This window comes from Eumetopias jubatus, unplaced genomic scaffold (assembly GCF_037043125.1).
Source record: "Eumetopias jubatus isolate StellerSeaLion01/CBP00866 unplaced genomic scaffold, mEumJub1_p1.0 scaffold_4, whole genome shotgun sequence".
NCBI lineage: Eukaryota > Metazoa > Chordata > Mammalia > Carnivora > Otariidae > Eumetopias > Eumetopias jubatus.
This window is the reverse complement of record NW_028274810.1, coordinates 98,772,777-99,056,117: the sequence shown is the minus strand read 5'-3', so window position 1 is coordinate 99,056,117 and position 283,341 is coordinate 98,772,777. Positions and strand designations below refer to the sequence as shown.

Genomic DNA, 283,341 nt, shown 5'->3' with positions numbered 1-283,341 from the left:
TAATAATGAAAACATTGAATGTGTACTTTAAACTAAAAATTGTGATATATTATGAGGATGGAGGGAATGATACAAGAGTGTTTGTGAGATGAAAACCTTCACTGATCATAATAAGAAATCAACATATAATCTCTAAAATGAATGAATCAAAATTTTGCAGACTAGATTTATTATTTAAATATATATAAGTATATATATGGCGAGAACAAGGGACTACAGTTTTTTGTTACTGGTATTTTTGCACTAATTGGCTGTTTACAAAAATTAATTTTAAAAATCTAAGACCCAGGCCAAACAGGGAAGCATATCTTAACTTTGGCAGGTTCTAAGGCACTTAAATTAAAAGAAAGTAAATCGTGATGAAATAAAAATACCTTGCCTTGATACTATGTGTTTTTGCCTTTCAAAAATGCTTGTGATAACCACAGTAGCAATGAGTACACATAATGCCCAAATTCTAGTTTCTAAACAAATGTCTTTTCTGCGTAAAAGTAATCAGAACTCTTTAGAGGAATGGCTGATTCCAGGGCTGGTGCAGGGAAGGTACAAGGTGAACTTTTTGTGCCAGAAAGCAAGAACAGGCTCAGAGGCTAATAGGGACACATTAAAAGGACCCAAAGCTAATTTAAAGGGCTCCCCAGGCCACCATTAGGACAATTTGATCATTAAAAACACTAATGACTGTAACCTATTGTAAATCATTGAATAAATAAAATCCGAGAGTTCGTAGTGGCTGTCAAAAAAGAGAGAAAGAGAGAGAGAGGCACCCGGATGGCTCAGTCATTAAGCATCTGCCTTCGGCTCAGGTCATGATCCCAGGGCCCTGGGATCGAGTTCCACATTGGGCTCCTTGCTCAGCAGGGAGCCTGCTTCTCCCTCTGCCTGCCGCTCACCCCTGCTTGTGTGCTTACTCTCTCTCTCTCTGACAAATAAATAAATAAATAATCTTTAAAGACATTTTGGGGCTCAATTGTGGAAATTTGAATATGGACTGGATATGAGCTGATATTAGGAAATAATTGTTAATTATTGGGTGTGATAACAGCATTGTGGTTATGTAGAAGACTGTCCTTGTTTTTACAAGACGCGTGTTGAAGCATTCAGGGGGTGAAATGTCATAACGACTGTAATTCCAAAATGGTCCAGCAAAAAATGGTCCAGCAAAAAATGGCCAGCTAGATAAACAAAGAGTACAAAATAGTAACAGTCATTGCATGTGGGTAGTGGCTGAGCTGACGTTCGTTCTATCTTTGCTTCAATTATTTCCATAGTTGGAGATTTTTTTAAATAAAAAGCTTAAAAATTGTTGAAGAAATAGCAGAACTAGAAAATCATTTTGCAACCAGTCTAATAATAACTAAGTAGGCAAGAGTCATCAATGGATCCTAAAACCATTGGGTGAAAATTTGAAGACAGGATATTTGGGATGGTCTCAGTGTATCTACCCATAGATTATTAGTTCCAAAAGGGGAACACTGGTAATTTTACAGTGAGAAGAACAGAAGACCCCACCTTAACCAGGGGCTTAAGGTGCCATCACCAGTAACGGGGCCACCAGACACCCTGTGTCTCCTAATGTGCCACACACAGAGGACACATTGCTTCTGTGCTTTTGGGTCCAAACATTTATAACCTGTATTATGCTAAATTCCTGAATTTGAGAGTAATGCTGTGGCTTCATTTATATATTTTATTATTATTAACAGTGCTGTGATATATGCATATTACTTTATATGTCTATGAAGAGAAGGAATGATAAAGCAAATGTGACACATTTTACTGGTTGGTAAATACGGGCAAAAATTACACAAGAGTTCTTTCTACTCTTCTTACAACTTTATTTTAAGTTTTAAATTATTTTGGAGGAGCACCTGGGCTGGCTCAGTCTGTGGAGTATGCAACTCTTGATCTCCAGATTGTAAGTTTGAGCCCCCATGTTGGGTATAGAGATTACATATATACATACATAAATTAAAAAAAAAATAAATTATTTCACAGTAAAAAATTTTAGAAAAATCTAAGTTAGACCTAGACCAGTTGCAGAGGCAGCTTCTAATTTTGGTGGGACCCAAAAACTCAGGGACTAAGAGAAAAGTAAATCTTGATAAAGTTACTTTTATTTAAATACTTTTATTATCTTGATATTTCTTTTAGTGTGCAAGAATGCATTTAGAACTCCATCCTGTACACTTTCTCAAGCTGGCAGAGCTGGGAATCTAAGGAAGGGAAGGGGAGGTGAAGAGGTGTGGCCTAGCGAGTAGGGTGAGAACTGGGGTCTGTTCCCAGACACTCTGGTTCCCTGCCCAGTGTCCTTTCTTTCCAGTTGAGACTCCTCATCCTTATACTGGAAGTCCAATATATTGGAAGCACCCCAAAGAGCTATTGGGGAACCCCTTGGTCCCCCAGCATCTGCCTAGCACTGACACCTGTGTGCTTTATGTCTCCTGGGATTGTCTTCTAATTAATTCTCTGTCCCTAGACTCTAGACCACTCCATGCCCACTGTGACTGGCCTTCATTTTTCTTGTGTCTCTTTACACTGTAGTTTTAGCACAGTGCTGGATGAGGTGTGAGAGTACCGTCTATCCTTTCCGATCCATTGTCTTCAGAAAGCATTTAATAAATGCTCAGAAGAGAGGAGATGGTTAAGAGCAGATAAATGTGTGGCCTTCTAACAATCCTCGGGCTTAATGTGTACAGGCTATGAACAAACAAGCAAACAAACCAGGAGAACTTACAAAACACATTTCAGACAAGTAGAACATTTGACAATCGTGACTGTAGGGCTGAAATCCAGAGATGAGCTCCAGTTAGAGCAGGAGGACTCTGCTGTTCAGCCTCCCTCCGGCCTTTATCGTTGATTCTCTTCCCGAAGGAGTGTTTGTTCTCTTCGAGACCGTATTTGCTGGTCGTCTCAACTGGCCTGAAAACTTCTGGGGGAAGGGACAGCTTTTGTGGTTTTGTCCCTGTTTGATTTTTCTCCAGTTTCTGCATACCCTGCTCCTCCCACCTATGGCTGGCATCCAAGGCCCACAGAGCTGCCCACACTAAATGCCTCCGTCTCAATCATGGCACAGAGAGTGGCCCAGGGAGGAGGATGGAACACAGCTTCAGGGATTGATAGACCTGGGAGAGGAATTTATGGGCTGGGTGACGCATTTGGGCAAGTGTTTGACCTCAGGCAAGTCACACGGCCTCTGAGCCCCAGTTTCTTCTGCAAAATGGAGAGAAAATAAAACTAACTTCTCCCTGCAAAATGGCCAAGTGGATTAGTTCAGATGACTCGGGCCTCCAAGCTCATCCAGTGCTTCAAAATGGGCCATGGGGGGCATGTGCCCAACTCTGCTGTCCTCTGTGTACAGGGCCGCCCTTGGAGGGAGGTAAAGGTTACTCCATCTGTCTTCTTCCATTCCCTCTTCACCTATCTCTGCAAATCGATTTAGGAGTAATCTGGTTAATATAAACAGCACCCATCTGGACTTGCCGGTCTTAATATTTATTCCCTAGGAGGCTGTAAGGAGGAGGCAGTAGAGCTCCTCCTCTCCAGTGCCAGACTGCCTGGGTTCAAATCCCGGCTCCACCACTGACTGGCCCTGTGAGCTTGGGCAAGGCGTATCCTAATACGCAGTATTATTATTAGAGGCCTGGAGCTGGAATATGTTAGCATTAGGGTTAGGGTTCAAATCCCAGGTCCACCATTTACTACCTGGGTGACCTCATGCAAGATACTTAACCTCTGTGTGCCTCAGTTTCCTCCTCACCTGTCCATGCGAATTGTATCAATAGTACCTTCCACACACGAGACCATCGGGGCAGATAGTAGGCGCTATCATTTGCCTATTTAAACAAAGTCATCTTTCCAGGTGTGGAGGTTGGCTCCGGGAGGAAGGAGAGGATGCACCCGGCTGGCTTTTTAAACAAAAGGTGCTTGGCTCCCCCGCGCTCTCAAGCCTCGGGAAAGTCAGGAAGACCCGGGACCCGCCTCCCCGCCCCCGTTTGGCCCCGCCCCGCCCCGCCCCGCCCCGCCCCCACCTCACCTGGTCCCGCCCCGCCCCTCCTAGCCCTGCCCCTGCGCTAGTCTCGCGCACTTTCAGAGTGCGCGAGCGCGGGCCGGGACCCGGGGCCGACGGTTGGTCGGGCGAAGCCATCTGTTACGCTACGTGGGGGGAGCCAACAGCCTAGGCGTCCTTATTTTTTCAACTTTTAGCTTTTCTGGTCCGGGTTGCTGGTCTTATTGTAGCCCTTAAATCCGTCCCGTTTGCTCAGCCTCCCAGCAGGGAGCTCTGCCTCTCTGGGGAGAAGGCCGTTGTGCCTCCGTGCGGCGTCCTTCCCCTCCTGACGCGGACCGGTGGGCGAGGACGACGGCCGGCGGGGGGAGGAGGCGGCCCTAGCGCCATTTTGTGGGAGCGAAGCGGTAGCTGGGCTGCTCTTGGATCCCTCGCTGCTTCGGTTTCCCTGTCGGGCTTCCTAGCAGCGGCCTAGCGGGTGAGTCGCGGACGCTTCTCACTGAGGACGCCCTAGGCGTCCCGGCTCCCGCGTTGCGCGGCCCGAGGCGGACGCAGCGGGTTCCGCCTCCGCCCCGGGAAGGGAGCCGTGGGGCTGGGCCTGCCTCGTCCTGCCCGAGCGGGCTCGCGCGGGCGCGTCGTTAGGGAACTTGGCGCCGGGTGGCAGCCGGCGCCGAGGCAGGGACGCTTGGCCCGCGGGGCCGTGCAGCCCGAGGCGGAGCTTTGGCCTGGCCTCCGGGCCCGGGCCATGGCCCTGGGCCCTCCGGCACTTGGCACGCCGGGGGACCCCGCCAGCCTAGGCCCCGGGTCCCCGCGTCTGCACCTCGGGTTGCGCTTAAAAATTCCTCCCTCGGCTGCCACGCACTGGCTTCTGGGAGGTAGCGGCCCGCGTCGGGAAGGATCTGTAGTCGCTGTCCTTGGTCAACTTTGGAGAGCCCCCCCCCCCCGGAAGTCCCACAATGAGGAACAGGGAGGAACTTTTTTCCTGCTCTCTTCACCTGGCTCACTGCTTCTGCATCGCGTTCGTAGGGAAATGTGCTCTCATTCCCACACACGTTTCAGCTTAGGTTCTCCTCGGCCCCCGAGATGATTGACTTCTTTCCAGTAGCATATCTCACGGTTGTAATAAATGAGTGGCTTGTTTGCTATCATCTCTGCGTCCCCTCCCCCGCGCCCCTTGTAGCCAGCCTGCCCACTGGGACTGACGGGTTGCAGCATCTGATGCCTGTTTATGGCAGGAATGAACTAACAAGGCACTATCCTTGCCGTTATCTCATTTCAGTGATAACCAACATCTATAAGAACCCAAACCCGAAAGTTTTTCTAGAAGTCCTAGAACATTGACATGGTAGTGTTTATTAATCAGGTGGTTTTTAAAGAAACAGTTACTTTGACATGAGTGTTCGTTATTAATATTTCTTTTTCCTTTAAGAAAAATAAGAAAAGATGTCTGAATATATTCGGGTAACCGAAGATGAGAATGACGAGCCCATTGAAATACCATCAGAAGACGATGGGACAGTGCTGCTGTCCACAGTTACAGCCCAGTTTCCCGGGGCATGTGGACTGCGCTACAGGAATCCAGTGTCCCAGTGTATGAGAGGTGTCCGGCTGGTAGAAGGAATTCTGCATGCCCCTGATGCTGGCTGGGGAAATCTGGTATATGTTGTCAACTATCCCAAAGGTTTGTTGCCATTTGCTCTTGCAACGCTAAAGTATAGTCGTGTTTGTGTCTCCTAAGTTGGATTATGGCCTCATTTCACGGCGTCTCCTATAACACGATATTCTTTAAACGTTACTAATAGACTAGTTTGGAACGCCAGTACTCTAAATTAGTAAAAATTGGAAATACAGAACATTTTTTAAAGAAAAAAACTATGTACTTAATTATTTGAACAAGTATTGCCAACTTAATGCCAAATTTAAGGAACAGCTAAGAATGTTTTGCAATGATCAGTCTGTGGTAAATAGATTCTTTTTATTTTATTTTATTTAAAGATTTTATTTATTTATTTGAGAGGGAGAGAATGAGAGACAGCACAAGAGGGAAGAGGGTCAGAGGGAGAAGCAGACTCCCTGCCGAGCAGGGAGCCCGATGCGGGACTCGATCCCGGGACTCCAGGATCATGACCTGAGCCGAAGGCAGTCGCTTAACCAACTGAGCCACCCAGGTGCCCCAATAGATTCTTTTTTTTTTTTTTAATTTTTTTTTCGATTTTATTTATTTGAGAGAGAGAGACAGAAATAGTGAGAGAGCACAAGTGGGGAGGAGAGGAAGAAGCAGGCTCCCCGCAGAGCAGGGAGCCCAATGCGGGACTCGATCCCAGGACCCCGGGATCATGACCTGAGCCGAAGGCAGATGCTTAACCGACTGAGCCACCCAGGCGCCCCAATAGATTCTTTTTAAAGTGCCCGATATTTTGTTCTGGTTTCTTATTCATTCATTTAATCTGATTTTTCCATCCTTAAATGATTATCAGTTGCAGTAATCCAAATCTTGAATTAGTGCAATTATAATTTGGGGTTTTGGTCTTACTCTCACTGCCACGTATCCCTGATGTTCTAAATCTTAAAAAAGGAAACATGAAGTTTGTGGAGGAAACAGGTACATTTTAGCAATAAGAATTTGCTTTAGTTGATACATGTTTGTTACTTTTATTATAACTCGATGTTGCAACAAAGTATTGTAGTTGGTTAGTATGCAAGACATTGACTTAAACTTTGAGAACATTTTTAACAGCATCAACTTGGTTTTTCTTTAGTATGCTGTTACCCAAATCTAAAATGTCATTTAGATGATGATATGTCGATATAGGTTCATCAGTTGTAACAAATGTACCATCTTAGGTGGGGCAGGAATACCATGATAATGAGGGAAGCTATGCACCTGTAGAGGTAAAAAGGGGGTTTGGGAAATCTCTGCCTTCCTTTCCATTTTGCTGGGGACCTAAAACTGCTCTAAAAAATAAAGCCTAGGGGCACCTGGGTGGCTCAGTCAGTTGGGCGTCTGCCTTCAGCTTGGGTTGTGATCTCGGGGTCCTGGGATTGAGCCCCACATCAGGCTCTCTGCTCAGTTGGGTGTCTGCTTCTCCCTCTCCCTCTGTGTGCGCTCTCTCTCAAAAAATAAATGATAAATCTTTAAAATAAAAAATAAAAGTCTATTTTTTAAAATGTCATTTAGTTCCTCCTCTTCCCTTCCAAATACTGTTTTTTAAAAATAACCCAAGACTTTCTTTTTAATTACAAAATCAACATGAGTTCATGGTTGAAAGTTTAGAAAAGAAAGAAAAAGAAAATTGAAATCACCCTTAAATCCACAGCTGGAGGTAAAAGTTTGATCCGCTTTTTGGTATATAACTTTTAAGTTATGGGCTTTAAAATAATTAAGCAAATCTATTTAATAGGCACAAAGATAGTACAGCACGGTCTTTTAGCCTGGTTTTTTTTTTCCTTACTGTGTTTTTAAAGTCGAAGTGAAGTAGAATTATTTTTGTTTTGTTGTGCCTTTTGAGAGGGGAGAACAAACCATCATAATCTTGAGATCTCACAAAACCACAGGTGGGAGTCCCTGCCTTTGCACCAGCAAAGCCCCTCAGCCACTTCCTCAATCCCTCTGTCTGTCTTTGAGAGCTGACCTCTCTCGTTGCCAAAAGTTTTTAGTATCTTATTCTTAGAATCTTTTTGCTTATCGTTGTTAAATGTAGGGGCTAATGTGCTTTAAGACATGTGAAGTGAGGAGTTCTGAAAGGTTTCTGCTCATTTTCTTTAGATAACAAAAGAAAAATGGATGAGACAGATGCTTCATCAGCAGTGAAAGTGAAAAGAGCTGTCCAGAAAACGTCTGATTTAATAGTGTTGGGTCTTCCATGGAAAACGACTGAACAGGATCTAAAAGAATATTTTAGTACCTTTGGAGAAGTTCTTATGGTTCAGGTAAACTTTGATTTCATATAACGATTTCTGTCTTCCCATAAATGAACATCCAGAATTCCTGTAGTTCGGTAACCCTGCCCTTCATGCTCAGCAGACAGTGTTTTTAATATTTATTACATGCATGCATAGGGGATGCTGAAAAGAAATTTGGGTTGGGGTGCCTGGCGGGCTCAATGGGTAGAGTACACAACTCTTGATCTCAGAGTCGTGAGTTCAAGCCCTATGTTGGGCCTAGAACCTACTTAAACAAAAACAAAATTTGGGTTGTACTGTTTCTCTTTATGCATATAACCTATGTTTTTGCTTTTCACGTTATAAAATTCTACATAAAAGCTTAAGGAAGGTGGTGCCAGTCTATTTCTTTCTCTTTTTCTTTTTTTTAAGATTTTGTTTATTTGAGAGAGCGTGAGCGCCAAGAGCAGGGGTAGGGGCAAAGGGAGAGGGAGAAGCAGACTCCCCACTGAGCAGGGAGCCCAGTGCAGGGCTTGATCCCAGGACCCTGAGATCATAACCTGGGCCAAAGTCAGACACTTAACTGATTGAGCCACCTAGGCGCTCCATAGCCTATTTCTTTGTAACTTATATTGCTGGGAGATTTTAAAACACTTATTTTTAAAGGTGGGGGGGCATTTGGCTGGCTCAGTCGGGATCATGTGACTCTTGATCTCAGGGTTGTGAGTTGGAACCCCACATTGGGTGTAGAGATTACTAAAATAGCTCAAAAGAAAAACACTGGGGGCTCCTGGGTGGCTCAGTCGTTAGGTGTCTGCCTTAGGCTCAGGTCATGATCACAGGATCCTGGGATTGGGCCCCGCATCTGGCTCCCTGCTCGGCGGGAAGCCTGCTTCTCCCTCTCCCACTCCCCCTGCTTGTGTTCCCTCTCTCGCTGTGTCTCTCTCTGTCAAATAAATAAAATCTTTAAAAAAAAAAAAAAAGAATAACTTGGTTTAAGTTTTAATTAAGCAGTTCCATCGAAGTAAAGCCCTTCAAATTACTAAGGAACTGATTTGGGTGTGTGTGTGTGTTTCTAGTATATTTCATTGGTTTTTTTTCCCCCCCTCTAGGTCAAGAAAGATATTAAAACTGGCCATTCAAAGGGGTTTGGCTTTGTTCGTTTTACGGAATATGAAACCCAGGTTAAAGTAATGTCACAGCGACATATGATAGATGGACGGTGGTGTGACTGTAAACTTCCTAATTCTAAGGTACTTTGCTCTTTTTTCCTGTGCTTTGGGAATTTTTGCTGACAGACTTCCTTAGAAGACACTGTGAAATAATGCATAAAATGCACTCTTAAAAGGTGGTGGCTGGTGAATTCCTGAAACCCTTTGCCTTGTTAAAGCCTCAGGACCTTCATGCGTGCTGAATATTTTGTTTGAAATCTTTAGTTTATTATCTCTCTGAACTAAAAGTTTATTTGTTTTATTCTGCTCTCTTGTTATTTCTAGTGAGTGGAGAGTTTCTTACATAGTTACAGGTTTAAAACACAAGGACAATGAGAATACATTAATCTTGTCACGAAGGCCTGACTGGTTCCAAGCAAGCAAGACTGACTTGGAGAGTTAGCCTCTTTGCCAGGGTGTTTCTATCATTGACTTTCCTTAATCCAAATACACAGTCTTTTTTTTTTTTTTTTTTGAGATTTTATTTATTTATTTGATAGAGACACAGCAAGAGAGGGAACACAAGCAGGGGGAGTGGGAGAGGGAGAAGCAGGCCTCCCGCTGAGCAGGGAGCCCGATGCGGGGCTCAGTCCTAGGACCCTGGGATCCTGACCTGAGGCAAAGGCAGACGCTTAATGACTGAGCCACCCAGGTGCCCCCAAATACACAGTCTTGAACTTTAAACTTTAAAATGTGGGAGCGCCTGGCAGGGTCAGTTGGTAGAGCGTGTGACTCTTGATCTCGGATTTGTGAGTTCAGGCCCCATGCTGGGTGTAGCAAGAACTTAGATCTTTAAAAAAGAAATAAAATGTTATTCTTCACTGAAGTCTTAAAGAGCAGTGCTAATGCAGAAAACTAAGAAGGTACCTCCTTTTTAATGACTAACATAAAAGGCAGGTAACTTTTGTTACATCCACTATCATAATGCTCTTTTCATGGCTTGTAAAATATTCTCCTTTTTCTTTTCTTTCCATTCGCCCAGCAAAGCCCAGACGAGCCTCTGAGAAGCAGGAAGGTGTTCGTCGGGCGCTGTACAGAGGACATGACCGCCGACGAGCTGCGTCAGTTCTTCTGCCAATATGGAGAAGTGGTAGATGTCTTCATTCCCAAACCGTTCCGGGCCTTTGCCTTTGTTACCTTTGCAGATGATCAGGTATTTTTCTCTTGAATAATTTTGTCCCAGCTCTATTAGGTAATTTGTCTTGAACCTCTCCCACCCAGCTAATTGCCATCCTTAGCTAAGCTTTCTGACCTTGTGAGCTGTGGGATATATGGGTCTAGATAGTTGTGATAATCCCTTGAGATATTTTTTCAGTATGTGGCACTGACCTGGGAGTGTTCTATGTGTTGAAAATAAGCTGACAAATCCCTGCTGCCTTACTAGAGCTAAAGGCGATTTTATGGGTTTAAATGAAATGAGCATTCATTGCTTGTTTTTCCTCCAGCTTAGACAGTGGCTTGAAATCTTAAGTGTTATTGCTACTTTGATATGTGAGTCAGTGGTTTAATCTCCTTTATTTGCACCCCTTATTTCTTATAGGTTGCCCAGTCTCTTTGTGGAGAGGACTTGATCATTAAAGGAATCAGCGTACATATATCCAATGCTGAACCTAAGCACAATAGCAATAGACAGTTAGAAAGAAGTGGAAGATTTGGTGGTAATCCAGGTGGCTTTGGGAATCAGGGTGGGTTTGGTAACAGTCGAGGGGGTGGAGCTGGCTTGGGAAACAATCAGGGTAGTAATATGGGCGGAGGGATGAACTTTGGCGCCTTTAGCATCAATCCAGCGATGATGGCTGCAGCCCAGGCAGCGCTGCAGAGCAGCTGGGGCATGATGGGCATGTTAGCCAGTCAGCAGAACCAGTCGGGCCCATCAGGTAACAACCAAAGCCAAGGCAACATGCAGAGGGAGCCAAATCAGGCCTTTGGTTCTGGAAATAACTCCTATAGCGGTTCTAATTCAGGTGCAGCAATTGGTTGGGGATCCGCATCAAATGCAGGGTCTGGCAGCGGTTTTAATGGAGGATTTGGCTCAAGCATGGATTCTAAATCTTCTGGCTGGGGGATGTAGACAGTGGGGTTGGTAGAGACTGGTGGGAATTCAAATTTTTCTAAACACATGGTAAGTATATTGTAAAATACATATGTACTAAGAATTTTCAAAATTGGTTTGTTCAGTGTGGAGTATATTCAGCAGTATTTTTGACATTTTTCTTTAGAAAAAGAGGAAAAGCTAAAGGAATTTTATAAGTTTTGTTACATAAAGGGTTGAAATATTGAGTGTTTGAAAGTGAACTGCTGTTTGCCTGATGGGTAAAAACCAACACACTACAATTGATATCAAAAGGTTTCTCCTGTAATCTTTTATCCCTGGACTTGTCAAGTGAATTCTTTGCATGTTCAAATGGAAACCATTGATTAGAACTACATTCTTTTCTCCTTGTTTTAATTTGAACCCCACCATATGGATTTCTCCCTTAGGAAAATCTCCTTTTTGGAGATCATGGTGTCACAGTGTTTGGTTCTTTTGTTTTTGTTTTTGTTTTTGTTTTTAACACTTGTCTCCCTTCACATGCAAAAGTACAATATGAAGCCTTCATTTAATCTCTGCAGTTCATCTCATTTCAAATGTTTATGGAAGAAGCACTTCATTGAAAGTAGTGCTGTAAATGTTCTGCCATAGGAATACTTCTGTCTGCACGCTTTCTCATTCAAGGACTCGTCAGCACGCTGCACAGGCCGCGTCTTTGACGGTGGGTGTCCCATTTTTATCCGCTACTCTTTATTTCATGGAGTCGTATCAACGCTATGAACGCAAGGCTGTGATATGGAACCAGAAGGCTGTTTGAACTTTTGAAACCTTGTGTGGGATTGATGGTGGTGCCGAGGCATGAAAGGCTAGTATGAGCGAGAAAAGGAGAGAGCGCGTGCAGAGACTTGGTGGTGCATAATGGATATTTTTTAACTTGGCGAGATGTGTCTCTCAATCCTGTGGCTTTGGTGAGAGAGTGTGCAGAGAGCAATGATAGCAAATAATGTACGAATGTTTTTTGCATTCAAAGGACATCCACATCTGTTGGAAGACTTGAAGTGAGTTTTGTTCTTAGGTAACCCGCGTCAGCTGAATGTGTTAAGTGAAACGATACTTGTACCCCCCCCACCCCTCCGTCAACTGCTGTGAATGCTGTATGGTGTGTGCTCTCTTCTGTTACTGACCTGTAAGTGTGCTCATGTGAACTGAAGCTGGTGGCTTGAGAACATGGACTGAGCTTGTGGCGTGCTTTGCAGGAGTACTTGGAAGCAGAGTTCACCAGTGAGCTCGGGGTGTCGCAAAGAAGGGTGGAGGTTCCTATGTCTGTTAGCCACCCATGAGAATGCTGTCTGATGCAGTTCTGTGTCCTGTGCTTGGATGCTTTTTATAAGAGTTGTCAATGTTGGAAATTCTTAAATAAAACTGATTTAAATAATATGTGTCTTTGTTTTGCAGCCCTGAATGCAAAGAATTCATAGCAGTTAATTCCCCTTTTTTGACCCTTTTGCGATGGAACTTTCATAAAGTTTCTTGGCAATAGTTTATTTTGCTTCAAATAAACTTATTTGAAAAGTTGTCTCAAGTCAAATGGATTCATCACCTGTCATGCATTGACACCTGATACCCAGACTTAATTGCTATTTGTTCTTGCATTGTCCAAAGTGAAAGTTTTTTTTTTCTTTTTAAATCTAGTTTTTAATAAGTCTGGGTGACCACACCTAAAATGGTAAGCAGTACCCTCCAGCTTTTTATTAGTGCCTCTGTGCATTTGGGTGATGTTCTATTTACATGGCTTGTATAAATATCCATTGGGAATCATGCCTTCTAAAAATATTCTTATTTGAGGGAGTGGGGAAAACAATGTTAATTATTTTCAAATGCTTTGTAGCAAAGCATAGCAGTCGAAAAGAAGGGAATATCAGCACCTTTCTAGTTCGGGATTGAAAAGTGGAATTAATTGCAGTAGGGATAAAGTAGAAGAAACCACAAATTATCTTGTGCCTGAATCCATTACAAAGCCTGATAGCTTTAAGAACTAGCAGGGTGGGTTGTCTGTCTGGAAGTGTTAAGTGAAATGGGCTTTGTCCTCCGCAAGTGGGGGTTGAATAAAATCGTTTACAAACTCAGATTAGACTCTCACGACGCATTGTGAAGTATGTAAAAGCAATAATCTATTGATTCTCTGTTGTACTTTTTATGTAACTACTGTGAGGGTTGAGCTTGTTTTCTGATGGAAGAATGAACAGTTTTTGTGTTGGTAGCTTTACCTGATGCCCTTATCTGATTAGATTATGATAAATAGGTTTGTCATTTTGCAAGTTACGTGTTTTAACTTTTAGAAATGAAGTCGTCCTTTAGACTTGTGATCGCCACGTTGTTTCGTTATTCAGTTTCCTCTGTAAAAGGATCTTGCGTTGTTTTAATTTTTTTTCTGCATCTAAGTTGCATGATTTCCAAACCCTGTACCATCTGAATTTTGCATTTTAGCACTTGCACTATTACTCAGCAGCAGTAACATGGTAACACTTAAAATGGTATTCGGGGACCTCCAAAGACTAAACTGACAAGCCTCCAAGGAGCCCGGGGTAAGTTCACTTGTCAATGGCATGGTTTTAATCCCTTATTTACACTTGTTGTAAATCTAGTTACCCGTCTTAGAAGGCTTTCAGTGTGGAGCAGCCTTCTGTTAACATGTTTGTGATACCAGTAGCTGTGGGTATTTAATTCTACCCTAAAAAAAAAGAAAAAATGAAGTCTAGAAGTAAACTATTTGGCAAAGATTTTGTTTTTAAAAGTCTATTTGGTCATCTCAATGCATTCATTCTCAAAACTTTTTTGAACCAGTTGAATAAAAAATTTGTTGCCACCACAGTTTAGTGTCTGGAGTCTTACTGGAAAAATACAATTTCTTTTTTATATGTGACAAAGGTGATGGAAAGTTACCTTTAAAAAGTGAGTCTCAAGAAGTTCCCCTTTAATGTGCACAAGAGAAATTGGGCCAAAACTCACAATGAATTTTTACATGAGTGATAATTATTTGGCTAGAATGAAACCCTTTGTTAAATGTTAACCTATTAAAACTTTTTAAGGAGGAACAGCCAACAAAAATGACATGAGATTTTTAAGGTTGAGTCGGCTTAAATTGTGTCCTTAGGAAAAAGAAGATGTATGTGATAATTAGAATAATTTGTTGTTGAGTACTAGGTGAGTAGCTCTTAATTGTGTATGAGTTCTATACTTTACTCAGCTATTGTATGATTTGTGATCTGTTGTTCGTTAAGTGTGCCCAAGTATTTCCATGTTCGTTGTAAGAAGAAAACACTATAGATTTATCTATAATAACACCACTGAATTCTAATGTATTTCTTCTTAAGGAAATGGCACATTCGATTCAGCGTTTTTCTGTATGTGAACATTATTTAGGCTATTTCCAAGTGCCAGGAACATCCTCACAGCTAAAATAAATTCTTAACATCGGAATTACTAGGTCAAAGACTATGCATGCTTTCAAGGCTTTTCAAATATATTGCCAAATTGGCCTTTAGAAAATGTGTGTTGTCTTTGACAATGTGAAATAGTGCTATTCCATGTTTTTTGTCTGCCAATTTGGTAAGTGAAAAATTAGATCTCACCAATTTGTGGTATTGGTTTTTAGACATGGGAGTCAGTCAATACCTAAGCCAAAGTATCGATGTGTCTGGTTTATTTACAAAAAATCATGATTCAGTGTTATCCCTGAGCCAATATTGCTATAATATATAAAGCTGTGTTAGAGATCAGTAAGAACAAGCCCCGACATGGTGGAAACGTAGTCAGAGAACATGAACAGGCAATTCGTAGAAATGTAGATAACCAGTACAAAATATACTGGACTTTGTAAGTAATTAAATGCAGATTTAACCAGCGAGTTTCTATTGGATTGGCAAAAGTGATCCCACCTAATGGTCCGTGTCCCCTTGAATCAAAGAGTAAGAGGTGAAAAACCTGGCGAAGGAGAAGCGCCCGGAATGGCAGTCTGACCCATGGTGTGGCAGTGGTTTGGGGGTTAGAGCGACAACTGCTGTGTTCGTGTCTCTCAGGCCACATGGCTGCTAAGACCTTTTACAGGAATTTTTAAAATTAAGGAATCACTGAAGACCTACAAATTAAAAATTGTTAATTATGTTCTTGATCCAGGGAATATAGTTAATAACTTTGGTGTAGACTCCATACTGATTTGCTTCCCCACAATTAATGGAACCCCAGGACACTATTCCTCCCACAAACCATCTCTGTGTCTCATTACCTAGAAATACCAATGCCCCCCCCCGTCCCCTTTACAACTGTCCTTGCCCCCACCTTCTAAGCCAGCACAAAACATGTTCTCCGTTACCCCTCCCCCTGGATAGGAGTGCTTCTCATACGCGGCAGTACATTTCTGATGGTCGACAATGGTATGTCAACAAACATTAGATTTCTGGCAAGAAAACCCCTCTGGGTTAATCCCCATCCAGATGCGGTTCCAATGTCATTTGTCCTCATGAAGGATTCAGCTTCCTTTCCTGGCAAACAGGCAGGTTGTTGTTGTTGATTACAACTCTGTTCTTCAATTTAATCAGTGCTATGTCGTTATCAAAACCAGCATCGTGAGTATAACCTTCATGTATAAAAATGGCCTCGGCCCAGGCTTGTGTGTAATGAGCTGACAGTCTCTTCAGGGTACCCATTCTGATGTCTAAGGAGGAGGCAGCTGCTTTCTGCACGTATACAGCGTGAGCAGCTATTAGGATCCAGCTGTCCTGCAGGAGTGCACCTGCTGCTGTAGCTTGGCCTAATAACAGGACTTGCCAGGGGAAATCACCAAGCTTTGCCTTCTGCCCTCCATATATACGACCTCCTATGGTACGAGTTGATATTCCAGAAACTGGGGAAAGAAGCAGATAGAGCCTTTATAGAAACCGGGCGGTGGTTTTTCCCACAGTTATTACCACTTTGGAATTGTGTCTGATGTCATCCAAAAGTTACCTCGGGTTGATTGGGTGCCCACCTAAACAGGTGAGGCTGCTTTAAAACACAGTTCAAAGACCCGATAAAACCTCTTGGTAAAAATGAGGTGAGTGAAAATTAACTTTTAGAACTAATTTGTTTTGCTAAAATAATTTGGTCTACACAATTGGGAAAATTAATAGGGCAAACAGGAATTGTCTGAGCTGATGTACTGGGTGATGTGATTAGAAAGTGAAAGGAAATGACCTTTTCATTGCTTGTTTTCCTACTTGTAAAATGGGTTATTTACCATGTAGTTCTGGGAAAGCAGGAACTAAGGTCACTATCCCCAGGATTTGCAAAATTCGTTTCACCTTTGAACATACAAATGTTTTAAAAATCAGAATGTTGCAGTTGTAGCCAGGAACCTTCAGGTTCAGAAATTATTTTTGGTCTAGTTGATGCTTCCAAACTAAATTTACTGTGTATGGCTAACTGAATCTGCTCATTAATGTAGCAACTACGTTTCCTGTTGTGTCAGAATACTGGCATTAACACTTATAAATGTGTCAGCTAAGATATTTTTTTAAAACAATTTAAGCCAAATAACAAAGGAGTAATGAATATATTACCACCTTATTTTTTTTAATCACTGTACCCAACTTTATCTTCAGAGCCAATTCTGGTAAAAAAAATTTTTTGAGTACTATTAAAAAGCAAATTGCATTAATGTTTAAAAACTAGATGTCATTTAAAACAATTGCTTAGGGAAATAATGAAGTTATTAGCTTTGGGGTTTTAATAGTTACACAGAGAAAAGTAACTCCGCAGCAGAACTCGTGTTTATAAATGTAAAAATGGTTCAAGATAATTTTTAAAATCAATTATTTATGCTTGCCTAGTTATAAGGTCAGAAATAATCAAGTGACTGATGAAGTCAGCACCTAACAACTTCTCTGTCCGGAAAGGGGGTTCGATGAGAACGTATTATTTGGAGATAACAACTTGGTGTAAGAGCCAAGTGCTGAAGTTCCATTTCTGCCCACCACAGCTAAAGCTCTGCTGATGTCTCCCACCCAGTTCTACTTCCATCAGTTAACGAATCTCTTGTATAAATGTATCCATTACCAGGCTCACAGACTGGGAGTGATGTTTCTCCTTTGGAGCTCGTCCAGAATCCATCAGCCTCACACACATTTACCTGCAAATCATTGGAAAAGCAAAAATGTTTAACTGCATGTATAAGGTGGTTGTCATTTGCTTGAATACCCCCTTGAAAAATGTTGATTCTTGAGCATCAGTGGGAAATAGAGGTGTCTGAATAACCATTTTACATGATTTCATAAATAGGAGGTCTCTGCATTAACCATGTTTTGCTTGCAAAGTGGAAACCTTTTAGATGTGTAACTTGAATATGTATCAAGATCTCAAGTGCTTAATGATAAGGTTTTGACTTGTTAAATTAAACCATTTGGAATATATTGTGTGTTTGTAGTAGTCATTTACTAGATATCTGTTTTCAGATTCCTGCAAATTGACATTAAAGTCACTTCAGCTGTAATATTTCACTTAGTGGGTGGAAGAAGTGCCTTTTAATCTTTTGTGTAGTCTTAGCCAAAAATGTCGGCTCAAGTTTATTTTCGGATCGTGATGGCTTTGGTTCAAATATCACGCACCCCCAACTTTGAAGAGTTGGCTTCCCATCATCAGGTGTCATTGTGTAGAAGATCTCATTACAGCGGTACTGAATCACCGCTTTGTACGTGGTCACTTCAGGGCCTGTGGTGTACTCCACTTGGCCGCTGGGTAGGTCATCAGGAGGGCCACAGTCAACTACTAGTGAACACGGGAGGAGGAGGCCAGTGAGAAGACTGACAGGTGGTTGTGCTCGGGGTGCTGGAGCTCGGAGCCATATTCATCACCCCACCCCACCCCACCCCCCGTGCGGTGGACATCCTCCATCTCTCTGAAGAGGGAATCGCCTTAGTGTGATTTTAAAGACAACCTCTCCTCCCTGTTCTGAACTAAATGGCTAGAGTGAGGTGAGGCCCCTGGGGTAGGAGCCCTTTGATTCATAAAGGAAGGGAGTTTGAAACCACTTGGACTCCTTAGCGCCCTGACTTTTTAAGATTTTACTTATTTGACAGCACAAGCCAGGGGGAGAGGGAGAAGCAGGCTTCCCGCGGAGCAGGGAACCCGATGCGGGACTCAATCCCAGGACCCTGGGATCGTGACCTGAACCGAAGGCAGACGCTTCACCGAGTCATCCAGGTGCCGGGCGCCCTGACTTCTAACCTCCAGGTCTGCTGCAAGCAGCCACACGGAGGGAAGACCTGGGCCAGCCTGCACGGTCCTGCCCGGGCTGGATCCCGGGAAAATGGTCCTTGGTTTGCAGTTCGGTCGGCCTTAAAGGTCAAAGAACAATACAAAGAAGGACTTGGCTGCTTCTTAGGTTCCTTTTCATAAATGTGTAGGGGACCCGGAAGTCATAATACCTTGACTTTGCATTAAAATGCACACCTGTGGGGACATAACTAATGTGAAATAACTGCCCAGTTTAGGATCCCAAGTGACTGCAGTCTAGAAGTCTGGTTCCCACAGTAGAGCTAAAATCGATGGATTTCTCCCTGGATATTTTAAAAGGTTACGTTTAAGTAGTTTTCTGCAACTTTATAGCTGTGTGCCTGGTTCTGTGCCAAGTGCTGTCCACTTCTCTGTAGAGATGCCCACACCCAACTCACTTAAGTGGCCCGGCTGGGGTTCATATCCAGACCTCTCCTAGCTCTACTGCTTTTGAACTAAGGATAGACAGTCTCATTGGTGGGAATGTAAATTTATGAAATGAAAATATTTAAATTCCCTAGGAATTCTGTAGAAACGTTTGCATGAAGTATGCACAAATATATTTACAGGGGCGTTCACTACGGCAGTGTATGTAATAGTGAAAATCTGGGAGCACTGCGGTGGGGGCGCCATGCTGTCGTTAACAGGGATGAGTGAGCGGCTCTGCTAATACTTGGATTGATATGGAAAGAGATCCCCACGACATGGAGGGAAAGAGCACAGTGCGATCAGACTTAGTATCCCATTTTGGTTAAAAAGTATATAATAGCAGGGGCGCCTGGGTGACTCACTGGGTGAAGCGACTGCCTTCAGCTCCGGTCATGATCCTGGGGTCCTGGGATCGAGTCCTGCATTGGGGGGGGGCTCCCTGCTCAGCCAGAGGCCTGCTTCTCCCTCTGCCCCTCCCCCTGCTTGTGCTCTTGGTGTCTGTTAAATGAATAAATGTTTTTAAATCCTAAAAAAATGTAATTTTTAAAAAGTATATAATAGTGAAATCCGTTCGTGTATACAGCGTAGGAATGAAGGAATGGGCCCTAAACCCTCAGCAGTAGTTTGGGGATTTGGGCAAGAGAGGTTCTCACTGTGTTTTTGTAAATTTATTTTTTCTAATTAACATGTATTTTATAATTGAAAAATATTTAAAATAAGACGGACAAAATGGTAACGTACCCCCTCACCCCAGCTTGGTGTGTGTGTGTGTACGCACGTGTGAGAGATGTGTGTGATTGGAGGGATGTGATAACAGTGGGGTTGGGGGAATTGAAAGGTCTCATTTTCTCTTTCCCGTCCTCAATGAATATTTTACACTTGGAAAAATATTTTTAAAGATCATGCTTTTCCAAAGGAAATACTTTTCCTGGTAGCTTGGTTCCGTTTGAACCTGTAAGTGCCCAGAGAGGCTGGGGAAGAGAAGCAAATTTGAAATTCAGTCCCTGATAAGGAGACGTTTCAGAAAACAACAGAAGCAGTGATCAAAGCAGGCAAAGCAGCAGAAGCCGTCCCAGAACCCATGGTCACGTGGCCTTACTGCTGCACTTGGGCATCGGCTGGTCCCAAGATCCAACTTTCTGACAGACCGCAGCAAATGATTTCAGGGGCAAATCACCCTAAAGAAGAATTCAGCAAATATTACTTACCTTGTTTATATCATGATGCCACACCCCAAGGCTGTGCTCCTACAGCGGTTCCTCTTTTGGGGGGGGGGTTCGGGAGGTGCCTGGAGTGGGGTGCCACACCCACATGACTGGACACACCCCAATAGCTCTGCGGGGTTTGTCCCCTACGGGATAGATCTCCTCTTTCAAGATGTATTTGGCACTGTACGAATCAAATGTGGGCCTCTGCAGCAGTTTATGAATATTTCTTGCTTTCCCCTTAAATCCAAGAACACATCAGATCTCACAAGTTCCTGCTGATTTCCCACCAGTTCTTTATATAAAGTGCCCAAGGGGGTGTGGTCGGAATCTGGGGAAGACCAACCTGCTCCAACACAGAGCGAGTGTGCCTGGATTTTTCTAGCCTGTGGCCATTAGCTGCAGGACAGTTATTAAAAATACTTTGATAAGCTTCACACGTGTATTCTCAGTTTTTACTGCTAGTATTGTTTATGGAGAAACATTTTTCTAAAGATTATGAAAGATCACTTTGGCAGAAGAAGCCTTTATGCTTAAGTGATTTTTTTATTTTTATTTTTTTCGGATCAGAAACAGAAGAGGTTTGCAGTCCAAGGAGCTGTGGGAAAGAGCCTTCCCCAGGGAACTTTGCAAGGTGGGAAAAGTGCCTTTTTGGGGGGCGGGGGGAGGAGGATTTGTCCCTCCACGGGACTGGATTGAATAGCTAGCTATCATTTCAATGTTATTACTTTTTACCACTGGGATTCAGTGACAATTCTGAAGAAGGTTAATCCCTTACCTGTGCCCCTAAAGCAACACAGTAAGCATTTTAAAAAATTACCCTCCCTTTCCCTTAACAGAGGTCACTATTTATAACTTTGCAGAATATACTGTTTCCCAGGGCCCTTTAATTTTTTGTGGGCCCAGGAGTGGAGGCCAGTTAAGGTCATCACGTGGCTAGGGGCGGGGCCTCATTTAACGCAAGGCTGCCTCGCAGAGCAGGTGGAAGGAGGATGGCAAACTCAACCTTCCCTTGTTTCAGCCGCTTTACAAGAGCTGCTGTGATGTGTGAACGGAGAAGAGTCCACTTTAATCACCAGCTTTCAATCAAAAGCCTTTTTAAAGCTCTTTGTATAAAGGCACAATTCCTAAGAATAAAAAATTCTCCATAGCCATCTCTCTTCTCAGCCGAGTTTTCTTTGATTTGTATTGTATAGGCAAAAGAAACCAGCATGCTGACCACAGCTATTTTCCCACTTTCGCACATGTATGCGTATCAGACCGATCGCGATCCTGCTGCACTTACGGTTTTTGTATTAACTTACTTGGAGAAGCTCATAACCGGTCTCGCAAAAGACGGCGAAGCGATCCTTCAGGATGTACTCGGGTTGCACCGGCGCGATATGGCCATTAGGTGGCGCCACCGGACCAGGGCAGGGATGAGCTGTTGAGGGTGGGGCGGAGAGGGAGGCCGGGCTCAGTGAGGGGTTTTGATGCGGTCTCCAGCGCGCCGCTCTGAATTTAGCCATTTAAAGGTCTTGATTTATACATGGATCCCTTAACACAAAAAGGGCTCGCCGCAAGTGGGGTAGAGTCCGTCAGATTTAAAACCTCAAAGGCAAGATTACACTGGGCCGCTTATTGCGCAAATGAGGAATTGCAGCAGTGCCTGGGCCTCAGCCAAGGCTGCCAGACAGGCCGGCACGCGGGGAGCCGGTGCGGTCTCCACACTCTCAGGGCAGCGTCTGCTCCGCGCCAGGAGCCTGAGCCACGCGGCCCAAAACCAAGCCACGGTGTCGGTTGGAGGAAAAGAGCTAGACCGCATTCCCAGCAGTTACTTTCAACTCCGTGTGCCTCAGTTTCCTCAGCTGTGAGATGGGAGGGGAGAATAGTCACTCACCCTCCAGGGTTGTCGTGAAGGCCAGATGTAAAGCACCTGGGCTGGTGCTTGGCTGAGCTTGGGCAAGAGTGGGTGCATGTGACCCCCCCACAACAGCCCTGTGGCACAGCCTTCACTGCTGGGGGAAACCTGGGGTCCAGATCCTCTCCGGCACCCAGGAAGCCTCCTGCTTCCCCTTGAAAGCACGTGCCCACCGTGTGCAGGCCTCCAGGGAGACTGTCCTTCACTCTTGCCCCCAAACCCCGGCCTGTTGTCACCCCAAGCCTTCAGCCCACCCCCACCGCTACCCCTCGGCCTGTGCCAGTCTTCTGCTGAGTCACCTTCTCCCTCCAGCCGCTGGGTTCTGTGTCCCAGGGCAGCTCTCAGTCCCCTGCAGGCCCCAAGTCCCCACCTCCAGGGACAGCACTGGCCGGCATCCGGCTGGCACCTTCCCTCCCTCACACAAGCCTCAAGGCTCTGTCCTGGCCCTTCCCCCACCAGCCTGGCAGACCTGACTCCCTCTTTGAGTCGCTCTGAAACCAGCACTTCAGTTGTAGTTTTATTACTTTGACCTACAGGAAAATGAAAGACTCTCAGAAATGAACAGGAGACAAACGAATTGTTCTCAGAGTGCTGGGCTCCCTCCTCCCAACCAGTCTCGCCCCTTCCCACATTTCCAACAGAGGTGGCCCAAGGGTTAATCTTTTTTAATCCAATTTTCTAATTTAAAAACTACCCCAATCCCTTTAATCCAATTATCACTTCCTCTATGCCACACCCCGCACCCAAAGCTTTCCCTGCATTAGCCCATGAATTGACACCTTTTGAAGGAGATGTTGTCCTTAATTGGAATAATTGGGACATTAAGGCTCAGAAAAGTTATATGAGAGGTTCAGTGTCACATAGCCAGGAAACAGGTTTGTGCCTGGACACAAACCTAGGCAGTCTGACACCCAAACCTGAGCTCTGAGCTTCCTGGATGGGTGGTTGGTTAGAAAGAAGGATGGATGGATGGATGGATGGATGGATGGATGGATGGATGGATGGATGGAAGGAAGGAAGGAAGGATGGATGGATGGAAGAAGGATGGAAGGAAGGATGGATGGATGGATGGAAGGAAGGAAGAAGGATGGATGGATGGATGGATGGAAGGAAGGAAGGAAGGAAGGAAGGAAGGAAGGATAGAAGGATGGATGGAAGGAATGATGGATGGAAGGAAGGAAGGATGGAAGGAAGGAAGGATGGATGGATGGATGGAAGGATGGATGGAAGGATGGATGGATGGAAGGATGGATGGAAGGAATGATGGATGGAAGGAATGATGGATGGAAGGAAGGAAGGAAGGATGGATGGATGGATGGAAGGATGGATGGATGGAAGGATGGATGGAAGGAATGATGGATGGAAGGAATGATGGATGGAAGGAAGGAAGGATGGATGGATGGATGGAAGGATGGATGGATGGAAGGATGGATGGAAGGAATGATGGATGGAAGGAATGATGGATGGAAGGAAGGAAGGAAGGATGGATGGATGGATGGAAGGATGGATGGAAGGATGGATGGATGGAAGGATGGATGGAAGGAATGATGGATGGAAGGAAGGAAGGATGGATGGATGGATGGAAGGATGGATGGAAGGATGGATGGATGGAAGGAAGAATGGAAGGAAGGAAGGATGGATGGAAGGATGGATGGATGGATGGAAGGATGGATGGAAGGAAGGAAGGATGGTTGAAAGGAAGGAAGGATGGATGGAAGGAAGGAAGGATGGTTGAAAGGAAGGAAGGATGGATGGAAGGAAAGAGGGATGGATGGATGAATGTATGGTTGGAAGGAAGGATGGATGGATGGAAGGAAGGAGGGAGCCAAGGAAGGAGAGAAGTTGGGAGAGATGCAAGGTCACCAGGAGAAGGTGATCTTGCCTAGAACAATCTTTTCTTTTGCTTATTATCTTTCTTGCCCTACCTTCTTTCCTATGAAAACCCTCCATTTTGTACAGCTCCCTTCAGAGCTCCCCTCCACCTGGTAGATGGGATGCTGCCCAATTCACAAATCATTTAATAAAGCCAGTTAAGCCTTCAAATTTACTCAGTGGAATTTGGTTTTTTGTTTTTGATGGATGGATATGAAGGTTGGCAGAATATGGCACTACAGAATATGTTTCTTTGGCATAAGGATTATTTTGAGCTGATTATTTTCAGAAATAGCAGACACAGGAGAAGGTCTGAAAACAGAGTAAAAGTATCCTTTTGTAAGGGAACTTTATATTCACACAAGAAATGTCCATTAAGAGTGTCTCCCTCTCTGTCCCAGGAGAAAGACGACTAAATCACTAGAAACTCGTCCCTGGGGAAGGCAGGGTCTTACATCTGTATAACAAACCTTACTTTTGTTTACCGTACTTTTCCCAGTCATGGGCACCTCCCCATAACTGGCTTCCCCCACACCCTCCTCTCTTTTGTCTTTAGCTGAAGATGGTACTGACACCTTGAGTTCTAAGTCCCCATTCTCCCGTGGGTAATCTCCCACGTATGCGTGAGACATACACCTTAACAAACGTGTTTGTTTTCTTCTTGTTCATCTGTTTCTTGGTCCCAGCCAATAATTTAGGAGGGCAGAGGGAACATTGTTTTTTCCTCTCCTACAGATGGAAGGAGGGCCGGTTGAGTGGATGGGTGGTTGCAAGAAGGGAGGGAGAGAAGGAAGAGAGAGGAGAGGGATAGGTGGGTGGGTGGGTGGGTGGGTGAGTGGGTGGCATTTCCCCTTAGGAACCACTGTCTCACAGACCACCCTCACTCAAACCTGGTTTGTCTTCTGATGGAGTTCAGGATGCACTACCCCAAAATACGGCCCCTGGCCATGTTGAATATTTTAAGCTGAAGGAGTTTGAGAAAACAGAAGCAGGGAGATCCCTCGGACCTCCGCCCCCTCCCTCACCCTTCTTCCCCGTCACAGTCAGAAGACCCTCACGTACCGTCACGTGACAGTTGCCCTCCCTATACCAGGAGGGAAGAAGCATCCTTATCTCCAAAGACAAAGGGAACCAAGAAGAATCCAAATAAAGAGGCCTTGCTAAGTTTCCCCCATTTACAACACTTGCCTTAACCTGTCATTTTTCCCCATGACTGTCTCCTCTTCTGCAACCCCCCCCCCCACAGAAATACGCAAGCCTAAGTGTTCCTCTGGGTCTTTCCTGCCTTGCAAAGTCTCCCATGCCACGTAGACCTTATATTGCATAAGTGTGGATGTTTTTCTCCTGTTGATCTGTCTTTGTCAGTTTACTTTTCAGACCCAGCCAGGAACCCTAGAGGGCCGAGGAAAACTTTCTACTCCCCTGCACTCCCCAGGCCTAGTCCGGAAGAGTTCCATCCTATGTAGCTCCTCGACACTCCGGGAAGAGCTTGCTGCTGGGATCCAAGACCCACTTGCCCTCACCTGTGCTGGTGTAGTGGATCTTCCAGCCTGTGTGGTCCCCCGACTGATCAGTGACAAAGGTGATGGTCACAGCATTGCTTTTAGTTTCAATCCTAGGGGGCAACGTTGTCCCACAAAATGGGCCATATTCCTCTTTGTTGGTTTGAATCTGAAAGCAGAAGGGGCCCTGTCACCTCTGGACCCGCCAGAGCCAGAGGAGGTGTAGATCCAGGGGGCCGGACCTTGAGGGTGTCGTAGGGGCACTGGGTGTCCGAGTGTGTCTCCACATCGAAGGACCCCACAAAGTCCAGGGATGCTGAACCCCTCCTCCAGCTGGATGCCATAGGTGCAACTTGAGAGTTTGGGGTATGGCTGCGGGTATTCAGGGCTGCTGAGAACCCCCGACCGGTCGGTGAAGACCTGACCTGAACACAGGGTTGAGAGAGGATGGCCACAGGGCTGTGAGCGGGTGCCAGCAGCCTGATTCCGCCCCCCTGGCTGCCCTCACTGCCCTCTGGCTCAGTCAGATTGAACACCCCACCACATGGGTGAAGGAACAATCTAGAGTTTCTTGGGCTTCCTGGATTTGGCTGAAACAGGTGGCACTCAGATGTATATCCTCCAGGACCCCCCCCACACCCCCAGGGGCTCCTGGGCCTGGGGAGTCCTGGGCCCAAGTCACAACTCTGGGGGTGACAAAGTGAGCGAGGTTAGACTCTGCTGAGGGGGAAGGAGACGAGGGTGTCCTTTATCCACACCTGACCCCAGCAACTCCCAAATTCATCCACCCCGGGGGCTCCCACCTGCACCCAGCTGGGACCAGTCCAGCCTTCCCTGGGTCCCCACGGGGAACAGAGGGGCCTCCCCTTGTCCACTTTGCCTCTCACCCAGGGTCTGGGCACTGCCCTGGGGGTTAGTTGAGGGAAGTTCAAGTTCACACTGATCAAAAGCATGTCTGGTGCCCTCTTTCCCCACTGGGCCAGCTGGTCATGCGCTTGCAGAGTGAGCTTCTTTCTGCACCAGCCATGGGAGGCATCTGCCCAACCCCACCCCGGGCTGCAGAAGGCGTCTGAGCTGGGAGCCTTCCAAAAGTGAGGAGTCCCAGCACGGCCTGCCTTCCTCCATGGGCCTGCTCCCCACAGGGCAGAGGGAATAGCCCCTGGATGCGGGCGACCAGCCTGCCCATCGATGACTATCTCCCTGGGCCTTTCTGCTCTGGGTCAGGCTCCCCCAGCCCAGCACACCTGGGGCATGAGTCATCCCCTGAACAGGAGCTGGTCCAAGGATGCTCCCAGCTCAGCCGCTGGGGACCCAGTGGGGGAGTAGAGAGATATTGGTTTCCCTGTGTGAACTCAAGCAAGCCCTCATCCCTCTCTGGGCCTCAGTGCCCCATCTTCAGAATGGATTGGGGGATGCTGGGCAAGGCTTTCTGGCAGAGGGGCCGGTGGCCCCATGGAGGGGGTTCCCACCAGCTAGGGTTCATCCAGGCTGTGATGAGGGGAGGGAGAGAGGGGAGGGGGCCAGAGTGCACACAACTGCCCTCTCCCCACCGTGCCACCCAAGAGACACGAAGCAGTAGGTGGAGCCGGAAGCAGGTTTATTGTTAGGTCCACGGAGGGATGCATGGGGTGGATGAGGGGCTGCAGGTAGCAGCAATCTCGGCCCGACCCAGACCGGAGTGAGAGGTGAGGCTAGGGGCTCTGCTCTGGAAGAGAGAACAGAGAGACAGGGAGAGACACTGGGGGAGAGACCCCGAGCCGGGGAAGGCAGGGGGCAGCACTGAGGCTTGGGGCTGCCCCCTCCCTAGGGCACCCCCGGGTTTCCCATCTGGGCACCTGGCACCTGGCAGGAGCTCGGAGGGTGCGGGCAGTAGAGGCCAAAGGGGTCGGCCTGCTGGGGAGCCAGCCGCCTTGGGCACGCCCTGCCCCGACTGGGAAGTTTTGTGCAGGGAAGCCTGTGTGAGCCGGGCCTCTGTTCCCCACTCCTCCAACCTGGGAGCCCGAGGAGGGCCAGGTGGCTGTAGCAGGGGCCTGGAGCCCAGACACGGTAGGTACATAGGGGGGGCCCAACACATATGATCCAAGGGGCGGGCTGAAGACCCATGAGAGGGAGCCAAGGATGGAACGGAGGAGGGGGAGGGATTCCGGATTATGAATGGATGGACAGATGGCAGGAGGGGACAGCCTGCCAGGAGGAGTACCCAGTAGGCCAAGGTCAGTGGTCCCTCCAGACCCCTGGGCAGAGCACTTATGGCTTTGAGGAGCTGGCTGTATTCTGGGCCAAGGTGGGGGCTGGGCCGGGCACAGTGACTGCCCCATACTTTCCCCAGCCCCGGCGCACCTGAGCGGGTGCGGCTCACCTGAGCAGGTGTGCTTGTTCCTGTGGAGGACGTAGCCCCTGCGGCAGGAGCAATAGAAGCCACCCAGGTGGTTGTGGCAGTGGTGGTCACAGGGAGGTGCCTGTCCCGGGGGCACCTGGCACTCATCGATGTCTGAGGGAGGGGCGGGTCAGGCAGGTGGTCAGAGGGGAGGAGACGAGGTGGTACTGGGGCCCGGGAGCAGACTCAGCCTCATGGCTGACCCAAGAGGTGTCTCCTCATGTCTGGAAGTGGCTGATGCCCGGCCAAGCATCGAACAGGCTGAGGCTCACTATAACCTTCTCAGAACACTTGGAGGTAGATGTCAGTACCCCCCTTTTTTCAAACGAGTGATGGCTTAAGTGTCCTGCTCAAAGTCATGCAGCTAATGGGCAACCAGCAGGAGCAACCAGCCGTCGAGCCCAGCGAGCGGGGCTATGACCCAGGTTCCAGCAAGCCCTGCTGCAGCCTCCTGAGGAGCACAGAGAGGTGGAGCCACTTGCCCGAGGTCACACAGCTGGTCCCCGCAGGAGCCCCTATCTGAAATCAAGTGTTCGGCTGGAAGCCCACGCACAGGGAGCACAGGCTGGGTGTCCTCAGCGGGGCTCAGGCCGGTGGGGCTGCACTTCCCACCCAGAGGTGGGGTCACTGGGCCCTAGCCTCATGGGGGAGCGGGGGGGGGTGGCGCTAGGAGCACGTCCCTGGCTCAGCACGTCCCAGCTCAGCACCCCGCACACCATGGGGCTCAGCCGGAGGGCAGGGGTCACGGCTGTTGCTGATATTTGCCCTGGGGCTGGTGTTGGACGGAGGGCTGGACTCCTCACCCGCTGGTTTGCGCCCGCTGGTTTGGCAGGAGCCCAGCTTCAGGGAGGTGAGGGGACCGAAGGGAGAGCTGGCCTGGCCTAAGAAAGAGTCACCCCCGCGGGCCGATGGGCCATCTCGCGTCCCTCCGCCCGACCCCAGCCTCCTCTCGCCTCACCCTCTGCTGCGTAGAAGGCCTCAAAGCCCGTGAACGGCTTCTCGTTGGAGTAGTCGGAGCGGAAGGTGACGTCCAGGCTGGAGGCCGGCGAGTAGAAGGTGTCATTGCCGGGGGCGCGCTCCGTGTCCGTGGTCTCCTGCCCGCACAGCGTGGCCAGCACCTTGCTCCCTGAGCTCAGCTGTAGGGTTGGAGTCACGGGGAGGGAGGGCGAGACGCAAGGCCCGCACTCGCTCCCTCCCTCCCTGCCCCCAGGGGTCCCTGCCCCCCAGCCCTCCAGAGGGTCGGGGTCGTGCCCCCTCCCCGCTGTCGGCACCTTGACATAGTCGTACTCGCAGAGGTAGGAGAGCTCCAGGTGGAAGTGGGTGAAGTAGAGGCGCAGGCGGTAGCCGGGGGGTGCCGTCAGGGTCCAGCGCTGCTCCCGGTTGTTGGCATACTCCCCAGGGAAGCCAGGCGATGCCAGGCGCCCAAACACGGGCTCAGGCCACTGTGGGCCGGGGAGTGTGGCTGCTGAGCCCCACAGCAAGCCCAGGAAGACCAGCAGCCTGAGGGCGGCGGCGGGGGGCGGCGGGTGAGGAGCCCTGTTCTGACCCCTCGCCCCTGCCGGGGAGACAGTGGGGGGCTCCCAATCACCTCATTGTGCACCCGTCCAGCTGACCAGGCCCGGTCTGGAGCCGCACGGCGTCTCACCTTTGGTCTGTTTGTCCAATGCCTGGCCCTGCCCCCAGCCTCCCTGACCCTGGGATTCTGGGAGTTGACCCCATGACTCCGGATTGCCCCGAGTGTCAGGTAAGGCGGGGAGGTCGCTCCGGGAGCCAGGAGCTGGACCTGAACAACACTTAGCCCCGGAATAAATCCTGGCTCCGTCCCTTACCCTTAACTTCCGTGTTCCCTCCCTCAGTGTGTAACTTCCAAGGCCAGCCGGGGTGTGGGGGTGCCTCCATGACAATGATCAAGACAATGATGGCTTCTGGGGAGACTTGGGGATGCATCTATTTTTGCTCCCTCCCTCCTGCATCTACTTTTTCCCTACGCAAGATGGGAAAGAGAGTTTTTAAAAACACACGTGTGCATGAGGATGGGGGATATGGGAGAGGAGGCAGCCTCACCATTTTGAAAGCTGGAAACACAGACGGACAGGTGAAAACTGCCCTCTAGAAAGCAACTCTAAGTCCCGCTGAGCAGGGAGGGACAGCCAGAAAACAGAGCGCTGAGCAGACAGACTGAATGTTGACAGCCCCAGCCTTCCTCCTGATTCAACTCCTAGAACCAGGCAGCCCCCCGGGGCAGGCTTCTCCCTTGTTGCTGGACAAGTGTGGCCAGTCCAGGAGGAAAGGCCTGAGGACACTGACTTGGAAGGTTCTCCCAGGAAATGGCTCAGCCACGTCCCCCGGGGTGAAAACTCAGCGGACAAGCCCCAGTCATGTGCTCAGAGCTTCCAAATAACTTTTTAGTCCCCACTCTTACATATGAGCAGAACATTCAAGGAAAACCTCAGACACAAGAGAGAGTCTTCCAAATCAGCCAACCAACCAAAGAGTACAGAAACAAAGCAGGGAGAAGAAAATGCCCCAAACCAAAGTGAAATAATCATTAACATCTTCAGAGGGAAAAGAGAAGCAAAAATAAGAAGCAAGAACAGGAAAGTACTTAAAAAGAACATTCAGGGCGCCTGGGTGGCTCAGTTGGTTAAGCAGCTGCCTTCGGCTCAAGTCATGATCCCAGGGTCCTGGAATCGAGTCCTGCATCAGGCTCCCTGCTCAGCGAGGAGCTTGCTTTTCGCTCTCCCTCTGTCTGCCGTGCTCCCTCTCTCTCTGACAAATAAATAAAATCTTAAAAAAAAAAAATAAAAAGGGGGCGCCTGGGTGGCTCAGTCGTTAGGCGTCTGCCTTCGGCTCAGGTCATGATCCCAGGGTCCTGGGATCGAGTCCCGCACCGGGCTCCCTGCTCTGCGGGGAGCCTGCTTCTCCCTCTCCCACTCCCCCTGCTTGTGTTCCCTCTCTCGCTGTCTCTCTCTTCGTCAAATAAATAAATAAATAAATCTTTAAAAAAATTAAAAAAAGAAAAGAAAAAACATTCAGAGAACAAAGAATGGTTTTGGGAAATAAAAAGTGGGATAGAAATGAAAAGCTCAATCAATTATTTGGAAGATAAGATGGAAGAAATCTTCCAGAAAATAGAGCCGGAAAGAAATGAAAAACAGTAAAGATGAGAACATGAACAGATTTGTACCGTATGTCAAAGACTGAAGAAGAGGAATTCCAGACAGAGATAAAGGAAATAGAGGAGAGGAAATTATAAAGAAAAGAATGCAAAGAAATGTCCCCAAACAGAACATGAGTTTGTTGACTGAAAGTGTCCCCAGTGCCCAGAACAACAGATGAAAATGGAAGTTTACACATCATATCTCAAAAGGCTCAAGAGAAAAATGATTTTTTCTACAAACTGAGGAGAGAGAAAACAGAACAATCCGCATACAAAATATCAGGAAAAGAATTACTTTAGAGTTCCCCAAACAACACCAGAAACTAGAAGCCAGCCTCCAAGATGGCCTTTAAAGATTCCCGCTTTGGGGTCCTCACACCCTTGTATGCAGTCTCCTCTCAAATGGAGTAAGGCTTGTGGGTGGGATATGGCTGAAGTGGTGTGTTACTTTGGGACTTGGCCATATAAGACCCTGCAACTTCCATCTGTCTCTCTGGGATCCGTTGCTCTGGGAAGCCAGCCGCCATGTTGTGAGGACACTCAGCGTCCCTATGGAGAGGTCCGCATGGGGAAGAACTGAGGCCTCCTAGCAACCACTGGTGTGATTTGCTGGTTGCGTGAGGGAACCACCTGGGAAGCGAATCCTCTAGCTCCAGTTAAGGTCAGGTGATTGCAGCCCTGGCCTACAGCTTTACTGCAACCTACGAATGACTCTAGGCTGGATCAACTAGCTAAGCCACTTCCCAAATCCTGACCCACAGAAAAGACATCACTCTGCTATGTTTGGGCGAATCTTCAACACAGCAATAGACAATCTAAAAAAATGGAAAAGAGCAAATGCCAAAATGCTAAAGGAAGACGATTTCCAACATAGAATTCTATACCCATCCAAATTCTATACCCACCAATTAAGCACGAAGATGGAACAAAGATGGGTGTCAGAGTTGTAAAACTTTGCATCCCCTGTCCCCTTCCTCAGAAAGTTACTATAGAATATGGTTCACCCAGACAAGGGAGTAAACCAAGAAACGAAGGTATGGAAGTCCAAGAAACAAGACTTCTGATGGGGAGTTCCACTGGGGGTAGTCAGAATGCTCAGGACAGAACACTCGTAGAGTCTAGAGATTTAAAAAAACTTTTTCCGTAGTTTTTGTTTCTTAAATGAGAGTGTTATATACTTTCTGGTATAAATCATAATGGAGAAATGTATATTATGTAGATTAATATTTCCTATTAGTGAAATCTCCAATTCAGTGTGATCGTGAGTTAACTATGAGTTATAATGTGCTGGATACTAGGATCTCATAACCAAAAAATTGATTAGCATTCTGTCCAGATCCTCATGACATATATTGAGTCCAGAGATCTTAAAAAGAAAAAAAAAAAAAAAAAGCTTTCAAGATTTGGTAAAAAGTTCGAGGCTAAACTGGTGTGATGAATTTATTACAAATTAAGCAAATGCGAAACACCTCCAGGGACAAGCAGCAGCTGGACGGGGGATAGTCTCGACTCCCGGCTGAGAGCGGTGTTTACAGAGATGTGACGGCGTCAACACTGAACATGGCCCTGACCGAGGTGATCATTTCGTTGTTGAGAGTGCAGTTGGGTCAGGGAAGGAAAGAACTAAATCCTCAGCTTCCCTAGTGGCAAGTCAACAGATTATGACTGAAACCGACAAGCTAAAACGCGGTAATACAAGAGGATAGAGACGTGCAGGTCAATACCAGAACCACCAGCTGGGAGAGGTACACGTGGCTGGCTCTGCGGGAAGCCAAGTGGCTGAGGAGGGCCGCCATTTTCCTTCTAATGATCCACCTGCAACTACTGGAATCCTTAAACCGGGGCAGCGCTAGTTGTGATAAGTAACTTCCAAACTCTAGGCAGGGGGGCGCCTGGCTGTCCCAGTAGGTAGAGCACGCGACTCTTGATCTTGGGGTCGTGAGTTGGAGCCCCGTGTTGGGCATAAAGCTTACTTAAAATAACAACACAAAACCCAGAAAGGTCTAGACAGGATCAATTTTATCCTCGATGCCACAGGCGGGGCCTGTTCATGACCCTCTCCGGGATTTCTGGGGCCTCGGGGCTCGGGTCACGCCTGCTCCGAATGCCCCGCTTCTGCTTCAGGCCATCAGTCCGTGTCTCCATCCTGTCTGTCTAGATGTGGGGTCCAGCGCTAGTCCTTTTAACATGCTAAACTTAACTTTACTAAAAGTTGGGGAAGTGGAAGGATTTACACAGAGACAGCCTCAACGTCCAGGTCAGGCATCCTTGTTTCCCCAACGACCCCACTCTTTCAACAACTTGGGGCCTCCTCTTCCCTTCCTGTGCCCCGACGGGCAGTCCTGATTCCCACTAAGCTGCACAAGCACTGCATGACCAACGCTGCTTAACGGAGCGTGTCACAGGTGAGGACCAGCGCTCCCAGAGACTTGACAGACAAGGCAAGCAAGCCAGGAGCTGTGAGCGGCTCAACGCCACAGTCAATGGGGACGCAGTTGAGATTCAGACTCAGGCCCAGAGCCCCTGCCAGCAGCATTCCTGGGGTCACCCTGGGGATGGACCTTCCTGGAGCTTGGTAAGATGAGCTGGAGGAGAAGAGTGGACGTCTGGTGATGTCCCTGTTGGGGCCCAAGGATGCTTGGGCTGAGCTGCAGAGGAGGCACGCAGGGCAGGTCGAGTGGAGTGGCTCTCCGAAGGCCGGCTGTCTGGTGTCCTCCACCGTGTGCTTACTAGGTGTGTGGCCTTGGGCATGTCATCTACCTTCCTCACGAGCAGCTATAAGGTTTAAGGAAGGAGACCTGGGTTGGGTAAGGGCCTCATAAGTAGCCACCACGTCTTCCTTTAACGGACACTCTGCCGTGTGGCCCACACATCATGACCCCACCTTGTCTCCCTAGGAGTGGGGAGACCTGGGGAAACAATGTTCACCCCCAAGCCTGGGTGTAAGATTCTTCTAGAGTTGGGGGGTGGTGGAATGAAGTTAACTTGCAATTACACGCCAGAAGGTGCTCCAAGTCCAGTGAGGGGCTGGGGGTGGGGTGTGTGGAGCCCAGAGCGGGCAAGTGACCTCCCTGATGCCACTCAAGAAGTGGGCTGGGCAGCTGGAGGCTTGTTCCCCACCCCCATGATGACTGCAGTTCCAGGCGCCCTGGAAACTATCAGGTCCAAGGTAGCTGCGCAGGGCAGGTGCAGGTCGGGGCTGTTCTAGCACCCCACCTCCCTACCGGGGCCACTCCCTTGTCCCCTTCCTGCCAAGTCTTCCAGATCAGCCCATCCTCTGGCAGTGCTTCTGTCCATGGTGGAGAAAGGGGTTGGTGAGGTCAGCTTTTCTAGAGAACAGGGCCCTTTCCTGCAGACCCTGAGGCAGGAGTGGGCTGGAGGCCCCCTTCCCCAACCTGCACCCCGTTATGGTGGCTCTTCTCCTCCCAGGAGGGCCTCAGTCCTGGTTGTTGGGAAGGGTGAGGTGCCTGGGGCAGAGGATGGAGGTTCAGGACCTTGGAGAGGGGACAGTCCTGTGCCCAGGGAGTCCTGGTACAGCCACCCACACACACCTGCTTTCCCAACCTCTCAACACTTGGGGGGTACTTCTGAGAATTTACCAGAGCACGCTCCTGGGTTGGCAGGCAGGATTTGAACCTAAGTCTGAATCCTGAGCCAAGTCAGGGCACCTGATGTGCTTAAAACAGGCCCAAGTAACTGGACCCCAACCACGCACCAGCCAGCCACCTCTGGAGTCCCATCCAGCATCGCCCTGAACCCCCAGGATGGGACCTGACAACCCTGTGAGTGACCTGAATTCTTCTGAGACAACAAAGCCCCTGAGTGACCCCACACCATGATCTTCTCAACCCCACAGCCCTTGCCCCAGGGGTCTGTCACCTCCACCCTCTGTGGGGCTTGGTGAAGCAATGACTACGGCAGTGTCTTGGTACGGATTTGGGTCCGGTCTGGTAACTGTTGTGTCCCCTGGTGCCAGAGGTCAAGGGGCCAGTCCCAGGTGACACAGAAGGGCCAGGTCTGCCTATTCACTGACACGTGGCGGATACCTGGAGGCCAGACGCTGAGGTCAGCTCCAAGCCCAATACACAGGAACGCCCAACACTGGCTGATGTGGCACCTGCCTGGGCCCATTCAAGGTCTGGGGACACACGATTCGGAATTTGTTATAAATACACGTGTTTGGTGAGTGAGGGCGACAGGAGGTGGAGAAGGTGCTGTACACAGCTGGTAGAGGCTTGGAGGCTGGACGCCACATCGACAGAGAGACAGTCCGCCCAGCAGGGCAGCCCGGGCAGCATTCTGGGGCCTGTAACACTTGCTTGGTGGGCACACCGGCGGGGCGGGGGGTGGGGGGGTCTCGTCCAGGGCTTGTCGCGCCCAGGCGCCCTGGAGGCTCCCTGGCCTGAGGTCCTGGGCGGCGTGGGCAGGGGCGCCTGGGCTCAGCTCACATCATTCAGGGCCTGGTGGGGACAGAAGGCCTCGTCAGGAGGATGCTGGGTCACATGGGGGCTCGGGAGGCCCCGAGTTCCCTTGGTTGTGGCCCCGGCCGGCAGGCGGCTCACCTTGCGCGCAAACTCGGGCAGGACAAAGGCGGCCTGGTGCACATCTGAGTTGTAGTACTTCAGCTGCATCTGCTCCACCTGCTTCTGTGTCAGAGGCTGCACGGGCTTCCGGAAGTCGGTGCTCTGGGGACAGGGGAGGCGGGCATCAGAGGAGGCGGGCATCAGGGGAGGCGGGCATCAGGGAAGTGCTTTCAGTGCCCGCCTGCCCCCCCTTCCGGCCCCCAGGAGGGCACGCAGCTCACGGGATTTTTGCTGCACAGCATGAAGCCTATCTGGCCGCTGGGGTAGGTGGGGATGGTGCAGTACGCATAGGCCACCACGGGGAAGAGCGACTTGCAGAACTGCCGCATCTGCTTGATGAGGTCCAGGTGCAGCCACTGACACTCGCCTGTGCGGGGAGAAGAGGGGTATCAGCCCCAGCAGGCAGGCCGGCCAGCCGCCCCCACGCCTACTCCCATGCTGGAAGCCTGCCCCGCCTGCCCACCCCTTGCAGTCCCCCACGCTGGCCTGCTCACCCTGGCAGCAGAGGACGCCATTGTCCTTGAGGGCCGTCTTCATGAGCTGGTAATAGGACTCCTTGAAGAGACTCTCTGCAGGGCCTGCAGCGGCGGCACAAGGGACAGTGAACACTCTGGCTGAGGCCTCCCAACCCGGCTCTGCGGGGGAGCAAGCACCGCTGCTGCCCCACTACAGATCCACACAGCTGCCAAGGGGGCCAGGCCAGGATTTGAACCCCGCTCTGTGGATCCAGAAACCAACCACAAAGACGGTGCTTTTGAGGAGCACAGGGATCCACTGTCCCAGTATCTGAGGGGGCTCCATGTTTCCATCCCATTCCTTGGTGGGGGTTCCTCACTGCCACTGTGTCAGGGGACTCTGCACCCTGGGCCTTGGGTTGAGACTAGGTCCCACCCCTCGCCCCGATGCTGGCCTGTTAAAAGCAGAGAGGAGACTGAAGAGGAAGCTGGGGCCTCCGTGGGCCAAGGCCAGAGCCCTGCTCTCCTCCAGGTCCCCAGTCAACTCGTACTTTGGGCAGCAGCATCCTCTCCCTCCTCTGCTGAGCCAGGTCTGGGGTGGGGAGGGGAGCGACCAAGAAGGGCAAGGTGCAGCCTCACTCTGGACCCCTCTGTCCTCCGTTCTGCAAATCAGCTGTGGGCCCAGCGGGAAGGCTGGCCTCTGGACGGTGGCTGCCCGGGGACCCTAGGCCCACGCCTCGCTTACCCATGGGGTCTGAGGAGTCAGTGATGATAACATCGAAGGCATCCTGGTTCTGTTTCATGAACTCAAAACCATCGCCCACGTGTAGGGTCAGTTTGGAGCTGGAGTAGCCCACGGCCATGCCCGGCAGGAACTTCTTAGAGACCTGGATGACGTCCTGGGGAGGGAGGAGGGACCCGGCTGGGCCGTAGGGGTTGAGGGCCCTCCAGCCCTCCAGCCCTCCCTCTAATACTCTGGTCACTTGGGCAAGCCATTCGTTTTGTGGAAACCCGGTTCTCTGCTGCCTCGCCTTCCATCATGGAGGGCTGGCTCCTGCCTGCTCCTCAGCCCACACCTCATCATCCCCGGACCAAACCGTCCCATCCGAGTGACTTTCTTGCTGGGTCAGAGGAAGGGGAGTCCAGCCTCCACCAAGAGGACTTCCCCTGCCTCCACATGGCCAGCTGCTTCTCATCCAGGCCTCAGCTGAAACCCATCTCCTTGAGGCAAGCACTGGCCAGCCTTCACCCAAGCTCTGAGCCTGCTTTTTCCTTTCATGCCCTGCGCCTGCCGTGCCTTCATCAGGGCTTCTCCTCACTAGAATATCAACTTTAAGGGGGGGCAGGGACTGGACCTGTCCGTTCACCACTCTTCCACCAGCAACTGGATCATTGGCTGCCACGTAAAAGATGCTCATTAAAAACGTGCCGAGCATCAAGTGTAGACACACAAGTAGTTGCAATGCTCCTGGGTCTTGCCTGGGACTTGACTTAAAAACCAGCTTAGTCTTACTAAGAACCAGCATCTTGGCACATCCACTATGTGCCAGGCCCTTTGCTACCCAGTTTTCCTACCGAATCCACCCAACACGTTTTTGAGATGCACAAAGAGGCCAAGCAACGGTGAGTGACTCGCCCAAGGGTATATACAGCCAATTCAGGGCGGAACTGGGATTCGAACCCAGAGCCCGGCGCTGCACTCACCTCATCGATCTCACACTGGACCACAGACTCCACGGAGGAATGCTTCAACACCTCCCGCAGGACACCTCCATCCCCACCCCCGATGATCAGCACCTAGGAGGGGCAGGATCATTCAGAAGCACAGCCCCGAGCCTGAGCACTGGCCCCTGGCCCCGTCAAAGAGGCTCCAGCAGGACTCAGGGGGCCCGGGCCCGCATGGGGCAGATGCACTCACACACCACCATCCCAACAGGGTAGGTTTCTCAACTCCTCAGATGCACAGACAGACCTCATTACTTCATTTGCTACTCTCAGAAATGCTTTCCCGCCTCAGGAACCTGTCACGAGGTGTCCCCTTTTCCTGGAAACTCCTCCCGGCTGCTCCTTCTTATGAAGCAGGCCTCAGCCAGAACTGTTTGCTCCTCAGAGGCTGTGGCAGCCCCCACCCCTTGGGCCACTCGCCCCACTTACTTCCCTGGTTCTTGCTAGCACTTTCTGACAACCATTTAGGAAGCACCTGGGCTGAGCATGGGCACAGCTGGAGCCTCCTGCACTGTTCTGCGGGGCACTGAGCAGTGGGCTTCCTATCTCTGGGCTCGGGGCTGAACCCTGGCTGGAGCGGTGATACCTTGCGTGGGTTTGGGTGGCTGCAGAGGGGCAGGTTGGCTATCATCTCCTGGTAGGAGAACTCGTCCCTCTCCGTGCACTGGATGACGCCGTCCAACACCAGCACGTTGCCGTAGCTCTTACTGAAGGCAGGAGTGACAGTCAGGGACCTGGGTCCCCTGGAGTGGGGGCAGTGCGCTCCCACTCGCCCCGGGTGAGAAGAATCTCCCCCAGCCTGCCAAGGGGTCCAGGGGTGAGTGCTGGGGGTGACACGTGGCGAGGATGGGCAGGCAGGCCCGCCGGGTGGGGGGGTGGGGGTGGACTCAGGGTCCCGGCTCTGACGTGTCCGGGGCTGACACGTGGAGCTCGGCGCGTGGGGCCGGCGCAGACTCCGGCTCCCTCCCCGCCCAAGAAGACCGCCCGAAACGCCGGCCCCCTGCCCAGGGAGACGGGATGTAGGGTGCGGAGGGGGTCTCGGGAGGGGAGGGGCCTAGTTCCCCAGAACTTCTGACAGTTTTGCAGGGGTGGGGCGGGGGCAGAGACGGCCCGGCGCGGGGGAGGGCGTCCGGAGGTAAAGGGCGCAAGACAGGGGTCCGGCAGGAAGAGGGGCGGCCGGGGCCGAGACCGGGGCAGGAGGAGCCCCGGCTGCCTCTGGGGAGGCGGGCAGCGGGCGGTCTGGGCTGAGGGCCGCCTCACGCTCGGGGGCGCGGGCCCGGGCCGAAGGTGGTACCTGCGGAAGACAAGGATATCCTGGTACCGCGAGCGCTGATGGTGTAGCAGCTGCTCCACCTGCAGCGACAGGGCCTGGCCGGGCCACAGGCTGCACGTCTCGCGGAACCAGCCCTCGTGGATGTCAGCGGGGCCGAAGGCGGCGGGGCCGTCGGGGCCGGGCTCCATGGCGGGCGGGCGGGCGGGCGGCGCGGGGCGCGGGCCCGGGACTGCAGGCCGCGCGGAGCCGCAGCACAACGGGACCAGCTCCGCCCGCCGCCGAGCCGCAACCTAACGCGGCCGGCGGGGCGGGGCCCACTGGTGGGGGCGGGACCCAACCCCACCAATGGAGACGCGAGCGCGGGCGCGCGGCGACCCCCGAGGCCCCGCCCCCGCCGGCAGTCAGAGCGCGCTTATTGGCCGCCGGTCCAGAGCGCGGTGCCCAGTGGCTGCGGCGGACCGTCTGTCGGCGGCAGCAGGGTAGTGCGGCTCGCTCCGAGGGGCCACGTGGGGGCCGGGGCCGGGCTGCCGGGCCCGGGTTCCGGCTCGGGGCGGGCCGGGTCGGCGGAGGGGATCCGGCTCCGTCCCTGTGCCCCGCGTTGGCCGGGCGGAACAGCCCCCGGGGCCCTGCCCCGTTTCTGGGGGCCGGGAGGCGCCGAGGGCCGCAGAGAGGTAGCGAGGGGGCTGCTCGGCGCGGACTTTCCGAGCGCTGGGACAAGCGGGCCACCAGCTGGAGCCTTCGGGCTGCAGAACCCGGAGCAGGGGGCTACACTGTCGAGCGCAGAGTTACGTTGTTGCGCCGGGACGGTGGGGTAGAATGTTATCTCTCGCCGCGTCCCCAAATGTGGCTCCTGGTTGGACTTGAACGGAGCGTGTGGCTCGTCGGGGGCTCACTGAGGGTTTTTATTTACTTGAAAAGGACCAGCACAGCTCCCTGACTTTAGGGAGATCTTGCCATTTTCTTTCGATTCTCCGATCCGTGAGCCGTGCGGCTGCTAGATAAGGAGTTCTTTTCTAAGCGAGTTTCTAAATTTACCAGCAGTGCCCCGGAAGAGGCCAACACATGCATATTCAGCACCAAATAAGACTGGCACGCGGTTTTTTTTTTTTTTTTTTTAAACAAACGGCTTTGCTCTTTGAAGGGTGGGCGGGGACGTGCTGTTTTTAGAAAAATGTCAAGGAAATTCTCTGAATCACATTAAGCATGCTAATTACCAAATATTAAATGCTAATTGCTCTACACGCATAGTTCTTCGCATGCCAGGGAAGGGAGATGAAACTGGTATAAGCTACTGGGGACATGACAGGGATGTTTTTTGACTGACGTTCTGCAGCCTCCACTTGGAGGTGGGAAGCATATTCTCTGTAACCTCAGATGAATAACAGACTAGTGTTTATCAGTGCAAGCCTCAAGGCTTACAGCAACAATGTGTCTTGGTTGATTTTAAGCTCCTTTTCGAGGGAAGGTGAGCCAAGACAATAGAAGAATTGCTCGGAGATGTCTCATAGGGAGCTGCTGCGAGACCCGAGGTCATTCAGGTAAGATACAGGCCACCCCTCTGTCCAGCTACTGCAGGCTTGCCTGGGTTCAGCCCTGTACTTCCTCCACCAAGACATTTACACCTCTGAGCTGTGATTGCCTGTTCACTTGTGTCCGCTGAACCAGACTGTAAGCTCCATGAGACTAGGGATGGTGTCCGTAGCCGGCTGAGTTGACACTGGAGGCTCGGGCGCTGGTCCAGGCACCTCATAGTCAGCTGTCTTGGCCGCCTTCCAGGGATTGCACAGCCGAGACCAGACAGGGGCCCTGGCATTCCAGGGGCACTGCAAGGTGGGGGTGGGGGCAGTGGAAGATCAAGTCCATCCATCCCATTCCTCCCACAAGCTGAACAAGGCTGCTCCAGCACGTATATCCTCAGCGGAGAAGGACCATAAATGACACCCCTTGCCCTCCCGTAGAGGAGGTGAAACCACAGTTTTGGCCTCAATACCAACAGTGAATGGGATTTCTGGGATGGGGTGTATAAGCAGTAGCTCAGACCTTCCCAGTCCAAAGAAAACAAAGGCCCTGATTAAAGTGCAGGCAGAAAAGTCCCTAGATGTCCAGGGCCATGATCCCATAAATGTCACTCAGCTTCGGATCACAAGGAGCAAAGGCGGTGGGTCAGCCAGAAGTAGCTAGCTAGCACAACACTGCCCGGTTACATTCACAACGGATGCGGAGCATCAGGGTGCAGAAAACCAAGGTACAGGATGAAACGTTTCCTTGAATTCAGACCCACGCGCATTTAAGATTCAGTGGGAAAGCATTACTGTCTAGTGGGTCAACTATCCCACCCTGTTAAGGTGTCGATGATTTATCCACCGGGAGAGGGGAGAGGCGGGCGAGGGCCTGCTGTCCAAGGCAGAGGCTGCGGTGTGTGTCTGTCACTGAGAGACATTCAGCAGTTCGCACCTGAGTCTTGTTGCAGGCACTGTGTTCAGCCGGGCAGATGGTGCCGGCCGTGAGAGAATGAATTTGGCCACGGCGTGGGATTACTTGGTTGAAAATGTTTCTGGCAAGCTGACTAAGGTACCACCAACGGCACTGTGCCTCCCGGAGCAAAGAGCCCTTCTCCTCATCAATTCCCTCTCCACCCCCAAGCCCGCCGGCCCTGCCACACCCGCTCGCGGGGCACAGCAGCCGTCCTCCATGGCCATTCGGACTGACACACGGCCCTTGGGACACTCACCCATCCTCCCAGGGCCCTGGGGATCCAAGTGCTCCCCCCATGGCCTTAAACTCCAGTGAACGGAACTACAGCTGTTCCCCAAACATCCCCAAGGCTCTCATCTCCATCCCGTGGCTCGTAGTCCTGGACTTCTGGTTTTGGGGACCAGTAAAATTTCAAAAACACATTTGGGGACTGACATCCGTTTGCCAACTCTTTCTTTTGCAAGGAAGGACGTTTACAAAGACCTCAACTAGTACTGTCTACGGTCCCCATCTTTTTATAAAACAAACACAAAACATTGCCACAAAGACAAAACTAATAAGGGTCATTTCCAAGTAAAGGACCAAGGAATCATCTTATTTCTCTAAGAAACTTAATATACTGTTTTTGTTCCCATGGTGAGCCCGCCTGGCCCACTGCGCAAGGCCTGGGGCGCACTGCCCTGCTTATCCAGTGGTTCTCAGACTTCAGCCGACAGGGGAATCATCTGGAGAGCTTGCTGCGCCCAGCTTCCCAGGCCACTGGCCCTCCCTCCTGATTGGCAGGTATGGGGTGGAGCCCGGGGTTCTGCTCCCTGCAGGTCTCTGGCAGAAGTCCACACTTTGGAGCAGCACTAATTACAAGGTTCTCTGGATTTTCTCCCCTACTCTTCAAGGTCCACACCAAATGTACCCTTCATGAAGCCTCCTCAGGCCATCCTCAGTAGAAAATCATTTCTCGCTCTTAAAAATTCCCATCTGTCCACCTTTTTTTTTTTTTTTTTTTTTTTTTAAGCAGAGACTCCACCATGTTGGGCCAGACTACTTATTGTGCCTCTGTGTCTGCTCTTTCCCAGCTCTGTACCAGAACCTTGGACTTTTGGGGGCCTGTGGACACTGAAATGGCTTTCCCAGTAGCCTCTGCTGTGGCATGTGACTATGTGCTGGCCGGTGGGAAGTGGACACAGGCCGTTATCTTTTTCAAGGGAGACTGGGTGTGCATCTCTTCCCTCCCTTCCAGCTGAATGGAATGCAGATGTGATGGACGGAGCCGGGCCGGTTGCCCAGCCCGTGAGGTGGAAGCCCTGGGTTCCAGTCGAGGGTGGGAGACCCACAAGTAAGGGCCAGACTGAGAACTGCCAGTTGCTGCACTAAGCTCCGGACTAACTGGGACTGAAGAGAGAGAGGAAAAAACCTCTGTTTTGCTAAGTCACCGAGAGTCTGGCTTTTCTGTCAGTTGCAACCATTCTAGTCCCAACTAGTCCAAACTTCAGCCCATCTGGGGCCTGGGCTGTTCTCTGCTGTTCTGCCTGACTAACTGCTCTCCGGCAGCGATGTCTGGGCTCATGGCCCCTCAGGGTACTGCACACAGCCAGCCCTCCCAATAATCTGTGAGAAAAAAAACTAAGAAAATAGGCTCCTTAAGTATCTGTGAAAACAAAAATAATGGTATTTTGTGCTTTCTGGATTTAATAGCCCATCCCAGGACTAAAATCATATGGAATTCTGAAGAAATTCATTGCTACATTATTAATACAAAAATGGAAATCTAAACGTTCAAAAATGGTGAGCTAGAAGGAATTTTGGAATGAGAAAAAATAAAAACTTTGTAAGTGTGAAAAACTGTAGAAACATAAACCCAAGTTTGGAAATGAACAGACATGTGGTACAAAGCCTTGATACCAAGGTGTGAAAGTTTCTCTCCGTGTGGAAGGATTACAGATGTAATTTTTCTCGTTTCCTCATTCTATCAGTGAACGTGCTATTACTTTCCCAATTGGGGAAAACGATGTTAAAAAGAAACAAAAGGGAGCGAGACAGGAAGAGGGAGGAGACCCGGCCTCTGGAGGCCACGCTGGCTCTGAAGCTGCACCAGCACACCTTCCCGAGGGCGTCTGTACCATACGGCTTCACTGACATGACCTAAGGGCGGGGGAAGGAGGTAACATGCCCACAGACCCCCCTGAAAATGCAGAGTCAGTGCTCCGTGCCTCGTGGAGGCCGCCCTTTTCTGAGTCACAGGAGGCTCTCCTGCATTTCCTCTCAGGGGTGATTGTAGATATCTCCAGAAATCGCAGCGTCCCCCAGGGTGCACCTACCCACAGACAGCCGAAGCTGGGGATCCGAACAGGGTGGGATCTGTCTTCTCCTGCCAGAACTGAGGTGGCAGCAAAGGAAAAGTCAGGAATCTGCTTTCTTCCAATAAGAATTATTTTTAATGGTTTAAAAATCAGTCTGTACAAAACCAGCACCACCATTTGGTGCTTCCAGTCCACCGGGGAATTCCAAGGGTCTCTTCCCCCACTATCTCTTTGGCCAGCTGTGCCTGAAACCCCTGCAGAGAGAGACAGTGTGAAAACAGAAGAGTTACTTCTCCCAGTTTGGCTGGAGGTTTGCTCTCAGCCGGTTTACAAAATGCTGCAGACCTCAATGACGCACAACTGGGGAGGCATGGTTCGTTCGGGGCTCCTGGAGAACTGAGCTTGGCAGCAGCATGTCCCTCACACTCCGGCAGTCAACAGGGGGCTGGGGAAGTGCTTTGGGGCCCCATGAGGGTGGCTGTGCTCATCAAGATCTAAAGGCAGATTCCCTCCTCATTAGGCCACACCCTAGGGGTGAGTCCTCTGACTTCAGGCTCTGCCCTGGGGATGAGGGTTTCATGTTTTTAACGAAAATATTTTTAATGACGACCCACATTTACTTCCTGATTTTTTTCCTCTCTCACTCCTCAGAAATGGGAAAATCTGGGAAAACTTCAAGTCTATTTGCTTGGAGGTGACCCCGGGAAGCTATATGGTTGGTTAACAGGCGGTGAGGGACGGGAATCTTGAGTCCTGGGGTGCAGGGACTGTCAGGTGGATGGCACTTGGCAAGGCCCTTCCCTCCTATCTCAGCTGCCCGACCGACAGAGAGGGATCTGGGCAAGAGAGGCTCTCTGAGGCTTTCCAGCTAGGCCCTGTGGGCCCTGTGAGCCCGTATGCCAGCCTCCCCCACATACCTGTCTGACTTTCCGGTTGGAAAGGACATACTTTTGTTTCCCACCAACTGTTTCAGTTTTTTGGGTGCAACGCATTTCTGAAAAGATAAAAAGGCATTTCAGCCGAGGGACAACCTGACCACAGGACACACACGGGAAACAACACAGGAGCCCAGCTGGCCCGTCCAAGACTCCAGCGCCACCAGTGTGACTGGTTGTCTTGCAAATGGACCTTTCTGGGTGCTTCTGAAGGCGAGGCCGTCCGGACGAGCTCCCAAAGGAACAGGAGGGGCTCCACACAGGCCTCAGCCTCCGCATGCCAAACTTGCGGTCACGTTTGGCCCCGCCTGGCAGCAACGCCCACAGGGGCAGATGCAGGCTTGTGTGGGCGCCTGAGGGAGTGTTTGTGGCCTATAGCTGTAATTCCCATGGCAGCTAACAGCAAACACCCCTTCAAACCACACGCCAGCCTTCACAAGCTCTTTAAAAGTTCCTTTTTATTGCTGGAAGAGCTGGTAGGTATTGTCTGTACTTGGGGAGAGATGAGGTGAGGGAAAGGATGTGCAGAGGAAGAGGGTTCCTAGCCAGGCCGTCTTCCCAGCAAAGGGAGAGGGAAAAAAAAGCACCACGAGCAGGCGAGAATTTTCAAGATGATTTTTCTTTTTTTTTTTTTTTTTTAACGGTATCTTGTATCTTGTTTTTCGAATTTGGAATCAAAGCCTGGTTGACATATACGATCCCGTTAGTTTTCCACATCAAGTACATTTCTTACCTTGCTGGGCTGGGTCTGCTGATTTGGATCAAACTGGGAAGAAGGTTTTGGTTTCCTGTCTCCTGGAAGGTGAGAGAAGAGAAATGCCGGTGAGCGTGTCCGTGAGTTAATATACCCAACGGGCTGACCGCGGGGCTGGCGCACGACGTTCAGGAAGGGTGGGCTGTCAGCTCGCCGCCCCCTGCAGGAGGCGGCACTTAGGCTGACATCAATTCATGTGTTGTGTTCCCAGCAGGGGAGGGCAGCCTGAACACCAGGCTCATTTCTCACAGATCTATTCTCAGCTCAGGGGCAGGTGGCTAAAGCACTAGCTCCTCTTACACCAAGGACATCCAGTGTGGTCTGTGTGTGCCTGTCAGGAGGTGCCACTGGCAGTCACTTGGGCCCTGGGGTGACGATCCTGCCCTGTCTTCCCTCTCTTCAAAGGGTTGTGTTGCCAAGGAGGCTGCCCTCCTGTCAGGAGGGGCGCCTGCAGCCCCTCCGAGGCAGATTGGACTCTCACCGGCTAAGGGGCCAGAGAGCAGCCCCCAGGCGTCAGGTTTCTTCGTAAACTCCTTGCCGTGTTTGTGTGTCTGTCTGAGAAAATGTGTTTCTGGGCACGAGCTACTGTGAGGAAAGATGGAGCCGCTATTAGAATGGATGCCATCTTGCGCCACGACCAGCGAGGCCACGGCAAGGTAGCTGCAGCCCAGGAGGGTGGGGGTGGGCGGTGCCTTCCGTCCCCACACCGCAGGTCCCCTGCATGGCTCTCAGAGTGCTTGGGTGAGAGCCGTGTCTTTCTCGGGCCTCATCGGTGCCCAGGTCATGCTTTCTTTCCTCTACGGCTTCCTCCCTCCTAACAGGGCCAGACATTCCTTAAAGGGCACCAGTGCTGGCCTCACCGGCAAAAGCCTTGAAATCCGACTTGCTGTAGTCATAAGGGGTGAAATCCTTTTCTGGCGGATCTGGGTCTTTTGGCTTCTTGGAAGTTTTGAGTCGCTTCTTTTCTTGTTTCTGCTCTGTGGTCCTCGGGTCACTTGTGGTTCGCTCTCTCTTCTTGGCGGCACTTTCCAGCTGTAAGGTGAACACATCGTGGGAAGGACGCATGGGAGTGGATGTGACAGCCAGGCCTGCGAGCCTCCAGGCCTGCTGTGCTGGCACCTACGGGCTTGGGGACAGGGAGAGAAGTGTGGGCGGCTGTGAGTCTGGGCGGGGCTAGCAGCAGGTGGGACACGTTCCTCGGTGGAGAGGGACATCAGGTCGTTTACGAAAGGCACAACAGGCTTGGATATCCATAAGCTTTAGTACCTTGTCTACTACTAGACTCAGGAGTACGGGCTGCTTACCATAAATTCATCACAAAAAATCATGTAAGAGGAATCACAATATAAACGTTTTTGAGGGGAAATGCAGGCACTAATTGACAAGCAAAATGAACTAGAAAGACGTAGAAGCATTTAACTTGAAGCCCAGGACAAGCCCTCCTGCTATCCAGTGAAAATCCTGACCATGACCAGGGGCAGCTCATTTTTCAAAAGAGAAAGCAGAAGGGCCAGCACGTACGGCAGCCTGCTGTCGGACAGACACGGCCTGTTCCGCTGTCGCTTTGTACTCTTCCTTGACCTGGTCCCGAGCAGCTGCAAGAGAGCACGGTCTGTGGAGCTGCTGTCTCCAGCAGCCAAGCCTCCCTCTGCATCTGGCTGCATCGACCGCTGTGGCTGCCACAGCCGGGGCGCCCTCCCTGCCCCTCGTCTCCTGCGCTGGCCCCCCGCCCCTCACGGATGGCCGCCTTGCAGCTCAGGCCCGGATGCTCTTCCTACACTCTGTCTGAAAGCCCACCTGCCCCTCCCCCGAGAACCCAAGCCGCCAGCCGCCAGCCTATGTGATGCCTCTCTGAGGTCTCAGAGGGGCCGCAATCAAAACACGTCAAGGACCAGAACAAAGCCACTTCCCCAACTGGCTCCTCATGCACTCTCACTCTGTTGCTGGCCACCCTGCCTTTCTCGTCGCCCAGGACCAGCCCTTCTGGCACCCACGGCCCCCCTCTTCCTCTTACGTGCCACACACACAGCTCATCATCACGTGCTGTCGGGTCACCCCAGGGTACCCCGGCTCCGGGCCACTTCTCCCCACCCCTGCTACCACGCTGGTCGAGCCAACAGCCCCTCACCTGGCCTCCCACCCTTGCCCTCTTGGCTGGACTCTCCACAGTCTCGGAGTGAGCTTTTCTGGTCAGTGCAGGCCACTGCTCTGCTCAGACCCTCCACAGCTTCCCGGCCCGCTAGGAGCACAAGCCACGTCCTTATATAACGGTCCTGCTCTCCCCGTCAGCCACACTGGCCTCCCAGCCACTCTCTGCTCATGCCCAGTGAGCAACGGCCTGGGGCCTTGGACTCGCTGGGCCACCAGCATGGACCACCCTTCCCCTAGAAGCAGCCAGTCTTTGCTCAATGTCACATTTATCCAACTGCCTTCTCTAAACACCGTAGAGAAGTAGCCACCCCCCCACCCCAGCACTTCCTACCCCTCTCCCTGCCATCGGAAGGAACGTACATTTATGGGTACACTGTCCGCTACCCCCCAGGAAAAGGCACGCTCCACAGGGCAGGGGCTGTGCTTTGTTCTCAGTTGTATCAACACTTTGTTGAACAAACAAAAGGATACATGAGGCCTGTTCTTTGACAGACACCCCGACAGGCTGAGTTACAAGGCAGTGAGGGCTACCTGTTTGCTCTGCTGCCTTCCCCTTGGCAGTTTCTTTAGATTCCTTGTGCACCTGCACCTGGCTTGCCAGCTTCCAGCGGTTGCTGATCTACAATGAAAACAAAACAAAAACACTCCAAAACTCAGCCACCTAGCAATGCTTTATTTTTTTAATGAGGGGATGACGGCCATGCTAACCTAGTCACTACACACATTTTAGTCATGAATTCCAAATCTGATGACACAAAAAATAAAATCTCTCACTGGCTTTATTTATAAAATACTCATCAAGAAGGACAAAGTGCAACTGGATTCCAGGCACGGGGCCGGATGCCTTCCTGTCCGCCATCTCACTCAATCCCTTCCATAATCCCGGGACAAAGGCATCCTCATCACCCCCACTTTGAGATGGGAAACAGGCTGAGAAACTAAATAATTTGGGGGGACACGGTTAGCAAATGGTGGAGCTGGGTTTCAAGGCAGGACTTCTCGAGTCTGGTCTGCTGTTATACGATACCACATCTGCTTGTGGCGTTAGAACATATCTCACCGGTATTAGACAGAAGCACAGTAAGGGATGTGTGGCTGAATGGGCCATAACCCATAGGGGAGTAAGGAAAGAAGCCCAAAAAATCCCCGACTCCTCATTTCTAAAGACAGCAGGCTAACCACTAGCGACAGGGCGGAGGCCCATCAGGCTTTCTGGCCTGACCGTTGCTGCCTAATGAAAGAGCAGGGGGCGGGGGGCGCGGGTGGGCAGAGGGAGCCAAGCCCCTGTCTGATCAGAGCAGGTCCTTCCTGCAGGAAGGAAGAAGGCTTTTAACAATTAACACGCTGGCTCCCAGGAACATCTCATGGGGCTCCAGGGAAGGTGTTTCCTTATGCTTATCCATAATGCTGTTAAAAACAAACAAACAATAGAAGACAGAATTGTTTTAAAATTTAAGCTGTCACCTCTGAGAGCCTTAAAGTAGTATTCACATATAAAAATGCATCAAGCTGAACACCTAACACCTGGGCACTTTACTATGTACAAACTAAACTTCAAGTAAAAACCAAACACAAAGACCAAAGACCTGTTTCTTAAAAGGTCTGCAAAGGCTTCTAAAAATCAGAATAAAGTTCTGGCCCCCTCTCTCTAAAAACAATGCTTATATATACTTATATATAAAGCATTTTTTGTATTCATCTTCAGGGGGCTCAAGATAGGCTTAAGACAAAAACCTCGTTCAGATCATTAAGAAGCCCCCTTTTCTTAGAAAGTCACTCCTGGAAAGGGTGACAAATCCACTTACTTCGTAGATTTTTGACGATGGATCAAACTTTGCTGCCTGAGAAATGTGAGCGCGGTGTTCGAGTGAAGGCAGGAACTGGAGGGATGGAAGGAAACGGTTGTTTAACTGTGCTCAGGACCTGCACGGGGGTTTTCTGGTGGGGTTCATTGTGGGAGGCCTAATTCAGAGCGTCCACCTGGCCACAGCTCACTGGCACTTGAGCGAGGCGTTCTTGCTGGTTTCACCTGAGAAGACCCCAACTCTGTCTCCACCCAGACACCAGGGACAGCGGACACATGCTGGGTTCAGAGACTCCCTCTCTCCAAAGACTGTCAGCTACTTTTCTGGGCAAGAGGCCCCTACGAGCTGCAGAAAGCTCTGCCTATTCTGTTAGCCCTGAACACACACAATGCTTACTTACCATCTTAAATGGATTTTCGAAGGACTCCATTATGTTCTGGGCTTTCTTCTGTGCAACTGTTAATGGGCTCTTTCTACTTTCTTCGGCACTAGGTTCCTGCAGGGACAGAAAGTGAGCAACTTATCCCATAAACATTCTATGGCATTACGATGCAAGCAACGGAATAATCTTGGGTGGCTCAGTCGTTATGCGTCTGCCTTCGGCTCAGCTCGTGATCCCAGGGTCCTGGGATCGAGCCCCACATCGGGCTCCCTGCTCAGCGGGGAGTCTGCTTCTCCCTCCACCTGCCGCTCCCCCTGCTCGCATTCTCACTCTGACACATAAATAAAATCTTTAAAAAAAAAAAAGTAAGAATACCAGCTAACTTTTAGGTCTCTCACATGTACGAGGCAGTCACAGCCTGTGATATAGCACAGGAGAGCGTTGTAACACACATTTATTGAACCAATGAGTTCTCACTGTGTCCTTACAACTTACGAGGTATGTGGTATTATTCTCACCATCTTACAGATGAGGAAACTGAGGCACAGAGCGGTTAAGTCTTCCAGAGCCTGACAGTGAACAGGGGCAGAATGAGGACTGACTCCCAGGTCCGTCTCGCTCTAGAATGTGAGGTTGTAACCAGACACTTACAAATCAAGAATTATAAACTGTTGTGGGCAATCAGTACAATTAAGCGACAAGGTGCTGCTTCCGACTGAGTTCAGAATGTCTGCTATCCTTCTGCTTCCTCCATGGTGACAGTCCTGCCACACAGAGCACGGGGACGCCACTGCCTCCGTTAAGACGAAGCACGGCACTTCCGGGCTCACGTGGCCCAAAGTTCATGCTCCTATTTTTAGCTGCCTGTTCACCGTGATGGCTCAATTAAGCTCCCAGACTTCTCCGCTCACAAATTACTGAAGCAAGACCCAATCTAAATTTGTGACGATGTGAAAAAGAACGTTAACTCGGGGCACCTGGGTGGCTCAGTCAGTTAATCGTCTACCCTCGGCTCAGGTCATGATCCCAGCGTCCTGGGATCGAGCCCTGCTTCGGGCTCCCTGCTCAGCGGGAAGCCTGCTTCTCCCTTCCACTCTGTTTGTGTTCCCTCTCTCGCTGTGTCTCTGTCAAATAAATAAAATCTTTAAAAAAAAAAAAAGGTTAACTCCCAGGAAGTACATTTTACAGGTGGCACTGCGCCTTCCTGGCTTTGGGCCCACACTCTGGCGTGACGGACTGGCTGTGACCCGTGATCCTGGAAGCTCTGGGCGCACCCAGCTGATTCCCACGTGACACCTGCTAAGCTGGAGATGCGTCTTTATCCAAGCGGATCGTATGCCTCTTTCTCTTTCTTTCCAGAAATTATGATTTTTCCTTTACCACATCTATTGTTTGCACTATTCAGAGTTTTCTCTGTGTATTTTCCTTTCATGCTGGCCATTTCAGCGCCTACCCTTCTTGACCAACAACTGCACCCTTGTCCTGCTTTTGCAAAGAGCCTGTAGTTCAAGCCCGGGGAAGAAATGAGACACCTGCTGGGTAGGACAGACCAGGATAAGCTCTGTCACAACTCAATGCATAGTCCAAGAATACAGCTGGGTCCCCGCTGGCCACACGTGGTCCCGGACTGGCCAGAGTCACTGCCTGCCACGACTCAGCCCCTCTTTGGGATGTGAAACAAATTCCTACCCATGTACTAGTGCCTTCCTATCTCGCTCATCACTTTCCCTAATCAGCCACAGTGTAGAGAAATGCTCTTCAAAGCCTCCTCTTTTCCAGCCTGAGCACATGCAGATGGTGCTGGCGCATGTCGCAGAGGGATACCGTCCCTACGGATGAGCTGAGCACTCAGCCCGCCACTTCTGGGAGTCGGGATGGGCTGCGCCTCCCCTGCAGATGGAGGGGGTAAGGTCCTGCTTCTCAATCACCGTGGTGCACACCGTCCTCCCTGCTAGGCACTAGTGAGTGTCCAGATGTCAAGCCTTCCTCGGGGATGTCTCTGCACGGCTTCCGAGAGAATCCCCCACCCACCTCTCACGGACTGGCTTGCAGATCTGTCTCCACGCCTGTCCCCATGGCTGCTGGGTTTTACTTCTGGCATTAGTCTCCAAAGTCGATGCAGCACTCCAGGCAGACAGCCTGTTTGATAAACCCAGTAACTCCTTATGGGTCTACGCACCACCCGCCCAGCGTTTCCTAGCACTCACGTTAAATAGCGTGATGACAGCAGTGGCAATAAGGCATCTGGTATCTGGCAGGGCTTCTTCTTCTCTTTGGTCGGGGAAGAGGCTTGCTTGTTTCTGCACCGGCACAGGCCCTAAGGGGATGGAAGTCAGGTCAAAGCCTTGTGGAGAGTGTGCAAGCCAGTTTCCAGAACGTTCCAGAGACCTCTACATTACCATTGTTTGGGATGACAGGGTAGCCATCTGAAGAGGCGTGGGAGCAGTCATGGGGTCCAAAAAGCACATTCTCCAATCTCTGCAGCAGAAAGAAATCAACAGGCCTCAGGAAGGATTTGCAAGCATGCGGTAGCTTTCTGCCGCAGCGCCGGGGGCTGCCTCTGACAGGGAGGTGTCTTCTGCACCGGCTCTGACTGGTGTCCTCCCCCAGATAAGAGACGTCAGATACAGCACTCTACCTCAGGACCAGGCAGCGGGCCGCTCTTCTTCACGCTGGTTGCAACTTCAGACTGAGGAGGAAAAATAAAGAGCTTCTGAGGAAAGGTGCCTAAACTCGGTGACCGCACGTGTTTCCCTCAGCACAGACTGGGTCCCTTCACTAGATGTGTTCTACAAGAGCCCAGAGATGTTCTTTTGTCCTTCATCCCTTACAGTGCCTAGCACTACAATCACATAGTGCTCAATAATTCCTTGTTGAATGAAAGAATGAAACCCTTTATCACGATAAGGCACAGTGGAGAAGACTTCTAAGAGCTTAAAGAGATCATCCTCTAGAAACCAGGGTTTCTCTTTCTACTTGGCCAAACTGTAGAACTAACAAAAGATTTTATTTTTTTCCAAAGATTTTATTGATTTGAGAGAGAGAGAGTGAAAGAGCATGAGGTGGGGGAAGGTCAGAGGGAGAAGCAGACACCCCACAGAGCAGGGAGCCTGATGCCGGACTCGATCCCGGGACTGCAGGATCGTGACCTGAGCCGAAGGCAGTCACTTAACCAACTGAGCCACCCAGGCACCCCAAAAGATTCTTTTTAAAGAAATTTTAACATGAAGACTGAAAATGTGTCTATCCTCAGTCTCTTCTTTATCAACCTAAAGGAACTGATTTTACATCTTTCTGGATCCATAATCTTTCAAAAAATTGCAATATGATTTACCATATACCGATACTACTAGTGAGGCAAAGCAAAAACTCTCCCCCCAAATTGAAATTCAAATTCAAATTGAACTGGGTGGCTCAGTCAGTTAAGCACCCGACTCCTGATTTCAGCTCAGGTCATGGTCTCAGGGTCTTGAGATCAAGCCCCACGTTGGACTCCATGCTCAGCGCAGAGTTTGCTTGAGATTCTTTTTCCGTCTCCCTCTGCCCCTCTCCCCTGATGGCGTGCACCCATGCGTCCTCTAATATAAAAAATAAGTAAGTGAAATCTTTAAAAAAAAAGAGGAGCTTTAGCTTTTGATAATCATAAAGAAGACATGTTGGGGCACACGGGTGGCTCAGTGGGTTAAGCGTTTGCCTTCAGCTCAGGTCATGATCTCAGGGTCCTGGGATTGAGCCCTGAGTTGGGCTCCCTGCTCAGTGGGGAGTCTTGCTTCTCCTTCTCCCTTTGCCCCTCCCCCATCTCCATCTAATAAATAAATAAATAAAATCTTAAAAAAAGGGGCGCCTGGGTGGCTCAGTTGTTAAGTGTCTGCCTTCGGCTCAGGTCATGATCCCAGGGTCCTGGGATCGAGTCCCGCAGCGAGCTCCCTGCTTGGCGAGAAGCCTGCTTCTCCCTCTCCCACTCCCCCTGCTTGTGTTCCCTCTCTCGCTGTCTGTCAGACAAATAAAATCTTAAAAAAAAAAAAAAAGACCTGTCTACTGGCTTTCCTAACCCCTATTATTTTCTTGGGATTTTTAGAATGGAGACCAGACCGTGTACGGAGGAGACCACAGGTGCCAGCAGACAGAGGGGTCTGCTGAGCTGGAACCTTTAGCAGCAAAGCTTCTTACCTTGAGCAGGGGCATCTCCCGAGCCTGCTGGATTAAGAGATGCATCTCATTGATCTGCTGCCGTACAAGAGGTGGTACAGGGTTACAGCAAGCTATGATGCCCTGAGGTTCCCTGAAGACAAGAAAAAACACAACTCATCACTTAGGGACACAGCCCTCCCCACCGAGGCCTGCAGACGAGAACAGGGAGCTACCACTAAGGTGAAGACCTGGGAAACACATTCCCAGCAGGGCAGTCTGGGCCAGCTGCATCTACGCGTGTTCTTTGTGGCACCAACCTTTGAGCAGGCACCTTTCTTGCACTCGCCTCCAGCTCACCGGGAGAGCTGGGGAGGAGCCCCACAGCTTTGCTGAGCCACAGTACTGCAACAGGCTCAATGGAAGATAATGAAATTTGATTCTTTGCTTATTTTTCAATTAACATCAGAAAGCGTTCAAAATCATCAGGTGCCTTGGTTTGGAACAAATTACAGCTGCGAAACTCTGACACACTTTCCTCCCTTTCAAGTGGATGCTGGAGGCTCGGCCTTACACTGGATCTCATCTGCGGCATAACCGCTGAAATGACTGCAACCCAGAAAGTTAAGTCCCTACAGGGCGGCCCGGGGGCAGCCAGTCTGAATTCCCTGGGCTTGTGAACTTCCTTAGAGCACAGTCTCTGAGTCAACAGCCTTGAGGCAATAACTATCAGAGAAGCTGATTCTGAAGGATAAAATTTCTCTATTGAGAATGGCAGGACATCGTTATCAGTTCTCAGACTCACTTGGGCAGTTCTTCAGCTATCTTCAGCATCATGTGGTTTGGCAGTACATATCTGGAACAAAACACACGGTACGATCACACTACATTCAGCCAGCCAGCCCCGTTAAAGGCTACAACTTGGGGGAAAACATAACCAACTTCCATGGTGAAAAGAAAAAAGGCCATTATTTCCTCGTTACCCGAGTTGCTCGGTCTAGAAAGCAGATATTGAAAGGATGTCTAATCCCTTACCCATAACTTTCATCTTCCCTACGAGCTGTTTTATCCCTCCAAGCGAACAGCAGCTGAAAGGCTGTCAGCTGCTGTGTGTTGAGATGCTTTTTCTGCTTCCTGTACAGTTCAAGGTAGGACTCGTCTGTGAAGATGGGCTTGACGAATTTCTGCAAAATATGACAGAACAGTCACGATCAGTGGGGATCAGAATGGTGCCCTGGGCTCTTCAGAACACTTGGCTCTTTTCAGAAGTGTAAGGAACAAAGCGAAGAACCAGGACCCAGGCAGAGAAAGAGGCTGTACCTTGAGGCAGATGTCCCTGCCGCGTTGCCACACCACCTGCAGTTGCACAGGCTGCTCGTTGCCTCGCTCCCACAGCTCCAGCCTCATTTTATCATAAATGTAAAGCAGGTAATGGGTGTCATCCCGGGCGTAGTTGAGCATTTCCTCGGGCAGAGGTCTAGAATTGCAAGGGAAGAAATTATTTTGCTGCTCACCCCTAGGAGCAGCAACGTCATCTATCAGCTCTGTGTGCACAGACTTTGGATCCCTTTGATATCATAGCCAATACTGTAGTTACATCAACAGTCCCTCCGTCTCTTGTTTTCACAGCTGGGGGGAAAGGGCAGCAGGGTCACAGTGCGGTTGAAAAAAGAGGCCCTGCCATCCTGAGTTTGAGCCTTAGCTCCGCACCCCTGTCCTTGGACAAGTCTCTTAAGCTCACTTTCCTCACCTGTGAAATGAAAGGCGGCACCTCACAGGCTGCTGTGGGGACCACCCAGCACAACACCCCAGAAGCTCTTAGCTCAGTGCCTGGCACATGACAATGGCTAAATGACAGGGAGTGGCTTTTAGACTTCGTCAATTTTCATCTTCTATTCGGGCTTTATCAGATTCTCTAGAAATTCTGCCCTGCAGAAGTGGAGGAAAGCTTCTGGAGCCACTGGAGTGGCTTCTTCAGACAATAGCTGCTACCTCAGGGAGGAAGCCGGCCACCCGACAGTGATCGAGCGGAGCCCAGACTCCAGAAAGTGTGGCAGGACCCCACCACGCTCTTAGGCTACAGTACACATGCATGGTAAGGTGCAATCACTTATGTACCTCAGAATTCTCTCGAACCTCTGGGAGATCACCTGACACACACACACACCCCTCATTACTAGGGAGATCCGAGTTTCAAGTGAGACACAGGCAGGGCCACAGATCCTGACACGGCACACCTCTTCCAACTACTCTCTCCGTGAAGTGTGAGTGCCTAACACACACTCCACGTGGTCACCCTAAAATTTCCGGTTGTGCTTCTGCTGCTGCCAACAGCTGGAGGAGACACCAACGCCAGTAAAGCCAAGGTTCCACTACCGTCACAGCCTGCGCTGGCTGTGTGTGGCTGAGAGGCTCAGGTGCACCCACGCTTCCTGCTGCCATCCACACGTCCTTGTCGAGCACAAACCGTATTCTCCAGTCGGCCAGCTGATACTGCTTGTTCGATTCCACACTGCAGTAGAGTTTCAGGAGGTGGTCCAGGGAGTGCCGGCCCAGGTTAAGGAGGCGTGCTGCCTGATGGGTATCAAACATGTTCACTACGTACAAGCCGAAGTCTTTCTGTAGCCATTCGATGTCTGAGTCAGCACCGTGGAAGACCTGAAAACAAAAGCAGAGTAATGCAGCACAATGCGTACAAGGCCACTAGCGCTCTGAAATAAACTCGGCCTCTGGGTCAGTACAACACTGGAATTAGAAGCCAGAAGGAAGACTGAGATGGGTTCAGTTTTAAAAGCTTCTTTTAATTTGGACCAACGGCCTTCCACACTCATAACTGCACACACTCTTATTAGAGTCTGAAACTGCTCCCAGCCAGTGATTCAAAGCAAGCAGCCCTACTAGCTTCAAGGATAGTCATTAATTGCAAAGGATCCTGATGGCACGAGCTCGCCGCAGTCATCATTAACATGATGGAACATTTCTCCGGGTGGTAACAAGCTACAGCTTAAGCTGTTCTAACTGGGGCTTAGAAACAAACGCAGTTTAGCGTGTGGGGCCAGAATGTAGGAAATTACAATTATTTCTGTCAACTTCACCAGGTCTATGTTAAAACGATGAAATCGTAAAGTGAACAGCACTTAAATCCTAGGCTTACATGCAAGAGCTACAAGACCTGGCTGACCTTAACGATGGCAGGGTCTGTGAGGCTCTCATTGAGAATGTACATGTCACTTCGAAGCTCCAGCGTGTCCACGATGAAGTCTTCTGTTCGGGTGGAGATTTGCATCAGGCAGGTCAGCCCCAGGAAGCTCCGGTACGAGTGGTGCTAAAACCCAGAAAGAGGGGAGAACAGGGAAAAATGATCACACCAGGCTTTCCTTTCTTGATTTTGGGAGGGCAGCTATAAAAACAAAGTTATACGATGGATCAGTTTTTGCCAAAAAACCCCAGATTTGTTAGTCTTTATTTTGTACTCCTCAGGTAGGGAGTGAACTCCTAGAAGATGTAAAATTTCACTCCACGTCATTCACAACTTACCTCTAAGTCCACCGCGAATTCTTGACAAGTCAAGAGCTTTTCATTGAGCTCCACCAGCTCGTCCAGGGAAGACACAAAATGGCAGGGGGTCTCCCCCACCGGCCTATATAACTGGGGCACGAAAGCACAGGTAGAAAGAGCAAGGAATATTATGAATCATCCTTTACTAAAGCACAAAATGAATTAGGAGTTCAAGAAATGACCCCAAGTTGCAACCTTTAAGGATATTTAAGGAAAGCCAAAATTGCACTGATTTGATTCATCCATAAACTAAGTTTGGGTGCTAACCTGGGGTTGTGGCTTTTGAAGGACTGAATCTGGTGGAGTGAAGTGATCTAGTTCATATTGATAAGGATGTGCAAACCTGAATAAATGAAACAAAAAGAAAAATCCTTTTGACGAATTCCGTGATTCAAGGAAAAACAACTGCTTTAGTCCAGTTTGTAAAAACAAATGAGAAGAGGCCATTATGAAAATATTTTCTCGCTATCAAAACTACCATTCTTTAAATGATAATTAAAGGGTATCAAAAAACAAAACAAAACAATACATCAAGTCAAACTGGTTCCCCCTTACGATGTGATCGTTAAAAATGTACTCATCTATAAGGATCTGAGCTCTTATTTCAAAACACTGCATGGCTGCCATTGTGGACGATACAAAAACATACAATGTGCAATTCCTTGTGGTCAGGAAAACAAACCTGTGGGGTGAGGGAGGACGGGACCAATATTGCAGTTGGTCAGATGCCGACTGCTGTATTTTGTATTCCTCTATCCTCTACTTGCATAAAAATCCTAAGTCTGGAAGTTCCTTGAGGGCAGGGCCTCTCATCACCTCTGCTTCTTTAGCACTTGGCCTGTGGCCTCTCAGTGCAGAGCTGGGCCTGAAGGAATGCTGCTCAGGCAGACTCTGGCTACACGTGACAAAAAGACCAACACCAGCCAAGTTCTTACCACCCTTTTCCTTCATGCAAGGTCCATTTGTCTATTTTAAGCCTTTTCCTTGCTGAATGTATTAGGGGGCCCCTACCTCACTGTTTGAGTCCCCACCCACTAAGAAAGGCAGAACGGCAGGGACGAAGGACAGTTTTAAGAAAACTTGGGGTTTCAGGTTCTGGTTGTGTGGGAAGGCAGCATCAGCATCCCTTGTTCTGTCTTCATATCTGGACAAAGAGGGCGAGAGCAACTGCTCCACCTCGGGGCTGCCGTGAGGGTTACCCAAGACGCCACTTGGGCAGGCCCTCTGTGAACACAAACAGGAGGTTTTACCAAAAAGATCCACATTAGGATAAAGATAGCAATCACCCATTCCTCACATTCTTTGTTTACATTGATGTATCTTACAAAAGTGAAATTGAGGGAGAATGTAGAAAGTTCTGACAAATACTTACATGTCCTGCTCCACCTGCTGGGTTCTCTGCTGATGGATGAAATCCGCCAGGGCAGGGGGCACATCCAGGTCCTCCGGACGATCCTGAGGGCGCTCCCTCCTTTCTTTAGAGAGTGCTGGAGACCCAAGCAGTGACAACACCACCATCACAAAAGAGGTGAACACATTCACATCTTGTCTAGTTACGGAGCAGAGCGGGTAAGTGGCTCCTTTTGAAGAAAGGAAGGTGGGAGGGAGACGTTTTCCCCTTTACTAAGGCAGAGTTCGCATGCCTTACCCTGAGGGAGGGGTTTCTGAGCATTGGGCTTGATGAAGATCTTGGGAAGAAATGGAGTGTTGGAGTTGTCGATCTTTTCTCGGAATTTAAGCTGAGGCCGGACGATGTTTTTTGCATGAAGCAACCGGAAAGTTTCAGATTTTGTTTTTTTGCTATATTCTCCTGCCTATGATAACAAATACAAACAATTTATAACACAGCAACTCGATAAACTAGAGAAGTAAATTCCAAAAAAAAAAAAAAAAAAGAGTAAATTCCCATTTGTGTCTTCCGAGGGCATTCATTTAAGAACCTGTGTGTGTGAGGTTGCAGGGGGGGCAAAGGAGACAAGAGGTAATTAGGTTGTGCCTGTTTGTGAAAACAAGTTAGGCAGCGGCCAGTTCTGTGTCCAATAAATCAGAACGGAAATGCAGAACAGAACCAGCAAAGGCCCTATTATAAAGCTGACACTTGAAGCTCTAGTCGATCGGCAAAGCAGCAAGCCCTCACCTTACGGTTCCAGCTGGACACTATTGTTTTGGGAACCTGCAATCCTGCTGGGAGGACAGGCTGTTGATTCTTATTCACACCTGATGCTTCATCCAGTAAAATACCCTAAGGGCAGAGGACATAATAGTTTAGCATTTCCTTTCAGGGTTAACAAGTTAATTACCTAAAATTCTTAAGAAATAGATGCAGAGAGTTACATGTGAGGACATATATACACAAGAGAGTCATCCCAAGTAATTAATGCATTATTTGCTCAAAGACAGGGCGGTAACTGGCCACTCCCCACCCTCGATCAACTCCTTTTACAGCTCTCAGTTGGGCTGGAAATTAAAAAACGATTTAACAGCATGATGTGGCCCACCAAGAATTAAAAAGACCCTAGATTGTAGCTATTAAACACAGAAGGATGGTACTCTGAGAATGAAGGGCGTTCTGATCTCTGTCCCATTGAGGCAGATGTGCAGGATCAGTTTGGGAATCTAGGTGACAAAGAGTAGCATGGCAGGACTTGAAATCATAAAAGATGAGAAACTGCTGAAAGACCTGTGGGCATTTAGATTATGGAAGAGATGACTTCACGGGACAGGAGAGCGTGATTTAAACATCTGCAGGACTGTCACATGGTTGAGGGTTAGCTTTGTTTTGGATGATCTCTATGTATTTCTATAAATAACATTGTGCTGTGGAATTAGGTCTAAGTAGACAGTAAGCTAGATCATATGATGCACATCTCCTTCCAATCATGCGAGTCAGGCTGTTTAGCCGATTACAGATAATAGTTTAAAAAAAAAAAAAAGACTAAATTTTGGCTGGGCTCTGTACCCAGAGGCCTCTTCTCTTGCAATACAAACGGGATTTGCAAATCTGGAACACAGATTTGTAATAGACCTCCACTGAGCGGGGATAGGTTGAAATAATATATTTGAAGACTATGTTATCTTTGGGAAAAAGAAGCCAACTATCAGAAAGGGAATGTTGTTGGAACAAGAAGCCCTAAACTTTTCATTTCCTTGGATGCTGGAGTTTCTTTCCATATTTTAATAATAAAAAAGTTCATTTGTTATCTTTTTTTTAAAAAAGATTTTATTTTTCAGTAATCTCTATGCCCAATGTGGGGCTTGAACTCACAACCCCGAGAACAAGTGTCACCTGCTCTTCCGACAGAGCTGGCCAGGAGCCCACATTTGTTAATTATCTTAAGAGTAAGCTGATGGGGCGGCGCCTGAGTGGCTCAGTCAGTTAAGCATCTGCCTTCAGCTTAGCTCATGATCCTGGGGTCCTGGGATTGAGCCCTGAGTCGGGTTCCCTGCTCAGCGGGGAGTCTGCTTCTCCCTCTGCTGCTTCCCCTGCTTGTACTCTCTCGCTCTGTCAAATTAAAAAGAAAAAAAAAATCTACAAAAAAAAAGTAAGGTGAAACACTCACCACTCTTTCCAGAATGACATCATTGGTATCAACTAGTAAATCAAACTTGTCCTCCAACTCGGTCACTTTACTTCGGTCCTTAATGTTGCTTCGACACCCATGGTACTGCATTACCCTACTCATGCTAGGAAGGACAGGAAAACCAAGGTTACTTTGTATGCTTCTATTCATTTGTTCCCAACCTGGGAGAAAGCTTGAAAGGCGTGGCTCAGACTGTTCCCAATATATAATATATTTTTTTAAGATTTTATTTGTTTTAGAGAGAGACACAGAGAAAGAGAGAGAGAGAGAGCACGTGCGTGAAATCAGGGGGAGGATTAGAGGAGGAGGGAGAGAGAATCTGAAGCAGATTCCTCACTGATCACAGAGCATGACGCAGGGCTCCAGCTCATGACTGAGAGATCATGACCTAAGCTGAAACCAAGAGTTGCAGGCTTAACTGACTGAGCCACCCAGGTGCAACCCCCTCCAATACTTTTTGACCAAACTAGTAAAACTTGCACCTTTATAGCAGCAACACTGCTATTCGTGTGGTCTTGGGCAATTCCCTAAATCTAAGACTCCCTTTCCTCATCTGTTAATTGAAGGGCTGGAAGAAATTACCTCAAAGTTTCCTTTAAATTCTAAAAAATATATCATACAATGTAAATTATATACTTTGCACTCATTGTTTTATCATGAAATCTAAAACATGCTCTAACTCTGTCATGCAACAGTTAAACGAAATCACTGTTTGTGTACTGTCCTCATACACTTATTAGAAAGGTAATACTCACGGCTCTGCAAACTGTGTGAGAGAATCTTGGATGTAGGCTTTCAAGTCCCGTGTTAATTCAGAAAGATTCACTGTCTACATATAGGTGCAAAAGTCAATATATTTTTTAAAAGTTAAACTCAAAATTTACCGGGTGCCTGGGTGGCTCAGTTGGTTGGGCGGCTGCCTTCGGCTCAGGTCATGATCCTGGAGTCCCGGGATCGAGTCCCACATCGGGCTCCCTGCTCAGCAGGGAGTCTGCTTCTCCCTCTGACCTTCTTCCCTCTCATGCTCTCTCTCTACCATTCTCTCTCTCTCAATAAATAAATAAAAATCTTTAAAAATAACTCAAAATTTACCAAATAACATTACCCTAATCAAAATCTATTGACTCATTTTTTAAAGCTTTTATACATTTTTTAAAGTAATCTCTACACTCAGCATGGGGTTAGAACTCACAACCCCAAGGTCAAGAATCGCATGCTCTACCAACTAAGCCAGACAGGCATCCCCACTGTCTCATTTTTATATTTTATAGCTCTTCCTTTTTTTTTTTTTAAGATTCATTTATTTATTTGAGAGAGACAGAGAGAGAGAAAGAGAAGCAGAGCGAGGAGCCCGACTCAGGTCTCAATCTCATAACCCCGAGATCATGACCTGAGCCGAATCAAGAGTCAGATGTTTAACCGATTGAGCCACCCAGGTACCCCATAGCTCTTTATAGCACAGAAAAATATGGTTAAGAAAAAACTAATTTCAGGAAAGACTACCCATTTCTCTATATTTATTCCTCTCAACATGAGAAAATCATATATAGTACTTACCACTGAAGCAATCTGTCTCCCTGTGTTTCACAAAATGCCTGGAAGCCAGGAAAACTTCGGTAGAAATCATACTCATCGCCAAACTGTGGTAGGCCCCCAGATGCCTTGGTGACTGCCACCACTGACCCAAGAGCAAACTGTCAAAACCCAGAAAAACAAGCATGTTTTAAACATGGATCCCCATTCATTCAGCAACTCACTTTTCTCAAGATCTATTATATATAGTACATCGTGCTAGATGATGAATTTTACACATTCAACAAATACTCATTTAGTGCTGATTTTACCCCAGGCTCTGAGGATACAATAGTGAACATGGAACCAAGTTTTAGAGCTTACATTCTTGGGAGAGTGGGGAGAGAAATAACTAATTACATATAAGACAAATATTCAAAATGGCCTAAGTTTGAATCTTGGCTCTGCTACCTATTAACTGTGATCTTGGGTAAGTTATTTATCTGGACCTTAGCCTCCTCCTCTGAAAAATAGGCATAACAACAGTGACCACCCCGTAGAGTTGTTGTGAGGATTAAATGAGCCAAGAAAAATCACACTGGGTAGTGCCTGGTAGGCACATAAGTTCTATTATTATTACTATTTAAATTCAGGTCCATGAGCTTTCTACAGGAATTTATTTTTGTGTTTTCATTTAGGCAAGCATCTAAAACATAAGACTACTCTAGATCCTTTGCTGACCAAATTATAACGGCCACTGCCCACAACTGGACTTGTGTTTTGTGTTTCAGTTAGTGCCAAGTAGTTCTCTAATTGTTGTGGGGTAATAAGAAAAAATCTGAAGTGGTTGTCATAAAGAAATGATGGTGGGTTGTGTGAAGGCCAAATGACATCACTGAGAGTTGTGTAATGAATGTTTTCCAGGGGGAGAAGAGAGAGAAAGGAGGTGGGAACTTGCGTCCTGGTGGGACACATGGTAGCTGGTGAACATGAATGCCACCAATTCAGGACCATGGCTAGTGGTCCAGGAACTATCAGAACCAAACAAATGAATGATGACATCTCCTAAGGATCCACCTAACCCAGTGGAATTTGGGGGAATACACAGTGCTAACTTACAAATTATTTTAGTTTCCTGGTTTTGTAAGAGGTATGCATGAGATGTTTAAACCTAGTTTTGTTTATTCGTATACAAAGCATTACACAAATAATCCTCTGTGTTCCTTCGAGGCGGCAATGGTACACGTTCTAAGGCACCTAGAGGAGACCAGCTCGGTGGCCGCTGTAACAGGTGACATTAAAACCAGCGTCTGGGATTATGCAGGACCGCACCACAGACGAGGAAAAGGGGACCATCTTGGCCGCGGAAGGGGAGGGCGCCGACCGGTGTGGCCTACAGCCCTCCGGAGAGTTGATTAGCTGGCTCAAGCCTGGGCCGAGACGAGGTCACGAGGGCTGGGGGCATCAGGGTGACAAGGAAGCCCTTCCCACGACGCGGACTCGGCTCTCCACACTCTACACATTTGCATGGGTTCAAATGTGAGAACAAGGGCCCTGGGAAGCGGGGCGTCCCTCAGTGTCCGCGTGCGATCTCCGCCCCGGAAAGTAAGTGAGAGACTGTGCCCGGCGCGGGCAGCCGCCCCTGGACTCCAGCCCCGGGCTCCGCAGCGGCGCGCGCGCGGCCGGCTGGGCGGCCGCGGACAGGGCCCGGGCCCGCTTCCGGCCGACCGCGGGCGGCTCACGGTGTCCCCGGAGGCCCCGCGAACTCACCTTTACGAAGCTGTCTGCGTCCGGGAAGCCCGGCAGCACCATCTCCCCGTCGGGCTTGGCCGCGCTCGTGGCAGTCGGGGCCTTGGGCTCTCGGGGACTGGGAGGCGCCATTTTTCCCGGCCCGCACGGCTCTTCTCGCGAGAGTGCCTCAGGCCGACGCGACGTGTGCCCAGCGCGCATGTGCAAAGTTCGTCTGCTCTGGGGATGAGCTGGCGGCGAGTAAGATTTGGTTATCCATGAGCCCCAGCCCCAGCCGCGGCCCCACCCCCACCCCCCCACCCCCCCCCCCCACTCCCACCCCCCACCCCCGGGAAGTTTACATTTTCTCTTTAACCTCACATTTTATCATCTGGATAACCTTGTGATTTACGGTGGGACCCGCGGGGCCCAGGTAATCTCATATTTAAGGCCAGCCTCTCCCAACCTCGTCTGGTGCCCGCCTCACCCGCTTGATGGGGGCTCCTGCAATGATGCCCTCTCTCTGACATCGTCTATCTTCTTCCTCGCCACTGGTTCATTCCTAACGGCCTACACGTATGCTGGCATCGCTGCCAACCACACAGACACAAAACATCACCGCACACCTCCTTCCAGCCCCTTATAGGCAAACTACTGGAGAAGGCTCCACGTGCCCCACAAGCTCATGAGCTCTCTCGAACCCCTCCAGTGAGACGTTCCTGTCCGTCTATACCGCTGGAAACACTCTTGCTGAGGCACCTATTGGGAACTCACACATTTGTGAAATGAATCCGGGAAGAGCTTCTGTTCTGGGGGAGGCAGTGTGGACAGTTCAGGTGAAGGCTGGGAAGCTTAGTGGGGTGTGGCCTTTCTCCTAAAATCACGTGTGGCCCACCCTTAATTCATTTGGCTTAGTAAGTGTTCAATAAATGTTAGCTGTTCCCCTTATTTAGAATATCCTATTAACAGGAATAGGAATATCCTATTAACAGGAAACTTGTTTTCACTCTCCCCGCCCTCCCACTGGCACTGGTACCCTGGCAGAACCAAGACCTAGCCTAGTTCATTTTAACAACAAATATTTTTGAGCCTTGTTCCATATGGGTCAACCTGATACCATATATCAGGCTATGCTGTGTGCTTCATGTGAATTATCTCATCCTCAAAACAACCTTTCGGGCTAGATCATAACGATTATCCATAGTTTCAGAGGAGGAAGCAAGCACAGATTAAGTAAGTAATATGTTCAAAGTCACATGGGTAGTATGAGGTGGAGTTGAGATTTGAAACTAGGTAATTTGACACCACAGCCTTAATTCTTTCAAACTACTTTACATGCCTCCAAGAGTTTTAAGGCCTAACCTATAGAACTGTACCGTATGAGCTTAGCATAATACCCTCTAGTTCCATCCACCTCATTGCAAATGGCAAGATTTCATTTTTTGATGGCTGAGTAATATTCCATTGTATACATATATACCACATCTTCTTTATCCATTCATCTGTCCATGGACATCTGGGCTCTTTCCATAGTTTGGCTATTGTGGACATTGCTGCTATAAGCATTGTGGTGCAGGTGCCCCTCCGGATCACTACAAGTGTATCTTTGGGGTAAATACCTAGTAGTGCAATTGCTGGGTCATAGGGTAGCTCTATTTTTAACATTTTGAGGAACCTCCATACTGTTTTCCAGAGTGGTTGTACCAGCTTGCATTCCCATCAGCAGTGTAAGAGAGTTCCCCTTTCTCCACATCCTTGCCAACATTTGTGTGGAATTTAAGAAACAAAACAGAGGAGCATAGGGGAAGGGAGGGAAAAATAAAACAAGACAAAATCAGAGAGGGAGACAGACCATAAGAGACTCTCAACCATAGGAAACAAACTGAGGGTTGCTGGAGGGGAGGGGGATGAGGGAAGGGGTAACTGAGTGATGGGCATGAAGGAGGGCATAAGATGTAATGTGAGCAATGGGTGTATAAACAACTGATGAAACACTGAACTCTACCTCTGAAACTAATAATAGACTATATGCTAACTGAATTTAAATAAAATTAAAAAAAAAAAAAACGAACTGTACCAATGCATGCAAGGATCCCAAAAGTCATTCTTTGCCACATCCCTCCCTTCTTACAGGGTTACATGAAACCACCCTGGATTGATAGGTTAACGAGACTGTCCTTAAAGCTTCGATTAGCTCATCTACCTTTAGTAATTCACTTCAACAAAGTTGGAAGGTTTTGTCTAGATGTAACTTGAAACCCACTGGATTCACTAAAGATCTAAATCCTGAGGACTCCATGTCTTAAGGGGTATGTCTTTCCCATTGATGGCCACTATTTTCCGGAGTCCATTCATTCCCATGCCCTTTATCTTTCATGAATGGTAACATCACTGGTCATTGATAGTTATTTCATGTAGAACCAAAAAAGTTATAGTGATCATATTTTCCAGAGCAAAAGAGTTGATGCATGGTTTAGAACTACAGAAAATCTGAGACAGGTATGAGACTAACTATGAGGGTTAAAGCTTATCAGTATTACTATTGATATTTAAACTCATCTTTGGTTTTAATAGAGGAGTCCTCCAACAAATGTCTATGGAACAGCACTGTGGTCCAGGTCTCTGGCAGATTTGGGGGATACAACGTCATAGGGTCCCTGGCCTTGTAATGTTCTTGCTCTTCCTAATACAAATTCTTTGAACAGCTTTTATGATTCAGTATTTCTCACTGGGTAGCTGCAGCCCATAGGAATTAGGAATTTAGAAGTAGAAAATTTACCTGAACTGAAAATGCTGTTCTTTGGAAGCACTCCATAGGCATGCTCTCTGTAGAGGAATCTCTGCATGGCACTTGCCACCTTTATTTAATGCTCTCTCCTCCCCATTATTGTAGGCCTCTTTCCTAGGTCCTGCGGCATCTAGTTTTCTCTTTACCTGTTTGACTGGTTATCTGTTTTAAAAATACTACTCAGATTCTACTTCTCAGTTTTAGAACTTCACACGGTTCCCTGTCATCCACACATCAGGCTCAAACTCCTTCCTGTTGAACCGAGGCAGGTCACGGTCTGGCTCCACACTCTCCACTCTGACCCCCTTCTACTTGCTATCATTCCCTTTGTTCTCCACTGACCACTCAGCCAGCTATGCTGAACTATGAGGTCCGACTGGTGAAAATGCCATTTTACATATCAAAGATGGTTTAAGACTTGCATTCGGATAGGGTTCAAGTTAGTATTTGCCATTCCTGCAGGATATTGTGCTTTCAGACCGACTTTCTGCTGAATGTCTTCACATGCTTCATCTGATAAAGTCCCACTCATCCTTTAACACCCGTGGCAAATGTCCCCTTTCCATGAGGATTTCCTGGCGTGGCCAGTGGAATTCACACCTCCCACTGCGGCTCACACCCTGGGTGTGGTTCTACTCCCCACTTGGCTTGGGGGAGTTACCACTCCACTCCGACACGATGCTGACCCCGCCTTGTGTGGCCTGTGAACACGAGGAAGGGGACCATGCCAGGTAGCTCCCGTGTCCTGCGTGGTCCCTCGTACCACATGCTTAGTGAATCCTGGCTGTTGAAGGACCTGCTTCCTTTATAAACTTGTAATTATGAATAAAAAGACATCCATACACGTTTTTAAAATTCTGATGTCATTTATTGGCACAAAAATTATTCAGATACAACGTGGTGTCTAGAATGGCTACACTTGATACTTTGTGCATTTAGTTTACTATTTCTTTTGCTCAGAGTTCCCTGCAGGTACCAGACCTCCCCTCTCTGTGGTCAGCACCTCCAGGACAGCATTTGTTTCCAAGCCCTTGCTCTACACAGAGAGCGTTCAGACTTCACTGAAAACATCCCAGGACCGTGCTGGGGAAGGCTGCTGTGGGCCGCCCTACTGCACGTGGTCTCTGTGCATCTGCTCCACGCAGGCCACCCAGCCATCACGAGAAACTCCCCTCCCAGTATTTGGGTCTTGGATTGAAGTGTGTAAGTTGCAGCATCATGGGTGAGGCAGAAGATAGACACTTTCCACCCATTTTGGCCCATCTTACAAATGATGCTGTCTGCGGACCAGTGAGGTAATGGGATGGGTGGAAGTGACCAAGTCAGCTTCTCCCGATTCCTAACATGTGTCCTTCATGGCCTGAGGCTTCTTGACTGTGCGGAGTTTGCTGTATCCTTGTTGAGAGGAACAACTAGGCCATTCTTCTATCAGCAATGTTCACGATGAGTTCTCTTGTGAGTTAAGTCAAAACCCGTATTTGTAAGTTATGGATCTTCTGTTCCCCCAAATCGATGGCTTGATTTGTGTAGTATTACTGTGTTGACTGTCCTGGGAACCAAATCAAGCCTTGTGTTTCTGACAATATATTCTTCAACAGCAGCTAAAGAGTTGGTTCAAACCAACGTTTAATATACAGTAGTACGTTTCATTTACATTTCAAAATATTAAACAAAGTCGAGCTCTTTGACTGTGGTTTCAGTTTAGTGGAAGCATATATCCAAGTACAAAAGCCTCAAGAGAAACGCGGTGGGCATGTCTGGGCCTCGGGTTACCAAAAAGGACACCTAAGATGACAGAGAGAAAAGGAATATTTTAATAATTTGGGCTTTTTCAAAGCTTTACACGGATACACTGAAAATGGAGAGACCAAGGTCTGACAACCCCCGGGGACATTCCTTGAGATCTCCCACAACTAACTATGTTGGACACACTCATCATTTCCAGTCAAGGGCTGATGCCTGCTGGCCCCAGAAGGACTCTCCCCCATCAGCCTCCCTCTCAAGTTTCTACCTTCAAGCGTGCCTCGGGCAATTAATCAAAGCAGACCCCAGAGCGGTCCTTGAGGTGACAATCCCAGATCATAAATTTGTCTCTGCATCTCCTCTCTGTTGGTGCTTTGGCTTTTCCTTGGCCCTTCCCTCTATTTTTGGAATTGACAGCAAAACTCCAAAAAGAACCCCAGTACCCCCCCAAAAAAGAGGGACTCACCTACATTTCTAAACCATTTTTAAGGTAATTTTCATTTACTTTGGTGTGTGCCTTCCAAATATGCACCCATGTTTCTCAAGTTCCTCCCTTTTCAGAACTGGAAGCGCACATGGCGAATACAAACTTTTTAAGAGATCCGACACTGCGATTCCCCTTTCTGGATCACTGCACCACCCGCCCCAGGTCTTTCCTGCCGCGGCGGGACTGGGGCACAGGGTGGGGCCCTGTGTGCGTGTCCGCGCACCACGAGGCGCACAGGTGCTCACCAGCCAATGTAGCACTGACAGAGGTTCTCGTGTGACGTGGCTTGTTTGATGAGCAGCTCCACCTGTGTCGGGACATCCAGGGTTTCGTCATGAGAAAAGTCCCGACCTAGGACAGGAAAAACACACACAGTCCTTCTGCACCACTCCATCCCTGCCCCTGGTTCGGCTGCCCTGTCTGTGCAGCCCTGCTCAGTTTCTCCTTGTTCGAGAGTATGAAGCCTGCATGGCAGCTGGGTTTTTAAATTCACCTCCATGTGACCTGAATACACACCAGTCTCCTCCTAACAGAGACTTGGTTCAAAGAGGGGAAAGGCCTGCAATTGGCTGAGCTCAGGAGTGGTGAAGATCTGGCCCCTGGGTTTGCAGAGATTCCTTCATCTATTGCAATCATCAGGCAAGTGGATGAGAAACTGTGCTCGGTTTCAGTCCTATAACCTCCATGGTTGGGCCTTTTCTCCCACAGGGAAGCTTGTTTCCATCACAAACCCATCATCTCAGCCCGGAACAGGCACTCATGGCCAGCTGATGAAGCCTCTTTGGCACAAGGGCCATTTCCGCTCCTCTCCTGCCCCTCCCCCCGCTCCCCCCAACTCCGTGTCCAAGTCTTCCAGCTGGCTTTGCACCGTCAGCACCTGCCCTCGGCTCCTACTTGACGAGTTCATTCATTCACTGAGCTCATTGTTCTGGACCCCTGAGGTGTCAGGCAGGGCTCGAGGAGCTGGATCTGTTCCACAGGAGCTCCCTCTTCCGTGGTGCTGCTGCAACCCTCGGGAGCTGTCCCTCCTCCCGCTGAAGGCTAAGTTCACCTGCGTTCCGGGTCCCACGGCCTCCTGCTTCCTAGGGTGCTTTACAGGGTCACCTACCCTCCTCTCACTCCTGTCTTCAAACTTCTATAAACTCATTTCCTTTGTGCACTAAAGAATAAAAGGCTCTCGCGCACTACCCCTGCTGCAGCCAGCCCCCACCCCCTTCCCCATGCGGCCGGCCGAGCTTCTCACAAGTCTGAAACTCGCCTCCTCTGCCTCACTTCCCTCTCTCACTTCACCTTCTCTTCAACCCCTTCGGTCTGGCTGCCAGGCTCTTCACTCTCAGAAGGCTGCCAGGCACTTGGAGCTGTCCTCAGTGCCTGCCGTCCCTCATGCCTCCTCATCGATCCTTCAGATTTTACCTCCTGAAGATCTGGAGGCCACCTCCCTAGTCTAGTCAACTGTCCAGCTGCAAATTTGGCAGCAGCTTCCTCCCTCCACACGGCCTCCATGGCCAGAGCAGGGAGGATTCCCCAGTGCAAACCCACTGGGCCCCTCCTGCCTCCCTGCTCCCCCTCCAAGCCCTCAGAGCCTTCCCATTGCCCTTAGGATGGAGGATGAAAGTGTAAGGCCCTGTATGGTCCCGCTCCGGCCCGCTCAGAGCGTGGGCACTCTGGCTTCTGTGCGCCTCCCATCTCGCTCTCTGCGGCAGTCAGACTCGTCTGCGTTCAGACCATTTTTCTTGCCAGATTCGCTCCCACCACAGGGCCCTTGCATATGCTGTTTCCTTTACCTGGAACACTCTGCCTCTGATTATGTCCTCCTTCAGATTTTAGCTCAAGGGTTGTTTCCCAGGGAAGCTTTCCTGGAACTCCGGGCACTTAAATTCCCTTGTGACTAGCATCAGAGCCCAAGCCCTTTCTTGCACCTAATACGGCCCCTTTAGATGCCAACTCCATGAGCACCTAATACGGCCCCTTTAGATGCCAACTCCATGAGGACAGGCAATCTGTTGGCTCCTACCAGCCATTTCATCAGCATCTAGGGCTTATAGGTGCTCAACAAATAAATACAACTTGACTTCAACACTTCTGTGCCAGGCCCCAACGCTGAGGCTTGGCATCCCATGTCTCATTTGAGTCTCACTGCCTTTTGAGAGAGGCATTCTTCCAGGTGAACAGAGAGGTGCAGGGCTCACAAAGGGTGTGGTAGAGCTGGGGGCTTCGAGCCCCTTGACTCCGCCTCCTGTCACACCATCTGGTCTATAGGACATGTCTTGCTTTCAAAGTTATGCATTTCTCTCCTTCCATGCTCTCCACTCCGTAACAGTCCCCAAAGTGCAGGAAGGCAAAGGATCGGAGTGGTCAGGTCTGTTCCAGTATCAAGCCATGATGGTAAGAAAAACTTTCCTGAATTTGGAACCAAATGAACTTTACTCACCCCTGTCTGGTAAAATGAGATCAACAATACTTAGAGTGAGTTTAATGGTCATTAAAGAATCAGAGAGGGTCCTCAACTGATAGCCTCAGAGACCCTCCAGTTAGCTGCAGAGTCAAAGTTAAGGCACCAACACCGCTGGAAAGGGGCTGACCTCCCACTCAAGGGGAGAAAAATCTCTCAAGACTTTATGTTCCTTTTAAGTAAACACACACACACACACACTCACCAGTAAGCTTGTCTCGAACCCTGTTAATAATTTGAATAGCTTTCTTATTTAGGGCCTCTGGTTTCACCAAACCGTCTCCAACTGGAATACACAAAAGTAGAAATAACAATAAGATGGGATCGTCATAACAGGTTCAATGAATGCCCCTGTTTTTCTCAAACATTCACTTTTCAAAGTGTGGAGTAATTCTTCCTCTGTGTCTATCTTTGTCTTCAGAATAGAATGAGATATTCATAGGCCCTTGTCTGCTCAAAGGCGGGCTTGTTGCTTTATCTTACCGACCCCTCTTGTGGTACACCACAGCTGCTATGTTCTTAATGAGCTAGTCATTGGTGTGATTCCTCAGAGGTCAGACTTACTGAAAGAATGAATGGATTCTGGCACTGTGGTCCCTGTTTTCTTATGGGCAGGTTCCCCAAGTTCCACACCGTCCAAAATTTCTAGGAGGAAAAAAAACCGATTGGCAGAAAATTCCAACACCAAGAAACCACTGTTGCAAGCATTAGCTCTACTTCTTTACACACTATATTCCCTTGAACACTCACTGCTATCTCTGAGGGGAAAGGAGATGAAGAATGGTCACTATGTGTTTAAAAGATTTTACATCTCGGGCGCCTGGGTGGCTCAGTCGTTAAGCGTCTGCCCTCGGCTCAGGTCATGATCCCAGGGTCCTGGGATCGAGTCCCGCATCAGGCTCCCTGCTCAGCAGGAGACCTGCTTCTCCCTCTCCCACTCCCCCTGCTTATGTTCCTGCTCTCGCTGTGTCTCTCTCTGTCAAATAAATAAATAAAATCTTAAAAAAAAAAAAAAGATTTTACATCTCCAAAGCATGAATTTTCAAGCAAACGGCATTTATAAAATGTTCTGACATAGAGGACAGGAGCGTGAATGAATCCCTGGTGACAAAACTTGTCAAAACAACTGATGATAATATAAAGAGCACTAGCTTTCAGTCGGTCACACCCATGACCAAAGTGCTATTCTTTGGAGGAATTTATACATCCTTTCTGGGCAGAGAGAGTCCTCAGGCTTACAGTCACCCTCCACTGATTGTGGCCTTCAGGAGAGAAGAGTCTAGAAGCAGAAGTATGAAGTTATTTACACATTGTCCTTGTACACCATAGGCCTTCAAAATGAAGCCAGGGATGATAATACTTTTATGAATGACCACTTGGAACTTAACTTTTAAGCCACAGAGAACCAGCCAGGTCTAGCCAGAACCATCTGGGGCCAACAGAACCAGCTGTCCCAGTTCCGCTTGGCACGCCCTAGACAGCAGAGAGGAGTCACCCACTAATGTACTAAAGAGGTGGATCCTGAGAATGAAACCTGTTAAGTCTCACTTACTTACTCACATATTTTGGATGAGACCGGTCACCCGCACAAGGTACCCCAGACACCATGAGTAATTCAGGCATCATTCACAAATCCTGTCATGGTGTCCAGGCTAGAGTCCACACCTGTTCACAGAGTGGACCATAACCTGGCACCTCAATTTCCTGCCCAAAACACCTTCCTTCCCACCCACCCAGGAAGGCCAGCTTAAATCCAGCCAACCCAGGAACTCCCTTAACGACTGCCATTCAGAGCGGTACCCTCCTTTCTCTCAGCCCCATGGCCTCTCCTCCGAACCCAACTGTGAGCTGCTGGATCATACAGTGGACTTTACTGTTCTCTTAACAGTTCATAGGCTAGGGGCACCTGGGTGGCTCAGATGGTTAAACATCTGCCTTCGGCTCAGGTTATGATCTCCAGGTCCTGGGATCGAGCCCCACGTCGGGCTCCCAGCTCAACGGCGAGTCTGCTTCCCCCTCTCTGGCTCTGCCCCTGCTTGTGCTCTCTCTCTCTAATGAACAAATAAAATCTTTAAAAAAAAAAAATAGTTCATAGGCTATACTGTTTGGTCAATTCTATAATGTGATTCTGTGCTTCTCCATGGTAATCTCTGTATGTCACATTCTTTTTGCACCCTTAAACATTATTTGGCTTAGCTACGCAACTAGTTGCAAATGTTCCATAAATGTCTGTAGAGAATACCTACTTTTTTACACCCCAACAGTATTTCCAAGATGTGAACTATGTTGTTAGACGTTATGAGGGAAAAGGAGTGGGCTGGGGAGGGGGGCAAGGGTGTGTGTGTGACTTTGAGAGGTTCCATATACAAACCCTGTTCTGGCTCTCGGAGGGGCATTATCTTCCTGGGACCCGACTCTGTGGACCCACTCTTGGAAAGTGTTTCCTGTGGCTTCCCGGCTCCTCAGCCAGCAGCGTAAATATGCTTCTACTGCTTCCATCCTCCTATTCCTGAGCTATTAACAAGGCTCTAGGACCATGTGATACAGCTAATAATTATCCCAGTCCAGACACCACTAAAGGGCATATGACATACTGGCTAATATTCAGACATGCTTTTAATTGTGTTTTTTTGTTTTTGTTTTAAAGATTTTATTTATTTATTTGTCAGAGAGAGAGAGGAGAGAGAGAGAGCACAAGCAGGGGGAGCGGCAGAGGAAGAAGCAGGCTCCCCACTGAGCAAGGAGCCCGATGCGGGACCCTGGGATCGTGACCTGAGCCAAAGGCAGACGATTAACCGACTGAGCCACCCAGGGGTCCCTAATTGTGTTTTTATAGATTAAGCTCGGATAGAAATTCAGATCAAAATTCCTGAGCCTTAGGTACCCACTCCATCCTGAGAGGCATGAAATAAAAAAAACAAAACAAAACAAAAAACTTATGCTCAGTAAATATTTCTAGACCAACTTTCTGAAGTTAACTAAGTACCCATTAGACACTTTCAGCAGGGCCAGAATTGTTGCGGGACTGCATCACTGGTCAGAGCCTTTAGAAAACATGCTTCCGGGCATCTGTCACTGCCTCCGCTGTGCTTCCTAATGGCAGTCACAAAGCTCTCCCTGTTTAAGACACACTCTGGACAAAAGGAAACAGAAACCGCAGTCTCTCAGGGGATGGACCCACCTACTGACTGGCCAGCAGAGTAGGAATCCGTCCTTGTTCGGGACCGCTTGTTGCCTTTGGTATTTGCTAGGGAAAGAAACAGAGGATAAAAAGGGCTTCAAACTCTGACTTGAGAGAAACTTGGTTGATACCATATTTTCTTACAACCATAAAAATACAATTTTTTACTGAAAGCTAAAGTCCCTAAGAGAGAGCCCAGAATGGATCACTCAGGACGCAGGGGGTGTCAGCACGGGTATGCAATCCTGTGGGACACACTGTGTCGCTGAGCTGAATGTAGACGCTTGGACCAGATAACAGAAGGTGAGAGTGGGACTGATCGGTGTGGGTGAGACACCAGGGTCGGTCACCCCCTTCCAAGGAGGAGGAGCAAAGGGGAGACAGACATGCAGCTGCCCTAGATCACAGGCGCTTGTGTCTCCTGTCACGATGCCAGCTTGCTACTCTGTATGAAATCCAAACAGACAAGAATCACCAGGGTTTACCCTGAAAGTATTTTAATCAATATTTAAATTGATAATTGGTGTTTTTTTGTTTTAGTTAATAAGAAAAAGTACTTGAAATTCATTTCCAGCCACTGGAACAGCTCTGTGAAAACATAACCCAACAGCCCAGTAATATAACTCAGGCTCCGGGCTGGCAGGGGGCAAGGTTAGTGAAATGCAACGTGTCTGATATTCCCAGTTTGGAGGGTGCGGGCTCCAGCTCCCAGGCAATTGCATTAACTCACTGTCCATCAGCCTCCAGTTGAGCAAGGGGTCGTAGACAAAGGCTTCCAGCACGGCCATGACACTATCCTTGTGTTCCCGAAGCACTTCCATCACCGTGTGGCATGTGATCCTATAGTTGCCATCCAGACCGGTAACCTGCGGGACCAGAGCCACTCATCACAGAAGTCACCAGCCCTGGCCCCGACCCTGAAGGCCTCGGGACAGAAGCGAGTCGAGAGGGTCTGTCACCCGCACTTAGGAAGCAGACACAGGCCATTACTGATGTATCAGGCTGGGAATGTGTTCAGAGCAAGGGGTCAGTTCAGGCCTGTGATTCATATGACCCAAGGTCTGACGTGAAGCATGGTGAGACTCTCTCAAAGGTCGATCGATCATTTCTAACACAATGGAAAATACCAGGAAACAACCACAGAACCAACCCAGGCATTCTGGGGAACTGATGAGACCGAACAAGCCAGTCTGTGTGCAGAGCTGGTCCTGACTGTGTTGGTCCCATTCCAAAGCAGCTTGTTCCCAAGACCCACTCACCTCCATGGCATTGGTCAGCATTCTTGTTAGTCTAAATGGAATCTTCTCGGGGAATTTCTCCCTGGTCATAGCAACCTATGGGGAAATAAAAGAGAAAAACCAAGTCCAATGGCTAGATTGTTTTCTTTTGTTTTGTATTTTATTTTATTTTATTTATTTATTTTCCAGGCTAGATGGTTTTCTTTAGCTAAAGCCAGGTGAAGACAGGTAAATTTTCTTTGCATTGATTTCAATTAGGGCATAGAAGTGAAGTAGCTTTAGTTTAGTGAGGCAACTTGTCACAGGGCTTTAAAAGATAACTAAAGGGGCGCCTGGGTGGCTCAGTCGTTAAGCGTCTGCCTTCGGCTCAGGTCATGATCCCAGGGTCCTGGGATCGAGCCCCGCGTCGGGCTCCCTGCTCTGCGGGAAGCCTGCTTCTCCCTCTCCCACTCCCCTGCTTGTGTTCCCTCTCTCGCTGTGTCTCTCTGCCAAATAAATAAATAAAATCTTAAAAAAAGAAAAGATAACTAAAAAGACACACACACACACACACACAGGGATAGAGGGAACGAAGATAAAGGACAAGTGTGCATCACACCAGGCCTTTGGCCAGCAGGCCAATTCAGGGATGAAGATTCCTGAGTCAGAGGGTGTGTGAACAGTGGCCCTTGCCTCAAAAGGTGTTAGAGTCTGGTTACAGCAAATATCAACGAGCACGGACTTCACTTCTTAGTTTGACTTCCTATTGCTTGGTAGGAGAGGCAGGGATCAAGATAATGCATTTTGAGCTTAAGTTTGCCTGAATGGTCAGAGGGGGAAAGGTGGTCATCTGGAAAGGTAAGCTTTACGTGGGGTTCTGGAACACGTGCTCACCTCAAAGCAGTCCCCAAAGTCGATGTGCAGGATCTTCCCACTCAGCCGGTCCAACATTAGGTTGGATGGATGTCTGAGAAACAGAAGAGACCATGGAGTGGCCACTAGAGCAGCACAGGCCACTGTGCAAATCAACAAGGATGGGATATTCCGGGCCCTGTCCACAGGCCAAAGCCAGCCCCCACCTGACTCTGCAAACGGTTTTTCTGGACACAGCCCTGCCGATTTGCCATGTACCGTCTCAGGCTGATTCTATGCCACAAGCAGACATGAGTAGCTGTGAGATATCATATGGCCAGCAAAGCCTAAATTATTTCTTATCTGGCCCTTTACAGAGAAAGTTTGCTGATCCCTGCTCCAGGTCCGAAACAAAGATTGATCAGTGTGAAATCACAAGTTGCGTTCCTGAGGTCTTTGGTCACAAGATGAATCCTGTCTGGCGGTGCCGGTGTCTCAGAGTGACGAGGCTCTATCTTTACCCTTCAGCACCCATCATGGGGTCCCATCTCCTGAGCCCCCAGACTAGGAAGGGTCATCTGGCTTTTGTCACTGGGAATTCTCCTGGCTCATTTTAAAAATTAGAATTATTTTTGTGGGAAAAAATTATTTTTACTCTCAATTGCACAAGACATGATCCCAGGAGAAAGAGTAGCCACCAAGGAACTAGTTTTTCGAAGACTTCCAGACAGCCAATATCTGAATATTCCTAAGCTACTTTTTCAGTCAATACATGTGGATAAAATTTATTATGCAGAAATGTCAGAAGGATCTACTGTGGTTGGTTTCAATTACAGAAATAGAATTATTTATCTCAGCACAGTGGTGACTGATAAATGTTTACTGAATCAGTAAAATCCATCATATTTTTAAAATTGTTATTTATTTAAAATTTTTTTATTTATTAATTTGACACAGAGAGAGGGGGAGAGACAGAGAGCACAAGCAGGGGGAGCTGCAGGCAGAGGGAGAAGCAGGTTCTCCGCTGAGCAAGGAACCCAACTTGGGGCTTGATCCCAGGACGCCGGCATCATGACCTGAGCCTTAACCAACTGAGCCACCCAGGCACCCCCCTTTTTTTAAAAAAGTAAGCTCTACATCCAATGTGGAGCTTGAACTCACAACTCCAAGATCAAGAATCACATGCTCTATTGACTGAGCCAGCCAGGTGCCCCTATATATGGTTTTTAACATATTTAACCAGCCTATGGAGAAAGTAGTATCCAAGAACTAGGTTCTAGTTTGCTGGACTGTTCTGTTGCATGGATAATAAAAAGGGACTAAGGCTGGCGCTGCAAACAAGACCTACAGGTACAAAATACAATTTTTTACCAAATGGTCATAAATATTACTGGAAAATGAAAGTAAACTGTTTAAGAAAGGTACAATATAGGGGTGCCTGGGTGGCTCAGTCGTTAAGCATCTGCCTTCGGCTCAGGTCATGATCCCAGGGTTCTGGGATCGAGCCCTGCGTCAAGCTCCCTGCTCCGCGGGAAGCCTGCTTCTCCCTCTCCCGCTCCCCCTGCTTGTGTTCCCTCTCTGGCTGTCTCTCTCTCTCTCTCTCTCTCTCTCTGTCAAATAAATAAAGTCTTTAAAAAAAAAAAAAGGTACAATATAGAAAAAGACTACAAAAACAAAATCAATTTACTCACCTATCTCCCAGGCCCAAAATATACCCAACCATGGACATGACCGCTAAAGAGCGGGTGTAGTTGGTTCTTCGGTCAAACCACACCTGGAACAGAGGAGCACACATGAACCGAGGCTCTGGAAGCTAACTAGCTTCAACATAATTATACCTCAATCAGTTGTCTTCTCATGTCCCATCAGTAACTAGTTAATAACATAAAATGGAATAAAGACCTCATTTGTAATTGTAACAACGGCAAACTATGCTTGGAATAAACTTAGAGATGTATAGAACCTAGATGAATAAAAAAGAATTAACCTTTGCTTAGGAACATAAAGACCTGAGTGAATGAAAGTACCCATTCAAGACCATAAAAATGTAATAACCTCCCAAATTATTTGATACATTTAATGTAATTCCACTCAAAATTCAGTAGTACTTTTTTGGGGGGACCATGAAAAAATGATCCCAAAATTTATCTGGAAGAAGAAAAAATTAAAATAGCCAATGAGAAGAGACTTTTTATTAATAGTTGTATTAACAGTGTGGTACTTGAAGAGAGATCAATGAAATAAAACAGAAGCCCCAGAAAGAAATCCAATGGCACAGAAAAATTTTTTGTATAATAAAAATGGACTCTCTTAAATAGTAGAGAAAAGATGGATTATTTGGTAAATACTGTGATGTTGGCTAGTCATCTCAAAAAAATAAAATTTAAATCTTAAATTCTGAATTGGGTTGAGGATTTAAATGGAAAAACAAACTTTATAATCAGTACAAGAAAATGAATGTAGAAAGATACATATCTTGAGGTGGAGAAGGCCTTGCCAAATATAAAGCCAAAGGTAGAAACTTCAAAGGATCAAAAATCTGGTAACTTCTAAGTTTTAAAAAATGTCTATGTATAAAAAAAAAACCACCCCAAAATCCCAAACCAAGAAACATACCATAACAAAAATTTAAAAACCAAATAAGCAGGAAATTTCTTTTTTTTTTTTGACAGTTTTCAAATACTTTTTATTTTATTATTTTTTAAATTTTTTATTGTTATGTTAATCACCATATATTACATCTTTAGTTTTTGATGTAGTGTTCCATGATTCATTGTTTGTGCATAACACCCAGTGCTCCATGCAGAATGTGCCCTCTTTAATACTCATCACCAGGCTAACCCATTCCCCTACCCTCCTCCCCTCTAGAACCCTCAGTTTGTTTTTCAGAGTCCATCGTCTCTCATGGTTCGTCTCCCCCTCTGACTTACTCCCCTTCATTCTTCCCCTCCTGCTATCTTCTTCTTTTTTCTTAACATATGTTGCATTATTTGTTTCAGAAGTACAGATCTGTGATTCAACAGTCTAAGCAGGAAATTTCTAACACATATGAAAAAGATTTAATATCCTTAATATAAACACAACTCAAATACTATGGTAAGAAACGGGAGAAACATTAAATTACTAAATCTTTATCTGCTAAACTGCACAGCTCGCCCACTTAATTTCTGTTATAAAGGACAGTACATAATCTATAGCTGCTCGTCACAGAGACGAGTCCACCAGGCGCACGTGAACAAACAAGAAAGCCAGCCCCGGTATGAGTGCATGGGCCAGAGGGCAGAGGCGCACACAAGGAGCCCAGCGAGTCGTACCTCGGAGCTGGGGCTTTTCAGCCACAGCAGCTTGGCCAGGTCATCGCCGGCTGTGTTATTGACAGCGTGCTCAAACACCTCCACCTTCTGCATCAGTGTCAGGTGATCGTAGTCTGGAGCCATCTGCATCAGGACACAACCGTTCTGAGAGCAGCCCCCGGACTGACAGCTTCAACCCAGGAGGAAATAAGGCTCTGGGTCCAGGCAGAGCTGGGTTCTGATCTCACCACCCCAGCCCAAAGGAAAAGGAAGTAAGAACAGTACAAAAGGGAAAAAAAGGGTGTGGCCAACGGGACCTGATGACCACGGGAACTGCCAGGCCTAAGGGTGAAACATCAGGTCCCACCCGAGTTCGAGCCTACTGGTGTCAAAGAGAGCACTGGAGCCATCGAGGTTCTGGGTAACAAACAAATCTCTTTCTTTTCTTTTCTTTTAAGATTTTATTTATTTATTTGACAGAGAGAGAGAGCACAAGCAGGGGGAGCTGCAGGCAGAGGGAGAGGGAGAAGCAGGCTCCCCGAGGAGCAGGGAGCCTGACACAGGGCTGGATCCCAGGACCCTGGGATCATGACCTGAGCCGAAGGCAGTCGCTTAACCAACTAAGCCACCCAGGCGCCCCACAAATCTCTTTCTTATTACTTGCATCTCTACTAACATCATTTCCCCATGTGGCCAGTGCCCCATATACATCAGGTGTTCGGTCGATACACGCTGCCTGATGAACAATACTGTGCAGTCTCACCTAGAATGCTGAACACCTAATTTCTGGGCTTTAGGGTCCTGTTTCTTAGAGGTAATCTACTTTAGGACTCACTTCATGAAACCTTCTTCAGTAGAGAATTCTCCCAAATAGATTTTTCCATGATGTACATACCCAGAAGAACGAGAAGAGGAGCTTTGTAGAGATTTCCCAACTTGCAAGTTACGTCAAGACATTCAAGCACTGGGTTTGGCAGCCTCATCACATACCCGCAACATGATGCGATGCTCGATGTTGAGAAGGATCTTCTTTTTCTCTCTGTAGTCCCGGATGAGGGCGTGCAGCGTGTCACAGTGGGGGACCCAGCCGATGAGGCCCGAGTTGGTGGATAAGGGGATGACGGCGTATCTCTGGATGCTGGCACCGCCGGGAAAGCAGGGTTGGTTATCAGACAGTAAACAGAGTGCACCTCTGACCCCCTCACAACACATGCAAGTGGGCTGAATGGCGCTCCCCCCCCCCGCCCCCCGGGCTGCTGTCAGGTGTGCACGAAGACAGCCAGGGCTGGTGGGAAAGCACCACCAGCCTCCTCAACCTGCCTGACAAACTCACTGCTGTCGGGGAGCAGCCCAGGACTGTTTCCAAGCCAAAAACAACCTCCAACTTAATATCCATGTTCTTAACAGAAAGACGAGGAAGAGAGCAGGGTGGACAGGGAAGGTAAAACACACCAGATGTGCAGCATCTCTAGTCTAATGGCCATGGGCCATTCCATTCTGGACTCTCTGGTGGTTGTTACAGGCATTTCCCTTAAAAGTACACTAAAAGTATGGACAATTCTTCTTGTTGTCTTTGACACCTTGGCTACTGATGACTTCCTGTCAGGTACATAGGTCTACAACCGATTTCGTGAAGCGACATGACCACATGGGAGGGATGTAAGGAAACCCTAGAAGACCAGTCAAATCGCTGCTGTGCCCCCGCCGTGTCCTGAATACCTGAGGTTCTTGCGAAGAGACGTTGGGTCATTGGCCAGAAGGGTGTTCACCAGGCCAAAGAGCTGCATCACTCGCTCGTCCTGCCGTAGGTCTTCGTGGCCCTTCAGGAGGAAAACAAACTCATGCCCGTTGCTGCCTGTAGGAATGGTGGGAGCAGTTAGCACAGACCAGCCCTGTATTCCCGAGCTCCCAGAGACTACGAGTACCCCACCCAGTCACACTTCCACACAAACACGAAAAGTACCCTAGAACTGATGAAAAAAAGAATGGCCCTGCTTTTGATGGTCCCCAATGAAATGTTGGTCAAATTAAAAATGAGTAAAATTAAAATCACCTCTGTCTTTGAAGATCAGGAATGATTCTGCACAGAGATGGTCATTCTGTATTGTTCCCTCACAACCCACTCTCTGCCCTTCTCTGTCTTGTTCGGGCCTGTGAAACCTGACCCCTAGAGACTGCATCACCTGGGGTCCCAGATGGGCTTGGCCAATGGGGGCACTGGCAGGAGGGAAGTCAGAGGGCCAAACGGTTTGCCCCTGACAATGGGCCAGGCTCCAGTTCTAGAAGTTTCCAGTGTCTCTCCACCTGGGCTACAGCTTCTGGTGAATGGCCTCTCTTTCCGGGTTATGTGCTCTCGATGGGCTCCTTGCCCTTTCGGGTCTGGAGGGTGGGGGTGAATCATAGCTTCTCACTGTTGGCTCTCTTAACTCTGCTCACAGAAGGAAATAGGTCCTTTCATTCAAGTCTCTAATGAAATACTGTGGAGAGCCTGACTGACCCATGTTTTAGTATCAAGAGACACCAGCCCATGGAGAGATGATCACCTGGGAACCACAATGAACTGGTGCTGGTGAATAACTACTGCATTTAAAAAGAGCCGTATTAAAGGTGAGAACCCTCGAAGGGCCACCAGAGCATCCAGGCCTCCCACAACAACCTACCCTAGGTAGGTCACAGAGCTCACTGTGAGACCTCATTTCCACTTCAGTTGGGTTTCCTTTTACACAGTCATTTCCCATAGAGAGAGACTGTGACGGTGAAAGAGAACATTCAAGAGCCCAGGAGCCCTTTCTTCCGCTCTGCTTGTCACCTACCACACCTGCACCGGATGCCCCTTTGTCGGCCCCGTCAGTCCCTGGAGCTACCTGCCACCCCCACCTGGCCACGCTGCACACCTTTACAGTTCCCTCCGCATATTCTACTGCAGGGCGGTTAGGCTTCACGTAAGCATCTCGACGGTATGAACAAAGTAGGAATCCTGAGGAGGATGTAACGGGAAACCCGCTGGTGCTCTATTTCTCTCTCCATAAACATGGGAGAGATGCCACATGGAAAGATCAGTGGTGTGGATGGTGAGCGGTGATTTCAGAAAAGGGGAGGTGGCAGAAGCACACAGGTCCTTACCCATGAGCGTCAGCTTCCGGGGCCTCTGCTTGGAGGTGATGACCTGCAGGGACGGCGCTATGGACTGAATGCGAATGATCGGCTGGTTGGGGTCATACGTTCCTGGCACGGCCAATTCAAGGTCCCGGCACATCAGAAGTTTGGGGGAAACATACTGCAGTTCTAAGGAGGTGAGCTGTGAATGAATTACCAAAGGGCTTAGCTTTCTGCCTCCAGAGAGAAATTTAAATGCAATTTAGGTGTTTTTCAAGAGATGGCTAACGCAATGACTCATCCTAGAGTCTGCAGATAGAAGTGAGACCAGACGCTTTAGAGTTAGTGTTAGGAAAACATAAGGGACAATGACAGTTAACGCTGCTAGAACCTGAAGATCCTACCTGAGGCAGCTGCTTAGAGATTCGTCTGAACACGTGATAATAGAGGTCCCAGGCTTGGGTGAGGTCCTTGACGTTCCCGGATTTCATGTACTTCCTGCACCACTCTTGGGCCTCCATTAAGTCTCGACCATATGCCTGAGCGGGGAAGCAGGGGAAGTACTCGAGGCGTCAAGGTGTCGACTAAGCTGCAGGCCGAACCCCCAAGCAGACAGCACAACTGCCTGGCCGCACGTTACGGCTGGACGGCTCTGGGCCTTTGCAAGGCTTAGCAAGGACAGCGTGGAGGCCCAGTCCTGGAGGCCCCAGTCTCAGGACGGCTTATGCACAAAGTAAGGAGAGGCAAGATGAGCTCAGGAAGGATCTCGTGGTTTTCCAGCTAAAGCTTTGGGAGGGTTCTTATAAGTTAGTGACAATTAAACTGCTGGTGTTTTTATATTCTGTGACCTCCGTCAGAGTACATTTTATTCAAGTCAGCAGGGTAGCCAGAGAGAAAGGGGTCTGGTAAAGGCTTTGGGTCATGTCAAGCCGTGCTTTCTTATCCCATACCTGATTAAAAGATGTTTCCTTCAGAGTCTGGGGGCCCCGTTCCATCATAGCATGCAGGGGCTCCAGCACCTCGAACATGCCTTTCACGTTTCTCTCCCCAAAGTACAGACGAGACGCTTCTTCTAGGCCTTCGTGCCACATCTCGTGCCAGAGGATGGCCACGCGGATTAGCTCCTCGCTCACCTGGACCAAAGAGGGGAAAGAGAGAAGCGCCAAGGACGAGCTAACCTCAGAAAGGCCTGTCTTGGAGAGACAGGAGGCCCTCTCGCCCGCAGCACCGTTGTGAGGAAGGCTCACTCACCATCATGGCCTGCTGGACCAGGGTGTTACTGTGCTCACACATGTTCTTCAGGATCTTGTTGGCTGCGTTGTGGCGGGCCGTCGTGGTGGACTTAGAGGCCACGGTCAGGGGGTAGATGAGGGCCTGAGGCAGACACGGAAGGAACACTTGCAAACTCTGACTTTCAGGAAGATAAGAGAGAGAAAGAAGATGCTGCTGACACTCATTTGAGTCCACCACTCAATCTTGGGGTGGGTGGGGGTCTCTTTTCTTCAGGATGGCCCCTGGGCCTGGGCCTGCCAGCTGGACAGATGGGATGCCTGGCTCCCAGTTCCTGCACTTGTATCTCTAGAGCAGCTTTAGGAAAAGCTGAGATCCAGATCAAAAGGTCAGCTGCTCGAGGAGAAACTGCCAGGGTGCCACATACCTGGGGGTGGTACCGGCCAATGTCTGTGAGAAGCTGGTGAATGAGGCGGCCCACCAAGGGCCTCGGTGTATCGATTCTTGCGATGAGCTGCGGTATAACCTGGTATTCAGACAGACATGGTATGCAGTGCGTGAGATGTGAAAACAACTAGTTATTCTTCTGGGCAATGACCAGCTCTTGAAACTTGTGGTAGATGCTGGTAAGCTCTAAAATGGTTCATTCCCTTTAGTTCTCTGGGAGAAACTAAAGAAAATATGGAGTCTCGACCTTGGGACCGATTCCCCCCTTCTTTACCACTGTTCACTGAACACCGCATGATCCCAGGAGGAGACAGAGCAGGAGTGAGACCTGAGCCGGCCTTACCTGTAACCAAGTGTCAATCTGGATCGCTTTCACCCCCTCCACTAAGGCTTCATTTACATCTGGCCAGTGACCATAGTCAAACCATAAGGTGAGGACTCTGGAGAAGAAGAATGAGAAAATCACAGAAAATTGAGTTTCCAAATTTTTTTTTTTTTTTTTTTTTTTAATTTTTAAGACTCTTGAGAAAAGAATAATTGGCAAAGGGGCGCCTGGGTGGTTCTGTCAGTTTTGTCTGACTCTTGATTTTGGCTCAGGTCATGATCTCAGGGTCCTGGGATCGGGCCCCACATGGGGCTCTGCGCTTAGCAGGAGTCTGCTTGAGGATTCTCTCTCTCCCTCTGCCCCTCCTCCCCCTGTTCACACTTTCTCTCTCTGTCTCTAAAATGAATAACTCTTAAAAAAAAAAAAAAGAATGATTGGCAGGGCCTCAAATCAGTGGTTCTCCAGTGTCTGGTCTCGGGGACCACCTGGGAAGGGTGGTTGGTGATGGTCGTTAATACTTGGCTCAACACAAGGACGGGCATCCCAAGTGAACGATTATTTTGTTTCAAATAATGTAGAGGGTTCAGCATGGTCTAAGCTCAGAAATCTAACAGATGAGCCCAGGGACAACCTATGCATAATTTTTGCACGTACAGTCACCTGGAGACCAGGGGCAACAGGGTAAATGTAGGACTCTGCTGCCCATCACCCATAGCCTCTGGACTGGCCGGTCTGTGCCATTTGTTTCGGCCTCTCTAAGTGGCCTCTCAAAGCTGAGGGGAGGCTCCTGGGTGGCTCAGTCGGCTAAGCATCTGCCTTTGGCTCAGGTCATGATCTCAGGATCCTGGGATCGAGCCCCATGTCAGGCTCCCTGCTCAGCGGGGAGCCTGCTTCTGCCTCTGCCTGCCTCTCCCCCTGTTCCTTCTCTCTTGCTCACTCTCACTCGAATAAATAAAATCTTAAAAAAAAAAAAAAAAAGCTGAGGGGATTTCAGCACTACTGCCACAAACAGATACGCTTCTTCCCTTCATGACAGAGCGCGCGCGGAGCATTCTCAGGCCAAGCCTCCTCCACAGTCTTGGCCAGTGGAGGCTGGTCAGCCGTTACTCTCGGACATACTCATCATGGTGGGGAAGGTGAAGAGGACATCACGAGTAATTCTGTGTCCTGCTGCGCACACAGCCTACCAGGGGCCCTGCCCCTCTCTGATACCTCAGCGTGTCCTGGAGGTTGTTGCCTCGTGACAAGGAGATGGAACGGAAGAAGCCCTGGACGGCGGGGACGGTGTACATCAAAAGGGTTTTGGACAAATCCTGTTGGAACACACACACGTTAATGGACACTCTTGCCTTAGTTTTCTCATCTGTAAAAGGGGCCTCACAGCATACGAATAGTACCTACACCTCAAAGAGAGCTTATGAAGTTAAATCAGTTAATGCATGAGAAGCCTCTGGATTAGTACCTGGCACACAGCAAGCACTCAGGAAATGCCAACTGTGTCACAATCACTATCATCTTGGGCTACTGGTGGCTTCCTAAACAGGGTGGCAGGGGGAGGGGGCCGAGCCTGAACATGCCACTCTCTGGGCCTGCTAGCTACCCTGGAGCACTCTGAAAGGACAGCCGGAGGGGAGGCGGGGTAGGGGAGGAAGAGGCAGAGGACGGATCCTGCCGGGCTCTGTCCTCAAGTGGACCCGCAGATGTGCACGGCCACCCACACACACAGGTGCAGGCTTTAAGGGGATGAGCTCATTCTCGTGGGAGAATGACCAGAAACTCAGTCTTCAGCTTGGGGGCTAAAGCAGCGCCTCAAATACAAACACATGCACAAAAGCGCCATCTTGAACAATGCTGGCTGACAAATAAGCCACACCGTCTAGGTTCCTCCGGCCCTTCACGGTGAAGCCCAGGTTCCTCAGCGGCCACCACCGTCTCACTCCTCAGAGCGCCTGGTGCCGGGCTCAGTCCTCGCTGGGGGAGGAAGGGAAGGGTACCTCAGTGACCTTCTTCTGCAGAGGAGACGGGGTGGGGCTGTTCTCGGTGCTCTCGGCCTCGCTCTCGCTGTTGCTGCCCTCGGTGCTGGTGGCGGTGGCCGTGGCCGTGGCCGCTGTGGTGGCGGCCGTGGTCGTGCTGGTGATGTTGGCCCCGCTGGTGTGCCGCAGCTTCTTCTTCTCATCACGGGCTTGGTTCTGATGCTTGTAGTGCAGCACAGCTTCGAAGTTCATCACTGCCCACGCGTGCCAGGCCTGGGTGGGGCGAGAGTCGAGGATGAGGGGGCTTGAGTGCCAAGGCCTTAGAGGAGCGTGAGGCCAAAGCTGAGGAAGAGCGCTGGGACTGCCCTTTTTTCTCAGTGGCCAGCAGAGCAAAACTTCACTGAAACACTCAGGAATGGGGCCTTTTACCAGATTCAGCCTGATTCCTTCATTCTGTGGTGCCCTTACTGTATCAGGACTGTGGTGAGGGCTGGGGGGAGGGGGGCACCCGAAGAGAAGCAAGCCAGGCCCTTGTCTCAGGGGCCTTCCAGTCTGGTGGAGGGCCCAGCAACCCAAGGACAGGCAAATGTGAGGGGGCAATGAGACGTACAACGGACAGCCAGGGTCAGGGAAGGCTTCGTAGAGGGGAGGTTTCTGGGGTAGGGACTGAAGGGAAGCCTTTGATGGGCAGGGTGGGGACAAGAACACAGCAGCAGGGACTTTCTGGCCTGGGGAGGTCAGGGACGAAGACGCAGGGTGGCCAGCACAGGGCGGTTCATAAGAAACAAAGAAACGGATCCAACTGGAGCATAGTCTGTGATGGAGGGCGGTGAGGGGGAAGGTTAGCAAAGGGCAGGGTCAGATTGTGGACAGGCTAACATATTAGGCCAAGGAGATCCCATTTCATTCTAGATTTTAAAGATTCCTTGGGCAGCCATATATGAACCACTATTTATGGGAGCAGAGGCGTAGGGGAGTGATGGTAAAAGTCTTAACCAGGTCCTAGGTCAGTGGGAAAGGGAGCACATCTGTCCAGCTCTCCCATCCGGCCCGTGTGTGCCCTGTCAGAGAGCCAGTGCCCAACGACTGTTCACCGGGAGAAGCCTCGGGTGCTTCTTTTGGTAAAGGAGGAACTATCCACGCTCTGCAGTTTCGAGCTGCGGTGACCTATGGTGCAGCATGGCCTTGTGTGGACAGCATGAGGCACACTTTGATTTGGGGCCTCATAAGTTTGCACTGATGGCAGGACACTAAATACTGCACTGGACTGGATATACTTTCTGGATAATCGGGAAATTCCTTTAGCATCCCTTGCTAAAAACCTTTCTTTAACATAAGAGTGTCCACTTTTCTACCTAAGCAGAGTGGGTTGATCATAATTGACCTTTATTTGATGAGTCACAATTCTGCAATGACCCAGGCTGTTTCCCCACACCTTTCATTTATTCAACAGCTCTTCTTTATCCACTCCGTACCAGGCATTGAGCCAGGGGATGTGGTGAGCAAGACAGAAATAGTCTCTGCACACACACAGGACCACCATTACAGTAAGACAGCACAAACCCAAAAGGAGCCATACAAAGAAAAACTTAAAATTCCTGGAACCAGTTTTTTTTACTCATGATTTGTTTCTTTTCTAAAATTTGAGTGAAGAAAAGTAATCTGGTTAAGAGACACTTCCAGTTGGTAAGGTTCCAGCTAATCCAGGGTTTACTGGATGGAACTGAAGCTGTCCTAGTTAGAGTAATTATTGCTGCTATCACGAAATGGGCATTTTTCGGATCAGAATGAAGCATGCTTCAATCAGGATAAGATTTTTCCTGTAGATGCTTCTGTGTCTTCAGATGTATGTTTTGATCTCAGAGGGATTAATTCACAAAGTATTAGCAAGTTAAGGAAATCAATGACGTCTGCTGTACCAAGCAGCTATTACCAGGAGGTAGGTCCCTCAGGAAAGACCTAAAAACTAAGGCTATGTGCTCTCATCAAAGATGTGTTCTTCCCCAAATCCCTCCTCTAGCAGTCAACTGCATCTTTGATACATTTTCTAATTCTGTTTATCTTCCTGAAAAGTTTCCTATGTCATAACAGGATGTTACCTAGAGCATTCCAATAAAAATAGAGAAAGTGAAGTTCTTAGATGAGGAGCAGGCAGGGATGGAAATCAGGAAGAAGCCGGGAAGGAACAGATGACCCAAGGGAAGATAAAGTTCCAGAGATTAACCGTGCGTCCAGATGCTCGTAGGAAAACAATCAGCTAAGACTCTATAAGACAACAAGCATTCCCCCGTGCCACATACGCAATAATGGTGTGATAAAGTGTTTCTCAAAAAAAAGACTCTACCAATCTTTCTGTACAATGAAGCTTGTAAGGGGCCTCTGACAGACTGGCTCCTGGCACACAAACAAGCAGATCCCCAGCGCGGGACCAGCACCAGCAGGGCTCTGAGGGGCTGGGCTCTCACCGGAGGCGGCGCGGCTGGGAAGCCCAGCGGGCTCGGGGTTACCTTGTACCAGCTGCGGTCGTGCTCTGTGGCCGCGCTGTAGTACTGCAGCACCTTGGGGATGGTGCTCTCGTTGATGCCCTGCAGGTTCAGCTGCCACTCCCCGAGTTTCAGGAAACACCTGGAGACAGAGAAACAACCCCACGTTGCTACCCCCACATGCTAGCTCCCCCACACCCACCCCCCAACAAGGAGAACAGCCCATTTTGTCTGCGGAGCAGGAAAGCCTCCCTGATGTTTATGCTTGCTCCCAGGAAGCAACGTGATGGAAGCACCAGGATTCTCAGCCACCCAGAAGGAAAAAAATGGGCGTTAGGGCCACGTTTTGAATGTATCATCTCTTCTCCCTGACCTGTGTTTCAATGCTAGCATCAACCAGTACCTGGTACGGGTAGGTCTGCATGGACCTACCCACACCGACTTCAGTTTTTGAGGGTGTCGGCTGCTGAGTAACTTTTCCTATTGACTGCTACTGGCTTCCCCTCACTTCTTTCTCCCCTCCATTTATAATGATAGATACATATCAGTCTTTTATATTATATCATACATCATATTATATAATGATATATATCATTTATAATAGATCATTCATGATGATAATATTAACAGCCAATATTTACTGATTGCTACTCTCTTCCAGGTACTGCTCTAAACGGGTGACATGTTTGTTCTATTAACCCTCATACCGCCTTTACCACCCTAACAAATAGGAGCTCTCATCATCCCCCTTTTATACAATGAGGAAACTGAGGCAGAGAGCAGTTAAGTAACTCATCTAAAGTTGCATATCGAAGCAGCAGCATAGCTGGCATTTGCAGACAAGGGGTCTGACTCTCAAGCCAGACACCAGGAGGACAACAGCACATGGATGCTCTGGGGCTGAATCCTGGGCAAACAACAGCAAGGGCTCTGGCGCAGCACGATTCGATGGCTGCCTGGGGTTCCTACTGCAAAAGGCGGTGTCAGCAGCTCGCTGCCCAGGGAATTCTGAGTGTTCCGGCCATGCCGCAGAGGCTGCTAGCACTGGGGGGACTGGGGCATGGCTGGCCCCGGCCAGCAGGGACACCTCACCGGGCCATGAGCTTGTGCAGCTCTTGCTTGTGCTGCTGGTCCTCGGTGGCGATGGCATGCTGGGCCTGCTGCTGCATGGTCTGCACGAAGTGTTGCATGTGCTGGAAGGCATCGATCTGTACCAGACAAAAGCACGGGGAGCCGCTTGCCATTCAGCCCGACCTCGCGGGACAGAAACCCCCGTTCATCTCATGAGCCCTCGAGCTGACCGCCCCCCCCGCCCCAGGAGAGCACCCTGGAGCACAGGGCGAGAGTTCCCTACGACAGGGGGCCAGGGCAAGATGCTGGGAGATGGCTGGGCTTTTCAAGAAGACTCATACTTTTCCAACTCAAGTCTCAACTCCCCTTGGCTAACTGTACTGCTATTTTGAGAAGCTTCGGAAAAACTACCTGCCTGGTTACACCGAAATAACAATCCTTAGGAATAAATGTGAAACAATGCTTACTTTGCTGTCAACATATTGCCCCGGGGGAAGCCAGGCTTCTGGGGGATTGTTCCGGGCCTGTAAAACTTTAGTACTTGTTTAGAATTCTATGGTACCTTGGACACTGCAGCAGAGCCCAAACTATAGTTTTAAAAATCCGAAAGAACCCTCAGTACCCAAATAAGAACACAGAGATGGGGTGAAGCCCCTCATCCATCCATCCAAGGAAATAGGGGGAAGACACTGGCTGAGCAGACATCTAGGTGAACGGGGTGGCTTAGGAGTGAAACCGTCACAGCATCCTCAACCCGTTCCATCTATTTACACCACGGGACTTGATACAAAGTGAGCAGAGGCACTTGGGTTAGGAACAGGGAGCTGAACAAGGGAAGGGCAGAGACGCAGAGTCAGAGATCTGGGAATAAGGTACCAGCCATCTGTAGAAGCCCACACGTCCACTCCCACCAGCATCTTGATTAATGGCATCCACACTATTTTTAAAGGGCTTCACGGGTGGAGACAGAGCATACAGACATGAAAAGCTCCAGGTGGGAAAATGGTGGGATGAAATCCACCAACATGGGGAGGGGAAACAGTATGTGAGAGAGTGAAAAAGAGGCAACATGTTCTTTGCTGCAGAAGAAGACGGGGGGGAAAAAACGCTTCCAATAAATAAGGTCAGAATGGTCCCCATTTTGTTTTAAAAACTGAAATGTCGGGGGCGCCTGGGTGGCTCAGTCATTAAGCGTCTGTCTTCGGCTCCGGTCATGGTCCCAGGGTCCTGGGATCGAGCCCCACATCGGGCTCCCTGCTCGGTGGGAAGCCTGCTTCTCCCTCTCCTGCTCCCCCTGCTTGTATTCCTGCTCTTTCTTTCTTAAATGAATAAAATCTTAAAAAAAATAAATAAAAAATAAAAACTGAAATGTGTCAGTAGTGATGGTCTTGAAGGAAAATACAACTCCCTGGCTTGGGGGCCAGGCCCAACCTCACATACCTTTCAAGGGAAGGAATTAATTGGCATCAACAGACAGGGCTCACCCCAGAGCCAGAATGACGTGACAAACAATTTATCAGGCAGCTAATCCACGCATGGGGACAGGGCAGACACACAGATGTTCCGACAGGTAACAAGACACCTGTCCCCCTCAGACAGCTGCCTTCGCGGGGTTCCATTACTCACCCCGGCTTTGAAAAATGAACGACATTAGCAGCCCGCACCTGAGAAGTGATAAATGTTCCTTTAGTTTTTCCTCTATGAGAACTACATTGACCAGACTTAAAGCTGATTAAGAAGGAAACGAAGAACTGCGAGGCAGCACTGGAAAGATCAACCACAAGAAGGGGGACTGAGAAGCCGGTGAGCCGAGTGTGTCCGTCAAGCACGTAAGGACTGAAGCAGGAGCTCTGATGCCAGGGCTGTTCGGAGCCCGCACGCTCCGTGTCGCTGGCAGTCCGGACACACAGTTTAGATTCCTTTCAGGAGACTCAGTCAGGCGCTGAATCAAAAATAAACTGCCCAAACCAGGGAGGACTGCGTAGTAGTTTGGATTTGAAGCTCAGTATTAAGTAAATTTATCCAGCATGGGAGAATCTGTATCCTTCTACTCTGTGGCATGGAGGCCACTTACTTTCAAGGAATTCAAAGTGTTCTATTAAAATACCCTCTTTTCTCCACCTCTGGGAAGCAAGGAGGGAAAAACGGATTCTTTCTCTCTTAGAGAGAGATGAAAGACTGGCCGCTCAGAGGAAGGGGCTTCTCTCGCGCCCAGAGTTCAGCGGCACGCCCTACTCCTGGCTGGTGGGCAAGATCGATGTCCTCAGCTTAGTGAGATTTCACAGAAGGACCGGCTTGTTTCTAGATTCTGGACAGTGGCTCGTCTAGGAAAACACAGGACATACACCTTCTGCATGGTGCCTTCCTGCAGAGCAGGCTCTGCTTTTCTCAAACTCTCTCACCTGCCTTACGCAAGGCAGAATACAATCGCTTTATTGAATTGTTTGTAGTGGAGGAAAGTAAAGCCCAGAGAGGAAAAGGGACTTGCCTAGTAGCACGATTATTATTACATAGTTGGTTCTCTTTGAGTGACTCCTGAAAAGATGTGACATCTCTAGCTCTGGGCTTGAAGTTCAAGCACCTGACCTGAAAGAGGTTTCTAAATTTCTAATGCCTGTTGTTTCATGGCCTCCCAACGGAATCTGGGCTCCTAAGAAGAGGCCGTAATGTGTGCAGAGGTTGGGCTGTGGTCATATGTTGAAAGAAGTCACTCCCGGGTTGAGACATTAGCCAAGAGGCTCCTGCTGCCTCCCTTCGGCACAACGTTCAAACACTTGGATGCTGTACACAGGAAGGAAACCAGACTACACTCAGATCCAGCACCTTCCGTTTTTCTCATTTGCCTGGAGGAAGGTCAGGCTTCGAATCAGAAGTGCTCTGGCCCGGGAAGTTCGCAGAGACTTACAACAAAACCAAACCAAACCCCCCAAAACAACAAAAAGAAAACAAAACCCCCAAATGATACATGCAGAGAATGGAGCTTGGGCCAATCCTGTGGAAGTGAACCCCATCGAAGACCCAGCGCTGGGGTGCAGGGTTCCCGATCCTACTCTGGGTGGCTTTCGCAGTCACAGAGTCAACCACCCAAAAAGAAGTTAATTTCCAGACACGGTCCCGGATTTCCTTAAGTGTGCCTTCCACAGCCTCGGCTGCAGTGGTCGCTCCGTACTCCTTTCCCCAGCAGGTCCTGTGCAGGGACCAGGATGGGGAGAGGAGGAGAGCCGGGACGCTCCCTCTGTTTGGTAAGGGGGGTGAAGAGCCAGGGCAGGGGCTGATTCTGCCTCCAGGGCCAACTTTTTGTTAATCGTCACCCTCATCCAGGGAGATCGTTTCAAAAAAGAAAACCAAAACCCCCACCAGGAGCCACATCTATTTCCCTGTCTGAGGAAGGACCCTGTCTGTAAATAAAGGAAGAGGAATTCTACGCTGGCTCCGAGAAGATGCTCCCTACTGGATTCAGCGTGACACTCTGGGTGTTGCTGCTTCTGAATCCCAACTGATGACTGGAAGGAGATGAGAAGTCTGAAAAACCTGATTGGTCTTATGAAATTTCTAGTCTATGTTTTCACAGATATGCTGCATTTGGGTACTGAACAGCCCACTTTCTCTTGGGAGGTTGGGGGAGCGAGCGTGAGGAGGCCAGAAATTGTGCCCTTCCTATGTTCCAGCATATTCCATCTGCTGACAAATACAACTGTGACTACACTCAAGAGTTTGATCAACGGTTTATGTGCAGGCCCTTGAATACGATTCACTTCTGAAATCAGGCCAAATAGTTTCCTAACAGGAGCAAACTCCCTGACATGGTGGTTTGGATGCTGTTTCCTTCTGGGCCCCAAGGCAGTGAGACACCAGTTAGTGAGCATTCTGGAGAAACATGGTCTACTGCTGGATGGATTCGGATACAGACCTTGCGAGCACTCTTCCACATGTTTTTCATGTAGGCGTAGGTCACCTGAGGGTGAACTGTTGGCAGAGGATGGTCAAGTTGCCGCGATGGATCAACTCCCAGGAGCAACACTAAGGTTTTATGAGCAAGGGCCTTAAAATAACAAGAGAGGTCGCGTGGTAAACAGAACGGGACCGGGAGCGCCTGTCCCTCCTCAGCCTCCCACCCTCCACTGCGGTGGGGGTTACTCACCAGCCTGCCACTCTTCCCACAGAGACTGGCATACTTGAGCCAGGTCCTCATGTCCTCATGAGGGCTGACCACGAGTGACCGCACCATCAGGATTTTCTGCCAGTCCTCCACAATACGCTGGCAGCCCTGGAACATTCAGGAGTGAGAATTAGGCATGTCCTCTGCTATAGCTTTAACCCCCAACAAGCAACAGCAAAACCTGCCTTGAATTAGCAAAGAAATTCATTTTTACAACCTCAACTTTAAGTGAAGAGTACTGTGAAGAAAAACACTTCTTAGGAACCTCTCAAAATCTGAGGATCAGGAGAGTATAGGCTCTGGTCCTTGAGTCCTGGCCCTGCAGCTTTCCATCCGTGGGACACCGCACATGTTATTTAACCACTAAAATGGGGGTAAAGATAGTACCAACTTCATAGAGCTATGATGACGGCAACATGAATTAAACTATTTAAATTTCTTTTCTGGATTGTAAATGCATTTTTTTTTTTAAGCCACTCTTTTTTTGTAATGGATTTTATTTATTTATTTGAGAGAGAGGGAGAGGGAGTGAGAAAGAGAGAGCACCAGTGGGGTGAGAGGCAGAGGGAGAGGCAGACTCCTCGTTGAGCAGGGAGCCAGATATGGGGCTTGATCCCAGAACTCCAGGATTGTGACCTGAGCCGAAGGCAGACGCTTAACTGATTGAGCCACCCAGGCGCCCCAACAGTGCATTTTTAACTTTGATTTTTTTGCTTCAGCTTCTCTGGCTGAAGAAGACGATCATTGACAAATCCAATTTCAAATGTATCATTCAGGGGAGACTGGCTGATTCAGTCGGTAGGGTGTGTGATTCTTGATCCAAGAGTTGTGAGTTCGAGCCCCAAGCTGGGTGTAGAGATTACTTAAAAATAGAATCTTTAAAAAAATGTATCGTTCAAAATTTGAAAGATGAATTAAGGATAAAAGAAGTTTATTTTTATTTATTTATTTTTTTAAAAGATTTTGTTTATTTATTTGACAGAGAAAGACACAGCGAGAGAGGGAACACAAGCAGGGGGAGTGGAAGAGAGAGAACCAGGCTTCCCGCGGAGCAGGGAGCCCAAATGGGGGGGCTCGATCCCAGGACCCTGGGATCATGACCAGAGCCGAAGGCAGACGCTCAACGACTGAGCCACCCAGGTGCCCCTAAAAGAACTTTAAATAAATTCTCAAATGATGCTGCTTGTAAGCGGTGGCATTGTCAGTCCTGAAGTTATTAATGCCTAAACCTGCACAAAGACTTGCTTAGATTCTTTCTGCTTCATTTTCCTTGGTCTCAGATCAAACACTGCATATAGAAGGAAAAGTGCCTCTTTCACTCACACAAATAAATTCCTTTTAATTAAAAAAGAGTGAATTCATTGTTGTCAAAAGGGATAGGCTAATTTTATATCAAAAACTTCTGAGGGTAAGTGGCCCCTTCTCTTCCACCTTTGCTGTAAGAAGCCAGACTCAGAGACAAACCACCAGGGGAGAAGGGCTGGTCACTCCATCGGCAAATCTGTCCATTTCAAAGACAAATGAAACCAAAGAAGCCATCCTCCATGGAGGTGCGTCTGAGAATCTAGCAACAATGGTCGCAGGCTTTTAAATACGACAGGATCCACTGTGAGCCTAAATAAAGAACCCAAGGCAAGTAAGGCTGACCCCTCAAACTGCCCCATGGGAGACTCTGGCAGGGGATTTCAACTTAAATGACTTGACCACAAAATGGCAGTTCTTCAACCGAGGCAGCTCACATTGAGTGAACCCCGTCGAACCCAGTGCTGGGGTGCAGGGTTCCCGATCCCACTCTGGGTGGCTCAGTTTCTCCATGAGGGAAACTTCAGTAGGAAACAGTCTGAAGAGAGACCGTGCATGACTGTGACCAGAGGAACAGTAAACAGCAGGGCTTGGTCGGCTAAAACATTAGGCAGCCCCATTTAAAAAGCTGGATGCAGGCAAGTCATCCACAAGAGCCAAATTTCAACCACAAACTTAATGCTTTATTTTCAGGCCTTGGACCGTATCTTTCCATCCCATTAAGTGTGACAACAGTGATTTGGAAAGTTATGAAAATAGGAAAAAGTACATTGAGTGACTGTTTTGGGAACTTCTCACCATCTGCTAGTTTCTTCCAGAGGCTGAAATAATCTGGCCCCTATAAGCCAAAAAGCATCTTGTCTCAAGGCAGCGAAGTCATGAAGGCCTCAGATGCCGACAGTGTCTTGGACATGATAAAGTCAAACACGGGTTTCCCCTCTCCAAGATGCATTTATTCCACCCCTATCCGGATCTCTATTTGGATAAAGCCTCCCTTGTTAGAATGGCAGAAGACTCATCAGATCTCTGATTTGGAAATTCTTCACCCCATTATGGGCACTTAAAAAAAAAATGGGGTGTGTACAAGTCAGGTGGGAAATGCTTGCTTTGTGGAATTCTCTTCTGGTGTCCAATAGACAATTTTCCATCAAAACATTCACTGGGCATTTCATAATTGCTAATAAAACATATGAAAGAACCGCATGTGCTCACTGCCGCACACAAACGACTGTATTCACACATGCTCCTTTGCCCGATGCTCTTTCCTTGCCAGTGGAATGTGCCCTGAGCTTCCCAGACAGGAATGCAGCCTGGAGTGAAAAGGTTTTGTCACAGCCTACCGAGGGGCCTGGAATCACAGACTCTGATTCGCCTGGAGACAGAATTTGGAAATAGGTGTGGATGGGCCAAGAGGAACAGTCTAAAACTGAGGAGGCTAATTACGATGCACAGGGGACCAGCGGCTTCTGGAGCGGTAAAGGCTTTCTCTCCTTTGCAAATGAACTTGCCCTCCTACCGACTCAAGGAATGGGAGAATTGTCCTTTCCAAGAACACTTAAGACTGCTGACTTCCAGATCTGGAACTGACTGCACCTCATGCTCAAATGATCAGAATGTACAATGAAAACACTGATGGAGGACTTGGAGAAGTTTCTCCATGAGGGAAACTTCAGTACAAAACAGTCTGAAGAGAGACCGTGCATGACTGTGACTGGAGGAACAGTAAACAGCAGGGGTTGGTCGGCTGAAACATTAGGCAGCCCCATTTAAAAAGCTGGATGCAGGCAGCCAGTAAGTGGATTTAGAGTAGTGGTTCTGTGTTAGTCACACACCGGAAGCATCTGGGGCGGCTGAAGAGATATTGATCCTGGGTCTATCCCCAGAAATTTTATTTGGTCTGGGAAGTAGCCTGGGGATCCAGATTTTAAAAAATCCCTGCAGGTCATCCTATCAGGCAGCTGAAACCGAGAACCACTGATTCTGAGGTTAAGATTCTCAACAGGCTGTCTGTAAGTGTCACTTACTAAAGACATTTTCTTATGCTCCTAGAGAAGGGTCAGAGGAGGCTGGAGAACTGGTCATTTGCTCACAGCTAAGGGCTGAGGCGCACAGCCTCTGAATGCTTTGCCTTGAATGCCACCCCAGCTTCTGTGGGGAGGCAGGGAGCATGTGCTGGGCAAGAGCAGGGCAGGGAGAGCGGGGCGGGGGGGGGGGGCTACTGGGGGCTTTCTAGCGGCCTCACCTGCAGTCTCTCCCACCAGATCTGGCGGATGATCTCCCGTCGCTCAGGGACAAGTTTGTACTGGATAACCTCCTCCAGCTCGGAGAGCATGTGGCAAGAGACCATGGCCTGATGGAAGCAAATCACATTCCAACTTAACACTGCATGAACAATCTGAAAGCCAGGATTCATTTCAATCTTTCCTTCTAGTGACAGGGCATCTGCTGAGAATACACAGGCATGTTCCCAGCAGCCTGGGAGTCCTCACTCGGCCACGCTGAAAAAAGAACTGAAATGAGCCTCTAAAACGACCCTGTGCAGAATGTTTCACACTCACCCCATATGCCCGACTGTAGCTTTCTCCTGCCATAGCGGTTAACTCAGCATCCAGCAGGTCTCTGGCTTTGTCGATGCACTAGAGGAGAAATAGGAGAACCACAGAACTGAGCTGTGGGCTTGGGGGCCAGGGGCGGTGCTGTTTTTTTTCAGGCTTGTCAGCTAGCTGGAGTTTATTCATTTCACTTAAATTCTAGGGCGAAGAAAAAAGTTCACTGAAGAAGGGAAGAAACCTTTTACCAGATCTGTAAAGCTAAAGAAGAACGTTATCCAATTTCTCAGAAGAGACAGAATGAATAGCAACTGCAAGCTTACTACCCTGAATGCCGGGGAACTAGGGAGCGAACATGCAGGCTTAGAGACGGAAGCACTGTGCTCTTGCGTCTCCAGAGGACAGCCTGTGGGCCTGCTCTCTTTCATCTTCTCCTTGCTGGACACATTTGTGAGCCTAAATTGTGCACACTCTCAGTAGCCCCAGGTGGTCGTCACTGGCTTCTACGCCATCTTGTCCTCAGGAGGGAGTGCCTCCGCTCCTGGCAGAGGAACGCCCAAACCTGCCCATGTCACGGGGGTTCTTGCGCCTTTGACGCGGCCGGCCCCAGCCTCAGTTCTGGTCCTGTAAAATCCCAGCTTGGAGGATGGCCGCGGGGCTGCAGCTTGAGTCTTCCGTTTCATCAACTAAACACCCTGCACGTGGAGCTTTTCTTTCTCGAATGTTTGAGAGTGAGGATGGCGTCCCCATCCCTTAGGTGCTCAGGTCACTTACCCCAGCACCCCATCCAAGACAGTCCAGTGCCTGTCAGGATGTGATCACTTCATTCTTTTATTCTGCAGGCCAGCATAGGATTTTTCAAATCTGATGCTAGCTTTTCTGGAAGGTCATCACTGTGTGACACTCCTGGCACAGCCAGAAGGGGCTCGTGACTGATCCCTGCTGCAGGGCGGGGACTGCTGCTGTCCCCATCCTCCTCAGGTGAGATAGAAGGTTTCTCTCTACTACGAGGAATGCTAGCAAAGTGAGCAGAGCAATGATGACCCGAGAAGTTCATTGCAGAACAACGTAAATGGTAAGTTCCCCAACACCTTGGTCCCTCTCAGAGCAGAAAGTGGCCCTGGCCAATGTGCTGGAAGTCTTCTTCTGAGTATTCTGCTCCAAAGCCTAGATTCCCATCAGCTCACAGGGCCGAACATTAGAGCGGAAGTACGTTAGTCCCTTTCTACAGGCATTGCGTGCCTAGGAACTGACAGGGCACACATTATCATCTTTTCTTTGCTAGATGGTCTGAGTCCACGTAAGTTTTTACCTGTTGTGCCAAGGAGAAGAGGTCCTGATGCAGTGCCAGCACGGCTCTGTAAAATGCCCCATCGTGGGTGTCCCGAGGGATCATACAGGTGTACTCCTCCATGCTGTCCCACTGACCTACACACACACACACACACACACACACACACACACACACACAGAAAAGCATTGGGGGGGGTCAGCTTGCTGGGCTAGGGCAGCATCTCAAATAGGCCTTGTCATTGTTACTTGCATTTAGCTTGGGCTTCAAACAAGACAAACTTATGCCTGATGTATCAAAACCCCATAGAGACTCTCTATACTCTACGGGGTTGAGTGAGCCAATTTAACAAACAAAGCCACATCTGTCTTCCAAACACAGGACTCCATTGCTGCCCCAGGGAGTTCTGTGATCGATGGGAGAAACCGAGTGAGTGCAAAGCCTACAAGTCAAGAGGCTTTAATGTAGCACCTCATTAACCCAGAGAACTCTCTCTGGTTTCCCTAGGTGAGATGGAATGGCTTTCTTCCCTACTAGCAAAGCAGCTTACAGTTCAATGGTACGTTGGAAATTACATTTTCCCCTAAACAATTGGAAGTGGCCATTACCCAGACACAGGGCAGGATTAGACAAATAGTTTGCCCGCCTCACTCTGGCAGTACCTGTGCCTCAGGAGGGAGGAGATAAATATTTTAAGAGGTTCTTGTAACAGAAAGATGGGCTAGGTCCTAGCATAGTAGTCTCTGTGTCAGGGCAGACGGGGGAAATGGCTGCATCCGAGAAGAGATGTTCACTTCCCCTGATGGGGTGAGCATGTATCACATGCCAACATTTCCAAGGCCATCTGCAGAAAAGATAGCAGCTTCATTAGCTGCAAACTGCAGGGCAGCTGATTTTACAAGGCATTTTCCTGCCTTTCACTCCAGACCATCGGCTCATTCATTTTCTATGCCTCTGGGCAAGAGCAAATGGCAAACGATGACTCCTCAGGAAGCAATTTGTTTTTGAAAAATGTTCTGGATCCAGCCCAGAGCTCATGAATGGGAAGGATATAAGCTCTGTGACTCAAGAGGGATGGAATGGCAGTAGAAGGTTATGTAACCTTCTTCTGGACTCCATAGGTAAAGCTTTTCACTTGGGACAGCCTGTGGATTCTTTCCCCTCTTACTGAGAACATCTCTGGAATAGACAGTAATCCTCTCCCAGCTGGGGCCTGGTGTCAGAAATCTACACGTGTCTGTGGGGACTAAAAGGAAATCTCTGCCTTAAAATACTCAGGGAGTCGGAGTAAGGGGGGTGAGCATTGGGCAGCAAGGAGAAGAGAAAATACAAAACTGTCAAAATTTTTATAATAACTGTTGGAGAAGGTGAGGGCATATGGGGATTCATTATACTATTCTCTTCACTTTCTTGTTTTAGTAAAGTTCTACAATAACAGTTAGGAAATAAAAGGGGACAGAAAGTTGTCCTATTTCTGCTAGGGGTACAGACATGATGGGTGGAGCTCCAGCAGCCATACCGGATTATGAAGTAGACTCAAAAATGGAGCCCTCACGCAAAGCAGAAAATATGGAGAGAGGCTAATGACAGTGGAACCAGGACACCAGGCTGGAAATTTCTACTTCTAGATTTTATTTATATGAGAGAAAAATGAACCAGTAATTTGTTTAACATAAACAATACCAAACAAACCTCATTAAATATCTTGGTTTTGATGCTTGCTCACCAGTTTCCTTGGCTTCCCCAGGAAGGGCCATTTTTACCTGAGTCTAACAAGTTACTCATGGTCATCAGGTAGAAGGGAGAGGTGGGAGAAGTACATGTGGATACAGATTTCTGGACGCTTTTGTGGACCTGACGTCTCTACCCGGAGCCACAGTACCTTCCTTTTCAAATGCGAGCCCCCACCCTCCCTCTCCCTACCTTGACCGGGGTGCCTGCGAGGGAAGCCTCACCTAAACCCCATGCAGCTGCAGCAGCCATGCGGGCCATCTTGGCTTGGGTCTCATCATTAACCAGGGTCCACTTTTCACAGCACTGCTGGTGGAGCTGCCCCCTGAAGGAGAAGAACCATACAGTTGGGTTAAGTGAAATCACCTCCATAACCTGCTCATTTTCCTCTCTAGTCCCTTGGCTAAAGCTGGGGCTACACAAAGACTGGATGACAGGGGCCTGCCTGGAACTGGGAACCTTTATATTAAAAGCATTTTTGACTGGGTCCTAAGATACAGAAGAAGTGGTCAGTGATTTGTTGTTTCTATGGCCTCGTGGCTCACAATTTGTCTGCGAGTGGCTTTATCAAAGACAGGGACTGTGTCTAACTCTGTGTGATCTGAAATGTCCTGAACATCTGGCCCTCTTCATAAATATTAAATAGCCTCTGTCCTATGCCAAGGAACTGTGGGCTCTGTCCCCCAAGCAGGCCTACAGAGAAAGCAATCTGAAGAGACACATCTGGACACATTCATTTTGGGCTCAAAGCTGTAGGGAGAACAGGCTTTTAAAAGTGTGATACGCACGGCTGCATTCTGGGATGAGACTCAAATGAAATCAGCCAGCACAGAAGGAAGAAGGCTCTACCATGGTCACACCCCCAGAAATCCAGATGCTCACTCTCAAATTTTGCAAAACTACCGTGAGTGTGGGTTAGGGCTAGGAAAATTGAGATCTGAACGGTGCTCCCCAGACTTCAATACACAGACAACGTCGACGGCCTCTCAAGAAAGATGTCCTGTTGACTGTTGACGCTGTTGCCTTCCACGTTCCCCTTCTGAATGGAAGGAGATGAGACCTTGCTAGTGGGTGAACAGGAGCCTGTTTTTCTGTGAGCTTTGAGACTCAGCTAGGAGGCTCTAATCTTCTCTGCTTTCTGAAAGAGATGCTGCAGGAATTTTTTTTTTTTTTAAAGGATGTTTTAACTTGGTCTTGGCAGTGGAGTCAAGAGAAAAGGTACAAGTTCCAAGTGGCCCAGCTCAGAAGCCGTGTGGGACGTGAGCTGCACCGCACGTGACAAAGATGCCGAGGTTGGGTGGTGCTGAAGGGCTCTAGGCGGAGCTCACCGAGAAGTGGGCTGGCGACCACATCTAGGATGACTGCTCAGGGCCGTGATCCAGCATTGTGTCAAAGGCAGTCATTAACCTCACCGTCTCTCTGGCGCATGATCAAGAGAGCCAGGGACACAACATTTTAGTTCAACACACAGCTCAGATCAAAAAGAGGAAGAGGAAGTGGGCAGCCTTCATGCCCTATGCACCTACTGAAGCTAAGTGATGAAGCAGGATAAAGTGGGATGTTGGTTTCCTGCCATCCACACCCAGAAACCTTCCACTACTGGCCCTGGGAGGGCTGACCCAAGACCAGCGGTTCTCACACTGCCCGTGCATCACAATCCCCTGGAGGCTCCTTCAAATGGATTGCTGGGTGTCACCCCTTGAGTTTCTGACTCAGGAGGTCTGCAATGGGGTTAAGAATGTACGTGTCTAACAAATTTCTTGGTGATGCTGCTACCGTGGCCCGGGGGCCACAATTTGAGAACCACTGGCTCAGCAGCCGATTTTTGCTGGAGTCCCTCCTGGACGTAGGGGAGAAAGCTACCTGATCACCGAATGGTCCTTCCAACCCTAGGTTTCAAATGTGGATAGCTGGTGGCCACAGGCAACTCAGCATCTCTAGTCTTCTGTGAGGACCATCCAGTTCTGGGCCATGGGTCTGGGGATTTGGCTTTGCTTTTCATCTAGAGGCAGGGAGAGAGTTCAGTATGAAACACCACAACCCGTGACCTTAAACGACAAAACAGGGAGCAGGAGAGGAGCAGCACCCTGGAAACGCGGTCCCCTGACAGGAGACACAGGCACCGCCTTCAGGCCACAGCTATGGCAAGAGCTGCCAGGACACACAGAAGCGGGTTCCTTTCCCAAAAGCACTCGTTAGCAATAAGAACACAGAATATACTGAATCCTAATTCTCAAAGGCAGGAGGAAAACACAAAATCAAATAAATAAAAAAATATGAGACTGTTCGTGGGGCAAACACTAGGTTCTGTTTTTTCTTTTTTTTTAAGATTTTATTTATTTATTTGACAGAGATAGAGAGAGGGAGAGCACAAGCAGGGGAAGCAGCAGGCAGAGGGAGAGGGAGAAGCAGGCTCCCCGCTAAGGAAGGAGCCCAACATGGGGCTCGATCCCAGGACACCAGGATCATGACCTGAGCCAAAGGCAGCCGCTTAACCAACTGAGCCACCCAAGCGCTCCAAGGCTGTTTTCTGACACCTCTCACAACACACAAGGGAACACTGGGCAGAAGGCCCGCCCTCCAAGACTTTGACTTTCCCGCCTAGTACAGCAGCAAGAAGCTCAGAGAACATTCTTTCCTGTGGAACACCTAAGTGGTTGGCTGCCTATGCTCTCCTGAGCAATCTGTTCTCCAGGACCCAGAGGCCGTGTTACGGAGCAGTGTGGGGAGGAGGCTGACTTACATTCACCGTGGCAGCAGGTGTGGCTGTGTGTGCCATGGAGCTGGGGGGGCGGACAGCTCTTGTAGTTAGCTTCCTGGGGAATGCGGTACATTCTCAGCTCACTGGTAACCCCTGATCACTGCGGATGCCACCTCTGCTGACAACTGGCCTCAGTCAGGCATATTCCGGATATATACTTAAAGTGAAAGCCATTTTAAAAAATTGCACACTCAAGAGAACTGACTGAACAAACCATATAAGAATCCTGCAGACGATCAGGAAAAGAATTCTGCTTCTTTCATCTCTTTTTAAAATCTCTTTCAGTCTGCTGCATTTCTAAATCCCCTGGTCAGCATCACCAGCCACTTACACTTTATAGGTAATTATGAAACTGGAATGAATCCAAGAGAGCAGAGGTAGAGGGGGCCGAGTCCTGCCACGGCAGGAGACCCAGATTACTTGCTCTTGGGACCCCTCAGACAGGCTGTGTCGACTTCACAGGGTCAACTCCCCTGAGTGTCACAGGGGATTAGACAGTCACAAAGTTTTGATTAGACATCAAAAGTCACTACGTTTTGATTAGACATCAAAAGTCTCTTCAATACACCCAAACTATCCCTATGTAACCCGTGGAAGGAAGTGCTTGTCTCTAATTCCTGAAGTGAGGGAGGGCCTTGGAGAGGCCTCAAGGAGGAAGCAACAGTACAGGTGGACTCTGAAAGGTGGGGAGAGTGTCCAAAAGTGGAAAAAGGAGCAGAGGAGGAGGTGGGCACTTCAGGAAAGCGAATGAACAAACGCAACAAATTCTGTGGGGTTTGGACAAGAGTGAAGTTTGGCCCGAGTTCGGATTGTGAGGTAAAGTTCACTGACAAGTGGGCTGGAGTCACAATACCAAAGGCCTGGATGTAGGCTGTAACATTTACATGTAAATCCAAGGGCAACGGGGAGACACTAAAACATTTTAGGAATTGGTTAGAGTTGAATTTTAAGAATGTTTACACCTTGTTTTTTTTATCTTTCTCTTAATAACATGGTTGCATGATAACCGATCTGAAAATGGAAAAAAATTGTTTTTGAAATAATGTGGCTAATTCTCAACCCACTACTCTTCTGCTTTAGATTAGTACTGTCCAATAGAAGTTTTGAGAGTGATGAAAATGTTCTGTATCTGCACTATCCAAAGCGGTACCTGCTACCCACATGTGGCTACTGAGTACTTGAAATGTGGCTAGTGTGACTTGAATTATTAATTTTACTTAATTTTAAATAGCTACACTTGGCTAGTGGCTACAGTACAGTTTTAGATACCTGTTGGACATCAAAAAACAAAAACAAAACTTAAAAATCTTAGTTGTACAAACTAATGAGGTAGATTTGATAGGATATGCTTCCTCATGGAGGTGAAGAAGTATGGAATGCTAATTACAGAAATAAATAATGGCACTTGAATCTCCCTAATAATGGTTAAGCCAGACAAGCCAATTTCAAGTAATTTTAGACTATTATTTGTATATATGTGATCCAATGCCTAAAGCTAAAATCGTTGACATTAAATTTTCATGCAGTACAATTACATCTTTTATCTTAGAAATACAGTAACAACTTTATATTAAGAAACAAAAATAGCAATCATTTACCAAAGAATCTCTATAATTAGGTACAGAAAAAATGTGTAGTGGGAGAACGTTCTTTTTAGAAGACTTCCTTTGATTTTTTTTTTCCCCCAATAATAACTGTCCAAGGTATAGAATTGCAAAACAAATCTAAAGTTGCCTATTTAGATAGCCTGAGGTTGACTAATCCAATGGAACATTATGCGGCCCTTCAGAAAGTGAGGCAGCACCTGTAGGCAGTGATGTGAAGGGTGGCTTACACACGTTCTGAGAAAATAAGGTGCAAACGGTGTACAGAGTTCACCACCACAATGTATACGGGTGCACAGACCATCGCTGTCTACACGGAGACCCGGTCTCAGTGGCTGGGGGGCTGGGGGACAAGGAGAAGACTTGGTTTGCCTAGTTCTGACACTGTTTTGTACTAGTGAATTTTGTGCCATGTGCACATTACCTTTTCTAAAAAATAATGCTTTAAAAATAAAAAATGAATACAAGAACGTAGATTAACGGGCGCCTGGGTGGCTCAGTTGGTTAAGCGTCTGCCTTTGGCTCAGGTCATGACCCCAGGGTCCTGGGATCGAGTCCCGCATCGGGCTCCCTGCTCCGCGGGAAGCCTGCTTCTCCCTCTCTCACTCCCCCTGCTTGTGTTCCTTCTCTCACTGTGTCTCTCTCTGCCAAATAAATAAATAAAATCTTAAAAAAAAAAAAAAAAAGTCCCGAACACAGATCCAAATGGGAGGGTGCAGGTCTGTGGAATTCTGCCTCCCCCAGATGGCTCCTTGGAGGCCTGCTTTCAGGGGAACCTTAGGCTTTAGGTTGATGGTTCCAGCCTTGCTTTATTCTGAAAACCAGAACTGTAATTCCTTCCGCTCTCACTTCCACCTCTAATCAGCCTCTAAATCCTGTCAACACCACCTCCTACACAGCCTGGGATCCAGCCCCTTCTCTCCACCCCGTCCCTCTCCACCACCATCCTCTCCCCTTGGGCGGCCTCTCAAGTGGTCATGCCGTCCCTTCTCTGGTCTCCCTTCAATCCACTCTCTGACTTTGCTCCCAAAAGGGTTTTGCGTATAAAGCAAACCTGCCAACCACGGCCCTCCAAGTCCTTGGGTGGCCTGTCAGTAGCCCCAACTCCTCACTTGGGAGTATAAGCCCCACACCATCTGGGTCCTAGCTACCTCTCCTGTCTCACCTTCTACCTTTCCACACCACACCTGACCCTCCAAGCCACACCGAGCTTTCCAAACGCTGAACACACTGTGTGCTCGCTCCTTCTCACTGCACCCATTCAAGTTAGGTATCACTTCCTCCTGGAAGTCTTCTAAACCTGGATTAGGGCCCCTTCCTATTTCCCACAGCCCCCTGCACTTCCTCTTTTTGACTGCATTCACTCTGTATCACAGCAGCCCAGCTGTCTGGCCTATAAGCTCTGGGAAGGCAGAGGTGGTGTCCGCCTTGTACCCTGCTGTGTCCTTGGGGCCTGGTGCAGGTACTGGCCATGAATGAGGGCTCAGTAATTACTGTCTGAATGGATAAACAGGGGGACCTTTGGTCTCATGTCTCAGAGAAAGTCTGGATAATCTACTCATGGGCAGGCAGTATGGCATGTTAACTATTTGAAACTGTAAAATATTTCACCATGGTACTATGGCACTTCGTTTCAACTATTTCAAAAACTGCACTAGATGCTGGCGAACAGAATAGGGGCCATTTTTCCTTCAACGCCCCCCCAAAACTCCCCAGACCAAGACCTCGGCAAGTGTTCTCAGCTAAGCATTACTGTTGCTTCTACCTGGGGTACCCCATTCCCATCTCCTTCAGCTGTCCCCCAGCCTTAGTCCTTCCTCCAGGGAGAATGGCAAGGCCATCCCGCTCCCTCTGGTGGCCTTTCAAAGTTGTCTGCTCCGACCATTGTCACTGTATACTCTAGCCTGAATAACTATCTGCAGTGTGCTTGTCTCATGAGCCTCACGATGGAGGAAGGCCTTTTTTTCTTGTCTTTCTAATCTCTGGAGCCTTGTGGAGGGCTGGGCATGTAGTAAGCATTCCATAAAGATGAAGCATCTGGAGAGGGCAGTGATTTGTTCTTCTTTTCCAAAATCATTAGCAAGAGCTAATAAAGAAAAGAGAACACTGAGGCTACAGACTAAGAACCTGAGGTCCTCCTAGCTGTTGGTCAAGAGGCAGACAGAAGCAGCCCCTGTTGATCCCAGGGGCTCACCTGAGCCTGTCCCGTCCTAGAGCATTACAAAGTCTAAATGTGAAAAAACAAAAACAAACCCCCAAACCCCAAAGTGGTAGATGATTAACAGGAAAATACCAGGTGAAACCAAAATGAGTGTCTTAGGTGAGAACTCTGCATGGGGGAAGCCCTTCAAACCCCCTAAAGCCCCAGCAAGGACGCCTCTGGCAGCCCCTTGGCCACCGGGCCGCGGCGGCTCACCATTCCCCCAGGGCCTCGAGGCAGCGCATGCGGCCCAGCATCAGCTCCGGGTCATCCTTGTTGGTGTCCATCTTCTTATCGTAGGCCACGAGCGCGTCCTCCCACTCGTGCAGTTTCTCGTACCAGGTGGCCTGGATCTCCTGCCAAGGGGAGAAGAAAGAGGACTGCGGTGGGCTGTGGGCATGGAGGACGTGGGGGTGCGTTCTGTAATCCACACACTGCCTTTCCTAAGGCGCTAGATGCTTCACCTATCCCTGTACGGCTTGGCTTTGGATGCAAAGAACTTCAGAATATCTGGAGGTATATTTGGTGGTGGTGTGAATGCCGGGGGACTTGGCACGTGGACAGAACGATCCTGGAATGATAATCGGAGAGCAGATGGAAGGCCGTGTCCCCACAGCTCCAGCATGTGGGGATGCAACGACAGGGGAAATGATTTGGGACAGCAGGAAGCCCCGACCAGAACTCCTGCAAGGAGCCAAGGCCTTGATCCGCTAGAGTGTGGACGGTGGGCCACAGGAGGGGGATGGCAGCTGCTTTCCTGATGGGGCCGGAAAGACCAGGCATATCTGCATAGTTGCTGGAGGAAAATAACTCGCTTTTTAAAAGCTCTTGATTCTCTGCGTTTTTAAACTTTCAGGAAATAATGATTTAAAATACAATATAACACTACCACTTAAAATTCTTCGGAAAACCTTTCCTCCTTCCATCCAATGTTCCCTCCTGCTCAGCGCTTGGCAGCTTTACCAGTGTCAGGGGCCAAAGGCTGGTTTCCATTCCCCAGGCAGATGGTGTGCCACGCTGAAATGCAGTGCTGGCCACGTGAGGAAGAGGGGCTGCAGTCTCAAAGCTGCAGACTCCAGCTCTCTAAGTGGTCAGGGGACAGACTGTTTTATGCCTCTGCCTGCCCCCCACCGACCCCCCACCTCCGTCTGTCTTCTGGGCTTCTCCATCACCAGCCTAGTAAGTGGCTATTTCTCTACCAGGTCAGGGTAGTGGCTCTCCAGGGATTTCTCTAACGGCAAGATGATTCCGCAGTGGAATCTGTATGATATAATGCAGGGCCCACGTGAGTTTCCCCCATCACCCTCCGCTCCTTTCTAAATAAAACTGATATTTGAGTACTATACATGCTGACAGCTACTCCGCTAAGCTCTCTGAAAGGACCTTTTCTTCCTGAACCTCTGTAAGGAGGTCACTTCTATTTTCGGTTGTGAACTCGTGCCGAAGTCCCCTCGTCTGTTTTTGGCACAGCCAATCCCCTCTGCCACCCAGCGGCTCTTTCCCCAGTGTCAGTGAATGGTAGCGTTCACCAACACAGGCGTATCTGGCTCTGTGGAAGGCCAAACTACCTAAACTTCATCTTCCAAGCCTGTTGAGAAGAATATGAAAGAGAAAAGGTAGAAGAGTCACTGTCTTTTAGAAGAGTCACTGTGAAGACAGTGTCCCATGAAAAACGCTTAAATTGAAAAGGAACACCAGTCTTTTCCCATTTTGGGTTTCTACACTGGGTGGGCAAGAGAAAGGGGCTCGTGATTGGCGGATGGCACAGGCTCAGCACGAACAAGCAGAAAGCAGAGGGAGCGGCATGTGGAGCAGGTCAGGCGGGGGGGGGGGCAGGATATTCTGAATTGCAATAGATTGCAGAAACTATAAGGTTTAAGCAATGAATCACGCAAGATTCTAATGAGATTGCTATTATATAAACTGTGCTGAGAAAGCACGGGCTCTGCCAAGAAAAGGCAAACTGTTGTCAAGCTTAATAAGCTGCAACTACCTAAACATAAGAGAAAATCCACCCTGGGTTTGGCAATAATCCTGGAGCAGAGGGCCACCTTTAGAACCTAGAGATGGAGGAACTTTCACGGAAGGTTGGCCCTCTGAGCCGCTGGGTAGAAGCTATTGGCTGGCAGATCACCTGAATGCCAGATGGTCACGAATCCTTGCTTCTCTGGGCACTTCCTGCATCCCAAGCTCTAGGGACATCGAAGGAGGGGGCGTCTTTGCCTGGGAGGCTACGCTAAGTGCCCCCTCGGCTGACTTTCTTCCCTCTACAAATGAGGACGGTGGCAAAGGTGGATGAGACATAGTCCCTTCTGCTCTGTCATCGGGAGAGTTGCCGTCTTGGTCTAGTTACAGATCTGTCTCCGAGACAGCAAAATACTCCCTGAAAAGTTTTAGTTCAATTTCCTAGCCCCTGTGTGAGGCAAAAACCTGTGAAGCAGCCCCGAATTTCTTCACTCTAACACACTGGGCTCTGGATTCTGGCAAATCTGAGTAAGTGGCCTACATGACTAATGAAAGGTTCCTCATCAAATACATGGACCCAGAACATCTTGACCTTCCAGGAAGTCAATGCTGAGTTGATTAAGTCAATGCACCCTCTCAGGACCACAGAGGGTAATGGAAACATTTTAATACTGATAGGGCAAAGATGGCAGGAGAAGCAGCAGCTATGTGAGCAATAATGAAATGGAACAATCCCAATGGCACGTATAAATTACAGTATGCTGTTTTCTGGAGAATTGGCCATGGCTTCTTCTGACGTATGTACTGAGCATTAACTGTGGGCCAGTGGCGACGCTAGGCACCACGGACCACACGGAATGACTCAGGTCGGGGTTATACAGATGATGCTAGACCACCTGGGTTCAAGTCCTGGGGCGGCCAGGTTTCACCGATTCACTGAATGCTCAGGCAAGGCTGTTACTCTGTTGGGACCACCTGCCCCTTTCCCGTAGAATGGGAGAGCAATCAGACCTTTACTCAAGGGGCCGTCGTGAGGACTGAATGAGATGGAGTATAGAAGGGCCAGGCACAGGCCAGGAGTTTGATATATACCAGCTACTCCTTTTAATCAGATTCTGTCCTCACGATCTATATTTGGTTTGAATATAGTTCATAGAGCCATGGTCTCCTTCAATACAGGAAAGTCAGCATCGGACGTCACTGACTGAGGAAAAAACAGAAAAGGAGAGTAACTTTCTCAGGGTTGTGGCCGAGTGCCTCCCTAGCCACGTCTCTATCTCTTGCTTTTCTAAAAGGAACGAGGCACTTACCAGCTCTCCAAAGTGTTTCATGGCATATTCTAACACCCCGGCAGCTGCCTCTGGTTGCTGTAGCTTATTATTAATGCTGGGAAAACAAAAGGAAGAGGGGTTACACTCAACATGTCGGAGGGTGGGAGGCGCAGGGGTCTTTGCAGGCGGAGGGCTCACCGGCACGTTGGGGACAGCATTTTGCAGATGGAAAGGCAGCACTGATTGTGTATGACCACCCAGCAAGCTCAGCCCGAATGACTTCATCTGAGGGATGAGTTCATCTTGATCCCACACTCCTGGTTTTGAGGGGGCAGCGTCTGGTAGACAGGAAGCCTCTCTGACTCTGGGGCCCTTTCTCCAACCAACACAGACTGGTTTCCACTCAGATACTGTCAGTCAGGCAGCATGTGTCTGTTTTCTAAAAACTACAATCCGGGGCCCCTGGGTGGCTCTGTCGGAAGCGACTGCCTTCGGCTCAGGTCATGGTCCCAGGGTCCTGGGATCGAGTCCTGCATTGGGCTCCCTGCTCAGCGGGAAGCCTGCTTCTCCCTCTCCCACTCCCCCTGCTTGTGTTCCCTCTCCTGCTGTCTCTGTCAAATAAATAAATAAAATCTTAAAAAAAAAAAGTATCTACCAATAAATAAATAAATAAATAAATAAATAAATAAATAAATAAATCCCACAATCCCTCGGTCCCAAATTGGCCCAGCTGTAGAACACAACCAGATGAGGTCCCTCTGAACTTCTAACTCTCATTTCCTCTCATCAGTTGCCTTCAGGAATAAGACACAGAAGTGGTGCTGAGGCTGGGTCACCCCCGCTCGTGACAGAGCACCCCGGGGACTGTGGCTGTGCAACCATCTCGACTGCTCCCCTGACAGCCCATTTCCTTCAAAGTCGGATGCTTCCTTAGACCCTCTTCAAGGACCACCCCCGCCCTCTGCAGCGGGCAGCAAACGGACCCCACCCAGGACCACGTGCCTGGCGTCTGGCGCAATGATGTTTTTCACTGACAACACACTACTCTGCTGTCATTGGGCAGCACGTGGCACCGGGACCAACTGGGGGACTGTAACGTATCGGGACAACTGAGCAGTAGCAGCGATGGTCTGTGCCTGGAGCTGGTTAACCAGAGAGGCTGCAGAGAGGTCCTGGACGCTGGACAAGGCAGGGCTGAGACCCTTGTTCCAACAGGAACGTACGTACGTACGAGGGGAAATGGCAACAAAGCCTACGCTTATGTTCAGGAAGGAAACGAGGGACGAAGCAGACCTGAGAAAGTCACGGGCCAACAGTGATGTTATCTGTTCACAGGTGGGGAGCAAACTGACAGTCCAGCTTGGGAGTCTAGACTGTTCTAACGAGCATGGGATCCAGTTTACTGCCCTAAGTACAAACTGTCTACTTGACTAGAATTAATTTTTAAGTGGTTTTGGGAAATGCCAGGATTTGGGTTTAATGTGGTAATATGGCAAGAGATTGCTGGGACAAATACTATTTTTTAAAATTCAAATTCCACCACATTTATTCCAATAAAACCATGAAGGAACTGCCCATAATCTGTCAAACCAGAGAAGTTAACATTTGTGAAAGTAATAATCTAATGCCTCATGTTTACAAAGCACATTTCAAATAATCTTTCCAACCTATCACTCCTTTGACCTCACGCACGCCCGAGAGAGTGGGCAGGAAAGGTATTGTCAGTCTTGTTTCACTCCTGGGGAGACTCAGGCCCAAAAGGGCAGCAAATTTCCCCAAAGCCCACCATGAACGGGGACAGTCCCCGTATGATCTGAAGCAGTCTTGCGACTCTCCCTCGGTAAGGTGAGTATGAGGCGAAGCAGCTTTGGGTGTTGGGGCCAGAAAGCTTGGGCTTATACTCTTGGAGGCCCAGCTCTGCTACCTATAAGCTGTGCGACCATAAACAACATATGTAAATGTATATAATTATATAGTCCACGTATTCTTTTTGGTTCCAGTGTGGATTACTGGGATGGCCGTGGTAGAAATATTAACTGCTCTGGTGAGGAAGACAATGTGTTCCTTGACCAAAGCAAAAGAAGTTAACTCTAAGAATCAGACATAAAAATCCAGGAGTTCCAATAAATGTCTTCCAGTCTTGTGTTCTGGAGCATATGCTATTTTCAAGAATAAATTATAAACATTGCCAAAGCTTGCCTCACTCGGGACAAAGCAACACAAAACCGGAGACAAGCAAAAGGCTCTCCCCACTCCACTCTCCCACTCATTATGCATAAAAAGGAGAGCTTTGCAACAAACTGACCAAAATCAGGCAGTAGTGGTTAGGAACCTCAGGGGAAAAATATGAATTTTACCTTCATACTGCTACAGCTTTGATATCCCTCCTCTAAGGACAGACCAACTTAGGCGTGCGAATTAAAAACAAACACACAAAAAAAACAACCCAAACTCATCAGACGGCCCCCACTCCTTTAAGGGAAAGTCCAAGTAAGTCACCTGCCCGATGCCTCCCACCTAAATGTGGGCGGGGGCAGGGAGGATGCAGACAGAGCCCAGTGAGAAGGAAAGAGAGGGGCTGGCTTCCTTGGGGGAACCACAGACCAGGCCTTTAGCAACTGCCAGGAAGCCTGGAGGTGCGCCACGAGACTCCTGGTAAGCTCTGTCCGAGAGTACGGACAATCACTGCAACACTACAACTTCGACTAAACGGACTAAAACACAGCCATGAAAGAGGGGTGGGGTCAGTCGGAGAAAGGGTCCCTTTCAAACATGAAATCCCTGGCCTCTGAATCGAGGACCTGGAGGGAAGGAGGCGGTACCCACCTACAGTAGGGCTTGAGGACCGTCAGAGCAGGGGTTTTAAGTTACCCAGCTGCTACCCCCGTTTATTCTCTCTTCCTCCCTGTTCCCCCTTTATTTTCCGATAGGACTTTCTCCCCAAGCTCCACTTCTCTCTTCTTGCCTTCCACCGAGTCTCCCACGCGTGCTCCAAGGCTGCTGGAGGGCGCAGCTGCTCATGCAGAAGTTCTAGAGGTAGGTCAACAAAACTCCTGGTTGTTTGGGACCTTTACTTTTTCTCCTCCTCCATGACTTCTGGCATTCCACTGTGGGCGGCAATGTATTATAATAACTACAGAAAGACACCTAAATTTACTGAGAGCTTACTGCATGTATCAGGCACTGGGCTTACTGCTTATATGTATTACTATCTCAACTCAACGAAGTAGACTCTAATATTAATATTCCCATTTTACATATGAACCAACTGTGGTCCAGGTCACGGGCTACTGTACCATTAAAAAGGATCTTAAGTAGTAACTAAGGGTGTGCTGTAAGCGCTGCAATGGGAGGGACAGTGCCTGAGCCTTCTACCCTCGCAGCAGCAGGCATGCACGAACAGCTATGCAGTGAAGGAAAGCAAGAACTGGGTGGCGTGTATCAATTAGCTAACTCTCTCCACACAATTTGCCGTGCAGGAGAAAGCAGCCCTGCCAGGCTTTCATTTTAACTTCCTCACGGATGCCCTGGCTGACACTCCCCTCTGACCCCTGAGCTCCCATCCCCTACTCCTTTCCTTTCAGAAGCTGCTGCTATGCCTTGAAGCCTCCCAACCAAACGGCCAGCCAGGTGGCCACAGCGGGCTCTTCCAAGGCAGCCTGTTTGAGGCTGCCAGGCTCACAGAGCCCAGACTGCAAAGTGTGGGATAAATAAGTGTCTGTTGGAAACTCAGTAGTTAAGTGCCCAGTCTCCTGCCTACTTGGGTGACATGCGGCTGTCCTCTGAAATATTCCCCTTTTAAACTCAGATGTGGTTTTATGAGACTGAAGGGAAAGACTGTATGTGTGGCTCGTGGGAGGAAATCACCTTCACTCAAAGCCCCCTTAATGATGAGCTCTTGTTTTACGGGGCAGCTGGGAGTTTTCTATAGGCCATTCTCTAAACGCTCCCTTGTGTGCCCCTCAGTCTCTCCCTGTTACTGCTGCAGGCTTCAACAGGGCAAACCGTGCCAAGCCCTGGCTCAACGACACAAACCAGACCCCACTGTCATCAGTCCAGGTAAAAAGATCTCACAACAAACAAGCTGAGGGAGCTGGAGGTTAGGCGGCAACGTGCCCAGAGAACAGTGTGCTGGAATGACATGTTGACGGATTTCCCATCTCCTCTGGACGAGCGCTGAGGCCCCAGGACAAGAGAGCTTTGTGAGCTGGTGGATGCTGAATCCCACAGCTGTCTTCACGTGGCGGTGGGTTTATCTGCACTCTGCTCCGTCTCCAGCAGGAAGAGCCAGTTGAGAACTGACATGAATCTCCAGAACAACCAGAAATGACCTCTCCGTGCAGTAAGTCCCAGCGCCCACCACTGAACCTGGTGCTACAGGGACCGTGAAGAGACAGACGAGCCAACACAGTGAGGGAGGACAGCAAGAGGGGAAGAGGCGATTACAGCACTTTCGCTCATTCCCCACCTCCCCTTCCCCACCCCAAGATTTAATTTTTATTAAGGGAAGCTGAGTTGAGAACCAGAAACTGGGAAAATTCCTGGCAACTGAGGGAAACACTTTCTAGAGCCGGGCCGAATTAATGAATAAGGTCAAGGAACTGCCTCAATGCCTTCCCTAGCACACATATTACGTCAAGCATCTTTCCCCCCACCCCCCACCCGAAAATTCCTCTTCAGAAGCAGGGAAAGTGCTAGGGTGAGTAAGTGACTCAGATGCGAAGGAGCATCTCTGGTGGCCTCAGCAGGCGCCCCAGCAAGAGCGACGGCGGAGGAGCTAGGGTGGGGGCGGGGGAGGTGCTGCTTACTTCTCTGTGACCCTCCCTTTCAAGCTCTTCCTCAGTGCTTTTCACATGCAGGATGAGGCCGACCAAAAGGGTCAGTGGCTAACTGCTCAAGGTCTTAATGCTGACCCACAGCACAGCAGTAAGAGGGCTTCTGGCTTGGCATCCAAATGACCTGAGGAATTCCGTTGTTTCCTGAAGGGGTTTTGAAGTCATTGCTCCATAGGCTTCTGGACTGATATCAAATCCAAAGTAATTTGGCTGATAACTAATTCCTTCTTGTATGGCTCATCTGGTTATCGACCTCATCTCTCAGCTTCGGTGCCTCAGTGACCTTTATAGGCTATTAAGAGCAAAGCCCGAGCCTGTCGGAAAGTCAGTCAAATAAGGAGCATCTGCGGTCACATCTGGGGGACCACTTAGGCTTTCCTAGTGCTCCCATCAGGAATTTATGAGAACATTATGCACTCGCTTCCCAAATGGCTCTGGGCTTTCTTTCTCCTGTCTATTTCTAGTGCAGACCACAGTCTGTGTTTTATTTGGTTCCCTGTCAAGTAAGAATTCTCTGAATTCCCTTAGCGCTAGGCTGGTGACACATGCAACACAGCTGACAGGGACCCTGGAGGGTCTGACCGAGGAGCTCCTGACCCGCCAAGATGAGGCCAAGCTGGACACTGCTTTGGGTCCTCACCACTGCATCGAGCAGTCTATCTTGCTTCTCTTACAGAGGAGTCACTGCTCCAGACACCATTCCCGGTCCCTTCTCCGAGCCCCAAGACTTAGCTCTGTGCCCCAAGCATGATTAAAAACAGAACGGCTCGATTCCTACACAGAGCCAGGAAGATGTGAAGCCGGCTGGGCCCCGATGTCTTTATCAGGCAATTACCCTAGGACTCTGGGGAACTCAAGGATGTGACAGCCTCCCTCTGAACAGGGTGACGGAAGAGCAAAGGAGAGCGTGAAGACAGAAGGCAATGTGCAAGCATCTGAAGTGTGACATGAAGAGAGGCCGCGAGGGATGACTTAAACGCAGGAGGAAAGTGAAGGCAGGCCAGTTGGCCTCAGTCATCCACCGAAAGCCACAGTCAGGTGAAGACAATAGCACCCCTCGCTCTTTTAGGGTCAAACTTCCCTTTTCTGCTTTAGGAACTCAGGAAAAGTCACTTCACTCCTTTCCTACATATTAACAAAGGGAAGTCCAGCCTCGTTAGGAGGTTTCAAAGCCGGGACATTCCGTGTCCCTGGTGCTCCCTAGGGCACCTAAGGCATCAAGATAAAAAAAGATTTGATGCAGAAGAGGGGGCTTGCCTTGGACAATCAAATGGGTTCCTGATGTCTCAGTGCAGAGTGTCTAAAGGGGAAAGAGCTCTTGCTTGGTCTTCACCCTTTCCCTCGGTCACAGTTTAAATGGTACGTCTGTCACAATACCTAGAGGACATGCTAAATCTGTGTGTGAGAAAGTAGGAACTCTCAAGAATAAAAAAAGACAGAATGCTAATAGCTGTGTAGGGACAGAGATTAGGGACAGGGGAGACAAAAAATCCTATCTTTCCAAGATTAGAGAGGGGAGGTATGTCTTCTTCTTCAACTTCACTGCAATTTAACCACCTTTTTAAAAATATTGTTTTCAACTATGCATATTCTACATAAATAAGTGGTGAGCAGAGCATCCATATAATTTTGTATTTTGTTTTTTCACATAACAGAGATATTTCCCACTTGATCCAGTCTTGGTAATTACTTTTAACCTCCTTGATTTCGTCCTGCCTATATGGCTCCCGTGCCTGTGACCGGTCTCCCAGGTGCACCTTCCCGGCTGATGGCGGGCGGCACTTGCATTAGGCGCGCTGCTCAGGAGCGCTCAGCGCTCTCCCGCGAGCGATACGTGACCTGCCCAGTAGAAGTGTGCAAGGCCGGCTCTGGGAAGCAAAGCGCCCATCCCCTGAGGACAAAAACAGCGCTCAGCAAGAAGCCAGGCAAACTGTCCTGTTTGACACATCACATCCAGGCACCCCCGTGGCTGGACGTGGGGCCCAGGTGCCCGAGCACAAGCCAGTGTAGGGCACTGTGAGGCCGCGTGGCCCCAGAGTGTCAGGGCACACAATTTGTGCCGGCCGGGTTTCCAACCCAGGGGCCTGTCAGAGGCGTGCTGTAAAAATGATGAATGGCTGTCACATTTCCAAGGCTCCGGCTGACTTAGGGAGCCATGGGCAGACACATCACTCCCAGCATGTCAGCCAGTTAATTACTTCCAACTTTATCTTTCTTGTCAACACTTCTTGACAAATTGTCCATTATCTTTTTATTCTACAACAATGAGCACCGCTCCTTTTCTGGTGATGCCTGGAGGTTTTTCTCCTCCTTAACGCTTCTTGGGATGCGTCTCAGAGCAATCATGAGCTCTGAGAGAGATGAGTAGAAAGAGGAGCTGTCAGGGAGCGAACAAAAGTGGGCTGGGCTGCTCGGGTGAACCCAAAGCTCATTTTCAACTACCCTGACTCCCAAGCAGAGTGGATATTTTGGCTAACATCCTGATTTCCTGGCTTCCCGATATCCATGAGCTCTGGCTCCACCCCTTATGGGCATGAAGCTGGGACACGAAAGGTAAACGAGCTGGCTTCTAGGGATCCAGCAGCGTTGAGCCCTCCCCTCGTAAGGGGGTAAGCAGAGGCGAGATGGCCTTCTGCTCCACTAAGAAGAGAGGCCGCGTTGTTGAAATGCTGATGCCCATTCTGGAATCAGGGAGAAGAGAAAAATAAGCCTACTTCTGGGTCAGGACAGGCCGACAGAAGGTGACCATGACACGCTATCATTGGGCTACCAAGATTCATAGCTTATGAGATGACCAAAAGAATCTGGAGAGACCAGCGGGGTTGCCACCAGCACAGCTAGCCGACACTGGACAAACTGTGTCAGAGGCGGGTGTGGGGCAGAACCCAGCACCTGCTGCATTTCATCAGTTGTAAGACGTGCACTTTAACATCTCTGAATCATGATATGGCATGTCATTCAAGGTTTCGGAGCACTGGGACATGGTTTAATTGCCAGCAGTAACCCCCGCCCGCCCCGGCCCCAGCGGTACATAGAACTCAGAAGCAGCTCCTCTAACTCACCGTAAGAGAGGTCCCATTAAATCTAAAGGCATCCCGGAGGGTGGGCTAGACACAGCGGAGGGACAGACGTTTACTACTGAACTACCGCAAGCTTCCTCCTTTGGTCTTGGGCTGCAATGAAAGACCCTCTGTCCTTTTGGTCAGCTTTACGAGAAACCCCAGGACTCCTCCCTTTGTCCCGCTCCTCGCTGATGGCCAGCTTTCTGCGCTGAAAAGCAGCTTTCCTTGGGGTTTCGAAGGTGCTCTATAAAGACAAGCTGTTGTACAGTGAAGCTGTAGGAAGTCTTCAGAAGAGCCAGAAATAAATGTATGCTCTACCAGTGACTGGCGAGACCTGACCTCTTGAGTCTGGCCAGATGTAAGAGGGCATTACAGAAAAACACAGGGCTCGGGAGATGTGGTCTGTGCTCACGCTCTGGCCGCACAGAGGCTTCCCCAGTCCATGCACCGTCTTGCTGCATGGAGCTGCCCCCTGGGGGGGACAGATTCCTAGAGGCACACTGCACTTCTGAAGTCAGCATGAGCCCAGAGGCTTGGAATGTGTTTTTGTCGAGAAGTGAGGAGCTTTGAGCAAATCCTCACCCCTCTGGCCAGAGTGCTTTTGCTTCCAGCAGAGGTAGGCGAAAAGAACAAGACTGTGCACCTTTTCTGGAAGCCAGGATACAACGGGAAAAGCAAAATTCATACTTCCAAGCAACACAGTGGTGACACTTTGGGAACATGTGTTTAGAATGATGACACAGAGTGGGATTTATACACGCTCTAGGCCCTTGCCTGCAGACTGCAAAGCCCAGGCACGCTTGCCGTTAACTGGTTGCTCTGGTGCAACTGGCTCAATTTCTCAAACATTCTCAAAGAATTACAATCCCCTTTTCCCGTTAGTGCGGCCTAGTCAGGGAGGCAGAGGTCCGGCCTGAAGGGAAGCTCTGCAGTCCCAGGGCAGCTGGGTACGAACTTGTGGTCTTATCCTGTACCTCAGACAGGGTCTTGTCTCCAGCAAGAGTGACTTTCTGCTATTGCAACGTAATGGGCATTTCATCCTCTTTCGGGGACAGCAAGATGTGTCAGGTTCCCAGATAAATTATGGGGAAATGTTACTTTGTTCTGTCTTCAACACAAGCTACTGCACATGGCCCCCCAGGCCACGATAATGGTTCACTAACAGGCTGATGCAGATTGAAGTAATCAGATATGCCGGTTACACAGGCCTCTGCAACAAGGTAGAGCAGGACAAAACCCTGCCCCAAATGCTCTGTGGTCCTCCTGCTGGTCATCTTCAAATGTAAAGAAAGAGGGGTAAGACACAAATCAATGGTTTCCAGGGAGACAGAGTGATTATACAGTAAGGAGGCTGCCTCCAGTTACTGATTAAAATACAAGGTTGAACCAAGTGATCTCAATGCTTCCAGTTTCCACTGCCTTTGATTCTGTGACTAAGACCTACAGAAGAAAAATGGACTCGGAGCAGGACAGAATGTGGTGGCCAATGATGAAGGCCTCACCATGACAAAGTACTGCCAATGACCATGGAGAGAGACTCTAAGTCTCCATGACAGATGTTTATGTAGGCAAAGAGAACCTTCTGTTGGGAATTCATTCTTTCACTTGACAAGTTCCAATGAAGGACGTTTTTGGTCTCAGGCTTTGTGCTAAGAGCTAGATGTTAGAACTACAATGGTAAACAACAGATAAGGTCTTTGCTTTCCAAGAGCTTACAGGTCAGTTAAGTAGATATGCAAAACAAAAAAACAAACCCCAAGATAAGTGCTGTGAAGGTAAATACCGTGAAGAAAACAGAGCGCTTAGATGGAGACTAACGTAGGGGGCTTAGTTTAGATTTGGGAGGGCAAGGAGGGCTTTTCTGGTGAGATGATAATTATATACCTAAATAATAATACCTTTTTTAAAAAAGATTTATTTGAGAGAGAGAGAGAGAGAGAGAGAACAAGCAGGAGGAGCAGAGGGAGAGGGAGAGAGAATCTCAGACTCCGCACTCGGCATGGAGCCGGATGTGGGGCTTGATCTCACAACCCTGAGATCACGACCTGAACCAAAACCAAGAGTCAGATGTGTAACCGACTGCGCCATCCAGTCCCCCCTGAATAATAATACTTACTAATCACTAGACACTGACTATGTGTCTGCCACTACTGTCTCATGAGCCCTACGTATTTTTGAATCAACTTCCTAGTTGAAGTATAACACATATATGTACCCAAGTATACGTAGGGTACAGCTTGATAAATCATCACAAAGTGAAGATACCCTGGTAGCTGCCTACCAGACCCAGAAAGAGAGCACAACACACAATAGAGGCTTCTCCAGACCACGGCTCCCTTCTCACCTCCAGAGGCAACAATTATCTGACTTCTGACACAACTGGTTGGTTTTGCCAGCTTTTGAACATCATCTAAACACTCAACATGATGTTGGGAGATACATCTATGTTGTTGCATGCTATGGGAGTTTGCCCTTTTACTGCTGAAGACTACTGCACTCTATGAATATACCACAACTTATCCACCTGGCTGCTGAAGGGCATTTAGGTGCTTGTTGGCTCTTGGCTAGTATGAGTGTGGTGTTCCTACGAACGTTCTTGTACATGTCTTTGGTGCAAGTGTGTTCGCATTTCTGTTGGGACTATACCTAGAGTAGAACCGTATGGGGTTTGTTCAGCTTTCAAGGACACTGACAAATTGCTCTCCAAAGTGATTTTCCCAATTTACATTTCCGTGGGAAGTATATGAAAATCCCCACTTGGCTACTGTCAGTGTTTTCCACTGTAGCCATTTTAGTTGGGGTTTAGTGGTGGCATGTGATAGTTTTAATTTGAATTGCCATCATGACTAATTAGCTTGAGCAGCCTTTCATGCGTTCACTGGCCTTGTGGAGATCCTCTTTTGTGAAGTAAGTGCCTATTGACATCTCTTGCTGATCTTTAACTTGGCTACCTTTTAAAAAATTGTTGGGTAAGAGTTCTACATATCCTCTGGAGACAGTGTACACAGAGGTATGTACTGGAGATCTCTTCCTGCCTTTTTACTCTCTTCATAGTGTCTTCTAATGAACAGAGATGACTCCTTTTTTTGCATTTGATAATGTTTTTTGGATGGTTAGTGTTCTTTGTATCTTGCTTAAGAAATCTCTGCTTATCCCAAGATGTCAAAGATAATATCCTATGTTACCTTCTGGAAGCTTCAGTTTTTACCTTTCACATGTAGAACTCAAACCTCCTCTGAACTTCAAGTTTTGTGTGTGGTGTGAGGTAAGGGTCAAGAGCCCTCTTTTTCCCCATAAGGCTACCTAGCTGACCTGGAAGAACTTACTGAAAAGACTATCCTTTCCTCCCTGTTCTGTGGTGCTCCCTTGTCATAAATCAAGTGTCTACATATGTGTGGGTGTTTCTGGACATTTGATTCTGCTCCATTTATCTATGAGTCTATCCTCATGCCAACACCATACTGCCTTAATTACTTACGGTAGCTTTATGATAAATTTTGTTTTCTAGTAGTTTAACTCCTCCAAATTCAGTTTTCTTTCTTCTTCTTCTTCTTTTTTAAAGATTTTATTTATTTATTTACCAGAGAGAGAGAGAGAGAGAGAGAGCGTGCGCACAAGCAGGGGGAGTGGCAGGTAGAGGGAGAAGCAGGCTCCCCGCTGAGCAGGGAGCCCGACGTGGGGCTCGATCCCAGGACCCTGGGATCACGAACTGAGCCAAAGGCAGACGCTTAATCTACTGAGCCACCCAGGCATCCCCAAATTTAGTTTTCTTATTGAAGAATGCCTTAACTATTTTAATCCTTTGCTTTATTTAACCAAAAATTCTGTGAGGTAAAGTAGTTATGATTTTCATCTCTACTGCACAGATCTGTAAACCCAGAGAAGTAATTTGCCTAGGGTCATATAACTATCAAGTGATGGGAAGGGATTAGAACCCAGATTTGCCCGATTCTAGACCCAATTATTTCAAGTCCTTCATATACCGCCTCCTTAATCCTCAAGCCAGATGATCCCTTCAGGGCATTTAATATGAATGCGTTAGATTTCAAGAAATTCTAATCTTGTTTGCCAACTACAAAAAGCCACTTTCCCAGTGAGGCTGAGGAAAACAGAGCAACAAGAGGTAAAAGCTGCTTAGATTCCTTCCAGAGATGCCTCTGTCTCCAGAGTAGCAATCACACCCCTCACACCCAGGTCCCTCAGGCCTGGCTCCCCTCCAACTCTCAGCTTTAACTGCCCCCCTTCTCCCCGACCCTTGCTCCCAACTCTTAAGCCACGCTCAACTACTTGTGTCTTCCTACTAAATCAAGTTCTTTCACAAAGCTGCACCTTGCTCACGACGCTCCCTTCCACCCCTGGCTACCTCCTCTTTTTCCCTGAGACCTGGGGATCACTCCCCTTGGGAGGCCTTCCCAAACTCATCTGGGTTGGGCACTCCTCCTCCTCTGTGCCCCTGTCCTCGTGTCACACTGTCCTAGAGCTCAGCTGTCTGTTTCTCCAACTAAACTGAGGCAGCTGCGGCTGGGCCGGCATTGTCACCATGCTCTGCAACTTGCATGCTGGCTCACAGAACCGGTGTTTGCTACAAAGTCTGAGGGGGAGCCGAGACAGACTCTTTTGCAGGGTGCTATAAATGAATAATAGACTCTAGGAGGAGCCGGAGAGAATGCCTTCTAACCCATCCAGAATGCACTCTTTGGCAGAAGTGGCGAATGAGAAGCTTAGGGAAGAGATGGTTGTACCTTCTGGGACGGATGTGGGCTTTTAGCTGGGACAGAAATAGGCTGGAGTGACACAAAGTCAGGTATGAAATGGCTGCATATAGTAAAGCAAGCTGAGAGGCATTACAAGACTTTAGGAGAAGTAAAATACCATTTAGTACACAAACTTAACAAGGCAGGTTCTTCTGAGCTGAATTCATTCAATAAACCGGAAGTTTGGTTCTGAGGGTAGTTGTTTCTCTCCCTCACCAATTTCGCCAGTGATGGTTTTAAGAGCAGGCACGGAGAGGAATACATTAGAAAGGAGGAGTCTCTCTAACCGGGACATTTTCAAGAAAATGAGACCTGACACTGCCATTTGGGTAGAAGGAGAGACCACCTCGAGGCCCTTCCCTGCTCTGTAATCCCCAGGCTGCTCAAACACCTCCAGTCCTTGGTGCCAGCCCGAGGCAGCGCAGCCCCAGACTGTGAAGTCTTCGAGAACTTTTCAGGCTACGAGAGAGCTCACTGGCTTTTCTCATCAAGAATATAAGCTTGATTTTTCATAAACATCTTTCCCAGGAACATCAAGCTGACCCTCTTTCACCACCAGCAAAATAGAGAAAAGGAAAAACTGCAAGGTGTCCAACACAGGCTTTCCAGATTTTCTCAGTTAATTCCCATTTTTATGGTCATTTTATTCGCTGAAGGGCAGAGAAGGGAATAATAGCTTTTTGGAGAAGGAAAACCGGTCTAGTCTGCCACATCCTTCCTGGTTTTCTCCACTGGCTTAGCTGTACTCAAAACAAGGGTTTACTTTTCCTTCTTTCAGAAATTCAAAATCTAGGACATCACAGGGTTGTGGATGTTTGGAGGACTGATAATCTTCTGGCATGGGAAACACTCTTAATTTGCTAAACTTTTTAATTTGGGGTGGGGGTTTACTGACATTTGGGCAGCTTAGATGATGTAAGAAAATCTTCAAATAAGGAAAGCCTCTGTCTCCAACTTATACCTCATGTTAGAAATGGGTTTTCAGAAAATAAATGTCAGAGAGCAGGCATTCATGCAAACAGCTAGATGCTTCTGATCCAAACTTACAAAACCCTAGGACGGATTGCTCCATGGGTTGCAAATACAAATGATTGATTCACTTTCTGCCCAAATACGAAAATCTATTCATAACGGTTTCCTGTTTGGGCCGGGGAAGCGGCCACTGGGAAGAACAAACAAAAAGCTGGCGGGGAATCCATAAAGCCCCACTGTTCTGTGGTACTCTGTCTAGCGTGTTACTGCAGGGGAGCCCTAAGACGGCAGGGTCACACATGATGCTCCACGTGGCTGTGTGGGTCGCGCGGCACAAGCTCACTGCCGGCTGTTGGCTGGATCGACTTGAAGATCCTCACCGGGTTCAGCAGCCTGTCGGATGCTGACAGCTGGGGCTGGGTTTGAGTTAGTGAATGCCGTGGGGCAAACCGCAGTGCCCAGCTGGGCTGGGTATTTGCGTCAAGAGAGCGGGGACTGGCTGCCAATTCTGAACAGGGGCTGACAAGTTGCTAGAAGATGCCAGCCATGTCCTGACCCTCGGTGGGCAAGGAGACTATGGAAAGGAGAAAACAGACCCTGATCTACCCGAGCCACTCCCGCTTTTTCACTTAGAAGGGAAAAAACTGTTTGGTAACTCGAGCCTCCTGAACAGAAACGGCTTTCTGGGTAGCCAGAAGTCCCAACTGGAAAAGGACTCTGGGGGATCACGGCAGGGAAGGAGGGTTGTCAGGTATGAGGCTCGTGTGTGAAGGACCCACACCACACAGCAACAGTACGAGGACTGCCTCAGCGGCTCTGTAAGACGGAAACGGCAAGAGTATGTTGCAAACACAGAGTTCGCTACCGTCTAAGGACGGAGGGACCTCTGTAGACATTCTCAGTGAAAAACTCACGTTAAGTATTTAAGTTCTGCTGAAATCCCAGGTTTTTCCCATTTGTTTTCAAACGAGTAGTGCCCTTCAAACACAGTACATGAGAAAGGACAGTAACTCCATTTTCAGGGATATATATCACACAGAGAGAATAGCTTCAGTTTGGCAGACTGTATTACATAGGACAAGGGAAATGAGATTATAGATATGGATTTATTAGGTGACGGGGATTCCTCTCCCTATGATTTAATGTACTTTCCAAGTTTTGAAATACAGGCCAAGGATGGGCCTGTTCTCTGTTGTGCCTACAGATGGATGGAAGCGTGTATGACCATCCCAGAGCCATGTCCGTCACTCCTGAGTTTTTGTCCCTGCTGTCTTCCCTGGCACCTCCTTGTCAAATGCCAAGTGTGAGAAGCTAATGCTGGCCCACTTGTTGATGGAGAAAGTACGTACAAAGGAAGACGACTGAGCAAATCCTGTGGATACAAACTACAAAGTCTTTTTCTGCTTCCTAAGAGGCTGTGTCTATTTCTAGAGTTCTTCTAAGTTGGATATTTTCAAATGTGACACACTGTTAGATCTAGGTGGAATAAGGGTTTTGTAAAACACTGAATGATGATCAGAGAAAGGAATAACCAGCCTTGTTAAAAGCACACTCAGCAGGATGCCAAAATATACCAGATCCTCATACAAACAGCGTGGATTACATTAACAGGCCTCCCTGGGTGAGCGGGAAGTCTTATTCCCAACTCTCTCTGCCTACCTTAGACTCACCCCATGGTTATGTAACCTTTAGAATGGAATTTGGAAATTCTTCTGACCCTGCCCTGCTTGCTGATAGAGCTGAGCCAGTGGCTGGCAGGGGCATAATCTAATAGGCGAAATTGGAAACACACAAAGTCACAGTCCTCTTGTCTCAGCCCAGAGACTATGCAGGCAAGGAAAGAAAGACTCGCCCCTGTCTTCCTCCTCCCCTCTGGCCTAAGTTTACGCTGACTTCACCCAACAGGCACCTGACCCTCCCAGATGAGCTGGGAGGGGCTAAAGCACCATGCACGTCCACAGTGGGGGTGGAGGTGCAGGCAGCAGATAATATTTAAGATGCTGAGTCTGTAGAGTGTTCAGGGAAAGAAAGGAAAGGTATAGGGAGCCCAATTCATTTGCACTTTTAAACTCAAGCTTTGACAAAGGCTAAGAAAGAGCAAGGGAAGAGAAAGCAAGAGCGTGGTTAGTCCATCCAGGGAGAAAGTGCACACTGGTAATTTGCTCAGCTTTGCAGACCTCAGCTGGGCATATCCAGATCCCCAAAAGGAAGATCATTCCTCACCCAGGCCCAAGAAAGATGCTGAAAAAGACTCTCCCAGGGGTGACCTGGCTCTGCATTTTCATCATGGCCTTTGTCAGCCCCCCAGCGTGGCCACAGAAGCCCCCGAAACGCAAAACACCCGTGCAGCTCCAAGTGGCCACCTGCTGTGAGGAGGCGAAGGAGTTCAAGGCCCAGATCACCAATCTAAGCAGCCTGCTGAGTGAACTGAGCCAGAAGCAGGAGAGGGACTGGGTCAGCGTGGTCATGCAGGTGATGGAGCTGGAGAGCAGCACCAAGCGCATGGAGTCACGGCTCACAGACGCGGAGAGCAAGTACTCGGAAATGAACAACCAGATTGACATTATGCAGCTGCAGGCGGCCCAGACTGTCACCCAGACCTCGGCAGGTAAGGAGAACATGTTCATCTACTACTCATCATCTTCTTGCTCAAACGGCCGAGTGTCTCTGTCTGTAGCATGATTTCTACATATCTTGGCCATCAGATCGGTGACAGGGGGTTCTTTGGGGTATATTTTCTTGGGTATGTGCCACCGGCTCTAATGTTCTGTACATTTCTATAAATTTACCCAGTGCCTGCACCATCTCTTTATTCACAATATGTTTCAGCATATGAAAAGTATGAATTACCATCCCGGAGTGCAGAGAGACAACGTGGTTTGCCCAGAGTCACATCGAAAATCTTAGAAACAGGGTTCAAGTCTCCCCGATTGGTCAACTTCCTTAGCCAGAGCTGACAGGCTGTACCCTCAGTCCCAAGGAAACAGGAATGAACACCAAAACTGTAACATCTGTTGTTCTAGAAGCCAAATTCTGTCATGTCCCAAAGATTTAGTTGTATAAGCATTAATGGATTTCGTGTCTTGTTTGCAAACTTGACTCTTCCCACTGGCTCAGAATTAGGTGTGGATGTTGCCTAGAGCCAGATGAAGGATTCCTTTGTGTTCAGGAAAGGACAGGCTCCTCGAGGTTCCCTGCTTCTGAGATTTCTATTTCTTCCCATGATCTCAAATAAAATCCTCCCATTATAGGAAAGAAGAAAATGCAATGTTGAGATCTGGATTTTTAGTGACCCCAAAATAAGATACATTTAATGTTTTCTAAAATAATTTTCAGTTTCTAGGTACATTGGCTTAGACTGGCCAAGGTCAATTTACTGTTCAGAGAGAAGAGATTTGGGTTTCTGAAATCATCAGGAAATTATTACTTGTAAGGAGAATATCCTATATCTATGTCACTTATTGCTGATATAAAAATTTTTGGTCACATCATAGACCAAGTCAAGGCACAACAGACTAAATCACTGGTTACTCTCAGTTCAAATGAAGAAAAAGCCTCAACATGAAATTAAGTTTCGACATCCCATTGTTAATAAACCACCATGTATAAATCACTTTCTAAGCATGTACTTCCTGCCCCTCAGTGTGGGACTAGAATAGAAAGGTATCCTTAGGACATTTTCCAGATAAGTGGGTTCTGATCTGGCCTGTGAAATGAAACCAGACCCACAGGAGAGCAGGCCAGCTGGGAACCTGCCCCTGCCACCACCCAACACCCCCCCCCCCCGCGCCCCGGCTCCTCCAGTTGGGATTTGCTCCCCTCCCAGCAGGGAGTTTCTTGGGGGGTCAAACAAAGGCAGCTCTCCTGCTGTGCCTCTTCCTCTTCTTGCCCAGGATATCGTTCCTCATTTTTCTTCTCTATTACCAGGTGCTGGGTCACCTTCATACTGTGTTAGTAGACAGGCCAGCGGAGAAAGCAGTAAGTTGATGCTTTCATCGCTACAGAAAATGAAGGGGTTGATGGCGAAGGCACGTGCCTCCCCACCCCCTCCTGCAAGACGCTCTGCCTGGGATGGTTCTTGGCAGAAGTGCCGCCATCGGTGTGTTCTTCTTAAAGGCCCAGTGCAGGGGCCACCAAGGAAAGAATCCCAGACACAGAGGGTAGGAAGCCTCTCCTGGATAGCAAGGGTTCCCGCTCTTTGAATCCTATCAGGAAAGGCGGTTTCTTCCATGGTGCTCTTTGACATTTGCAACATGGAGACCAAATCTGGCATAAGGCAGTAGCCCCCAGGCAGCCAAGGAAGCACTTAAATCAGTCTGTCCAATGCTCTCGTTTGCTTGTTTTAATAATGCTGCCAGGGGAAGGCCTCTAAGCCTTCCTCAGGGTGTGTGCATTTCCATTTGAGAATTGAGCAGTGTTAGATGAAAGAGGGGGGGGAATAAGATGTGAAATCTATCTCCCTTCATTAGGGTCCTAGTAGGTAATCTAGATAAAAATAGCTAATTCTCATAGGTAAAAATAGCCATTACCTCTGAAAAACCACCACCAACCATCACACAAACCAAGCAACCAGGCCAACAACCAAAGCAGACCCTACTCATGACTTATGTGGTAAGAGAGGCTAGCTGTCCCAGAAGCTGAATTTATTAAACAGGAGCATCTGTTATGTAGCCATCACACATTGGAATGTTTCCAGAATTCATGGCCTAGAACCTCAGCAGGATAATCGATTTCAGAGTTAACCTAAAACCACCTGTTTGATTATCCTCCTGATGCTATCCAGGTGAAGGGCTTCCCTACCCCTCGGCCCCCCAACCAGTGAAGCCAAAATACACCCCCTTTTGGTCTCCCAATGCCTACACCTCTCTAAAATCCAGACACGGCCTAGTAATGAACACTCATGTGAATGTCGTGGTAGAAATGAAGTCTCAGTTTTGAAACTCTCAACTGAGCTGCAGTACGGATGTCCACCTGCCATGGAGCCTCCGGGTTTGGATGCTCACCCCTGTGGTTTGCTCCTGTTGTAGATGCCATCTATGACTGCTCGTCCCTCTACCAGAAGAACTACCGCATCTCTGGAGTGTACAAGTTGCCTCCTGATGACTTTCTGGGCAGCCCCGAGCTGGAGGTGAGGTCAGCAGAGCCCACTGCCCAGGTGCTCCCATCTGTCCTCCGCCCCCTCAAAGGGCTGGGGGCAATGGGGCTTGTCACAGTAGAAGCAAAGGGAAACTCAAGACAGAGAATCAAACATACCAAATACCAGAGAGCTAGCCACACACTCAATTTGGGGGGGAACCTCCCCAGGCATCTGTTTTGTCCCTTCAAATCATTATCAACCAAACACCAAATCTTCTAACATAGATTAGGTAATTCTATAATCTCTACCCAACTAGTTGACATCTCTTGCCACGAGCTAGAGCAGTTAGTTATTCTTTGGGGAAGGAGAAAAGAGAGAACATGTTGAGAGCATATGTGGATTTTCTTCTCTTCCGACAAGATGTGCACTTGCCCCCATCCTCAATTTTGACAATTCTTCCCCAGCAAACCACCACCTCGCTCCTGCCGGCCAACATGGCCAAACAGTGGCTGTAGTGAGCCAGCATGACTATGGATGTGCACACATCCATTGGCTCTGCGGAAATGGGCGGAAGGTGGTGCAGCTCGCTGCCCTTACACTCCTCTGCCCGCCTCTGTGGGTCCCTGACCAGAGCATCCTCTCTGCCGCAGGTGTTCTGTGACATGGAGACGTCAGGCGGCGGCTGGACCACCATTCAGAGACGAAAGAGTGGCCTTGTTTCCTTCTACCGGGACTGGAAGCAGTACAAGCTGGGCTTTGGCAGCATCCGTGGGGACTTCTGGCTGGGAAATGAGCACATCCACCGGCTGTCCAGACGGCCAACCCGGCTACGTGTGGAGATGGAGGTGAGCACGAGGCCTCGGACTGGAGCAGGCTGCCATACACAACTGTGCACAACTCTGGGGGTGCCCTTCCCATTCTTGTCCACTATAGGCTTGTGTATTTATTATGATGGTTTTCCTGCAGATTGCAGTACAGTTGAGGGAGACGAGATTTTTTCCTGTTTTTGTTTTTTTTCCACAAAAGCAAGACTGCAGATACACAAGAAGAGGCTGGACTCGGGCCAGAGCAGAGGAATCCCCAGTCAGTGGGGCTGAAATGCGGCGATGTCTGCTCTGGCCTGGGGCACGAGCTCCTGTGTATGCAAACCGTGAGGGCCGTGAGTGGCCTTGGAGCGCTGCTTTCCTCTCAAGCCACTCTACGACATCTCCGAGGGGGATAGAGCCAAACACACACCTACACCTTCCAGGCAGGGCCGGGAAGGGCTACAGAAAGAGAGGCTGGTCCAGGCCAGCTGGGGACTCAGGAGAGACGTGTGGCCCAGTACCCTTGTCCTGACTCCCAGCTTAGTGCGGCCCCCTAAAGGCAAACACGCAGGAAAGTCTTGCTCGGTCCGCAGTGGGAACCGGATGCGCGGCTGCGAGCAGAGAGGGGAGAGTGGCAGCACGGGCTGAAACGAGGGCCCGCCGCAGCTCCCCTAAGGCTCGGCGTCCTCCCTGACAGGACTGGGAGGGCAGCGTGCGCTACGCGGAGTACAGCCACTTCGTCCTGGGCAACGAACTGAACAGCTACCGCCTCTTCCTGGGGAACTACAGCGGCAACGTGGGAAACGACGCCCTGGTCTACCACAACAACACGGCCTTCAGCACCAAGGACAAGGACAATGACAACTGCTTAGACAAGTGTGCACAACTCCGCAAAGGTGAGACTGGTGGGGAGGGGGAGGCCGGTGGGGGCGGGAGAGGGGGCAGTCCCGCATGAGAAGAACGGATTTAGAGCCGCAGAGCTGGTATTGTGGCTTTGGTACTCTTTTTGGGGACACGGGTTCTAACTGCTTAGCCGCTGTTCCAAAAGCAGCTTCACCAACCCTGCTGTCCGGTCTGGCAGCTATTTCCAAGGGGAGGACGAGCTCGGCGTCCCAGCCCCGGTCTGTTTCTCGTGCCAGGTGGCTACTGGTACAACTGCTGCACAGACTCCAACCTCAACGGAGTGTACTACCGCCTCGGGGAGCACAACAAGCACCTGGATGGCATTACCTGGTACGGGTGGCACGGGTCTGGCTACTCCCTCAAACGGGTGGAGATGAAAATCCGCCCAGAAGACTTCCAGCCCTAAGAGGAGGCCTGCTGCGGGGCAGGGGTGGGAAAATGGGGACAAATGGAAGCTGGGTGAGGGCGGGGGAAGGGCAGGAAGAGGGGAGAGAAAGGTAGGGATGGAAAGACGGAAAATGGCCTACCATCACCAATGAGAGAGTCAGGAGCATAATCAAATTTAACTACAAGGGTGTCACCTAAATGGGATGAATTATTTGAACACAATGGGTTATCACACATACTTCTCAGGGGGCTGGCCCAAGGGGGCTCTCTCTCTGTCTGTGATCCCTGACAGACACTAAAATCTCCTTTCCATTTGATTTTTTCTGTGAAAGAAAAGTAATTATGACATCACTTTACCTATTCAGTTGAAGGCCTAGGTGTATGAGGGCAGAAAACAGATTCCTCACCTAAAAAAGAACCCTGTAATTTTGATCGTCAAGGAGGGGTCTTGGGTGTTAGAGAAAGGCATGGAGGAGAGTTTTGACTTTTCAAATCTGATGAAATTACCTTTGGTCTACACATTTTTTTTTTTTAAGACAGAAATTGTTCCACTGGTGGTGGGCTGAGCCAGGCTGGACTTGCTCAGAGGGATCTCTGGGGACCCAGGCCTGGTGGCAGGCCTTTAGCAACTCCCTGCTCTGCCTCTATCAGGGTGAAATGCTGAAAGGCAGAAGTGGGTCTAAGGGTGGCTGGGGAGTTCCAGCAGGAGGTGGGGAGAAGTCCCTCGGGGATGCTTGCACAAAACTGCCTTAAAATGGTCAGTCAATACAGATATATCTATTTTTATTTTTTACTTTGTAAGAAAAGGGCTCGAAGAGCTTTCTCTTTTAACTTGTCTATAAAAAGTGGCTGCAAAATGAAGGTAAATGACACTATGGTTAATAATTCATGCTGTATATAAGTACTTTGCTTTGTAAAAATAAAATACTGTAGTATGTTGTAAACATCTGGAGTTTCTTTTTCCTTCTACAATAAATTCTTTTGAAACTCGTTGGTTTTTTAAATTATTGCCATTATCATTTAGAGCAAGGTAAAAAGCTTCAGTGAAAAACCAGAGGGTGAGCAGTGAGAAAGAGACTCTGATTTTGTTGCAGTCTTTAGGGAAAGCAAGGGAGGAGCAGCCGGAAGCCAAAGAGTGAGAAGGTGGGGGACAAAAAGGGCAGCAGCCACTGGGAGAGGTCAGTTCTATCCCAACGGAGCCCAGTGCCACCACATGGCTTCAAAATACTTCGCAAGCCAACCCTCTTCCTTTCTACTTGAGCAAACTAACACATAGAGAGGGAGCATATCTTTAGCCATAACAGATGCCAAATAATTCTGAGTGTGAGGAAGTCATTTTTATATGACTCTCAATACAAAGACCCATTCCCTTGACCCAGTCAGTGTGAGGTAAGCCATTATTTTTATTCAGTGTTTCCTATTGCACCTACAGTCCCTGGATTGCCGGGAACCTATTTAACCTTAAAAACAAGAACTCAGGGATTTTCAAAGGAATAGAGTGAGCAGAGAAGTGCACTGAAGCAGGGCATCCCACAGGACAGGCATTCACACAGAAACTTCCTGAAGCAGGCGGGGAGTCTGAGATGGCCAGAAACCAGCACACTACTGCCTGGAAAGGGAGCATGAAAAGATCAGGGTGTTAAGAGGAGAAGAAGAGCACAAACGCCTCTGGAAGAAGTAGCTAATAATCCTCTCTCTCTCTCTCATCTCCTCTAACCCCACAACTAAAAAACACCTAAAGCTCTAGGCACCAAAGGTAACAATAAACAATTGGGACTGCCTCAAACTAAAAAGCTTCTGCACAGCAAACAATCAATATATTGAAAAGGCAACCTAAGAATGGGAGAAAAGATTTGCTATCTATAACCCCTCGTAAGGAGTTAATATTCAAAATATATAAAGGATTCATACAACTCAATAGCAAAAAAAAAAAAGTCCAATTAAAAAAATGGGCAAAGGACCCGAATAGACATCTTCCAAAAAAGACATTCTTGGAATGGCCACCAGATACATGAAAATGTGCTCAGCATCACTCATCATCAGGGAAATGCGAATCAAAACCCCCAATGAAATTATCTTCTCACACCTGGTACAATGGCTGTTATCAAAAAGGCAAGAGACAGCAAGTATTGGCGAGGATGTGGAGAACAGGGAACCCTTGTCATTGTTGGTGGGAATGTAGATGGGTACAGCCGCTATGGAAAAGTCTGGTGGTTCTTCAAAAAAATTAGAAATAAAACTCCCATATGATCCAGCAATTCCACTTCTGGGTATATATCCAAACAAAAAGAAATCAGTATCTTGAAGAGCTATACGCACTCCCATGTTCATTGCATCATTATTCACAAGAGCCAAGACATGGAAACAACCTAAGTGTCCAGTGACAGATGAGTGGATAAAGAAAATGTCACACACACAAAAAGGAACATTATTTAGCCATAAAAAAGAAGGAAATGCTGCAATTTGTGACGACATGGACAAATCTGAAGGCATTACACTAAGTGAAATAAGAGAGAAAAAGAAAAATACTGTATGGTATCACTTACATGTGGAATCGTAAAAAAAAACCCCAAACAACCACCCGATTTCATAGAAACAGAGTAAAACCATGGTAGCCAGGGGATACAGAGAGATGGGGAAACGGGGAGGCAGGGGCTGAAGGGCACACACTTTCAGTTGTAAGAGGAGCAGGTTCTGAGGATCTAATATACAGCACAGTGACTATAGTTAGAAGACACTGTCGTGTATTTGAAAGTTGCTAGAGTAGGTCTTAGGCGTCCTCATCACACACACACAAAGGTTAACAATGTGAGGTGATGAATGTGTTAATGATCTTGAGCTTGATAGTCATTCCATAACGTGTAACAAGGCATCATGCTGTACATTTTAAATATACACAATTATATTTGTTAATTATTCCTCAATAAAGTTGGGGGGCCAAGGCATCTAAACTTTACTAATCAAAACCTATAGCTGCTGAAATTTACTCATATTTTTACATTTACACAATTGAGTAAACAGAGGATAAGCTTTCTGAGACAGTGTTAATGTTGAGGGAAAAAACGTTACCATAAACCCCACCCCCCAAAACTGAGCCTCTAAGTCGGCATCTGTGGCTCCCTTCACCCTTCTAGGAACACCTTGTCAGAGGGAGCAGCCGAGGGAAAGGGGAGAGCAGTTGTTAAAGAACAGGACACCCCCAGCCACGTAAGCTACAGTGTGCGGATTCTGAGCAGAACCAGTACTTCTCAAGCACCTCTTCTGGTGCAGCTGCAGCTGGGCACCGAGGACTCAGAGATGACCTTGGCACAATCTCTGACCTTAAAGAGGGCAGAACCACCAGGAACCAAAGGAGAGCTCAGGGTCACCCCTGAAAGTAAAGAACGTTTTGTTTCATCCTCTACGATGTGAGAGAGAAGAAGGTATGAGAGCTGCATGTCCACCTCGTAAGCACTGGCCTCCGTTTTTAATTTTCATTCTGCTGACCTCAATCAGAACATTTTTCAAAAATGGGATTACTTGTCAGGGGCTGGGCAGTGAAAGCACCCAGCTTTGATGAGACCCTTTCTTCTACTTAAAGTGAGAAATAAAGAAAAGCAAGTACAATGGACCGAATGTGTGTGTCCCCCGCAAATTCCTACACGGAGGCCAATCCCCAATTTGACAGTATTTGGAAGCGGGGCCTTTGGGAGGTGATTTGGGTCATGAGGGTAGGGTGGCTCACAGATGGAATTGGGGCCCTGATGAGCTGGACCCCAGAGAGCTGTGCTCTGCTTTCTACCATGTGGGGACTCAGTGAGAGGGTGGTAGTGTGGCAACCTGGAAGAGGGTGCTCGCCAGCACCCAACCGTGCTGGTCCCTGACCATGGACTTTCTAGCCCCCAGAACTGTGAGAAATGAATGCTGAAGCCCCCTGGTCCGTGGTATTTTGTTAGAGCGGTCCGAACAGACTAACGCAGAGAACTGGTACTGAGATGCGGGGTGGCTCTGGAACTGGGTGACGGGCAGAGGCTGGGAGAGTTCTGAGGTGCACACTCGAGAACGCCCAGAGTGCCGCGAATGGACTCTCATAGGCACATGCTGGTGAGAGCTCAGAAAGAAAAAGAGAGCTAGGGAAAGAGCCTCTGTCTTCTGAGGGAACACCTATGTAATCGTGAACAGAAAGGTAGCAGAAATATGGATGGTACAGGCCATTCTGATGAGTTCTCAGACAGAAATGAGGAACGGTTAGCGGATAATAGAGAAATGGCAACTCCTGTTATAAACTGGCAGACAATCTGAATTGTGATTGTGTTCCAGTGTTTTGTGGAAGGTAGAACTTGCGAGCAGTGACTCTGGATATTAGCTGAGGAGATTGCTAAGCAAAGTGCTGAGGGGCGGCTTGGTTCCTCCTGACTGCTTAGAGTAAAATGAGAGAAGAGAGAAACGACATGAACGTGGATTAAGGAAAAAGGAGCCAGAACTTAAAGATCCGGGAAATTTTCAGCCAACCCATACTGTAAGAAATGAGCATGTGTGTTTGGAAGAGAACACGGAGGGTATGGCCACATGAGGCTTTGCTAAGGGGATTAGTGTGGTGTGAACCACGGACCACATCAGCTACTCCAGCAGGAAAACCACAAAACAAAATAAAAGGAAAGAGACAGGAAGGAATGAAGGAAGACTATCAAACATCTTGGGTTTTACAGGACAGAACTACGGAGCTCTTTGGCTGTGAACATGCAATATTCTTCAAGACGAGAAAAGAATGATCCCAAGGTGGTCCAGAGATCATCATGGCTGCCTGCTTGTTTTCAAAAAGGAGGACAATTGCCTTGCTTTTAACAGGCCTGGTGGACTCTGCCCCAGTGGGTCCAGAAGGCAGACTGTCCCCCAGAGGGCTTGGAAGGCAGAGGACCCAGCCAAAACGGATTACTCCCAAGCCTGGAGATTTCATGAAGTTTGCCTTGCTTGGTTTTAGACTTGCTTGGGATCTGTCACCCTTTCCTTCTTCCCGTTCTTTTAGAATGGGGATGTCTCTCCTGTTACTGCCCCAACAGTGTATTCTGGAAGCATGTAACTTGTTTTCACAGGTTCGCAGTTGGAGACAAATTTTGCCTCAGGATGAATTATACCTAGGGTCTCATCCCTATCCCTGATTTAGATGATGTTTACATGAGACTTTAGAGCTGATCCTGGAATGGGTTAAGACTTCAGGGCGGTTGAAGTGATGGAATGAATGTATTTCGCATTTGAGAAGGACATGCATTTTGGGGGGCCAGGGGAGGAATGCTGTGGACTGGATGTTTATATCCCCCAGAATTCCTATGTTGAAGCCTAAACCCCATGTGACAGTATTTGGAAGTGGGATCTTTGGGAGGTGATTAGGCCACAACGGTAGAGGCCTCATGAACGGGATCAGAGCCCTCATTAAAAAGAGCCCAAAGAGCTCGTTCTCTGCTTACCATCATCTGAGTACACAGACAGAAGCTGTCCGCTGGGCAGCCTGTAAGAGGGTGCTCACCACAACTCAACCATGCCGGCACCCTGATCCTGGGCTTCCCAGCTTCTAGAACTGTGAGAAGTGTTTGTTGTATAAGCCCCCCAGGTTATGGTAATTTGTTACAGTAGCCTGAATGGTCTAAGTCAGCAGGCCACCAGCCCTTACCCTAATGCTACAAGCTAACCAAGTAAAAGCCAGATGTGTGTGTATGCATGTATGTGTTTACAAAGAATTCAATACCCATTTATATATATAAGTTTTGAGGAGATGTGAGTAGTTTATACTGTTTCAGTGTTAGTCTGGTTTGGGAATTACATTTGTCCTGGAGCAGACAGATAAAAACGTCAATAGGTAGGGAGGGAATGACACAGATTGATCCAGTAGCAAGAGAACAGAACTGTCAGCATAGCACAGCTTTTTAAAACAAAAACCAAAAGTAAGAAATAGCTTTGCAAAGACATTTTTGTGACCTGATTATTTAACCTGATTATTTCAAAGAGAATTTGAGGCAGCTAACTCAAATGTATAAACCAGAATAAACTTTAAAAAAGTGGACAGTGAAGGGAAAGCAAGAGTAGGAAAGACAAAATAGAGCTGGAAGGGGGGGAGGGCAGCAGACAAAAGAGGTCAGGGGGCTATAGTCCATTAGAAGTGGGCCAAGACTGAGCTGTGAGCTTCCCGGTGGCCACTGTGAGGAAGGGAGCTCAATCTATCACCAAAAAGCAATGCCTCCAACATGGGACCCAAGTGGTAACTCAGGGACATACGACCCCCCCAATGGTGACCCCTGGGGAGGAGTTTCCACAAGGCCCATGCAGAGGACTGGGGTAGTACTGAGCACACATTCTCTAAGAGCAGCTTTGTCTAAGGCTGTTTCTTAAAACTTTCTGCAGTGACAATGATGGCAGGACATTGCCATGGTGCTTAGGAAAAGCAGTTTCACAAAAGCCAGTGGGAAAAGCCGCAAATGGAGAAAGCAACACAATGGGAAGATGGGAAGACAAGTGAAGTGGGCAGAACTGCAAGCTGAGCTCAATCAGGCTGGGACAGAACCACACGGCTCAGAGCCCTGGCTTTGCCTGGGAGCACAGGCTTCTACTGGTTTGTGCTTAAAGTCAAGATCAATCTGCAAGGAATTCTGAGGATGTATTTTCAGTTATATTGGCTTAAGAGGTTAATGGCCTTCTCAAACATTCTTCCAGGGCTCTGACTGTATCTTCCTATTGCAAATCTGTATACACATTAATGCTTCTGTGATTGTCTCAAATATGGGGAAAGCCCTGGGGTGGGACAAGGGGGCTTTCAGAGAGGTGTCAAACCGAAAAAGGTCAGCAAGGAAATTAACATGCAAAACTAGTTATATGACACTGAAATGATTATATTCCTCTGCCAGATCGTCTGTCAATTATCAAGGAAGATGGTGTTACCTAAGCCAGGGATGGGAGGAAGAAATGCAGGTTTTCACATCTGCTGTCCCTAATTAGAAACGGAAACCTACTCCATAGGATGGCATGTTTATAACTGTTTGTATGTGGCATTTTAGAAATCAACAGTCTCCAAGCTTACTTTATTTGGACAAAAACATGATTCTATTTCTATCTTCTTGGTCACTTTTTAAAGTGTTTAAAGGAACACTTTTTAGCATTTACTCAAAAGCAGAGCTGGCAGAGAAGCTGGCTATGTGATGATTCTCTCAAATGGAAGAAGCGCCATACACAGCAGACTGTTTCAGCCACAAAGGAGGTACTTATTAGCTGGGTGATTTTCCCCTCGACTATCTGTAGTGAAATAATCAACCATGTTAGCATTTACATGAAGATAATTAGATCCCAGAGTTAATATTCTCTGATAGTCAGTAGGGGAAGCAAACAGTTCTCTGGGAGCTGGAGCTAACATTTGAGGCTGCTTCTAATTTCGTAACAGCAGAAAATTGATTAAACAACCTATTTTTTCCATACCCAGAAGACTCAAAATCATCTTAGGAGAGGAGAGAACACAGTCAAAGCCAGGGAAAAGATCGCTGAATCTCAGACTTCGCTCTTCCTGCTACACCCGCAGAACTCCAGAGGATGACGACTCAGGCAATAAAACCCCAGTGGCCTCTGAGGCACCACAACCAGTATGTCCTACTCTGACCTGACAGCGCGATCGAACCCGGGCGTTAACATCTATCGCTCCCAGGCTGCTGCTGCCTCAGAACAGCTTCGGGGCTGATGCCACCGGGACAAGCCAGCACAGGTGGGAAAACAACGGGAGCCTGTGTGCTGGGGGTCAACAGAAATGCCAATTACGGCTCCAAGAGTGGGGAGAGCCATCTGCAACCGCATCTCATTTAAACGTGTTGGCCGGGACCCGACGGCAGATTTCACAGAGCAGACGCCTCCACGTGACTCCAGTGATTTGGCAGCAGGCAGTGGGGGGAGAGAGGTCATTTCAGATGAAGGCAGCAATTAAAAAGGGTTTAGAGCCTACCTGATGAGAGACTCTAGGATGGCGGGGGTGGGACCTTTCTGGAACTCCAGTTCTTTGTAGTGTAGTGCTTTGGCGTATGCTCGGCACTTGGCAGCCCTCTCACCCAGCAGGACAATGCCATTGTCATCTCTCAATGGCAGGGGGCCCTAGGGCAGAGCAGAACCCACAGCATAGGAAAACAGCGGCCAAGCATGAACGGGAGTAGGCTGCCTGGGTGCTTCTCCCCTCCCACCTGTTTCCTGTCAGGCCCCATCTGGACAACGGGGCAAAGTCTCACCTTGTCACTGTGTTCCATGAATTCAGCCAAGTTTAAGAGGGTCTGCGTGACTTCGGCGATGTCCTGCGAGGTGAGGGCCAACTCGATGCTTCTGATGAGTTCATCCTGCTGGTCTTCATTCAGTTCAGACCAGCAGGACACAAATGCAGCATTAAAAAGATCCCTGAAGGCAGAGAGCAATGGGAAAAGATGTTGGAAATGCTCTCGTGCCTCCACCTGGTGCCACAAAGTCACTTATCAATCTACTCCTGGCATCACTAATTTTGCTCATACAGACCAGTGCTGTCCAACAGAATTTGCTGGAAATGGTCTCTCTTTCCTATCCAATACGGTAGCCACTGAGTACTTGAACCATGCTAAGTGTGACCGAGGAATGGAATTTTAAGTTTTATTTAACTGTAATTACCTCAATGCAACCACGCATGGCTAGTGACTACTGATTTTACAGCGCGGGTATAGACACTGTGCTACATGGGAAGCCATGTGAGGGTGTGGGGGGGAGAAAGAAGAGCAGAGCTAAATAACCTGTCTCCACAGGCATATTTCTTGGCACTTTTTCCATCTTTTCTCTTCACGGGAGGAATGAACACAAAGGGGACTTCTAACACAGAAGCTGGCATGAACAGATTCAGAATAGAATAATCTTCAAAGGATTCTTGGGATGCTTCTCAGGCGAGACTGGAAGAGGCAAAGGCAGCGCCCGTGACTGCTTTTCAAAATACAACCAGAACCCCTAGTTGAATGGTCTTAAACACAACAACCCAACTTAAGAAACTAGAAGCATTAGAAGATAGAAACCCAATCCATAAATTCTCAAAAGGCCCTCCAAGCCTATGTAACTGCTGGAGACCTGGAACCAGAGGTGCCATTTCTAAGATTACTACAACTATTTTAAATCATTAAAGCAACACACGGACTGGTATATTTGCTGTGCCCGATATCTGAACTTTAATCCCATCCCCTCTTTTATGGTGAATGTTGGGGGAAGGGGTTGGAAACTATAAGATATGCTTATAATGTATGGGTTGAGCATTTGATGCCTCTACACATACTTTCTATCACATATGAAAAAGGTTAGGTCAGACCAACGTACATAATTTTGGAATCTGCTGGAAAACACAAAATTTGAAATGTAAAGGATAACATGAAGACCAAAAGAAGTCCTGTGTAAATTAAAAAATACACTCTCTGACCTACATCCAAGGCCACCCTGGATCCCAAACGAGCACACTTGGCACCACGGGGATAAACACATAGGTGTATGTCTATCACAAGTCTCTTGGATGACATTGTGCTCAGAAGTGACTTGGAGCAGAAGAGAGGTGTACTACGTCAGCTGAGCATATGAAATCTGCACACTGTGGAGTCGGGGGAATCCTAGGAACTATTTTTAAAGCATAAAAAAAATACGATTTTATGCTTCATTATAAATAATAATCATCCATTGTAGGCAAATTTGGAAAATGGGAAAAAGAATAACAAAGAAAATAACTACTCCGTAGACCTTCCAACTTAAACACTGCTCTATTACTTCCTAGTCTTTTTCTATGTATATGTGTTTTTAACAGTTGAAATCACACAATTCCATAGTTTTGCATCCCATTTCATTCATTTACATTATACTGTAAACCTTCTATATACAAAGATTATAAATCAAATCTTTAAAGGCTTCTTAAGATTTATTATTTAAAATAGTATTATTTTATGGCAAATTCTATTTCCTGGAGATGGCCGCAACAATATCTCCTGTTCCACATGCTCTTCTAGAGTCTTCCTATCAAGAGATGGCATCCATATCACCTTCCCTTGAATCTGAGTGGGTTTCTGTGCCTGCCTTGAACAACAGAGTGTGGGAGAAGTGATACTGTGTGACTTCCAAGGCCAGCTCATACAAATTCCATGTACTTCTGCCTCGTTCCCTTGGGGACATTCACTCTTGCAAACCTGCCAGTATTCTGCGAGGAAGCCCAAGCACCCCACAGAACAACCCACATGGAGAGGAACCAAGACCCCTAGCCAGGGCAGTTCCCATTTGAAAGCCCCAACCTGCCAGACATGTGAATGAGCCACGCTGAAAGTGGGTCCTCCAGCCCCTGGACAAACACCCCCACTGACACTGACGCAGAGACGAGCTGTCCCCACAGGTCATGTCCAAACTGCAGATTTATGAGCAAAACAAATGACTGTTGTTGTTTAGGACCAGTAAGTTTGGGGGGTATCTGTAATTCAGCAGTAAATAATTAGAGTTCATTATTATTGGAAAGCAGTTATATAAAACCATTACATAGTTCTTTCCAGAGCTCTAAATGATTGTAATTAAAATTTTGGACCCAAATCTAAGGAAAGGTCTGCTAGCAAGGTTAAGATGGGTGCTTTTCCTATAATATGAGCTTGTTCAACCTGCCTTTTCTTTTTTTTTCTCTTCCACAAGTTGGCAAAATTAAAAATACTAGCCCTTTTTCCAAGTAGCGCCGATAAGACAGAATTCTCACATACTGTCTTCTCTGTGCTGACCCTCTTGACCCCATGCTGAAGCGGGGGACGTACCTGGCCATCGGGTTGTAGGCCTGAGCCAGGGCCCAGCACGAGCGCAGGGAAGGCGACGAAGAGTCCTTCAGGAGCTCCAGACTCAGCCGTCTCAGCCACTCCAACCAGTCATCTTTGGAGACCCTTCTGGCAGCTCCCCAAGCCTGTAATCCCCCAGGTGACAGTGGAAAACCATCAGCTTTCAGGGCCAACTGTAAGGAGCCCTCATCTATTTAATGATTATTCTGTCTTTGATTTATAAAATCATACCTCTCGTGACAAAATTCCCTCAGAGCACGAATACAAAAGAATAATATTTAATTAGAAGCCATAAAACAAAAGCAGCAACCTCTGGAATTGAGCATGATATAGAAAAAGACTGGTTTACAAATCATTTGTGCTGGACTCAGCAAAACAGAAAGCTCTACAGACCCAGAATGGATGGGCCCGACACTCGCAGGGTGCCTTCAACAAAGCCTAATGGCCCCTGCAGCGTGTGACTGGCCCTGGGCGCTCTGCATTAGGATACTGGCTCATTCAACAGCAAAGGCTCACACAGGGAGAGGAAAAATGGTCAGGTTCACAGCACCATGAATCACATTACACTCAGGCGAGCCAGAGCCCAGAGCACAGAGCACACGGCACTGGGGTGGAATGAGACAAAAGGAGTTGAACAGATTTAATTTTTACTTTCTGATTTATCCCCTCCAACATTCCTCAAAACTCTGAGCATTCCAGGCATCAAGAGTTTCGGCCAGGGGAAGCTGAGGGAGGTGGATGGGAAGACCCAGGCTCTGGAGACGGGCAGGACGGTGTCATGGCCCTAGCTGCACTCTGGAGCTCGGTGGCCTGAGTTCAAATGACTCTTATCTAACTCACTGGCTGTCTGACCTTGGGCAAGTCACTTCTCTTCTCTTGGGCCTGTTTCCTCACTTGTAAAATGAGGATAATAGTTCTACCTCCTAGGGTGTTTTCAGGATTAATTAACTTAATATGTGTCACAGATTTATACCAGTGGTTGGCACAAAGTTAGTGCTCCTGGGAGTGCCTATTTCTGTGAAGTCAGGAATATCAGTTGGAATCCTGGCTCCACTGCTCGGCAGCTGGAGCACTCTGGGCAAATTACTTGTAGGTTGCATCTGAGCCTCAGTCTTCTGCATCAAGGGGTAAAATATCTAAAGAGCCCAGCTGGAAGAGATGAGCAAAAAAAGGTTGCTCTTAACAAAACATCATCTCTTTGAGCTAGCCTAGCCCTAACTTTTTAAAATATATTCTTTGTCTTTCTAAAGATTTTATTTATTTATTTGACAGAGGGAGACACAACGAGAGAAGGAACATAAGCAAGGGGGAGGGGGAGAGGGAGAAGCAGGCTCCCCGCTGAGCAGGGAGCCCGATGCAGGGCTCGATCCCAGGACCCTGGGATCATGACCTGAGCCAAAGGCAGATGCTTAACGACTGACCACCCAGGCAACCCTTAAAATATATTCTTAAAAGATTTTACCAGCAGAACAGACATGTGTACTCCCTAAACTAGGGAAACTGAGTAAGTTAGAGCAGAGGTTCCCCAGGGAAGTGGTCCAGGGAGTGGAAGAGATCCCCGTGTGCTACACCACCTAACCATCAACGACTCAACCCCTCACTTTCCCGGGATAAACTGGAGATCTACTGTGGCTTCTGATGAGTTACAAATGAGTGATACCATATAAAGTACTGTTTTATGTCAGAAACTGAAATAGAGACATTAAGGGACAAACTGAAAAATTATGTGCATAATTCTGACGATACAATGGGCCAGTAGGAAGAGTGACACTAGTTACTTGACTTTTAAAGTTTGTTCTGTTGAACAAAATGGAAACAACAAGTCCTTTTCTATGCAGAGGCCTCTGGCTTCCTCCCTACACAAAGGGTCTCCGGATAGCTGCTCTGTAACGCACGGCACTTCAAAAGTTGAACATACACAAGGGAGGATCAAGAACGTCTTTTCCCTCTAGTGATGTGAGGCTGAGCCTGGGTAAGGCGGAGGCAGTTCAGCAAGTGGTTGAGAGACTGGGCTCTGCAGTCACGCTACCTTGGTCAAACCCTGGCTCCACCATTTACTCGTTGACTTTGGGCAAATCACTCAACCTTTCAGGGCCTCAACATCCATATCTCTGCAAATTGCCCACAGTAACGACAGCACCTAACTCACAGGGTGAAGGGTCAATGAGTCAATATCCGTAATGTGCTCACATCAGTGCCTGACACACGGAAAGCACTCCACACACGTTGGCAGTTGTCAGCGCTATTACTGTCACCGTTTGAGAAATGGTAGCAAAGAAGTCTCTGGAAACCTTAGCTTCATGGACAACTGCACGGTCTATCAAATAGGCTAAGTCCTCCATGTGGCCCTTCCTTGCTGTTCTTTCATTTAAAACCTAATCCACGCTCGCTTCTCTGGGTTCTGTGGTAACTGTGTCAACACGAACCAGTCGCCTTCCGCCACCAGCCACAGCTGACTGCCTCCTCCAGTGAGGCCGGTGCATGCTGACGAAATGTCAGCTTATCCATTTAGAAGGTAAGCCCAAATAGCTTCTCCTCAGACAGGAAAGCTGCTGAAAATCGTGGCAGGCACTCTGGAGGTATACATGAATGGCTTCTACGTTTTGTGCCCCGTGTAACTCCCCTGCTAGCATAGGCAGTAGAAAGATGACCAAGGTGGCGAGCGGTTACTCGGAAAGCAGGTCCGACTGGTCACTGCACTGACCCCGAGTTGCCTGCACACAAGTATGAGGAGGCACAAATGGGGCTGAGGATCAGCACTGGAGATTCTGCTTAGGGCTCCTGGACTGGATCTGTTCTCTCAGATGAGATACACTGAAGACTCTTTCTTTTTTCTGTTTGACAAAGGTCATGCTTCTTTTTCCAAGTCCTGGGTAGAAAGCAAATCTTCCTGGAAGCAACCTAGACTACCAGGGAGTTTCCTAAAATAGTCAGGACATGGCTCTAAGAGGGTGGACAGCTGCCTGGTTAGAAGGACATTCTGAACCCAGGCAGGCGGAAAACATCTGGGTGGAAATGTGTATCTGGTATCTCTGCTCGGCCCCTCCCTGAAGGGTGAGGTGTCAGCAGGGTGGCCTCAATGGCGGCCTGGGGATGCCGGGTGCCTGGAGGCCCTCTCCTTCTCCTGCAGTCTTGGACCAGCACTGGCACACTCCACGGAGGGAAAGCAGCATTGCCCCTGCCCCAGGTGTCTTTCACCGCTTCCCTCATAAATTACCCAATCCTTCTCGGTAGCAGCCGCTTTACAGCTACCTGTGCGGGTGAAGGCTGGCTCAACAGTCAGTGATGAGCCCCGGTGTTCCCTGGCTCGCTCGCGCGCGCGCGCACACACACACACACACACACACACACACACACACACACACACGTCTGTGTTCAAATCTTTATGGGCTTGGCCAAAAGAAGAGAACAAGTCCTGCCCAGTTCTCTACCTCGGTCCATAGCTATTCTTGAAGTGCAGCTGCTGTGGGCCAATCGCTAAGAAAGGAAGACTACCACCACGTGGAACTCCAAACACGGAGCTGCTCACAGTCACCAGGAGCACTAACAATAATGCAAAATGTGGGAAATAAGCAACCTGATATAATTATTTAAAAGCCAGTGACAGAACTATGATTACTCCACTCAGATCTACCAGCGATGCTTTGAAACTACCTGTTTTTAAATGGATGGCTGGTGGCATACGTGGTGGGAAGCTGGTTATATCCCAGGCTTTTGTCAGCATAGAGAACTCAGTACTTATCTGCAAAGATCTAAAAGCTTACTACTCAAAGTGTGGTCCCTGGACCAGGAGCATGGGCATTACCTAGGACTTTGGTAGAAATGCAGAATGTAGGCCTGACCTCGGACTGCCCCAGTCAGAACAAGCATTCTCGCCAGCCCCCAGTAGTCAGCAAGCCCTATGAGTCTCAGCAGTCTGAGAAGCACTGCTTTCAAGAGCTGGCATCAGTCTCAGTGCTAATTAGGGGACTCACTGGTTTTGTTCCACTCATGTAAAAAATAAGAATGTTATTTGCAACAAAGGATTCTACTATTAAAGCTCCAAGGAAGTTTAGAACTTTGTTCTACATTTAACCTTTATTTTTAAAAATGTGTAATTTGGACACCTGGAAAAAAGACAAAATGACCTAAGTTCGTGGTATCTAGAGTTTCAGAAAAATGCTTGGGCTGGTCTTTGGTTGTTTTAAACTTATGGTAGCAAGACCTAAGAGCTCTGAACAAGAGAGAAGAGCAGGGCTCTCCTTTCCAAGCCCCCTCCCCCTGCCCCGGGAAATCATGGACTTGCCTTTTGGAGGTTGATGGTGCTGACATGCAGTTTCTTCATGGGTCCTGTTTCTACTGGCCCACTAGCCAATGCATCCCCTTGGCCACTCCTCAGCATTCGATGCTGGTAAATCAAAGGGTCTTCTTCTTCATCAGCAAGGGTGTATCCCTGCAACCAGAGATTTACACAAAAACCCTGCAACTCCGCTAGGTCCTCCAGGTTAGAAAACACCCTTAAACCTTGGGAAGGTCGCATCTTCTGGAAAAGTCAGGATGTCAACAAGAAGGAAAAAGTTATATGCATGGACAAAATGAACAATGGGTGGGCTACACTGCCCACTGCAGACCCATCTTTGCTGGTCACTTTTGGTCAGTGATAGCATTGACTCCATAGCACCAGCACACAGCTGGCAAAGCTAAAACTGTGGGCAGTGATCCAAGGGACCAAGTGCTATGAGCTGGGGGGCAAACAGTCCGCTGTCTGGCTTTGTGTGGCCCAGGAGCCAAGAAGGGTTTCTATATTTTCAAATGATTGGGAAAAAAAAATCAAAGGAGGATGACTATTTTGTAGCACGTGCAAGCTATTCAAGAAGCAAATCCGTGGTGTCCCTGAGTGGAAGTGCACGGGCAGGCGGCCAGACTTACTCTCTTCCATGAGCAGGCGGCTGCTTTCCGGCCGCGGGCAGCAGGGCCCAGTCACTGCCTCAGAGCCCACACCGCCTACAGAGCTGAGAAAAACCTGCTATCTTTACAGAAACTGTTTGCCCATCACTAATCTAGGGCTAAAAAGCCAGATGTGCTCCCAGACCCATGAGGAGAATCATCGGTGGACTCTGGGACAGAAACCAAGCGCAGTTCACCTTGACGATTCTGCAGATGAGGACATCATAGCGCTGATGGTTGATTCGGTGTCGCACCAGGACTTTATTCACCATTGGAATGAAAATTTGGTACTGTCGAAGGAGAGGGAAGAGGTCAGAAATGTTACTCTGCAGAGAAGGAGGCAGACAAAAGAATGCTACAGATAGGTCCCCTGAGTTTGGGGTGGCTCTGTGTTATTCCGAAGAATAACCTACTTGTCTGTCTGTCTGTCTGTCTCACTCACACACACACACACACACACACACCCCGCTACAATCCTAGTCCCTACTCCCTTCCATCTGGGTTACTGTGATGGCCTTTGACTGCTCTCTCTGCTCTTACCCTTGGCCTGGTCTGTTCTTTCACACAGCACTGTGAGTCACCAGGTCAGACCATAGTATTCCTGTGATCAAGATCCTCCAAAATCTTCTAGTCTTGCTCTGAGTAAAAGCCCAAGTACTTATAATGGCTCACAGCAGTGATGTGCAAATTTCTGTGGGCATCAGAGTCATTTGGAGGGCTTATGAAACCAGAGATTGCTGGGCTCCACAGCCAGCTTCTGGTTTAGGGCTGCGCACAGCCCAAGAATCTACATTTCTAACAGATTCCCAGCTATGCAGATACTGTGCAGGGACATCTGAGAACCACTGGCCTACAGCACCTGGTCTCTGTGCCCCATCCCAGCCCCACCTTATCTCTACGACCTGAACTCCAAGCCTTCCCCCTCACCCCCCAGCTCCCTCCTCTGAAGCCACAATGCTTTCCTGCTGTTCCTTGGACCTTTCAAACGTGCTGCCTCCTCACACCTTTGCATTTGCTACTCCTGCCAGCATCCAACTCTCTGGGCTCAGACCTTTATTTGGGTCTCTGGTCAGATGTCAGTTTATCAGAGGTCTTCGCTGTCCACCCTAAACAAACAGCAGCTCTCCCCACTCACTCTACACTCTTATGAGACAGACTATTTATTAGCTTTGCCTCATTGGAATGTAAGCTCCATGAGAACAAGGACACCATTCTGTTTACTGCATTATCCCAGAACAGCATTTAGCCCACAGAGATGGCTCGAGAAATATTTGCTAAATAAATGAAGGACAAAAAAGGCAAATAATTCCTAGTTCTTTGAAGGTAGTTGAGAGCTACAGACTAGCAAACAGAGATGTTCACAAACAAAAGGCATCTTCCCCAAGCCAGGCAGAAGAGCACGTCTGTTCAGGACTCCTGCCTCACCTTCTTCCCCAGTTGGAAGACCAGCGAAGACAACGTGTCCATGGCTGTGGGACGCAGTTCAGGGCTCTGGTCCAGCGTTCGAACAATCGGATGAATGATCCGGGAGGCGTAGTCAGTGAAGTCCAGGGACTCCGTCAGGCGGTCCACAGTCTCTAACGCTGCCCTACAACAATCGTGGACATACGGTAATTGTTAACACATGGTCCCAAAGTACGAGAAGTGGCTGAGGGTTATCTTATCAGCACCAAATGGGAAGGCACGGCCTTGGAGGTACCTCGGGTGACATGGATCCAACATAAGTCCCAGTGGGATAGGGACAGTTAAGATTTCTAGAAGCCTGGGGCATTTCTGGGCTAAAATAAAGAGAGCTGAGGTAACAAAAAAATGGAAAGATGGCATGGGAACTTAAGAAAAGGACATTTTTAACCACACGTGAAAAGCTCGATGGCTGCTTAGTCCCAAAGCACAGGTGCTTACTTCCGAGACGGCAGTGGAACTTCCGGGGCGTCAAACAGCTTCACGATAGGGGGCAACAACAAATGCAGATAGTCATCCAGGTTGGCGCCAAACAGCTGGATGGCAGCCAACAGCTGCAAAAGAGAGCAAAAGCCCGGTGATAAACAAATAAAGGCAGGTACCAAGTATCGAAGCACGCAGAGCGGGGCAAGGGTGTGGGGAATTCCGAATTCTGTGGGGACTCTGACAAGTCTTCTGTAAGTGGCCTTGAGCTACATTCTTTCGGTAGCCTTCCCCTCTCCCCCACTTTATTTTGCTTGTGTATTATTTTGCTTTCTCTGAGCTTATTTCAATGGATAAAGAATCAGTTGCTAGATAATAGGAGAACAGGTCTGGGATAAAACATTTACCAAAAATAATCCAATAAAAGAGAGAAAACACAAGTCCAATCAAGAGAGGACTGTAAACATCCTGTCAACTGCACACATCAGGTATTAGCATTCTTTGGACTCGATCTTGTGGATCGAGCGCCATCCCGTCACTCAGACCAGGGTCTTGCCTCTTAGCTGATCATCCCTGGACTCTGATGGATGCTGGGACTCTCTCTAGAGGACACCCTTCTGGACTCACCTTGATGGAGACGATGCGGCCTGGGCTGTTGTCATGCATGAAGACACGTAGCATGTGTGGGATCAGCTGGGGCAGGTAGAGCTTAAATTCACCCCCAAGAGCTACCACAATCTGCTCAATGAGAAGGATGATCGTGCTCTGGATCGAGGTGTTCATGACCCAGAATTCCTATAAAGAGGGAAGAGAGAGAGAAGCAAAGCCAGGTGCTCTTCTGCTGAACCAGGAATCAAGGAACTGAGACGGCCACAAGAAGCAAAACTGTAGTGAGCACAGTCTGCCCCAAGAGAGACTCCCTCCCCAGCCTCCTCTCCCCAGGCCTCTTTGTATCCTAGGTCACAGTCACAGTGAACAAATTAAACCGCATTTCCCCAAATGCACCAGGCTCCTTTGTTCCTCTGTCCTTTGCTTGTGCTGCGCTCTGCCTAGAACTCCACCTTTTGCTCAGCTAAGCCCTAAATGTGTTTCTAGACCCGGCTCAAGCCTCACTTCCATGAAGGCTTTCCTGTTCTCCTCCCATTACACACTTTGGGTCCCTCTGCCCCCTTCTTGTCTAGTACCTGTAGTAACTTCATTTTCTTTGCCACCTTCTCTCTGCTAGACTGTAAACTAGTTACAGGCAAGAAATCCCTTTGAGCCACCTCTGTCTCTCTAGGATCTAGCACAGCACCTGGCATAGTCCAGCCACCCGAACACATGTTTACAGAGTGAATGAATGAGTAGGTTTACTTTACTCAAGGGGCTCTCAGGCCGCCCACGGTGGATTCTCTACTTTGGGTACCAGCCACCCTCTACCAGAAGGTGATTCCAGTGTTTAACAAAGTTTCGTGCCCTTCCTGGGTTTAGACTTTGCTAGTCTAAACATTGCTAGATATAGATAGCACCTGACGTTTGCTCCAAATCATTTTCAGGCCTGGATAATGCCACAAAAGGAGCACTTTTTCTACACCTGTATAGTTATGTTCCACGTAAGTTACTAAAGTAAAAACTTGGCCAGGTGGCCACAGAATCTGCCTCAGGACCCCAAATTGGTTCGAGTTTCTGACTCCAGGAAAAGCTGTCATTTCAAATCAACTCAAAAAGAGAGTTGTCTACTCCCTTGTTTGAAACCTCCAGAGAAGCAGACTTGATGATGATAGATTAGCCCTACTAATGAAGGCAACACATGCATTTTCATACTTTGGGGCCCTCAACTAATTCAGAGTAAAGTCAATGAAAAAAAAAACCAAAAACTCCTCAGAAGAAAGGCTTTATAGAAGCATAAAGTATTTTTATTAAAAAATGTCTTAAAAATCATAATAGTTTAAAAAGTGAAAACCATACTAAAAGATGCTGGTAAAACTCTCTCTCTGCTTGGAGAGAGAGGTATTTTCTCTGAAAAAGCTATTTTCTCTAGATAAAAACCTCTGCCAAAGAAACACATCCGATTTTATAACCTCTACGGTCGGTCTGATGTGCATTCACTTGGCCCGCACGCTGCCTTCTTTAGAGAAAACCCATCTACCTCTCCACCATATTACCGTTGGCTTCTTACAGGGGCTTCTCTCCCTCAAAGAAGCCAGGTAGCCTGCCCAGGGATCATTGTTAACAGAGACTGTCCTCATCCCAGGCTCAGGGGCGCTCATTAAAATGCCCAGGGTGAGCAGTCAAAGGAAGAGCCCCTGGTGCACTTTACCCATCTTGGAGGAAATGAAAGCTGCATTTTGCGAGTATGAAGCTCCCTGCCTCAAACTTCTATGTTTTGGTCCTAAGTCTTTTTGGGGGACTAAGTCTCCGATTAGTTCTGCTTCCAACCACAAGTACACCGCTGCCTGTTGGGCCCCTCCCCCAGGCAGTCCATTAGCTCTCCAGCACTCTGCTCAACTTCCTTGTACAGAGGCCTCCGCCGCAGGAGTCGGGGAGCAAGCAAGCGGTTTTCATTATTTGTACAGACAGGAGTTTTTCAGTTCTGAGACCCAGTTTCAGGGAAGTTCCAGTTTTGAAGTCAGCCACTTTGATTTTAGTCCTACTGCTTCCTCCAAGCTAACTACAAAGGGCTGGCAGAGAAGAGCAGAAATTAGTGAAGAATTGTCTTCCCATTCTTTGAGGGCACAGCTATCTCTGCAAAGCAAGCTTCCCAACAGACATTTAAATGATACAAAACAGGGCGCCTGGGTGGCTCAGTTGGTTAAGCGACTGCCTTCGGCTCAGGTCATGATCCTGGAGTCCCAGAATCGAGTCCCGCATCGGGCTCCCTGCTCAGCAGGGAGTCTGCTTCTCCCTCTGACCTTCCTCCCGCTCATGCTCTCTCTCTACCATTCTCTCTCTCTCAATAAACAAATAAAAATCTTTAAAAAAAAATAAATGATACAAAACAGCAGGAAGCAGGCCTCCCCCTCAAACAGAAAAACGATATTGCCACCAACGGGGAGTCCTCTGTACCTACTTAAAGCACATTATAAAATCTGGGACGGGAGCCTTTCCTCAGGTGCTGCTGTAGTCAGAAGGTGGCATTTATGTTCTTAAAGGCGGTGGGGAAAAGCCGCGCCTTCTTCCTCAGTGCCTGACAGGAGTTCATTGTATTTAATAGCACTACCGAAACCCAATCCCCAAACCTCTCTTAAGACCGTGGTTTTATGGGCTGTAAGAAGGAGGGCTTTCATGGGAACAGTAAAGCACTGTTGTGATATTAAAGTGAAATTGCTTTGTTGTGTGTGAGGCAGAGAACTCAAGAGTCTATTTCTGGCAGAATAAGGACTTCAGGATTCTTCCTCCACCTTCACAGCTCGTACGGAGGTGCCAGAGCCTGAGGCAGCAGCCCCCCTCCTCTGACATCACCCACCGGGGCACGCTTCCCCACATTTAATACTCGTGTTTTAACAGCTCTATGAAGACCCGTGACAAAAATGTCCGTGCTCTCCAAACCTGCCTCTGAATGTTTCTTGACCCAAACACTGATGAACCAGCTGAAGCACTAACTTCTACTCACTCTCATGAGGGTGACTATTTCATCCATATAAGGTCGGATGTGGCTCTTCACAAAGGACACCAACATTCCCAGCTGCTGGAACAGGAACTGGAATGGAGAAGAGGTCAGCAAGTTGGCATCAGGAAGGATGGAGAGCTCCCAGGGTTACCCTAAGTCCATGGGAACAAACGAACACCACTATGGAATCAGTTTCCACACCATTCATCTACTGAGTGTAAGTCTAAAAAAACCCAACTGAAAGCCTTTGGTGGTGATTGTGGTGGGGGCTAAAACAACTCTCAGTAGCTTTACACCCCAGCCAGGCGAGCCAGTTACTACTGCCCAACAAGGGCTTTGGGGCCAGACTGGCTGTCCTGAGCCTCGATGCTAACTCTTGGCTCTGTGACCTTCATTTAACTTCTCTGCGCCCAGCCTCTTCAGGGAGAAGACGCAGATAACAGTACTTGTCTGCAGGGCTTACTTTAAGTTAAATGGGAGAACACCTGGAAAGCACTAGCACCAGATGTGAATACCATGAAGTGCTCCATGAACACCAGCTATCACTGAAGGATTCGCGGAGTGACTAAAGACTTAAAAATGAACAGGAAATTTTTAATCACCTGTAAATGTATCTTTTTTCTCTTCAGTTCTAATTCACTACCACTTACTTTCTAAAATAAATACGGCTAACTATTATGAGTATTGTGGTTCGTGTGTAGTAATTAACTCAATTAATCAGATCTTAATTCATGAGGTAACTGTTTATCTCTGAGAAACTGTGCACCAAAACAGTAAGCAGGGGCGCCTGGGTGGCTCAGTCGTTAAGCATCTGCCTTAGGCTCAGGTCATGATCTCAGGTTCCTGGGATCGAGCCCCGTATCGGGCTCCCTGCTCAGTGGAGAGCCTGCCTCTCCCCCTCCCTGCCGCTCTGCCTACTTGTGCTATCAAATAAATAAAATCTTAAAAAAAAAATTTAAAACACAGTAAGCAACCTGGGGGAGGGATGGGATAAGGAGATTCTGTTCAGGCTGATACGGTGCAGCTGTTAGAAGGGATGCCATTCACTAAAACAAGGTGGGAATAAAAAGGCTTGGGTAAAGGCGATCCAGCTACTTTCCTGGCTAAAGATGTCTTTAGGGTATGGTTTTTATTTTGTAGTGATCTTCAGATAGTGCTACATGTCAATATGCAATAGCAAATCATATTCTAAACTCCCCTCCCCGAAAAGATTTTTCTAGCTCTCTATGCCTCTGCCTCCTCCCATTAATAAGACAATTTAGCATAATGAACGTACATATTTTCACTTTTTTTAAATTTATTATTTTTTTTATTAACATATAATGTATTATTTGTCTCAGGGTTACAGGTCTGTAATTCATCAATCTTACACAATTCACAGACATATTTTCACTCTTATCTGCATTTCAAAACTTGGGCAAGTAAGGGCGTCTGGATGGCTCAGTTGGTTAAGCGACTGCCTTTGGCTCAGGTCATGATCCTGGAGTCCCTGGATCAAGTTCCGCATCGGGCTCCCTGCTCGGTGGGGAGTCTGCTTCTCCCTCTGACCCTAACCCCTCTCATGTGCTCTCTCTCATTCTCTCTCTCAAATAAATAAAATCTTTAAAAAAAAAAAGAAACTTGGGCAAGTTAGGATTAAATAAAAAATGTTGTTTCAAATAGCAAGTAAAAGACTTACCGACTCACTACCTGAAGAGGTGAGACTCACTGGACATATAGGGTTGGGCTCCAAGGGAGTGTGGATGCATTTTCTAATGACAAGGATACCAATGGATTTTAAGGTGGTTCAAACCTGCCCACCACATGGCACAGGTTTGACTCAGGACAGCCATCCCTACCTACAGCTTGGGAGCCTCCTTATCGAATCGCTGCTGGCCCTTTTTGTGAAATGGTCTCTATAAAAGGACATTCCAGAGATTAAGGGATGTGAGACTCTAAGTATAATGGTTTTCTTAGCTAAATTTTTGTTATGTGAAACCTGAAAGAAGGTAGAAAATAGAAGCTGGAGGAGAAGCAGGGCACTGGGGATGGCAGGGAGGTCAGGAAAACCATGAGACCGAAAGGACAGAGCCTCCTAACCCCTGCTGTCATTTCACATTAGGTGTAATAGGGAATCCCGGGGGTACTAAGCCATCTGCAGGAGCCACAGGACGGATGCCCACAGCAAGTGCCTCCCTCACAGTAAGGAGCCCAGCAGCGCCCTCCATCTCTTCACCCTTAGATTCTTCCATAAGCTTTTCTTCTCTTTTTTTCCCCCTGGGGACATTAGTATATTAAAAGAACACATTTTTTTGTTCTTGAAAACATGGTGGGTTAGATACTCCTGCTATGAAAACCCTAAAGATAAACAATAACATGGGGCAGCTGGGTGGCTCAGATGGTTAAACGTCTGCCTTCGGCTCAGGTCATGATCCTAGGGTCCTGGGATCGAGTCCCACATCGGGCTCCCTGCTCCTTGGGAGCCTGCTTCTCCCTCTGCTTCTCTCTCTCTCTCTCCCTCTGTCTCTCATGAATAAATAAAATCTTAAAAAAAAAGATAAACAATAACAAATACTGTTATTGTGTCATCAGAACCAAAACCTTTTACAGAAAGCCAGACCTTCAGAGGGCTATGTATTAAGAGAAACGGTGACCCCCAACTTCCCCCAAATCTGTCCACTGGCAAAAGGAGACAAAGACATTTGTCAGTCTTGCTGTGGAGTCTAGGTAGGAAAAAAGTCTCTCCCAAGAGCTTGTAATCTCAGCTCAATCTCACATGAGTTTAGGGGGTTATTTTGACTATCCGTGTGGACTGAGAAACTCTAAGCCGAGAAATTAACTTAAAATTTTCCTGGGCCACATGACAGAAGCAAACACAAATCCTCTTCAAACTGAGAGAAGATTTTCTAGTACTGCTTCAGGGAATGCCCAGCTGCATAGGATACATGATCTAAAAGTATAAGACACTAAAGATAGACCACTGCCAGTGTGACTCAGCAGAAACAATCAATAGCAGGATCAGACCCATCACAGATTTTATATATATTGGAATTATTGGATAAAAAATATAAAATCGGTTTAAAATGCTTAAAGGAATAAATGTGAGATTTTAAAAAATGAGCAAAGAACAGGATACCACCCAAAAATACTAAGCATATTTGAAAGAACCTAGTATAACTTTAGATTCTAAAAAAATGTAATTGAAACTAAAAACTCAAGGACAGGTCAAAAAGACATAGCTGAGGAATTTGTGAACAGAAAAGGGATGTGAAGACATATCCAGAATGGATCTCCAAGAGATAAAGTTGAAAAATACGGACAAGAAACTAACAGACATTAAGGACAGAGTGAGCTCTACATGTGAATCAAATTCTGGAAGGAAAAAACAGAGGGGTGGAATCCTCATATTCAGGAAGTCCACACATTTCAAACAGGATGTGAGAAAGAAATCCATACCTAGATACACAATAGTGGAGCTTCGGGGCAACAAACACAATGAGAAGATCTGAAATAGCCACTGAGAAAAGTGAGGTGAAGTGAAAAGGAATCGTGACTTCTCAACAACAAAAGAAATGAGAATGCGTGGGATCATATCTACAGTTGTAGGAGAACCCAGAATTGTATCCTCAGCTAAATAAACATTTAAAAAAAGGGTGAAATAGAAGGATAATGATCCTAGGAGGAAGTCCCGAGGTGGGAGACAGAACATGGAGAATCGAGATGGCAAGTATGTTTGCATAAAACAGTGATAATGTTTAGCTTGGTGGCAGAAAAAGAAAAAGTGATACTACATAAGAGGGAAGGAGATAGTCTGAGCAGTCACTCTAAGTTTTGTATGTTATTCAGGAGAAGGATGGAGATATGGATTAATTTTTTAAATTAGCTACGAAAGTTAGGTATGTGAGGCAAAATCTAAGGGTGAAAAGGATAAAATGAATCCATCCCTCATCCTGTACAGGGGGACATATTCCAAAGAGCTCAAAGACTTGAGTGGAAAAAATCAGGGGGTGCCTGGCTGGCTCAGTCAGAGGACTGTGTGACTCTTGATCTTGGGGTCGTGAGTTCGAGCCCCACATGGGGCCCAGAGATTACAAAAAAAATAAATAAAAAAATAAAAAAATGTGAAAAGCAAGGCCAATCAAGTACAAAAAAAAGGTAAAAATGATGTACATACAAGGCTTTTTGTTACAGGATTATTTTAAGTATCAAAAGAATGGAAAAAACGCAAACGTTCACCCACAAGGACAGGTTCAACAGCTGTGGACACAGCAGGGTGCCATCACCTCTCAGGAGATGTAGGCATTTTCAGGGGATGCAGGCATCCTCGGTGCTGCAGTGGCAGGAACTCCACGACACACTGCTGTGACGGTGAAAAGAAGCAAGTGCACAACAGAGTCTACATTATGTTCTCTTCTGTGGGAGGAAGGCGGAGGAATATGGATTTCCTCACATTTTCAAAAACAAATAGCAAAAACATAAATTGGAAAATGATCAAATAGTTACCTTGGGGGGAAGTGTGGTAGGCAAAATAATGGTAAGCCAAAGATGTCTGTGCCCTAATCCCTAGATCCCATGAATAAATGACCCGGCACGACAACGGGGACTTCTGAAGATGTGATTAAGGTTCAGGACTTTGACATGTGGAGATTATTCCTTAAAAGCAGAGAACCTTGGTTGGCAGTGGGCAGAAAGAAGAATCTGGCAGCAAAAGAAGGGTCAGAGAGACGCAATGTTGCTGACTCTGAAGGCAGAGAAAGAGGGCCAAGGAATGTGGGCAGCCGCTAGAAGCCAGAAACAATAAGGGAGATGGACTGTCCCCTAGGGCTTCCAGAAAGGAACGTGCCTCAACAGCACCCTGATTTTGGTTCAGCATGACCTCTGTCAGACTTAGGACCTACAGAGCTGTAAGATGATAAATCGGTGCTGTTTGAAACCAAGATGTTAGTGAGGGTTTGTTATAGCAGCAATGGGAAACGTTATAGGAAGAAACACGGTAATATGGATGGGGAGAGAAGCTAGACTTTGCTGAAAACATATTTTATAGTTTCAGCTCTGGAACTGTGTTAATGTCTTACATAATTAGAATAAAACTCAAATTAGGAACACCTCAAAGAAATTTCCAGAAACCGAAAATAAGCAGAAACAAATTTAATTATAAATCAAGTTGGTTGCACAATCACTCAAAGACGAATTTCAAGCGACTTTAAACACAGTATTTTGGTGTGTATCCCCGAAAGGACACAGCCTAAGAACGAGGGGGAAAAAAAAATCATAAAAAATCTTGACTTGCATTCAGTAACCTTACTGTTATTACTAATACTGGTCATTTACCATTTATATGTATACAAGATACATGCAGGAATGTATTCTGCAAGATAAAGCAAGTAATTATAGAAATGTCAGAACCAAGTAACGAGTTTTTCAGTGTGAGAAACAAGTATAAAATTAAAGTAAAAACTCTTAAATCTTAAATTTGCATCGGAAAATCTGTATTACTTCATGACTTGTGTTTCTCTTTCTAAAAATTACTTATTTCTGTTTCTGTTCACTGAAATGGCCAAGAAACAACAATATGCCAATAGCAATGAGCACCCCAGCACACCAACTACAGTCTCTAAGTACCATTTCTCACTTAAAGAAACCATAACTCCTTGGAAGTGGCCATGCCCAGGCTTGAGTGAAATGTACTTGATAAGCTCAGAATAGCATTTTTTTTTTTGCCAGAAAGCAAAAAAAACAATCAAAGACTAAGACCACTGGCCAATGTAAAAAGAACACAACAGTCAGGCTGATTAGGATAATTAGATCATGAGAAAGAACAGTGACTTCAATGAATAAAAATACTATATATAGCTCCATGAGTTGATAATGATACTCCAAAAACAGTAGGGGTTGTGGGGTAGTACCTGAGTCACCTTTGAGAAGTTGCAAGGGACTTGATTCATTACTCTGAAAAACTGATAAATAAAAGTAAAGGATCATGCATTTATTCTGCTCTCCCTGTACGAACTATACTTTAAATTAACTGAATGAATAGTTGACAACATAAAGTTCTTTATAGATGATCACTAACTAATAAATCTAGGAATAATGTAATTAGAAAATCACAGCTTTCCAGTCTTTCTAGAAAACAATCTTCAATGAACACTAAAATGATTAGGAGAAAGGCTGAGAGAGAACAAAGGATCACAGTACCTGAGCCCACTGATTAACCTTTACATCACTAGAAACTGGGATGATTTAGAAAAGATTTGCTTACTAACTGTTGTTAGTACGTGAAGTATTCAGTATTCAGTACCGCCTATGAAGCATGTCTTGCCAGAAGAAGGAAGCTGAATTTAATCGACTCTAAATCTAATCAGTTTACAAGAAGTTAAGATATCTTGAAGATACAATCAGTCAAATCCAGAATGGGAAATTCTGTAAGACAAATGACCTGCTTTCTTCCACAAATAAATGGCATAAAAAAAAGGGGGGGGGGAGAAAAGGAGAATGGATAGAAAGAGAATTGGATATATCATATATCCCCCCAAAAATATAAAACAGAACAGACTAAACTATGAGAAATTAATAAATCCACCACTGTAAGAGGAGATTATCTCACTTCTCTCAGTAAGAGATGAAGAAAACAAAAAATTAATAAGAAAACAAAAAATTTGAACACAGTAAGTAATAAGTTCAAATCTAATGACACACATGGAACTTTGCGCATAACATCAGCAAATACCCGCTATTCCCAAGCACAGAGGAAACATCAAAATGGATTAAGCATTTGACTATTAAGGCAGTTTCAGCAAACATCAAAGAATTGTAAACCCAATGCAATTAAGTTAGAAACAGATACCCAAAAAAGAAATTTGAAACCCTGTAAATCTGCAAATTAAAATATCCACTTCTAAATAACTCAATGGTGAAAACAGAAATTATAGGAAACATTAAAAACACCTATCTCTGAGCAATAATGACACTAAATTATTATTCAGCTATGAAAAAGGAATGAACTACTGATCCATGATGAACCCCAAAAGTATTATTATGTTAAGTGAAAGAAGCCAGACACAGAAAAACCACATATGGTTCCAACTCTATGAAATGTCCTGAAAAGGCAAATCTATAGGCATAAGTAAATAAAATGAATAATTTCTTAGGGATGCCTGGGTGGCTCAGTTGGTTAAGCATCTGCCTTCGGCTCAGGTCATGATCCTGGGGTTGTGGGATCGAGCACCACGATGGGTTCCCGGCTTGGTGGGGAGCCCACTTCTCCCTCTCCCTCTGCCCCTGCTCATGCTTGCTCTCCCTCTCAAATAAATAAATAAAATCTTTTTAAAAAATGAATAATTTCTTAGAAAAATGTGACCAAAACTGTTTTAAGAAGAAAGAGAAAAGCTAAACAGATCTTTGAACCTGTAGTTAAAAATATATATATATATATATATTCAGACCAATTCCACTCAGGATTAGTAGATGTAAAAAACTGATATTAAGGGGCGGCTGGGTGGCTCAGTCAGTTAAGTGGCTGCCTTCAGCTCAGGTCATGATCCCAGGGTCCTGGGATCGAGCCCCTCATCGGGCTCCCTGCTCTGCAGGGAGCCTGCTTCTCCCTCCCCCTCTGTTGCTGCTCCCCCTGCTTGTGCTCACTCTCTGCCATATAAATAAATAAAAATCTTAAAAAAAAAACAAAACTGATACGAAATATTAGATATAAAGTCAATGTATCAAAAAATACATCATAACCAAAATGGTTTTAAAACAAGAATTCAAAAATATTTCAACATTAGAACATGTACCAATGTAATTCAACATATTAACACATTGAAAGAGAAAAAAAATATGAGAATCACACCAGACAAATAAAAGGCATTTGATAAATCTAATACCCGTTCATGATAAAAACTAGCAAATTAAGACCATAAGGGAACATTTATAACCCTTAAAAAGCTACCTGCCAAAAACTTGCAGCAAACATTATACTTAGTGGGGAATTCTTAACAGCAGTCCCACTGAAATCAGGAAAAAGATTAAAGATCTCCAGTTTCAGAGTCTAATCAACATTGTAGTACAGGTCGTAGAAATGCAAATGAGGAAAAGTAGTAACTGGTTTACAGATTAAAACAAAAAACTAGAACTTTCTCTTTTTGCACACTATATGATTATCTACAGTGAAAAGCTAGGGAAATTTAGTATTAGAATTAGTAAGAATTCGATGAGGTTGAGTACATAAACTGCACTTCCGTATTCCAGGCACAAAATTAGAAAATATACTTTCTAAAAAGATATTATTTACTCTAAACGTACATCAAATTGAATATATAATCACAGAGGAAAAAACTGATTAAAAAATTAATTCAAGGGACACCTGGGTGGCTCAGACAGTTGAACGTCCAACTCTTGATTTCGGCTCAGGTCATGATCGTAAAGTCCTGAGATCAAGCCCTGAGCCAGGGCTCCATGCTCAGCAGGGGTCTGCTTGAGATTCTCTCTCTCTCCCTCTCTCTCTGCCCCTTCCCCTGCTCATCCACACACATGCTCTCTTTCTCTCTCTCTCTCTCAAATTAATAAATCTTAAAAAAAAAAGCGCCCCCTTGAGTTTTATTGAGGTTTGCTGCCAAGTAGTGGCATAGGTAAATAATCACAGAACCACTCTGCCAGTTGTGTAGTTTAGAGAAAGAAAAGAGAGCAAAAGGGAGAAACAGGGAGGGAAAGGGGGAAATTTCTACCTTACAGGAAAGGGCCAGCTGTTAAAAGGAGAAGAAATGGTAGAACTAGAAAGTCCTTACTTTGCAACCAGTGTGACAACAGATTCAGGCAAGGATCATCCACAGTTGCTCAGTCACTGGGTCAAAGATAGTCAGGGAATAGGACTGTCACAGTCTCAAAGTATCACCCCCAGATTACTTAATGACTCAAGAAAAAGGCACCTTACAATGGAGAGCTCTGACAGAGACCAATTTAACCACGTGCTCAAACTCAGGATCAACACTAATGGGAGAAGCTGACGTTACAAGATCTGGTTAAGAGGTAGGCAATGTCACCTCTGTAATATCCTCACTAAAAATGATGGACATGATGGACTTCAATCTAATTACAAGGAAGCAACAAGTTCACACAAGTGGGACATTCCATTGGACAACTGCACTGAACTCTAGGTACACGCCGCCCCCTCCAACACACACAGTCATCGTTTAGCCATTCTGAGGGGATAACCCAGGAAACTGAACCTGTACCCTCAGGGCTTAGGAGTTAGGGAAGGGGAGGTACCCGGCCCAACAGCCAACAGGGGGCATTGGTAGGAAGTGGGGCTCAGGAGCAGGGGTGGGGTTTTAGCTACTTACTTCCCGGATGGCCCCGTCACAGACCCGAATGACATTGAGGAATGTGGGCATGACCTGCGGCAGGAACTGCACACACTTGAGGCCCAGGGACTTGAAGATGAAGGTGATGGCCTGGACAACCATGGTGTGATGGTGCGAGAGGGACTGGTCTCGGAAGATCCGCATCAGCGCCACCATGGACACAGCGGGGTAGAACTCATCCAGGGGCAGGTTGCCCATGTTGACCAGCATCTCGCTGGTGCTGTAGTCGGCTAGAACAAAACAATGGCAATAATCACAAGCTATACATGCCATGACTCTGACTCGGAGCAGAACCTGGCTAACAACAAACAGCAGACCGTCATTCAGCATTCATGGGGAATACAGGCTGTATTAGGAACCCATGAACAGGCTCTCACCATGAAGAATGCAAGAGCTTTTGGCTGTTCTATTACCCCGACCACAAAAGCCTAACACGGTACATGATGGGTTTTCTTTAAATTGCTATGTTTAACTTCTCTCCTTATCATTACAGTTGACAACTTTGTAGTTGAAACCATCAATAAAAATAATTACTTCCCCAAATGAAAGTAAAGGGAATCAAATTAGGCTAACATCTGTCCAACAGCTGCTCGGTCCCCCTACGGACTTCAGACGAGGGAGCGGCAAATGCTAGCTGACCTGAACAGCGAGGCTCTCAAAGACTTGGTGCGGGGAGGGTGAGTGGTGCACTGAAGAGGCCAAGAACTAGACCAGCCGAGAGACTGGACCGGCGATGCCGAGCAAGGACAAAACCTGCAGGGACTGGGCTCAGACTCTGCTCCTGACCGCCCTGGGTCCGAAAGGTAACGTCAGAGCTATGCTTCTCTACTATACAGAAGAACTGGAAGCAACAGGATTCCATCCATAGAGTTTAGAAGCAAATTATTTTGAGGAGAAGACTTCATAGCTCAGGGGTTAGAGCACTGGTCTTATAGAAACAAATTATTTTGGGAAAATAACATTTTGCTGGAATGGCTGGGAGAGCCACTGCTAAACTTTTCATTGTTTCGGAAATAAGCCCGCCCTCATGAACAATGGGTTAAGTCTAGAAAAACCTGCCGTAGCCCCATACCCTACCCAATCTCTCAGGCTACTTGTCAAAAGGCAGAGTGGCTCCAAGGCCAGAACAGCTGATGAAAAAAGAGCCCTGGATTCTGACTGCTACCAGGTTCTCTATGCCCCTGAGCCTGGCCTCAGGGTTTCCCTAGCAATTAAAACTGGGAGAATAAATTCTACCCTCTTCCTCCTTGGGTGCCATGAGAATATAAAACATCAAAGAAGCACTAACAAAGAATGAGAGATGAACAGAAGTGATGGGGTGATAATTCACATCTCTCTCATCAGCACCAAAAGGTGGGTACAGACTTGGCCTATTGACCCCTGACAAAGAATCTGGACAGATGTAAGGACTCTGGACACGCCGGGAAGCAGCATCCCTATTGTGATTCAAGAGGAAACTTGACTTTCCATTCAGAAGTCATGAAGTGAGCCAATATGCTATAATTTGTTAGCCAGCCCAAGGCTCTTTCTAAACACAGCTAGCAAGGGGCTTTGTGACGTAGGAACTTGGCGAGTCTCTCATGGTTCCCCTCAACTTACAGGAATCCTGACTTGACTTGGATTCAGACAGGCTGACAGCAGAAGCGTCACGGGACTGGTCAATCATGCCAATGTTTACTTTGTGCTTGTAGGGATCCAGGGCCCCCAAAAGCCCTAACACACGGATAGCCTGGGTGGGAAAGGGGAGGGGAAAAAGAAAACATTCATCACACCATCTGACGACAACAGGTTTCATGACTAGTCCTCTCACGTTCCATGACACCCAGTTCGTACCTGAATGACCAGCTAGAAGAACAAAACGGAGGATAGGACATCTAATCAAGACTCAGTCAGAGCGTGTTAATGCCACAATCTCTCTCCATTCTTCCAGCAAAGTCTTTAAAGAACCAAGTTTGCCATGTTCCCTACCTCTCTCCGTGTACCCTGGTTCTGCTCAGTCTTCAGAAAATTCAGAAGGACCTCAAGCAAAGTGGGGTACTTCCTGTAGGGCTCCACCACATAGCCAGTGCTGGCCACCAACTGTCCCAGGGTCCACAGAGCCACCTGGACAAACAACAGATCATGTGGTTTGTTGAGCCAGTAAGAGAGAAGAGAAAGCATGGTTTGTACTGTTTAATGATTGTAATAAAGTGTTAGAGGCTTTTCCAAGAAAAGAAGTTTCCAGGAGAGGCACTAACCATTTACAGAAATCCTTGAGAGTCTGGGTGTAAAATCAAGGCCACCAACCAAAGCAACAATCACTGGATAAAAAGATAAAAGAAGGGTGCCTGGGTGGCTCAGTTGTTAAGCGTCTGCCCTCGGCTCAGGTCATGATCCCAGGATCCTGGGATCGAGCCCCGCATCAGGCTCCCTGCTGGGCGGGAAGCCTGCTTCACTCTCTCCCACTCCCCCTGCTTGTGTTCCCTCTCTCGCTGTGTCTCTCTGTCAAATAAATAAAATCCTAAAAAAAATAAAAAATAAAAGAAGAGCCCCACCATTCTCAAAGGAAATACCCAGTCCTTCCACATCCTGAGTGATTAACAGGAGAAATCCGACTTAAAAGGAAATTAAGATTGTTCTTAATTTTAGTCTAGTCACCTAATGAACTCGGTGACCAAACAAAATGAAGCCAGGCCTGGGGAAGAGTGTGCTGAAGCTCTACTTGCCTCTACAGCCACAGGCTCAGGCTTTCTCCTTCCCTCTAGGGGCTGGGGCTCTGATAGATAATCTGGATTTTCTTTTATCTAGAGGAAAGGCCACTGGCCAGCCCTGATGATTACTGAAAGTGACTCCAGGTCAGGACGACAGCTAATTCTGGCTCCAGATCTTTCTTCATTTTACTTAACAGATACTTCTGAGTACTTATTATGTGCCAAGCTCTGGGTTAACTAAGTGACGAAGAGAGGCAAGGGCCCTGACCTCCCAGGGGCCTGTTCTGCTCAGTCTGGGAGGAGTAGTACTCACCTGCCTTTTGGCCAACAGAGAGGAGTCCTGGAGCATGTCCATGATGATAATAAAGAGTTCATCCACCCATTTCCTCATTTCTAGGCCACTAACCTACAAAATGAAAAACAGGGTGGTAGGTAAGGTTAGAGATTATGGCATTACAAAGTATTTTGATTTCCTCAGAGACTAAACAGTATTCTTTCCATCCTATGGAAAAAGTAGTTGTCCCCCTACCTGAGCCAATTCTCCTATTGTAGCCAAGACATTATTGATCACACCTGGGTTTGGGTCAGGGTCTGGATCTTTCAGTTTCAAAATTAAAGCCTATGAAAAGAAGGTATGATAAAAACGAATGCAGAACAGAATCTACTAGAAACCTTTCTTTTACATAAGTAAAATTCACCCGAGAGACCATTTCAATCCTAGATAAGTTGAGAATCCAGAATTTCTCCAGAATGTGGATTCTAAAACTTTTCTCCATACTGAGCTCAGTTAGATATATGAGAAAGCTAAGAAACACCATGATTAAAAAATGTTTCCCATGCCTTCTCAAATGGTATCTGATCATTTGCCAGATTCACATAAGTTTTCAAAGATTTCACAAGCCTCTAACATACTCAGATTTTAAAGCGAATTTTTTTCATTTTGAGGGAACTATTTTATGCCACTATCTACCTACTTCTCCTTTCCAAGCACATTTGATGATGTGCTTGAAGCACTGTATCTTATCCCTTATAAAAAGAGAGCCCTTTCCTGCAATCGGTGAGATTTTCACTATTCTTTCTGAGAATGCTTGATGTGGCCCTTGACCCTGAGCCTGGGGCCGAAGAAATTATCTACTGAAACACTTCCACTGTCTCAAAGAAGCGGACATAAGATGACCCGGAGAGACAGTGCCAGTGTCTCTAGCTTCTGTGAGCTACCTTCAGAATGGGCTCCATGTAGGGGCGGATGAGCCGTGGGGCATTGGAGACCAGGTGCCCCAGCATGCGGGCACTCTGCTCTTTGATTCTTCCAATGCCGCTGTGCTCCAGCTCCGTCAGAATCTGCAGGGAAGAAAGGCCCGTATGGTAAAGGAAGTTCTAGAGAGGAACGGTGTATAAAAGGGGAAACGTGGCAGGGAACCAGAGGAAGGAACCAGAACTGCATGCGGATCAAGTAGCTGCTGGATCCTCCACAAAGGCCAACAGTCAGGGACACAGCAGTGGTGGGAAGAAAGACTGTTGGAAGCCAGCCCCAGTCCCCACAGTGCCCCAGCCCCCATGGTTCCCCAGCTGTCCCCAAGCACAACTTTAACCGTACGGCACAGGCCCAGGGGGCTGGGAACACCAACGGGGACAGCAAGAGCAGGGGTCTGCAGAAATGAGGAACGAGAGAAGGGCTCTCTTCGAGAAAAATCTTTGTCTGGACAGCAAATCACTAAGGGGGCCTATAAATAATGACAAAGAATCAAGAACAGAACAGCTATGCTGTTGAAAGAAATATTAATACTCAGTAGTGGTTTCAGGGACATCTAGATAAACCCAAACAGTGAGGGATTGTATCAACAGAATCCCCTTGGACCTTGATGAACAGAAATAACATGTTTGTTCTGACATCCTTAAAACACCAGTAAATCAGCACGTTCTACTCATCATGACACAGATATAAACAACTTAATATAGACAGACTTCTGGCGAGCTGAAGTTACCAGAAGGAAATCTCTGAACCGTGAGAAAAGTGCATGTTAACTCAGCTACCCAGAGGAGGAGTCTACAATTTAATAATATATTTTGTCTTAGGTTATTGATTTAATAATCCTGACTTTCTGGATCCCCCCAGCAGCCTGTTTTCCCCCGTCACAGCAGACAGCAGTGAGAGTGGACAGAGAGGGATGCTGAGAACAGACCCACGTGAGCCAGGAGATGGCTGGCAGGCAGAGAACAGATGCCTGAGAGGAGAGTGCCAATCTTTGGAGCACCAGGGGCCAAATCAAAGGTTCCCAAATTCACCTCCAGAGCCAGCGAGGATCGCTGCGCCCTCAGAACAATACCCAACACCCCCTCTGATGATTGAGAGGCATGAGGAAAAGGCCAAAGCACATTTAGGTAATGTCCCTTACCAAGGCATGCAAATATGTGATTCAACTTGTGAAGGTCTGTATCCACATTTGAAAACAAGAAAAATAAAAAATTCGGGGGTTTCAAGGGCTAAGCTCAGTATATGGTAAATTCATTCAATGGTGCTTCACATTCTCCAGTATCAGGAAAAATGAGATGGCCTGATAGCCCGGCAGCTTATTGTAACCTTCTAGCAGACACAGGCCACGCCTGGCTTGTTCGCTAGTGTTTCCAGCACCCAGCAGGACCTGGAACCTGGAAGATGTCCAAAACATCTATTGACTGAATGAACACACTGATATTCTCATTAGGAGATATTTCTATATCAAGCTTCTTTAAGCAGGATTTTGGGCTGGCAGGCTCAACAATGATTTGTTTTCCTTCCCAAAACCTTAGGTATTTTTAAAAAAAGACTTAAAAGGATAGGCACTCCTATCACAGGCCAGCAGCTGAAGAAATAAACCGTTAGGCTACAAACAGAAGTACCAACGTAATATAATCCTCTAGTTCTTTGACTGATGATATTACAGTCACTTTAGTTATGACTGTGAATACACGACATTTCTCTAGGATGAAAGTTCCGTATATTAACGATATTTCTGTGTTTACGTTCTTTATGTGGGTGGGTCAGGAAGCAGAGCGGGAGGGAGGGACAGGGTGGGGTCGGGGGACAGGAAAGGACTGGGTGAAGCACACTGAGACCCAGAAGAGGTGGGTGGAAAGATCTCGAGGCAGGAAGGACTGGACCATGCACCACTCGCAAGGAGGCCAGACAACTTATGTGGGTAGGCGGAGACAAAAACTGGGCAGTTAGGTTTTAGCAGGAATCGAAAATTCTGGGGCGCCTGGCTGGCTCAGTCAGTGGAGCGTGCAACCCTTGATCTCAGGATTGTGAGTTTGAGCCCCACTTTCAGCGTGGAGCCTACTTAAAAAAAAGAAAAATCCTAGTAGATCGAACAGCAAGGCCAATTTGAAGCTACCTTTGATTCTAGTCCAGCAGCTTAGCTTGGCATCTGACATTTAAGAACGAAAGCCAGGGACCACAGACCAGGGGCAATGACCATGAGAAGCAATGTTGGAACCATTCTCATCCTTGGCCTCTGTGCCTGACCTGGCATCAGCAAGAGCAGGAGAGCGGAAGGACAGAGAGGTGCTGGGAAAACTGACACCATCTGCAGCAGACTGAGTGGAGAGGGCCAAGAAGTGGAATCTCTGGTGACTTGCCAGGAACAAGAGAAGAGCTGCAGAAGAGGTTAGCCTGGGATAAGAGGGCCCCTGGAGTCATACTGCCAAGAGGCTTACAAGGTGATCAGCACTGGAACTGCAACTGCGAAGCTGGGAAAACATGGACTCTTGGAGCCAAAGGTGGCTTTTACCAGGTATCTCGACCTTTCTCCCCCTTCCCGGTCCTCGTCTCTCTTTCCCCAAACCGCTCTCACAATGACAGTCCCTTTCCCATTGCCTCTAGGTCTGACTGTCACACCATTACCTGGATGAGCATCTTGCGCAAGAAAGGCATGACGAAGGCCGGGTTCATGCTACTGAGCCGGCCCACGGTGCAGATGGCCAGCTCCCGGATCTCAAACACCTGGTCGTTCAGGGCCACAAACAGGGCCTGCAAATTCTCTGCCTGGGCCAGGTGTGCATCAAAGCGCTCATCCAGGGATGCCAAGACACAGTAGCGGATGTCAGGGTCTGCAAGAGCAATTATGCCTTTGAACGCCTCTTCGATGCCATCACCCCTCTGGTCATTTCCCAGTTTCTGTCCCCACTACCTCCGGCCTAGTAAGAGGATGTCACGTACCTTTCTCTCATCTCACTTGTCAAATCTTTTCTCTACTCATAGGAGCAAAGACAACAGAATTAAAGACAGATTCTGTTACACCAGTAGGCTGGAGTAGCCAAGCCCAGCGCTTTGGCAGAGACATCAGCTGGACATCAGCTGGCTGAGTCTGAAAATCTCTAGAGAGGCCATGCAATGTAACTGGCTAATTCCAACTGCCCCGGGCGCATAAATTCCCCTAGACTGCTTCTGTCTCATAAACCGTACCAGGATCTGTTATCCCAACCACGAGGAGTTTGCTGAGCACATCTGCCACCACTTGCACTGCAGTCTGGCTGACCACGTGAGCGTGGCCACTGATGAGGTGGACGGAGGGCGTGAGCAGACGGGAGCAGGTGCGGGCAGCTTCCATGCGGATCTCCTTGTGTTCACTGTTTAGGAAATGATCTGCACAGTGGCGGACGAACTGGGTCAGAGAGTGGCCTGGATACAAAGGCAGAGAGAAAACAAAATTAACATTGCTGCTCTGGATGGTAGATCTACAACTAGCTAGCTGCATTTTTCATTTCATGGCTACGAATTCAATTTTCAACAAGATACTGACCCAGAACGCTTCTCTTAAAAAAAGTAACAAATGGGTTTCCGATCAGCAGAGAGGCAAAAGGGAGGCGGAGCGGGGAGACACAAAAAAAGGCATTCCAGCCACCCCCCAACCTAATCCTTTATTTCCTTCAAAGAATGAATAATTTTGTTTTATTCTGACCCAAACCTTTATATTCCGAGACTAAAACAATTCTTGATCAAATTTACCTTGTCTATTTTAGTTCCCAGATTTGAATACCAAAAGAAAGTCTGGTGTAGGCTGGGTTTAAAATATAGCTACTTTCTATTCATTAGAAATACATTATCCTGGGTGTCAATCAGTGCAAGAGGAGGAGCTACAAGAGGGAAACCACAGATGGCTATAAGCATTCAGATGGCACATTTAGGCTTTTTGTACTTGCTTGTTTCCCTGCAGTCTTGATCACTGCCACTTGCATGATTTTAAATTTCAAAAGTATCCATTTTTCTCTCCTGAAATAGATCTCCCTAGGGCACTGATGTGGGTTTATCTGCAGCTTAGAACTCCACACTGAACTACACAGTACAGCGCTCTTGAAAATCACACTGCCATAGAAATGGAAATACCTAAAAGCCTCTGGCTTAAACATTTTAAAGCATTAAATACCATCTCAGCTTCATGACCATGGGGGGATGGAGGCTCCATCTCTGACTTTCTCATCTCTGAAGCATTAATTCCTTGGATCAATGCATAATTTCCCTGAACGCCATCTGCCCCCAAATGCAGGATGGGACGAAGAAACAGAGAGGAGAAATTAACAATACATGCAAAGAGCCCAGGAGGCTGAGCTGCTACAGGATCAGCTAGCTGGTCTCCAGGATCCCCAGCCAAGACCCAGGACTTCTAGGTGCCCTCATTCTTTTCTTGGGGTTCCCAGCAACTCTCACTGTCTTGGCAAGAGCGGCTGCAATTTCTTACCTTCAAACTCAAAGCTGCCAAGGGTTCGAAGGGCAAGAGTAATGCTGCCCACATCGCTGGCCTCAGGCAGGGCTGTGAGGCCAGGGGAAGCTAGCTGATGGGCCAGGCCCTTGGGCATGCCCGGGTGCCGGAGGGGTTTGTGCATCAGGACCAGGGACAGCATCTTCAGAAGCCCATCCTGGATGTCCTTCTTCAGCTGTGGAATCTGACGGCTCAGGTCGTAGAGCACAGCAGTGAGGGCAGGGCTGAGGGGAAGGAAACCAGGCACCTATGGCGCTGGACAAGACATCTGTCTGTTCTAGAGAAGAAACAGCCTTTCTTGTCCAGCAAGGGGATTTGGCCCATCACTGCTTGGTCTTTAAAGTAGAAAGGATACTATAAAATAGAAGAAATGTCCTGAACTCTCTTGGCCTGGTCAGAGATTTCAAAACAATCTACGAATTTCTGGTCTTTGCCAGGACTTGCTTAATGTAATTTAGCCACTGCTGAAGACCAAGTCTCAATAAACAATCTGGGAAGCAAACAAAGAGCATCATCCTTATTTTATAGATAAAGAGAACTAAAGCCAGAAAAGCCGGGCAGTTTCCCAATGATAACATAAACAACAGCTACAAACATCAGCCGAGCACTTCTTATGTGCAAGGCCCAGTGCCCAGAGTGCCTGTTTCATGAACTCTTTCCCATTACCCCTTGACAACCTTGGACAACAGGAGCTGCTATTGTGTCCGCTTTTCAGGTGAGAAAACTAAGGCTCAGAGAAGTTAAGTAACTGGTCAGGACAACACAGCTAACCAGAGATGGAACCAGGATGCAAAACCAGCCCGTGTGTTTAGCGTGAGCTCTCTTGCCTATCCAATTTAACGAGCAAACACCCATGCCCCACTCTTTCAGTGCTGTCCCGATGCCGCCGGCCAAGGCTCTTACTACGCAAGACGGGAGCAGCTCAGGTTTCTGATACCCACCTCAGTCCCACTGCCAGCATGGGCTCCAGCAGCTCCTTGATATCCTGTTGGATGCCTGGCCCCATTGCCCGGGCCAGCATGCTGATGCAGGTGAACACTGTGGCATCCACCTGCATGGCCTTCTGTCTCCTGCAGGGGACCAAAAGTGGCTACTTCAGACACAATGACATCGTGTGATGCTCCAACTCAAAATCGCCTTGGGGCAAGGAGGGCAAGTGATCCAGGCAGGGCCACAATTTGCTGGTGTGCAGGTTATCTACTGCACAATTCTAGGGGGCCCATCACACCAGACACACGGTAGATTTGAATTTACAACAATCCAGCAGATGGCAGTCATGTATCTTGAGAAAGGGCCCCTTTCTGAATCACACAAGGCACAATAAGGGTTAGCGTGGTGCTGGCCAAGGTACCTATTTAGGAAGCAAACTGAACAATGTGTACATCAGGGACCAGGGGGTAGGGTACATCCATCATATGGAAAGAAATTCTCCCCCACAAAGAGAAGCCTGGGCTTTAGAATGGGAAGGCTTATCCCTTCACCAGACCTATCCTTGCTACTAACACAGAGAAAGATCAAAACACAGCTTTAGTCGACACTGACCCCCCGAGACTTAGAGGAGACACCCTGGCCTCTCCAGCTTGTGCGGTGAAGGTTTTTCTTGTATTTTATTCACTGGGAGGTTTCAAGGGGTGGAATAATGCACCCAACTTCAGTGACAAGGAAAAAGTGACCATTAGTTCTCTTCAGTTCCAGTCCAGAAGCTCTCTCTTTAGGCCTTACATCAAAAGACCTTTGAAAACCAGAGAAAAGAGCAAAACTAGGAGATTCCCAGTTAATAATAATATTGAAAACAGCACTGATATCTAACGTGTTCACAGGGTATTCAACCTCCCCAAATATTTATATATATATCACTTCATTTGAAAAAGGCTGGCACTCAACTGAGGAAGGGTTGTGCTTTGTATGATTTGCTACACTCTGGAGCTTAGTGATGTGGAGAATGGGCTTAAGCTCCATGGAAACTGGGATGGAGCATCCTTCTCCCCAGCCAAATGGGGGTGGAAAGTGAAATCACAATAGAGATGCTTACTTATGGGCAAAGTCCTTAGGGGGTAGGGCTGCACGGATGATGTCCAGCACACGAGGTAAATAGACCTTAAACTCAGATCTCACAGCCACAGAAAGCAGCCCCAGGGCTTGGAAGGCTGCTGTACGTTCCTTCTCCTTCTTGACACAGCTTAAGACATGGTTCATGGTGTCTTGGAGGTACTGGGTATCTGATCACAAAAAAGACAAAGCATATGGCTCAAGGTCAGGGTTGGTATATATATCAAAGGTCAGAGTTCCTAGAAAACACTTAAATTGGGGCGCCTGGGTGGCTCAGTCGTTAAGCATCTGCCTTCGGCTCAGGTCACAATCCCAGGGTCCTGGGATCGAGGCCCGCATTAGGCTCCCTGCTTGGCGGGAAGCCTGCTTCTCCCTCTCCCACTCCCCCTGCCTGTGTTCCTGCTCTCGCTGTGTCTCTCTCTCTGTCAAATAAATAAGTAAATAAAATCTTTAAAAAAAAATAATGAAACACTTAAATTTAAGAATAAATTAAGAGAGGGGAGTCTGGGAGGCTCAGTCGGTTAAGCATTTGCCTTTGGCTCAGGTCATGATCTCAGGGTCCTGGGATCGAGTCCTGAGTCGGGCTCCCTGTTCAGCGGGGAGTCTGCTTCTCCCTCTCCCTCTGTCCCTCCCCTGCTTGTGCTCTCTCTCTCTCAAATAAGCAAATCTTAACAACAACAACAAAAAAGAATAAATTAAGAGAGCCTGTTGGAAAAAAGTAAAGAAGAATTTAGAGGATGTATTAACCAAAGTCTTATGCTTAATAATCACTCCTCAGATACATCTTTTGGAAATATTAGAAATATTAGATTTTTTCCACTTTAATTAAAAAAAAAATCTTAAAGGGTCTCCAAAACAATAACGTTGTATAACTGTCCCCATTAGTGCTATATTTTGAGGGAAAAACTACATGCTCTTAAGAAATATATGTTAAATCTTGCTTAAAAACAAAGAGATGATCATCTAAACTATTTTATATTATATTGAAATTTAAAGTAATTTTGAATACTGTTTGCAATAAACAGGCCACTCTATTCAGCTTAGGCCTGGAAATCACTTTGCTATTACCCAGAGATTTCTGTTATAGTTATATTTAATAGAACAAGATTTAATCTGTAATTTGGGAAGCCACAAGTGTATCTTCATTAAGTTTCCATCAGCCAATGTGTGCAGGTAGGCGATTCTTGGGCACTTTATTTATTTATTTATTTATTTATTTATTTATTTAAAGATTTTATTTATTTGAGAGAGAGAGAATGAGAGATAGAGAGCACGAGAGGGAAGAGGGTCAGAGGGAGAAGCAGACTCCCCGCTGAGCAGGGAGCCCGATGCGGGACTCGATCCCGGGACTCTAGGATCATGACCTGAGCTGAAGGCAGTCGCTTAACCAACTGAGCCACCCAGGTGCCCCTTCTTGGGCAATTTAAGGGAAAGTGTTATTACTCCTCCAAAGGTTGGAATTTCCTGATTTTTGTCTCTTCTATTTTTCCCTTCCGTCTTGCTGGCCTCAAGTCCATGCACCAGCAGAACATACACAGCAGCAGAGAAGGCAAGACCACACATCCATTAGAAAGTGAGGGGTGCTGAGGGCCCCCAGAAGCTCATTTAGGAGGCAGTGGAGTCCCAAACAGCATAGATGCCTCCCTGCATTTACTCTAACGAGAAAGGTCTTCTTTCATGGCTCTCATGGTCAAAGCACTCTGGGGCTTGAAAACAGAAGAGTAAGGTGATGTATGTAAACCTTAAAATCAGAGCACAACCATGGGGAAAACGGGACTTCTGCACAGGGACAGCATTTCAGCAGGAAAGGAGCCCAAATCAAGAGGGTGACATCCTTTGCCCGATTTAGCACCCTAAGAGACTAGGAATTGTTTGAGGTTCCAACCCAATCTTAGCATGTTTTTGATATGGCCAAAAATTACATCATTGGGAAGTTCGAGCAATGACTTCCAAGCTGCAAGCTTTAAAAAAGTGGCACTTTCCCCATGAGGCCACATGTACGGGGGCTGCCCAGGCTGAATTTCAATGACACATTTTAGTATATTATTTAATAAAACAATAAAAACCCACATCAAAAGAATACACCTAGGGGCCCTCTGGCCTTGGCATGCTGCTCCTAGGCGGTCCTTTGAACTTACTGGGGTAACTGCTTCCCCAACATGCCAGACTTTCATCAAATTCAGCCTAATTATTACTTTCTTTTGAACCACAGACTTTCAAACCACGGTTATTTAAAGCTCTACTGAACAGGGGCATGTCTGGTCATTAAAAAGGAGAATAGCTGCTGGGTACCAGGTAGGAAGAATGGAAAACTGAAAAAAATATGGGTGATTTTCATGATATCATTTCTCTCTGGTTCATTGATTTTATGTGGCTAATTGTCTCGTCCTTACTCAACACATTCTCGTCACACACAGCACATTTCACGCCAACCATGCATTTGTCCCGTTTCGTCTGAATTGGGTGGTGTGAAATGAGTGTGTGTGCTAGGGAACGGCATCTGCGAAGGGTCGGGCTGACCTTCTACTTCCACTCCTGGCTCTCATTTGCTCCCGAATGCTTATCAAGCACAGGCAATGTGCACCGCAGTGAGGTGCAAAAAGATGTTCGAGATGGGGTTTCTCCACTCAGCAAGTAGGGAGGTAAGATAAGGATATTAAGTATGAACAGGCAACTGGAGTATTATTACAATTTTTAACCTTGACCTTACTTCTAAAATGGATTTGAAGGAGGGAGAGGGGGGCAGTAAAAGCAGAATAATGGTTTCCATCTACTGGGGCTTACTCTGCCATTTGGATGAGCTGTTCAGGCATTAATGCAGTTCATCTTGCAAGACAAGGACTGTTATTCTCCACTGACAAGTCAAGAAGTGGAGGCCTAGGAAGGTCAAATAACCTGTCTGAAACCTCACAGTTAAGGACAGAAGCCAGATTCATCCCAGGTCAGATGCCAAAGCCTTCCCACAGCTGGGTACTCTAAAGGAAGGGGGAAGAAAGTACTCCCAGCAGGAGTCACCCAGGAAGGCCATGGGGAGAAGCCAGCACCTGAGCTGGGGCCCCTCCAGGAGCCAGGGAGTCTCACTGCCCAGTGCAACCAGGGCAGGAATATGGGAAACCACAGTCCGTCATCCCTGAAACTTGCCTCTGAAACCTCCAGGCCCTGCTCCCTCTGAGCGGTGAGGCAGGTGGGTAACCAGGGGCTGAAGCAGGACGGTCACTGCATCCTCCCTGCCCCAGAGAGGCTGCTGCAGAGTAGCTAAACCCAAACTGCCCTTCTTTGGTCTCTTCGAAGCCTGTCACCAACTTGTTGTCTTCCACACATGCCAAGTTGCTTGGCTCCAGAACAGCCTCTCTGCCTGCACTCTGATTTTTCCCGTGACATCTGTAGCAACCCTGAACGAGACCCAGCTGAAATCAGACAGGAGGCAAAGATGCCAGAGACGAGCCCCGAGGCTGGCGTTGCTTCAAACAAAAGGTAGACATGACTCTTGGGAATCACTTCTGTTTGATTTCAACAGGGAATGACACGACATGTCCGTGGACATCCTCACCTGTGAAGGCAGAAGGTCGAAACGCGGCCAGGCGGGGCAACAAATTAAGGATTGTCATCTGGATCAGCGAGTTCTTGCTATTCCTGCATTTCAGCACCCACTGGCACACCTAAAGGAGGAGGGCGCAGGGTTGGTGAGGGAGCGGGAGCATGAAGCTTGGCAGGGGAGGGCGGGGGGGAGTCCCCTCGCCACTTACCTGATCAAATTTCTCCTCCATCAGGTCTCTGCAACACCGACTCTCCACCAGGGTGGACTTTGCTGGGCTGGGGGAAGCCCCGAACCCCATGAGGCCTTGGTGAGAGCTGTACCCCAGCAGTCCCACCAAGGCATTGGACTGCGGGGGCTGGACAGCCTGGAAACTGGTGAAGGGGGTAATGTGGCGAGGTTTCGTGCCGAAGCCCATGAGGTCCTTGCAGTACTTGTCATGCACCAGCTGCTGCTGTGTGATTTCTTCCATTTCTTCTCTCAGGCGCTGTATGGGGGGTGGGGGATCAGCTTTACTCACAAGTGCCATTTGCCTAGCCACTGTGGGGTCTACAGAGCGACTCATCTGCCCCACCCTGAAGGGGAACTATTTTCAAAGTGGGGGGTGCCTGCTCCTCATCTTCCTGGATTTCCCAGAACCCTGCAGGGGGACTGGTTTTATTCCAATTCAGGCAGAAGAGCACCACCTACCGAATGATGAAGCAGCAGCAGCAGGGGGCTGGCTGCGGAGGACCGCTCCCTTGGTTTGGGAAAGCTGAGTTGCAAATGGCTGTAACTCCAGACCTAAGGTTGTGGCCACGAAGCCTCTGGCGAGGGTGTCGGGCAGCCCCACGCCAGGGTCCTGGCGAGGCCAGGCTCCTCTCTTCAGAAACCCAGGCAGAAACAACTTGGGAAAGTAATTTTCTCGGGATCCGAGGAATTCCGTGGCTGGTGGGGACTACCCTGACTGGCTGAGAATTCACATCTACGTCCTATACAAAGCGCTGCTTAGTAACAGTCCAAACAATTCATTTCTCAACTTCCATACTGTTCTCGACACAGATACTTTCACTTTTCAGAAATTTTCTGCACTATTCTTATCAAGGTCACCAAGGACTCTGATGCTGCTAATCGGATGGTCAATTCTCGGTCTTCATTGTATCTAATCTGCAGTGTTTGAGCCAACTTAATATTTCCTCCTCTTGGAAAACTTCCTTCCTTGGCTTCTTGGATCCTGAGCTTTCCTGGCCTTCCTCCCCTACCCGCACCAGCTGCCCCTTGGTCTCCCCTGGTTGCTCATCTCCTGACCTTAGGTACCAGGCCCTACCTCTTCTCCAACGACACCAGTGCTCTGCTGGGGAACTAGTCACCCGGTCTCGGGACTTGAAGTCATGGCTATGTGCTGATGACTCCCAAATCCGTGTCTCTGCCCAGAATCCCCCTAGAAAGACCCAGTTCTCTGCTCAGATACCCAACATGTGTCTCAAACTTAACATTCAGAAGCAAACTCCTGACCTTCTACCCCAAACCTGCTCCTTCCACCTCAGTCCTCCTGTCTCAGCAAGTGCCACCCTATCCTCCCAGTCTCGCAGGCCAAAAACCTTGACTCCTCTCTCTCTCAGTGAACCCCCTCCCCCCAGTCCCAAATTCAGAATCCAGCCACTGCTTGGCCTGCACAGTTTCCACTAGGGTGCAAACTGCAGAAGTCCTCTGCTAAGGTTGCTGCTGTTCCTTACTAACTGGACTCCTGGCATCAGCCCGAGCCCTGCCGATAATCCACTCAACATGGCGGCCACAGCAATCCTTCTGAAACATGAGTCAAATGTCACTCTGTTGCTCAAAACCTACTAACAGCTTCCCACTTCACACCCACGGTCTGTACCGTGGCTCCCGGGACCCCACACGATGTGCCCCTTTCCGCACCCCAGGTATTCCTCTGACCCCATCGCCCACCACCTCTCTCCTGTCACACAGCTCAGTCCCAGTGGCTATCTGGCTCCCCTCCAAAAGCAGCAAGCTCCCGCCTCGAGGCCTTCGTGTCTGCAGAACCCGCTGTCTGGAATGCTCTGTCCAGGTCTTTATTTGTATGGCTCTTTTTTACCTCCTTCACAACTGTGCTCAAATGGTACATTTTGAAATGTAATCCTTGATCCATGCTAGCACCTCCTGGTCCCTTTCCCTGCCCTACTTTTCTCCAGAACATTCATCACCATATGATACACTACAGCTGATGCTTGAACAACAGGAGTATGAACTGCACCGGTCCACTTACATGTGGATGTTTTCCCATAAATCCAGTACGGTGCCGTAAACATATTTTCCCCTTCTTATGATTTTTTTTTTTAAAGATTTTATTTATTTGACAGAGAGAGCGAGAGAGGGAACACAAGCAGGGGGAGTGGGAGAGGGAGAAGCAGACTCTCTGATGAGCAGGGAGCCCGAAGCGGGGCTCGATCCCAGGACCCTGGGATCATGACTGGAGCCGAAGGCAGACACTTAACGACCACGCCACCCAGGCGCCCCCCTTCTTATGACTTTCTTAACATTTTATTTCTTCTAGCTTACTTTATTGTAAAAATACAGTATATTAGACACATAACATACGAAATGTGTGTTAACTGACTGTTTATGTTATTGATAAGGTTTCTGGTCAATAGGAGGCTATTAACAGTTAAGTTTGGGGGAGTCAAAAGTTATACGTGGATTTTCAACTGCATGGGGGGGTTGATGCCTGAACCTCTGCGTTGTTCAAGGGTCAACTGTATTTATTTTTACTTAATTGTGTATTGTCTCTCCCTGCTAGAATATAATGCTTTATTCACTGCTGTATTATTCCAGCTCTTAGGACTTGGTATAGCTGGCCCACAGCAGGTGCTCAATAAATATCTGTTGAATGAATTAACAAGTTACAAAATTATAATACCTTACATTTGGATAGTTCTTTAGAATTGACAAAATGTACAAAATTCTATTTTAATTAAATTTAGTTAGGTGATGTTCTGTTTTCCTGCGAGAAAACAGAGATCCCACAGCTGTACAGGCTACAGTGGAAAGCCTACATTATACTTGGGTGGGGAAATCTCTGAGGGCTACCATTTATGGAATGCCCACTCCATCAGGTGTTGTGCCAGACACTTCAAGTATACAGTCGACCCTTGAACAACGTGGAGGTTAGGGGCAAAGACATCCTATGCAGCCGAAAATCCATGTGTAGGGGCGCCTGGGTGGCTCAGTTGGTTAAGTGTCTGTCTTTGGCTCAGGTCACAATCTCGGGGTCCTGGGATCAAGCCCCGCATTGGGATCCCTGCTCAGTGGGGAGTCTGCTTCTCTCTCCCTCTCTGCCCCTCCCCCCTACTCGTGCTTGCTCTCTGTCTCATTCTCTCTCTCAAATAAATAAAATCTTTAAAAATAAATAAATAAATAAAAGTAAAAGAAAATCCATGTGTAACTTCTGACTCCCTTAAAACTTTACTAACAGCCTACTGTTGACCAGAGTCTTAACAATATTAAACAATTGATTAGCACAAATTTTGTATGTGTATTAGATGCTGTATTCTTACAAGAAAGCTAGAGAAGGGAAAATGTTACTATGAGAAACATAAGGAAAATACATTTACAGTACCATGCCGTATTTACCAATATCCTAAGTGTATGTCATCTATTGACAAGATGAATCATCTGTCAGTACCTACGTGAATACTGTCTTATTTGAAGCAAAACAATGTAGATGTTAATATGCATTACTAACACCAGACAGCAAAAACGAAAAGATAATGTGAAAAAGAAAATCGTATTTATTTACAGGTATAACGAACGATGCAGGCACCGATGACCAAGAAGCAGCAATATGATTGTTTTATGGCAGCTTAGTGTCATCAAGACAACTGCTTCATGGTAGCCTAGCCTACACACGAATGAATGAGCCGTCATTGAATTTTTATGGCGTATGGTATTATAGTCATATTCATAATACAGTACTGGAAACACCGATTGATACATTTTTTAAAAACCCACTTACCTGCGATGATAGGCTGATACGCAGTTTCTCCAATTACGAGAAAGGTATACAGTACGGCCATGAAATTCTTTGAAAGCAAAGTTACAAAACGGTAAGAAAACCAACACATTATTACCTTTAACTTTACAGTAAACATCACTCACCCTACGCCCACACAGGGACAGGCTGTCCACTTCCACACGGGCTTTGCACACGAGGTTCCACATGATCGATTCACAAAAACATCTCGTACAGTCTTGCTATACAGTCAACAGATTTTCATATAAAGACTCACAAACACACAATAGGTAAGTTTATTAGCTGTACGGCATGATGATTCTTTCCTATTCGCTAGCAGGACGTGGCTCAGCGGAAGGGTCTGCATTCTCATGGGTCTCATGGTGAGTAGACTGAGGCAGAGGAGGGGCCGGCTTGCTGCTGCAGGGGTGGCAGAGGCGGAAGAGGTGGGAGGGGAGGCAGGAGACACGGCACACTCCGGGCAACTTCACAGAAATACATCATAATTTCTGTTTGACTTTTTTGCTTTTTCATTTCTCTAAAAACATCTTTCTATAGTACTGATCCCTCTTCCACGGTCTGCTTCATTTCAGTGCCTGCATCACAGAAGGATCCACGTCATAAAAGACATCAACAGCAGTCTTGAAATAATCAGACCCCTCCTGGTTCCTGGCACTGCTTCTCCTAGGTTGTCTTCCTCATCGTCCGGCACCGGTTCGGAAACACTCCCCTCCCTCAAGTCATCTCCTGTTCGATCCCCTGGTGTGGTGTCTATTAGCTCTTGAAAGTTTCCAAGATCCGTATCACCCTTCAGCCCCCACCTTTTCTGCCATATCCACTTTCTTTCAATCTCTTTCATGGTTTCCTTGACTGGCCCTGTCATAAGTTCTGTGAAGTCACGTGCAAGATCTGGCCACGGTTTTCTCCAGGAGGAATTTGTTTCAGGCTTCATGGCATTTGTGGCTTTTTCTACAACGGCATTTTCAATGGTGTAATCCTTCCAGACTTCCCATCAGGGTTCTCTTCCACAGTGTTGACAATCCTTTTCACAAAGTACCATGTGTAATGAGCCTTAAAGGTCATGACCCGGATCTAGAGGCTGAATTAGAGACGCTGTGTTTGGGAGCAGGTAGACCACTTCGATGACTCTGGTGTTGAACCCATGGGGTTCTGGGTTGCAAGGGGCATTGTCCAATACTGAAAGAATTTTAAAAGGCGGTCCCTTACCAGCAAGGTACTTTAACTTCAGAGACAAAGCATTAAGGGAACCAATCCAGAAAGAGAGTTCTTGTGGTGTTTCTCTCTTCCCTTCAAAGCTCCAGGGTTAGCAATTTATAGATAAGGGCCTTCTGATCATAAACTACACTGTGTTGCATGAGAGAATTAGCCTGCCCCTTCCTGCCTCGAATCCTGGTGCCTGCTGCTCCTCCTAATAAATGTCCTCTGTGGCATTTTCTTTTCCAGAGTAAGGCACTTTCGTCTGCATTAAAAGCCTCTTCAGGCACATATCCTTTCTCTTCAGTGATCTTCTTTATGGCATCTGGGAACTCATCTGCTGCCTCTTGGTCAGCAGAAGCTGCTTCTCCTGTTATCTTGACTTTTTTTTAAGTCAAACCTCTTTTCAAACTTATCAAACCATCTTTTGCTGGCATTCAATTCTCTAGCTTTCAGTCCTTCACCTTCCTTTTGCTCTAAGTTGTCAGATAATGATTTCGCTTTTCCTCGAATCATATTGGTCTTTAAGTGTGCCTTTCTTACAGCAATCCTGTACCCACATAAAAGCTGCATGTTCAATATGAGATAAAAAGAGATTTCTCAAAAAGTGCAAGATTTTTGTGCCTGTTGGCATAGATGCAGCAATAGCTTCACGGATTTCCTTTTCTTTTTTTGCAATGGTCCTTATGCTGGATTCATTTATCTTGAAATGGTGGGCAGCCACAGCTGCAGACCTCAATCTGCGGCACATATCAAGCGATTCAACTTTTTCTTATAACATCATGACTTTGCTTCTTGGAAGAACCTCACTAGTGGCACTTCGTCCGGGTTCCACAGTATTATTCAAGGTTTACAGTATTGCACGAAACACAATGAAAAACACATGAGAAGTGTGACAGGGCACTTTTTATTGTGATGCGCAATTTACTGGAGGGGCGAACTGTGCACACAGAAGATGAGCCTTGCAGTGTGTTAACCAGACACTAGCAACACTTGAGCTCACAGCAACAGCAATAGGAGCTGGCTGTGAAATTACTGCAGAAGACAGTGTGTCCCACAGTCGATTTTATGCAGTTAGGATTTAATACTGTACCTTCATATTTGTTCACATTTCTCTCGACTGCGAACGGCGCCATGTATAGTCTGTAAGTGCTGGTGTGCGTAAGTTTAGGTAAATTTCTAATTTTTGTAATAGATTCGTGTACATTTTGTGGTAGTACATAATTAGACTAGTATCTACCTGTATTTTGTGCATTTGTGACATACCTAACTTCTTAATTTTTTCAATATTTCTAGGCTATTCGGTTAATCTGTTGAGTTTGTTGAGGTGCCACAAACCTCCAAAAAATTTCCCAACATATTTACTGAAAAAAATCCACGTATACGTGGACCCCTGCAGTTCAAACCTGTGTCATTCAAGGGTCAGTTGTATTTAGAAACCTCACAGGAGCCCAAGGAGGTGGGATGAGATCCCCGTTAACACTAGGAAAATGAGGCTAAAGGAAGTAAAATAACGTACCCAAGTCACACAGTAGAGAGGAGCGGGGATTCCAAGCTGGACTCCTGGGTTCTACATGTACAGCGGCAGACGCTGCCCAGTGCCGACAGCACCGCCATTACCAAATGGCCCCCGGGTCTAGTAAAGCAAGAAGCCCTGGGACAAAATTGCACACCAACTCGCTCCCCATAGAAGACTCACAGAGGGAGCTCTACTCCCAATGTATCCTGCAACCAGCGGACTGACACTGAATCTCCTCCGCGTCTGCACTGCCAAGACCAGTGGAGGCCACCACCATCACCCGCCCAGGCTACTCCATAGACCCCCTGGCAGCCAGGAGAACGGGACCCCCGACTACAAGGAGTGCAGTTGACCAAGGGCCCCTGCTGCGACTCTGAAAACGCCACCATGTTTGCGCCACGGCCACGCTTGCCATCGGCTGCCTCTAGCCACTGACAGCACGTGGGAGGAACGCTGGGGAGGGCTCACCTGAGAGCCAACTGCGGCCTGAGGCCCCCATGGCGGCTCTGCACGGGGGCCTAGCACGCTTCCAGCCCACTTTCCTTTGCTGTCTTGTTCACTTAGGGACAGCTGTGCCCCGCATCTGATGACTTGCCAGTCTCTCCCTGCTCCGTTTTCTTTCCCGGGCTATTTCCCTAACAAAAATGCTGGCACGTTTAACCACACCCCTTAACTAGTCTCCTGCTTTCATTCCTGCCGCTGCACAAGATTTGCCCCACAAGTCGCCAATGATTATGAAAAATGAGGCCCTCACACCACTCCCCTGTGTACACACCTCTGAGGTTTGCAGTGAGAATAAAAGCCAGTGTTTACCACGAACCGCGAGGCCTTGGAATTTGGCCCCACCCCTCTCTCCCTGGCTCTCGTGCCCCAGCCACATTTCCCTTCTTTCTGTTCCCTGAACTTTCAAACTCTCTCCCACCTCAAAGCCTCCACCTGGAACACAATCTCCCTGCCCTCTGCAAAGCGCGCCCCTCCACGTCTTGCAGGTCTCAGCTCAAATGGCACCACCCCAGAGAGGAAGTCAACCCCTCCTTCCTGCTACCCTCCATCCCATTACTTCCTAGGACTTAGTGCTTTTCTGAAATGACTTTGTTTACTTGCTTATTGCCTGTGTCCCTTACATCATATCCTCTGTAAGGACAAGGATCTCGCCTGTCCTGTTCACAGAATGGCACGAGGGAATCCAAACTCCCTTCTGACATGGCTTCTCACCTCTCCCTCCATGCTGCTGATGCGGACCAACTCGTTGAGGATCAGCAAGGCTCCATGGATGCGATCATCCCGATTCATGCCTTTCTCCTTGGCCAACGTCTCATCAAACCCTTTCTCTGCTTCTTCAAATGTGTGCTATGAGAGATACAGAATGTGTTAATTATCCGAGGTCCAAAGGTAGAAAGAACACAGCCCACCCCTTCTACACAGGGGGTTGTGTGGTGTGACCAGGCCTGCTCAGTGGCTTGTGCCAGCGACATCAATGATACGAAGTTACCAAGCTCTTTCCTTTAATTTAGCTTCAACCCGCACAATGCCATGAGGCAAGAGACCATGACCATCCCTATTGAACAGATGAAAAACAGAGGCTCAAGGAAATTAAATGACTTGTCCAAGTTCACATAGCAAATTGTGCCAAGCCTAGGACCCAGGTCTCCAATGCCATGTTCAGGGCTTTCTCTCTTTGTAGTACAAGCTCCTTGGTTAAGTGTTCTTGGCAACAGCAATCGGCACAGGGCTTATGACTCTGGAGGAGAGAGAACCAGCCCTTTCTAAATTAGTATCATTGTACGTTGCTATTTTTCAGATACCCATTTTTCTATAATTTAGTATCTCTGAGAAGAGAGCTCTTATAATTGTTGATAAGAAGATAGTAAATCACAGTTTAACTGCATCACATTTTCACTCTTAGTGGCACATACAATAATGGTGTGGCTACCAACAGATCTTTGCTCCAGTGAAATACAATGAAATAATTATTGACCCACACAATGTGACACATGCTCTGTGGCAAGGCCCCGTCGCGGCCCTTTCAGACGGGTGATGCTGTATGTACGCATGGTTTGCGGGGATGGAATGGCGACGTGCTCACCCGGTACCACTGAGGCTTCTGCATCTCCTTTGGCTCACGCTGGGTGGTGAGGATCAAACAGGCACGAAGGGCAGCTACAGCTCCTTCCCGGATGGCCTGTTTGGGGTCCCACACGGCCACAAAAATGTTGTCAAAGAAGGGCTGCACTTGCTGGAAGAAGAAGGTGGGGACGCTGATGGCCAGCTCGCGGAGAACCAGAACCTAGGAGAGAAAAGCACACAGAGGACTCTCATCTGTATCAGAGAGTTTGATTCTGTCACAATACAGCCTATTGTCATCATGCAGTATATATATACATCAGGAAGAGAGCAAACTTGTCCACCCTTCTAAGTAGGAATCTCTGGGGACCTAGGAGTAAAAGTAAAATTGATCAAACATCCCAGTGTTCATTATCCTAGGGTGTTTACAAACATCAGATGTTCCTCATGTTGGAACATGAACTCTGGAAGGCAGACGTGTTTTATACTTTGTATACTGCCCTCAACAGCCTAAAACCATCCCTGGAACACAGTATTCAATAAACATTTATTGAATGAACTAATAATCCTGTTCAATATTTAATCATGCTATTATGTTCATCTGACAGTGGAAGAAACTGAAGGTCAGAGGTTGCTCCAAGTTTCAGAGTCAGGAAGGACAAAACCGACTTGCAGCAGGCTCCATGTGTGTGTCCCTCACCCAGTCCCAGGATCCCTCCTCGTGGGGCTGGATCCTAAAGGGGGAGCTGACAGGAAAGGATCCAAATGATGCTTTGATCCCCACCATATTTATTCCCAGATTTTCTCTCTCTTTTAAAGATTTTACTTATTTATTTGAGAGTGAGTGAGAGAGCACAAGCAGGGGGAGCTGCAGAGGGAGAGGGAGAAGCAGGCTCCCCGCTGAGCAGGGAGCCTGATGAAGGGCTCAATCCCAGGACCCTAGGATCATGACCTGAACCAAAGGCAGATGCTTCACCAACTGAGTTACCCAGGAGCCGTGACCCCAGATTCTCTCTCTTAAGGACAGACTCTCCCTCATCTTGCAGCCTGAAAGTCTGGGCCTCCAAACCAGCCTTTTTCAGGGACAAGCCTCAAAAAGCAGTGGGGATGTGGGGCACCTGGGTGGCTCAGTCGGTTAAGTGTCTTAATCTCAGTTCAGGTCTCCATCTCAGGGTCATGGGTTCAAGCCTTGAGTTGAGCTCCAAAATGGACATGGAGCCTACTTAAAAAAAAAAAAAAAAAAAAAAGCAGTGGGATACACCACGAGAGGAGGAAAAGAGGCCCTCACTCCTCCAGATGCAGAACAGCCAATGGGGAAAGAGGAAGTCTGGGCTAGGTACCAACCAATCAATAATGCCTAAAAAATAAACAAGAGTGGCACCTGAGTGGTGCAGTCGGTTAAGTGGTACTCTTGGTTTCAGCTCAGGTTGTGATTTCAGGGTCATGAGACTGAGCCCCAGCTCGGGCTCAAGCTCAGCGGGGAGTCTGCTTGAGACTTTCTCTCCCTCTGCCCCTCCCTGCACTCACACATGCGCTCTTTCGCTCTCTAAAATAAACAAATAAATTTAAACAAATAAATAAATAAAATAAGCGTGAAAGGCCTGAACGGAGGGTGGGGAAGTGAAGGTCCTACTGCCCCTGCTCCTCTCCTACTCCTAGTCCTTCTGTATTCTCACGGTACCGCAGAGAGACCCTGACAAAGACGCTGATGGGATCATGCAGACAGTTATCCGGGGCTCTGGAAGCTTTTTGGCTTGTGGCTTCTTCCCTTGCCTATGGCTGAGGGGTGCCTTCTGCTTAGGAGGCAATTTTGATTCTAGGAAATTAGAGGGCAAGGTAAGTGCTGCACTTAGGGCTGCCTCTCAAGCAACAGAAGAGAACTTTAAGTTTCCTCTTCAGGTATGGCGCTCAGGGCAAAAAGAGAAAGGGATTCAGGACAGAACCGAAGGCCTCTAAGAAGCACAGTGCCTATGCCTGGAGCGTCCCCTCATTGTGCCTTTCGGGGACCTGAGCACACTGTGTGGGGACCCCTCCCTGCAGGCACTCACAGCTGCGTGTCTCCGGCCCTCGTTGCGGTCAGCGCCCAGCCACTCCAAGGCTCGCTTCACCTCAAACTCCACATACTCAGCTGTAAAAGTGTCCCCTGCCATGGCGAGGCGGCCAATGGCCTTGGATGCCATCTCCATGACAACTGGGTCATTCGAGGGGAGGAGGTTCCGAAGATAGTTAGCGAATCTGCCAATCCGAGTGGCATTCCCGCCTTCCACTCCAATGAGGCTGGCTGGGAAAGAGAGGAAGGCAAAAGGTGAGGATGGGCGCATCCTGTCCAGGAGAGCGCACTGCCCTGAAAGAAGGCTGGCAAGTGACCCCTTCCTTCTACTTTGAGCACAGAACGCAACTTCCAGATGGGAAGGATGCAGATAATTTTCATTTTAAAGCAACAGACTTGATGTTTGTGCCAGAACTACTTACATAAAGCAAAATAACTTCATTTTAGTAGAGAGAATTTGTTTTCCCAAGAAGAAAGAGAAAACAAACTGAAAATGAATAGGAATTCACCAGACCAGTCCCTGGGATTTGAGAATGACATGCTTTTTATCATTGTTCCCCACCTCTCCCTTTCCATCCGTGAGCCCCGCTGCACCAAAATGCTCTACAGAGACACTAGAGCTTGCAACAAGCAACACGGGGTGGCGGCGGTGGGGGGGGCGGGCCGGCAGAAGGAAAGCTGACTTCTCGTCTCACAGCGGCCACTGCCTGGCCCTAGAAAAGCTGCGTCACAGTTCTCAGACTCTGTATCTGAAAATACCAGCTTTGCCCACATCCCAGGACCATTGCTAGGATCGATACCTGAACAGGTACACTGAAAGCCACAAGGCTCCTTAAAAATTCCTCAAACAGGTAAGAACAAAGCATCAGTGCGCAGCAGACACAGGTGCAGTGGACACAAAGGGAGTCACCCTTTACTCCTGGTCGTTCCTGTCGTCAGGCTGTCCTTACCTATGGCCAAGATGCCACCTTTTCTCTCATTGGCATCTGAGCTAGAAACCAGCTCAAAGATGTGATGGTTCAGCTGATCATAGAAGCGCGTAGATTCCTCCTGACTCATCTGCAAAGGAAGGTGTGCTCAGAACAGCTTCCGATGACCCCCCGAGGCTGGGGCAGCAGTGGAGGCAGGGGGTGGGGGTGGGGCTTCCAGAGGGTAGGACTGAGAGGCGGCCAGCAGATACAGCTCAACCCAGAGAGGACAAAGCTGCTGCCCACTCTTATAGCTGTAAACTGTTGAGCAACTGAACTCGCAGTTCATCTGTTTATGGAACAAACACTCGTTGAGCAGGCCGCATCCCGGGGTTACAAGGACGCAGGAGACACTGTCCTGACGTCACATGAGCTCTCTATCTAGAAAGCCCCAGGCTACCAACTCTTCAAACCCATCCCAACCACTATTATCAGATGGAAAGAACTGAAGGTCTGGAATATCGTGGGAAAAAGAAAAAAAAGAAACATGAAAAGAAACAGCTGACTCTACACTGACTCCTAAATGCCATCATAACACAGGACATGCCACAGAACTGTGTACCCGCTGCAAAGGAACCTGCATATCCCACAGACAAGAGAAACTGGGGGCCGTCATGTTCCAAACCCTCACTGAGCTGTCAAAAGGAATCTAAACCGGTGCTGGTACATTTGGACCAAACATTCCCTGGAGAATCACAGAAGCCCCAACCTCTCGAAGCTCCATGGTGACGTAGTGCTGGAGCTCCTTGGCAGCTTTGGCCCTGGTCTCCTCATTCCGGCTCTTCAGGCCACTGGCGAACTGCTGCAGGACACTCACGTTGCTGGACGTGGTGGTAGCTGTGGTGGTGGCAGCGGGTCCGGTTCCGAGCATCCTGACCTGAGGTTCTTTGGAGAGAAACTTCCTTTAATGTTCTGGATAACAAACCGCAGTGGTGAATTTATGGCCACAGTTCCTCAACACAGGTCTCCACCCTGCCCATGCCAGGAAGGGGATCCTACAACGGTTGGGAGACCTCCCTGAGGAATGTAGAGAAAGCCTTGATTAGTCAACGGTGACTGGTGTCTAAAACAGGCAGTGTAGCAGACAGGGTCAAACTGTGGGCTGTGGAGCCAGACTTCCTGGGTTCGAATGCAGTCCAAAATTATAGGGCATCTGCTTTCATCAGAGAGGATGAAACCCAAGGATGGAACCCAGATCAGGTCATGATCCGGGGGTCCTGGGATGGAGACCCGCATCGGGCTCCCTGCTCAGCGGGGAGTCTGCTTCTCCCTCTCCCTTTGCTCCTCCCCCAGTTGGTGCTCTCTCTCTCAAATAAATAAAATCTAAAAAAAAAAAAAAAAAATCATTATCAAAATTATATACCTTGAGGAAGATACTGAAAATGTCCCAGTTTCCTCACCTGTAGTAGGATAACATTACCTAACTCATAGCGTTGATATGAGGGTTAAATAAGTTAATAAATGTTAAAAAGTGCTTAGAACAGTGCCAGGCACACAGTGAGTGCTTAGTAATTGTTAGCTATTATTATCATCATGACTACTCCATACATGGCCCAGTGCCAGGCACTAGAGATGGGGAGGTGGAGAGAAAATAAAACAAGCCTAAGACTGTCCCTTTCCCCAAGGCATTCAATTTTAAAAAGGGTCACTGATTATTATTCTATAGCAGCAATGGCCAGTAGAAATACAAAATAAGCCATAAGTGTAATTTTACATTTTGTGATAGCCATATCAAAAAAGGTAAAAAGAAACAGGAGAAATTAATACATTTTTAAAACCCAATACATCCAAAAGATCATTTCAACCTGTCATCAACATACATAGTACAGATATATATTCCATTCTCTTTTTGTACTAAGTTTCCAAAATGTGCTCTGCACATGGCAATCTCAATGTGGATTAGTCGTGTTTCAAATGCTCTAAGCCGCCTGTGGCTGGTGGTTATTGTATTGGACGGTGCCGTTCCATAAAATACTAGTACTTGGAATGTGAGCTAAGAGACTGACTAGTTCCTGAGATCACATATTCATTCCTCAATTAAGTACCATCCCTTCCCTCAACGAGCTTAAAATCTAGGTGGAAAGTGGCCATTATAGGGCTCAGCCCAGACTGCTATGGAAGGAACATATATACCTATCCTAGGGATGTCCAGATTATATTAAAAAATCAAATTATCAAAATTCTTATTTTTGAAAGTATTTGTGAGATGCAGAGGAAAAAAAAAAAAAAAGACCCCAGGTAATAATTGGTTTTGTAAAGCTATTAAATGCTCCAATGCCAAGAAAAAGACTGCAGAAGGAAATGTCATCCTTCAGGGGAGAGGAAACTCAAGGATCCCTGATGAGAAAACTAACTATGGGGTGTGTGCCCAAGGGTCTGCGATGAAGGGGAGGGAGGCTGGCAAGAAATTCTCCTTCTCAGGAAAGAACCAGCGTACCTTCACAGGGTCTGAGGCCCACAGGCCCATCTGCTCCAGGCACAATTCAATGGAGATATTGGAAGTCAAATATCCTAAGAGTCTTGGTGAGGGCTTGCAGAAGTTAAAGTTGGGGTGGCTGAAACTGAGGATGGGGGCGGGGAGGGCAGAGAGGATGAAACACGAGCATGGAACCCAGCTCAGCTCTGGGGACTGGGTCGTTGAAAGGTCCCCAGGGGGCACACTGAGGGGCACACACTGACGTTGCTCCTCTCTGAGGTCAATCCGTAGGTGGCTAGGAAGAAGGGGCGACTGCACGGCATGAAGACCCAAAGGCGTCCCGGCACTACCGGGGCTGATGGGCCGGCCTTCGCGGCGCAGGGACGCACGGCAGGCTGAAGGGTCCGGGGGTCTCCTGGGGATCCGGGAGGAGGTGGGTGCTGCTTCGCCGGGTGGGGGTCAAGGGGCTCTGACGGCGCCCAAGCCCGTGGGGCCGGTACGGAGGGAAAGCCCCACGTCCCAGACGGGCAACTTCCCGGGTCCCCCCTCCCACGGACCAGGCTGACCCTGGGTCTGGATATTCCTCCGCCTCGGAGGGGTCGGTGCCAGGCCCCAGACTCACCGCGCGGCTTCGGCCAAGGCCTCAGCTGCCGCCACCACCGAGGCTACCGCCGCTTCAAGGCCCCCGGCCCCACCACCCGCCTTCCCCGCTGTCCTCTAAGCCGGGCGGGTGGGAGGGCGGGCTCCCAGCCCTGTGGACCAATTGGCAGGCGCAAGAAGAAGATGGACTGGAACATAGACCAATAGAAATGAAGGAGAAGTGAGGCTTAGGGACCCGGCTTCTCTAGGGGGCGGGGACTGTTCAAATAGACAAACCACGCGGCCAGTGGCAGGCGAAAGGAGGCTTACGTCAATTCGGGAGAACCAATGGGTCCTGAGTTGATTTCAGTCACTTCCACGCGCACATCCGGTGCATCGCTACTCTTACTCCCCTCTGCATCTCCACCGTGGTGGTGTGGAGTTTGCCGTGTGGGTACCGCGGCGTGGGACTTGGAGGCTGTGCGTCCCGCCCGCTTTAACCGGAGTGTGAGCGACGTCAGTGCCCTGTGATTACCAGAGCACAGACCTAGAACTTTCGGACTGGCGCTACTTATGCACCCTTGATTCCTCTTTTGTTAAATGCAATATGCATTTTAAGCATTTTTAGTTAGACTTTCCCAGTTTTCCAAAATTATCTAGTTCACAAGATCTTTCGCGGGAGACAATAACCCAGTTTTAACTAAATGACCTACTCCTAAATAAATAATTTCCAAATAACATCATTTAAAATCATCCTTCCAGGGGCACCTGGCTGGCTCAGTTGGTGGAGCATGGGACTCTTGATCTCTGGTGGTGAGTTCAAGCCCCAGGCTGGGCGTAGAGCTTGTAAAGCTCACTTAAAAAATAAATAAATAAAATAAAAACATCCTTTCAAACAATCAATAGCAAAAATGGAATCTGACTACATCTCAATTTTTTGGGTCACGGTTATTATAATCAAAAATTCCTCAATTTCTTACAACGGGTCTGATTAAATAAAATATGATGCATTCATATTAAGGAAAATGTACGGAGCCATTAATAATGGTAATATAGATTAATATTTGCTAAGAAGGAAAAATGTTCACAATTTGTTAAAAAAATACAAATTATACAACAATATAAGTATAATATACCCCTTAATAAAACATTTATATATTTATTAGGTGTCTGTATTCACAGGGGGGGAATATACAACTAAGATGTAATAGAATATGGAAAAGGCATACTTCTGGGACCCCTGGGTGGCTCAGGCGGTTAAGCGTCTGCCTTTGGCTCAGGTCATGATCCCAGGGTTCTAGGATAGAGTCCCGCATGGGGCTCCTAGCTCAGCGGGGAGCCTGCTTCTCCCTCTGCTTGTGCGCTTGCTCTCTCTCTCTCTCTGACAAGTAAATAAATAAAAATCTTTAAAAAAAAAAAAAGGAAAAGGCATACTTCTTACACATTACCACCAATTACTTGTATAATACAAAGAAGTATCTATTGAAGAGATGTAAGTTTCCAGAAGTTCTAAACTGCCAACTTAAAGAGGTTTGGCAATATTCTGTGGCTAACAAAACGCTTTGGCAGATTCTTTTTTTGATTTAATTTATGGTTACTACTTTAGGTTTAGAATCTTTTCATTACACTGTTTCTACTCTGAAATGATTGTCCCTCTGAACTTAACATTTTCCACTTGTGTTCAACATCTCTATATTTAATCAAACATTTAAAAATATATAATATATTCACTGTTCAAATCCCAAAATAAATAAAAATTATATTTATCATGAAAGGTCTCGCTCCACTCCTGCCCTTTCACTATTTTCTTAGTTCTTATGTATCCCTAGAGTTTCATTATGTAAATATAAGCAAGTATAAATGCATATTCTTATTTTCCCCTTTTGTTACTATCTATGCTTGTCTGGACTTTAAGAGATTTTAGTAGGTCTTGGGGCGCGTGGGTGGCTCAGTTGGTTGAGCGTCCAACTCTCGATTTCAGCTCGGGTCATGGTCTTGGGGTCATGGGATCAAGCCCCGAGCAGGGCTCAGTACTCAGCATGGAGTCTGCTTGTCCCGCTCCCTCTCCTCCTCCCCCACCTCACTCACACACTCTCTCTAAAATGAATAAATAAAATATTTTTAAAAAATTTTAGTAGATCTTGGAGATCTTTCTTACTATATAGAAAGCTAGCGTGTTCTTTTGTTGTTGTTATATTTGCATAGAATCCCTTCACATGGATGTACCATAATTTATTTTTCCAGTCCTCTGTTGATGGGCATTTGTGTTGTTTCCAAATTCTTGCTATTATTAATGATGCAGCAGCAATGAATGCCTTTGTACATATGTAATTTTTTCCCCTGGCAGCTATACCAAATAAACACCCAGAAATGGAATTACAGGGTCAGGGTAAATGCACGTGTAGTTGATGGACAACGTCAACTTGATCTCTATAAGGGAGGTACTAATTTTCATTTCCACAAGCAATATATGATATTTTTGCCACCCTAAAATATAAGGCCCTGTTTTCTTTCTTTTTTTCTTTTTTAAAGATTTTATTTATGTATTTGACACAGAGAGAGAGGGTGCACAAGCAGGGGGAGCGGCAGGCAGAGGAAGACAGAGAAGCAGGCTCCCTGTGGAGCAGGGAGCCCGATGCTGGGCTCAATTCCAGGACCCTGGGATCATGACCTGAGCCAAAGGCAGCCGCTTAATGGACTGAGCTACCCAGGCGCCCCAGGCCCTGTTTTCTAATTAACAATCAAAGATGTTTTTATAGCAATAGTAATCAATGCATTTGTAGGTCTCTTTTCAATTTACAAAGTACTTTCTTATGTTAAATAATAGCTAATATTTATTGAGCATTAGAATATCAGGCATTTTGCTGGACATTATAAAGTAGTGGTTAAAAGCAAACTGGAGTCTAACTGAATCTGAAACTTTGCTCCAACACTTACTAGCTATACGACCAGGTACTTAATCTCTTTGTACCTATTTCTTTATCATAAAACTGAAAGGATTATAACGTACTTGCCTCTATAGGCAGTGTACTGGGGTTAAATGTTAATACACATAACATACCTAAAACACTCTATGACACATGTGAGCAGTCGATAAATGCTATCACTTATTCCTGAACATTTCTGTGAGACAGGTCGTAATGTTCCCACTTTATACCTGAGTAAACGGACATGGAGAGGGATTGGGTCATAGAATTGGTAAGTGATAGAGCCAGGATTTTGAAATATCTGCTTCTTCCTCTTGTCCAGTTTCGCAACATAGGACACTTGGGTTTGGCCAGCTTTGCAAGAATGTGCTGGGTGGTAGAGTTGTAAATGTTTAACAACCAGCTAGTCAATAAGGGAGGGGGCATGTATGTATGTACAGGGTTGGCTTCATGGCTGTGAGAGGTCGTACTTCTCTGTCTTAAAATTCTTAATTATTTTTTTTTAAATTTTTTTATTGTTATGTTAATCACCATATATTACATCATTAGTTTTTGGTGCAGTGTTCCATGATTCATTGTTTGTTCATAACACCCAGTGCTCCATGCAGAACGTGCCCTCCTCAATACCCATCACCAGGCTAACCCATCCCCCTACCCCCCTCCCCTCTAGAACCCTCAGTTTGTTTTTCAGAGTCCATCATCTCTCATGGTTCGTCTCCCCCTCTGACATACTCCCCTTTTCTTCCTCTCCTGTTATCTTCTTCTTTTTCTTTTTTCTTAAAATATGTTGCATTATTTGTTTCAGAAGTACAGATCTGTGATTCAACAGTCTTGCACAATTCACAGCGCTCACCGTAGCACATACCCTCCCCAATGTCTATCACCCAGCCACCCCATCCCTCCCACCCCCAACCACTCCAGTAACACTCAGTTTCTTTCCTGAGATTAAGAATTCCTCATATCAGTGAGGTCATGTGATACATGTCTTTCTCTGATTGACTTATTTCACTCAGCATAACACCCTCCAGTTCCATCCACGTCGTTGCAAATGGCAAGATCTCATTCCTTTTGATGGCTGCATAATATTCCATTGTGTATATATACCACATCTTCTTTATCCATTCATCTGTCGATGGGCATCTTGGCTCTTTCCACAGTTTGGCTATGGTGGACATTGCTGCTATAAACATAAAATTCTTAATTATTTTTGAACAGGGGCTGCACATTTTAATTTGCACTGGGCACCGTCTGTCCCATGTACATATATGTGTATTATAACTTTCACCATGTAAAGGAGGTATAGCATATAACTTATAAATAATAATAAAATGCACAATGCTTTTTATGGCAAATTCCATATGGTAAATCGATTCTAACAGTATGCTTTTTTGGGTGGGGGGGATATTGTATAGCCTCTCTAGGTTGCAACTGACCAATGAGTGTAGTTCCGATATGAATGTTGGTTGATATTTTCTTTTATGTTCTGCTGCTATTCACAACATAACGGCTACAGAGTTGACACACTCTTAAGTTTAATCTGCATTAACTTATCTCTGTCAATTCTTAAATCCAGATGATCAAGAAAACAATTATCAAGCATCTGCTGATCTGTGTGGTATAAATACTCCCACTATGGCAGATTCCAAGCTACCAACGGATGTCACCGAATGAAAAGCTGGGAAGAGATGAACAAATCATATTTCCACAAATGTAGATACAGCAGACATAAACAATCTGAAGAACATAAGTGGTAAAATGGAGTGAAGTAATTAGGAAGTAATGAGTTTTGTTACCTTTGTTTTTAATATAATTTATCTCATAAGTTTGTATAATTTGATTTTTAATAATGGCTGTGCTTAATGACCAGTTCAGAAAATTCTTAAAAATTGAACAATTGGCTCCTTCCAGCCGGGACAAACTACTGATACGGATCATAAGCTTCCAGAAGGCAGGCAATGAAGAAACAGAGCTGGCCACGTGGTAGAGTGGGGAGGACGCTGGTTATTTGCATGAGTCAGTGAGTACCCTAGAATATGGACAGAGAGAAGGCAGGCCAGTATATGGCAAATGGTAACTGCACAATAAAAGGGAAGAATTATTGCCGTTGTTATTATTACTAGAGCTAATAATTTCCTGGACATCATTTCCCATTTAAAAAGCGGGAGGTTATCATACCTTTCTCATCGCCCTCCGTGTGCTCCCGGATTTTTGTCCATTTTGTACACTGCTGCCTACGATATAGTAAGTGCTCAGTAAATGCTTGTTGAATGAAAAAAATGAATGAGTCCTATTTTGGTGAATTGAAGCTCCAGGTAATTCTTAAAGCGACACGCAATCGGGGTCGTCCTTTTGATACTAAGTGAGGCTGCGGGTCCGGGGGCAGCTGCGGGGCTCGGATCCTGGCCGAGAGAAGGGCTGGACCCCGCCAGGTCTCCGCCGGCCCCGCCCCCAGCTCCGGGGCCCCGCCCCCGCTCCGGCCCGGCCCGCGTTGTCGGCCCCTGTTTCCGGGCGGGCCTCCGGAGGCGGGCGCACAAGATGGCGGCCCCGGTACCCCAGGGAGGGCGGCCGCAGCTAGGCCCTGGCCTCTAGCCCGGGCCTAAGGTCCAGAGACAGGCTTCGCCCGGGTCACAGGAGGTTTGGGCGGTGCCGCTGGGCCTCGTGGGCTGCCAGGTCCGCTCGGTGCTACCCCCGGGGCCCGCCCGCTCCCCAGCCCTGGCCGGGGGCGGAACCGAAGGAAGGTCAGGTCTGGCCGCCCAGCCCCGCACCCCGTGGCTGATCCGTGGGCGTTCACCATTAACTTTGACTTCAGCCACGTGTAGCTTCCATGGCGGCCTCACAGGTCCCGGGGGAGATTAACATACAGGCGGGAGAGACGGCCGAGGCCGGGGACAGGGACCTGCTGGGGAGCGACTGTCCGGAGCAGGACGGGCTTCTCCAACGCTCCTGGAGGCAGAAGTGCGCCTCCTACGTGCTGGCCCTGCGGCCCTGGAGCTTCAGTGCTTCACTCACCCCGGTGGCCCTGGGCAGTGCCCTGGCCTACAGATCTCAGGGCGTCCTGGATCCCAGGCTGCTGGTGGGTTGTGCTGTGGCTGTCCTGGCCGTGCATGGGGCTGGCAATTTGGTCAACACTTACTATGACTTTTCCAAGGGTATTGACCACAAAAAGAGCGATGACAGGACCCTGGTGGACCATATCTTGGAGCCCCAGGATGTTGTTCGGTTTGGAGTCTTCCTCTACACTTTGGGCTGTGTCTGTGCGGCTTGTCTCTACTACCTGTCTCCTCTGAAATTGGAGCACTTGGCTCTCATCTACTTTGGAGGCCTGTCTGGCTCCTTTCTCTACACAGGAGGTAAGAGTTGGCCTGTTTTCTGAACAATGCATGTACTAGACACTCCTCCGCAAAGGAGTCAAAGGAGTTACAGGGCTGGAGAAGAGGTGTCAAAGGTTCTTTTCTGAGTTAGGCCATTTACGTGAAATCTGTAATGTGTGGGTCGTGTGGATTTTTTGAGAACAGTAGTGAGTTGAGAAGATCCTGGCTTGGTTTGTGGATGTTAGGAATCACAGATACGGACATTTTTCCATCTAGTTTCTTTTCATTGGTCGTTATCTTACGACGCCACCGTTTCAAATTTTAGTGGAATTAAATTTGAAGAGCTCAACGTTATACAGCTAATTACTTTCAGCTAGTTTGCTGTGTGATTCCTTGCCACGGCTTATTAAGGTAGTGATGGGCAAGTGGTCAGGTCCTACTTACTGAGCATCTGTTATGTGCCAGGCACTGTTCTACGTGAACCCAGCAGTCACAGATCCTGAGCAAGGGCTCTTGTGGAAGTTATTTTATAGATCTTGAGGAGAGAGAGAAAGTAAAAATAGTAAATTCTATTCAGGATGACCAACGTCCTGGTTTGCACAGGACTTAAGACGGTTCCCAGGATGCTGGACTTTTGGTGTGGAACTCAGGAGAGTTCCTGGTAAGCCTGAATGAGTTGGGACCCTGATTATAGTATATAAAAACATGATTAGTGCTATAGGGAAAAAAATAAATAGAGCAAGGAAGGAGGACATAGCTGTTTGAAATAGTTTGATCAGGGTAGGCCTCCTCAAAAAGGTAATGTGAGCAAAGATGGTAGAAAGTTGGCTAAGCATGTATCTAGAGGAAGAGTGTTTGAAATCTCAGAAAGGCAGTTGCCAAAGTCCTTAAGGCAGGAGTGTTCCTCAAAAGTTTGAGGAACAGCATGAGTCCCTTATGCGTGAGTGAGGGAGAGAGTAAATACAAGGAGGTAAAGGAAGGGAAATGTGTGTGGGGAGGGCAGAGAAGCACACAGATGATGTGGGCTTTAAGATTTTCAAGGAATCAGTCTGGCTGCAGTATTGAGAATGGGTAAAGGTGAGTGGGCAAGGACTGAAGCAGGGAGACGAGGAGGCTGTTAAGCAATCCAGACAAGAGAGCTTTGGGCGGGCTGGATCAGGGTGGTAGTGGTAGAGAAGGGAAGAGGCCGTCAGATTCCGAATATATTTTGAAGGTAGACACGGTTTGCTGCTGGATGGGACGTGAGGCAGGAGAGAAACAGGAATTCAACGTAACTCAAAAGCTTTGGCCTGAGCACCTGGAATGATAGAGTTGGTATCAAGTGAGATGGAGAAGGTCGAAGGTAGGGTTTGGGGGAGAAAATTGGGAGATTGACTTTGGACATCTTAATGTATTAGATCTCCAAGTGGAGATGTCCAATGGATGTCTGGACCTAAGCATCTGAGTTCCAGGGAGAGGCCTGAGCTGGAGCTATCTGGGGGTCTCTGGCACCTAGATCTAGTTTTGTGACTGGGTGAGATCACCAGAGGAGGGAGTGGAGATAGAGACACAAGGGGACCAGGACTGAACCCTGGGGCACCCCAACATTAAGAGGGGGAGAGAAGAAGGAACAGGTGAAGAGAGTGTGATGGAGGAGCCTGCTGTGAAAGCTCAGTGAAGGAAATCAGTAGAGTTCATGGGGCAGCAGCAGCAGGATGAGGCCCTCTCTGTGAAGGCGACTCATACGTGAAGGATAAGGAACAAGTGACGGGGCAGAAATGGGTCTGATTCGCGTGCCAAGTCCTTCAGGGCTGGAGGAACAGTGCATGCAAATGCCCTGGAGTGGGCGAGAGCTTGGCATATTCTAGGATTTATGAAAGGCCAATATGATCGAGAGGGACAAGGAAATACTGTTGGGGAGGCTGGCCAGGGCTGGATCGTGCCGGTCTCACAGGGCCTCCAGCGCCCAGCCTCCAGCCTCAGTCCTTGGACCCCTTTCCTCTAATTCCGTCTATTTCTTGGGTGATTTTAGCCCATCTCGTGGCTTCATATGCCATCTGTTAACCTTGTGACTCTCAAATGTATAGCTCTGGCCCAGATCTCTGCACTCAACTCCGACTCGTCTGACTTCTTCCTTACTAGCTGCTCCTAAAGGCCTCACGGGCATCTCAAGCCAATGTGTCCGAAGCCAAAGTCCTGATCTCCCCTAAGAAACCTGCCCTACCCCCAGCTTTCCCCCATCTCGTTCCACAGCAACTTCCTCCTTCTAGTTCTTCAGGCTAAAAGTCATGGGCATCATCCTTGACTCTCCTCCTCCCATCCAGTCCATCAGCAAATCCTGTTGACTCTGCTTTCAAAATGCATTTGGGATCTGACCATGTCCTGCCACCTCCCACCCCCACTATCATCTCCTCAATTATGGTGGCAGGTTCTTTACTGATCTCTCTGCATCCACCCGTGTCCCTTTCAGGGTGCTTCCAAATGAGCAGCCTGAGTAGTCCTGTTCGAACATAAGGCAGCTACATCAGTCCTCTGCTCACAATTCTCCAGTGGCTCCCATCTTGTTCAGAGGAAAGGCCAGGGTCTTCACAGGGACCCCCACAATGGAGCATTATCAGCTCACCCTCTCCCTTCCCCCTTCCTCCCAGCTCTGTTGCCCCCTTCTTTCCTCGTGCTTACTGTGCTCCAGCCACACTGCCCTCCTGGCTGTTTCTGGTACCGTCAGGGCATGCTGCTGCCTCAAGTCCTTTGTAGATGCTTTTCTTTGGCTTGGAATGCCCTTCCTCCTTCTGTCTGCCTGATGCACGTTCTAAGCTCTACCCATTTGCTCACTTGTCAGCTGTTTTGTGAGGCCTTGCTTTCTATCCTATTTAAAATTATAAAGCAATAGAGTTTTTTTGCAGCAACTGAAAATAAAAGTGCGTACACACACACACACACACACACACCACTGTGTTTCCCCCCACAGTACCTTCCCTATTGCTTTCTTATGCTTTATTTTCCTTCATAGCACATACTACTTCTAACACACTATCTAAAGTACTGACTTTGTTAATTGTCTTCCCCCTTAGACTTTAAGCTCCCTGCGATTAGGTCTTTGTTCTTTGCTGAGCCCATGGTGCCCAGAACACTGCCTGGCATGTTGTTAGTACTTGATATTCATTGAGTGAACAAATGGGGAGACACTGAAACGCAATGAGCAGAGTCATGACATAACCTGATTTACGTGTTTTTTTTTTAAATATTGACCTTTATTGATAAAATTGATTTACTGTGAAATGCACAGATCTTAAGTGTTGTAGTGTGATGAATTTCGACAAATGCATACAGTTGTATAACCCACACCCTGTCCTGATACAGAACATTTCCATCACCCTCAAAAGCTTTCTTCCCCGTCAGTTCCCACTCTCCCCACCCCTATCCAGAGGCCACCACTGTTTGCTTTCTTTCACAGAGATTGTTTTGCCTGGTCTAGAACGTTATGTAAATGGAATCGTTCTGTATGAATTCTTGTGCTCAGCATGGTAGTTTTGAGATTTCATCATGTTCTGATGGGCATCAGTAGTGAGTAGTATCCATTGTGCAGACAGAACCACGATTTGTTTATCCTTTCTCCTGTACAGCGACATTTGGATTGTTTCTGTATTTTGGCTATTATGCCTAAGTACTCACGTTGAAGTCTTTCTGTGGATATTTGTTTTCATTGTTCTGGGGTAAATGCCTGGGAGTGGAATCTCTGGGTCAGAGGGTAGATGAATGTTTAACATGATGGGAAGCTGCCAATGTGTTTTCTAAAGTGGTTGTACTAGACTTATGTTCCCCCACTGGCAATGTGTAGGAGTTCCAGTTACTCCGTGGCCTTGCCAACATTCTGATTTATGTTTTAATGAATTCATGCTGGCCACTGTGTGGAGAGCTCACCCAGTCCTTCACCATGTTGGCTCATTTGGAAAGTGGTGTTGGGAGGGGTGGGAATGCCCAAAAGGAGAGATGGGTCACATTCTGAAGCAGGCGGAACCCGTGAGCCCTGGGCCAGACTCCGGAAGCGGCTTTCTCCCCGAGGGCTCTATCATTTTCTCGTGTCAGAGAACCTTCAGAAGGTTACCAGACCGCTCTCAGCTGCGGAGTGGGCTTGTGGTTGGTTTCTGTATAGAACCTGTTCAGGGTGGGGGTGTATCCTTGCACGTACAGGATTCTGTTCAGCTTGGCTCACGTCGTTTCTTGCCAGGGGACCTAAGGAGATCCAGCCAGATGGGTAATCTAGCCGGATGTCACGGCGAGAGAGCTCTCGTATTTTCTTCCATATTGACAGCTCTCGTGTCTGCTTGGAGAGCTGGGAATGTCAGCAAAAGGGGGCAGCTGGGGGAGAAACTTGCTGGGTCTCTGTTGGGAGTATTCCCGCCTGGCACCTTCCCTGGGTGGGGGTTGTTCCCTCAATGTGTGAGATACTGCAAGAGCCATTGATTTACTACTTTGTAACGGGAGCCAATGTTCTGCTTGAGAGAGCTTCCTCCTGGAGGGCATGTCCTCAGACAAGCAAATAATTTGTCACAACACTGCTTGGGGAATGCAGAATGACTTCACCGCGTGTTGGTGGCTGCAGGGCGCCATGGCTGTGACCCTTTCCTGGGGATGCTTCGTTCTAAAGAACCAAGGGTGGTCACTTAGCCACCAAAGCACCCCGACTAAACGGAGATGTTAGCTAATGCTTTGGTGGTAATTATCTTGCAGTATATGAATGTATTAAGTGTCACGTGTCCATTATCTTTCAATAAAGGTGGAAAAGAAACAACAACCCAGAACCCCAGCTACCAGTGTGAAGGGACTCTTGAGCCCAGTCCTGTTCTTTGGCTGCCCTGGCTTTAGATCCTCTGCAGACCATGATCCCTTACCGTTCTAGGCTGGTTAAAGTGCAGTTGATGACCCAGTACTTTTCTTTATCTCCTGATCCTGAGGCCGCGAGTTGGAATCTTGGTTAGACTGGGAGGTTTCCCAGGCCTCTGTAGCAGTCTGTGTGGGTCCCACCTCTCAGCTGCTGCATACTGCCTCACTCTGAGTTGGACATTTTTCTTCTCCTCGGCCCCAGACTCCGGGTGCTTGTTACTGTAGCTCTGTATTCCGTTCATCCTTTGTGCCGCATGTTGGGGAGCGAGCTGTGAATGCACCACACCCAAGGCCCTGCCCTCATAGAACTTACGGTTTGAGGGAAGGACGGAGATGGAGTAATTAGAAGCATGATGGATTTTACAAAGCTGGAAATCTGGGTGCCCTGGGAGCATATGTATTGCAGGGGGACCGGTTGTGGCCTAGGGGATGAGGGAAGGCTGCCTGGAGGAATGGTCTTTAACGTTTTGAAGGGTGAATAGGAGTTAGCCAGGCAAGGGTGGGGTGGGGTGTCTGAAGGCCCCGAGGAACCTACGGAAATATGAGTGGAGGAGCGGGGAGTTCAAGGCGAGGCTGGAGGGAGGCAGGGCAGGCCCAGAGGTGAGCTGGTGAAAGAAAGATCTAAGGACAACCTGTGCAAAGGGTTTTCTGGTGTATGTTGGGGGAGGGTCACGGTCGGTGAGTATTTCCAAAGGACCCCTCTGGCTGCCCATGGAGATCAGGGGAGGGGGGGGAGGGGAGGTCCTGAGAACGGGTGTCACAGTGTGCCCCGCATAGGGTGACCATGACTCAGATTTGGGGATGGAGTGAGATCCGATGGAGTGTGGCATCGCTGGAGAGAACTGGGCAGGTTTGAATGAAGTGGTTTAGACAGGATTTGAAGAGGGTTGGCAGTGCAGGACGAGGAGTTTGGGGTGATTTAGTTGTAACTTCAGGGGAACCAGAGAGGGGAAGCAGCACTGTAACTTCGTCGTCTTATAGCCGTTTTGTCACATGAGTGGAAGGTTCTTTATGTAGAGTGGGTATCCTGAAATTTCACTGAGGTGCCCTGGGGGTTTTCAAAACCAGATCCCCCCAGAGGTTGTGGAAGAAGGAGGCAGCAGAGACTGAGATGGGTATTCTGTGAGGGACTGGCCGACAGAAGCCATGTCTTGCAGGGGTCGATGGAGGGAGAAAGAAGCCAAAGACCCAGTTTGTAAGACCTTTTAGAGCCTTCACAGGCTCTCTGGTTAAATCATGTGTGTAGTGGGAACCCACTACTCTTTGTTGCAGGACTTTGCTGGGAACAGTAGGAAGGAAAACTTGACTCTGAAGCCTGACTGGGTGCTAAAAGATGAGTGTTCTCTGCCCCTCTGTGTCATCGGAGACAAAACTCAGTTTTGCTCGGTGGCGGGGGGGGGGGGGGGCGGGTGGCGCAGGTAGCTCACTGACTGGCCGTTCTCACCATCCGAGAACTCACTGCTCCCAGCCAGGAGTAGCCTGCCTTTGGACTGATGAACAGCCCCTCAATTTCCAGCCCTTGATCTCACACCAACTCTCTGGGTTTTCTGGCCGTAGGAATTGGATTCAAGTATGTGGCTCTGGGAGACCTGGTCATCCTCATCACTTTTGGCCCGCTGGCTGTGATGTTCGCCTATGCCGTCCAGGTGGGGTCCCTGGCGGTCTTCCCACTGGTCTACGCCATCCCCCTTGCCCTGAGCACCGAGGCCATTCTCCATTCCAACAACACCAGGGACATGGAGTCCGACAGGGAGGCCGGCATCGTCACGCTCGCCATCCTCATCGGCCCTACCCTCTCCTACATGCTCTACAACACGCTGCTCTTCCTGCCCTACCTGATCTTCAGCATCCTGGCCACACACTGCAGCATCAGCCTGGCCCTCCCCCTACTCACCATCCCCATGGCCTTCTCCCTGGAGAGACAGTTCCGAAGCCAGACTTTCAACAAACTGCCCCAGAGGACTGCCAAACTCAACCTCTTGCTGGGGCTCTTCTATGTCTTTGGCATCATTCTGGCCCCAGCGGGCAGTCTGCCCAAACTGTAAGGGGACCTGGAGCTCCCTGTCTCCATTCCCCGTATTGGAATGTGTTTGTTGAAGGCAGAGAATCCGAGGAGGAAGGGTGATTTAGCAGCGAGGGGGCTGAGGTTGGCTTCTGAACTCCCACCTTTTTTTTATTATTATCTTTCTAAAGATAAGGTTTTGTTTTTGTATTACTCCATTTTATGGTGAATCTCGAAACCAGGGGTAGTGGGTAAACTGGCTGTGTGGTCCTCGTTTTATTTATAATTTCCACTAGGGGGTGTTGTTAGGTCACTTTAAAGCAGATTAAAAGGCCCTAAGACTGTGAAGGAGCTGCCGGGTTGGCCTCCTGTCCTGGAAGCGCAGTGGTCACGGGGCTCCCGCTTGCCCCGCTCACCCGCCGGAGGTGTCATCCTGGTAGCTTGGTCTTGCAGGATGTGCCTGCGGTCGGTGCCAGGCCCCAGTGACCCGGGGTGCATCTGTCTCTTACCCTGAGCCCTTGGGGCCTGAAGTATACTGCTTGAGAGAGAAAGTCCCTCATTAACAGCCTACCGTGGCTCCCGGCTTTTTGCCTAGGTTGGGATTCGGACACTTGGACTCTTCATCTCTCCTTTCACTTACTGCCCCAGCGGAGAAGTGGCAGATCAACCTGCAGCCAGCTAGCCAAGCTGAAGGCTGGGGAAGGGAGCAACCCCCACCCTGGAGGCAGCTGAGAAAGTCACTCTGCTTTTGATTAGAAACTGGTACCGCTGCTGTTTTCCCTTTGCAGGATCTACTGGATGACAGGAAGGACTCCAGCCCTTTCAGTAACTCTTAGGAGCCCTGAAATCGTAGGCATTTTGGACTCCTTAAAGCTCCTTCCCCTGACCCATCGCCTTTCCTCCTGCTTCCCTGTGTCCACCTTCTGTCCGGTTCCCATTTGTGTATCTCCCAGCCATGGAGCCTATTTGGGTAGCAGTGTAGCAGCTGAGTTGGGGACAGTTGTCATTTCCTACAGAGCCACAGGATGAGCAGACCAGGGACGTCTGCTCATCCGTGAACGAATAAGCTGATAGACACAGTCCTGACCCTGTTCAGCCAAAATGGCAGGCCCTGCCAGGGAAGGCACTGTGTCTCCCTCTTTGAAGACAGACGTGCAGTATTGACCCTGCTTCTCCCAAAGTCTTCCGTCACCTCGTGCAAAGATCTTTTGCTCCCAGAATGGGGGAATTCCAATGCTGAGCGTAGCTGCTTCTCCCTTGGCTGCCTGCAAAGTACAAGTTCTGGGCGAGAGTGGCTCAGCTGCGTTTGGTCCAAGACTGAACTAGATTGAGACCATCATCATTATACTTTTCTGTTGTGATTATAGCCTTTCTGATTGGTGTTTCAGGGTCTTGGCCGCCGAAAGAGATAAGAACTAGTTCTTACCCCTTCAAATCAGGTTAATTATGATTTGGCTCCTTGGAGTTAGAATTGGTCAGTCTCCTTGGAAAAAACATGTTTGGAAATTGCAGGCATTCCTCCAAAGCTAGAGGTGGTTTGTCTGCAGAGCTCCAGAGTCCTCGAATGGTGGTCAGAGCCCAGTAACAGGAGAAGGAAGGACGGCCCTCCTATCCTGCCATTCTTCCCAGCACCATTTTTGTTTTACACCAGGTCCAGGGCATTGTGCTTCAAAGCCAGGCTTTTGTGGCTCCTCTTGAGAGCAGGCCGTTCTCACACAGGGCTCCCTCCTGCGGCTCTAGGACCAGAGCTCCCTGCACCCCAGACCACACCCGCCTTCGTAAGCCCTCATGCCAGGAGGTGTCCATTGGCCTCTGCACTGCATCATGGTACAGATTTTAATGCATATTTTTATATATAAATATTTCTAAAAGGCCAAATTTAGTGCCAGGTTTTATATGCAGGCCACCATAATTTGTATTACATCTCCTGATTCAATGAAGGTCTTCTTTAGACTTGTTAATAAAAACAATATTTATCAGTCGTCTTTGCTTTCCTCATTCTTGTCTTACTGTGAACTTGGAATCGTAAACCTTAGGAGACCAGCATAGGAACACTGGACATTTGGTGGGGGTGGGGGTGCGTCCTCTGATCTTTGATGATGAATCTGGGGAGGGTTTGACCAGACTTGAACCTTGAGGAGAGACCGGAGGGACTGCTGCGAGCCAGCTAGGCCAGATTACCCTCGCTTCCCCTGTCCTTAGCTACTTTCATTTTTCTTTTTTCTTGATAGGGTCACTGTGCTGATGGATGGAGAACATGTAGTAGAAAGAGTATGTTTGGGTTTCAGCGAGGCATTTGACAATATGTCCTTAGGGACAAAGCAGAGATATGCAGAATGGATATCAGTTTAGCCGGAGGAATTTGCGGGAGACAGAACAAGCTGTGGGAGAGTGGGCCGGTTAGGGTGTCATGCCAATGGGCAAGGAGGCCTGTAGCAGCCCGTGTGAGCCTGCCCTCCGCCCTTTGCCTGGCGGGGCCCGACACCTGTTGTCAATGACTGGAGTTAGCCGAAATCACAGGTTTTGTAAACCTTGGAGGAAGAGCTTATAAAATGGCTGACCATTAGGTACCTCATAAGTCAAAAGGCTGCTTTGATGAGTCAAAGGAAAAATTGAGCATGGATAAATATAAATATACTTGGGTCCCCCAAATCAACAGCATGACATCAGAAGGGGAAGCTCCGTGGCATGGCAGCCGTAGACGTGGCGGGTATGAATTTCTTCAATGACCCTGGGAGGCCGTATCATGCGCCTTTATTTCTGTGAGTCAGATTTATTCTGCTCTCCAGTGGGGTGGCTGGAAATTCAGCCTCAGTCACTTGTTGGGCCCACCTCCTTCCCTCTGGGATCACCCAGGCCTCCTGGATCTCCGGGGGGCAGGAGCTAGGCGTGTTGGCCGGGTCCTTGCTCGCTCACTCACTATCTGAGGTTGCTTCCCGTCTGCTTGAACTCATGCTGGAGTTCAGCCCTGGAATCCACTCCTGTTTCTTGGATATTGCTCTAGAAGGGTTCAAATGCCCCTGACAGTAGGTCCTCCTTGCTTAAGAGTATTGTGGGCCTGGAGGGCGTGCCTTCCTGCCACCCAATCCCCATTTTGGCCTAGTCTCAGGGAAGCACCTGTTCCCTCCACCATCTACCTTCTCCACCTCCTGTATTCAAAGCATCTCTCTGCTTCCCCACCCCTTGTAGGACCTTTGCACAAAATCCACCAGGGTGGGGTGGGGGGCTCAATGCTGGCCTCTTCTGGAGGGGGGCAACAAAATATATCCCATGGTATTAACTCCTCTGTTAATCCTGTATCCAAACAATCACACCAAAGTCTGAGCCTGTTACCTGGCCCGAAGGTCAGTGTGAGTCAGTAACGAGTTCTGACTTCCATGAAGGTTAACGTGATCCGAGGCAGAATTAACAGGTGACCAGTGTCCAGAACAAGGAAGACGCAGATCCTGCCCAACCCTGTATTGTTGGATCGAACCTGGGGGGGCTGGGTCCCTTTCTGAGCTCCTTTCCTTTCTTAGAAAAAAAAAAGTTTTTTCTTTTCTTTTTTTTTTTTTAAATATTTTATTTATTTATTTGACAGAGAGAGAGAGAGAGAGACCGTGAGAGCAGGAACACAAGCAGGGGGAGTGAGAGAGGGAGAAGCAGGCTTCCCGCAGAAGAGGAAGCCCGACGCAGGGCTTGATCCCAGGACCTTGGGATCATGACCTGAGCCGAGGGCAGACGCTTAACGACTGAGCCACCCAGGCGCCCCTGTTTTTTCTTTTGATAGTCAGTATGGAGATGGGTCAAAAACATGCTGCGGATGTAATATACTTGGATTGCGGCAAGGCATTTGACAATATGGCATGAAATGAGAAATGGATGAAAATGCAGTCAGAGGAACTTTATTTCTGTGTGCCCGCGTGTGTGCGTATGCGCGTGCCCACGCGTGTGTGTTTTCGTACTGGTAACAGCTGCAGCAAAGATTTTACATCTCTCAGGATGGGAATTGCATTTTGAAGATGTGATTCACAGACCGGGTCTTGTCAAGAAAGCAGGAGGCACACTGGGGAGGGCACTTAAAACCATGTCCTCGTGGCAAGGAGACTCAGGAGAGGGCTGTTCTGGGGAAAAAGGATTTGTGTGTGTGTGTGACTTCAAAAGGCAAACCTAGGACCAATGGGTAGAAGCTATACAGCTCCAAGTTTAAGCTCTCAGCTCAGGAAGAACTTTCTAGCCACTTAAGAACTTTCTAGACCTTAAGGGTCTCCCAATCCTGTGATATGGTTGTTCAGTTTTTCTGGAATTGTCTCTCAAACCTGCCCCCAGGGGTCGGGAGGACAGAGGACAAGAACTATGTCACCATTTCCTCTCTGTGATGTCATTGTTGTTTGTGCCTAGTTTAACAGGCACAGCTGTGATTAATATTCCTTTTTTTAGAGATGTATACACACATGTGTGGGCATGCACAGGAACACACACACACACACACACACACACACACACACACACACACACACACACACACACGGTTGATTTTGCCCTTGGAGTGAGGTGCATGGCAGACAGCTTCTTTCCTCCGAGCCCTGCGGACCACTCTGCTGCTAATGGACTGTCAGCCTCTTTCATTACGGGCTCCAGACGGTGCAGGCTGGTATTAAAGCAGTGCCTCTGGCAAGGACCTGGCACCTGGGTCTCAGCCAGCTGACATTTGTGATTTGCCCTCCTTCAAATCGGTACAGCCTTCCCGCTGTGAGTCACTAAGCCAGGATGCCAAATGCCCATGTAAACCAAGTCAGGTCCCCTGCCTGCAGAGGTGACAAGGGCTGAGCCCCGGCTCTTCAGGAGCGCCTGCAGATGGTGGGGGAAAGGCGATCATGGCAAGGCACGGACTCCTTCAGTGCCCCTGACCCACTGGACACCCCGAGGGCTCTGGGAGGGTCTTGAGGAGGACAGCGAGGGCCTTGATCACATGCTCTCAACCAGGTTTTGGGCATCAAGGGAAGCTGGTCTGGGGGTGTACTACAGTGCTAATACATCCAGAGAGGCCGCTCTCTGTGCCATGTGACTCAAGGGACATCCCAAGTCCACACCCCTGCACCCCTGCCACATCCCTCCCTGCTCCCCCCAGCCTGCCTCAGCAGCACCCCCATTAGGGTCACGGTGGGTTTCACAGGGAAGGCTGGGGCGTGGGGTCTGTCAGTTTGCCAACGTGACTGCCATCAGTCTCCCCCAGCAGGTGGCAGGACTGGAGCTCAAGGACCGTCCCTATTTTACTTATGGTCCTAAGTCAGCCGGAGCACAGTGCCTGGGCCCACAGTGCAGGTGCTCAGGCACTGGTCGTCTCCTGACCGAGTTCCTTGCAGGTGGCTAGACCTTCCTGGGCTGCCCGATGGTGAGAGCCTGCACTGCTGCCTCTCACCTGCTGACCCTGAGCAGTAAGGACAGGTGCGTTCCCCTCGGGGTAGGGACTGGAAGGGAAATAGGGCAGGAACTCGTAAGCTCTTCTAAAAGATCCAGCTCGTCTTCTTGGTACATGGAAGCCTCTACATAAATAAGTGTTTGCTTAGCGACTGAGTGAATGACAACAATAAAGCTATCACTGTGTGTTAGGCATTGTTCTAAAAGCGAAAATACATTCTTTTAATACCCCATGAGTGGGGTATTAAGGTCTCTTTTGCAGAAGAGAGGAAACAGGCTCAGGGAGTTTATTAAATTTTCCCAGGGTCACCCAGCTAGTAAGTGATGGAAGCACAATACAAACCCTGCACCTCATCTCTGTCTTGTGTGCCCTGCAGCGCCTGGTACACTGGGGACTCAGTCAGTTGGTCTGCTCTTAGCAGTGGGGGTGGTTGAGGAAGCGGGCACAAGGCTGATGGTGGGGCTGCCCAAGAAGGGGGCTTCAGAAGCATCAGAGAGGGACCAGCCTTGACGATTTCCCTGACCCCGCCGGTGCTCATAGGCAGGGGTTCCTGGAGTTGCTCCCAAGAGTGTGTGAGTGATTGGGCCAGCTGCCGGCCCACAGAGGTGGCCCAGGGCCCAGGGAGGCGGTTCCCAACATGGAGGGATAGCTACCTCTTGGCAGGGGGTGTCCCAGCGAGGCATGCAGAGAGCCTACAGCTGGCAGAAGAGACAAGCAGTTGGAGGGAGAGGAGGCAGCATGGACTGGGTACTGCCCTCGGCCTCCTCGCTGGTCCACTGCCCTCTGGACTTCAAGCTGAGCCCCTTCCCATGCACCGCCTCCCGGGGCCCACTGCCCTGCCCCAACACCTCCAGGGGGCTGGCTCTGCAGGGACAGTAATGAAGCAGCTTGCCTCACCTGCTCTGGTCGGTCTCTCATCCCCAGATCATGGAGAGTGACCACTGCCCACGCACAGTGACACGGGGAGGTCCGTTAGGGTTAAATTTCTACTCCTGCACCCACTGGCCCATGTTCATTTTCTCTGTTTCTTGCAGTCCCTACCCAGCCACTGACTCAGAGTGCCCACATCAGGAATAGTGGGTGACTCTGCTTCCTGAAAATGTGGTTGGCTGCCGGGCGGAGGGGGTGGGGGAGCCTGAAGGAGCCTCTCCCCACCTTCAGGGTAGGGCAGCCCCTGGAGCTGATAGTTACACGGCGTTTGGGACACAGAAGACTCAGTGAGACAAGGCTGATGCACGTCACCGAAAGAATAAACACTGGCAAACACGGTGCCCTGTGGGTAGAAGAGGGGGCGCTGGATGGAGCTAATCAGCAAGGCTTCCAGGCAGGCTTCCTGGAAGAGGTGATGATGAGTTGTGATCAAGGCTTCCATGAAGAGGCGGCCATGAGGGCGATAATTTCCGTGGAAGCTGAGGTGCTGGCAGACCCCAGCTGGAGAAATCCCCTGATGGCTGCCTGAGAGTTTGGGTGAAGCTTCCCTCATGAAGCTCTCCGGCCGCACAGCCAGACAACTGCAGCACCGAGGCAGGTGTGCAAAGGGCCATCCCACCACTGCCAAGGTCAAAGCCTGAAGAATGAAACACCCTGACACCCCCTTGCTGAGAAACAAACAGGAGGGGATGGTGGGGCATTTAGTCAGTCCAGGCTGCCAATACCTAATCAAGATGAATGACCATGAGGGACGAAGCCCAGGGAAAGCACTCTCAGGGGCTGGGAAGACTGCCTCAGCTCTGGGCTGTACGGGGTCCCCCGGAATGCCAGCAGCGAGGTCCGGATTCAGGAGAGATGCCCAGGTGGTTGGAGGTCACCACTGTTACCAGCTGTCCCCACCCAGGGCCTTTCAGTGGACACTTCCCTGGCCAGCGACCTTTACTGAGCATGCTCTGCACCAGCTGTGTCTCAGGACTGAAGATAAATGGGGCACACCCCTGCTCTTGGAGACTCACGGTGAGCTGGTGGCGAGAGCACACACGCATACGTTATTCTCATGCCGTCGCAAGTGCTGTCATAGAGGCCCAAAGGGTTGTGGGAGAACGAGGGTGGCCGAGATTAATTTCTCCCCGCCTCATTGTTCCAGACCCGGATCATCAGTTCCCGGCTTACAAGAACCTCTCTCACCTGGGCTTCTGACCGCGGGTCCTCTCTGGCGCCACCTGCAGGCGGCCGCGGGGCCAGCCAGTCATTCACGGTTAATTGAGCAAGTACATGCGGTGTTAACAGCCCCGGGCTAGGCTCTAGTATGCAACGGTGAGTGATACCTGGTCCTATCCTCAGGAATCGTGCAATCCCAGAGGAAAGACAAACGGGCCCTCCTTCTATCACTCATGGAGCCTGACAGCACTGAGTTTAATCAAGTCCAGGCTGTATCGCTTGCCCACTGCGTGCGCTCAGCCAAGCTGTGTAACCCCTTTGACGGGGTCCTTTTCCCCAAATGCACCCTGGAGAGAGGTAACATCATATCCTTGGGCTCCCCTCAAAGTTCCACAAGGGTAGGACATCCGAGAAGTGTCTGAAGTCTGTTTTATCAGGGTTGTCATTATAGTAAAAAAATTTGCCCATTTGCACACATGTGTGCCTATGTGTGTGTGCACTTACGTATGTGGGGGGGCACCTGCCCTCTGCCCCCTCACCAACAGGATAATTATTATTCTGGGTATTCAGGAAGAGCTGAAAGTTAATGGAACCCAATGCAATGAGCGACACCTTGTAAAACAATCTCAATTACCAGATAACCAATCTCCATGCAATTCCAGAGAGGATAAAAGGAGACCATGGGGGTTTGAGCAAACGAGAGCCCAGAGCTGCGGGCAGAGGCAGGGAGACGGAGCTGTTCCTTATCTCGCCAGCTCAGAACAGAGGTTGGGCACAGGGGCAGCCTGCTGCGCTAAGAGCCATTCCTTTTCCAAGGGACGAGGAGGGGATGGTGAAGAGCAAAGATAATCGAGTTAGTCAAGTGGGAAAGAGTGCTGTGTAGCCTCTGGCCACCCACCTCCCCACCCCCCAGCGGCTGTAGCTCAATTCACCCTGACCTGCCCCGGATAGCTGGGAGACCTGCTTCCCCAGGTCCCCTGGGAGAGGCCAGGTCCTGCCCTGGAAATGCCGCTGGCTGCCCGGGTGACCCAGGATGCTAGTTCTCTAGCCCCTCGGGGTGGGTTTGGCGAGCTGGTGGGGGGATGGGGTGGGTGGGAGTGACATCAGCCCGTCCACACAGCCGAAGCACCTTCAGAGGGAGAGTCTCCATCCTCTGGGTCCGGGAGGCAGGCTGGCGTTCACCAAGCCCTTCTCCATGCACCTCTCGGCCTGGCCTCCCTGCAGCCCGGACAGGTATGGCCTCGGCTGGTGTCACAGGCTGAGTGGTCATGGGACTCGCTCGAGGTCACAAGACCACCGAAGGGCAGCCCCAGATCGGCTCCTCTCCAGCTCTAAATGCAGCACTCATTCGGTTAAAAATCTCATTTTCAACACTTCTTCTTTCTTGGGAAGGGGGCAAAGCACAATGGGTTGTTTTTTTTTATAAATCTCACTTTGAATTTAAACCTCTTTAAAAATGTTGAAAGAACCACAGCTGCCTGTCATTGTCTTCCATTCTCCTTCCTGCATCTCCCCTCACTCCCCTCCCTTCCCCGGCCGCACTGAGCTCCCCCTGCACAAGCTGGCTGCTCTGGCTGCCGGAGGAGAAAGAGAAGAGGTAGGGTCAAGGGCCTGTCAGAGAGAGGGTCTTGGGGTTCCCACTCTTTGGGAAGGGGCTGGATGATCCCATGCTTTGTGCCCTCTGACCCCAGAGATCGTCTTAAGCCATCCCTCCAATCTGGAGCAGAAGCGTGGCTCCTACAAATTTGGTAGCCATCATCTTCAGGCCAGAGGGTCCTCAGACCAAATCACCTAAGGAAAGCCACACTGTGGGGCCTCCTCGGCCTGTTCTCCCTTCTTTCGCCGTCTGACCCAAAAGAGGCTCACACCTGTGTGTTATCATCCTGGAGACTCATAGCAACTCCATGAGGGAGTTACAACCGTTCCCGTTTTAGAGATGAAGAGACTGAGGCTCCTGCAGCAAGATCAAGCACCTTGCTCTCAATGTCCCCAGGCAGATACAGCCACTCATGGTTGTGGAGCCGGTGGTCCAGCCAGGATTGGAAGGCAGGTCCTGTGACTCCAAATCTAGTGCTCTTCCCACCATGCTCTGTGGCATGCCGAGCCTCAGTCCCAGCCTCCAGAAGGCTGGGGTGGGATTGCTCCTGAAACCCGGGCCCAGCCCACGACAGAGACAGAACGCAAGCAGAGCGGCAGGCCTGACCCTGCGGAGGGCAGGGAGAGCAGGGAGAGCAGTGATGGCTCCCTGGGTGGGAATAAAGCAAACAAGTGAGGAGCCGCTGATGGGGAGATAATCTCATGAAATGATCAAGCGCCAGTTGCTTCCGCAGCTGCAGGGCTGCATCTGGGCCCAGTGCTGACGTGAGCTCCGCCCCCAGATCCACATTGTCACCGCTTGTTGGAAAAACAGATGTTATTGTCCTCTGTTCCCGTCTCTTTGTCCCTAATAGGCACTTAAGCGCAGGAGGGGGAACGGTGAAATGGGGACGGAATCGTGCGTCTATTTCAGGCTCTTTCCGGAAGCTTGCACTTCAGTGGGACTTGCGGTTTGGGACAGAGTGGGTGCAGGGAAGAACCTCCTCCCCCTGCCCCGAGAGTCCCAGGGCTGGCAGGTGCCGAGGACTGGTTCTGGGAGGACCTGCCTCCTGGTCTCTCCTCGGGGCAGTACTTGGATGTTGGAGGAAGGGACGATGGGTACCCCCGGCCTTCTGCCTTGACTCCCAGGACTTGGGAGGTTGGATGAGGTCAAGGGCTGATGCGCTCAAGGTCTTGAGTTCTATTCTTGTTTCGGATTCACTCATTCATTCATTCATCTGCTCATTCATCTATCTGCTGCTGAGCACATTCTTAAAGTCTTAACCTTCACCCAAGCTCCGACAGCAGCATGCTGATTTGCAGGCGAAAACGTCTCGTGGAAGAGCGGAACATCCTCTTCCATCAGGTCACCTCGGCTCTGACTTGATGGGAGCTCAGAGGCTCTCATGCACCGAAATAGCTCCGCAGCTACCCGCCCAGTACCTCTGCCTCTCTGCCCACCATCAGTCAGTCCTCTGGATGAGAGCATTCTCTTTCCCAAAGGTCCCTGCCAGAATACAAGTGCATAACTGAAGAGGGCTCATGGCGGCGGGTTGGGGGGGGGGGAACCTGCCCGTCACCAGGGAGAACAGAGGATGGGGCCCCAAATGAATGCCACACAAGATGGGTAAGTTTTGGCAGGGGACAGATGAGAAGAGAGATGTCTAGCCCCTGCACTGCTGCCTGGGAGGGAGGCTCGAGGGGCTCTGTGAGAAAACGAGGGATGCAGGAGAGCGGTTCCCAGAGGGGCCTGGTCCTGAGCATCACTGGTTGCCCAGCTCTGCTGAGACCCGCCGCATAAGACTAAAGACCTATCCCAGCCGTTCCACTCCTGCTTGGAGTGGGAGGAAACTTTTTATGCCCCGCTGACTCTCAAACCCCAGAAGCTCAGAGACGGGGCCACCTCTGTCCCCACAGGGGCCTCCTCCGTATCTCAGTGGGGTAGAGGGGGCAGAGATGGGGTGGAGATGGACCCACACCCCTGCTGCCTTGCCTCTTACCACCCCCTGCTCTGTGTCTGTCTCCTCCCCCAGCAGGGGCCACGGGCTTATTCCAGGTGAGGCCAGGCCCCCAACAAACCACTTCCCAGGGACAGAGAGTGCCCTGGGCCATCCCAATGAGTTTGATGAAAGAAGAGAGAACATCAACGTTGATGGGGGCAGGGGACTCCCTGTGCTGTCATCCTCCCTTTACCTGATGGGTATTCGGCAGCTAATTAACTGGGGAGGTGCCCACCAGGCAGAGATGCCCTTTGTAACCTCTTACTACTTAATATTCAAAACCTATTTCACCTCCCTGTAGCAGAACTTCTAAAAAAAAGTCACATAATTAAAGCACATTAGAATTCATTTGAAATGGTTTCCATAAAGACAATTATTATCTAGTGATGATTCCCGGTGAGTGCATGGGCTTACTGAAGAGGAGAGCTGAGGGAGGGCTTGCCCCCTCCCCTGTGGCCCACCCACTTTGTTCTGCTCCAGGAACAGAACTCAGGAGCATCTTGGGAATGCCCTTGGGCCCCTCCCCACCTCACTGTCTTCTGCACCAGTGTGAATACACCATCCCACAGCCTGTCCCGAACCCCCCCGCCAAGTGACAAGGGCTTGGGGGAGGAACATCATCCAGAACAAAATGGAAGAAATCTGGCCAGAGCCCCCAAAGGCTTGCTTACCTCTGGTAGCTCTTTATTGCCTCCCCTGACTCTTCTGCCCCCTCCACACTCACCCCCATCCTCCCCTGCTCCCATGCTCAGATCTGGTGTGGCAAAAGAGGTGCTTTCTGGAGCAAAGGGTTTTGCCCTAAGGACGACACTCAAAAGACTCAGGATGGAGAGGAGCCCTGGGAAGTTGGAAAGCCATCTCCTTGCCCCCAAGCGGGGACTCCTGATCCAGTAGCCCTGAAGGCAGTGACCATGCCTCAACCATTTCCCACGGACCTGGGCTGGGCAGATGGGCCTTTTTCAAGCGTGTTCCCTCCGAATATACTTTAAAAACTAATCCACGGTGTCAGAAGTCAGGAGAGTGGTTGGAGGAGATTCGGGGCCCGTAGTAAACGGATGCATTCACTTTGAGAAGATTCATCACAGTATACCCTTATAACTCGTGCACTCTTCTGAGTGTACGTTGAGCCTCGATGAAACATTTGCCCCAAAAGCCCTTTGTCAAGTAGAGATTAATACTTCCACAATTATATCATCGACATTAAATAATCACTTTTAGGGTGAGATGGCACAGACGGTAGAAAACAGTGGATAATCTACAATTGTTTTGGACTTGGACTTGGAATGAGTGCATTACACGCAACATGCCTTTGTTCACAAAAGACTTGCTTCTATAAGTGTGTAATATTAAAATTACAATATTTTGTATTGTATATTAAATACATTAAATATTAAAATTAGGTGGGAATTTCTGAAGACATACTACTGAGCTTTGGGGGTGAGATGGCCCAGAAGCTTCCGGGTGGCAAGGAAGTCAGATTGAGGCAGAAGTAAGAATTTGACAGAGGTCACCTCCTCCCTCCACCTCTTGTCCCTTCACTCAGTGTCGGATGTGCTTGCTGCCACGTTGCTGGAATGCACATTTCTCTGCTGCTTTGATGGGTCCCAGTGTCAGGTCTTTTTTTTTTTTAAGATTTTATTTATTTGTCAGAGAGAGAGAGCACAAGCAGGGGGAGCGGCCGGCAGAGGGAGAAGCAGGCTCCCCGCTGAGCTAGGAGCCCCACGTGGGACTCGATCCCAGGACCCCGGGATCATGACCTGAGCTGAAGGCAGATGCTTCACCGACTGAGCCACCCAGGGGTCCCGCCCCAATGTCAGGTCTTGAATGAGAGTCACCTCCTCTTGGTCTGAAGGATCAGAAAGGAACTGCCCATTAGAGGAGGGCCCCAGAGGCAGATTCCAGATTGGTGACCGTGGTACCCTGTGTGCCACGAGCCCTCTTCCCCCTGTGGCATACCTGTTTGCAATGTGCCTACTCTCCAGTCTCCTTGTCAAGAGGCAGAGTCTCCTTCACATGCCCCTGAATCTGGGTTGATCTTTGGCTTCCTTTGGCCAACACAATTTAGTGGAAGTAACGCTTCCCAGCCTAGGCCCTGACAGGCCTTGCAGCTTCTGCCCTCCTCCCCTTGGGACTAACCTGAGACCACCAGGTGGAGGAGTCACGTACAGCCTCATGAGAAGCCACGTGAAGCGGAGATGAGCTGTCCCAGCTGAGGCGCCCAGACCATCCAGCTGACAAGCCAGCACCAAGCACCAGATGTGTGTGCAAGGCCCGTTTTAGATCCTCTGGCCATACTAGCCACCAGCTGACTGCACATGAGTGAGTCCAGGAAGGACCAGCCCAAGACACCCACCCACAGAATCACGAGCACATAAATAGTCATTCTAAGCCACTAAGTTTTGGGGGTGGTTTGTCACACAGCAACTCATAACCAATTACTAACACCCTTGCCCGAGCACCTGCTGGCCAATGCCAGCACCCCAGGGGAAAGGACTGTGCCCTCCAGTTCTCTGTCTGTACTTCCATCTAGAAGCCCTGGAAGCAACTCTTTGCCCAAGATTTGTTTCTTTGCTCATCCCCACCAGTTTCCAGGGCTGACACGGCACTGCCCATTGCTCTTTATTAGTTTAATATATGTTGAAGCCTCCAAATAGATGCTGGGGCCCAGGTGGAACAGATGAAATGTGACTAAGTTCTGGGGGATGATTGATAATGAGTAGGGACTGGAAAATCAATTGTGTTAATTCCTAGTCTGTCACTGGGACTGAGAATTAATGAGAAAATCTGTCTAACTTAATGGTATTTACACATTATACAGAGTGTGATAAAATTGTCGGCAGGTGCTGCCTGGCATTCCAATTATACAAGGCCCGCACAGCCCGAGGGGCAGGCAGGTCTGAGCTGTCCAGGACCTGGGCTGGGCATATGGAGATTTACCCCAACTACCACACTAACCTCTGAGTAGGTCCCGGGACCCTGCGTGGATCACAGTGGCACTGTTGGTCCCGGCCATGTGGGGGTGTCTAACTGGCTAGTGTCTCTGGATTTGCTGGAGGGCACGTTTCCAGGCCTGCTCTGGAGATAAGCACCCCAGAAGCCACATGGGCCATTGGGCAACGGCCACGGGTGGGTTCAGTCTCACGTGCTGGCATGATTTGAGAGACACAGAGGGTCCTCCCAACCGACCTGACCCCTTCCCCGTGAGGAAGGCACCGGCTCTGGCCTATACCACACGCACCTGAGCAGTCAGTGTTGGAAGGCACCTTGAAGAGCCTCGGTCTGAGTGTTTGCTTCCTTGAACTTCTGTAGACCAAGGCTTCTCCTGACCAGGGACATGGAGGTGTCCCCAAGAATGCTCAACTCCTGGTATTCATACCCTTGTGTGGTCTTCTTTCATACCCAATAGGGCTGATCTGAGGATCCAATAAGATATTGCAGACAGATAACTGATACAGGTGGGAGGGAGAGGGGTGGGCAGCGCCGGGGGATCCCCCACGTGGGGTGTCGAGCTGAGCGAAGACATCCCCAAGTATCATTCCTTTGCTCTCACCCTGAGTTTTATTCAAATGAAACCTACTTGTGTGTTCACTGCTTCCCAAATACACCCTGCCTCCCACCCCTCCCCCTGCCTTGAATATGCTGCTTTCTCGGTGACTCAAGGCAGGGTTGGGGTCTCAGCCCTTCTTGCACCAGAGCCAGCGGCCCGCGGGCTAATAGAGCGATCACAGGATTGCTTGCGAGGGAGGCTCCGCAGAGCACAGGGAGCTCGGTAGATTTTAATCCTTTCCCTATTTAATCTTTCCTCTGCTTCCTTTGGCTCACACATACCCACCTGCACTGCGGAGTTTGAAAAGATAAGCCCCACAACGAGAGATGGCAAACCACCAGGCTCTGCCTCCAACGGGAGTCGAATTCAGCCAAGCAGGAAACCACAGACTCTCCGCTTGGTCTCTGGGAGCTGGAGGGGCCTGCGGGAGTCAGGGACCTGGGAACCTCCACCCCAGGCTGTCACTTCCTTTGGCCTCTGTCTCAGGCCTGCTCAGATCCCTTAACGCCCCTGGTTGGGCTGGGAGCCAGAGGGGGCCTGCATACCCCTAGCGTGGTTGGTCAGCCTGACACAGCGAGGCCTCAGGGTCAAGAGCAGGGGTCTTTGAAATCAGATAGGCCTGAGAGCAAATCTCAGCTCGGCCACTTCCCGCCCTGGGACTCTGGACCAGTGACATACTTCTCTGGGATTTGATTTTGCTGGGCACCCAATACGTACGAATGGCCGGCAGTGAGGCTCGAGTCTGCAGGTGAGCCCTCCCTGGTCACAGCCCCTCAGTGAGGCGGCTGTCTCGCCTCTGAGCACCAGCCAGCCAGGCTGGGATGCCGTGCGACATAAGGACATTAAGCGATCCTGCAGGCCAAAGAATCCCCACATAACAAATTCATCCTGTGTAATAAAGAACTTGGCTGCACCCCTGCTCAGAGCGTTGGAGATCCGAATTGCTGCCTTGGCACTTGAGAGACACGGAAGAAATGAGCTCAGGGTCTCTGGGAAAAGATCTTTAAACCTGTTTTGGAAATCAGATTTGTCTGACTGCTGCACATCTCCCCTCCAGGTCTGGATGAAGGGAAGGGACTCTGGAGGGCTGCCCGTGGGGCACAGGAACAGTGGGCAAGGAAAGACAAGGTTCAGGGAAGGAGTGTGACAGTGTGACAAACGCGGGGACCTTCCAAGCAAAGCCCTCCCCCCCGCCCCAGGAATGTCTGGGGGCAGCAGGAGAGAAAGGCTCTCTTGCTGGTGTTAGAAGGAGCAGACCTGAAACTCACAGACCGAGATGCAGCCCGCGCTCCTTCCATTCACCCAGGCCAAGCTCTGCCCTCCTGCCCACCTCGCATGGACCCTCTCTTCCTCCCCAAGCCTGCCTTCGACATTTATTCATTTATTCATTCAACACCCTTATGTTGAGCAGCCTCTGGGTGCCAGGGAACAGGGAGGAAGGGCAGAGTGGATTCATGGAATTTAAGTGCTGAATTCCAGAGTTTATGGAACCAAGACTTGCAGCTCAACCCCCTCAGGTATCCATGAAAATACAGGTTATCCCAGGGGTGCCCCAAAAGGTGACAAAAACTGCCCGTGAGAGACTGGCATGAGAGACTGGACGAGAGACTGGGAGAGAAAGCAGCACATTCAAGGCACAGAGGTGGGAGAAGCATGGGGTGTTTGGAGAGGAATAAAACACAGAAGTGGACTTGACTTCAACTGTGTGGAGGAGGTACACGGAGCTGTCTTCCCTCAGCTCCGCACCCCACGTGGGAGTCCCCCGGCGCTGCCCACCCCTCTCCCTCCCACCTGTTATCAGTTATCCATGCTGTACAAAGAAATACCCCCAAACCTGGCAGCTTCAAACAATCACAAACATCTAGATCTTTGATCCCTCCCAGTTTCCGGGGGTCAGGTATTCAGGAGCGAGCTCACTCGGGGTCTCCCTGGAGGTTGCAGTCAAGATGTCAGCTAGGGCGGTCGTCATCAGAAGGCTTGACGGGCTGGATGACCCGCTCCCAAGATGGGGCACTCTCACGTGCTGGTTGTTGGCCGCAGGAGGCCTCGGTTCCTCCCGACACGGTGGCGGCTTCCCCAGAGTGAGTGGTAAGCGAGTGGGCGAGGCAGAAGCTGCCATGGTTTCTATGAGCTGGCCTCAAAAGTCTTAGCTTCCCCTATATTCCTGACTGTCACTGCTGACAGTGTGGCTACCGGGGGGCCCTGGGGTGGCTGTGTCTGCTCCCAGAGTGCCCAGCCCCTAAGGATTGTGATATAGGTGTCCCCAGGACCCTGTTTTGGAAATACTGACCTGAGCACCTGCTGTCTGGGAAGGTAGACCCTTGCTGTGCACCTGCTCTCAGCTCTGTCATCATCCCATCTGCTCCGCCCATTTTACCCTCTGCTTGCTGCACCCCACCCCCCCCGCCCCCGCCCTGGTGTTAGAAGGAGCAGACCTGCTTTATCTTTCATATCCAAAGACGGTGCTATCAACACGATTGGAGCCTAGGGGGAGCTGGGAACAATAATGGCCCATCTTTATGGAGTACTCACTATGTGTTAGGTTGATAGTGAGCATGGTCCAAGGGCTGACTTCTTACAGCCTCTCTGTGGGGTTGCTATGCCCCATTTTGTAGTTGATGAAACTGAAGCACAGAGAGGGTAAGGAGGCTTGCCCAGAGCCACACAACCCTAGGGGCAGAGTGACGATCTGTCTCCAGAGCCCACTCTGCTAACCTTATATTTATTGCATCTGTGACGTGAGGCTCCACTCCCTCTCAATGAGGAAGCCTTGCTCATCGGACAGAGGTGGGGGTTCACCGTACAGCAAGGAAGTCAGAGGTTAGACATCTAGAAGGTTCTCCAGGCCACATGTTGCGAGGCCTCAGAGTAGCTCTGTCCCGCGTTCAGGGAGTGGGGTCTCCCAGACTACAGTGAGCCCTGAGGCAGCAACCAGGTCAAAGGGCTATGGCCTTTCCTTTTTCAATTTTTAAAAATTGTGTTAAAATAGACATAATGTAAAACTTACCATTTTAACCATTTTTTTTTTGAGTACAGTTATTGCATTCACATGGTCTTGCAACCGTCAGCACTATCCATCCCTGGGATGTTTTCGTGTCATCTTGAGGTCTCTGCGGGTCCCCAGTTCTGCCAACCGGAACCCCCTCCCTCCCTGCTCCCCCAGGCTGGGACAAGCCTGTGGGCGCAGGCTTTCCTTTTCAGAGGTGAGGATTAAAATGACCCACCTCTGATGTCTGCTCTGTGCATCAAAGGGCCACAGCTGTGCAGATGACGGGCCGTAACGCAGCATGAAAGGGGATTTATCAATAGTACCCGGAGCTCGGTAACTCATAAACCTTTCATTAGTTCTACATCGATGACGGCTCAAGTCCTCGGAAGTAGATTTAGGCTGGAAGATAGATGTCTCTATAAATCATCATCTCTGAAAATTAGGGAAATGGAAGGAGCCTTTTTATAGGATTTCCCAGCAGCTCACTTGGGGGGCTTGCGTTCTTGCTCCCTTTTGAGCTGACGTGGGATTCCAGCCTCGTGTCCTCAGAAGGAAAAACAGTCTGAGGCTCAGAGAAGGGACTAGAAAGGGCACCACAACGCTCTTTCTTTTCCCGGGGCACCTCCAAGCCTGGAGGCTGCAAAGCTGGTCATATTGGGACAGTCTTATTATCTACGCAGAGGCTCAGGGAAACAGCTTTCTGGAAGGTGTTTCTGTGAGAGAAAGAAATGAACAGCCGCACGGAAGCAGGCAGAGGAGCTTTAAAATCAAGCTCTCACCGGAAATGGGAAAGAAGAGGGGAGCCTTTTGCTTGCTAATGAGCATAATAGTGATCATAATAACACTTAGAGCAGTCTCTGCCACAGAGACAATTTATCAGTATGTTTTAGGTATTATTGGGAATGTTTCTTATTTGCCATGTGCTTTGTTAATGACTTAATATCATTACTCTCCCACTTTATGGATAAGGAAACTGAGGCCCAGAGAGACTAAGTGACTTGCCAGAGATGACGCAGCCAAACGTCGCAGGGCTTGGGCCTGACACCCCACCCCACCTTACACAGCTGTTCCTCATCCTGGGGGCAGCCTCTCTTGGGCTTGACTTTGACAATGCCGCCTTCCCCCCTCAGTCTCTTTCTTCATCCCTCAAACAGAGAATCAACTTCATGTCCCCCAGACACAAAGTGGGAGGCCAGCCAGCCAAGGAAGCTCCAAGCTTCGAGCTCTTGGGGAGGATAAACTTCCTCCAAAGGCAGAGAAAGTGGTCTGTTTCAGGATGATCGTCCACACCTTTGATTCATAGAGCCTTTGCCATGTCTCATGGAGACTTCGCAAAGGTTCCCGTTTTGCAGATGAGGATGTTCAGCCCTGCCCTCTCCCTTCCCCCACCCCTCCCGCCTCTGTTTCAATCACACAGCTAGTGGATGGCCGAGACAGGCTGGAAGCGGGTCCTGGCTTATACTGTGGTGTCCGAGGCGGCAGACCCCTTAGCCAAGCACAGATGAGCTCTGCGAAAGGCCGTGTCTCCAGCCAGGATGTCAGGACATGGGTCCCCACGGCTCCCTTTCTTCTGGGCCGGGGTCCCCCTGCTGGTTGGCTCTGCAGCTGCAGCCTCAGGTGCTCCTACCCCCACTCCCCAGCCCACCCCCGGGGCTGCCCTCCACGTTCGGACAGACTAATTACAAGAAACCCGCAGAGAAGCGCTGGCAGGGAGTTGGGCTTGGTGATTTGATGCACTGGGCGGGCCTCAGGACTCAGTGATGTTCGCCAGGTGCCGTTAGGCTCCCCAACAAATCAAAGACTTTTCAATTTCCTTTCCTCGCCCCTGCTCCTGCCCCTGGATGCCTGAGCTGTGATGGAGCACAGGAGGAAGCCAGGGGGAGGTGCTGCAGTCTTCCGTGCTGTGGAGCAGCGAGAAGGCTCCCAGCAAGTAGTGTCCCAGGAGGACTTTTACTCAGAAATAATATGCATGAGGATTTATTTCCTCATTGCTGGGCTTCCAGCTAAGTGCAAGCTTGTTTCTGCTCGGCTCTGGCAGGAGAACACCCCTCACAGTTTTCAGCGAAGCAGCCAGAGTCTGATTCAACTAGCATTTACTGAGCACCTACTATGTGCTTTACTCACCCCACCGAACCTTCAAAACAGCCTTCTGCGTTGGGGATGCTTATTCCCATTCTACAGATGGGGAAGGTGACTTCTTCAAGGTCCCTAGTTAGTAATAACACTCGCAGCTGACATTTGCTTTCTACGCCGACGTGCCAGGTGCCAGGTATATACTCAATGAGCTCTACCCATTGAACTCACTTCATCCCCACAACCTTGGGAAGTAGGGACTGCTATCATCCCCATTTTGCAGATGAGGAGACTAAAGCCCAGCGAGGTTAAGTAATTGCCCCAGGTTACAGAGGTTGTGAATGATGGAGCTGGGATCCGAATCTGGGCCAGCTGGCAACACTAGGGATCACGCGGCCGAGCTAGAAATCGGGGCCAGTTCTTGGTTCATGCCCAGTTCCTAAAAGCCACAGTTATTCTTCCTGTCCATGGGCAGGATGGGGTTTGGAGGGACTGGATCCAGGTACCTAAGGATCTCAGCAACTTTAAGGCCGAGACTTGGCTGCCCATCTTGATCAGGACATTTCAGCAGTGAGTTATGAAAACCCAACTTAAGTGGTTTAAGCAAAAGAGGGGCTTTCTTTGACTGCAGTGACTGGGGAGTCCACAGGTGGATCTAGGGCTCAGATGATGGCATCAGGGCTCAGTCTGTCTGTCTCTGGACCTCATTCACCAGCCGCTCTCTCTTCTGCCCTCATTGGAGGGGGGCTACATACATTGGCAGTGTGGGCACTGCTCCAAGGCTCCCAGCTAAGAGCCTGAGTGGGAACCAAAGTACACCCAACACTCTGCTTGCCAAGCTCTGTGCCCTGCCTGATATGCAATGCAGCAATGGCCCAGAGGGGCAGTTTTCCTAATTCCTCTGCCAGGACGACTCACCTCTTCCTACTATATGTAAGATCTGTATAGGCTACTGGTAACCCTGACCCATCCTCTTGGTGCCTAAGACCAATTGCACATCAGCACCCTCCCCCCACCTTACCTGGCAACTCTATCAGATTCATACACTCAGCGAATATTCATGGAACCCCTACCACTAGACAGCTGCTGACATATTCCTGCAAACTTTCTGCACCCCCTGCAGCTTGCATTCTGGTAAGGGATCCAGTTGGCTTGCCTCAGGTCACATGACTGTACTTGGACCAATCACTATTGCCCAGGGCACTTGATTGACAACCTCACCAGGACCACCTAGAACCCTCCTGGTTTCTCAGAGGAAATTGCAGGGCTAGGCTGCAGAAGTAACTGACATGCGCCGAACTGTGGGATCCCAGCAAAGTCACAGACCTTCTCTTCTTCGGCCAGTAACCTTCTCACCTGCACTGGGAGATGCCTGGACCCCGATTCTCAGAGAGGAGTGTCGTCCCTAAAGGGCTCAAGCCGTGGGCCTATCACAGGTGAAAACTCCCTCAGATCTTGCTCAGAGAGAAAAAGTCAGGGGTCAGGACTGTTTACCCAACATCATCGTCACTGTGACTTTCAGTTTAGGGAAGAAGAAAAATGATGAAGCCCAGGGGGTTGTCCATGTCAGGGTGCAGGGCCTAAATGTGGCCCCCAGTTCCGTTGTCTGTGGGTGGGTGGAGGGCTTACTGGGTCTGATAAACATGGAGTACTAGTTATGTGCCAGGAGCCTCACCTGCTTTGTCTCCATTAAGCCCCACACCTGCCAGGTAGATGTTATTATCCCATTTTGCTGGTGAAGAGACTGAAGCTCAGAGAGGTAAAGTAACAGAAATATGCTTACGCTGCTCTGCTGACTCCAAAGCCCCCCCCCAACTGAACCCACAAGAGGCATCCCAAGCAGAGGGTGCCCACCCCAAGCCACCTCCCACATGCCCAACGAGGGACCTCTCGTGGACCCCATTTCAACTCCTGGTCCCTGCCTCTCCTCCAGCCCACCGGCCCCTAGAGACTCAGCAAACCCTCCTGCAACCCCACCTCGTACCATTTCCCCTGCTCCCACTTACATCTGGGCGGCATCTCCCAGGCTCCTGAGCACTTCCATGTGCTCTCACCAGCAAAGGATGAACATCATCTGTTCCCTGAGGCCACCTCATCCTTCTGGGACACCTGCCCGCCCATCCCAGGCACAAAGTCAAGCCTAGCTGAGCCAATGCCCTGTCTGCCGCTAGAGGGAGCCCCCAGCGTGGCCTTGTGCCTTTCTCGGGTGCTGAGAGGTGGGGCCCTAGAGAAGGCCCTAGGGATGCCTTGCCAAGAGTCTTATGGAGACCGGGATGACCTGACAGGATGGTCCCACTGGAGACCGAGAGGCTCTGGTCTGTGTGCTCAGCGTCTCCATTACTAAAGGCTGGGGAGATGCAAGGGGCTGGAAATGGAGCGACAGCATCCAGGGCTGTGGGCTGAGGCTCTGCCTTCCCTCCCCCGTCCATTGCTGGTGCTGCTCACGTCCACTCCAAGTCAGAGAAGAGCACGTGCGACTCAGCAACCCAGCAGCAGCTTTGCCATCCCTCGTTCACTGATTCACTGACTCATTCGAAAAACATTTAGTGAGCACCTACTATATATAAGCACTGGGCTAAGCCTTGGAGATACAGACCATGGTGACCCAGACACTGCCCCTGCTGTCATGGAGTGGTTAGTCTTGTTGAGGGGCGGGGAAGGGAGAGATGCATAAACAAGCAATTGGGGACGCCTGGGTGGCTCAGTCGGTTAAACCTCTGACTCTTGGTTTCAACTCAGGTCATGATCTCGGGGTCCTGGGATCGAGCCCTGGGTCACGCTCAGCCAGGAGTCTGCCTGAGGATTCTCTTTCTCTCCCTCTCCCTCAGCCCCTCTCCCCCCAAATAAACAAAAAAAAAACTTAAAAAAAACCCAAGCAATTGCGATGTTGTGTATTAAGTTCTACAAAAGCACAGGAGACTCCAGGAGCAAAAAGGATGTGCTTAAACCTCTACCTGGGGGAGAGGAAGGCTTCTCAGGGGAGAGAGGACGTCTAAGCTGAGAGCCAGAAGAGCTGAGGGGTCAGCTCGGCAAAATGAAAAGTGTTCCAAGCAGAGTGATCAGTTTGTACAGATGCCCAGAAACGAGAGAGCATGCGTACATGTGTGTATTCATCCCACAAATACTTTACTAGCACGTAGTGTGTGCCAGGCACCCTTCTAGATGCTGGGGTTTGGCTACAGTGGTGAGCCAGGCAAACAATATCCCTACCTCAGGGTGCTTACATGCTAGTGGAACGTGGCCATTCAGGTGATCCAAAGAGGCCATAGGGAAAGATATGGAAGGGACAGTGGCCTCTCCCCTGCTCAGAGTACCCCGGGCCCCATTCACCATCCTCCTCCTGCCAAACCTGGTGGCTAGCCCCCAGGCCTTCCTGAAATGGTCAGTTGTGGGGAGGTTACCCAGTCCATGGAGGGCAGGACACCTGGGCCAACGTGGCAATAGCCCAGCCGAAGGCCTGCTGAGCCATTCTGCTAATTACAGTGACGAATGGGTTTAATTTACTTAGAAGAGTAATGTGCTGTCACTCTGTTGTCAGAGCTCAGCCCCAGTGTCTGCTGCCTCCCCTATCCTCCGACAGGTGCCTGCCCAAGCTCTTGTACCCTCCCCACCGGTGGCCCAGGCCCTTGCCTGCTCATCACCGTGCCTGCCTGGGACCCATCTCTGGCAACCAGGGGAGGAGAATTCATACCTGTCGCCACTCTTGAGAGTTGTGGGGCCACAGCGTGTCGGGGGAGGGTAGACCTTCCCATTCTCTGTGTCAGCGCTGCACAGGTGCACAGAGCCCCTGAGCTCTCGTTTCCCCCTTCCCCCACCCCTCTATCTCACCGCCTAGCTGAAGCCATTTCATGTGGTTCCCTGTTTCATGGCCATCTTCTGGCTCCAGAGCATGAGCCCCCTTGAGGACAGGGACCTTCTCAGCTGCTCTGTTGAATGAATGAATGAACGAATGAACGAACAGTCCATGAAAGCCTCACTCCCCCACCCCATGTGCCTCAGGCCTTGTAATAGGACGACTTTGGATCTGGTGCTTTTCTTCCCCAAATCTTGTGTGTCTTCCTTCTCAGCTCTCCTCCCGGGTGATGTCTGTAGGTGACAGGTGGCCCAGAGTCTTCATCCTGCAACCTGGAGAGGAGCAGGATCACGCAACACAGAGGCTGAACAGAAATGAAGACAGAAGCCGAGGCCTGGTGGTCTGAACCCATTGTGGGCGGAGCAAGGACATGAAGACCAGAGTGTTCTGTCCTGCAGCCAGAGAAGCCCAGGAACCCACTTCTAGGAGGTAGTTTCCAGCCTCCAACTTGAGCTTCCTTTGACTGCTCTCATTTCTTTTTTTTTAAGATTTTATTTATTTATTTATTTGAGAGAGCGAGAATGAGAGAGAGAGAGAGAGAGAGAGAGAGCATGAGAGGGGGAAGGGTCAGAGGGAGAAGCAGACTCCCTTCTGAGCAGGGAGCCCGATGTGGGACTCGATCCCAGGACTCCAGGATCGTGACCTGAGCCGAAGGCAGTCACTTAACTGAGCCACCCAGGCGCCCTGACTGATCTCATTTCTACAGTGATCCCAGGAGGGGCAAAACTTCCTTGTGATTGAGTCTTCTCCTGCTGTCTGAACTGACTTGCTCCCTTTGCACTGGATACTGCTCTGCATCAGTGCGGCTGGGCAGGGCTGTCTTTTCAGAGCCAACCTAGGAGCTTTCTTCTACTTTCCAGGCCAATCCTGAGTCCGTGTCCAGGTCTCCCGGCTCCTCCGGGTCTGAGGACAATTATTGCCAAGACTGCCCTAGCCCCGGGTCATGGCATCAGCCTCGCCCCTCCCCTCCCCTCCCCTCCCCTCCCCTCCCCTCCCCTCTGTCTCCCCAGGGCAGCTGGGACAAGCAGGGGCTGAGTGGATGGCCTGGGTCAGGGGAGACAGGGGTGGTGTTTAATTCATTCACTGCCACGCTTGCCCGAGGAGGCAGCGGGGGCGGCAGGATGCTCTAGGGAGCCCTTCCCCCTACTCAGCCAGGCACCACTAGTGCTGGGAGAGGGGCAGGGTTTGGTGGGGATAGGACTGTGTTTCCACCCACTGTCCCTGTGGGGGCAAGAGACCTCCCCTGTCCATCCTTCCACCCAGTTAGAATGGGACAAAGGCAGCAAGGGGGTTTGTAGCCAGCCTCAACGGGAGAACACATCCTCCTGGAGGGAAGCCAGTGGGAGAACCCGGACGTCATCTGGGAGTGAGAGCCCCAGCTCAGCTACCAGCGGTCTCTGACTGAGGCAGGTCGTATCCTGCTTGGCCTCAGTTCCTCCATCTGTAATGGAGGGGAGGACAAGGCCTCTTCTAGGTCTGGGATTCCACAGCTATAATTCCTGCCCCAAGGCACGGCCGGGAACAGAGCAGGATGGACCCCTGAGCCCTCATGGGATGTCCAGCACTGGCCAGAGATGCTGGTGCCAGAGCTGGTACCCATGGCCCGGCCAGCTCCCTGCAGACGTGGCAACGGCTGGGTCTCAGCGGGCGAGAGGCCACACTGATAACTGACTGCCGCCGTGGGGACACTGGCCTGGCCTCATCAGTATGCAGTGCCCGTGCAGAGTGCTTAAGAAAAACTTATTAATTTCCCCTCCACAAAGACTGAGGGCTCCGCAGTAATCACAGTATCAAGTTGTAATAATAATAATAAAAAAAAATCCCTCCATTGAAAAGAGCAGTTGGGACTCTGGAGAGTTCAACAGGAAAAGATTGTATTAAGATAAAGGAGATGATAGCAGAGCAGACATTAAAGGTTGTCATTGTCTGGTAAATCACATCGAGGAGGCCCCAGGACTGCTGTATCCCTGCGAGGGAGTGAGGACCCCACTCCTGACCTGGTTACACACCCACCGGTCTACTTCTGGCCCGCCTCCCTGCCGCCCTCAGGGCTGGAGAAAAGGCGGGAATCCCAAGTCCCTGTGACCTGCAGCCGGCCTGCGGACCCTCATTAGGGGCAGACGGAGGGGACGGGCTGCAGATTCTGAAGACAGAGCTCTGCCCTGGGCACTCTTACCGTCTAGCCCGATGGTGGGGACTCCGGAACATTTGTCAGCAGCAGAGGGGCCTGGGAGAAAGGGGCGCTTCTGGGTCACCTGTCCTGTGGGCATGTTCCTCGTGGGGACAGGAGTACTCGGGCCTGAAGCCCCCGGACACTGCCCTGACCTGCCTCCTAGACCTAGGCTGATTCAGAGAGGGTGTCCCGACTTGCCAATGGGGAGGGCAGTCCCGGGGGAAGAGCCCAAAGGATCCTAGTAAGGAATGATCAGCATGAAGCCACATACACTCAGGCCCTTGCCCCATGGGGCTCTCACTAAGTAGTGGGTGGGCTGGGTGGGGTGCAGCGCAGAGCCAGGGTGCGGTGGGGGTCCTTGCTCTATGACATCTTCACTTGGCCAAATGGGAGGGTGTGCAGGCTGTAAAATGCAGTCTGAGCTGAAAGTTAAACTGGACTCAGGACATGAAGTTTCCAGCTGTTAATGGCTGGGCGTCCACCTGGAAGAGTGGGGTGATGATGGGCTTCCCCTGTCATTACTGAGGGGGCATTGCCATTGAGGTTAAAAGGACAGACTCCTTGGCTTTGAGTCCTGGCTTTACTATGTATTAGCTGTTCGTCCTTGGGTAAGTGACTTAACCTCTCTGTGCATCAACTTTCTAATCTATAGAATGGTGGTGAGAGTGTCTACCTCACAGGGTTGTCATGAGGATTATCATACATGAAGAGCTCTAAGTAAAAATCTGCTCTTATCCCCCAGTCATCCTTACCTAAGGTCATGTAGTCCGTCGGTGGCCAAACCACATCACCGGACCACTTTTGGTCTAGCACCTTCTTTCCCCAAGCTACTTTCTTGGGGAGCCCACAGTGGCAGCCAAGGGCTTGGGCTTTGGAGCCCAGAATGCCCAGGGTTCAAATCTCAGGTTCGGCTTCGGCAAGTGACTTGACTCATCACACTCTCAGCTTCCTCTCCTATAGAATAAGGAAGGTGAAGCTGGGGGTACTATGAGTAACTCAGAAAGGGGCAACCAAGGCAGGCTGCTTCCTTGGGGTCTCTGCCTATAGATGTCAAGCCCAGTGGGGCAGGGTTCCTTCCCCTGGCCCTCCAGGTGGTATCTGTCCCTCTGCAGCTGTAAGCCTCGGGCACCGGGGACCATTCTGGAGTTGCCCTGAGTTTATGAGCCTGAGCGGAGAGGACCAGACATATTAAGTGTGATGGGGTTGTGTGGAGATTAATGTGAGGCTGGGTGAAGTAGCGAAGGCAAGTCGTTTTCCCAGTTAATATGCACATTTAAGGAATGATTTGAGTGTGAAAACATTTAAAAGGAATGCTAATTTCAGCAGGAGAGATAAACTCTGGGAAGGAGACCCTGCAGAGAGGAGAGCTGGGTGGGGTTGGGGTGCAGGTGCCAGATGGCCCGCTCTGAATTCAGCCTCACGGGGTGGTTCTCTGAGGACCTCTCTGTGCCCAGCTATCTCTAGGAGTACAGGCCTAGGAAGACCCAAAGCAGAGACTGGGGTTCATGGGTGACCCTGGACCCTGGAAACTTCTGGAAGTAGGGGTCCTGGTCTGCATTGTCAAGAACGGGAGCAAACCCAGGGTCGAGGGGCAAAGTCAGGGTAAGGGCTGGGAGGGCTTCCTGGAGGAGGTGTTGCTCGGACTGAGCCTTAAAAGATGGGTTACAAGGAGGATGTGGGACCTTTTGGAAGTTGGACCGTTCATCCAGGGGGTCCAGGTGGGATGGGGCAGCCTGAATACAAGGTGAGGTCCAGGCTTCTTCAGGCTTATGTCCAGGCTCCAGAAGGGTCCTCATGAACAAGCTAGAAGGAGGCCAGGAGTAGCCTCGTCTTCCTCGGGGAATTCTTCCGCTCCTGGAGCCTCTGGAAGGGACCTGCAGATTCTCTGCTCCCACATGCTGCAAATGTCACATGCCCCCTCAGTCCTGGAGGCTGGACATTGTACTTACCTGCACGCTCCCCACTTCCTGTCCAGGGCTGACCCTTCCTGCCAGAGTCTCATCCTTCAGCACTAGCAAGTATATCACCCAAGATTTTCCAGGGACCCTGAAGCTCCTCTTGGACTCCAGCCCATCCCATCCACTCATCCAGCTTAAAAGTGGGGTGAGCCCTTCCACCAGCTTCTTGTTCCTTCCATCTCCACCAGAGACCTGAGTGCTGAGGACATAGTGCTTGCAAAGCTAGCTGGGATGAAAAACCTTTACAAGTGCCCAGTGTGGTTATTAATAACGTCTCTCGGCTCCGAATGCCTCTTTAATTCCTCTGCTTAAACCACTCAGGAATCCATAACACTTGCCCCTTAGCCTGTGGTTATTCTACTCCCTTAATGGCCTTTTATGGAGGGACCTTATTGAAAGCTTTTCCCCAGCCTGAGTAAATCATGTCCTCTGGGTCATCCTTGCCTGCAATTTTATTAACTTCTTAGGAGAAGTCAGAAGGACCAGAGGGAGGCCAGTGTTTCCTCTGTGTTCTGTCCCGCCCAGACCCAGCACTGTCCCTTACCTGGCTGGGGTCCTCAGAGGAGGCGGTGGTTGGAGCCAGACCTTGAAGATCAAGAATGGTTGGGGTGTCCCAAACCAATGCCCCTTCCTCCTGTACTTTCATCGGTCAGTCTTTCTAGGTGTGTAGGGGCTGGGAGGCCACGTAGTATGAGCTGGGCACAGGGGGAAGTGGGGACAAGCACCAGGAAGGGCAGTATTCACATCAGTCACCTGGTGCGTCAGTCACCTGGTGTGTCTGTCATTTAGTGAGCCCTAGATTTGACAGTAGGGAGGGGGAAACAGAACCAGAGCAGGACACTGGGGCCCCAAATTGGGAATTGGAAAGGGTAAAGGACCACACTAATGCAAGATGTTAATAATAGGGACAACTGTGTGCAGGGGAAGAGGAAATATACTGAAACTCTCTGTACTTTCTCCTCAATATTTCTCTAAGTCCCCAACTGCTCTAAAAAAATCGTCTATTTAAATTTTTGAAAAAGGCAAAGGAGACCCCAGAAAGCGGAGATGCCTAGAAGAGATCAGGGGTCCCCCTGGGGGTCTGGGATGACTTTCAAGGAGCTTGTGTATCTCTCTCCTGCCCCAGGAGGGAGAGGGGGCCGGGGAGGGCTGGGAGAGGTGGAGAGGGTAGAAGTGGGGCTGAGGTAGGACTGGGGTGATCCTGGGGGGCAGGAGGGGGTTCTCAAGGGAGCCTGAACCCACCTCTCCTGTCTGTTCCTTGGGCCAGTGGCAGAGGCACTGGCAGAGGAGGACCATTTCGGACGGATATCCAGCTGTCCCTACTTGTCCCAACTCTAAACCTCCCAAAAGATGCCATCTCCTCTTTTCTGGGCTGGTAGAAATTCTTTTTTTTTTTTTTTTAAGATTTTATTTATTTATTTGACACAAAGAGAGAGAAAGAGAGAGAGAGCTGGGGCACAAGCAGGGAGAGCTGTGGAGGGAGAGGGAGAAGCAGGCTCCCCACGGAGCAGGGCGGGCTGGTAGAAGTTCTGGGCAGCCCCCCTGCCAGCTCCGGAGCTCCGCTGAACTTTCTCCCCACGGAGTGGGTTATAAACCATCTTTATGACTGCAGCAAAAGGAGGCTGGAGGAAGGGGGAAGGGCAGGAGGCAGGGCTGAATCCCACTGTGGGAGGGGCCCTGTGTCTTTCTCCAGCTGTCTCCAGGAAGGGTCTCAGAGGGGTTTCCGGCCCCGGATGACCAGGAGTGACAGAGGATTTTGCAAACGCTCTCTGGAGCCTAGAGAGACGGATTCCCCACGAGTGACTCTGAGGAGCCACTGTCCCTTATGTCCCATCATCTGGGCCCAGAGGGCTGGTCATGGGAGGAGAGGCCTGGGAGTCCCCTGTCCTTCCCCCACTCCAAGAAGTGGGGTGAGCGCCAGACCTGGGGTTAGATTAGAGAGGCCAGTGGCAGGGGAGAAAGCAGGCTCCGGCTGTCCCTGGCCCCTGCTTTGGCCAGCTCTGGGCTTGGAGCTGAAGGCCCGTTCTGATGCCCCCACCCTCTCTCCGAGTCCCTAGCAAGAGTGGCTAGTGGGCTCTGGCACGTGGCCTGTGGCAGGCGATATGATCTCAGTCCTGCCTCACAACCACCTTCTCTAGATGGGCCCCCTCTTCCTAATGATCATCTGTTGCTCTATCCCTACTCTCTGCCTCTCAGCCCTGATCCCAAGTCACGGGGTAATTGTTGACTTGTTGCCCGGGTTCCCTCTGAGACTGCAAATTCCTCTTGTTTGCTGCAGCATCCCCAGCATCCATGCTAAGTCCTGGCACATAGTAGGTGCTCACTAACGATTTGCTGAACACATGAAGGGCTTGATTAAGTGGATAGGCTCAGAAAGGTAAGTTGTTTTTTCAAGGTCACCCAGCTTGCATCTGGTCAAGCTGGAAGTCACAGGCAGGCTGTGGAGAGCAGTCTTGAGTTCCTACCCACTCCCCTGTGCTGCTGGGAGGAGCGGGACCCCCAGGCCCAACACAGAAGCCAAGAATAACCGGCATCCCGTGCCTTCATTCTCCTCGGCAAAATGGGTTGAGCTTCTCGGTGGTGCTAGGAGCAGAGTGGGAGTCTCCCCTGAGCTGCAGCCGAGGTCCCGCTCTTCTTCCCTCCGGGCAGTGGAAGACGTGGCTTCCCGACTGAGCTGGGAGTAAGAGTGAGCCGCAGCTTGGGGAGGCAGAGGAGCAGCCCAGGACCCAGCGCCCGGATAGGGGGCTATGGAGAAAGAAAGGCCACACTCCTCATCCCTGCCGGGAGAGGTGGGAAAGGCGGAGAGGCCAGGAACGTCTGTGCCGCCTCAGCCGGCTCAACCTGCGAGATACGGCCCGAGTCCCAGGAGCCTCACTGCTCTCCCCGCTGGTGAGGTTCCCCACCACCCTGCGCCTGCGCAGCCCGGCTGGCCGCCTCCTCCCCCGTGACCCAGTGGCCAGAGTGATTTTGGAAGAACAAAACTGCCGAAGACGTCCAGTGGCTTTTCCTTCTACTTACAACACAAACCCAAAGTCCTCTTTGTGCCCTCTGCCTGATGTGGCCCCTTCTTCCTTCTCCAGCTTCTTCTCGGCCTGGGACCCCTCCTCCACCTGCCCATCAGGCCAGCCCGGCCCTTTCTGCCCCGGGGTAGCCCGGGCTCGATGCTGCTTCCCTACCTAGGCCCTTGCTGTCCCCTCTGCCTGACACACGCTCTCCTCAGATCCTCGCAAGGCCGACTGCCTGTCATCACTTAGGTCTCGGCACAGATGTCACCTCCGGGGAGAGCTCTCTCTTGACCTCCTTGTTGAACGCAGCCCCGGGCACTCCTGATCTGCTTTTCATTTCATTTCATTTCATTTCATTTCATTTCATTTCATTTCATTTCATTTCATTTCATTCACTTACTGGTAGTTTCCTCACTTCTCGTCTGTCTCCTCCACTGGAAAGTCAGCTCCGTGAGGGCAGAGACTGCATTTGTTCGCCGCTGTGAGCCCGAGGCCTAGACCAGTGAGCATGTCATAGTCGATGCTCAATAAATGTTTGTTGAATGAATGAATGAGCCTTTCACCTCTGGTGGGAGCTTCCTCCGGGGCATCCCTGCTGGGCAGCTCAGCTCCCTCCCACCCCAAGGCCTTGATATGCCAATACTGGGAGGTGGGGAAGGTGGGGGAGGGAAGGGGGAGCTGGGCTAGAGCTCCCAGCCCGAGTGCTGTCCCCATGGGTGCTGAGCACTCCAAGCGAGGTGGATGCTCCTGCAGCCGGCAGCAGCCTGGGGAAGCAGTTCCCTATTAATAATGGCAGTGGCACGTGTCAGGAGGTGGGGGGGAGGGAGGCGGCTGTGATGGAGAGGGAATGATGCCCCCACTCCCACACCCCGACACGCACACAAGCCGGGCTGGACTCTGGTGGGGGAAATGGCACCATATTTTCTAGAAGACAAGAACATCACTTTTTTATTGGGGTTGGCTTGTAAATGGGTCTGTGGCTAATCCTGGGTCCTCCCTGGAGAGTTCCGCCCCAATGGGTGGACCCCACAAACCAGTCAGGGAGAGAGGCAGAGGGATGTCCCCTTCCCATCTCTGTCCTTGGCTGACCGGGCCCCCACAGAAGCCCCAGCTGAGAAGGGAACAGTATGGGCCCTGGGACTGGAGACGGTGAACTTTGCCTAAACTCCTCTTGACTTCTACCTCTGGGGGCGGAACTGAGGGACAAAAATAAAGCTGAGTATGGGAGGGAGGAGAAGGAGAAGGGGGGGCGGGAAGAGTACAGGCTGCTTCGTGGCAGTTGGGGCGTAGACAGGGAGGCCTGGATCAGACCCCACACGACACCTGGCTTCGCCCTAGCCCTGGAGTGGGCACGGGGCGGGGGGGTGGCTTCGGGGAGCCAGCAGAGCTGCTGACAGAAGCAGAGTTGAGCGGCTCTCTCCTGATCAAAACCCCTGTCACTGTGATTTTTAGGGGAAACACAGCACCCTGTCGCCTCCTGAGACACCTCTTGTCCCCAGCAGACAGTAGGTCTCAGTAGCTGTGAAATAAGGGTGCTGTGGGCAGCCCCCACCTGAGGCTCTGGCTTCTCACCCTCACCCAGATGCCTTGACAGAACCCCTCAGTGGCCCAATCTGTGGCCGTCCTGGTCCCCTCACCGTTGCTTGCCTGGAGCCCCCGCCCCTGCCGCTGTCCCTCGCCAAGCCCCTCCTCCCTGGGCCTCGACCCCAGCTTAGTCTATCTTTAGACCCAGCCCCTGCCTCTCACTGGGCTGCCACCCAGCCCTGTCTCTTCTCTGAGCGCTGATCCTCCAGCCCGAGTCCTGTGGCCCTAGACACGTCTACACTTCCATGATCAAGGGTCTTTGAAAACCGTTCAGGTGCTCTTCAGAAGCCCCAGCCTCTCATCTAAACAGTCTCTGAGCATACCCACAGCCCAGCCCCGTCCCTCAAACCCAGACATGCCCCCAGCCCCGCATGCCATGACCTCCCACGGCTAGGGGCGGCCTGAGGTCGGCAGGCAGGTCTGGAGGCTGCTCATTCCGTCCTGAGCTGATAGGGAATGTCATTATTAGCAGGTTCCTAACTGGGCCATACTTCCTGGCTGTGGAGGAGGTTGTGCTCCTGTGTCAGAGAAACATCACGCTCCTCACACCTCCCTCCCTGGGGGGGGCACCGGGGACACCCCCTAGGGTGCTTGTGAAATGCCCTGCTCCTCTGATGCCTTCCAACCGCCTCTATCTGACACCCCCCTCTGCTGGGTTGGGGTGTGGATGTCTAGGGGTGTCACTGAGGGGCCTTACACATTTTCAGCCCTCGGGCCCCTTCCATCCGTTGAGATGCCCTCTCTGAGCCTGTCTGTGAGCTGCTGTGCCTTCGCCCAACCCTAGGATAGTCCCTGTGACCTCATAGGTGGGAACCCGCATTACACCTGGTGTCAGCCCAGGTAACAGGGATTCAGAGATGTCAAGCCATTTGCCTAAGGTCACAGAGCTAAACACGGGCAAAGCCAGATCAGGATCTGGGTTTGGGTGGCCCCGACCTGAGTCCTCGGGGCTCACGTTGCCCCATACCTGAGTGGGGGGGACCCTGGGTGAGCATTTCTAGGTGACAGAGCCTGGCTAAGAGGTGCAGGGGAGAAGCTGGGTCTGGAGCAGAGTGTGGGGCTAGACACTGTGATCTCCTCCCTCATGACCTAATCACCGCCCAGAGGCCTCACCTCCCAATCCCATCAGAGAGGGGATTAGTTCAACATACGGATTTTGGGGGGACACATTCAGTCTATAGCATGTAGTGTGTATGCAGTGCATATAGAGGGCGCTAGAGTGCATATATGCTGTACATAGGATATACGCAATACACATGTGGTATATTCACATATGGTTAGTGTGTATCTAGTGCACATGTCGTACACATATACGATTAGCGTATACATGGTGCTCAGTGGTGATGCTCCTCCTGCCTGGTTTCTGGGGCCACCTCCACACTAGGGAGGTACGCCCCCCCTCCCTGCCGGAACCACTAGCCGCCCCCGCCCATGGAAGCGGGTGGAAACTGCTTTTTATTCAGACTAACTTGTTATTGAAACAACTTGAGTTAGCTTCAAAGTAAGTTAAATGAGCAGAGATCGTCTTTCCTTGTCTCATCAATCAAGGAGGCTACAAAGAAGGCGGGAAACAAAGAGATCACAGGAGCCTGGCAAACAGATGGGCTTGCTTGGCCCCGAGTTCCCCCCCGAGGAGAGGGGCCGGTTTCTGGGCCAACACGGTGGGCTGGGAACAAATCTCTTCCTTCCTCTAGCTGAAGAGGCTGGTCCAGCAAGCCGTCCCCGCTCCTGCTTCTGCGCTTGCGAGGAAGAAGCTAGCGTCTCCGTGGCGTGGGCGGGTGTAAGTCTGGGGCCCCTCGTCCTCCGCAGGCCGTGGACATGCCCAGAGCGCCCTCCCCGCCTGTTGGGGGTGGGCTACACTGAGGGGCAGGGGGGACATCTCCACGGTAGCTGGTTTGGGGGTGGCAGGGTGGTGTCTCCGGACGCCTGTGGGGAGATGTGAATTTTCAAGTGTGGTTTCGAAGCCCAGCTGGCGGAGACTGCTCAGGGCTGGTCCATTGCGCTCCGGGTCCCCGCCTGTGCGTGTGCGTGTGCGCGAGCACGTGTGAGTGCCTGTGAGCATCTGAGCATTCTGTGGGGTCGGGCCTGGAATACCAAATGCACTCCTGATAAAAGGGAGCCGCTGGTTGCCTGCTGTGTTTCCTCTAACTACGGGGGCTGCCTCGCCTTTGTGCCAGGCTGCCTGCCGCTCAGGGAAATGTGGGGGTTCCCTCTCCTGTCGCAGCGCTTGGCTGGGAGACCCCATCTCTCACTCCCGAGGCTGCCTGGAACTCACTACCCAGGGCCGGGTCAGAGCACCTGTGGTCGGTGAGCGTTAGAGACTGAGGCCGATGCCAGTTGAAAGATGGGGGACCCGGGGGGACACACCAGGAGGGGGCAGGTAGGGAGAGACTTCGTGAAGGGGTAGAAAGTGCCAGGGGCCCGGAGGCTGACGGAGAGAGCGGCTCCCAGGGAGTCAGATGGCCCGAGAGGGAGGCAGGAAGGCCCAAAGTGCTGAGCAAGAAAGATCTAAGGCGAGGGAGGCCAGCAACAAGCCGGGAAGCTGCAGGGACAGAGACAGGAACCAGGGAGCGAGGTACCGAGCAGGGACAGCGGGGCGTCCAGCTGCGGCTGCGCGGAACACGTAATTCTGATCCCTGCCACAGTTTCCTACACTTGGAGGGCTGGTGGGGAGGCCTGCTAGGCTGTGATTACTTTCTTTCTTTTTCTTTTTTTAGAGATGGATTTATTTTTATTTCAGAGAGAAAGAGAGAATGAGCAGGACAGGTAGAGGGAGAGAGAATCCCAAGCAGGCTCTGCACTGAGCATGGAGCCCAAGGCTGGGGCCTGATTTGACCCTCCTGAGATCATGACCTGAGCTGAAACCAAGAGTCAGTCACTTCACCGCCGGAGTCCCCCAGGCGCCCCGAGGTTGTGATTCCAACCAGGTCCTGGGGACGTCTGCAGAGAAACAAACTCAGCGAAAGGCCTCTCACCGGCCATCACCTTCATGTCACTTTTGTCTTTGGAAGAAAGAGAAGTGGGAACTCCCGAGGTGGATTTCTACACAGCTGAATTTCACGTACTCCCCACCCCACACCCTGTCTTCATTGTTCTCCGCTCTCTGCCAGTCTTCGCCCCCCAGCTGTGGGCCAGCAGGGGGTGGCCTCTCCGACCGTGCATCTCTGGCTATAGCTAGGTCCCTGTCCTATGTCCTACCCGCATCTGGAGTGCCCGGGTCTCTGCCCCCTCACCCCTCACTCCACCCCACCCCCACACTCCTGATGACCCCTGAGCCCCCTGCGGGCCTCCTCTCCGAGCTCCATCCCACCTCAGCCTGATGGTGGCTCCTTCCTGTGGTCTCCTGGACAGCCTGCAGAGTGACAGAGCCCATAAATCACCATGGCGGGCGGGGCCCCAAAGAGCTGACACAGCACCACCCTTGGAACTGGGGTTTTCGGGTGTGCGGTGAACTGTAGGGGCACACAGCCCGGGACTTCTCTCCCTTCCCAGTTCAACCAAGCCTCTTGGTGCCTTGTTGGAAGCTCTCTAGCTGGCCTTGCCCAGGAAGGTGGGGCGAGAAGAAAGAGGTCAAATATGAAGCGAAGGGGATTTAGGTTAGGCTGACAGAAGATCTTACTGTGCCAAGGATTATCATCTGTCAGGCGAGACAAGGGAAATGGTGAACTTCCTTGGCATGGAGTTTATAAAATTTGGAAAGATTCTGTCTGGTGATTTAGATATAGTGCTGCCTGGAGACAGGGGGATGGACTCTATGACCCATTCAACACAGAAACTTCTGCTTGGCTTGGGTGGACCCTGGGGGTCCGAAGACCTCGATTCCAGGCTCCGGAGGCCACAGAGCAAGGAGTCACACAGGATGGCCTCAGATCCTAGCTCCCCTCCGACCTGCTCTGTGCTTTGAGCGATCACTCCCCCTGGCTGGTCTTCATCTGTAAAATGGGGACAGTCCTGCCTCACAGGGGGTTAGTGTGAGGGTTTAAAGGACAGCGTATGTAAAGCGCTCTGCATGGGGCTTGGCCCAGAGGACTCTCCAGAAAGTTCTCTCTAGAAAGTTCTTATAACCGGGCAAATCCTCAACCTTTCTATACCTCAGTTTCTTTCCGTAAAATTGAATGCCTGGGGGCGCCTGGGTGGCTCAGATGTTTAAGCGTCTGCCTTCGGCTCAGGTCATGATCCCAGGGTCCTGGGATCGAGTCCCGCATCGGGCTCCCTGCTCGGCGGGGAGTCTGCTTCTCCCTCTCCCTCTGCTTGTGCTCTGTCTCTCTTTCTCTCAAAATGAATAAAATAAAATCTTAAAAAAAATTGAATGCCTGACCTCACTGACCCATTCAATGCACATCTCCTGAAACCCTGCCCCCCGCCAGGTCCAGTTCTAGGCGCTGGAGATAGAGCAATTCACACAACAGACAGCATTCCTAACCTCATGGAGCTAATATTCTAATGGGGGGTGACAGACAAGAAACATATATGTACTATGAGAAAATGAGACAGGATGAGGGTGATAGAGAGTGACTGCGTAGGAGAGGCTATTTTATAAAAGGTGGTCAGGACAGGCCGCTCTGATAAGGTAACATTTGAAACAGAGACCTGCAGGAAGTGAGGGAGTGAGCTGCAAAGATACCTGGGGCAGGAGCGAGTGTGTGGGCAGCAGGAACAACAAGTGCAAAGGTCCTGAGGCAGAAGTGTGCTTGGTGAGTGTGAGGAACAGCAGGGTGCGGTGAAAGTGGTTGGAGTGGAGCAAAGGAGAAGAGGCTATTGACGCAACGTAGCCCGCTGTAAGGACTTAATCTAGTGCCCCAAGGAAATGCCATGTTCGTGCAGAATTTTGATAGTGGGGTTCACCTGCATCACGAAGCCCTTTGGTTCCAACATCTTGGAGGAACCGAATTTCCTGCCTCTATTTGTTCAGGACCTGGAGACAAGCACGTCTGAGACTCCATCCCCTGCTTGCCATGCCTGTTTCTGGCCTGTAGAATGTATGGCTTTTTAGTAACAATTAAAAATAACTAAATTCTTCATTGCCATAAGTGAGAGAGGACTTTAAAGCATTCAACCTTGCCCCAACTTGCAGCTTTACCTTCATTTTGTAAATACAGCAACAAAGCTCTGGAAGGTTCTGTGCTTGCTGGAGATCATACGGGCCATATGGTGTGGAAGAAAGGGATTTCACTGACCATTGATTGATGAGCAGCTTTGTAAACGTGTATCTTTCAAAATCACACACACACACACACACACACACACGCAACCCCCAAGCCCAGAGTGACACAATCACACGGTCCCTCCCCTAACGGCCATCCATCCCCAAAGGTATCATAAATGCTGAGAAAGTGAACACATGGCCTGAGCACCACCACCTCCCAGGCCACAGCTGCAGCAGACATCCCTAATCAATCACAGGGCTCTTCTTGCTGAGCTCAGATGCAGCCTCAGAATTCTGGAAAGCCGACATAGGGTTGGTTCATAAACATTTTTTGCAGGGGGTTGGGAAACAGCAACAACCTCCTCTCTGGACTTGGGACCCCATTCCTTGAACTCCAGGCAGCTTTCTCTGCCTGATTTATAAACTGACCACAACTCTAGGATATGAGACAGAATCAGGGCAGCTGCCAAGGGAGATGGGGCTTTCCAGCTCCAGGGGCCCCTGCCCTCCCCACAGGTGTTCAGAGCAGCTGGGGGCTGTTGGAATCCCCCCTGGGATTTGTTCCAGTTGTCAGACATGGATCAGGCTTGTGATTGGTGAACCCCGACAAGAGTACCTGCTGTTTAATGAGCTGGAGATGGAGGTGGCTTTTGCAAGCAAGTCCTTTCCTTGGCTCAGGTGTACAGATCAGATATGAAACCAGGAGAACTGCCTGGCCAAGCATGGTAACCAGAGGGAAATGAGCAATGCTGATCTGACAGAGAAAAATAAGGAGGGGGAGCGGAGAGATGAGGGATATGATGGCGCAGCCTTTGGCCAGATTCCAGGGCTCTGCTGCAGGCTTCCCAACCCCTAATGTTGTCTCAGAGGGGACCCCATTTTATCATGGGCTCCTGGAGGTCCTGAGCCCTTGTTTCTGGGGTCTGTTGAGAGCAACAAGAAAGGTAGAGTAATGAAGTGGAGACAGACCTGGGTTCAAGTTCCGGGCCTCCAGTCACAACCTCAGATGCCTTGTCTCTAAAATGGGCTTCGTAGTTCCCCGAGGAGGGATGTAAGGCTCCCAGCCTTTCCCCGCCTTGTCACGCATTCTGCAACTGAGCTTCTGGCAGGTGCTAGACCTGGCGTTTTACCTTTATCGATGGGGTTCCAGTGTGTGTCTCTCTCAGCTGGATCCGAACTCAGGTGGGAAAGTGGCGAGTTTATTTAGTAGGACCTATTAAACTTTAACAGCACCCACCCCATGAGCTTGGTGTGAGGATGGAAAAAAATGATGGGGTATTTATAGCCATCTCTCCCCATCTCTATCTCTACCCTCTACTGTCACCCCTGACTCTAGCATCGACACCGTCTGTATACCTTTGGACCCAGCACAGACCCATGCTCAGCCTCATTTCATGGGTCCTTCTTTTCCAGGCTCTTCCTCTGATGCCATTGTGGGAGGCGCCAGAGAGCATTCCACTGCCTTCCTCCCAGAATGGAGCCACTCACCAGGAGCAGGGACAGGGGCAGCAACTCCCTGCTGCCCAGTCGTGGTTTGGCAGGAGGGATTGGCTCCCTGTGCAAAACCAGGGCTCAGACAGGCCAGGAGACAGGGTTTTGGTTTTTTTTTTTTTTAAGATTTTATTTATTTATATATTTGAGAGTGCATGAGCGCGCGCGAGAGAAAGAGAGAGAGAGAGAGAGAGAGAGAGAGAGCGCGAGCACACGCATGAGCGGAGGGGAGGGGCAAAGGGAGAGGGAGAAGCAGACTCCCCGCTGAGCAGGGAGCCCTACGAAGAGCGCCGTCCCAGGACCCTGGGATCATGAGCTGAGCCGAGGGCCGACTCTCAACCGACTCAGCCACCCAGGCGCCCCAGGAGACAGTTTTAATTTAACCCCACTCCTGCTACCAACAGCAAGGGGCCTGGGGCTGCAGGCCCTGAGGGAATGGGTGAGAGGACACAGTCTCCCAGAAGTCAGAGAAGCAGGACTAACTCCGTCACTATCCCAACCATCTCCTGGTATTGACGGAGGGCTGTTCTGTGCCCGGCATGGTGCTGGCTGTCAGGGGCTGACTAGTACTATGCTCTGGATAATAAAAATCATGAGAATGCTCTTGGTCCACAGTCCCTCTTAGAGAACTTTGGGGCTATATGCATTTCAGATTCTGAAAATTTTCCAGATTTTAGAAATGTAATGTCCTATATATTATGGAACACTCCAACATATTCATATTTCTGTAGCAAAATACATATTAAGAGTTCCAGCAAGTGGATAAATAAAGACCATAAGTACTTCCAAGGTGAGGTTAGTTCAGGTTCTGCTGCCAAATGAGTTTTGAAAGCCTTTTGGTTTTCAGAGCTTTGCGGGTGTTGGAACCGTGGAGATGGAACCGGGGCCTGTCCGCTTAGTGAGCCCTGGGCAGGCGCTGGGCCAAGCACTTTCACTGGATGAGTGCATTAAATCCTCCTACCCGCCCTAGGAGGTTGGTTCTGTTTGTATTATTTCAGCTTTACAGAAGAAGAAGTCTGGGCACAGAGAGGTTCAATAACTTGGCTAAGGACACACAGCTGGCAAGTGGCAGAGTCTGGACTCAAACTGAGGTCTGTGGGGTGCCAAAGCCCGCCATCACCCCAGAGTTTACAGCGCAGTGTGTGTGCTGGGGTAGGGGGACATTAACAAAGAGATCCTTACAATAGGATCGAGTGAGTGTGGGAAGAGGGGAGTCCAAGTCCCCAGGCCCTGAGGAGGGGCGGAGGCCAGCTTCCGGGGTTAGGGAAGGTGACTCAGAGGAGCTGGCGTCTCCCTATCTACATCTACCTGGAGACTTGAGGGGTGAGCAGGCACTAGCCAGGCCTTGGTGGGACATGGAAAAGTGTTTCAAGCAGAGGGAATAGCATAAACGGCAGGAGAGAATGCATTAGAAGTCAGAGAACTTAAAGAAGTTGCAGCCTGGAATGGGAGGAGGGGTGGGGGCTGAGGGGCAAGTAAGGGTCAGCCTCAGGAGGGAAGGGGGGGCGCTTGGGGGCCAAGTTGTCCCTCCCCCGATCCTTGCGGGGGCCCCACGCTGGGCAGAGGTCAGGTCCTCCTGCTCGCTGGATCTGGACAACAGGAACCATGCAGGAGTCCGAGTGTGCAGCGCGCGTCCCCTCGGGCTGAGGGCGGGGGTGGGGAGGGTCTCTGGGGCACACGCGCAGGGGGGGCAGGATTCCTGATCCCCTGATCTTTCCCGGGGAGCCCCTGGTTAATCCCGGCTGGCTGGCTGGCTGGCTGGCCAGGCCGTCAGGGGGACACCTCCTCCCTCTGCGACAGGCGACAGGCCGGGGAGCTTGGCTCCTGACTCTGGGAGCGCGCTTGGGCTGCCTCCCTCCCCGCCTGACAGCTGAAATCTTTATTACCACGGGGTTTATTTGGGGGCGCGTGTGAGGCGGGCGTGTGAGAGCGCGCGCACATCTGCGGCCACCGCCGCCCACAGCCCCGCAAACGCGGCTCATGAATATTCCACGGCGGTGCGCGCCACACTTTGCAGTCATCGATTATTTATACATGAAATAACGAAAGCTTCATAAATAATGAAAGAGCCTGTGTCCCAGCTGCCTCTGCCGCCTCCCTCCCTTCCCTCCGCCTGGCCCAGGTGAGGGGATGGGCGCACTGAGGACCGGGCAGTCACGCGGGGAGCGGCCTTGGCATCCGCACACGCCCCTTCTCCCCGCAGAATCCGAGTCCAGTGCGGCCCAGCAGTGTGCGTGCACGTGTGCGGGCTCACACGCACACCCAGGGAGGGGGCTGCGCACACAGGGCAGGGCAGCTCGGTTGTCCGCACTGCAGATTGCAGGAAGGCTCCAATCAACAGAGAGAAAGGCCTTGTATCATATTAAGCATGAGCTGGGAAAACATCAGACACATCCTAGTTAAATTCACTTCCAACCTCACCTCTGTGGCTGTAGGCTTGGAGTGTACCAGTGTCTGATTCAGGAGGGGAAGTCGTTTTAGAAGTTCTTCCCTGTGTTACCCTCTTAGACACACAGTGGGTCTTAACAGACACAGAGAAACCTTGGAACCAACCTTGACTCCTAAACCCTGTACCTGGAGGATTGGGCGGGGAGGAGTGCAGATGTGGCCGTGTGCAGGGTACCCATGCGCTGCGGGGGGGCCCCAAGTGGAAGTGAAGACCTACACCCAGCAAATATTTGACCACAGCTTCTACCACCGAGCAACTTCCATTTTTCAGGCTTACCCCCTCCCTATCTCCCAACCTACGGCTGCCTTTTAAAGCAGGTGTAACTAATGTGCCACTTTGCAGAGACATTGGTGAGGTTCGATGCTTTGCTCAAAGTTGCAGAACTGGTGAGTGGGAGAGCCTGGGCCTGTCCAAAGTTCCTGCCTTTCCATTGCTTTGCAATAAGGGAATTGTCTGTTGTCTGGCTAGCGCTGGGCCAGGCATGGACATCCACATCCTGAATGGGAGTGCACTTTCTTCTTGACCCTTGAAAGGGGCGGAGGTGTGTGGACTGTATTGACTGGGACATTGAATACAAAAAAAGCCAACTATGGCAGGTGTTCTCATTCCTGATTGAACAGAATCACTAGAGGAGCTTAAAGAATGTTTTTTTAAATTAAACTTTTTATTTTGATATAATTGTAGATTCCTAAGCAGGTGTAAGAAAGAATGCAGAGAGGTCCTGTGTGCCCTTCTCCAGTTTCTCCCAGTGTTAACATATTTCAAAATTGTAGTATAATATCACGCCAGGGAATTGACAGTAATATAATCTACCAATCTTAGATTTCTTCAGTTTTACATGTACTAATTTGTGTGTGTGTTGATGCAATATTTTCACACTTGTAGGTTTTCATATCCACCTCCCGTCAGGATACAGAACGATTCCATTGGCATAAGGGTCCCCGCGTTGCCCTTTTGTGACGACATCTACCTCCAACCCCGTCAACCCCACACCCACACCCAACCCTATCCCTGACCTCTGACAACCCCTGATCTCTTCTCTGTCTGTAATTTTGTCATTTGGAGAATGTTATATAAATGGAATCATATGGTGTGTATGTAACCTTTTGAGATTAGCTTTTTTACACTTGGCACAATTCTCTGAAAATCCGCCCTAGCTGTTGCGTGTATCGCTAGTCTGCTCCTTTTTATTGCTGGGCATCATTCCATGGTATGGATGTACCACAGTTTGTTTTGTGAAGAATGTCTGGGTGGTTTCCAATTTGGGGCTATTGCATATAAAGCTGTTATTAGGGAAGCTTTTTCAAATGTCAGCTAACAGACACCTCCCTTGGAAGTTGACTCAGATGAGGGTGGGTCTGGGGGGGACCTGGGATTGTGTGAACGTGTGCAGTCACTGATGATGGTGGGGCATGGACGTATTGCTACAGGAAGAGAGTTTGGTTTTCAGAGGGTCCTCAGCATGCCTCCAGAGTGTAAAACAAAAATATTTTTGTCAAAATAAAAATGTATACACTGCAGGAGCAGCTCTAGGTTTTGCTGGGATTCCATCTCTCGTCTTTGTGTACGAGTAAAAGAGGCAGTTTGGGTTTGGGGAGTAAGTTCTGGTCTGGATTTTTGAGGATGTGTGCCCCACCGCTCTCCAGACTGTCCCTTTGATCTCATTGCTGACTCTCGCTATGAGCCTCAGCCTCTCCGTCTGCAAGCTGGGCACCGTATTTCACTCCTCCAGCTCCCGAAGATGGAAAAAAGCTGTTGGTGCCATGACATTCTTGGGGTGCCTCCAGCAGAAAGACCTGGGCTCATCTGAAGGAGCGTGGTAAGCTTCCATCCCCATGCTGCCTGAGGGCCAGAAAGGCAGGGAGCGTCCCGGGAGCACCTGGTCCCTGCCGCCTGGGTCCCTGTTGCGGCCCATTCAGCTGGAACTGCTCAGATGTGAGCTTGTCACTTGCAGCTCAGGCCCCAGCCTCTGTCCCTGTATCTTAGAGAAAAGACAACTTCAGGGTGAACTGATGAGGCCAGATTGCACACCTGCTCCTCCCTCTACCCCTCCCATCTTCCCTAATCTGCCTGATGGCCCCATGGCCCCCTTCTCCCACTCCCCTTGGTCCCTCCTTGGGAAGGGAAGTCAGACCCTCTCTCTGCTTCCAGACCAAGGCTGGAATTATTTAATGCCAAATCAGTAAAAGTGTCAGCAGCTTGCAGCTTAACTGCTAAGAGGAATGATTCATCACCCCATGCCAGGCACCGAGTATTTCCTCTCCATCCCCATGGCCCACCCCTCAAGAGAAAGGAGATAAATTACTGTCATTGCTTTTTATGGTACATATAATTGGGTGGCAACATGGAGCCTCGACTCATCTCAAAGTCATTTACAATGAATTATTCATTTGGCTGAAGACGTCTTCAATTGGAGGGGAAATAGCCTCTCTACTCTCTGGCTTCGGCTGCCCTCTCCTAGCTAGGGAGGGAGTCCTGGGTCTGAAAGACCCAGATTCCCCTTGGCAACCTCTGGACCTCAGAATCCTGGGGTGTAGGATTGGGGAAAAGGCAGGGGGAGGGTGTCTGAGCTGCAGGAACCCACTTACCTAATCTATCTCTGGAAGATTCCTCTGGGGTCCAGAAGTATCTCTCTCTCTCACTGCTCAGAGGGGACCATAGCTCCTTGTTCACATCCCTCCCACCTACCACTCTTCCTTTCCTCCCTCCCTCCCTCTTCTCTTCCTTCCTTGTTTCCGTCTGTAGAGATTTATGAAGTCTCTATTAATATGTGCCATATCAGTCAGGGTATGGTAGGTTATGGTGCAGTAACAACAAACATCCTTCTAATTTCAGTGGCATCAGATCACAGGGCTTATTTCTCATTCAAGTTACTTGTCATCACAGATCATCCAGGTTCTGCTCTGTGTCATCCTCATTTGGGAAACAGGCTGGTAGAACAGCCACTATCTCGAATGTTGCTGTCACACATACCTTCTCTTAAAGCTTCCGCTCAGAAATGATACATGTCACTTCCACTCCTATTTCATGGGCCCAAACAAGTCACATGACCACATCGGACCTCAAGTGGGTAGGAAAGTGTCACTTAACCATGTGCCCTGAAGGGGACATAATAGGAATATTGGTGAATGCCCCTGATGATTATCTCACAGGTGGGGCATCAGTCCTGGAGGACAACAGTGAAAGGGACACAGTCTTTCCTCTCCATGAGCTCATGGTCAAGTGCAAGAGGCAGATGGAAGAGGCAGACACATGGTCAGTGGTGATCCAGGGGGCTCAGCACCAGGAAAGAGGTCTTCCGGGAACTCACAGGGGCAGAATGATACAAGATCTGTCCTCAAGGGGGTCTGACCCCTTGGGGCTCTTTGATGATGGGCAAGAAAATTCATTTTTCTGAGCCTCCGTTTCTTCCTCCTTCCTTTGGGGATGACGATGGTGCCACAGTAACACCCCTACACACCGGGTGGTTGTGAGAAGTGCGTGAGGTAATGTCTGTAAAAAACTTTGGAAGGTGAGGTACCCACACTGTTTGCTCTGAATTCACTGACACTTTTTTAGAATAACAATGCTGCGTTGTTTCCCAGGGGTACATTCGGTTCCTGAGCTCGGCCCCCACCCTCTGTGCCTCTGAATCAAGGCACAGCCCTGGTGGGTTTGGCTTGCTGGGAGCTCTCTCCAAGGGGCTGCCCCCAGCTCTATGAAGACAGAGCAATTACCCCCGGAAAACTAGCATGTGCTGGGGCTGGGGGCTGCCTCTTGGCAGGAGAGGCTTTAGGGTGAAAAGGGACATGAGGACGGTGAGCCTGGAGCTCACCCAGTGGGCTCCTCTGCTGGGAAGGCCCCAAGGCCTAGCGGCAGCTGCCCATAAGCCCCAGACCGTGGAACAACCGTTCAGTTATTTAATGCATGTTTACTGAGTGCCGGCATGTGCAAGCGTTGTGCTGTAGCTTGAAAACACAGCACATGACAAGACAGAAGAGCTCTCTGCTCTCATGGTGCTTACGTTCCAGCGAGGCCACAGGGCATTTTTGCCGTGGCCACTGTTGGTTGACCAGATGTCCCTGGCGTCCCTGCTGCCATTTCTGTGTGTGCATTCCTCACCTTCTGCATGCATTGCTTCTAATGCAGCTTGGCCCCGTGACCCTCTTTAGAGGTCCGCCCCTGGGCTCTCCGAGCTGGTGCACCCATATCAGAACTGGACGTGCCTGGATGTGCTTGGAGTTCACCCTTCCCTACAGATAGCCCTTAGCCAATGATTGATGAGTGTGGAGAGTCCAAGTCCCACTCCCTTGCCTTGAGCCAGGACAACCCCTGAGATGTGATTTCTGTTCTGGAGCTCTCCCAGACAGCTTCTCTGTCCTGCTTTCCTGTTCCCTTATCAGTCCCTTTAAGGACATTTCCTTAAATCACTAGCATGCAAAGCTTCATCTCAAAGCTGGTTTATGGGGGGACCTCACTGACTCCCTTCCTTCCTCAGTGTGCCGATGGTCAGTTTTGTTCTGGGGTCCTTTCCTCCCCACCTCTATGTGAGTCAGCGTGAATACCAGGTAGTCTGACCAGTCAAACTCACCCCCTTCTCCTTTGACCTGGGTTGGGTTAACGGGAAGCAGGTGACCCAGATGTGGCCCAAGACACAGGATGGGGTATCCCCTGGGGGCTTCCCGCAACAGTTTTCTTAAAATGAGAAACAGAAGATGAACCCACCTTCCCTGCTGGATATACTGCATGTGATGGCTGGAACCCTGGGCCACACTGAGGAAGCTAAACGGACACACCGACAGTGGTCCACCTCCAAGGTGAAAGGCACCAGGGTCCTGGATGATGCCAATAAAGCTCGGAATTCATCCTACCTCAGTGTGTCTTGTTCTTCAAAATGGTAAATCCCCTATTTGGTGATGCCCTTTCGAGTTGGGTCTGTTGTTATTTGTGACTGAAAACATCCCAATGGATATAATTTTAGATGCCGTGCAAAGTGGATCCTCTCCAGGTCTGTATTAATTCTGTCAGATGGATCCCATCTAGTTTCCATCCTGCACCAGGTCTGGGATAAGTCACATAACATCACATGGCATGGGTTAAGGAAGAGGCTTATTGAAAAAAGAGCAAACTAACAAGGCAGGGCCAACAAGCAAAAAAACTGAAAGCATGGGGGTCAGATACCAGCAGGGACGAATTCAGGTAAGCTGGGAATGTAGCCTCGTATTATTCTCTTTATATACAACACTTCTCCCAAACCACCTCTCTCTTTTCTTCCATTAAGGACCGTAAATCTTGTTTCCTTCTTTGCTCTGGCCACCAGGCAGCCCAGAGCTAAATTTGTGGCACCTCTCACATAGGGTGCAGACCTTAAAGCCTGCACGTTTGTGTTCTCCCCTCAGCCTGGCATTCTCTTCCTTCCCCTTTGCTCCGCGTTCCTTAGTCATTTGTTTTTATTCTGTTGGTCCTCTGTATATTTCTGTAATTTACATCCATTACTCTTTAGAGTGAAGCAGGGAATGCCTCTGTCAACCCTTCCACCCCCTGAAGCTGCACTTAGAACTTCCCTCAGGATGGTGGCTGCTAAGTGGCTCTTGAGAGATGGAGGAAGGCATCTGGCAGACGGAGGAAGAACCCAGAAAGGCCTCTTCCTCTGCAGTTCCGAGGAGGTATTCAAGGCCACCCTTCAGCCATATTTCGGCTGCCAATCCTGACATTCCTTGACCTTATTCTCCTTTTCTGGGGTCGGGGGGGAGAGTGATGGTTCTACCCCAGGGTCCCAAATGCCAGGCGTGGGCAAATGAGTGGGAAATCCTTTGAAATTCCCAATAAATAAATAAAAATAACTTTGAGGGCTTGTCACCATGGAGACCAAAGGCTTGGTTAGTTGTCATGGCGACCCTTGGGTAGGCTCTCTGCCTGAAATGATCAGCATCGCTGAGAGAGAAGAGCAAAGATTTGGAGAGACAGGACCACATGCCATGGATGAGAGCTGAGCACCAGCAGATTTCTAGAGGCAGGTCAAGAACAGGGGCAGCGTGTGTGTGTGTGTGTGTGTGTGTGTGTGTGTGTGTGTGTGTGTGTGTGTGTGTTGGGGGGCAGGTAAGGAGAAGCAAAGGGGAGAGCACACTGTCTTCTGGAACTTTCTTTTCTGGCAAGCTGCCACTCTGACATCCACATTATTCCAAGAGGCTCCTGATCCCTTCTCTTCCTGTGCCCCATGTTGCCAGGACTCCAGCCTTGGCAATGCTGCCTGGGAGTCTCCATGACAACACCAGCCCCCACCTGTGGGAGAAGAGCCCTTGACTGGGACCTTCAGGGAGTTGCCTGGGTAACCAGGCTCCCTTGCCCCACTTCCCCACCAACCAAACCTCCTCAGCCCTTCCCCCCAGTTCGTGATGGGAGGGTGAGTGGACAGGGTCACCATGGAGACTCAGCTTCCTCCTACTGCCCCCTTTCCAGAGCACCCATCTCAAGATGGCCATTGAGAGGAGATCTCTGGGTGAGATCCTTGTTTGGTGAAGAACAAAGGGCATACTAGGTGTCAAGAGTTCAGAAATAACACAAATAAAAAGAATGAATCACAGAAGTAGTAATTAGGAAAAGTTTAATGTGCACACACCAAGAAGTTTGCAAACCAGGAGCGCTCAAACCAAAACATAGAAAGAAGCTCAGGGGTATATGGCTCTAAAGCGGCTTGTACAGTGTGAAGGCAATGGCTGTTTACTCTTCACTGGGATCAGTCCTAATACTAGAATTTTCTTAAATGATAGGAATCGATCATCCGTCACCTCATATCAACCTTGGGAAACAGTTTAAGCTTTGCTTATGATTTTTGGAGGCATAAGCAAGAAATGACGCAGATTGAGTTAGCCTTGCAAAATAAGCTAAGTTAAGCTTCGTTTGCATGACTACACAGGTTTCATCTGCTTAGAGAATTTTCAAGTGTGGTCTCCATTTGTTTTTTATTTTAACAATTCCCTCCCTTTTGATCATTTTCTCAGCAGGTTTAGAGTATGACCAACCAGTATGACCACCATTGACAGAGCCGGGCTGAAGAATCAGACATTCTGTGTTTTCATCCACTTGAGTCACCAGGCTGGAGGGCCACGTAGTCACCATCTTCATCATTTCTGTGGCTGTTGTTGATTTCATCCAGTCGTCTGATCCTGAGGGATACCATTTGGCAAGTGAGGGGCCGCTAACAGGCATTTAGAACCCTTGCGAGTATGCGATACACTGGAGAGGTTGATATGATGAGTATAAGGAGAGAACAGTGGCCAAGGACTTAAAAGTTCTGCAGAGCAGAAACTCCCGGGAGGCAAGATTTAACCAATTAAACGGGTCAGTGGGATGACATGTCTTAGCAAATACATACCCTCGTGACTGCTAAGGACAGGATGAACTTGACGATGTTGTATTTTGGGAGGTGGTGTTGCTGATGAGGTTTCACCTAAATTAGGTCTCTGTGCGATGTGAGCAATCAGGTAACTTCATGAGAGGCATTTCTATGGAAACAAAAGAGAAACAAAGGTTAATAGTTCAAGTAAATTAGAAATTCAGTTTCTGAGTTTGGAGAACAGCCAGTTGAGATTTCTGGATGTTGGGTTCTGAGCATCTGCAGATGGAGTGAAGGCAGGCAGTGGCCATCTGACTCACTCTCCTCGTGTGCAGTTTGAACGTCTCTGGTGATCTTTCTGAGCAGCCACATGCCAATAGGCATGAAGATCGTCTGCACATGAGCTGTTGGGCTGATTTCTCTGAAGTTCATATAAAGTTGTCCGGGTTTAGCTTCCATGGCTTTAGGAAGAGAGTAGTGTAATTTCATAGTGATTCTGAGTCCAAAGAGTGGGAGCAAATTAGAAGTGTTAGTTTGCAAAGTTCTAATTAAATATTGGAGGAAAGTAGAATTCAGATCCAGCCCAGTTTACAGGTAGAAAGTGAAACCTCAAAGACAGTGAACAGCACTAGAATCTGATATCCTCACAGGTATGTTACTGAAACATAGGTGTTCTCTTTATAATCATCTCCATTCTATCAAAGACAACCACAGTAAGACTAATTTGTTTACAAATTAATTCTAGTTTCAATAAACTTGGCCTGATTATTTACATAAGTGCAGAAAGAATCGTGATTGACTATATAGTCTCTCTCTCTCTTTTTTAAAGATTTATTTATTTATTTGAGAGAGAGAGAGTGAGTATGCAGGGGAAGGGGCAGAGGAAAAGGGAGAGAGAGAGAGAGAAAGAAGCAGATTCCCCTCTGAGCCCGGAGCCCCGAGCCCGAGGTGGGGCTCCACGCAGGGTTCAACATGGGGGCTCAGATGCAGGGCCCCTGAGAGCATGACCTGAGCCAAAATCAAGAATTGGTTGCTTACCTGACTGAGTCATCCAGGCGCCCCTATATAGGCTCTCTTAACTCTACTTTGCTGGAATTTTTCATAAGGAATCCCAGATTGGACTTTTCAAATCCTCTTGAGGCTGCGAAGCCAAGCTGAAGACTTGCCTAACTATGTCCTGTTACAAGAACAGATTCTTATTGCACTTATGCAAATACATACGTTGTCATGAAAAATAAGAATATTTAGTAAGAGTTTCCGAATCTGGAGGGAACAGGTAAGGAGAAAAAGATAAATGTTTCAACGTCTTTGCAAAGATACACTTAACCAAATTGCTGTACATTACAGGTACCTTAAAAGACAGAAGGAAAAGGTGTCCAATAAATCTGGAAAACAAAATATTAATGAACCAGCAATGTTTCAGATGAGATAATAAAAATCATAATCATCTTCATCAGTTCATTCATTTTTATACAGTTCATTCTTGCTTTGCTGCATCTTGGGGTAAGCAGCTTTATGAATCAGTTTTCCATTAGAGTTTTAGAAATTCTTACCCCCAGTTTAGTGTTACAATCTTGAAGTTATCAGAAACCTGCTTTTTAAAGCACTTGTCTGGGTCCTTTCCATGAATTTCTTTGAAGATGAAACACTTTTGTTTGTAGTTGATTGTAAATACTTTCAGAGAAGAACCAAGAGTAAAAAAAATAACTGTGAGTGAGAAGACTTAAAAATGGTCACAGCTAAAGGTCTGGTAAGAGTTCACACACGTGTGTGTGCACACACTTGTGGGTACACACTCATGCATGTACACACACAGAGGTGCAATTGACAAGTACATTTGATTACCTTTGTGATATACAATATTTTAAGATAATAGCTGGAATTATGACTGATAACATTACGTCAGGACACATGAGATATTTCGGAATGTCATATAATTTTTGAATCACTTATTTTAATGATATACAACCTATATAAATATGATCTAAGAAGGTTAAACATTACTTTTCATTTGACAATGTTTCCCATGGAACTTAAAATACCAAGTAAGCCTAAATAAGTGAACGTTTCTCTTTTTACTTCATTCAGAATTTGGTTTGGGGAAGTTTGTTAAATGTGTCAAAAGAGGGGCGCCTGGGTGGCTCAGTCGGTTAAGCAACTGCCTTCAGCTCAGGTCATGATCTGGGTCCTGGGTCCTGGGTTCGAGCCCCATGTTGGGCTCCCCGCTCAGTGGGGAGCCTGCTTCTCCCTCTCCCTATGCCCCTCTCCCCTGCTTGGGCTCTCCCTCTCTCTCAAATAGATAGATAAAATCTTTTAAAAAAATAAAAATGTCAAAAGATTTAAAACATGATCAAATGGGATTGTAGGTGAAACAATACTGAGTTACCCATTCAACTAAAGTAACAAAAGACTTCAAAAGCAAACACAGAAAGTTACATAGTTGTAAAAAACCTTAGCTCTTTTAATAGAGAAGACTCAGGGTTCTTTTTTTTTTTTTTCCTAAGTTGTCAAAGACCGGCCAAGCACCACATAGAGCACAGGAAATTATCTTTACAAGATACAGAATCTTTGTTTCCTAGGCAAGTTACATTAAAGGTACAGAAAGAACTTTGCTTACAATTTTTTATTAAGAGCAGACCAAGAATCTTTTTTTTTTTTAAGAATTTTATTTATTTGTCAGAGAGAGAGAGAGGGAGAGCGCGAGCAGAGCGGGAGAGCGGGAGCACAAGCAGGAGGAGTGGCAGGCAGAGGGAGAAGCAGGCTCCCTGCTGAGCAAGGAGCCTGATGCAGGACTCGATCCCAGGACCCTGGGATCATGACCTGAGCCGAAGGCAGACACTTAACTGACTGAGCCACCCTGACATCCCAAGAGCAGACAAATAGTCTAAAAATTTTGTGATTTGGGGGCTCCTGGCTGGCTCAGTTGGTAGAACGTGCGTGTGACTCTTGATCTTGGGGTTGTGGGTTCGAGCCCCACACTGGGTGTAGAGATTACTTAAAAACATTTTTTTTGTGTGATTTTAACAGAGAGAAAACCAAATCCTAATTTTATACCAATATACTTTTGATAGTAAAATTTTCTTTTTTTAACTTAAATCAATCCGTTCCAATCTAAGTCAGCTTGACCACATGTTAAATTCCTTTCTCAAGATTCTTTTTCCACAAACTTTCTGCAATTTCCTGTATCCATTTAGGTTTTGTTCTATTTTTTCTTTTCTTATTCTGGAATAATCATTGTACTTTAGGACAAAATCATTTTCTTTTTTCCCTTACCAAAACAGACAAACCAAAAACCCAATGTCCTTCATACCTTTTCTTATCTAAAAAACACATTCTCTATTTCTTACCTACTTTTCATATATAGGCATTGTCTTTCATCCTTGTTATTTCTTGTAGTTTTATTTTTGCATATGGATTATGAATTTAAATATTAGTAATTTTTGCTTTTCAGTGAAAACTAGGAAGCAGGCACTTTTGAATGATCACATATTAGCATCCCATAGAAGATTAACAATTTACAAATACGTTTCAAAATTTCTAGAAATATATTGTTTCTTTTTTTTTTTTTTTAAAGATTTTATTTATTTATTTGACAGAGAGACACAGCGAGAGCAGGAACACAAGCAGGGGGAGTGGGAGAGGGAGAAGCAGGCTTCCCGCTGAGCAGGGAGCCGGATGTGGGACTCGATCCCAGGACCCTGGGATCATGACCTGAGCCGAAGGCAGATGCTTAACGACTGAGCCACCCAGGTGCCCAAATATATTGTTTCTTGTAGTAAATTTTTCAGTGCGGCACAAACATGTTTATTAATAGACCCAAACATCTTTTGTCTGTCTGTAAAAATTTGAAAAGCCAAAAGTAGATAAACTTATGTTTAGCATTTAATTGTTATGTTATTTGGAAAAGATTTAGTTATTCAAGGACTATCCATTATTTAGTTTAACTTAGTATGAACTTTTATCTTATTTACACTTATTTGAATTACTTGATTTTAGCAATTATGCTTGGATTAGACATTAAACAGCTAATCACCACCTTAAGTTATTTTTCTCATTCACAAATTTTGAAGACATGCCTGCTTTTATTAAACCAACAAGCTTAAACTATCTTTTATTTATCAAAGATTATCCCAGATCATGTGAATTTGAAAAATATTTGGGTTGGTTCCTATATCTATATTTCTGAGTGTATACTTACTTGATTTATATAAACACCTAATTTTCTTTAAGCCACTTCGATAGAGCTCTTTACAGATTAATTTTGGCAATATCATCCAAAGGTAGAAAAAGCTCATGTATTTACCTATATAACGTATATACATGCATAGACATACACAAACATGCAGACAGACACACATAGACAGAAACAACAGAGATCTTATAGCTTTTGTTTAAAAAATTTTAGCCATGTCTCGGGGCACCTGGGTGGCTCAGTCGGTTAAGCGTCTGCCTTCGGCTCTGGTACTGATCTCAGAGTCCTGGGATTGAGCCCCACGTTGGGTTCTCTGCTCAGTGGGGAGTCTGCTTCTCCTTCTCTCCCTCCCTCTGTGTGCTCTCTAGCTCTCACTCTCTCTCAAATAAATGAAAACAATCTTAAAAATTTTTTTAGCCATGTCTCATGTACAAAACTCAAAAGAATAGTTGGATCCAAATTGTGTTTCTGGCAGTGGCCAAGGTTACACGGACAGATGGGCCAAGTTTTTTACTAAAGACTTTTTATTTGCATGTTGTAAGTATCTTTTAGAGCTGTTTTTGGAGGCATTTTGTCTTATAGAAGCTTCTGTATACCAATCAAAGAATTCATTCCATTGTCTTTGAGAGGTTTAGAACGCCTCCCTTTTAAGGTGCTCCTTAAAATTAACTTATATAAGTTAAAGTTTCCCTAAAGGGGCCACTACAATTCCAAAAGTTCACTCATTTTTCCAAAAAGGCACAAGAGCCTGGTCCACAGACCAGGTGGAGCCCATCTTTGTCTTTAGACTCCCCAAGGTGTCTTAACTGTCAGGGGCCTTGGCTTCCATCAGCTGTTCCAAAACACAAGGCATCAAATGTCCCCCAGCGCTCCCCACCCCTTTCAAAGAGAATAGTGTGACCTACCAAGAAGCTTCAACAAACACAATACAGATATGCGCAATAACGCCCGAGAGCTCAGAATGCAGAAAGCAGAGCTCAGATCCAAGAGGTACTTCTCCTTAAAGTCCAGGGTCATCAAGAAAGCAGTCAGCGGGCTCTGTGGGTACCGGGACCTGTCCGCTCACCAGCCTCGGAGTCGTCGGCGGTGGTGTTTGGATTCCACTTCTGACACCACGAAATGTCAGAAGTTCAGAAATTACACAAATAAAACCAGTGAATCACAGAAGTAGTAATTCGTAGATGTTTATTGCACATACACCAAAAAAGACATTTTGTAAACCAGGAGCATTCAAACCAAAACACGGAATGAGGCTGGGTAGATGGCTATGAAGCAGCTTGCAGAGTGTGAAGGCAGTGACTTTATTCTTCACAGGGACTGGTTATATTAGAGTTTTCTTAAGTGATAGGAATTGCTCAGCAGTTACCTCACCACAACCTTGGGAAACAGTTTTGCTTAAGATTCTCAGAGGCATAAGCAAGAAATGACCCAGGGCAAGTTTTCTTGCAAAATAAGCTAAATTAAGCTTTGTCTGTATGACCAAACTGATTTTATCTGCTCAGCGAATTTTCAAGGCTGGTCTCTGGTTTTTGATTTTTAACATAGGCGAGCAGAGAAATGACTGGAAGGAGAGAAACGGCCCCGGGGGGAGGTGGACCTGTGGGGGCCGCCCACATGTTGGTTCTTCAAGAAGTGTCACTCAGGGCTGTTTGGGGTCCAAGGGAGGGGCTGGTCTCTCCCCTCTCCTAGCCCCCCCTCCCCCAGGCAGGTGCTGAATGAACATCCCCTGTGCGTGCCCCCTGCCCTCCCTGCTGGAAGTCCTGGGCTCAGTGGAGTGGCGTTTGCCTGGGGCAGGAGGTCAGGAGGCTGGCTGGGTGACCTTCCTGCCTCCAGCAATTCTGTAATCTGCTGAGCTCTGGTCCAGGGCTGTGGCTCGTTCAGCAGCCAAGAACTCAAGTGGTTAACGAGCATCTATTTTCCAGACAGAAGACAGTTATATGATTAGTTGTTATTTTATCTTGCTAATAAAAATACATAAAAAACAAAATGGCCAATTAGCAAGACCATTTATTCCCCAGGTCTTGGCTGTTTCCTCTTGGAGAGCGCCATTCTCCGGGCATGCGACTGGCTCCGCCGTCAACTGCCTGCTGATCTCTGAGGTCCCTTGTCCTCACCCCTGCCCTTGGGCCCCCACCATCTTTGCTGTGATTCCTGCTGCATCTGATCAGCATCCAGGTGACCCCTGGCGGCCCCTCCCCTTTTCCACAATGACCAGACACACCTCATTTCTCTCCTTCTTTGCTTACCTCTTCCTTCTCTCACTTCCAACAGAATATCTCACTTTCACCCCTTCTCCCCTAACCAGACTACCTCACTGTTCCTACCTTCATTTCAATGTTGGTTTAAATCCCTCCTCTTCCAAGAAGCCCACCCTGATAGAAATGGGTTAGGCCATCTAATAATTGTTACCTGCTCTCCGTTCAACCAAGCTTCTATGAAGCTACGTCCTCAACCCTTGCTGTGAAAATTGGAAGAATCCACCTACCCCTCCCAAAGTCAGAAATAGGGAATTTGCGCTGCAGTGCTGGTGGCTTTGGGGTCTGCCTTGAGCCGATCTCTTGCACAACCTGATAGCACCTAGGCCATCGAGAGCAATCAAGTGGATGACTGGAGCAATCACACCTTTTCCATGGTGGGAGATCTGTTGCTGCGTACAGAGAAATGAGATTGATACATTCTATATTTATGACCTCTTGAATTAAAGGGAAGCAGGTGCAAAGGAGAGAAAAGGCAGTTGGGGAGGCATGCTGAAAGGGAACCCCACCTGTCCCTGGCAAGCTTGGGGACCAGTGAGCAGGACAAAACATTGCAGTTTGACTGGTTCCTGCAAATGCAGGGAAGCTTCCTCCTAGGGAGGTGTGGTGGTAGCCCATGGGCATAAGCTAGAGAACCCAGAAAGACACACTCCCTGGGAACCTGAAAGTCACAATGGCCCCAGCTCAACCTTTACATGTGCAGCCTACAAAGTAGGTGCTATCATCCTCATTTCATGGATGAAGAAACCAAGGCTCAGGGAAAAGGCAGTATATCCTCAAGGAGGCTGTAAGTCACAGTGGTTAAGAGTATGCAGTGGAGAGTTGCTCACTCTGTTTAGCTTTGAATTTCTGCCTTGATATTTTCTGGCTGTGTGACATTGAGCACACAGTCTCAACCTCAGTCTTCTTGTCTTCTCAACACAAATGTGCTTGTTACTTAACTGATAACGTCACAGTAAGAATTAAATTACAAAAATGCGTGTCTAAAGGACTTAGCACAGTGCTTTGCACTAAGTAATAGCTCATAAACAGTAGCTTTTACCATAGTGTGTCTCCTGGACAAATCTCATCCCAACCATCCATCCACCCATCCATCCCTCCACCCATCCCTCCACCCATCTACTCATCCACCTATCCATCCATCCATCAACATCCATCTATCCATCCATCCATCCATCCAACTTTGATTGCCAAACACCTGGTAATGATGATTAAGGAATAGTGCTCGCAATAAGGGGCTTTGCAAACTAGGAGAAGTGACAGACACACAGATACATAATCAAATATGCACGAACCATGACAGGTTTGAACAGAGGCTGTGGCTAGGGATGAGGGTGGGCCTGAGGAGGTGGCAGTCGGTTCTACTCACAGACGGGTCAAGGAATGGAGAGCTGACCTCAAAAGGAGAGGGTAGGGAGACTCCTCTGAGCTGGGAAGCCTTTTCTTCTGGAAGTGTCTGATCAAGCCTATCTCACCTCCTTGGCTTTCCTATTCCACCAGCTCCCGAAGTCCCTTGGATATGGAAAGTGGTTCATGAATTCTGTAAGCAGCTTCTACAGTGCCGTGCGGCCTCGCCATGGCAACAGTAGGCATGACGCAAGCCCCAGATGCCTACTGATGAGGAGGGGGTAGGGGCCCCCAAAGATTGCCCTCTTGTCTCCACCTCCTACACTATGTCCTGGTTTCTGCCATGTCTTGAATGTTTCATTCTGTTGCAGTGAACAGACTCAACTGTAAGTGCAGGGACTGGAGTTGATGAACTCCACACTGAACATAGGGTCCAGTGTGTGCTTTGACAACAGGACAGAACCTCAGGATTGCTGAGAAAATGGAAAACACACAGCTGGAGGGTCATACTTGTGTGGTGTGGCTGAAGGGACTGCATGATATGGGCCCCCCCCGCCACCATCACCACTGTCACTACCACTTCACACATTCATACCCCCCCACCACCCCTAACTTAGATCCCAATGCCTGGAATTTTACCATCAGAGACACGTTTTTCCATCTACCATTTATTTATACATTCAAGCACCTGTGCATACGTGGATGCTTTCAACAAACATCTATTGAGTTCCTCCAGAGTGCCAAGCCCTGGGCTAGGCACAGAAGACCAGAAATGAGCAAAACCCAGTCCCTGGAGGACCTGGGTGGCTCAGTTGGTTAAAGGTTAAGCGTCTGACTCTTGATTTCTGCTTGGGTCATGAGCTCAGGGTAGTGAGATCAAGCCCGCAAGATGTTGGGTTCATGCTCAGCGAGCAGTCTGCTTGTCCCTCTCCTTCCCCCTCTACCCCTCCCTGCACTTGCACACACATGCTCTCTCTCTCTCAAATGGATAAATAAATCTTCAAAACATAGCAAGGCCTGAAGTAAAGCCTCAGGCATGAGGTGCTGAAACATTGTTGAGGACCATCTAGCATTGCTGAGGGCCAGCCTTGAGGATTGGGGAAGGCAGGGAAGGGTTCCTGGAGGAGGTGTCTCCTCAGTTGGGTATTGAAGCTTGAGTAGAAGCCAGCTTAGCAAAAAGGATAAAACACAGATATTTTATCTCCCCTTTATTTGGGGGTATTTATCCTGAGTTCCCCTCAGCTGGCTGGTTGAGCAGGGTCTGAGCCTTCTATTTCTTTACTTTTATTAAAACAATTTTTAAGCCTCTGCACATTGGCACTGCTTAATAAGTGATGACTTTTCTCAAAATATGGGGCTCTTGTTGGGTTTCCAGAAAGTTTGCCTCTGGCATTCACAATTCTTGAAAATGTTTCCAGGATCCTAGGAGACAGGTGTTCTCGTGGGAATCTGGGGCCCCAGGTCCTAACCCGGGGTAAGTCCACAGACCTCTCTGGGCCAAAGATTGCTCATCTGTGAGACAGTGGTGGGGCTTCTCATGACTTCTGAGGCCCTTCGAAGTGGGATGCTCTGTAGCAGCCTCCTGCACTCCGGCACAATGTCAGTCCTGTTTTCTTTCTCTCTTTGGCCATCAACCATATCCTCAGAAATTGTTACTTGGGGTCAACCTTTGGATCAGTGACAAGTTCTTTTAATGAGTTTATCAAGTCGCAGGAAGGCTACCCTGTCTGTCTGCATGTGCGTGTCCTGCTGCTGCCCTCAGTCTCTGTCCATCTTGTAGGTATTCCAGAAACTATTCCCATCAGTCCAACATGGCCAGCCATCCAGGGGGAGGAGTCTGGGCTTTCACACTCTGGTGTATACAGCGGGGAGGGAAAAGAGGAGAGGGAGAAGAGCAAGAGAATACATAAATAAGGGAGTAAGGAAACAAATGTATTAGTCAGGGAAGTACAGGTTATGCTGCATAACAAATGAATCACCAAACCATAGGGTTAACACAATGAAGGTTTGCTTCTCAATTTATACGTCCAGTGTGGTCTAGACAGGATAGGAGATGCTCTGCCCAGCACACTTACTCAGTATGCAGGCTGATGGAGGCTCTATCATTTTGGGGTTGCAACATCTGGAAACGAGGTCCTCATGGTTGCTAGAACAGCACAGGTGAAAAAAGTGAAGTTTGCACACTGGCTCTTAAATGTTTCAGCCTCGAAGGGACTCATGTGACTTTCACTTACAACCTTTCAGCCAGAATAAGTCACATGGCCCTTCATGCTTGCAAAGGGTCTGGGCAATGTGGAGAAGGTGGATTTTTGGTGGGCTGTACAGAGATCTCTGTCACAGTGACCCAGCGGTGGAGGGAGGGAGGGAGGGAATGATCACCTGAGTGAAGAAGCGAACGAGGGGAGGAGTGAATGAACAGGTGAGCGAAGGGTGCGAGTGAAGGCCTGTTTCCAGCCTGAGAGCCCTCTACGGCCAGAGAGCCATCCCTCCCTTGGGGGCTGTGCCAGCTGCAGTCTACCTGTCACATCCGGGATTACATTTCAGAAACTCATTTTGAGAAAGACAAGCTGGGCCCAGGGGGGCCGTATCTCCGTGTCCTTGTCCTTGGGAGGCGGAGAAAGGAGAAGAGGAGGAGGAGAAGGAGGAGCAGCGGGAGGGATGGGCCAGGCTTCGGAAAGCAATTAGTCGAGAATGGGAAATTAATTTTTCTGTGTGAGTTTGGCTTTGGCAGCTAAGCCGCCACCATTCCCCAGGGGCTTCAGTAAGGCTGTGCTGAGGGCCAGGCTGGTGTACCTTGGCCAGGGAATCACTCTGGGGTGGAGGCCTAGGGCTAGGAGGCCCAAGGGCTCTCCCCTGGCCTCTCCTTGGAAGCCCCTTAAAGTGGCCTGGCTGTCCTGTGGCATAGAGCCTTTCTGCAGATTATTATACTTAGTGGTATCAAGAGCAAGGATGATGTACCATTTCATCATTGCATCCCTGTGGTGCCAACAAGTACCTGGATATCTTAGTTGGGGCCAGCCCCTAGCCAAAGCAGAACCTGAAATGAGGACTTCCATGCAGGTAGTTTAATTGGGAAGCAGGCAGGAGGGGGCAAGGACAGAGGGACAGGGACGGAGGACAAGCCACATAACGGTGCCACAGTGAGGGTGCAGTGGGCAAAAACAATGCCTTCCAGTATGCCCGCCTGAGGGACAGAAAGTCTGAGCGTTTATCCACTGGCTCCCTTCCCCATCAGCTGAGGGTTGCCTTGGGAGCGTCAACTCCTCTGACTCTGAGCAGCATCCACCTGAGAAGGTCTTGGATCCGCAGGGCATCCAGGCGGGAGGCTGCCAGCCTGAGGTGTCTGAGTTCTCACGGATGCGTCCTTTGAAGCTGCAGCTAACATTAGAAGTGGGCTCTGGGGACACAGCCTTGGCTACTGGCCGCATGGGCTACACCCCACTTGTCAGGTGGTGCCTACAATAGGGCAACCTTGGAGCACTGGAGTCAAGGACCGCCCCCTCCCCGTGGTTGATGCCAGTCCCACTGACACCTTCTCCACTCCCCACTCTGTTCCTGCAGGCAGTGAGTTCTGGAGAACAGGGAACCTGCCTTTTACACTTCTGGGCTCCCAGGGTCTGGTCCAGAGCCCAATATGGAGCTCGGGAAACTCATGTCACGGGGAAAAACATATCCTTGGGTCTCCCTCCTGCTTACCCACATGGGGCGAGTATGAGGGTTCCCAGAAACACCTGCGCCCCACCCCACCCCGGGATGTGGCTCCTGCATTCCACTTCTGGCTCTGGTATAACGAAGGGCCAATGCTCAGTGTGCCCCGACACATGGGGAAATGCAACCCAAGCTGGTGCTGGGGGTGTAAGGGCCTCAGAGCCCCTGGAAGGGTGGCGGGGCTGTCTGCATTTTTTGTTTTCTCTCCTGCTTCTCCCCTTTTCCTGACAATGCCCCCCTCGTACTGGAGAATCGCTCTCTTCTCCTCCCTCACTCCCTGTGCTTCTGGAGGGGCTGCGAATCACATGACCCCATAACCACCATGTGACCCAGCCACAGCCACAGTGATTGGCTCAAGGAGTGGACACATGACTCCAGCTGGGCCAATCAGGATCCTTCCCTGGGATTGCACACATGAACACTTGGAGAAAGAGAAGCCTTCTCTTTCCGTGTGAACTCGGGGCCGGCCGGGCGACTCCTGGAGTCCAGGGGCGGTGTCCTCCAGAAGAAGTGGTAACGCAGACAGAGGGGGAGAGGAGAACAAGCTCCTGGTGTCTGGTGTCTGCGGCATCTGGATGGACCCAGGTGGGGTCCTGTCCTCCTGTGGGGAGACCCCAAGGGGACAGCGTCCGTCCCAGGATGCTGCTGGCTGCCTCAGGACCCTCCGGTCTTTTCATTATGCAGTTGTGATTGGCGACCTGTTCTAAGGTAGGCAGCCAGGCCGTCATGAACAAAGTCTGACTGCCTTGCAGGTAGAAAGGTTAGATTTGCATGAAGTGGCCTGTGGATTTTCTGTTACTGTTGTGTGCCTCTGACTCACAAGTTGGGGCCTGGCTGAAACATGGACTGTCCAGCTGCCTGAACTTCTCTCCTCCCTTGGGTCCAAGCCCGGCTCCCACCCCGCTCTCCAGACGTCAGGGCAGGCTGTTCCTCTGGTCCTGACAGCGCCTCCCTCCCTCTAGACCCGCACTGTCCAGTAATAATGTAATTCGTGCCACGTAGACAATTTAAGATGCTCTGGAAGACACACGAAAAAAAGAGAAAGAAACAGATGAAGGTAATTTTAATATCCCACACGTTATTATTTCAACGCATAATCGATAAAAAAAATCACTAATGAGCTTTTTTACACCCTCTTTTTCCTGCTGAGTCGTTCCCCTCGTCGTGCAGGTCAGTGTGGACCAGCCACGTTTCAAGTGCTCAGCAGCCACGGGTAGCTGGTGGCGCCACTCTGGACAGTGCAGCTCGAGGCCACCACCTGGGGCGGGGGAGCAGCCTGCTGCCTGAGTTTGCATGCCTTTGGCCTTTTCATTCCGGCTCAGCTTCTCATTTGCTCGAAAACGCTGTTGTGTGTTCACTTCTTGGGATCTGTGGTCAGACCTTGGCAGTTAGCCTGCAAACCAGAAGAAATAAGGCAAATCCTCGCAGGCAGATATTCCTCACCCCTGCAGTAGGCAGAAGGGAGGCATGCGGGTGTTGTTTGTTTTTAACTTTTCGGGGGAATAACTTTAGATTTACAGAAAAGTTGCAGAGAGGGTACACAGAGTTCCTGGACACCCTTCACCAAGTTCCCTGTAATAGTAACATCTTATATAATTACACTACGTTTATCAAAACTGAGAAATTAGCATTGGTACAATCTGTTCACTCAACTTCAGACTTGGTTCAGATTTCATCAGTTTTTCTACTCGTGTCCTTTTTCTGTTTCAGGATAGAATCTAAGATGCCACAGTGCATTTGGGGGCCTCGATTTTTAATAAATAAATACATCTATCTATCTGTCTATCTATCTAGGTAGTTAGCTAGCTATTTATAAAATAGCTTTATTGAGGTAAAATTGACATACAACGAATTGCACATGCATATAATACATTTTGTTAAGTCTGACATATGTATACACTGTGAAACCCACTATCTGTCTGCAAGCCAATCAGAAGCAATGGTGAACTAGGGGTACCTGGGTGGCTCAGTCAGTTTAGCGACCGACTCTTGATCTCAGCTCAAGTCTTGATTTCAGGGTCGTGAGTTCAAGCCCTGCACTGGGCTCCGAACTGGACACGGAGCCTACTTAAAAAAGAAGAAGAAGAAGAAGAAGAAGAAGAAGCAACCGTGAAACTATCACATGGTAGGGATTTTAGCTGCACCATACAGCAACAAATATCCAATCTTATTTAGATTTACTAAATGCCAAAACTATCTTAAACGTTTTACGTGAATGCATATATTTAGCCCTTATGCCAACCTGTGCTAGATAGGATTAATGCTGTCATCTCTCCACTCCCTCCTACACAATTGTGCTCCTACACCCTCTGTCCAGTGACTTGGCAGGAGCACCAGCTCTAGGGGGCGTTGATTTTTCCATCTGCTATGGACTGAATTGTTCTCTCCCCCAAATCCATATGTTGACGCCCCAATCCCAATGTGACTGTATTTGGAGATAGCACCTTTAAGGAAGTAATTAAGGTTGAATGAGGTCGTAAGACTGGAACCCTGATCTGATAGCACTGGTGTCCTTATAAAAAGAGGAGGGGATGCCAAGGGTGCATGTGCCCAGAGGAAAGGCCACGTGAAGACATGGTGAGAAGGTGACTATCTGCAAGGCAACCAGAAAGTAACCCTGTTGGCACCTCGGTCTGGGACTCACAGCCTCCGGAACTGTGAGAAAATAAATGTCTGCTGGTTAAGTCCCCCAGCCACACCCCCTCAGTCTATGGTATTCTGTTAGGGCAGCCTGAGCAGACTCACACACTACCCTGCTGACACTGACCTTGGCCGTGTGTCTTTCCTTGGCCAATGATGTGTTTGCTATGTGACTCTTATGAAGGCTTTAGTGGGCTTGGTGTATGTGGCTTGTCTTTCCATGCTCCCGGGCTTCTCTGTGAGATGGACAGAACCTGGGAAGCCACTGGTCCACGGAGGATGAGGACACACATGGAGCTGACCTGAACCCATTTAGTGGCCTGGACCCAGGCAGGCCTGATCCCAAGTAAGCCCGGCAGAACCTCAGCTGCCCTACAAACCTGTACGAAAGAAAATGAATATAGAGGTTGTGAACCATGGAACCTTTGAGATTATTCGTGGTGCAGCCCAAACTGACGAATAACCAATGAATTGAAATACTACTGTTTTATCTACTACGGTTTAATACTACTTATTTTATCAGTGAGGTGGGGCACAGAGAGTTTAAGTAACTAGCCCAAAGTCACACAGCTACTTTGTGGCTCACTGAGGATATGAACACAGGCAGCCTGGTTCCTGAGTCCATGCTCATAACCACTACATTATAACTGGTTCTTACACGCTCAGATTTCTTCACCAACCTCTGATGGGGTGATTTAATTCATTCCATTATTTGACTTGCTAATTCATCAAACACTTTCTCACAAAGTTGTCTGCCCTGTTAGTTTCTCTCTTAGCATCCTTTCCTTCTTAGCAGTTATCAAAATCCGTCACTTATCCGTGTCTATTTCTATGCTGGTTGGTCTGTTCCTCTTGCCAGATGTTAAGCTCTGTGAAGGCAGGACTGTATCTTTTTTGTTCCTACTGGATACCCATCAATACCAGCCATTAAGTGCTCGTTGAATAAAAATGATCTAATTGCTAAATGCCAGTCCGGGCTACATCTTGGGGATGTAGAAACAAAGCATGTTACCTGTCCTCAGGGAATTCTAGAAACCTAGACACCAAGACTGACGTTGGGGGGAGCTGGAGGATGAACCGGGTGTAGAGGCAGGTTACCAAGACGGATCCTTTATCCTGCTGTCAGGGGGTATGTCCCAGAAGGTTTCACAGAGGAGCTAGGTAACTGGAACTTGAAGAATAAGGGGGGAAATTCTTTGACTCACAAGAGAAGGCAACCCCTAGCAGGACAGCCAGGGCAAAGGCATGGGGGTTTAAATGTGTGCTGGGTGCTGGACCCTGCAGGTCATTCAGGCTGGCTGGAAGGGAGGGTGTGCAGGGGAAACTGTCTGAAGGCCGCTGGAGGAGTGGGCAGGGGTCTGATCTCCAAAGGCCATTCCAAGGAGTTTGGACTCTCCCTGCATGCCACAGGGAATCGTCAGTTGCCCATCCCTGGAGGTGTTCAAGCCAACACTGCAGCTACTTTTGTTAGACTGTGTGAAGAGTATTCACACAGCAGAGGATAGTAAATGCAAAGATTGTGCGGCTCTGAGATTTGCTGATTTGTCCGATCGGGGTGCCCAGAGCAGGGAGGAGACGGGGCTGGAGAAGCAACTGGGTGGTTGTCGCAGAAGTTACGTGAGCTGGGGTGGGGGGGTGGCAACCACAAGGGAAAGAGGCTAATAGGGCAGGTGTTTGAAAGAAAAGTGCCCTGAGCCTACCAGCCTGCCCAAAGAGCAGAAGGGGGCATGAAGAAGGGGGCCGAGTCAGAGGGTGCTCCAAGTTTAAGCAAGGGGTTGAGCATAATGCCCTTGAGCGGAGCCTGGGAGGAGCTCAGTCCGTGGTCATTATTGCTGCGGTGTTCACGATGCGGGGGGTGGGGGGGTGTAGATGCTAAGGACCCGTCACGGGGGTTTGGGAATCAGTAGCAAGTGACAGACTGTTCTTATACATTTCAGACAAGAAAGCAGGTGAGCTGGGATCTAATTAATGGCACAGCACAACTGCACGTAGGTCCTTTAATGATGTTGTTAAACATTTTTTTTTATTATGGTAAAATACACAGAGCATACGATTTTAGCATTTTAACCATTCTTAAGTATACAATTCAGTGGCATTAAGTACATTCACATTGTTGTGAGCCATCACCACCATCCATCTCCAGAATGTTCTCATCATGGCTGACAGATGAATCCACTAAGCAGTAATTGCTTATTCCCTCCTCCCCAGGCCCCTGGTAACTTCTACTCTTTGTCTCTGTGGATCTGCCTCCGCTAGCTATTTCAAATAAGTGGAATCACCCAATATTTGTCCTTTTGTGATCTGGGTGTCCGGCTTATCTCACTCAGCATTGTGCTTTCAAGGTTCATCCATGTTGTACCACGTAGTACAACTCAATTTTCACAGCTGAATAATATTCCCCAACATAGCAACACCATGCTCTGTTTATCCGCCCATCTGTTGATGGACATCTGTGGATGGACACTCCTCCTTTTGGCTCTTGTGAATAATGCAGCTATGAACATCCACTTACAGGCATCTCTTTGAGTCTCTGTGTTCAATTCTTTCGGGGATCCACCTAGGAGTGAAATTGCTGGGTAACCATATGTGGCCAGCAATTTGCTATGTGCCTTTGGTTAAAGTCACTTCTACTCTTTGGAGTTATTTATTTCCTCATATCTTTAAAACGTAGGTTCCTCTTGGGGTGCCTGGGTAGCACAGTTGGTTAAGTGCTGGACTCTTGATTTCGGTTCAGGTCCTGATCTCAGGGTCCTGGGATTGAGCCCTGCATCAGGCTCCATGCTCAGCGAGGAGTCTGCTGGAGAGTCTCTCTCTCCTTCTCCCTCTGCCCCTCCCCCTGCTCATGCTCATTCTCTAAATAAATAGATAAATAAAATCTTTTAAAATGTAGGTTCCTCTTGATCTTGCTCAGCTTTCCAAGCCAAGGGATTGGCTGACTTGCTGGGAGATAAAAAAGAATGGTGTGTGGGGAGGGCTGAGGGTTGGCCTTGGTGGGAAGCCCCCAGTTATGGGGGAGGACTGGTGACAAAGAGGAGCCAGCAAAGGAAACAGAGGAGTGTCAGCGGCAGGAGGAAGAACGTCTTCTGTAGGTCGGGACGGAAGGCTAGGAACAAGGGAGTGGAGAGAAAAATCATAGTCTCACCCAAAGGAGCACTCAGAATGAGTTTGCTAATTTCGTTTGATGAGATGAGGTTGGGCTCAGCATAAAATCCAGTGTGAGAGTCAGCAGCTTCATCTCTGGGAAGCAGGAATTGTGTGGAGGGAAGGGAGGGCACCCGTGGCCGGTGGGGGGCGGGCTGGGGGCTGGGGAAGAGGCTGGAGCAGCTCTTGGGTGGACCAGGGTCAAGGTGGAGAAGTAAAAGGGCTGGTAAGCCAGGCTTTCATTACTGAACTCACGGGAAAGAATTGGTATTTTCAAAAAAAAAAAAAAAAAAAGAGAGAATTGGTATTTTCAAAGGGAAATCAGCATTCACTGTGGTTGTATATATTACTCTACTTGGTTCCATATAAAATTTAAAGAGGAGAGATTGGGGAAAAGATTGTAAGTAAGTAGAATGTGATAAGCTCCTTTCGTTAATGTTTAATAATAACTATTAGTATTGAGTTGCAAATGACCCGATGTTGTCTCACCTAATCTTCACATCAACCTGAAAAGACTTGGTTACCTTTTTTAGGTAACCATCTTGCAGATGAGCCCACTGTGCAGATGGGGAAACCGAGGCTTGGAAGGAAGTGACATCACCCTGAAGGAAGAGCAGAGAGGAGATTTGAACTTAGTCTGCCCAGCTCTGAAGTGCATGCTCAGAACCTCCGTGCTCTGGAATCTTGGTCTTTCTGGGGAGGGCTGAGCAGACCTTTATCCTTGATCTCCACTGGCTCCTTTGCCTTCTTGAAGATTTCCAATAATGTGAGAGATAAGGCTGCCAGAAGACTGGGGGGGGGGGGTTGATGGGATGGCCCCTGGTCTCCTCCCACGGCCTGATTTCCCCTCCCACTGGAGCCCCCTTCTCAGGCCTGTGCGGAGTGCAGGGATGGAAGGAGCACTAGACGGGAGTCAGCACACCTGGGCGACCCTGAGCAAGTTGCTTGCCCTTTCTGAGCATCCATAGCCCAGCTGCCATCTGGAGATCATGACGTCCCTTAGCAGGGCTGCTGTGAGGATCAGGCCAGTTGGGAATGTGACAGGTTTTCTGAACAGCCAAGCCTGGGGCAGATGAGGGAATGTCGGTGTTGACTACACTGCCCACAGGGCTCAGCCTCACCACCGTCCTGCTTGCTCTCCGTGGTGTTTTCAAGGGAACAAGGCCCTTTAGCTTCAAGCCAGATCCAGGCTTCGAAAGACCCGGGAGGGAGGAAAAATTAGGAAAGGTTGCAGAAGGGTTCTGGAGAAGAGGGGTGTGTGTGGGGGGACGTGCAAATCCTTGGCCAATCAGTGCCTCCCTTGTGCATGTGTGTGAGTGTGTGAATGTGGGGGTGCGTGTCTGTGTGTGCGTGTGTATGAGTGTATAGGGTGAGTACATAGGGTGTGTGGTGTGTCGAGTGTGTGTTAGTGTGTGTTTATGGGTGCGTGTGTGTGTGTGTGTGATGTGTATGGGCTTGTGTCTGGATGTGGGGTGTGGAGGGGTGTCTATGTGGGCCTGGCACCCCCACCCCACCTGCCTTCCCAATATCCAGCCTGGGCTGCTCCTGGCAGAACCTTGGCTACCACAAGATGTGCCAACGGCAGCCCCAAGGCACCCCCAGCCTGTGCTTTCTGCCTCCTCCCCTACCCCAGCCCGTCCCCTGCTGGGGGGCCCCTAGTCTCCCTCTGACTGGGCCCTACCCACGAGGGTACTCTCAGGGTGATCACCTTCCTGCATGGCTCCTGGAGCCAATGCCACCCCCACTCAAAGAGACTCTTGATCCCCAGCAAGGACAGGTGTTGGGGTATAGTACCTGGCCTATTTCAACCCCTGCCCAGGTGTGCCCCATTGTAGCCCTGGACAGGAGCTTGAACTCCAGAACTGCCCAGAGTGAGGGGTGTGGATCTCCCTCTGTGAGGGGGTAGGGACACCTACCCCGTAGATGGCTGGACTTCACTGAAGCGTTTATGAGGCTTACCATCCTCCATGGTCAGGGCAGGGAAGATATTTGAAAGAATTCACATAGTTTGGCAAGGCACTGACCAGTCAGAATGGATTCTGTGCTTGATGAATCTCTAATCTCCACCCCTCCCCCCCACCGAGGACCATCAATAATCATTCACAGAGGGATGAGGAGGGAGCAGACCTGAGCCCCGGGGAACTCTGGGGCTCTCCCTGGTCTCTGCTTCCCTTACTAGTAGTGATGACTGCTGTTCACTGAGTAAGCAAGTGCCACATCACTCTGTGCTGGGCACTGTGCCCAGCACTTTGTATGTACCATTTCACGTAAGTCCCACCCAACCCTTTGAGGTAGGTACTATGGTTATCGTTCCCATTTCACAGATGGGAAAGTGGAGCCCAGAGGAGTTAGGGCCCTTGCCCAAGATCACACAGCCAGCAAGAACCAGAGCTCAGATTTCATCCCAAGTGGTCTGGACTCTCCCACTCCGACTCCGTGCTCCCATTTCCCTGCTGGGGGTGGGTGGGGGCTGCCCTGGAAGGTGGCTGCTGCAACCCTCCCGGCTTCCTGCAATAGAATTCCCTGTCATTTCATCATAAATCGTATTTCCAACTAAGCTGGCTCTGAAGGTCATCGGTAATCAAACTGTCAGCAGGCCACCTTCGGTGGCTGCCACAATCAGGACCCCGAGCCAGGAGAGCCCTCGGAAATCAAGCTTCCTGCCCACACCGCTGGGAGTGGGTGAAACGGGTGAACAGGGCTGGGGGGGCAGGGGACCGAGGGCCTGCGTTGCTCTGGCCTCCCGATAATGAGAGGGGAGAGGGCTTGGGGTTGACCCCACTGTTGGCACCACCACCGGGCGAGCCGAACTCCTGATCCAGGAAAAGTGGCACCTGGCAGAGTTCTGACGACATCACCTGCATGTGAGGCAGGGGTCTTCCCCAGGACAGGGAGCCTGGGGGAGGAGGCAGACGAGTTACATTTTCTGAACCACTGCTGAGTGGCCGACACACCTGTCACCCTGTGTAATTCATAAGAGAGTCCCGTGTGCCCGGCAGTTTCCCACATTCTCTCTATTTCTTGGAGGCCCAGGTTGGCAAAGGGGCCCAAAGCTTGCCAGGGTTCAGGTGCCATTTGGACTCCTATCTAGGTTTTTTCTTTTAACTGTAAAGGTATTTTCCAATTCTGAAATAAGGTGGGGGAAATGCTGGTTAAAAGAAGGGAAAGCAGTTTCTTATCTGCAGGAGTTTTCAGAGCCTTTAACAAACTGGATCATCTCTCTTCCCAGGAGGAGGGATGGGGAGCAGCCTGGGACTCTGGAAGCTCTGGCAAGGACAGGATTAGTACCTCACCCCACTGCAGCGTGGGCAGGAGCCTATCCCAGCAGGGGAGCACGGGCAGGCTTCTCTCTTAGCCCCTGCCCCCCCCATCTGGGTGCAAGCTGCTGCGGGGTGAGCTGAGACCCAGCCCCACACACCTCACGGGAACCGCCTGGAGCAAGGCAGGCTGATATCAGGGCATGCTCTCCTTTCCTGGACTGTTAAGGGCTCACTGGCTCACCCAGGTGCAGGCGGATTGTGCTGTCCCACACACGCCCTGGCCACTTCTCGCTTCTGCGGGGGCAACAGCAGCTTCTGCCTTCTGGTTCCTCTAGACACCTGGACACCTGGATTCCAGGTACAGCTTCCTCCGAGGTGGCTGCTCCTTAGATGCCCTGGGACAGGGCTGGATAGACCAGAACTCCCAGAGACCTCCCAACTCACTCCCCGTCCCTGCCCTCTCAGTTAGCGCCTAGGTTTCCCCACTCCAGGAACAAACAGCAAATTGTTGAAACAGATGGGCCCTGTCTGCTGCAGGCTATTAGCCTTGCTCCCTATTTTGAGAGCAGGAGCCCAGCCTCCTCTCTGTGGCTGAAACTGTCCCAAACGTTTTCTCCTGTGCTTTGGGCACATAGCTAGACTACATTTCTCAGTCTCCTGTGTAATGGTGGGGGGCGGAGCTGGGAGCCATCACGGCAGGGTTCCAGCTCATGGGATGCGGAGAAGCAATGAGTCCACACCCAGACCTGGCCTGTGAAACCTCCCATGCAAGGGCTTTCTCTCTCTCCTATTGGAGAGATGCAGAAGCTCCACCAGAGAAGCCCAGTGCTGGGAGATGGCAGAGAACAATCTGGAAGGAGCTGTTAAAGTGAGAAAGATCTGAGTAGAAATCCCAACTCAGCCATTTACATCTCTGTGATCTTGAGCGAGTCACTTACCTCTCTGAGCTCATGCATAAGTAGGGGATGATGATAGTGCCCTCCTTGTGGGGTTGTAGGAGCTTCCTTGATTCGGGACAACTCTGAAGGGCCATCTGAGCCCCAGAGCCCCCTGTAGTATTGGCTGTGGTCTCTGCATCAGGGTGCAACTTCTTTTTCTGCCTAGTTCCGTTTTGTTCTCCGTTACAAAAATCCCTACCTCTGCGTTCTTTTTTTTTTTTTTTTCAAATCCATACCCCTGAGTTCTGATTGAAGACAATTAATATTGGAAGAGGTTGTAGGAAATAGACTTTAAAATGGGATTTTCGAGTTGCATGGCTTGCCAGTCAGCAGGTAATGAGAAGCCCATCTCTGGTGGTAGGTGGGGTATTGATAGGACCTGCCATGCTGTAGCAACGCAGTGACTAAGTCTGGGCTCGGGACGGGGGATCTGTGGAAGGGGATGCATCGGTGGATATAATATCCCGAGTATCTGAGAGCTTTGGAGGAAGTCATAATTACAAGGACTATGGAGTCAGATAACTATTGCTGGGGACGAGGGAAGGCTGAAAGGCTGAGGAGGGTTAATCATCAATATAAGTGAAGAGTGAGAGCCGGAGAGCCTCCTTGGCAGCACGTATCAAGAGGCTCTTGTCTCCTACAGCTTGAGGACAACAATAGCTAAGGATCAGGTCCAGAACTTAATCATAAGTGGAGCTGCAGGGAAGGATGAATCCTCAGCTCTGGCAAGTCTGCCACTCCAAGGTCAGAGCCTGATTGGAAAGAGTGGGACGCTGATGTATGACATATGGATGGAGACATCTGGGTTGATGCATTTGAAAATCTCGAATCACCCAATTTCCCTAATTCCCCGCCCGCCCCCCGCCCCCGGTAGGCGTGCAGAAGCAGCCCACGCCTCCTTGTTAAAGACAGGTGCTCTCCCCTTGCTTGAAGATGATGCAGAGGCCTCTGGTTTTTGAGATAAGTACCTCCACTTCCTGTTCTGGCCACCAAACCTTAGTAACTGGAGTCAAGTTACAATATAATCCAGTTATGCCGACGGAAGAAAGGGGCCACATGCCAAAGAGGCTGCAAGATCTAGTGAACATGTACTGGCAGAAATCAGAAGAGTATTATGGGATTAGACCATAGGGGTGCCGGGATCAAAGTCCAGGGACACGGAGTTGGATGGGGAGACCTCATCACCATGGGAACCCCTCCCAGGATGCAGGATTTAACAGCCTGGCAAGGTGCTAAGCCGACGTGGGGATGGTTACAGGAAACTTGGGAAACGCCAGCACGCACACGAAGCGAGCTAGAAATGGCAGAACTGCTGTGGCAGATGGTGAAGGGAGATCTCAAAAGGTTTGAAGAAGTGGGCAAGCGGTAATGGATCCACGACGGAATGCCAGAAAACCCGCCCGCTGAGTGTGTTTGTGGGAAGGCCCAGAGGACAGTCCATTTACCAAAATGATGAGGCGTGCACAGGTGGGAGGAGGGGCGGCGTGGTTGGAGAGCTCAGCGGCGGCTGTCCTTCATAAGCCAAGGCTGATGGCTGGAGATGCTGTGACAGAACGGGGGCCCTCTGACAGCAAGAGGGATGAGAGGACCCTCTGCTAACAGGGGCCCAGTGGTGGAATGTACGCATTGTGCGCAAGGTGGACAAAATTACCACAATGAACCACGAGGTTAGAGTGGTAGGTGGGGAGCCTGGCTTGCCGATGCTATAAAGACAGTTAATAGAACATGGTGTTTGCAGGGGCAAGCTAGGGGGGCAGCCAAAAAGAGTATTACATAATTTTCACACCCGAAAGAATTCACAGGTGGGTGCTCAGGAGGCTGAAGCAGCTCGCTTGATAGAAGGCGAGTGCTCAGACCCAGAACCCATTCAGTGAAGGCGCGGTGAGGGCCCCAAGAAGGAGCTGCTAAGCAACGTGTACATGGTAACAATACCCCAGTCCTTCTGCAAAGGGACCTATGGTTATTTACCTGGGTAACTGTACCCTGGGGAAAGGGGCATAACCAGATATTTCTAACACTATGGGATACAGGGTCCGAATGACATTGATATGTAGGAATTTGAGGTGTCACCGTGATCTCCTGTTAGGGGCAGGGGCCGATAGGAACCAGAATCCTGGCCCAAGCTTTGGCCATAGTGGATCCACTGAGTCAGCGAACCCTCCCAGTTCCCCGATTCCTGAAAATAGAACTCGAATGGACACACATGGTTGACAGAACTCCCACCAGCTCCTTGGCCCAAGGGCTGAAGCTATGGCAGTGGCAAAGGCTTGATGGAAGCCTTTGAAACTGTCCCCCATCCTGGCCAAGCACGGAGCAAACCAACCAACCAAAAACCCAGGGGGGATGGCAGAGTTTAGAGTCACCTTGAAAGACCTAAGATGCCTCCTTGATGCTCTTCTTAGCCTCATGCACGTCATTATTTTGGGCCCTCCAAAAAAGCCGGATGAATTCTAGAAGGTGAGAGCAGGCCTCCATAAACACAAGCAAAAAGTAGCCTCAACACAGCTGCTGTGAGGTACATTCTCCCTCTTCTCGGGCAGGTCAAGGGCCCCAGGTACCCGGCACGCGGCCGCCAATCTGCCAAAGGCATCCTCCCCCCACTTCTATCAGGAAGGGAGCTGGAAGCAGTTTGCATGCACGTGGGCTTGGATCACAGTATACACGGACGGTTCTGCCTTACGCATATGCTAACTTTGCCGCGCTCTGTCATAAAAGAGTGTCAAACAGTGGGTTTTAACGAAAACATTTGGCAATGTCTAGAGATGTTTCTGGTTGTCACAACTGAAGGGGGTAAGAGGTTCGGGATGCTGCTAACTGTCCCCAGTCAGCAGCCCCCACGCCGAAGAATTACCTGGTCCAAAATGTGACCAGTGCTGCAGGTGAGGAAGCCGGGATGCTCCGGAGCACCCCATCATTCCGTGGAGCACCTGTTAGATCAGCTACATCATGGGATCGGTCTGGGCGAACGAGCCGTGGCAAGTGCTCTGGAGGCCCTGCTGACACCGACGTGCTTGAGCAGGTGGGGATGGCGTACCCGTGACGTTTTTAGGGGAACAGCAGGACGTGCCCTCCGAAGGAAAGGACATTTGATTGCATCTTACACCTCCCACACACCGGGAGAGAACACAGCATCTGGTAGGCCTTTTTAGGTTCTTTAAGCAACATATTCTACACTTGACAAATACTGATCCAGCCCATTTCCCCAAGTGACGGGGAAGACGGCCCGCTCTGGAGGGGCCCGAGGCAGGAAAGGGTCTGCCACAGCTCCGGGCCCCCTTGCAAGCACGTGACCCGGCAGACTCCGCTAACAGACAGCTGCGGTGGGAAAAGACACAATGCGGAGTTGATGGCAAGCCTCGATAGAAGAATAACAACACAGATCCCTAGAGTTCTGGAACAAGGCCATGCCATCTGTAGTGGAAAATTATACCCTGTTTGAAAAATAGCTTTCATGTGCTTCTGGGTCTTGGTAGAGCCAGAGTACCTGATTAGCTTGATAGAGACAGCTGACACATGACACCTTCTGAGGATGGAGAGCCATTCTCCAGAACACAAGACACATCCCAAATTCACGGTCACTATTTGGTGCTATGTCCCCAGTAGGCAGAAGAGATGAGTCTGGAATCTAAGGGGTGCAGGTAGGAGTGGCCTTGCTCACCCGTCACTCTCAGGGACTTACTTAGGAAACTTGCTTCCTGTCTCCACAAGGGTAAGCTCTGTGTGTCTAGAGGTCTGTTCGGGTTCCCAGATGGGGAGTACTTTCCCCAGGGGACAGAGGAAGAGTTCCATGAAACTTCAGCTATTTCCGCCACTAGGTCATTTCAGACTCCTTGTCCCAAGGCCAGCAGGCAAGGAAAGGAGCCAGCCCCCCTGGCTAGAGTAGTTGACCCTGATCAACGGGTGGGAGAAGGTAAGATTGCCATTACACAATGTAGGCAGAGAGAAGATCCATTTTGTTACTTAAGGGATCCATTAGATTGTCTCTTGGTGCTCCTTTGTCCATTTTTGACAATAAAAGGTCAGGTGTGGTAGTCACAAAGTAAGAAGGGCATGGTGAGCAGGGGCCCGCCCAGGTTCGAGATGGGTCTGGGTCATGCCACGAGGCAAAGTCTCTAGACCAGCAGAGGCACTATCTGGTTGAGGGGAGTCTAAAGCAGGGGACTGGCAGTGAAGTTGTAGTTCAACCCACAAGCCATCTTCTTCTATGTTTTTATAGGGAAAGAGACCAACCAGAGTTCTGGAAAAACTGTCCCTGGATGGGTGGGCTTAATGTATGGAGTAAGTGGGTCCCAGCAGAACAAGGGGTGGGCCACCGTGGATGCTGTGGTGACCCCCACAGATCTTCCATTGAGGACCACGGCACCACCCCCGGGCTGCTGGGGATGTTGGCTGCCGATGGTCCCTTCCCTGGAACTGCCCTCTGCCAGAGGGCGTTGTCGCCCAGGACTATGCCCCACTCCAAGGGCAGCCCGGATTTACTGATGGGTCGATGCAGGGGTACAAATGCTTGACCCCCTTGCTTTGATTTGGGACAGCTTCAGAGGGCCAGCCCAGCTCCAGGTCTCCCCGGGGGACTGGCTCTGTTGTAGCTCGTCGCATCTCAACATCTCTCTGTGCCTCATCGGCTTCCCGCCCACTCTCAAAGCTGTGATCCTGAGAGGCTTCTCCCTGATGGGCCTCCTTGATGCAAATCATGCAAATCTGGTCCACAGTTTGTTACCTGGGGAAGCTGACCTTAGACACTGCAGATGGTGAGGCTGGTGGGGAGGGGGTTGGTTTCGTTTCCGTCCCAATGGTTTAGCTTAAGGGAAGCCACACAGGGCTAAGCTGTGTCGAGGTGCTGCCCCTCCTTTCCATACCAGCCCCAGGGAGGTCAACAGGCAGCTCTGAAGCTTCTCACCCCTTATACTCCTTCCGTGGATTTGGAAATGAGCACAGAAGTCTGGAGGGACGAGGGGGAGAGAGCCACCGTCCTAAAGTGCAAGACAAAGGGTTCGGGGGAAAATTTGAGGATGACTATTTAGTGGCACAGACTTACACCCTGAATATGAGCACCTGGGCCTGCAAAGTGGGGACATCAGGGAAGCTCATTTTCTTTGTCAAAAGAATCAGGCCAGAACTCACCTACAGGGGAGGCTTCTACTGCATTTAATATGTACTCCGAATAATAAAATAATAGGAATGGGTTTGTACATGGTGCGGTTAATGGCGCTGCTCTCTTGGTGAAGGCACACGGGAACCCTGTGAGGATGGAACTCTCCTATCTCCATTTCACACAAGGGGAAACTGAGGCTCAGAGAGACTAAGTGACTGACCACGGTGACATACTAAGGAGCAGAATCAGGTGTCAAACCCAAGGTGCGGTGGTAACGAGGGAGGCCTGCTGCTTTGCGGCCCCTCTCGGGAGGACATGGCCTTCCTACCCTCGCCTTACGGATGCTCTCTCCTCTCACGTCCTCTTGTGGCACGCTCTGGTCCTGCCCAAAGCCCAGGTCATGGGGCCACGGAAATGGCCCCGAAGCAGACTTGCGGGTGAGGCCCTGGTCCACCTGCCCCCCTCTGCCTCCCTATTCCTCCCTCCCTGTGTCTGGGCCCACCTGCCCCCACCCCCAGTGCTCACGCTTGCTCAGACCCGGCTGTGGGCTCAGGAAGTCCTCCGCCTCCCACTTGTCGCACCTTGTCTTAGTGCCAAGAGCATGAAGGGAACCCATTCTGATAATAAGTTCAAAATAGTTGCCCACGTTGGCCCAGCTTGTGTTTTGGAGTCAGTGGCCCTTTCACTGTGTGTCTTTGGTGGGTAACTCAGCCTCTTTGAGCTCAGTGGTCTTATCTGCAAAATGGATGTAACGGCATCGTCCTCTGGAGATTACTGTCCAAGAGGACGCGTGGTTCTCCCTGTGCATCCTCTGGTCCCCCCAGACTGAGGTGATCTTCATTTGCATTTCAGAGGAAATGCTGGCCTAGATCTAATCCCTCCCCAGGACCCAGGAGAGTGCCATCCTTCTGTACCTAGCCTCCTCCCCCTGGCTGGCCGTGGGTCTAAGCTGACCTCTCCCCAAGCCTCTCCCCTTCCCTCTGCCCTTTCCTGCTGGCCTGGCCTCCCAGGCCTCAGCCCTTTGCTGCTATTCACAATTGCCTGCAACTCAATTGCCTCCTGGTTTCCAGTTCATTGTTGCCACTTTTGATTACATTTTCCAGTCTCTTTTCAAGTTTATTTCCCCTGGGGCCCCTGGCTTGCTTAGAGCTGGGAGGAAGCAGGGGAGCTGAATCTCTGGGGATGGCCCGGGAGACAGGAGATGAGGGGGAGGCAGGGAGAAGCGACATTCCCACTTTGGGGGAGACACCCCAGTAGCCCCCTGATGCCTGGTATCCACATTCTGGACTGGGGGACCTGAGCAAACCCACAGTCCTGGACCTTCTTTCTATAACTTCTGTCCACTCCCCACCACCCTAGTCCCTTCAGACCCTTTCCCAGCTCCACGTGCTAGCTCTACCCAAGGCCTGGGACCCAAAGACACTTCGTGCAGCAGGAGGCTCAGCTGACCCAGCCCCACCTACTGTCTTCCTCACCCCACCTGGAGTCACTGGAGTGGATGTATAGCCATTTGCCAGTCTCCTCTCCGGGTCTCTCTGACACATGAGCTTCTCTCCGGCTATCGCTCGAAAGAGCAGGCCTTTGTCCTTCTGCAGGAGGGACAGTGCCTAGTTTGGACCAGTAGATGAGGACATAGGCCTGGGGGTGCGCCTCCTGCATCCCAGCCTCACCTCTGTTGATCAGATGAGTAGTGCGACCTCTGGCAAGCCGTGCAGCATCTGCCTATGAAACACTCGTTGACCAAGTTGGAAAGCATCTTAAAAGGCCCAGATCGGGAAACATCTCTCCATTTGGTAGTTGGTTCATCAACCATCCTGAATCCCAGATTCCTTGGTGCCCCCCCCCCGAGCCCCTCAGATGGGGCTGTGGGGGATGTTAGAAGCGATGTATTCCAAGTACCTGGCTCAGTGACCAGCTTGTGGTTTGTGCTCAAAGACTGGTGGCTGTTCTTTTTTTAAAGATTTTATTTATTGATTTATTTGAGAGAGAGAGCGAGAGAGAGCAAGAGAGTGCACGTGTGTGTGTGTGTGTGTGTGTGTGTGTGTGCGTGTGCGTGCCGCGTGCGCACACACGTGGGGGGGTGGAGGGGCAGAGGGAGAGGGAGAGAGAGAATCTCAAGCAGACTCCCCACAGAGCGTGGAGCCTGATGCAGGGCTCATTCCCACCACCTTGAGATCATGACCTGAGTCGAAATCAAGCGTCAGATGCTACGCCAACTGAGCCACCCAGGAGCCCCTTGAGTTTTCTTAAAGCGTTGAGTTTAGGGTATGGAAGACTAAACCTGGCTTCACCAAGAGGAATTTGGGTGCCAAAGTTACGGGGGAGCCTTCCTTGTTTACCCAGCTTGGGCTAGTCCTTGGATCTCAGGCCAGAGGGAGAGTCCTTCAAAGAGATAGCAAAGCCCCAGGACAGAAGAGAGGAATAAGGAGTAAAGGACTGGAGGAGAGAGGTAGGGAGTCGAGTGGACAGTCAAGCCGCGCATGGTGGGGGGCTGCAAATGAGTGAGTGGTGAGAAGCACAAAGGTTTAAGAAAAGGAAGGCAGGTCCCCACTTTCCTGCCCTCCCCACGTCCTCTACCCCCAGACCTTTAATACGGTGGTCACTCATCATAAAGCTCCCTGGAAGGGCTAAATTTCTCGAAATCCAGGAGGGAGACCTAGTGTAAAACCCCGGAAAAGCTGGGTAGGATGGCAAGACGGTCCACAAACAACTTATCTGGGTGAAGCCAGAGCTTGGAGCCCAAGTGACCGGGACAAAAATGGAAGAGGCCCCCATCCCGTGCCACAAAAATGCCCAGAAAAACTGGGGAGGACGTGGAGTCACTTGACTCCTTTTTAGAGTCTTTTCCTCTGAAGTGTTTATTTTTAGATTTCGAAAATTTCAAACGGACAGAAAAGTTGAAAGAGCAGTCCATCCAGCATCGCTATGTCCTTCACGCAGACTCACCGATTCTTGACATTGGCTGCTTTTACTTTCTGTTTTCTTCTGATCATTTGAGAGTGGCTTACAACCTTCACAACTCCTTGTCCCTACGCACATCAGCACGTATCTGTGGGCAAGGACCTTCTCTGACATTACCGTAATGATACAGTTATCGTACCCTAGGAGTTTAACACTGGTCCAATAATGTTATCCGATGAAGTGCTCATATTCAGATTCCCCAATTGTTCTAAAA

At 49.1% G+C, this 283,341-nt stretch overlaps 7 protein-coding genes and 1 long non-coding RNA gene across 16 annotated transcripts; 4 read left to right on the top strand and 4 right to left on the bottom strand.

Annotated features, from left to right (window-relative positions):
• The first annotated feature begins 4,377 nt into the window (after positions 1 to 4,377).
• On the top strand, positions 4,378 to 17,577 carry TARDBP (TAR DNA binding protein). 6 transcript variants are annotated; one of them, XR_003610167.2, is made up of 8 exons: positions 4,378 to 4,484; positions 5,436 to 5,687; positions 7,773 to 7,936; positions 9,001 to 9,141; positions 10,082 to 10,252; positions 10,640 to 11,852; positions 12,824 to 12,857; positions 13,619 to 17,577. XR_003610167.2 is itself a non-coding variant. In XM_028108266.2 (6 exons), exons 2-6 carry the CDS (start codon positions 5,450 to 5,452, stop codon positions 11,168 to 11,170), a joined length of 1,245 nt encoding a protein of 414 aa, XP_027964067.1. In that variant the 5' UTR covers positions 4,378 to 4,484; positions 5,436 to 5,449; the 3' UTR covers positions 11,171 to 12,566. The 6 variants fall into 6 exon arrangements, 1 of the variants encoding a protein (XP_027964067.1); XR_003610166.2 differs by having other exon boundaries at positions 12,587 to 12,857; XR_015768021.1 differs by having other exon boundaries at positions 12,587 to 13,716; positions 17,228 to 17,577.
• On the bottom strand, positions 14,838 to 29,317 carry MASP2 (MBL associated serine protease 2). The gene is given in 15 exon segments (XM_088022864.1): positions 14,838 to 15,440; positions 15,443 to 15,562; positions 15,565 to 15,690; positions 15,693 to 16,034; positions 17,225 to 17,293; positions 17,792 to 17,932; positions 19,968 to 20,046; positions 21,378 to 21,496; positions 25,369 to 25,516; positions 25,590 to 25,659; positions 25,661 to 25,784; positions 27,707 to 27,838; positions 28,683 to 28,860; positions 28,996 to 29,224; positions 29,313 to 29,317. Coding segments are annotated over 15 exon segments (2,046 nt in total). The 3' UTR covers positions 14,838 to 15,276.
• A 5,726-nt stretch (positions 29,318 to 35,043) lies between these two features.
• On the bottom strand, positions 35,044 to 39,113 carry SRM (spermidine synthase). The gene is made up of 8 exons (XM_028108595.2): positions 38,942 to 39,113; positions 38,234 to 38,354; positions 37,627 to 37,719; positions 36,668 to 36,821; positions 35,962 to 36,045; positions 35,689 to 35,834; positions 35,447 to 35,569; positions 35,044 to 35,344 (listed from the first exon to the last, which is right to left on the bottom strand). Exons 1-8 carry the CDS (start codon positions 39,106 to 39,108, stop codon positions 35,324 to 35,326), a joined length of 909 nt encoding a protein of 302 aa, XP_027964396.1. The 5' UTR covers positions 39,109 to 39,113; the 3' UTR covers positions 35,044 to 35,323.
• Positions 39,114 to 39,685: 572 nt separating this feature from the next.
• Positions 39,686 to 43,234, top strand: LOC148164565 (uncharacterized). Its single transcript, XR_015768020.1, has 2 exons — positions 39,686 to 40,458; positions 41,391 to 43,234. It is a non-coding gene; the product is annotated as an uncharacterized LOC148164565 (long non-coding RNA).
• A 570-nt stretch (positions 43,235 to 43,804) lies between these two features.
• On the bottom strand, positions 43,805 to 64,403 carry EXOSC10 (exosome component 10). Of its 2 annotated transcripts, XM_028108390.2 has the most exons (25): positions 64,269 to 64,403; positions 62,544 to 62,680; positions 60,966 to 61,089; positions 59,543 to 59,647; positions 59,054 to 59,219; positions 58,778 to 58,892; positions 57,673 to 57,748; positions 57,385 to 57,495; positions 57,029 to 57,172; positions 56,315 to 56,505; positions 55,168 to 55,324; positions 54,883 to 55,031; positions 54,653 to 54,703; positions 53,890 to 54,001; positions 52,358 to 52,408; positions 52,119 to 52,197; positions 51,927 to 52,036; positions 49,738 to 49,833; positions 49,338 to 49,412; positions 48,064 to 48,151; positions 46,903 to 46,976; positions 46,242 to 46,413; positions 45,361 to 45,422; positions 44,610 to 44,686; positions 43,805 to 43,946 (listed from the first exon to the last, which is right to left on the bottom strand). In XM_028108390.2, the coding sequence occupies exons 1-25, from the start codon at positions 64,377 to 64,379 to the stop codon at positions 43,916 to 43,918; spliced, it is 2,664 nt and encodes an 887-aa protein (XP_027964191.1). In that variant the 5' UTR covers positions 64,380 to 64,403; the 3' UTR covers positions 43,805 to 43,915. The 2 variants fall into 2 exon arrangements, with proteins under 2 accessions (XP_027964191.1, XP_027964192.1); XM_028108391.2 differs by lacking the exons at positions 43,805 to 43,946; positions 44,610 to 44,686; positions 45,361 to 45,422; ... (1 more) ...; positions 46,903 to 46,976; positions 48,064 to 48,151 and adding an exon at positions 48,158 to 48,939.
• A 3,457-nt stretch (positions 64,404 to 67,860) lies between these two features.
• Positions 67,861 to 191,971, bottom strand: MTOR (mechanistic target of rapamycin kinase). 3 transcript variants are annotated; one of them, XM_028108224.2, is made up of 59 exons: positions 191,881 to 191,963; positions 191,280 to 191,403; positions 189,552 to 189,727; positions 188,825 to 188,933; positions 187,873 to 188,105; positions 185,847 to 186,047; positions 184,976 to 185,110; positions 177,244 to 177,519; positions 177,048 to 177,156; positions 173,481 to 173,667; positions 172,390 to 172,518; positions 171,428 to 171,672; positions 170,155 to 170,370; positions 169,594 to 169,799; positions 166,929 to 167,051; positions 166,240 to 166,329; positions 166,024 to 166,116; positions 164,989 to 165,123; positions 164,620 to 164,749; positions 163,000 to 163,250; positions 153,692 to 153,778; positions 150,727 to 150,894; positions 150,118 to 150,230; positions 149,641 to 149,803; positions 148,413 to 148,505; positions 147,575 to 147,721; positions 143,272 to 143,414; positions 140,725 to 140,887; positions 140,448 to 140,593; positions 111,737 to 111,812; positions 108,678 to 108,817; positions 102,121 to 102,221; positions 100,187 to 100,302; positions 98,884 to 98,961; positions 98,568 to 98,675; positions 95,006 to 95,131; positions 94,775 to 94,906; positions 90,886 to 91,001; positions 89,818 to 89,935; positions 87,332 to 87,583; positions 86,550 to 86,650; positions 85,356 to 85,452; positions 84,993 to 85,091; positions 84,587 to 84,742; positions 84,286 to 84,468; positions 83,740 to 83,874; positions 83,363 to 83,537; positions 81,959 to 82,094; positions 81,230 to 81,377; positions 80,261 to 80,383; positions 78,638 to 78,720; positions 76,989 to 77,061; positions 76,137 to 76,211; positions 75,608 to 75,743; positions 74,878 to 74,943; positions 72,261 to 72,341; positions 71,902 to 71,982; positions 69,490 to 69,595; positions 67,861 to 68,799 (listed from the first exon to the last, which is right to left on the bottom strand). In XM_028108224.2, exons 3-59 carry the CDS (start codon positions 189,711 to 189,713, stop codon positions 68,784 to 68,786), a joined length of 7,686 nt encoding a protein of 2,561 aa, XP_027964025.1. In that variant the 5' UTR covers positions 189,714 to 189,727; positions 191,280 to 191,403; positions 191,881 to 191,963; the 3' UTR covers positions 67,861 to 68,783. The 3 variants fall into 3 exon arrangements, with proteins under 3 accessions (XP_027964025.1, XP_027964024.1, XP_027964026.1); XM_028108223.1 differs by lacking the exon at positions 191,280 to 191,403 and having other exon boundaries at positions 191,881 to 191,971; XM_028108225.1 differs by lacking the exon at positions 191,280 to 191,403 and having other exon boundaries at positions 84,587 to 84,709; positions 191,881 to 191,971.
• On the top strand, positions 127,559 to 132,512 carry ANGPTL7 (angiopoietin like 7). Its single transcript, XM_028108226.2, has 5 exons — positions 127,559 to 127,928; positions 130,348 to 130,448; positions 131,048 to 131,242; positions 131,901 to 132,099; positions 132,343 to 132,512. Exons 1-5 carry the CDS (start codon positions 127,559 to 127,561, stop codon positions 132,510 to 132,512), a joined length of 1,035 nt encoding a protein of 344 aa, XP_027964027.1.
• A 5,312-nt stretch (positions 191,972 to 197,283) lies between the features above and the next one.
• UBIAD1 (UbiA prenyltransferase domain containing 1) lies at positions 197,284 to 206,922 on the top strand. The gene is made up of 2 exons (XM_028108504.1): positions 197,284 to 198,114; positions 204,496 to 206,922. Exons 1-2 carry the CDS (start codon positions 197,589 to 197,591, stop codon positions 204,981 to 204,983), a joined length of 1,014 nt encoding a protein of 337 aa, XP_027964305.1. The 5' UTR covers positions 197,284 to 197,588; the 3' UTR covers positions 204,984 to 206,922.
• The last annotated feature ends 76,419 nt before the right edge of the window (positions 206,923 to 283,341 follow it).

Coding starts and splice junctions, on each gene's coding strand:
- UBIAD1 (XM_028108504.1), top strand. CDS start 197,589: ATGGCGGCCTCACAGGTCCCGGGGGAGATTAACATACAGGCGGGAGAG. Junction 198,115..204,495: donor CTCCTTTCTCTACACAGGAG/GTAAGAGTTGGC, acceptor TTCTGGCCGTAG/GAATTGGATTCAAGTATGTG.
- ANGPTL7 (XM_028108226.2), top strand. CDS start 127,559: ATGCTGAAAAAGACTCTCCCAGGGGTGACCTGGCTCTGCATTTTCATC. Junction 130,449..131,047: donor TGGGCAGCCCCGAGCTGGAG/GTGAGGTCAGCA, acceptor TCTCTGCCGCAG/GTGTTCTGTGACATGGAGAC. Junction 131,243..131,900: donor GGCTACGTGTGGAGATGGAG/GTGAGCACGAGG, acceptor CCTCCCTGACAG/GACTGGGAGGGCAGCGTGCG.
- SRM (XM_028108595.2), bottom strand. CDS start 39,108: ATGGAGCCCGGCCCCGACGGCCCCGCCGCCTTCGGCCCCGCTGACATC. Junction 37,720..38,233: donor GCCACCCAAACCCACGCAAG/GTATCACCGCTC, acceptor TGCCCCTCCTAG/GTGCTGATCATCGGGGGTGG. Junction 35,570..35,688: donor TGCTGTGCAGCAAAAATCCC/GTGAGCTGCGTG, acceptor CCCTGTCCCCAG/AGCACCGACTTCCGGAAGCC.
- EXOSC10 (XM_028108390.2), bottom strand. CDS start 64,379: ATGGCGCCTCCCAGTCCCCGAGAGCCCAAGGCCCCGACTGCCACGAGC. Junction 62,681..64,268: donor ACGCAGACAGCTTCGTAAAG/GTGAGTTCGCGG, acceptor GGGTTTTGACAG/TTTGCTCTTGGGTCAGTGGT. Junction 59,220..59,542: donor TGTCCAGCTGGAACCGTAAG/GTGAGGGCTTGC, acceptor TTGTTATCATAG/GCAGGAGAATATAGCAAAAA.
- MTOR (XM_028108223.1), bottom strand. CDS start 189,713: ATGCTCGGAACCGGACCCGCTGCCACCACCACAGCTACCACCACGTCC. Junction 172,519..173,480: donor CCTAAGGACTTTGCCCATAA/GTAAGCATCTCT, acceptor GGTCCCCTGCAG/GAGACAGAAGGCCATGCAGG. Junction 81,378..81,958: donor TCTCTTCGCAAGAACCTCAG/GTATTCAGGACA, acceptor CGGCGGTGCCAG/CATCCAGAGATACGCCGTCA.
- TARDBP (XM_028108266.2), top strand. CDS start 5,450: ATGTCTGAATATATTCGGGTAACCGAAGATGAGAATGACGAGCCCATT. Junction 7,937..9,000: donor GAGAAGTTCTTATGGTTCAG/GTAAACTTTGAT, acceptor CCCCCCCTCTAG/GTCAAGAAAGATATTAAAAC. Junction 10,253..10,639: donor TTACCTTTGCAGATGATCAG/GTATTTTTCTCT, acceptor TATTTCTTATAG/GTTGCCCAGTCTCTTTGTGG.